General features: G+C 39.7%; 1 protein-coding gene and 1 pseudogene across 4 annotated transcripts; both read right to left on the reverse strand.

Moving 5' to 3' along the window:
- Positions 1 to 6,786: 6,786 nt before the first annotated feature.
- Positions 6,787 to 145,840, reverse strand: SLC16A7 (solute carrier family 16 member 7). 4 transcript variants are annotated; one of them, XM_040982757.1, is made up of 7 exons: positions 143,892 to 145,840; positions 103,958 to 104,056; positions 65,614 to 65,745; positions 61,221 to 61,467; positions 21,920 to 22,063; positions 17,226 to 18,041; positions 6,787 to 15,988 (listed from the first exon to the last, which is right to left on the reverse strand). In XM_040982757.1, the coding sequence occupies exons 4-7, from the start codon at positions 61,435 to 61,437 to the stop codon at positions 15,714 to 15,716; spliced, it is 1,452 nt and encodes a 483-aa protein (XP_040838691.1). In that variant the 5' UTR covers positions 61,438 to 61,467; positions 65,614 to 65,745; positions 103,958 to 104,056; positions 143,892 to 145,840; the 3' UTR covers positions 6,787 to 15,713. The 4 variants fall into 4 exon arrangements, 3 of the variants coding, with proteins under 3 accessions (XP_040838691.1, XP_040838668.1, XP_040838677.1); XM_040982734.1 differs by lacking the exon at positions 143,892 to 145,840 and adding an exon at positions 121,557 to 124,840; XM_040982743.1 differs by lacking the exon at positions 143,892 to 145,840 and adding an exon at positions 107,314 to 108,570.
- LOC121164045 lies at positions 33,712 to 33,811 on the reverse strand (annotated as a pseudogene).
- Positions 145,841 to 288,358: the final 142,518 nt, after the last annotated feature.

Raw genomic sequence — 288,358 nt, forward strand, 5'->3', positions numbered from 1 at the left:
AGAGATCAAATTATTGATTGATTCATTTTTATTTTTAATTACAGGGTAATATGTTAACCCGACACCAAGGTGGTAAAGAAGAAAAGAAATGTACAAAAGAAATGTACAAAGCAAAATCGCCATGTCATAAGAGTCCCACAGCAATACTGCAGCAGTAGCAGGTGCTTAGCGACATCTTAAGGCCACAGTTTGCTCAGGATGCCTTGTGTCATTCCCTGGAACATTTCTCTGGGGAAAGGTTCAAAGCAGTTGGCAACCAATTTCCAATGTTTCATAGATACTGTGATTCTCATAAGATCCTATCCAACAAATTTCTCAAGCTCAGTTCGTCTGAGGTAAGGGCTTCTCAACTTCCATGGTTTGGACACTTTTACTGATAGTGTAGCAGACAGATATCGGTATGAGCGTTTCTAGTCATTGCTCCTTCAGTAACGGACTTCATCCGCCAGGGCACCGAGGCCAGTGCGTTAAACAGATAACTACATTGCACAGCTATTAGTGTAGATCTGTCCCCTGGTGATATACACGCTCAGATCAAGGGTGAAGTGGGTGATTTTGTTGTTAAGCTTGGTCAGACTGTGGATCTGAGTAACAGAGCCATTTTCACCTTCAGCTGGACCACCTGCTCACAATTTGTGCCTATATTATCAATCATTTATTATGGTTACTTGAGGAACCACGCTGACCAGGAGCCACTTCCTTCTTTGTAGAAACAAAGTGCTTCTGTCTAAGAACTCGCATCTGTCAAGATAAGCAACATGTAAGTTCTCACTCTGATAGCCAAGAAATTTTACCATGAGTAAATCCAGTCGAAGGATGATGATTCACTCAATGTTAGGGTCGCGAGCGAAGAATGAAGAGGCAGACATTTTCCTTTGAGCTGTTTTGCTCAAAGTCAGATTTGAAGAACCAGGAAGTTTCTACATTTATATCCACAGCAGCAAATACAAATGCGATATTTTTTTCTCACTTGAGTCTATGCCATGTTTGAATTTCTTCACCAAATCAGACTTATCAAAGATGGAACCTGTGATTTCACTGCGTAGCAATCCAACAGTGGAAAGAACGGAAATGGTTCTGCAGCCTGGTAATGCCATCAATCACAACTATGGACATTGATTTGACACTGAGAATCAGCTGGCTGACACCTGACAGGGAAGCCTGCAGTCAGGAGAAAAGGGGGACCTCTGTCCATTTGTTTGCTGAATCTGCTCAACCACATCCTCAGACATGGGTGCTCAGAGATGATGCACAGGACATTTTGTTGGCTGATACCTGAAGCCCTGGAACCCACTGCTTTGATACTTGACATAATCTGAAATCGCAAGCGGACACTGGTTCCTGATGCAGGGGTCGTGTATGAGAAGCGGCTCTGAGCTGTCAGCACCTGCTTCCATGTTCCTGCCACAGATCTGCCCCTCCAGCTGGCCCCGTGCCTTCTTGTTCGTCTTTCACCACTTGCAGAATTCACCACTTGCAGAAATCAACATTCTTAGAATCCACATTGGAATGAGATCCTGTGGTACTTGTCTTTCTTTCCTGGCTTATCTCTGCTAACCTGACATGTCCATATTGTTACAAGTTACAGGATTTCATTGTTTATGACAGAGTAGTATTCCATTCACATATGGATCCCATTTGTTTCTTAAATCTATTCATCAATTAGTACACACTGCTATTTCTTGACTATTGTGTATAGATTTTCAATAAACAAGGTGGAACAACTGCCTCTTGGACATACTGATTTCATTTCCTTGAGATACGTCCCCAGTAACAAGATTACGGGACCCTACACCAATTCTTTGCTTTGGGGGATGCTATGTAAGGTTTTCCACAGTGATTGCAGTAACTTGCATCACGAGTACCGCTGTATGCAGATTCCCTTTCTTCCAGCTCTTCATCAGCTCATTATCCTCTGCCTCTTTGATATCTAGCCCAACTGCTGTGTGATGACATCTCTTAGTTCGACTTACACAGCGCTCATGGTTAATGATGCCAAACATTTTTTTTTTTTACTCACCCATGGACAAACTGTATGTCTTCTTTTGTAAAATCTCTGTCAGATACATATCCCAATTTAAAAAAATGTCTAGGTTATTCCTATTGTATTTAGTTGAATTACTTACATATTTTTATTAATCTCTTGCCAAAGCAAATAATGTTTTCAAGTAAATACTTGCTAGAAACTTGAGCTTCAATATTGGAGATCAACAACTCAAAGATTAGATTGATTTGTTAATTTTAAAATAAAATGGGTATAAATAATATTTATAAAGAAAAATACATAAAATATAGAAAACTATTTTTTTTTAAGATTTATTTTATTTTTATTGGAAAGGCAGATATACAGAGAGGAGAGACAGAGAGGAAGATCTTTCGTCCGATGATTCACGCCCCAAGTGAGCACAATGGCCGATGCTATGCCGATCCGAAGCCAGGAGCCTCTTCCGGGTCTCCCAAGCCGGTGCAGGGTCCCAAAGCTTTGGGCCGTCCACTGCTGCTTTCCCAGGCCACAGGCAGGGAGCTGGATGGGAAGCGGGGCTGCCGGGATAGAACCGGTACCCATATGGGATCCCGGGCGTGCAAGGCAAGGACCTTAACCACTTGCGCCACCGCGCTGGGCCCGAAAACTACTTTCTTGAAATTAAACTGTAAGATCAGTCATCTCAATTGAGGTAAATCATAAGGGTAGAAATATCATGCATGGAGACATAATAACACAATTTGATTGTTTTCAGTGAAATTTGGACCCAGCGTCTTCTCATCTTTTTACAAGGTCTCAGGAAGGATGTTAGCTCATGTTTAAAACTCAGCCAGGCAAAGCAAAAACTTGAATCTTACACAGAAATTAATTGTGAGCATTTGGCTCAAATTTATCCAACCTAAGAGTATCCCAGGACTTGTGAAAACCCCTTAGGAGCAGATGGTCTGTTATCCTGGACTTGAACCTGTGAATACCCACGGCTGTAAACACCATGCAGTTGCCAGAACCTCCGTGTGTAAACAGTGCAGAAGAAATTGCTACAGCACAAATGGAGGAAAGACTGAGTCTCGGTGAATTAATTTGCACCCTTGGGTCAAGGTGGCATTTCATGTCATTTCTGGGGAATAATTTCCTTTCACTTATTCAAATTGGCTGTGTTTGCTATCAGATAATAATGAAAGCCTCTAATTTTAAACTGTGACTGAAATCAAGTTCTTAGATTTAATAAACATTTATCTAATTCCTCTCGCTAGCTAAATGGAACTATAGTCATATATAATTTTGCTGGAAATATCCAAATAAGAAAATGCAATCGAGAGAACTGATACACTCTTAAAATCATCTAAAAATCATCAGTTAATGACACAGTTAATGTCTCTTTCATGCTTCGCTGAGAAATGTAAACAAATAAAAGCACAATGTTTGCCATTAAGAAAATTTATAGCACATTTTTGGAGGAAAGTAAATAAACATTACACAAGAACAAGTAAAATGCTTCTTAAGTCTGCTTCTGTGCTCCATCACCATCCAAAAATTATATTTTTTATCCACTAGAGGGCTTTGAGTAGTGGTTGCTTGGAGAGTAACATTACAAATTCAGATAATTGGATATGAAAGACATATTATTTGGTTGGAGATGTTGGAAATGATTGAGCTTGATGTTTATGTTAACAGATGCATAAGGCAGAAATTTGTGGGATATTTGGTGGAGAGCAAATATCAACATCTTTCCAAAGCACCATGCCCACAAATGGTTTGTGTTTGAATTAGGAGAAATTTTAGTATTGGCCGTGTTTACGTAATCTCTCCTGAGTTCAAATGCAAATACAGATTTTTAAACAAGATTTATTTGTTTTTTACTGGAAAGTCAGATTTACAGAGACAGGGAGATACAGAAAGTTCTACCATCTGCTTGTTCACTCACCAAGTGGCTGCAAAGGCTGGAGCTGAGCCATTTTGAAGTCTGGAGCCAGGAGCTTCTTTCAGGTCTTCCATGACGGTTCAGGGTCTCAAGGCTGTGGGTCACCCCCACTGCTTTTCCAGACCATGAACAAGGAGCTGGATTAGAAGTGGAGCAAGCAGAGCCTGAAATGTGGATTTTTTTTTCTGAACCGGTGATAATGCAAAATGTAAATGAGTTAGACTAAAAACTCATATTCAAGCCTCCATTACTGTGGCTTAATTAGGGAGTCCTTTTGCAAGAATCAGAAGCTGAAACAGTCACTGGCCCTTATTCAGCAGTGATTCATAGGAATGAAAAGAACAGGGGGGAAAAATGTTGTTGACAAATATGTTAACATGAGGCCAAAAAATATTTATGAAAGTAAGACTATATTCTAGAGATTATAAATGTTTATTTGTCTAAAAAAAAAAAAGACTCTGGAAAAGTAAGTCACCACGTTACGGTCTATGACCTTCTTTACAGAACACGGAATGCATTGATTTAGAAGAGTGGTTATAGTGCTTTGATTTAAAGATAAATAGGCAGAACACAAGAAGGTAAATGGAGAGTAGCATTAGATGTGAAACAGTTGAAAGCAAATGAGTTGGGAGAAAGGATGGACAAGCTGGGGAAACCTGAGTAGAAAAGAAAGGCCACCAAGGAAGGGACATGGCATTGTCACAGAGCTGGGACGACAGGTTAATCTGGTTTTCATCTAAAACTACATCAAGTTTCTTGTTTTGCTCTTGCATTTTGATGGAAAATAACTGGAAATAAATGCTCCTTCCCCTGTAAATCAAAGCTCTATATGTGATCATAAGACTTGAAAATTGATCCCTAATTCATTCTCTGGTTTCATCCAGTATTTCTCTACATCACTGTGTCTTAACACACATCAAACACCTTGCCCTTCCTTGAACATAAGATTAAAATGCCCCATTCCTACCAGGTCTCTACCCCAGGAGAAACCACACACACACACACACACACACACACACACACACACACCTGAATATATGGAAAAAGATATGTAGTTAAAGATTTTCAACTCACTGCTACCACAGATGGAATTCCTAACTGAAATATGTACAAACATTACCAAATTACATACTATGACAGTGCCTAGTATCCATTTAAATCTTCCCTCATTTTTATTGACATGATAAACATAGATGGAGAATTTTAACTGGATTCCAAAGTAGCCATGACACTTCCCCAGGGCCAAGTTAATAGTTAAGAGGAGGCTATAAAATACGGTTATGGCAAATGACTATTGGATTGAGTTGCAGAGAAAATGCGAGAGTTCCAGTAAAAAGGTTCAAGCTTGTTTGCTATGATGTTTTGCTTCACTGTATTTCATGTTTCCCTTTGCCTCTTCATTATGTCTGGAGTGGTAATGTAATGATGAAAGGGGCAGCAGTCAAGAGGTAATAAATACAGCGAAAGGCAATGGTGTTAAGAAAACGAAAGCAAAACACCACAAAGCCCCTCCATCTGCTGTACATACACCAGCAGCCATTTCTGGATTTCTTGCCACATGTGCTGGGCCGCAGGTAGGGTGTAGCACCCAGTAGCATCAGCTTTTTATGCTTCTGAAAACATTCTTGGTAAAGTAATGCATGACTGATGCAATCAGTGGATGCAGTGTTAATTCGACTGTCCTATGCTATCTATCATGTTTATTTGCAATTACAGACTTCTTGTAAAGTCCTTTATATTACAGCAATGAAATATATTAAGGCAATAATATAACTTTAGGGAACTTTATATAATTTGATGTATTGAAATGGATCAATAGTTTCATTTAGTAATGTTTAAAAAGGAACACCTTATGAAAGATAATAGTTATGAAAATATCTTGTGTTATACGTGATGCGGTGTTCTAAAAGCTTTCCATTTAATATTCAATTGGAATGTTAAGATAATTCTATTACTTTACATGGAACCTAACATAAATTGGTGGTACTTAAATACATCTCAAACTCTAACTTACATATACCATTTTCCAACTGGTCTCTAAATTTCCACATTGTAAAAACCATATACTTAATAAAGGAATAATTCATAAAATTGTTACTGTATACCTCTTAATACAAGACTAAATAAGAGTAGTTTGGTTACTAAATGACCCAACATATTCAGGTTCATGATTACCAAAAGTCAGCTTCCTTTATTGTCCAGCCATGCAGCTTTAAACTCTAGGTTGAAATGAACACTGTGAGGAAACTTTATGGTAAAAAACTGAAAAGTTTAATAATAATGACCTGAAGATCAAAAACACATATTCAATACATAAAGAAACCAGAAGCACAGAAGTTATGCTAATATCAAACAAAATACTCTTCAATTATAAAAATAGAGAAAAAAGTTAAAATTTTGCACTTATCAAGGAGTCAATTCAAAAATATAAACTAATGATGGTAAGCATATATATTAAATCCTGCAGTTTCCAATATTATCAAGCAAACATTAGGCTTAAGGATGATTCTAGACATGATATTCTGGAAAAAGCAAATCAAGGAGATAGCAAAATGGTCAATGGTTTCCAGGATTCAGGAATGACAGATGAATGGATGAAACCCCAAGTATTTGAAGAAGAGTAAAGTACCCCCTAAGTCATTATAAATTTACCCAGATCCATATAATGTGTAAAAGTAAGTCAACCCTGATAAATGCCGGTTGACAATAATGAAGCTGTGTGCCAATAATGATGCGTCACTGTAGGCTGAAAGATTGTAAGGAATGTGCCACTCTGATAAGCAAAAACTTCTTAAAACGTGAGTTCTATCAGAAATGTTGTGGTCAGCATGGAGTCTCATAGCATTTAATGAACCTTAAAAACAAACAGTCCAGATTTCATTTCAAAAATTTAACATGAACATTTATTTGTCATTTCAATCTTAATGTAATAAGCAATACATATTTTCTAAACAAATATAGAAATATATATGCATATGCTTTCTAGGAAAACAGCACAGGCTTGCAATAAAAATTAGTGAGCAGTAAGAAATAATTAAAATACAGTAACACTAGATACAAAGGAACTCTTACAGAGCTAAATTGCATAACAAAGACAAGAAAACAGATACTCCTATTTTATTGCATTCACCTCTCTCTCACCCTCACCCAAAATGAATAAAGCTCAGCAGACAGGAGCACTTACGATAAAGGTCAATGCTGAAAAATAAGTAGCACCTTTGGTCATTAAAATGATTGTCAACATTTCCAGGAAGTCTAAATAGAGCATCTCTGATTTTGTAAAGAAAATAAAACTAATTAATAAGCACAGTAAAATTTAGCTGCTGTATATTTTCATATTTGCATAGAATGGTTGACCAAATAAAAATCAGTTATTCAACACAAAACATTGATTTAGAACAACAAAAACACTACAGGTGTTTTCCATATTTTACTTCCACAGTTAGAGACTGATCGACCAATTCATTTCAATAAAGGAATTATTCTATATCTGGCACTTTCCTGGGCATGAAAACTATGCGGATGACTAAAATAACAAGGCTGTGCAGAAGGAGCTCACAGTTTAGTAACAAAGAGATGAGTCTGAAAATATATTTAAACTAAAGGCAATATGTACACTCCCACAGAAGAATTCATCATTTGGTTTGAAATTTGTGTAGTGGAACTTAGAACTCACAACGGAGATTTTTCTAAAGCATTGTGTTTATATAACACTGTAGTACAACTGAAAGTGGTAAAAAATTCAATACTCAAGTTTACCTAAAAAATGAAGTCAGAACAAACCTAACTGAATATACATTGAAACCATCATAATAATATATCCTGATTTAAATAAACACTTTTAGTCTAAATACAATATTTTATTTAGTTTAAATATGTACTTTATTTATTCAAAATAAAATACTTCAATGAAAATGCCAGTTCTTTAATTTTTTGGTTAATATTTTAAGCATATCTTATTTCTCAATGTGAGACCAGTTATAGTTATAAAACATTCTGAAAATAAGTAAGTATACCAAGATCAAATTAAAATCATTTTCAGCACATTCATCTGTCAGAAGGCAGAAATTTCTATCTTGGATTTTAAAGTCTTGACAGGCATTTAAACGCATCTTTTTATAGTTAATTAATTTTGTTTAAAAAAAGGCAATAGTACAGCCAAAATCTAGGTTAAGCAGAATGGACCAGCTTAGATGGCGTGTTGAATTACACTCTTCACTTCACTATTAAGATCAGAGGACTTTCTGAGACCATATGATGACATAATCAAGGAAGCTATGGAACAAGCAAACGAACTTCCATTTTAAACATAACTCCTGCAAATTTAACATTACCTTTAAAATAATCCAACTGATTAATTCCTAAATTCAATAAATTATTCTTGCCAAAAGGTATCTACATATGGCAATTTTTAAAATCTTACATATGCCTTATGAGTGTCATTGCTACATATAACTTCTATACACGATAAGCTTATTGTTAATCCTTCCATTTGATGCTGGGATAAGAAATACTGGCTTAAAGATTGAGTCATGAATGTTTCCATAAAATTCTTAGAATGGGGAATTATTCATTCTAGCAAAGATTTAGTCTAAATTATGTGAGGGAGGGAAGCTTTTATATAAAAAAAGCTTTCAATAGAATGTCAATTGTAGCAAATTTTGAGGAAGGAGAATCCTCCTCTTTCTTATATTGGATTGATGTATGATTTCATTTTTTGTCATCATTTCACAGGGGGCATTTTTACCTGATACACTCACTGCAGCTGATAAGGCCTGCCACATGTCAGATGTGGTTTTGATGGAAACTAACTAAATATATCACAAACTTCAGATGCAATTTTCGTCCTCCATAATCATAGATTCTACATACGACACACAAGTTTTATTGAAATTTCTCTGAAGACACATTCTTTGGGCAAATCTCCTTGCTGAATGAAGCAAACCCTGAGTACAGAGGATGGCTTTAAGCCTCTACTTGGGAGCTAATCCGCCCTGCTCTGCCATCTCCAGATTCTGACACTGAGAGCGCTGTTTGTTTCTGAGAAAGAATAACAAGAGGAAAACCTAGGAAGAAAATCCGTTACTATGCTCGTGGAGGTAGGGTGGTTTTTTTGTTTTTGTGTGTTTTTTTGTTTTGTTTTTAGTTTGTTTTTTTTTTTTAAATCAAAGGAACTTGTTATACGTTGTCACAAACCTTCTGTGGATTTTGATACTGTTTCATTAGGGGAAGTATCTATTAAAACAACAAGAATTTCTGAAGTGGACCTACATTGATAATTTTATTAACCCACCCTTATCTTCTTAGACCAACAAGCTCTTAGTATGGTTTCCCTGTCAAAATCACATCATAGCAATGATGCCAAGTATGAAACTGAATCAATTAAAAATTAACATTATGGGTCTGTGTTCTGCCATTTTACTATAGGAAAAAAATGATTCCTGATTTTAAAATATCAATATGAATAAGATAGGGAATTGGCAAAATGTTGATGTATGCTTACTAAGAATACAATATTAGTTTTTCAATTTATTTACTGTTTAACAACTAAATTTAATATTTTTAAACTTACTGTTGCTAGTGCAAGATATATATTGCAAAATCATTCATCCACTAGCTATGATAATTATTTTACATAACTTCAGCTGTGGCATTCAGCAAATATTCTTGCAAATTTTGCAAGCATAATGTTGTGCAGTATGATTGGGGAAATAAATTCATTTTTGGTGTAAAGGTTTTTCTAAGATCTGTAGATCTGAAGTACATGTTTTTAGTATTTTATTCACTCTGTATGAATCACCGTTACCAATAGGAAAACTCATTACTCCAACGGAGAAAGAAGTTTTTTGGGAGCGAAAGTGCTAGATTTTATCTTCATACTTCCATTACTCGGGGGATTTATATTTATTACGGTGAAGATCCGAATCTGATCTAAGCTACTATAAGAATCTGGACATCTAACAAAATTAACAGATGCTTCTGTTGATGAAATGGAATAAATCTATGTCTTTAAGTACATAAATAAAAAGCAAATGACAAATCAAGATGCCATTCCATCTAATACTCAAAAAATAAACACTTCAATTCATACGATCTATATTAATAAGCCAGAAATATTCACACTTCAGTTAAAAATAGAGAGAAGACGATAGGAAGATAGAGTTGCTTGAATGACCTTCAGGAATTTATATACTAATGAATATGTTATATAAACTAAGTCTAACAAAAAAAAAAACCTTTTCAATACATAAATAAAAAAGTCTTAGTCACAACAATACATTCTAAAATTTCCCCCCATAATTTATGAAATAAAAATAGAACTTATCAAATGTGTAGGACGTAACTGAACGTTCAGTAACAACGTTGTCACAGGTGGCTTTTCTAGTTTGCCACATTTAAACTAGGGTAATTTTTAAAAAGGAAACAAAGGAAGTCAGTTTTATTCTGTTAACATAAAGTTAAAAATGAACTTAAGACCAGTGAACAACACTCAAGTACCAGGAACTTTACGCGAAAATACAAACGAATATTGAAAAACATGGAGATAGCACAAATGGTGAAAAGGGTACCTAACCCTGCCAGAATCAAAAACATCTGCAATCAGATGAAAAAGTCCCAAAGACATTCAGGTAGACATCATGAAAACGCCAGGGAAGGAGAATACTTTTTGCAACTAATTAACGGAAGAAAGGGAAGAGAAGCTAAAGCAGCAGGGAATCGGGATCAGATACTGTTGTCTAAAAACCTTTGAGGCTAAAGTCAAGAAAATCTTATTGCCACATTAATTTTAATGTTGAAAACATCAAAATGATTCTTTTGAATGATGCAGCAACGCTTTTATGATTAGCACATAAGTGATATTATAAAAAAGCAGCAGTAAGGGAAAGACTACGATAAACCAGGGGTGGGTGCTTGGCACAGCGGTTCAGGTGCTCCTGGGACACCCACACTGAGGTGCAATGGTTTAGTCCCAGCCCCACTTCCAATTCCAGACTCTGGGTAAAACATACCCTATGGAACAGCAGGTAAGGGTTCAAGTGCATGGGTTCCTACTATCCACATAGGACTCCTGGATAGGATTTTAGAGTCCTGGCTTCCCAGTCTCAGTTGTTCCAGGGATTTGGGAAGCAAACCAGCAAATGGAATCCCTCTAAAACAATAAAATAAACCAGATCATACCAACTTGTGAAGAGTTACCATCTGAAGTGTACCAGTGTTAGCAATGATCACCAGAGCCATAAAAATAATAGCTCAGCAAATCATTAATTTGCAACTGTACCGAAGATAAACATTATGATTTCAACCGTGCAAGCATTAAATTACTGATAACTTGGCTTCTTAGTTTTTACATGCATCTCAAATATGAGATAACACATATACATATGCAGATACCAAAATCTTAAGATGAGATAAAGCAAGAATATAATTCTAACTTTCATTTAAGATGCTGCTCACTATCGTGAGCAATATGGGAGGGAATCTACCTGGTATCACGCATCAGTCACATGAGAGCAGTGACAGAACCTGCAGGATGGCATGGAGCGCATGGTGCAGTAATCTAACGCACTGCGCTTCTCAAAGGCGACCGTAACTAAATATCCAGGATAGCACAGGAAGACTGAGCTCTTTCTAGAATTAAGTCCATTCTATGCCTGTCTTGCATAAGGGGAAATGCACATTAACAACAACAAAAGTTGCAGAATACAAGCATCTCCTATCCCCAGGAATCCCCAGGACCACTGTCACCTGGGACTTCACTTGTGAAGCTCAATAGTCCTGGCCACAGCTTATGGAATCAGGCCCTTTGGGAAAATCACAAAGAAAACCAGACACAAAATGGATGACTTTGTGAAGGATGCAGCGCACTGGATGTGCACTGACCGAATACAGGCGAGGGACATTTAATGGCTTTATAACTCCAGACAGGAAGACAAAAGCAAAGACACCTGTCCTCTCACACAGGGAAATCAGCTAACGGAGAATGACAATAATGTTCAGAGACAGTTGTAAAGGAGTAAGTGTGAGGAAAGGTGTATTAAATAATGAGAAAAGTAAGTGCAGAATAGATGCATCAAGTCATTTGTATTTCATGTTATCTTTCCTGATGGCTTGATATAATCTATCACTAAGGCTATCTAATGAATCAACTATTCTGTGGCAAATACTTTTTGAGCTATAATTACAATCAATATAGGAATTACTCATTCACAAAAATAAAATTTTCCTCCTAACTTTAGCTTTAGGTAAAACACAAATATTTTTGAATCATATAAATGTATCATTGATTTCTTTGATGGAAAAGCCACAATAATACAATTGTAACTATTGTATAACCACTACTATGATTTCGAAACAACTTGCAGTGGATAGAAAACAATTTGTATGACATTCTCAGGCCAAAGCAAGTGCAGTCTCCCAGAAATACTAAATAAATCTTAAGATTACAATTAAACCTAGCTATCTTACTGTAAAAGTTTGCATTTCTACATATTCTATCTACTTTTGCATTGATAGCTTCTGTTATTAGGCAGCATGGTGGTGAACATTTTAGGGACTTTTTTTCTGCATTTAGTTAAACCTGAGTTTTTTTAAAAATTATTATTGTTGTTCTGACACATAATATATTCTAATCACTTTCTCAGCTTCTTTGTATATTTATTTTTGCATTCACTCATCTCTCATATCAACTTATTCACTTCTACCATGGCTTTGGTTTGACTGCTAAAAGGCATTATGTAGGCAAAATGCACGAAATGTAAATACCTCTTCTTTTACATTTGTATCCTTTTTCCCTATTAAATTCAGCCTAATAAGCATGCTTTTTACTGGTGGGTTTTTTTTTTTTTTGCATATTTGCAATGTTCTACATCAGAGTAACCCTTTTGTAAGATGTTTTGAATAAAAAATAAGTGCAAACTAATTGAGGATTTCATGAAATAACACATTTAAGTAAAAACTTATTGATCACATGTATTATGTGATCTTTTATCTACATACTTGAGTATCATGTTGTGCAGCCAGAGAAAAATTAAGTATTGGATACATCTGAACATAAGATGTAATTATTTTGCTTATTCTCGATGATTCAGGTGAAGTCTAAGTTCACTCTATTTGTGGATTTGGGTTGAGAAAACAGTGTTCTCCGATGTAAAATTCACTAGGACCTCATCCTTTATTTCTTAAAAGTGTATTTCTTGAAAACAAAATGGATCAAGAAAAAGGCTGCAGATGAGTCAGGACAAATCCCCAGCCACTGTTGAATTCATAAGTCAGTGCAGGTTCAGTAACAAACAAACAAAGGGGATGTTCAGTCAACACAACGGCAAAATGCTGAAACCAGGGAACACTCCCTGCTTGGGGAACACTCCTTCTGTCCAATTCCATGATGGGGAGATACTGTTAAGCAGAATTTAGTAATGTACTCTGACAATGCTTTACGCCAACTGTAACAGCTGTGACCTTTTGTTTCCTAGGGTAAGAAATACATTCAGTACTAATTGTTGCAGATACAAAAGATCTTTTGTTCTCCATGTCTGTACCCTATGTAACATAGAAACTTTTGAGCTGAGACTCTCTTCTCAAAGGAAATCTTGTATCCGGTTCATAGATTAAAGAAACAGATTCATTCGCATGACCTTCAAACACTTTTGAACACTGTATATATCACTTAGGTCAAGTATTTTGTGGTTTACATGTCAACATTTATATATGCAAATGGGTACGTTCATAGCTGCTCGGAGTGACTGTTGTGCTTCAGACACTAGTACTTCCAAGTGCAACTTTACTTCTCAAGTAATTTGATACAGCCAGTCTTAGAAATGCTAAAAGTTCATTCATACAGTGAAAATGCAGCAACACGAACAGGAATCGGTTTTTGACTTGACATAAAACAAAAAGGCAGCTAATTCAAGACCCACGATTGGGTGATGTGAAATTAAAAATAGCCATATCCTGTCATATCTTTTCTGATTTATTTATGCATGATCTTGGCACATCTTTTTTTTATTGAATATTTGAAAAATACAAATAACGGCTTTGTAAGCAAAAAACAATGTTACGAGGAAAGTGGAATCTGAAGTAGCTTCCTAAATGTTAGCTGCATGCTGAAACAGTGCATTCGTGAATCGAATCCTTGATGTTAACTATTACACAATTTTGGTACCCAGGTGCAATCTCACAGGCATTATAAGGAGCACCTGCTGGTACTACAATAAAAACGGAAGAGAAACCCCTTTGAGAGTAACATCACTACACTAAATAAGCCCTAAACGCGTTTGTATCACTTATACTAGTAATTTAAACCTTAGATTTATAGATATAAGCACTCATAGTTATAGCCATGATGCACACTATCCTTTAAGAGTACTTCCTCACTTGAAACGCTACTGATATAAATTAGAAAAAGCACAAGTCGACCATATGCCCCTGTATTCAAAAGTGATTCAATTTTTTTGGAATTTTTTTGGTATAGTTAAGAAACTGCTAAATTAATCTGAGATGCAATATTTTGAGTTTCTGCCTATCATGGTGAAAAACAAAATTTAACAACTTGAAATCACAGGGAGCTTTTAGTTCTAGAAGCTGTTTTAAACAAATTCCCTCGTTTGGTTCACAGGCAGCAGGACACCTCACCAGTAGAGGGCAGACTTTTCAAGGAATGCCATTCCCTTTCATAGGAGGCATTTTCAGCGGTGGAGCAAAAGGCCAATTGATATTTTGTTGTTTTCAGCATCTGCTTTCTTTGGAAGGGACTGAGCCAGAAGGGCCTAGAAGGTTCACTCAAACCACCTCCCACTGTTAGTCAAATGAATTCTTGATACCATATTCTAGCTTCACAGCCACGTGATAATGGACATAACTGGCTCCCGTTTACTTTGGTATTTCAGCATGAGACAGTAAAACAAACCCCTGGTTATTACTTTTTGGTTCAACAATGATTAAAGCCCTTCAAAGATCGCTGGACACAACTCATTGCTAGGTGCCATTTGGATTTTTAATTTGATTTTCACATCAGGTAAGAATTCTGAAACTTATTTGAAGGAGTTCTAACACAGGTGCTGGCAACCCACCCACCCTGAAGGAAGTCTACGTGCCTGGGTTAATCGATAGTGCCTAGAAGCAACAGTGCTTTTTCACTGAGTTTTCTGTTTATCAGAGTTATATTGTTTATGCAGGTGCTTTACTATGGCACTCTCACTTTCACTCCTGTGCTTACGTTAAAATCCACACTGGAAAGTAGCATGCAGATATAATACTTTTTTGTGTCACCATGATTTTTTGTACTTAACTATGATAATATTCTTTTTGAGTTTGTTCTCCAGATACTCTGTACATATGGATATAAATGTGTGTGTGTGTGTGTGTGTGTGTGTGTGTGTGTGTGACACAGAGAAAGAGATACTTTTCCCTCAATTCTATTTTATACTTTAATATTGTTTAAAAAAAAAACAAAACACAAGGAGGATCCGTGTATGGGACTAAACATACTTTAACTAGTTATACAAAGGACTGAGGATGTGTCTCTCTCTTCTGCAGCAACAGTGGAAGACTCTGGAATCAGTATTGAACCGCCATCCCACAGCTGCGGGCGGACATGGATCTGTCACCTGGATTCTGTGTGTGCCCAATCACAAACTCGTACTACTCCGAGAAGATTTTTTAAACTAACTTAAAATTTCCCATTGAGAACATCATCTTTATCCTGTGACTCCTGATTTTGGCTATTAACCTTTCCCCGTATTTAAAAACACACCCAAAAAAATGCGTTTCTAAGCAAATTCATCAACACCGAGATGGAGATGTGACTTATTAAATATTCGTTTCTCTTTCTGAAGGAGGAACGTCTTGCGCTTGGGGCATCTTGATGGTCACGTCATCCTCGTGGGTGGGCTTGTGCAAGGGTTCAGATTCCTTGGGCACAGGTGCCTGCACTTTCTGCTGTGCCTCCTCCCTCTTCTTTTCCTTTTCCAGCAATCTGTAGTTGATAGCATTGCCGATGAGCAGCCAAATGCTTGCCGTTACCACAATAGCCCCACTGGCTAGGTACATGTATTTATATTCGCCAGTAATATCCACCAATTTGCCTAAGAGACAAAGGCCATCATTTAGCACGGTATCAATAAAATAGTCATAAAGTCGTAACATGTTCAAATAAATTCTCCAGATGAACCGCATAACCTTAATCCTTCATATCAAATGGGACTTTTGCAAAGAGAAACAACTCCAGATTATGAGTTCATATATACATGCATATGTATATATATACATATATATGTAATAAATGAATGAACCAGCACACTCAGCAATATATATATCAGCAGTACATTACATTTATTGAAAACTATCTCCTCCAATAAAAAGCTATAAAGGACACACAAGACAAATACGTATTTGTGTGTACAGTCATAAGTAACTATTTGTGAGAGGCATATTTCTCTATGTACACATATACAGATATAATTCAGCTGCTCATTTATAGTACTCACATTGATTCACCCTTCCTATATTTCCTTTCGTATTCAGCAAAGAGGAGAAAACTATTTTCTAGGAGAAATCAAAGACTTACAGCTTTCTCCATAGTTGCTAACAGGGCCTAACGGGCACTAAAGGTTTCCTTTATGCCCAGCACTTGGCTGTTAGATTTCAATTGATCCCTACAGAGGATCATTTATATTTCTCTTGATCATTTCTGAGCAGTAATCTGACCATGGCTATATAGCCATGGCACTTTGGGAGTCAGTCACCTTTCCACTTCCTGGGTAAATGGTCAAGGTCAAACTCACCTGAAGCAGCTAGTTGTTTCAGCTGATGACTGATACTAGCGGGTGCCATTTAGTCTTAGGGCTTATTGACCTATATATATATATATTTTTTTTCAATTTAAACTTAGTTTACATCTGCCCAGGCAGGCATTCTCCCACTTACAAGAAGTTCCTTCAGTGTCATGAAGAAATCACTTTATAAACAGACTAAATAGGAGCAGTGTTGTGGCTTGGCAAATTAAGCTGTTATAGATAACTGTTCTGGTCCCAGAATGCCCCATTTCAGATTTATCTCTGCGCTCTCTCTTTTCAGTTGCCTGTCTCCATTATGAAATGTATATATGTAAATTCAGAGATCTAGGCTCTCACAAATTTAAGCCTCAAATGACCTAATTTGGAAAATTTTAAGTACACAGTAACACCTAAAATTCACATTTCCCATAAGATTTCATGCAACTGGTGTTATAATCAAACACACTATTCACTGTAAAGCAGGTCTCCATTAACGGATAGCAATTTTGGACTTTTTATTTATTTATTTTAAGAGAATTATTCTTACCGGCCAGAGGAGGACCAAGGAGAACCGGACCACACTCCACGATTGTGACAAGTCCCACAGCACTGGAAAACCTTGCAGCACCAACCAGGTCCATCAGCGTTTCAAAGAGCACGCTGCTAACACTTCCAAATCCAAGACCAAAAAATACAGCATACACCACCAGGCTCGTGTAATCCTTGGCCAAAGGACACAGGAGATGACATACTCCAGTGAACATGATTGCAAAACTGAAGAAATACTGGATTCGGGGTCGGATAAGCTTGGAGTTTGCAATGAATCCTCCAGCGGGCCTAGCAAACATATCAACAAAAGCCATCACGGATAGCAAGAAGGCTGCCGAGTACTCATCAATTCCCTGATCTTTAGCGTAAGGAGCCAAGAATATGACAGGGGCAAAAAAGCCCAAAAACATGATGACATTTCCGGAGAGGTATATAAGAAACCCTCTGTGCTTAAAAAGGGTGAAGTCTAAATACTTAAGGACTCTTTCCGACAGTGGTTTCTTCTGGGTTGTCTTCGGATCCGAAGCTTCTGTACTCACGCCAGTCTTATTTTTGGAGTCCGATGGAGCTTGTTGGGGTCCGAGGGGTCTCATGAGTGAACCAGCCACGCAGGAATTCAAAAGTATACCTCCCAAAATCAAGAAGCTTCCTTTCCAACCATAAGTGTTAAAAAGGTACTGATTGAAAGGAGCCAAGGTACTTAAGAAAACAGGACTTCCTGCCATGGCCAGTCCGTTGGCCATGGGTCGCTTCTTATAGAAATACTTGCCAATTATGGTTAAGGCTGGCTGCAGGTTGAAGGCTAAGCCAAGACCTAAAAGGAACAAATCAGAAAGAGAAAATAAAACCAAAAGCACATGCTGTCACCCACAAAGGAAATTACTTTTCCCAATATGCTATCAGGTAAGTGAGGGGGAATTAAAAATACAAAGTGGCTACAAAGTGTAATTGCAAATGGGAACACACATACGTAAGAACAAAAAAGGTACTCGGAGTGGTGTACTTCCTTTGGCAGTTTCACATATTCTTTTAGTTTTTAAAGCACGGAAACAAAACCAAGAATGTCTGTGAATAATCATAGGACAGCTTAAAACAGTATAAAATGATTCATTCTTCTGAAAACCATTTAGTCTCACAGAGAAATTACTCGCATCCTTTCAAGTTTACTTAAGTACCCAGACATGGAACAGACTTCTTCCTTGTGACCAAGAGCAAAAATTAAGAATGTGTTGAAAGATGAACAAATTAAACAGATCATCATTTGTAATAATCTTATATCTCTCCAGACATTACTTTCCAAGATAGTAATCTATTCATGCCACTAACTGCATGCTCCACATACTATACATTCCACATTAAATGTATACATATGCACGTGTCTGTTTACTTACAAAGTATTTTTTTTTGCATAAAGCATTTTATTTTCAAAGAGTAAAGCTTATTGTTTATACGAGTTGAAGGCCCCACAGTCCAGCACCTCCTTGGCAGTGTTCAATACTGCTTCTGAGAAATGAGTCATATCAGTGGACTACTCGGCAACAGTAATGAGTAAGATTCTCAAAAAGGTAGACACATGCGATTTACATAAACTGCTTCTTTTCCCCCTTTCAGTGTAGGCAGTATTCCATAATATTTTAGAAATCAGATCGTAAGATTTACTTAATCATTTTATAGTTACTAATTTGCCTAAATAAAAATGCTATGACAAATGTTTGGGTGTTCAGGCTCTGGAACACATGCAACTCCTTACTTTAAGCACTTCGAGTAAGTAGAAGGGTTCCCCCAAATGTGGTGGGGAAGGAACCTAGAAACAGGACAGAATGAACTCTAACTCCACCTCAGTTGTACTTGAGATATGCAGAGTGTGATAGATTTAATCAGAGATTATAAACGGACTGGTTTGTGGTCAAGCAGCATGTAAGTAAAATCCTAGACAAAAATCAAGGTGTTAATAGGAGGCAGTCAGTAGGGGCACAAAGAGCTGGCTCCCAGATGCTCAGGAAGGACACTCGGATGAGACTCCTGGCTCCTGGCTTCAGTCAGCTCTGTCCTGTACCGTTTGTGGAGGGGACTGTAGCAGCAGATTGGAGTTCTCTCACTTTCTTACTTTCTCTGTCTCAAAACAAAACAAAACAAAACAAACAACAAAAACATTCTAGGTGTTGGTGCCAAAGGTCAAGTCTCTTTATGTTTTTCCTTTCCCATCTTCTGTCACCTGGAAGTTGTGCCTTGGGTTTTTAAGGTTTTGTTAAAAGATGGTTGCCTTTTTTTTCCCTTCCATTCTGGCTTGGTAAAATGAGTGCTAAAACCTGAAATTAACAGATCTGAATCTGCCCCAACTACTTACCTAGTTTCACTACTGGGTAAAAGCCCTAAGACTTTTTTGAGCTCCAACTCACTCAAAATCAACAATACCACCAAGAACAATGAAAGGTTTTTACCAAAATCAAGTAAGCCCTAGAACTGTAAGATATCATATGTAAGTGACATATTCATTATTATTATGTACTAATACTATCAATAACAAAAAAGCCGGGGATTATGGAGTGTACAATGTGTTCACTTTGTAAATTAATCATTCCAACTTCCTAGACAAAGAACTATTTTCCCAGGACCACACAGGAAGTACATGCAGTTAGATTTAAAAGTGTGATCTCTCTGTTTTCAAAAATTAAAGTAAAAAAATCCAGGTGTTAAAAAATGGTCTCAGGTGTATATAATGGTTGGTTCTGGAAGCATAAAAATATTCAGGTCCAAAGAATAGAATTATATGTAGAAATAACAATAACACTATCGATCCCTTTGGTATAAGGATGCTGAAACCACCTTCTCTTGGCAGGCCTGTCTTGATTTCTGTGATCTAACACAATCATCAGGTCAACAGGAGGAAAGCCGTTCCCTTCACCATGAAAACATGCAAGGTTTTAATTGATATGATCAAAAACAGTGTGTTACAGCAAAACGGCAGAAAGCAGAAGAGAGGGTTCTTTGCACAGAGAAAGGTTTTTTAAATCTCTGGACTGTAGAGATGCAAGGGTGTAAGGTAAGGTTTAATACGTGCTTTCATTCACCAAATGATATGTGAGTGTGGGGGTGGAATGATCTCAAACCACTACAGAAAACAAATATGTGTTTCTCTTTCAATCTGGGCATAAGAAAAAAAAAAGATTTTGTTTTATACATTTATGTCCGGTAATTTTTAAATGTAGATTGTTCAATGTAACTTATGTAGACTGGCAAAAACATCCATTTCCAAATGTACATATTCAGGTCCGATTGAGTAAACAGAAATGAACAAGAAACAGTGATTTCCAAGTGACACAAGTAATCTAAATACAATGGCAATCTAAATATTTGTGTTAGTGGAATGTGACTTACTTGGCTTTTAAACAGGATCAGTTCGGTGGCCTCAGATGTAAGCATCTGCTTAGACTGCATTGTACCTAGGCAACTGGTACACTGCTGGGAGAGGAGCAGCCATTGCTGCCAGGCATTCTGGGCCTGGTTAATACCAGATCTTTGTCAACTCTGCTAGTGTCCCAGTAGTTTTTCATTCTATTATTTTTTTTTAAGATATGAGGAGCTCTGCACATCACACACAGTGCCTCACGGCAGGGGCCTGGGGACATGCCACCCCAGATGTAGAGGGCTTGCAGACTGCCCAGGGAAGGGGGTCTGGGAATGTACCGGAGAGGGGGCTATCGAGGGCATGTGTCATGCATGAGGAGTGACTTCTGGGGGCTTCCACAGACCATACCATTGCATTTACAGGTTGGCAACCTGGCTGAGATGGGGTGGTTTAGATGGCGGGAAACCAGAGGACATGTCTGGGTCAGACCAAGGCACCTGCCCATGTACGTGACCTGGCCTGAGCTAAACAGCACTGTCTGCCACCTACTGGCACACATGAAAGCTGGGACCCTGGAGCATGCCTGGCCGGGCACTCCCTGGTATGTATGAGGTTCAGGGCTGGGGGCAGGGAACTTGGGGAACTCCCCTGCTGGGCTGGAGTTCCCATTGTTGAGCATGAGATTGGGTTGGATTGGGCAAGGTTACAGCACCTGACAGCATGCAAGTTGGATGGGTTGGGGGATGGGCCAGAATTGAACTGAAACGTTTGTCCCATCCACCTTCCTCCATACCTTGACCCTCCCCATCCTAATCAGAAGCTCACCTGGGTATATATCCCTCTCAACTACGTAAACAATATTAAAAATAACAAACTTTTAAGAAAGAAAGCAAAATGTTAATGAAATTTACTATTCATTAGAACACGAACAACACAAGTTTATGATTAAAGTAAATCAGTGTATCCAGAAAATATCTCTGGCATAATTTTAAAACATTACAAGTCAAATAATCCCCACAGGAATAATAGATTTAAAAATAAGTTTAAAAATAAATCTTAATCTTTTTTTTTAAACCATAAAATCTATATCCACAATACCAACTCGACTGGCAGATCCATGAAGAAGCAAAAACAAGAGTTATTTTCTTAAAGTTACATAACAAAAAAACTCATCTGATAACTATATTTTAATAAAACACATGAATAATACTTTAAAATGGCATTGTTTATACAATGTAAAGTCACAGAAAATAATAAGAAATTTCTGTTAATTCTTGCCCATAAACTTTGGCAAACAGCAGAATATTAAGGCAAAAATCAGCTGAAAAGGAACGCTGGCTTACCTCCAATGAATCCCATAGTGAGGTAAAGCTGTATTACACTGGTGGCGAATGAGGCCAAGACCATTCCCAAGCAGCACAGTAAACCTCCTACAATCACCACTGGCCGGCTGCCGTATTTATTCACTAAGACACTACTTATGGGACCTAAGACAGAAAGCAGATTAAGAACCATTCAGTCGCTTGGTTACTTATGCTTAATAGGGATTTTGAAATTTGAGACAGCAGATTTTAACCATCAAAGGATATGCTTGATTCACATTGACTAGAATGAAGAGTTCTTGACATTTATTAAACAATAACTGTGATTCTATATAGTTTTGAATATTTCACTTTCTCTGAAAAGACACACACATACACCAAGTAAGAAACAGGCAGAGGCAGACCGACACAGAGCCAGAGAGAGCAACCTGGCAACTCTTCATTCATGGTCCAGATGTCTGTCAAGACGAGCCCAGAGCAAAGTTAGCAACGCACAACTCAATCCCAGCCACCCTCAAGGTGGCAGGGATTTCACTGCCTGAGCCATCACCTCCATCTTCCCAGGCCTGGATCAGCAGAAATCTGGAACTGGGAGCCCAAGCCGGGACTCTAGTGCAGGAGCTCCATATGACACACAGGTATTTTGACTGGAATTGTAAACACCACGCCGAATGCCTGTTCCTCGCTAATTATTTCCAACCATGCACGTGAAAGCACCGAACACAGCAGAGGTACTCAGCGCATCATCTGTGATGAACCCCACCTTCCAGATGCGGTGGAAAACACCTTTTCAACAGAACAGAATTACTAAAGCATCTTAAATATCGCAATGAAGTCATGCAACCAAAATCCAGAGATTGTGTAAATGATTTGTGCTTGAATTTTATTGTTCAGTATTGAGTTTTACTGTTCAGTGTTTGTACATGCATACACAGTTGCCATCAACGACAGCTCAAAATGTTTACTTTCACTGTGACTTTAATATTATTTCCTTCCTTCTAAAATATCACCTATTTCTATCCCATTTCATATTAGTGCTGAGGGAGGCTATACTTGAAGGCTTCTTCAGCATCACTTCAGCAAACAGCAGGTGCACGTGGTGGCACAGCTATCTTAGCTTACGGAAGCATAAGTGTGGTTGTGATTCCTTGTGACTCGATGGGACCATGCTGAGTCCCTCACATTGCAATCAAACTTTTTAAGGAGTATTCTGAAAAACAATCCTAACTTTTTGCCTGAAAAGACCTGTTGATACATTCTGGTAACATTGGGAGAAAAGTAACATCAAAATGTAGAGAATGGGTTCAACTAATTAGATGAAGTTCCAGAGAAGGTGATGGGTCTCTCACTACCTGGATTACTTACTTCACCCAGCAGCAAAGAGAGTAAGTGATTCTGAATCAAGGGTATTCAACATCTTAAACTCAAAATTAATTCAGAACACTCAGATGCTCAATGAGAAAACACCTTAGCAACACCTCACCCAGACTGAAGCAGAGAACCTGGGCCCCCCTCTGGTCTCCTATATGAGCCGCAGGGCCCTATGTGGGTCATCCTCCAGCACTGGAGCTGCCACGACTTCTAGGACTTAAATGAGAGTTCTCACATGGGTGCAGATGGCAGATATTACAGCTGGCAGGTTAACCAATGGCATGAAAATGCCAATCTCTTCACTGTACAGTTAAAATTAAGCTATAATTGTTAACAGTACTTAATACTTCCACAATATCTTTTGAAAAAAAAACTTTGGAAAAAATACACAATTACGGAAAGAGATAAGTAAAAACAATATGAAATTTTGTATCTATGTTAGGAAGCAAAATGAAATTTTGTGAAGGCCATGCCAAACAATAATGTTATGGATGGAGTCAAGGGAAGTGAGGCTTGATGTGTCGGAACACTGATTTCTGTCCCTGCTGGGGAGCTAACGCGCAAGGACCCGGTCCCCGTATTATATAGGACAGGCACACAGGAGCAGGAAACGAGTCTCCTTGAACAGTACAAAACTAGCACACATAGCGTCCTATACGAACGGGACGATCTGAAGAAACTGATCGGCTTTGATCCCTAACCTTAGATGTGGAAGTTTCATATCATTCCATTCTTTTTCTGATTCAATTCAATTGAACCGAAACTGCCAATGCATTATCCTAGGATTCACTACAAAGCCACTATACTCCAGGAATAAAATAAATACACACACTGCGATGCCCAATGTCTACAGGATGTAATCAGTACAAGGTTAAGAGTTCTGATGGATGCTACAGTGAACTTCAGAATGAAGTCTGATCACTAACAAGGATCTATTTTCAATATTTCTTAGAGTCTGTATTTCATTTTCTATCTGGTGCCTGAATAATAAATGAAAAAATGGTTTAATTAATTAATACATTCTATAAATGTGTTTGCCTAAATTGTGTAGATTTAAATTGAACACGGGTTATGAATCACAAGTTAATCTCCAATGTATGACAAAAAATTCTATCTATACCTTGGGGTAAACCAAATCAAAGCTTCTTTCCTCATGGGTGTGATTAATAAAGGGTAGCCATTTAGAGGAGTCTGCACTTTTTTTAAAATAAGCTTTAGTAGTTTCAATAGGAGCAACTCTTGAGATGTAAAGATGGTAGAAATTATACAAACATTTTATTTAAAGTTATATAGTGTAGTTGGCAATGTCCTGCAGGACTGAATTTATATAATTCATCTGTAATTTAGCCAAAGAGAAAAGAAACATGAAGAAATATTTTTTCCCTTAAAAAAGATGTTTGTAAAATGCTATTAGCTATTTCTAATCTGTAATAGTTGTGCTTAAAACTTAAAATTATCCTATGGAATAGAAGACTTTGTTGTGAATATTTGCTTCATATTAATTTGATGAGCTGACATTAAATGTAAAACATCCCCTTCTCCCCTCTAGAAGCAGCTTGGTTTACTGCGTTAAAGCAGATGCAATAATGCAAGACACTCTCGTGGCCATGATTTTTTCTTAAATACGAGCTACCTTCCACAGGTGTCCCTTTGTGATGAGCCTGTGCCTGAATTATGTTCTAATCTCATCCCTTCGTTTCCGTATTTAATCCAGTCATTCAAGAAGCTGTACTGAACCTGTGCTTTCCAAATAACCACAACCTTTCATCATTAGTTAGATCAGTGATGCAAATGTTCCACCTGCAGAGCTCTATATCTGAGCCCCTATCTAAGTAGAGTAAGGGTATTGTTGAGCAAAATGTTTTGTCCTGTTATGTTTTCCTTTTTTTTTGGTCAAACCTAAAAAAAAAAAAAAGATGCGCAAAAAGCAGTGATATCTTCTTTCTGAAAACATTTACAAAATAATTCATATCAGCCTGAGCTATTTTTACTTCTTTTAAATTAATTTTACATGAGAGCACAAGAAAGGGTAGCAGGTGGAAGAAAAAGGGAGCTGGGCAGGGAAAGCAGAGGAGAACGGAGTAGTTGGAACCTCGTTTCTAACTACTGGTTCACTCCCCAAACGCAAAAGTCAGGGTCCAGACAAGCCCGGCCTCCCACAGGAGGTGCAAGAATCCAACCACCTGAGCCACTACTACTTCCCAAGGTCTGTCTTAGCAGGAATCTGGAATCATCCAGGGGCACTGTGATGTAGCATGTAGACATCCTAACTGGCATCTCAATTGCTAAGCAAAATACCCAACTGCATTGCAGAATTTTTAGTGTCTAGAATCAACCATTTTTGTGGAACTGCAAAGGACGGCCTCATCAGAAGTATGAGGGTCACAACACTGTCAGCTATCTGCCAGCTGTATCTCTGTCTTCTGAATGATAATTGACCATCTTTTGTGGCTCTGGCTTCATAACAAAGTAGGATTATTCTGGCAAGGAAACTTGCACGAATTCTTATCATTTCTACTGCACTTATTGTTGGTAATATGCACAAAACAAACATTTGTGTTTTTAATTTGTTGTGGTTATATATTGTTTTCTGAGTTTCTTGAAGGTAGTTGGCAAATACTAAGAGGATTCATCAACAATACTCAGCAGACTGTATTTTAAGAATTGTATGAGCATTATTGCAAATGATTATCATGATAATCCTATTACATAATTACCTAATTAAATCCACTTAATTGAAAATTGAGATGCAAAGTATTTAAATAACTTGTTCATGGACAGTGTTAAGTGGTGGAATGTGATTAGGAATCTGAAGTCAACTTATCACAAACCTTGGGCTTTCAATTTCTGTCTAGTAAAGATTTAACACTCAATGGCCCAGCACGGTAGTCTAGCGGCTAAAGTCCTTGCCTTGCACACATCGGGATCCCACATGGCTGCTGGTACGTGTCCTGGCAGCACCAGTTCCCCTCCTGTTCCCTGCTTGTTGCCTGAAAAAGCAACTGAGGATGGTCCAAAGCCTTGGGACTCTGCACCCTCGTGGGAGACCTGGAAGAAACTCCTGGTAGTTGTTGGATCAATGATGTTACGCCAACATATATTACTTTTTCATTGAATGCATAGGAAAAGCTGATACTAATATGAACCATAAAAGAATGAGGCATTTCTCAATGTTTATACCTGATTTTTAAAATACTCTAACACACATATTTTCTAAAACAATGTTATGCCTTTCACCATGTATGTACTTCATAAATAAAATTATGATTTTAATTGTAAATCAAACAAAATAACTTGAATTTCTAAAGGAATATCACAAGCATCACCTAGATTTATTCTCGCTTTAAAACTTTTTGCAAAACTATAGATTAGATCAAAATCATTTTAGTTTTGACTGAGCTTCCACAAGAAGCACAGTATAATCTATTTTCATTGTTTCTAAAATAATCTTTAATGCATTTTAAAGGTTTATTTTGAATTTAAAAATCAATACAGACATTTTCCATCTGAAATTAAATCAAGTATAGCTGCTTCATTTGATAATGGGGAGTGTTTCTGGTAATTAAATTTTAGGACATCATTCTCCCATACAATGAATGATCAAAGTCCACATCTCTTAAGTTAGCACAAATGTGTGCTAGAGGTACACAACTAGACAAAACACTTAATCATCAGTGTCAATCCGACAAATCTGTCATTTGCTCAGGCTGCCATGATGAAGTACCACAACATGGGCGCTTGAAGCAGCCGAAGTCTGTTTTTCGCAATCCTGGAGGCCGAAGGAAGACAACCTGTGGATCCTCCTCACTTGATGTGTAGGCAGCTGCTTTTTCATCGGATGCCACCTGACCTCCTCTTTGTACAAAGGTTTTGGGAAGAGATGGGTAAGAGCCCTCAAGGTTACTGATACTAAATATTAATATTAATATTAATATTAATGCTAACACTACAAATACTAATTCTATCAGATACGAGTCTCAGTCTTAACCTTTCCAAACCTTATGTTCTATGTTACAGGGCCTATGTACAAATACACCAACACTGAGGGTTACAATCAACACAGAAATTTTATGGTTGTTGGGGGCACTGACAATTTCCTGCCCTGTGATTGGCCCTTTGCCCTGATTGGTGTGCCTTGGTTATCTTTAAGCTGATTGGACAGGTTTGACAGCTAAGCGGGGGGCTTGGCGGGGGAGGGGCTTGAGCATAACGGAATTAATGGCCATTATGGTTTTTAACGGAAGATCTGAAAAAAGCACCCTGGAGACTCTCTCAAGTGTCGGGTGATTTCTTCCGCGGGACAGGAGGACCCCCGATATACAGTAAACTTTTTTTTTTGTCAAATGCAGAAATTGACATTTTTTTTGTTTTACTTAAAATAATCCTTTAGCTTATGGTAATTTGCAATATTCTACTTTTTTTTGCAAAATTGATCAAAGACATGATGTAAGAGCTTGGCAAAAGATAAATATGAAAACTTGTTTTGATAACAAATTAGTATGTGATTTTGACAAATTGAAATAATTGTTACTATTGCCATCAAATAATTCCCATGCTCACTTATTTTTTCTTTATCTTTCTCTTTTTTACTTTTTTAATTTTTGAACGTGTTTTCATAATTTGATTAAGGTGGGAAGGGTCAACGTTCAGGGGATCATCTACTTTTTACAATAAAGATACACGTATTTCCCTGAAAGAATTGCAAGGCAAAGGGAAGCTGATACAGTCACTCCACAAGTGGTGGCAATGGCCAGGGCTGCAGCAGGCTGAAGCTCAAATCTGAGAACTGCATTCGGGTCTGCCCCCACTGGGGCAGGAGGTCCCAACTTTTGTGCTACCTTCTGCTGTTTGTTTAGGTGCATCAGCAGAGAGCTGGATAGGAAATGGGATGACAGTGTATGGAATGCCAGTGCTGCATGGAGAGGCTTAGCCTGCTATGCCATCTTACAGGTTCCTGTCATTTGCTTTTTATATGAAGCAAGCTACCACTTTGTACCTACCCTTGGCAAAAACAAAATGAAATTTAAAAAAGGAATATAACAGAAACTAAAACCTGAATTTGTTTAGCTAGCAACAAGCAATATTCCTCTCTAGTTGACTAGAGGAGCCCCAATCATTTCATCAAGAGACACTTTCCAGGTAGTTTTTACAATGTCTTTAGTAATGGTTTGAATTTTGAGCAAATGTGCTCTATTATTATAATGAAACAAAGGTAGAATGGTTTTTAAACATGTAGTACTTTATGATACCAGATAATGAAAATCTAGATCTATATACAATGTTTTGCAAAAAAAAAAAAAAAGTAGAAGCTACAGCAATTAAAAAAATAAAAGATGAAAAGTAATTTGTAAATGTATAAAGGAAATATGAACCAAGATTGAATGTGAGATTTATCAGATCATCTTGATACTGACACTTCAAAATAGTTTAAGAAAGAACGGTTTTTCCCGTTACGTGAAAGCGTCAATGCCTCTAGATGTGTTTCAGTTGGCAGTGCCTCTGTGGCAGCGACTGTACCTCTCAGGGGCATTTTTGACATCAAAGGCTGACGTCAGGCATACAAATAGGCCATGCCTCAGCAATGACCCAGTTTTCAAAACTTTACAAAACTTCCAACACACAGTGTCCAAACTACACGCATAATAAAGGGAATGTACTCATGAATGTGAGTTCGTGCATTCCACGTGGACACTCAATCTGAAATGAAACAGCTCCATTAAAAAAAAAAAACAAAGCTTTTTGTAGACATATCCAAGAGAATGTATTTTTTTTAAGGGTTCCTTCCTCATCATCACATTGTGGCTTACAGTGTAAGACATTTCCCTGAGCGCACAGTAAGGCCAGAGGAACCTTCATTGCAGAAATAATGTCAGCTCATAGAAAGCACCAGATTGGCACAGCCTGCTCAGCTGTTTGTCTTGAATTGGAGTATGTAAGGTAAAAAATTCAGTCCTAGGGAAGTCACATCCTACGTTGTGGCAGCTTCATGAAGGGGCTAGGCAAAGACAGCAGCCCCATTGACTGAAACGTGAGGACAGCAGCTAGCTGGAAGAAATAAGGCATTGCCTAGGAAGAATCTCCCATTATTCCTGCCCAAAATGCCAGCTCAGGATGTCTCTGAGTAAATACTGAAACCGTGCCCAGATGCCACGAACATGCTCTACATTTGTGTCTAGAGTCCTGACACCAAAGGAACAAACAGATCAACATGTGAAAACAACCATGCCGAGATTTGCCTTGGGCACATTGGCACTGTCATTTCTGAGAAATTTTATGCCCAGACACCAGTTATTTAATGTTTCTTGCCAAGAATGTTTGTTGTTCACGCGAAGCAATTGCTGTTTAATTTCAAGTGTTGAGTGACTAATGCCCATCGAATACACCTGTACATACTGAATGTTGATGAAAGACCAAACTATGCTACAAATGAAACCACACACCACGATCTGACTTCATTAGAACTAGGTAAACAGAACAGCTGAGTAAATAATAAAATAAAATAATTTATGGTAGTCATGGAAGTGTAGACACAATCAAAGAATTGAACAAAGAAACTCAGAGGCAACAAAGAGTTTAAGGTGAAAGATGTGGATCCTCTATACTCCTGATAATAAACTACCAAAAAGAGAATTGCAAATTCTGGGATGGTTTAGGCATTTGATCAAACTAAACATGCATTTCTTTAAAATAGCATTACATTTATCTACTGAAATATTTGAAGAGTGACAAACCACTGTAAGACACTGGAACGACAGAGGCTTCCTGCATAGGAAAAGAAGAAAGAATTTGGGGAGCTGAGACCTGTGCTGCAGGGGGTTGGGCACCACATGGGACACCCACACACCATCCTAGCGGGCCAGTCAACGTCCCAGCTTCTTTGCTTTTGATCCAGCTCCCTGTCACGTGCCTGGGGAGGAGAGGAGGATGGTTCAGGTATTTGAGTTCCAGCAATCCCTGTGGGAGAGCTGGAGCTCCTGGCTTCTGGATGCCCCTGGGGTGAGCCACGTTACTGTGGCCATTTAGGAACAGAAACAGAGAAAAAGGAAGCTCAATCTTTGTCTCTTTCCATGCCACACTGTCTTTTAAGTAAGTAAATAAATTTTACTAAAAACAAACAAACAAACAAAAACGAAATCTAAACTTAATAGGGTGTTTAGCAATGCCCCCTGTCCCAGTGACATAGCACTACATTTTGAAGGGCATAGGGTCAGGGAGTTAGAGATATTTTATCGACAAACACAGGGACACTGTAATAATTTCTTCAATGAAATGCATTGTCCAAGATATGTCTGATTTTTTAAAAGTGGTTTAAGCACCAAAAATATGTGAGGACTAATTGTTTACAAAAACACTGTTGGTTGAATATTTAAAAGGAAAACCTATGAAGCATTTACCAGATATTTAACAAATGATAAGGAAACCATTAGCCAGTCTTGCTTCACATCTTTTTCATGGTTGTGATAAAATGAAAGCAGCTTTACGCCCGAGGCCGTGGGAGGACCCAGAGAAAAGCTCATGCAGTCACAGGCTTAATACAGTTTGAAAAGTAAGACACTTTTTATATCTCTTTCCAAGTAGTTTTTTCCAAGTGGTAAAGTCCTCAGAGGGAACAAAAGCTAGACGTTGTCCTGGAAATGGCAGAACTTCTTGGCTTCCGTCTAATGAAAGTCTCCAAGGTAGACCTGGTTTCGTTGCAGAAGGCTGAAGTCTAGATTGTTTTGCTCTCAGAATACCAAGGTTATACTGTCTGTGTACTTCTTAGCCATCAAAATAGAATGTTAAACTAATATGATCCACAGAACTGGATAAATGCCAGAGAACTCACTAGAACAAATTGAGTTTTTCAATGACCACTAAGAACAGAGGTCATCTATTTCTGATATATACTTATACATCTCATCAGAAAAACAGAACGGCTAGGGTGGAAATGTCATGCTAATATTAGTTATTAGTACAACTTAAGGGGCAAAAAAAGGTTGAGTTTGTAAGAAGGGACCTAAAATAACTCCATTGAAGGGACAAGGTCTTTCATATTTGCATAATTTATCTGCTCAAAATACATCCCTGCATTCTAGTCTCAGAAGCAGAGCATCAGAGCCAAGAGCCCTCACCTTCCCGCTGCCAGGGTGTACACTAGTAGAAAGCTTTACGGAATACAACAACCAGACCTCCATCCAGGCACTCAGATATGGGATGCAGGCATCCCAAGCGGCAGGTTGGGACTTAGCTGCTTTCACTCATGGTTCCTCCTGCCATGCTTTCTGCTGCTAGATTCTGTTCTTCCCTTTGGCCAGCCAGAGTGGTTAGTAATAACAAGACCCTACGTAGGTGGAGAGGATCGGTAAGCAGGATGATACAATCTGGCATGGATTTATCAGAGAAAAGTTAAAATACATTACTTAGAAAAACATTTTACAATTTTATAATTAAAAGTGGTAATACTTCATTTTTCTGCAAAATACACCATGAATGACTGCTTTAGATGATAAAACTGTAAGATTTATTCAAATCACTGATTTATTCAAGAATAGCCTACTAACTTACAATAATATAATCTGTTTTAATGGCTGATTAAATAATGACTCTTTTATTGTCCTTCATTATATGTTCCCATGAACATAATGCAAACACAGAAGAGCTTTTCTGAAAGTTCCTGAAGAGAGAACTATGAGATAAATTTTGGTACAAAAAATTTTAAAGCCATGCAAACAATGAATCTTCAGGAAGTTCAGCAAGATAGATTTTACAAAAAAAAAAAATTTAGATATGAATCCCATTTTACTTAACTGAAATTAACTTTCCAATTTAAATTTCTACAAACTGTTTGAAGTACCCTTAAGTGAATGTGTATTTCTTGCTAGTGATTGTCATTTATCTCATATACAAAGAAACTGGATATTGCTTTCCGGATTTTGGAGGGGAAAAAAATCAGATTACAGGACCCTTTTATCCATAACATTCTTATTTTTTCTCTCAATTTCATCAATATTTTTTGAGGGAAAATAATTTTTTGCGAGGTTCAGATGCATGGATGGAGAGCTATGAGGGATGCCATTATGGCTGAAACTAAACTAGAACATTCCTAAGGATAATGTTAGTAAAGGTAACTAGAACTAACCAAATAATAACAGATAATATTCTTTTGCTTGATTCAATGCAAACCAGCTTCTCCTCCTCTCTCGGAGCTTTAATGAGACCTTAACTACCAAGTGGGTACCCCACTCAAAATTATACTCAAATATCTCTCTTTATATCATCAACAAACAGTATTTTCTCCTGTGTTTGTCAATTATGCCTCAACATAAACTGGGTGACATGTTGCTTCCAATCCTGGCTACTGAAAACACTGTGGGCCCAGTCTAACGGCTCAATTGCCTAATCTGTCCCATTCAAGTGCCAGTGCAATGGGCACCTGTTCATGATCTGGCTGCTTCACTTCTGGTCCAGCTCCCTGCCTACGGCCTGGGAAAGCAGCAGAGGATAGCCCAAGGATGTGGGACCCTGTAGCTAACACGGGAGACCTGGAAAATGTTCCTGGCTCCTGCCTTTGGATCAGCTCAACTCCAGCTATTGAGTCACTCGGGGAGTGAACCAGCACATGGAAGATCTTTCTATTTTTTCCTTCTCTCTGTAAATCTGCCTTTCCAATTGAAGTCAATAAATCTTTAAAAAGGGATAAGAAAAAAATGTGAAGCTAATTCTTCATTTCCAGTATTTTTGCTGTTTATTTACTTTGAAGTTCATACCACCACTTATTGGGCACAACCAGAGTAGTCTTTCAACAAAGCAACTATTTACTACAACTTTCCTGAAAACCCTTAATGGACTATCAGTTTAAGAATAAAGATGAAATGGTTATAAATAACACATGATTTATTCATCAAGTCTTGTCTTCAAATCCACATCTCCACTTTGTCTTTTAACTTTTTCCCGATCTACTGTGAGTTTCTGAAAATTACGAATTTAATACATTTGTAAATACTGTTTCTGCTTCTGCCCTATATTACACAGTTCTTTGCCATGAGAATGCAAAATAACAAAGGAAAAACTTCCTAGTCTCTTGATGCCTTAGTTCGAATAATTTCTGAGCAGAAGCAGACACACAAAATTTCTGCATAAGTTTCAAACTTTATCTTGAATAGCAATCTATGTATATTTTTTCTTGCTGCCACAGGCAGAAAAAAATCTGCCTTATTTACACATGTCATAGCTGACACAAATCTGCATTATGGCATTTGTATTTTCCTCATTAATGTGAAAGATCTGGCTTAACTTACAGTGTGTTTAGTCAACAATTCATAAAATTTCTACTTTGGTATCTATGTATAGAATTTTTTCTATTTCTTTTTTTAAATTCAAATCAAATTTAACAACTTTCATACCAGTTCATAGGGAAATGATCCACTATCCTTTTTTCTTTTTCTCTATTTTTTTTTTTTTTACAAACTATGGAGCACTCAACAAATGTGTTTGTCATCCTTGCCCGAGAGCCCTGCTAATCTTCTTTGCATCTTCCAATTTTAGTATATGTGCTAAATACACTACTGAAGTGAGTGAAATCCACTCTCCTTGTGGTCATTATTATCATGAAATGGATATTGATTCTCCAAAATCCATTCCAACTCCAGATAAACAGCTTAGAACTCTAAGCCAGGGATGATCATGTCACCCTTTTTGCCAGTACTTTATGGAAATGCTCGGATGAAAAAACATTTGAATCAATGAAATGAAACAAAAGACCTCTTCAGGCTTCTGGGACAGTGATCGTGTTTGTCTTTCCTTTTAGATATGAATGTATGCTTTCTGATGGTCCTGTTGAGGATGGACATAAGGGAAGAAGCATACATACCTGCTTTCTGGTGATATCACTGAACTTCTAAATCAGCTACTCTGAAGGCCAACCTGCCATCACTGCCCTCTTGAATCAGCTAAGCTTAAATTTGACCCAACCCCTCAAATCACAGGATAATCCTATCATAACCTTAGATGAAATAATAACTATGCTCATTGTGAAAACCAAAACAGAAAATGTTTATTTTCTTTTTTAAGATTTATTTGTTTATTCATATATTCATTCATTTTAATTGGACAGGCAGATTTACACAGAGAAAAAGATCTTCTATGCATTGGTTCACTCCCCAAGCGGCTGTAACTGCCAGAGCTGAGCCAGTCAGAAGCCAGGAGTCAGGAGCTTCTTCCGGGTCTCCCATGCAGGTGCAGGGTCCCAAGGCTTTTGGGGTCATCCTCTACTGTTTTTCCAAGCCACAAACAGGGAACTGGATGGGAAGTGGAGCAACTGGGACACACACTGGTGCCCATGTGTGATCCTGAGCAGGCAAGGCAAGGATTTATCCACTAGCCATTGTGCCAGGTTCAGATATCTGTTTCTTAACAGAAAACATTCTGATATTAACTCTGACAGTTACTGAGTTCTAAATGAACTGCAACGGCTCCATTAAATGACTAAAATATATTATTTTATTCTGACTGTAAAATAATCAGTTTTATATTCAACAGATGTGAAAATTAAATCCTAAAAAAGTTGAGTAACTTACCTGTTATCACACAAACTACAGAGCCAGGAATTGAATCTAAGTCTTCCTGATTGTACAGTTAACTTCCTATAAAAATCCCTTACTTTCAAAATTTGAAACTTATATGCACTTGGGAAATTTCCATATCAATTGTAAACATTTAATTAAAACATTTGCACACATTTAAAAATCTGTGATTTGATATGGTGGTTCAATCACCACTTGGAGCACTGGTATCTCCTACAAACTTGCCTGGTTCAAATTATAGCTACTTGCCATGCGGCTTCTTCCAGGCACACCGGCAAGATCACTATGATGGCTACCTGACAAGATCCTGTGTCTCTAGGGAAGCGTATAAATCCTTAAAGATCTAAAGCATTCATGCAATCATGATTTTGTTTCCTTCCCTTGTATCATGTATTTCAAATTTAGAGATAAAAATCTACTCAAATGACTTCAAATAAAATGTTCACATTTTGTCAGTACCATTTTACTACTGTATTCTTCATCCAAAGACATTAATGAAGAGAAATTATATTTATTTATAGGTAAATAATTTACAAGATCTGTCTTTGTCTTGATTCTTCAATAACGATTTCAACTTCTTTCTCTTAACATCTCAAAATTCTGTATGGTTGCCTGTTCAATTCCTAGCTGCTCCATTTCCAACTTTTTTATGATTTAAAATTTACTTTTTTTAATTGGAAAAACAGAGAGAAAAGAGACACAGAGATGAAGATCTTCCGTCAGCTCATTCACTCCTCAAGCTGCTGCAATGGCCAGAGCCGAGCCAACCCGAAGCCAGGATCCAGGAGCTTTGTTTGCGTCTCCCATACAGTGCAGGGTCCCAAGGATTTGGGCCATCTTCTGTTGCTTTCTAAGGCCACAAGCAGGAGCTGGATGGGAACTGAAGCAGCAGGGACACAAACCCGAGCACATATGGGACTCCAGGTGAAGATTTAGCCACTAGGCTATCATGCCAGGCCCCTACTGCTCTGCTTTTGTTCCAGCTCCCTGCCAATGTGCCTGGGAAAGCAGCCTAAGGTGGCCTAAATACTTGGGCACCTGCACCTATGTGGGAGATCTGGAAGAAGCTCTGGACTCCTGTTTAAGTTTGCCCAGCTTCTGCTATAACAGCCAGTTGGGGAGTGAACCAGTGTTTGGAAGATTCTCCATCTCTCATCCTCTCTCTGTAAATGTGCCTTTCAAATAATTACAACTAATAATAATATATTCTTTTTACAATAATGTTGTTAATTAGTGCAACTGCATGGTAGATTCCTTGAGAACTGGCATTCACATGGAACATTTCCTTTGCAAGCTCAAGTATTACTCCTTTTATAGTCTAACAGTATGTAATAAGTGCTGAAGGAGTGATTTTTTCTTTACCAGAATAATTTTATGCATGCATCATATACTTGAGGGTATTTCTGAGATTTATTCCTTTATTTTAAATGCAGCATTACAGAAGGATGAGAAAAGAGAAACACAATCCTCTGTCTACTGTTTTATTCCCCAAGTGACCACAACTGCCAGGGCTGGGCCATGCCGAAACCAAGTGCCAGCATTTGAACTTTCCATGCAGGTGGCCAGGGCGTGAGCATTTGGGCCATCTTCACAGCTTTACCAAGCACGCTAGCAGGGAATCAGATCAGAAAAGGAGCAGCAGAGACTCAAATTGATGTCTACAAGTGATGTTGGCACTGCAGGACTCTATTTTACCAGTTGCATCAAAATGCCGGCCATGAGTCTTGTTCAACAATCTAAAACCATTTGTTATTCCTTATAAATAGGAAGTGCTACTCATAAAGATCCAGTCAATATAACCCTATTTACAAAACTAAACTTAAACAGTAAAATCATATGACATGCCTGATTCTTAAAGAGAATCTATTCTTATTTGTTAATCGCTTATTCTTTCTCCTTGTTCCTAATATAAGCTATAACAGCTTTAGAGAGGTTCATACTGATAAATAATACAGTGATTTAGCTACAACTTTTGTTGTTTTTGTGGTTCTGTTCTTTGGGTTTATTCTTTAGAACATGAGCTCATTCTCAGGGCTCACTATTTGATTTTATCTTTTAGATCCTGACATTAAAAATAGCATGACTGTTTTTAAAATGTTCCAGGCACAGCACAGTAGCCTAACAGCTAAAGTTCTCACCTTCAAAACACTGGGATCACATATGGGTACCAGTTCTAATCCCAACAGCCCCGCTTCCCATCCAGCTCCCTGTTTGTGGACTGGGAAAGCAGTTGAGGACAGCCCAAAGCCTTGGGACCCTGCACCCATGTGAGAGACCCTGAAGAGGCTTTGGATCGGCTTAGCTCCAGCCATTGAGGCCGCTTGGAGAGTGAATCAGTGCACAGAAGATTTTCCTGTCTCTCCTCCTCTCTGTATATCTGCCTTTCCAATAAAAGCAAAATAGACCTTAAAATAAGAATGTTCCATGTGTTACCATCAACTTTCTTTAGAATATTTCCCTTGCCTTCAATTCCTCTTTTCACAGTGGAACCCTCTAGTCATGTCCTCACATCCAAACCGACTTCCTCTTTAGTGGATATTTGGGATGTAGAAGGCTGGTTGGCAGCAGAGTATTGAACAGTCACGCTTCTCCACTGTGCCCTAAAATTAACTGTAAACCAACTAATCAATAGTAGAGTAGTCTGCCCTTAGCTACCAATGACCTCAGGCTCCCTTTTTTGGTTTGGTTTGTGCTTTAGAAGTTCAAGTTAATGTCATTTGGCTTCATCTTGAAAGAATAACTGTAGTAAAACTAAATGCAAATCACAGTGGAGAACGAAAGTGCGGACTTCACAAGTACACTGTCAGCAGGACAAGTTGTGTTCTTTGCAATGAAAAGGATAAACTCCCTGCTGGATCTCTGGATTTTTTTGGGGGGGAGGGTGGGTCACATTTTTAATAAGTACCTATAAGAATTCTAACAAGTCTATTGCTCTTAGCACCAATGTAGAACCCAGGGCCATGGTGGGGAAGAGTCTAGCCATTGTCCTGTGCAGCTCTGAAGACTTGGCTCCTCCTCACAGCACACTTAGCAGCACATCAGTAACAGTTCCCAACGTGTTCCCAGGGACGATGGCTGCATCCTACACCTGTGACATTATAAGCTGTAAGGATGCATCAGAAAAAGAAGTCGCTCTTTACAAAGACCAGATTTGTCAAGAGATTCTGTTTCATTTAAAGTTACATTTCTTTGCCTTTTTAGTGTTTCCCTACGACCTTTCATCAGCACGTTCATTCTCTGACACGAGGCTTGGTATGGCTAAGTACAATGGCTGGCTAGCCTTATTCAATAGCATAAAGGATGAAAATCAGTGGCAAACAAAAGGTGAAAGTATCAACAAAGGGTAGGGTGGATGCCAAGACACAGTCTATAGTTTGGTAACAGAGGCAATAAGTTGGCCTGTATCAGATTTTGAAATTAGAAAATAAGATTTAAAAAATCAGAATGATTTTGACAAACATGTAGATCACTCTACCCATAAACCCCCAGTAGCAAATAAGAAGGAAGCAGAATCTGAGGCAGAACACGACCCAGAGCAATTCTTTCAGAGCTTCTGGCCCCTTGCACTTTTGCATGGAATAAGATGCTCATGATGGGTACCACCTACTCGCCTTTATAAAGCACTTCAGTCTAAATAAGTCAGGTTGTCTGTTATCAAACATATAGGCAAAATGGCAACAGTGTTTCAGAAATAATCGAATCCCTCGATTTGATTAAATCATGAACTTTTTCAAAGGAAGAGTCTTCCTATTGCTGACTTATCTCATTCTGTAAATGTACTACCAACCCTGCTTGCACACATTCTTTGTCCAGTTGCCAATAGCAAGCTGTCCCCTCAGGTTGCTGACAATGTCACCAACTACTGATCAAAACCAATTTAGTCACCTGATGGTGGCTCATCCTTAACCCCTTAAAGTCTAGCAATAAACTATATTTAAATCATAATAATCCACAATCTTTCTTATGTGCTCAGCAATCCTATTATAGTTTTTAATGTCAAGTTACTCAAATTATCTCCATTGGCTATTTTCTTTCACATCCAAGCTTCTTCTTTTCCTACCCTGGCATCAGGGCTTTCTCAAACTACGAACTTACAGAATGCAGAAAGCATCAAGCAAGAACAATCACTTCCAGTGTTTTGTTTTTTTTTTTTTTCTGCATCCTTGCAAGTCAGCAGATACTAAAATTATAAAAAAAAAATTGAAATATCATCCTACACTTAAAATCCTAACCTATTTTTCTTTATGCAAATTCCTTGCTCACTTTAGATGCATTGGTACATTTTACAATCATTTACCCTTAAGCTTTCAAGAATTATATTTTTGATAAGGAAAGTTTGTACCTTTGCAAATGCCATAGTATAGGTAGATAAAATTATTTTTCACTGACAGAAACACTGAATTCTTGTGATGGATTTTACAAGATTGCTTAAACAGTCCTCCAAATCAAAACTCCCCCCAAAAACATCCAAATCAAATGTGAGAAATATGCAGAGCCAAACAGCTGAGGACATCTCTGTGCCCTGGAGTAGAAGTGACACATATCTTAAAGGGGTAATGTCTCTGTGTTAAAGCTCCCAGAGGATACACAGACCAGCCCTCCCTGAAGAGGCAACCAGACCCACATCTCATAAACAATGAATTGAAGTGTGAGGATGGTGATCACTAGCTCATCCTGGAGAGACAAAGCTTGCAGTGTGTGCAATCCATGGCTCTTTTGTACAGCGCATACTGAATCAGAATGAGGATCTATGAGCTGCAAACTGGTGTATAAACCATTAGGGAATCAAGGAACTGTTTCACTGGTGGGTTGGTTCACAACCCAACAAGATAGAAATATAAACACGGCCAAATGATGGGTCAGCTCCACTAACTGACCAGATCCAGGAACAACTGTTTACAGGTGGAAGAATCTTTACAACAGAGACAAATGTAAGAACGATCTAACCATGAGAAACCCCAGCCACCATAACATTAAAAAAAAAAAAAAAAACTTAGGAAAAGTCACAGTCTATTTATACAATATGCAACAAGTCATCATTTTTCTTCCACCCACAACAATTTAGGAACATCAACACTTTGTTAGTAACCAGATGCTTAACAGATCAAAGTGGTAAGCCAAAAATATTCAACAATGTTACAAGAGAAAAGAGACTTTAGAAACTGTATTGATTATTTTCCGAGATCAGAGATCAGGCGCGTTCAGGGTGGTACAGCTGTAGATGACAAACACCAAGAAATTGCATTGATTACTTTCAAAGGTCCGTTACTGAACAAAATCACTTCTGAGAACTTTAATACACTGGTCTGAAATTCCTTTTTCTCTACAATGCAATTAACCAAATAATGACATTTTAATTTACTATGACATTTCAATTACAGCTTTCCAATCAGCAGCCTCCTTATGATCACTTTCTAAGCTTTTAGGTAAATGTTTTTTAGAGAAGACAGCCTAGCAGGGAGTCACGAGGTGCGCATCCATTGGGTATTGACTGATCCGTAACGACTTTACACTTCATTACTGCCCCTCCTCTTTCTGTAATTGTGTCTCATTGCACAAGCACCAACTGTGAACCCTGGCATGCGTGGGGAGGGTTTGGATGACTTGCTATTGAACTGCTGTGGGATAATATGCTATCTCCATCCGAAGGGAAGATCAATCAGGGAATAACTCAGGGTTTGCCTAAAATAAGAATGTGGAAGGTCATACAGTGAAAGAGGATGGGGGTTAAGGAACAGAGCAAGAACCATGTACAGGCAGTCCCAGAAGGCTCAGAAGGCAGGACCGAGAGGGGGTCAAAACGAAACTACAAGTCTGAGCACGAGCTCGGTCACTAGAGGAAGGAAGGACTAAGCAAAGCAGATGATTGGATATTTTTAGAATCAAGGACTGGAGAGAGATACATTAATAATAATTATTATTATTAGCTAATATCTCTTAATTGCCAGGCAGAACTGGGCAGCCAGGTCTAATGATGCTGGTTATCTCAGGTCAAAAGAACATCTGCTAAGCTCCTAACGTGACTTGCCTAGTCTGCTAGCAAAAGGGATTGTTGAATTGTAGAGTCGGGGGCAGCCTCCAGTGCAGACCATTTATAGCCAATTGGATCGATCCAGCCCGGAAGCGATGCCTGAGCAGCAGACTGGGGAACAAACCAATCGAGAGAAAGCACCCCTCAATGCACTTCAGCGGTTCTGGAGTAGGCAGCCTGGGACAGTGCATGTCCTTTAAACCTGCCCTGAGGTTCCATCAGGCCACATTTATGAAATCTTGGCTCCCAGTTATTCTTCTAATCCTTCTACTTTCGGCATGATTTTTCTCTTTCACTAAGATTCAGCTCAAGGTCAATCGTTTTCACAATGGCTTTGACCTTGGAGACTTACTTTCATATTATCCAATCACTGATAGCATCTACTGTCAACAGAGGGGCAAATCCCTTGTCATTTGTGGCGTTTCATTAATTCTTGCCTTGTGTTCTTACTAAAATCGTGCATTAAAAAATATATCCCTACCAAGATATTTTATCTCCATTGGAAAGTAATCTCCTCGTAGGGCAAATGATACTTTCTACTTTTCTTTTCTACTGCAATCATAGAATATTTATAGGTAAGTATTATTTGACATTTGAGTTATATTTTAATGTGGGCGTGTACTTAAATAGATGGCAATCTCCTCTACATAAAATTTATAACATATTCCTTACCCTGAAAAATGTCATGATAAATATACATTAAGAAACAGTCTTCATAAAAATACAGTGGAAATTGCATGTTAAATTTATGCTTGAGCATAATGCAGAACCAGCAGGGCTACCGTTTTTCATCTTAAACACCCCCACGGTTACCTAAGATAGAGCACAGTGAAAGGTACAATGGATGAGAACTGCTACCCAGAACTGGGAGATTTCTGACCTAACCCCACTTGATTGCCCACTTTTCTCCTTTTTTCCCCCCTCTTGAAATGGGCATATTTCCCCATTTGATATCAAGCAATAAAACCCACCACAAACATAGCTCTGTTCCTCATAAAGTGATGTAAAGCGCCTTTCTTCTAATGGCTTCAATGCATCATAAATTCAAAATAAATTAGTGGCCATTAAGCCCCAGGCTCCCCATCATTTGTATTACAAATGACGCCCAGACACAAGGCATTACTGGAACCACCTTTCATCTGAAGAGTGATATTGATGTTCTTCAGCCAGAGCACATTAAAGTGATGCAGCAAAATACACCAAATTCAGAAAGAGAGAACTGGTTATGTTCATGAAGAGAAATTACTGAGGTTTCCTAGTAGCAGAAACATTTTCTTTCAGTATACAAACTATGTCTTTGAGGTAGAAATTAAATATATATCAAATCTAAACGACTTTTCAGGAGTCTACTAATGCTATACTACTTACAGTTCCCTTGTTTGCCACCTAAATCACAATGCACAAGGGGATGTTTAAATTATATTCATGAGCTATAAAACACGATTTTGTTTTCATATTGGTATCATGTTTTAAGCTCTCTTCAGAATGATTTAGCTGTACAGGGAATGTGCAGTGGCTCTTACTGTTGGAATCAAAGAAAGCAAAGTTCAAGCTGAATTTTAAGAAACTAAACAATAAGCGTGTGGGTCTCCCTCAAGTTGGCAACATTAGGGATGGGTTTTCCACCATCAGAATGAATGGCACAATCAACAAATGCATTTTATAAGTGTGCTCTTACGCCAAGCCAACCCTTTAACAAATCGGTCCACGATCTGACACCTTCTGTTTTGCAAAATCATGCTGGCACGGAGGTGCGTAAAGAAGATTTTTATCTGTGTTTTTACTCAATCATTACAAAATAACAGTAAATCAAATATGTACTCAAAATGCTAACACACATCCCACATATTAGCTATGACTGCAGAGAGAGGGCAAACTTGGGAAACTGTCGGGTCTCTGTTTCCTGGCTACGTCTAACTTTACAGAGCCCACTCTACTAAGGCAGTTCTATCACTGTCTAAGTAAATCAAATGAACATTGAGTTCTTTTTGGTCTATGAGGCTTTACAGAGAGAGAACAACCTTCTATAGATGTGCCGGCTTGTAGACGACTTGGAAAATGTAAAAGGGAATGCATCACAATTTTCACCGATGCAAAAGAATAAATCTCTTCCTACGTACAGCACCACGCAGAGCGCAAAGTGAGGCCGATTAGCAGCAAGCTTCACCACACTATTTCAAGCCGCGCTTAGTCTTTCCAGAGTTGTCACTCTACATGCCTATGTGTGTTCAAACAAATTTGAGTCGCAAATACATTCATTTAAGCCATAAATTAATGAAAATCTGCTCACTAGTACAGAATCATTGTGTTATATGACCATTTAAAAAATCACAGAAACATGACTAGTAAATATCTTTGTTATATCAAAATTAAGAAGGGAAGTAGGGTTGAGTTTCTTGTAGAGAAAGCTGAACCATAAAAGCTTTTGTTCCCATAGGTATGATAAAGAACTAAAGCCTGTATGTGAGATTGTACTCCAAGTAACAGCACTGTGCCACATCAGGCTCAGCTGCTGCCTTCACTCGCACACCCTATCCTAGCCCTGGCTCCAGTCCTGGCTTCTCCACTTCCTATCTGGTTTCATGCTAGTGCACTGGTGAAAGCAGTGGATGAACTGGCTCAACTAACCCGCACTGATCCTGAAGACCTCACAATTGCTCAAGTGGATCACAAACCTTTACTGAATGGTGTGTTTAGTCTCATGATTAAATTCAAGTGGAATCTTGACAGTACCCTGCTGCTAGTACACACACACACACGCGCGCACACGCACGCACACACACACACACACACACACACACACACACCTCTTCCTGTACTCTCAAACTCCTGTTTTCTCCCTACTCCAGGACCTACCCTCTATGATGAGACTGCAGTGATGAAAGCCCTAAATATCCGTTCTTGCTTCCTCTCTCCACTGTAGCTCCTGACTCCAGCCACCTGCCACTGCATCTCTGACAGCTCAAGGCGGCGCATCCCTGCCCCACAGCTAGAGACCTGACTTGGGAACTTGTTCCTAGCCTCCACCTGGGGGAGTGCACCAGGGCATAAGAACTTTCTCTCTCTTGCTTCTCAAATAAATAAACACTCAAAATAAAATGAAATATCGACTGATTGCACATACACATCTTAACTGCCCGTAAAGAACCATCATACCTTATGTTCCAGACATCTGACAAAGGAATTTCAAGTTACTTTGATTTTCGGCACAACTGTCAGGGGAACTGAGAGAAGCATTCTGATCATTTGAACGTCTAAGGCAACTCATTGATCACAGGTACTCAATCTTCAGCTCAACTGCACAACTTTAAACACGGTCAGGAGAAAAGTGAGAGTGAGGCTAAAACATATTTCTGAATTCTAAGCACTGGCTTTTCACTTTGATCCCTTCTTCGTATCCTGAACTTGATGGGGACGGTTTAGTCCAATGAACATGAATTCTGTGGCCTGCTGAGATCACACAGAACACAATGTTGCAAATTTAGGCCCCTCTCCCTGAAAAGAAAATTCGGTGTTTTGAACAGTGCCAGGTAAACTGTCAATGCTCAAAAAGTAAATGATCATAATAAGATGTAAGACGGCAGTTCAGGGAGAAACAAATGAAAGCTCAGAGTAAGGCTAAGAAATGGATTAATCAAAGAATATTAAAAAAAATAGTAGCTTGATCAAACAAATCCAAGGATGGTAAGGAGATAAAGCTTTATATTTATTGAAAGGTTAAAACATACTGAAAAATAAAGGCATTTATTATTCAGTAAGTAGTACAATAACGGCAATTAGCATATAGCTTATATTTCCTCGGTATACTTTTCAAAAGACTCCTGGCATTACTCAGAGTGCAATAAAGCTGTATAGAAATTTTACATCTATAATATATTTCATTGTGAAACACGGCTGAGGAAAGTTACTTCTCTTGTTAATGTCTGTATTTATTTTCCATTTCCAAGAAATTGAAAATAAGCAGAGCAATAAACAGAGATAGAAACAGGATGGGGCTGGAACTAGAACCACAAACCCATGACTGAATTTAGATCTCCCTTGCGAGGGAAGCAAGTTCAGCCAGTAGGATCGTCACTGCTGCATTAGCAAGAAGCTGGAATTAGGGCGTGGTCAGGTATTGCGCTCAGAGGCTCCACTGTGGAGCGCAGTCTAGACCAAACAACAGTTACTGGGGAAGCTCTTCTTTAAATGACAGTAAAATCTACAGAGTTGGAAATGCCTCCCGATTCATGATGAAATAGCCAATGGTGAGGGAATCAGGCAAACCTCATCACCGACTGCTGTTAGTATCCAGGCAAAGAGTCATCCCTTATCTACGCAATTAAATAAGCATGTGAAGTGGAAGGAACGCATCCACTCAATAAGAATTTAAGAAAATTCTGGTATTCACTGTATCCATAGCCACCTTTTTTTGTTTTTTAAGAGCCATTGTTCAGATGGCAGAAAACACATTCTACTTTTTGTTTTTTATAATTTCACACACTATGACTGTCCAACAGTTATCTTCATTTAACAGATAAGAAATATACATGAGGCTTTAAATTAGTGCGATATGCCAAAAAGTAGAAATTCCAAACAAATAGCTTAATTTTAAAGAAACTATCCTGAAAATACCAGAAATTCAAATATCAGAAATACAAGAAATTTAAAATGCTTCCTTTTCATAAAAGCATTCTGTGTGACTTCGTTCACTAGTGAGTAATGTTTGGTAAGACTGAACAGGTGTCTTAAACTCCAGTGCTGTTCTCTCACGCAGCTGGGCACACATTTCAGACATAAGCAGCCAACTGGTTCCAGCAAGTCTGCTTACACTTCTTTCAAATAAAGTACTACACATACAAAGCGGAGATGTGTATGACCTCAGATTAGCTACTCCTATGATCGTTTATCTAAAAACATCTGGATGAATTTATTCTTTTCCTGTGTCTACGCAAGTCCATACCTGAGAACTGATAAAGAACAATGACAATCAACTAAACTTTCAGTGAAGACATCCGATACAGTCTTTGGCTGGTGTGAAAGGCGGAAAGTTACCCTGCTTTATCAGGTTACTCTTTATTCCACTGTCACTTTATCTTCAGTGGGAGAACGAGAGAGGCACACCAGGAACCTACTGTGGTTGCGAGGCCAAGAGAAGCTCTCCCGCACCTCCACGGCGTGCGGGCTTTTCTGCTGCGCAACTGTCTTGGAAAGCATGCCTGAGTACTTCCGGAGTTGGTGCGGTATCCCCGACACTTAAAATTACACACAGACACACATTCACGTGGGGCAGACTTGACAGACACATGCGTAGTTTTGATCTCTTTGTCCACATCTTAAGGTTTTGTAACCTGCATGCCCGTTCAGGAATAAGAAAGGGTCATTTCTGAAGTGTTCACTAACTCTAAGTAGGAAAGCATTTCTTAAAAGGAAAGAACGGCATTGAAATTAAAAAAAAAAAAATACAAATGGGAACAGCAGTTATAAACCAATAATTTTTCACTGTCTCAAAACTTTGTAATGGGAAAAGTTAGGAGCTCATTTGCATATTTTCACTTTTTAATGGCACAAGGAGTGATTTTAAGCAGTGTCTTGTACCTAGGCAGCCTATAGTTCATGTTAGTTGAAGGAAATAAGTTTAAAACTATTTCTGCTAGCTTTCCACTACAAGGCTGATTCTTTGCAAACATTTGTAAACCACTTTAACAGCCAGAACATCTTGCTTTATTCTTGCACCCTGTATTCACTTGTCCAAAAAAACCTTTGTGCTACTCCTTCCCACTTCTACCAAAGAAATGCGTGGCTCTGTCTTCATATCACACAGCTTTAATATTTTTGTTATTTTTTCTCCTTTTTTTTTCTAATTAGATGAAATACCTTCCTATGGATCATGTCTTTGTCTTTTTAAAAATATTTTCCTACTTATTTGAATTCCAGAGTGACAAAGAGGGAGGGTAGTGGGAAGAAGAATCTTCCATGTGCTAATTCACTCCCTGAATGGTTGCAAGTGCTGGGGCTGAGTGAGGCCTCAGCCAGGAACCGGGAGCTTCGTCCAGGTCTCCCACTTGTTTGGCAGGGACGCAGGGACCTGGGCCATCTTCGGCTGCTTTTCCCAGACCATTAGGTGCTTTAGTTCAGCAGCTCAGGACCAGGGTCACATCTAGAACTGAAGTCTCAGGTTTCAGACCCTACCTAGTGCCAGGCCAAGGTTTGTAGGTTCAGAGACTAGGCCTGTCCCATGGTCTCTGGAACCAGGCCCATGTCAGTGTGTCTGTCCGGTTCTCATAAGCTTGAGTTTCAGAGAAACACCAGCACTGTATCAGCCTCTAGGGAACTGGATTTCAGGCTGCTCTCCCATTCCCGCCATGGATCCAGGTTTCAGCCCATTACAGACCCAAATCAACAGGTCCACCCAAAGAAAGCCTGGCTTCACACTCAACCCTACAGGCCTACTTACTACTGCAGGCAAAAGACCAGCTGACCTAAAGATTCCAGAGGAAGCCCACTCTCCGAGCATGCCAGATGGCCCACCCAGAATTTCTTGACTGGCTCATTACTGAAAGTCTTTTTCAGATAAAACTCATCTGCCAAGATGGGAAAGCGTTCCTATCCTTCAAATATGCAGCTATTACCCCAGCTGTAGGCAACTGCCTAGGCTTCCTTGTACCAAGTTTATACTGCTGGGAGCAAAGCAACCAATATCTGGCTGGCATTCTGGGCCTGGTTAATGCCTAATTTGTGTTAATCATGCCAGTATGCCAGCCTATTTGCTTATTATTCTCTTTTAAATGTAAGCGGGGAAGGTGGGGATATTGTAATGGGAGCAGCTGAGGGCATGTTTGACGGGGGAGAAATGACTTCTGAAGTCTTCCACGGACTGGACCACTGCACTCACAGACAGGAGAGGGAGATGAGATGGAGTAGTTTAAAGAGGGAAAACTGGAGAGCATGTCTGGGTTAGACCAAGGCACACACCCACTTGTGAGACCTGGGTTGGGCTAAATTGCATCAACTGCTGCCCACCAGTGCTTGCAAAGGTTGGGGCTAGGCCAGGCTGTAGTACCTGCCCATAAGTATCAGGAGCAGGTGGTAGCCCAGTGTCATGCTGGGGCACAGGACCCCGCCCCCCCACAGAACACAGGAGAACTGGATCTGAGGGCAGCTTCTGTAGGGGACTTGTGGGCTCGCCTCTGTGGGACTACAGCACCCATAGGTTTACATGGAGAGCTGGGGAGCACTGAAGGGCCATGCAGGGCTACCATAGAACTCAACTGATGTTCAAAGGGGCTGAGGTTGGAAGAAGGCTAACAGAGTGTGACAGAAGGGGCGATGAGGATGGAGAAGAGTGTATGGTAACTAGGCAGGCTTAAGGTTCCACCTGAGATGACAAGTGATGAGGGGAATCAGATTAGAAAGCCCTGTAGAATATATATATATATTTTCAGTTAGTTCACTCGTGAACATACAGGAACTGAGCATACAGGTGTCGAGCTTCAACCAGAGTACTGGTTGCATCAAGGGAAATATAATTTTAAAAAGTATACATGCAACTTAAGAAAGTATGCAAAGGAATGACAGTCATTGAATCTGCAGTATAGCTGGGTGAGGAGGATAAAGATGGACTAGGAAAACAGTGATCAATGTGGCAGGTTGATAGCGCTGACAGGCTGAGCAGTATTAGAGTTGCAGTACTGAAAAGTGTGGGTGGAAGACAGGACCTGCTGGTTGGACAGTAATTGAGATTACTGAGGCTTTAAGATTTATTGGCAATAAGCTTAAGAGCATAAATGGGAGTTAGAGTTTTCTTGGAGACAGGGTGGTCAAGAACTTGGCGGCTGGGTGAGGAGGGAATGGGAGGCTGATGCTACTGCTAATAATAATGATACCTACTTAAAAAGAAACAATTATGACAGTAATTATCAGCAATGGAGTCTATAATTTTCTCCTCTTTGTAGAAAGAACAATAAATCTTACAAAAGATAGGAAACATGCCAAAGAGATACTTGAAATAGGTGTCTCAGATTCACCTGACTCCCTACTCACCTTCATTGTAGTGATTTAAGCGACTATTTCATTGTAGTGATACAAGAAATTCAATTGCTACTATCGATTCCCTTCAATAATAAATGACTTGCAGTCACCCCTCTGAATCCATATGTATATCATCTGTGGACTCTATGAGCCAGAGATCAAAAATACTCCAAAATGAAATTGCATTTACACTATGTACAGGTTTTGTTGTTGTTGTTGTTGTTGTTAGCAATAGTTGCTGAGCACTTCCTTGAAATTATTCCTTAACACAGTCTAATCATTTTACAAAGCATTTATACTATATTGTTGTAAATATTCAAGGGGTGATTTAAAGTATACGGGAGGAAGTTTGCAGTTTATAGGCAAATAGTGTTCCATTTTATATTAGGGAATAGCACCTCCACAGATGTCAAAAACTACAGGAGGATGCTGGAACCAACCTCCCAGACATGCTACAGAATCATTGTATTGAGGAACACTTGTGTATTCCGATCAGCATGGGAACTAATTATATCGTCACAATGCTACAACGTATGTAGAGAAAACAACCTACATTCATGAAGGTGTGCTTATGAAGAAGAAGTAGAAGAAGGAGGAGTATCACATTTTCAAATTTCAGTTAACTATAAATGCACAAATCATTCTAACATAAGAAAATTCCAGACAGAGGTGAAAATACTGTTGCTTCAATTCTATGTTCTTATGAATAAATGATGCCACAAGAGAGGGATGCCATGGAATATATGGTTGTTTAACAGAGCAGTGAAGAGGCAAGGCCAGAAAAGTCAATGGAAGCATACTAGTGAGACCATCACGCATCCCTGAAACAGAAAAGGAAACAACAACATGAACTTCAAGGTTGGCTGGACCCAAGTCCAGCCCCTGTCTCCAGTATTTCCTAGGAACAGGAACTGTCTTATTCATAGCCAGTGCTGTCTTATTGTTAGCATAACCACAAGGCAACACCCCCAATAAGGAGCAATGGATAAGGAATGTGTATTGAATATCTCTGCTGCCTTCAACATCTACACTAATCGCTAGTGAATTTACCTAAAATTTGATTCTGCTAAAATTTGGCTTAATTCATTTTTTATTGAGATTATACATTATATAGCATTATTGTTCCCTTATGTTTTGAAATTAATCTTTTCCAAACTTCTTTGGAACGTTGTTTTCTTCTCCTTCCCCACCACAATTCCAATATTCCAGAACAGGTTAACACACCTGTTCACATAATTCATACCCTTCAGGAATCCATATTATCTTATTGTACCTCTTTTATATTTGCTATTTCCACACTGCAAAAACAAAATCTGATTTGTGTCTGGCGAGAAGTGGTGTTCTCTACCTCAGAACCAAACATACACTTGTGATTATGCGCTTCCAATCCTTTTAGCTTCTCTGTTTTGAATTTGCCCTGGCTGTATTACGTTAGGGAGGATGCTGCTCATTTCGTGCACATATTGTGCTAAAATCTGTTCAGACACAATACACGGCTATTCCCAGGAAAAGGTGCAAAGCACAGGCCCAGTGGCCTCCACGTAATTACAATGGAATCTGTGATTTATGCATCACTGCATCAGACAGCTTTTTCAGACAACGGCAGTAGAAAGAACACAGGTGGAGAACAGGCAATATAGAAGGCAGAATACAAAGCCAGAGCAAAACGTTGAGTTGTCTCACGTAGGCAGAACCTCAACAGAAGGTAGGCAAACAATGCCTAGAGTCACAGCACGTTGGATCACCTTCTCCTACTTTCCTATTATTTTTTATGTTGAAAACTTAAGACAAAGAAGGCATTATCACGAGATATTTTTTTCCTCCTCCCGAACTTATGTTTCAAAACGTACCTACTATGTGTCTTTGGAGAACTGTTGTTTTCAAGACAGTTTATACAAAGTCAATGTTAAAACATCTCCTTTGCTGTATGGTTTAGATGATAAGAGATTTTGCCCTAATTTTCATATTACTCTTCCTTATTGCGCTCATGTAGAGGAATTAAAACTGATCAGCACGGTTCAGAGATATATACTGATAAAAAACAAACACAGGGCAGGGATTTCATTTTGTATAGCAATTAAGACCCCCAACTTCTCTCTTAAGACACCTGAGTCGACACATAATGGCTCAAGTAATTGCATTCCTTGCATCCATAAATGAGACCTGTTGAGTTTCTAACTCTTGGATTTGGCACCAACTGTTGCAGGCATTTAGGGTGTAAGCCAGTGGCTAGGATTATGGCAGCATTTCTCTTCTCCGCCTCCTCCTCCCCCCCCAAATAAATACATAATTATTAAAAGTAAACGTGGATATTCTGTGAAAAAGCAATTAAAGTATAGAAGTAATAAGTATCGTCCTAGAATTTGTCAACTAGGGGGCTGGCACAGTGGCACATCACACAAAGAGATGATCTGCAGTACTGCCATCCTACTTAGGTGCAGTTCATATTCCAATCCAGTTCCCTGCTAATGGCCTGGGAAAAGTAGAAGATGGCCTATGTGCTTGGATCCCTGCCACACCGGTGGAACACCTGGAACAATCTGACTCTTGGCTTCACACCAGCCCAGCTCTGGATGCTGTAGCCATTTGAAGGAAGTAAACCAGCAAATGAAAGATCTTCCGATCTCTCTCAATCTCTCTCTCTCTCTTCATCTCCCTCTCATTCTCTACAACTATACCTTTTAAATAAATCAATACATATCTTTTAAAAAGAAAATAAACACTCAGCTAGCAGATAGCACGGGCCAAACCTGCCGTATCTCATCCCTCTGTTACACCATGGTCCCCTACGTAATGCCCCTAGAAAGCAATCAGAGAAAGGAAATGTCAGAACTCAGCAAAAACACAGTTACTAACATCGGAGAATTTGGGGAAGTTTGTTTTTGAAATATATGCTGGGATTTTTTTTGGAAAATACACTGGTTTTTTTTTTTTTTCACTTAAACATCAACGATTATACACTCCAAACAGAGAAAATGAAATAGTCTTCCAATAGGCAAATGAAATCCCTATTTTAAAAACACTGTGAAGAAATGAAAAGTTTAATTTTGAAATGTTGTGAATACTGTATAAGTATCACTTAAGATAAAGCTAGTATTGCTGTATTTAATTAATTTTGGGCATAGTACGGTTATTCGGTAGTAAGTAAATCTTCAGACTTAGAGAAACAACAAAAAGTGCTGTCTGAAAGCAAACATAAATTCAAATAATTTGAAATGTGTTTTTCTGACCATTAACATTGACCCTTCTAAACAAAAATGAATGGCTAAAAGCACATAAAGAGAAGAAAAAGCACTTCTAATTTGTGTGTGTGTGTGTGATATGTGGCTAAGAAACTTGTTTCATTCAATAAACCTAAGAAAATAAAAGCAGTTCAACAGACAAAATAAAAGATCACAGAAGTGAACTTAAAACACGAAGTAAGCCAAAAGACCTTTCCTTTTCTCTCCCTTTTGTATATTTTGCAAAGTTTATAGCACACAGGGACCAGACCACTCTGTTAGGAAAAGAAGTCGGAGGGACATGTGTAGATTGTCTGAGGCTTCCAGTGTGTTGTGTTTGATCGAATATGGGAGCTAATTTTCAGAAGTTGGAGGTATGCCACCTTTGCGAAGATTTATTTAACTTCTAAGAAATACCACATTTGACACAAGATAAGCTGCTATGTTCTTGTTATAAAGATATGTAATATTTATCATGTGCTACAGCATTCATGTGAAACACATAATTCTGTATGAACTAACTCATTAAAATTGTTTTTTTCTTCATTTGAAAATGGCAAAATAACTCTACATAGCTATTTTTACATGTATTTTAATTTAATCACTAAATACTCTTGGCACCTAAGAGGCATTTGGAAGGTGAATGGCAACTTGTGATTGTTCAAGGACTCACTGAGTGAGCTCATTAAAAGGCAGGCCTGTGAATATTTCTGATACAGGGGGAAATTTTTTTTTCTGCTAGGGAGGGACACAGAACACACAGGGAGGCTTAAGGGTTTTCCGTCTACAGATCCCTGTTAACTCCTTGACAGATGACAAATCTGCGTCATTGAGGAAGACTTCGTTCAACAGCAGTTTCACCAGCCTGGTTCTTGCCAAACAGGCAAGTAAGAAACCATCCATTGTTGGTACTCCACAGATTTCAAAACCTCTCTTTGCCAAAACACATAGTCTTTCATCTGCCCATCAATATCCCTGCAGTTTACACGAGCTGAGAACAAAATCCCAAACGTTTTGCACATACTGTATGTTTTCTTTCCCTTCTGATTAACGGTACCCAAAGGGAACTTTCAGAGATTTTGGTCTATAGATGATTTATTTGTTTTTCTGTCAATGTAAGTTATGGAGATAAACATTGAATTACATGGAGGAGAAATGAAAAAATTAAAATTCCAAATCGCTTTCACATTATAATGTTTCCACGATGTTCTCCAAATTTCCTTCGCAGACATTTGCTACTCACCATCCAAAGAGAAGAGATGAATCTGCAGTGTATCAGGGATCTATTTATTGACATTGCTTTTTTTTTAGCATCCCAAGAATGCAGATTCATTTCTTGGGATGCTTATAAAATTAACAATGTACTTCCACGTAGGTGCTCTAGCCCTACCACCAACTGTGATGGGTGACACGAACACAGAACAGAAACGAAAACAAAATGCTGATTTTATTTGAAAGTTAGATCAGCAGAGAGAGAGAAAAGAAATAGTTCATCTGTCCACTGGCTCACTTTCCAGACAAAGCCTGGGACCAGCGAGTCCATCTACATCTTTCACACGGGAGGCGGGGACCCAAACACTTGGATCATGTTCCACTGCTCTTCCCAGGCCATTATTCGAAGCTGGATTGGACATGCAGCAGGTAAGACCTGATCCAGTGTCACAGTGACACAGGTGCCAGTGTCACACACAGCAGCCTTACCCATCTGCCAGAATGACAGTCCAAGAAAACTTGCCTTTTACGAATTTCAATAAAGACAAAAAATTTCAATAAATCCTGGAATGATAACTAATGACCATAAGCATTAATGCAATTTAGTCTGCGCTTATGCAGATGAAACAATGGTAACAGAAATAGTGGATAATTACACATATTTTTATACAATACAGAGGACATCATAATTCTGTCAGGGAAAGGTTATAGGGTATGATCAATGCTCATTCCTCAAGGATTCTACGGTTTCAAATTTGCCTACTAACGAAAATGCATTTGCGACCTCAAATTCAATCTGCAAGCCAGTCATTGACAGATCTGTGCCAAGCATGAAAGATTTGAATGTGTGTTCCCAGCTGAAGTGAAGCCAGACAATCTGCCTTCCTGCTTCCTTTCTCCTAAGCGTGCGCGTCATGGTCTATGTAATGGCTCCCTTTCTAAATCCCTGTGCTTTTTCTTGCTGATTTTTCTGCTTACATATTTCAAAGCACTACACGGAAATACTAGTCAGTGTTCTTAAGGACAAGAAAGTTGTCATGTGCACGGCGAGAAAACAGAGGTGTGAGGTCAGCTTCACTCGGATGCTGTTGGTCATAATCTCAGCATTAGTGAATAAAACACATATATATTACATAAGGTTTTCTTGAACCAAAATACACAGGAAATAAGGTCATGCAATGCTCCATTTATGAACACATCAGGACTAGAGTGTCACAGGTGCCTAGTCCTGCATGTCCTCTGGAGCAGTTTAGTATTTCTTTCTTTAGCGTTTGTAGTTAGAGCTTTACTACCATGAGAATGCCAGTAACCGCCATGCAGCACAGTCTGGATCACAAATCTACAGATTGAAAATGCCAAGTACTCAGAACTGGGATCCTGGTACCTGTCCTCCACTTGACTGTATTCCTCCAAACTGCTCTTGAACTCCTAACCCTCACTACGACTGTGGAGACAGGACGTTTAAGGAGGTAATTAAGTTTAAGGAGGCCATAGGAAATGTTAGAGTGGGCCCTGTGTCTCTGTAACTGATATCCAAGTAAAGGGAGAGAGAGACAGACACACACAGAGAGACAGAGAGAGAGAGGGATGGAGAAAGAGAGAGAGACAGAGGTAGACAGACAATGCATACAAAGCACCTGTGGGCACAGAAAAAGGCAGTCTGTAGAGAACAGCGGCCTTGCTGGACAGGTTCCCTTCCAGCATCATCACAGTGGATTCCCGCCTGTACCTGTGGGTGTGGCCCCATGGCAGCCCCGGCTGGCTAACACTTCACCCTTAAGCATTTTTTACTCTGTTTCTCTAGTGTTTTGTGAACATATAATACGTGACCCAGGACCACTTCCAATGTTTTAGTCCGCGCACTACACTTGATGTAAAGCATGTTTATCTAATCTGGGGCCATAAGAACTCTCCATAATTGTCTGGAGCTTTCATTTGTTTCTTGTCACCCAAATATCCCTCCCCTTTCCTTTTTCATGCTAATCCTTCACCCTCCTCATTCAGCTTTAAGTAACTTCACTAGCACTGTTTTCTGTTTGAAATGCACATTAGAGTCATGGCTAGAGAAAAGAGGCTTATTCTGCTTGTAGTTTGGAAAGCTGAAATTGGGTGCCCTCATCAACTTGGCTTTTCCTTAGAATTCCCTTATCAAGACCATCATCTGGCAGATGTCCTTAGAGAACACATGAGACAGGGAATTGGAGTGCCTTCGGAGGCTGAGAACTCTGAGGTCACCCACCTCCATTTGGATCTCCACATGGGATGGAAGAAGCCCAAATCCTGCCTTGCAGGATCCAAGGTCATCGGAATGACAACCAGGAGCACTGAGCGGTCCGCAGAAACAAAACAGTAAACTTTCTTCAGGACTAGGGAGAGCAGCTTTCTCTGGTCCTTGCCTGGTTCCGACTTTGGGTCCCCACCCTCTCTCATAATGACCATAAGGATCGCTCCAGAAACCCCTCAAAACAAAATAACAAACAAATAAAAAAAAAAAGCTAGAATAGATACACAGAGAACAGCAAGGAAAGCTTAGAAACAGGATACGGGCAGTGAGGATGCACTTATAACTCACTGGGTGGGACACAAAGATTAGTTACTCCTCACTGGGGCATTGAAGATTTCTCCTCTTAAAACTGTTCACCTAAACTGTTGACATATGTCTTGTTAGAGCTATAGAGTTGGACTGCCCGAAAAACATCCAGGTTCTGCAAAATCATGCTTCAACGCTACAAACTGCTAAATATTAAAATTAAAATAGACATGAGACAGCTGAATAGTAATCTATAGCCATTTTAAAGTGTATAAAACCCAGTTGTATATAAACTAATAATTGAAATGTCAATGTAGAAGTCATAGGATGTGGTTTAGAACTTGCACTTTTTTTTTCTCTCTCTCTTTTAACATGTTGGTTACTAGATACCATGTCAACTAATTCCATTACATTATAAATTGTTACTGATGTAATGTCAGGGCTTTTAATTGATTGGGATGATACTCTGTCAGCTCTACCTTCAGGCCAGAGATGGTCTCCCCAAGAAACCGTTGAACTTATCTGACAATAAGATGCTGGACTCTATACTTTGTAGATGCTTGCAATGAAAGAATCTCAACTGAATTTGAACTGTGGTAATACAACAAGGTGGAGGAATCCATCATGGGGGGGGCGCGGTTTGGGGAGGGGAGGGGGAAAACAACATACACATTTCTTAAAAGAGATTAGAGCAGTCCGGACTTACTGCTTCACTCCTCGGTATCCTCCCTATCCTCTTCCATGGGGAACTGATAACTTAATGTTTAGGAAATACACTCAGCTGAGGCTGCAGGGCTTGTCTCTGCCGGTCCATGGCCTGCAGAGCACATGCAAAGCATCCTGGGTTCTGAGCCCTTGGATTTATCAGAATGTAACTTAGGGAAGAGGGAAAGTCTGCCTTGCATCCAATCTGAAGCTGAGACACAACGCTGAGGCCACAAAGCTAACCAACCTCTGGAGAAACCCAAAGAGAGAGGATAGAGAACCATACGCCACAACAATAGACTCACTGATGCTATTTGGCCTGGAAAACACTGGTTTCTGTATTCCTCTGATTTGTATGCATGAACATTTCCCTGCAGGCTCGAGGGCATTTGAATCAGGTTTCTCTCATTTGCAAACATAATGCACCTGCATATAGTACATATTGATAAAATAACCTATTTTGGAGGGATTTTTAGCCAAAAAGAAGGAAAAGACCCAAGAACCAAATTCCTATTCTTACCAGGTTACCAGTTAGTAAACAGATTATTTTTATAAATCAGTGACAGGTTCACTGTCTAAGGCATATAGATCCATCAGAAAGAATTTCAATATAAGCCCTTAAATCTTCCATTGAAAATAGTATTTAGACAGAATTTGCACTACATTGTCAATCATTTCTCAAGAAGCAGCTCCCTAGAAGAGCTGTAGTGGCGTGCACATTCTCCAGTCTTCCCTTGATCTCTGCTGCCTTCTTTCCTTAAATTCTTCAGACAAAGGTGAGCACCGTCCGCTGTCTTCTCTCTTGTGATGTGCCTATCTCGCCCATGAAACCAGACCTGCTATCACCTTAACAGCCCCTTCTCCCTTTGGAAACTAACACTCCCCTCTTCCTCCCTTGCATATATCTGACAATGTAGCACATACACAAGTGCGGTAAGCTAAACTGACTGTAAGCATCTCTCAGTCTGTTCTCGTCCCCATGTAATAATTTACAGAATTGCACTGCAGCTATAAAACAAAGCCTCCATGCTTGTAACGGTATTGTAGCGCTTCTATGTAAAAGTTCTCAGAAACTCAAAGTTTATCTGTTCAAACTCATAGATGGGTCATTCCCCTTGTAGCCACGTCTTAGGCAAGCAGATTAGAGCAGCAAAAGAGGGAAGCGGAAGATGCACAGCAACTCCCACTGCCTAGTCCAGCGGATGTCCAGGGCTGACTGCACACTTCCACTCCCATTTCACTGGTCAGCATTGGTCACTTGGCCTCAACCAAAGGGCAGGGAAGCTGAGAAATACACAGGAACACTTAAATGTGGTTTGTGCAAAGCTATGATAAAAGCTCTTATTATTTCAAACACAGGAATGGAACAAGCTTTCAATTGCCAGTAAGATGTGCTACTACGTGAATGCATTTAATAATCTCCCCGAGTCTGAAAAAATGTTCAGAGTAGAAAGTAGAATGGCAAGGCAAGGTAAACTTATGCAAAGTTAAAGAAGAATATAAGTATGCACTTGGTATATTATGGGCACTCAACTGCTATGCTAAAAACTTCTGCTTCTTGGCATCCATAAAGTGAGCTCCAAAGTTCTCATGGTTGATTGATCCCCGTGGAAAGTGATCCAACAGAAAACCATCAGCCCTGCTGTAGCACAACTGGCGGGTACAGCTCACATAAAAGAATAAGTTACCATGGAGACAAAGCCAACTCTGCTCTCCACAATGGGTGATTCTTCCAAGCTAGAACAGTTATTACCAGAAAAAATCACAAGAGATACTCATATAGCGATTGGTAGCAAGAAATCTGTATTCAGTGGTGACTTGGCTAACCATGCTTAGAAGCTAATCATCCTGCAACGGAATAACAAGGACAAACATTGCACTGAAAGACAATCATCTGAACACACTGTTTACAAACTAAATCCCTCGATGACTCAGAGTTTAAACTACAACGTGCATGCTACCTCTACTTACTGCATTATTAATAGGGTGGCCACTCTGCCTGACCTCTCTGTTGAAATTTTTTAGAACTCCAGGATACCATATGGACAGCCAGATGGGCCACTACAATTTAATGCCATTATCCTAAGGATGAAATAAGGTATAAACATAATTTTCACTCTTTCGCCTCTTTCCTGTATATCTTAATTAATGTTCTTCTTTTTCTTTTTTTTTCATTCAGACATCTGAATGGAAGACAATACCTTACCGCCACGGCTCAGATGCCAACTAATTACTACAAGAGATTTCAGGCCTGACATCGGAGGCCAGGACTCAGAGCATGCTCCATCTTACTCAGTGACCCCACCGCAGTGATTAATAGGGTGCATGCTAAGCCCTAATGAGTCTGCCAGATCTTAAAAGTTCTCCAGGCTAATATAATTAGCATTATGGTGAACGAAATAGTTCAGTTGCTTGGTGGAATCCTTATGATTCATAATCAAGTATATGCCTTTTCACCCCATCATCTCTGAATTTATTTTGTAATCATCAATCTAAAAGGCTTCTATAAGCAAAGATCCTCTAAATATTAGAAGGATAATCTGAATATTTTTAAAATAAAGCATTTTCGTTTACAGTGACATAACCCAGGCAGATATATTTAGAGCTCCCATCTGCTGATTCACCCTTCAAATGCCGGGCACAGCCATAACTGGGCCAGTGTGAGGGCCGACTTGGCTTCTTGTCTCTCAGGGCACACGTTAGCAGGAAGCCAGAATCGGCAGCTGGGACTCAAACCCATCACTCTGTGATGGTCTGTGGAAGCTTGATTTTGTTTTTGAACCATTTTATTAACCACTAAAATAAGACTTGGCTTCACTAGAAAACTACCTAAAAATTTTATTTTACTTAGGATTTGATCAACTAGCCACTAAACAGGAAATTGTGTATGGGACCTGAAGTTCAAACTCAGTGAACCTGTATCAATTCACTAGAGGAGTCTGTTACAGAGTGCTTAAGAGGGAAGAACTCCTTTGATATTAAGACTTGTGAGATTTAAGTTCAAAGAGTACCTAAAGTGCAGCATAGAAGAACAAGACATTCTGCAACAATAGAAACTGCTTACATGAAAAAATATCACTGCACAGGCAGGGATTTGGTGTAGAGTTTAAGAAATCTTTACTTGAAGCACCATCATCCCATACTGGAGTGCCTAGGGGTGAGTCTCCAGACTCTTCTTCATCCACTGTCCCACTAAGGTCTACTCTGGGATGAGCAGGTGATGGCTCCAACAGTTAGACACCTGCCACCCATTCTGGAGACGTGGATTGAGTTCTAATCACTTTTGGCCTGACACAACCCTGATTGTTACAGACATTTGAAAAGTGACCTAATGGACTGGGCATACATCTCTCTCTCTCTCTCTCTCTCTCTCTCTCTCTCTCTCTCTCTCTTATACACACACACACACACGCATACTACCTTTCAAATCAAGTAAAATAAATAAATATATAAATAAATTTTCAAGCAATACTCTCACATCCTTAAAGTGACAAAGTGATTCCCCAGAGGCATTTTAGAAACAAATTTTTCATTGACATGCATGAACAGCATTTTAAAGATAACTTTTGATACTGAATATAAATCTATTCTAATCAAAAGAGTAAGGGGGATGTTGTTGGATTAATGTAGATAAACAATCCCAAAGTAGAAAACATATCAACAGTAACACATACACACAAGGATATTTCAGGATCATTTTTTTTTTCTTATGAAGTATAATGAAGAAAGAATATCTTAAATAATTATTTTCATGCCACAGGACAAGTAACAGTCATGAGGGTAGCACACGTGTCATGGTATGACAGTGGCAAGGACACTAAGAGAGCCTGCCCGGGATCAGGCCCCTGGAGTACACATGCTGACGAGCAAGGGATGTCATTGCTAATGGTACATCCCCGTCAGTGAGAGCCTCACTACCCCTGTTTATACAGTGACACACTGGAAAGTTTATGTCTTGAAATTCTTACAAACCGAATGGAGACCTATCCTTTCAAGATCCAGGTGAGAAGAGGTTAGCTCTAAAATCCGTATATTTTACATGATGATGTGTTAAAAATCCACATAACAATCTGGTCTGCTGTTGAAATTGATTGAAAGAAAACTGATATAATAATCTCTCTAGCTTTCAGAAAGGTGATGGTATTTTGATGTATTCATTATGTCCTGACCCATACACTCCCTTGAACACAGAATGTAACAAGATAACGGTCAGGCAACCATTAAATACCAAGACAGCATGTTTACTGAGTCCTGTGGAGAGCAGGAATGACTTCAATGACACAAATGTGCGCAAGTCCGGGGTGTACATGATAACACGTCAGAGTTTTACTTTAACATGAAGACTTTCTGGGCTTATAAATTCCGCAACTGAAGTTACCTGTAGCAACAGGAGGTAATGAATCCAACAGTATTGTGTAGCTTTTTTTTTTTTCAACTAAAACCACATCACATTTGCTAAAATGTTGGCTTGTGTGACCAAATACTGTTCAGACTCAAAATGAATTGAATAGTTCAAGATGTAGGGCCATTAAAATCATGAAAAGTTGAGTTTCAATTATATTTTTGAGTGGCGGTAAGCGAACCTGATGTGAAATGAGGATGGTAATACAGAAGACCCCACAATGTGAAATGAGGCAATGGTTTTCTTAACTCAGATCATCACTCAGTAAGGGAGCCTTACCTCCAGCATACATGACGGCTAGCATAATGGACGAGATCCAGGCTATTTCACTGTAGGTTGTGTGGAATATTTCCTGAATTTCCTTGAAGAATACTGTGACGGCTTTGGGGAATGCATATGAAAATCCAATGGAGATAAAAGCCGCTGCCACCACAACCCAGCCCCAGCCCCCATCAGGAGGTGGGTAAAGTGGGGGCCCACTCGGCATCGGTGGCATTTCTGCTCTTCTGATTGAAACTGAAATAACCTTAAAAGAAAAAAAAAAAAAAAACAATTGAAACCTTTCGCTACTTATTAACACTGTACTTCTTGACAACAAATTCTTATGGATTTTTTTTAACATTTTTTAAAATTCACAATATCAAAAAATACACAGAAACATTTGAGGTAAGAAATATAACGTTGAATCTTATGGGTTCAAAGCTGAAAGTATTTTTTTTAATACAAAAATTTCCACCTGAACCGGTCAAAAAATAAGTCATCTGGATTTTATTTCTTAAACAAAGAAAATCAAAATGACACCTCTTTAAATAAAATACTTTCTTATACCAAAAGATTTACTCCGTTATTTTCTATGCAACGTTTAGAAAGAATACGTATTGAGTCTGATGAATTATGGAGACTAGGCAGTAAGCACATATTAGAACTTTTCCACTTTGCATACCTGAGAATGTGAGAACTATCTCAGACTGTATCTTTTTCTAAATCTAAAAGTGAAAATTTGTATGGTTTTATGGAATCAAGCTAATTTTTAGATACTTATTGATTTATTTTAACAGCAGAATTACAAAAAGAGAGGGAAAGATAGAGAGAGAGAAAGAGATCTTCCAGGTGTTTTTTCACTCTCCCAATAGCTGCACTAGCCGTGCGTAGGACCAGGCCAAAGGCCAAGGGCCTGGAAGTCCATCCAGATCTCCTGTATGGCATGGGCGGCAGTGGTTTAAGTACTGGGACCAGCTTTTGCTTCTTTCCCAGGTGCATGAGCAGGGAACCACAGTACAAGTGAAACAGCCAGGACTCAGTTTGGAGCCCAGGGAGGATGTTGGCATTACTTGTGGCGGCTTAACCCACAAAGTCAGCTCCAAGAATGAAGTCATTTAAATGTACTTCCAAAACTAGTGCTATCTATCATTTTATGAATGACAGATTTTTGTTGTGTGTGTTTTTAATAGAAATGAATTGGTTTCAATCAGATGAATGTCATGTGGTTTTGTTGAGAAATCAGTCTATCTCCTCACAGTTACCACTTTGCTTTTGTTAAATATTATTTTCCTTTTTCTTACCAGAACACTAGAAACCAACTCTCAGCCAATACCTAGTATATATATACACACACACATATATGTGTATATATATATAGACAATATTAATCATATCTTATAACTATATGATTTTGCTTGAAATTAGAACTCCAGGCTGTAGCACCCTACATAACTGCCGTTTTGGGCCCTTTCACAAAAACCTCTTACTGATTTCCCAGCCAACCTCAGCCCTGGTAAGCACTGTGCTTGCATTTTCTGCATCCATGACTTATTTATTTTTCAGATTCCACCTGGTTGTGAGATCCTGCAGCTCCACTTTTCATGTCGAAGCGCGTGCTCCAGGCTCATACTGACACACAAGGCAGTCTGTCCTGCTACTTTCACACGGGAGTAACAGCAATACGTTCTCTCCTTTATAACACTGACATAAAGCAAGAGTTTGCAACACTTTTCTCAAAAGGATCAGACAATACATTTATTAGCCTTTCCTTGGCCATGTGGTCTCTCTTCCAACTACTCTACTTCATAGCTTTAGGACGAAAGAAACCAAAGATAATACTAAAACCACACCAAACAAAAAGCCTCGCTGGGATCCAGTAAAATTTTATTTACACAATAGCATGAGAACTTCAGTTTAGTTACCTCTGTAATAGAAGATCAGAAAGTTAACCAAGCAATCACACTACCCTAGCAGTCACTAATTATAAATATTCTACATATTTTCATTAGTTTTCTACATCCCTGTATTTCTGATTCCTTAAAATATTATAATCTTATAAATCAGACTCATAATTGTGAATATCAACTATGTACATTGTGACTTTTTACTAATCGCCCCCATTAGCATATTTTTCCAGCAGATACACTTCTGCTGCAATATGGAATCATGTAGCAAATTTAAATCAGAACTTAAAGCTATCAGGTAAAACCTTGTTTACCACCATAGTTGATTGAGAAAATGTTTTCTCTACTTGTATATTCAGGTACTGAAAAAAAATTTTTTTAGAAAGCCATCTCAAATTAATGCTTTAGAAGGAGTCAGAGTAAAAAATAACAAACACCTCAACTGCTGTATTGGGAATGTTAAGTGTTTTCTAATTTCAAAAATTTTTTTAATTGTAAATGAAAATCCTTTCGATTTTTTTCCAAAAATATACAACAAAATATAAGCTTTCTTTGACTAAACGCACACACGAAGGCCCTTAAATCCTGAATCATGATACAGTGATATGAATTATGTATGGATTAGTTTCAAAAGCTCAGATTATTTATTTCTTAGCCTACTCATTTAAAAATATGATGCTATATAATACAATCTCTAGGACATAAAAATGGCTAAAGTTATCTGACTCAATGAAGACTGAGCAATTGCCATGCTAAATAAATTCTTACATTCTGTCATTACAGCATATTTGTTCAGTTTACTCTCTGAAAAACTCCTGATGATGTATTTTTCAGTTTGTAAATGACATTAATCTCGGAGATATTAAGAAGGTTGTCTCAATGAAATTATAATGTCAGTAAGTAGATTTCAGTAATCATCATTGATTCTCAAAATAATATAAACGAGACAGCAAAAAGGCAGGGAGCGAAAGAAAGAATAAAGGAAACCTTAACACTTCTAGTATATTCCCTAGGCTAATGGATCAAAGTAACCCAAAGTGTAGGATTTTCTGAAACAGTAGGGAAATCATTGAAAATGTTTCTTCTAAGAGATACATTTATATATTAGAAGCCTACCAATAATTCCAAGGGCACAGTAGGTACAATATGCAACGAAAGCTTTCAGCACAGAACAATATTGTGTGTAAGACAGACAGCAGTCCATCATGGGCATTAGGGTAGGACACTTTGATCGGTTAATATTCCCTGGAGAATAAAATTGCTAAATTGAATCCAAAAGTGCCATTCCTTGTTAAGAATTATTTTGGTATATTTACAGTCTCCTTTTGTCATTAGCATAATTGGAGGGGGGGGACAGAAAAATTTCCCATATATCCATCTCTCCATTTCAAGAAACACCGCCTTCTCTCTGGCCCTCTGGAACCTGATTTACAATCCATGAACACTGAAAATAGTGTCTCTTAAAACGGCCAGTATTTAAGAAAGAAGAGAGGGCACGTAAGTACGGATGAAATACACAGAAAACAGCTTCTTAGAATCTGAATATCCACACTTTCAAATTTTGTCATTTTCCTTTAACATCCCACTTTATTACAGCTTAAATATTTCAAAGCAAGTAGAAGTATGCTGAATACCAAAAACAGCATTTATGCGATAAACTAGTTTCTGCCGTATAGTCAACAGTGAAATAGCTATGAGGCTTAAAGGCCTCACTGCACTTTTTCTGTCTTAATTTTGGCCTTTGGGATAATTGCCTAGAAATTGTGATTTTTCGAAAAAAGATTTTCTTTATTATTTTTATTGGAAAGTCGGATATATAGAGAGGAGGAGAGACAGAGAAGAAGATCTTCCATCCGTTGATTTACTCCTCAAGTGGCCGCAACGGCCGGAGCTGCAGAGCTTCACTGACCCGAAGCCAGGAGCCAGGAAACTCTTCCAGCAGCCTCCTCCAGGTCTCCCACATGGCTTTGGGCCATCCTCTCCTGCTTTACCAGGCCATAAGCAGGGAACTGGATGGGAAGTGCGGCCACCTGGATTAGAACCCATATGGGATCCCTGCACATGCAAGGCAAGACTTTAACCACTAGGCTACTGCACTGGTCCCTAGAAATTATGATTTTTACTACGGTCTAAATTCGTACCATTTTAAACACATATAGCCCAAAGAACACGTTTGTGCTCTGAATTAGCCTTGTATTGTTGTAGAAGCTGTTTACTTAGATAAAACACACTTACGCTACCTATTTTGCTTCTTTCACATAAAGTGACATCTTAAATCTTATAACTCAATAAAAAAAAAAGATCTAGAACAAATTGGACCTTAGAAAATTATGTTGCCAAGATTTCAACTCTTCCGTATTAGCAGCTACTGAACTGATCAATATTCAATTCAATCACACTCATTGGCTTCATTTTCTTTTTCATGTGCACAAATCTTATGCAATCTGTAACTACAACACCTTGTTAGGAAGAATAGTAAAAGAGAGGAATTTATAATATAATTGTACCTATCGACAGATGTCTTCTTGAACAGATTTTTTTTCTTAAATGTGGCTTCTTTAATTACTGTAGTCACTATTGCTTGAAGATGATATGGAAAGGCAGTACACAGGAAAAGAGGTAGAGCACACGTTGATTACCTACAGAAAGAGAGAAGCAACTGTTAGTTTCATGTATAATTAACTAAATCTTTAAGTTCCCCCAAGTCACCTTACAGCCACTACCTTTTAACTCATACCAGTAAATTGTGACCAGCTTTTAATACTGACTAAAGCTAAATGTCGATGTACATGTGGATATATGTATATATGCACACACCCATACATTTGTGATGTGAAGCTACAAGCAAGTATATGTACATATTTAAATATATACTTATCTTTGTAAATCTACTGGCGGAACAACTAAGGAAGGATTGAAACGACCAAATGGATGCGGGGGAAAAAAAAATGAAATGTAAAATATAAACAAAAATTTGAATCTTAAAATAAATAGCTGCCAATCAAATAGTTTCCTGCTTCAAAAATATTTTCTAAAATTTGATTAAGCTAAACTTCATGAACAATGTAAATATAAATAAAGTTTAAATGAGATTGTTAGACACACATATTATTAATAATAAAGTTTTACAATGAGTAAGATTGGGTGGAAAACAAGAAGTTGACTTAGCGGTCTTCTGATTTAGGATACAGCTGGGAGTTGGGGAGTGTACATGAAGATGCTAAATTTCTAATGTATCAAATATCTTTATTTTAACCTCAATATGAACATAGTACTTAGAATCTAGTACTTCAGAGTTTCTTTTGTACTGGCCAAGCCTTCCTTTGCCTAGATTAAATGCCCAGTTGCATGCATTGCATCCATGGCCATCTGACCAAAAGTGCTGGACCAAGACAGGTTGGTAGCAGGTGTATGTGAGGTGTGGTCTGTCTGAAAGGATGAAGAAGGTGGAACCCAAACCCAGGTCACTGAGGAACTGGAGACCTGTGAAATGAAGACACGTAAAAAAAAGGGAAAGTCAGGAATACAATCTGAGAAACTGAGAGGAATTCAGGGAAGAAGAGTTCCCAGGGAGTGGGACTCCTGTGTTTGGGATAACAACAGGAAGAGGTTGACAACGGCCCAGGTCCCCCCAGGAACCTCAGGAACCTGCACAGGTAAGCAATTCAAGCATGGCTACATCACCCATCCTTCCCCCCCATTACACTGTTAATCCAAAACAGAAAACCCTTCTTCATTGAGAAGACACATTCTGTGTTCATTTCCTCTGTGTACAAAGAACTTCTCAGGTTCAGGGGAAAGTTCTGAGGGGCCTGAGGCATATCTGATCAGACTCTCCTATTGCTGCTTAACTGGAGAAGCTCTTCAGGAATTACCAACTCATATTCTTGTATGTTGTCCACAAATGGCACAGGAAGATTCTTCTTGTATTCACCTACCTTACACTCTTTCCCCTACACATGCTAAAGTGGCACAATGTATTTTAAACACATTGATGCGGATACATAAATGCAGTGTGCATTCTGGTTTTGTAGCTGGAAGTTTTGCTGTGGTCTCATTGTTGCTTTTCAGCGGTACATCATGTATTTTATTATTGGTTTCACTTGTTTGAGAGTATAATGGAAAAAAAGCAATGCCATAGTGCATTCAATTAATTGATTTTTATAATCCCATGAACTTACAGAAGCTTGTGCTATGAATCACACTTTATTGATGAAGGCATAAAGGATCAGAGATACAAAATGATTTTTCCAAAGTGGAATTCCACTACACAGCAAAAGCCACGCTGAGACTTCTTATTAAGGCCACTATTACTGATTCCACTTGAACAGATCAACTTGTAGGCTGATTATTCTCTGTACAATTAAAAACCTCTAGTGTTTAGTTTTTTTTCCCTTTGGGAAAACTCCAGGCTTAACATTTTTATAAATGTTCTCATTCTCTTTTTTTTAACATGTATTTTTCAATCAAAATTCTGATTCTTAAATAAATGAATCAATCAATGAATAAATAAATAGATATCTTTAAGCAAGTTAATAAGCTGCTCTTTGGAATTTAAAAACTATAGCTGTTCCCCCAAATCTCTGGAAGTTCACCATTAGATCTGGTTACTCACGGTGATATTCTACTTTTGCCAAAAGAATGACTTGATGGCTGCTGAAGTCATCCGGTTGCTCCACGTGGCTATCAACAATGCATGTGGCAGGATGCGTGCAGAGGCCTGCGACTTTATCAATAATCGATGCCACCCAGAATTGTATGTTTCAAAACACAACCCAAAAAGAATTACTCAGCAATCGAGATCTCAAATAAAATCAGTGAGTGTTAGCATGTTGTTGACGCTTCCATAAAACCCTCTGGGGAGCTCGCAGTTAAGGCATGAGCTGCTCTCTTCACCTGCCTATGAAGCAGCAGTGTCTTCACCTGTACGAATTAGCAGGTTCCTCAAAGAATGACCAATTACTCTTTTTTGTTTGTTTGTTTCCTATTTGTTACATAAAGGGATACAGTCAAGTCAAATTAACATACAATGTTTATGGTTTGCTGACATTTCATCCAATATTATAACAAGAACTCAATTGAGCCAAACATTGTCTTTTCTAGCTGGTAGCTGAATTTAAATGCAAATCTAATCGCGGGATGCTTTTTTATTCTTCAAAGTGAACCAACTCTTAAATTCTATTGGCTTATTTACTCTGAGGTCTAGACAAGAGAGGTATCGATAGCTCACGGTCCATAAAATGTAACAAAAAAAACAATGCCTAGATGCAAACTATTGCATCTAATAAGGGTCAAACAAACTAAAAATGCTTTTTAGCGAATGTAAGCCACAGAGATTTATTTACCTCAGAGTTCTATAGAGTAAAAAGTTCAAGGGCATGAGCCCTTGAGGACATTCTGGCTACAGCCAATCATGAGACATTCAAATAGCCAGGCTGGTGTCGGAGACTAATTAATAAAAACCATGGAACCTATATGAAGAATTGGAAATAGAGTTGCCATAACAATCACTTCCCCTAATTTCTAATATTATACTTTTAAAATGTGTTGAAAGTATAGTAAACTGAGTGGTAGTAGTGCCCAACTTAATGCCCTAATGCCCAGAACCTGTAATGTTATCTTACATGGTAATATATGTAATATATAAATATGTCTATAAATATGAATAAATAATATGTACATAATATGCATATAATTTTATGTATATGATATGTATCTAAATATGTATGTATATAAAACATGTAACATATAACATAATATGATATATAATATAACCTATAATATATGAAATATACAATGTATAATATATAAAATATGATTATATATTAAAATATAATATACTATTATATTTTATTATATAATTATATATGATAAAATATATATAATCAAGGAACTTGAGAGACAATCTTTATCCTGGACTATTTAGGTGAACTCGAAATGTAATAACAAGTTTTTTGAAGACAACGCAAAGCAACAGGGCCTTAGAGAAAAGACAAAACAGAGACGAGGTGGTGACAGAAAAAAGGAAGTGAAACCAAGCCCGTAACACTGCCTTGGATGCACAGTGTACCAACAGGCCCTGCTCTCCCACCCTCCTGGCTTCCCTCTTTCGGCTCAGTTTTCTCACCCAGTTTTTCTGATTGTAAATCAAGCCTTTCCTAAAATTAATTCACTCAGCTGAGGGAATGGTGCAGTGGGCCTCACAAAGCTTCCAATCACAGGACTCGAGGTAACTTATTTTCCCTATAGAGAATATTTTTAAAGCGCAGGCTTTTCCTAGGGGATTTGTATTCCAGGAATTCCAGGCACAAAATAAAAAGTAACTATCAGATGCATGTAGTCCCTAGACTGCCTGAATCTTTCTTTGGCATCAACAAAAGTCTCTACATAACATGACACTGTGAGTGTCAGTCAAAGCAAGGCCATGCCCATGATCAATCAGCCAGGCACCTGACCATGCCCTGAACACTGACCTCTCCATCTGAGCTTCACACTGTCACAGCCTCCACTCAGATCCCTTGGGAATCCTACGAGTTAAGTCACAGTAGCCTGGCTTCTCACTCTGCACAATGCAATCAATACCTCCTTTCTTCCAGGGTTGGTGTCATGGATGGCTTTATTTGCAATAGGTCAACAGTTCTGGGGTTCTGTATCAATTCCTTCAAGCAGTTTGGGGGGTTTTCTATATCAGAAGCAGAGTACAGTGGTGATAACAAGCCAAAGAATACCAAGAAATGCCAACCGCCACCAGGAGCTAGACAATGCCTGGAACAGTCTCCTGGGAGCCCAGCTGAGCGTGAAAACCTGCACTTGGCCTCCAGAAGAGTAAAGAATACATTTTTTTTACTGCTTCAAGCCACTAAATCTGTAGTAATTTGTTGCAATTGCCCTAGGATACTAGTATAGTAGCTTTAGTGGCTTGTTTATAAAAGCTGTGAACTCAGCAACTGCACTATAAAGATCTCTTTCTTACAGGCACAATATGTAGGATGTCCAGGCAGCATGATTTTCAATGGTGGCAAACTGAATCACTAGAAAACAGATAAATGGTTACATGTTCTTAAAATAGTAATACTACCATGGAGGGCATGGGCCACCGCTGCATTTATTCCAAGGCATTTGTCTCTGAATAGGAGAGGAATTCAACATGGACAACAGAAGAGTGCAAGACTAACAATTCCACGTCAAGACGTTAGGGACCACAACCAGGGAGAAGTGCACACAGCCCCGGGGGAATACACACACACACACACACACACACACACACACACACACACACACACACACAATTAGCTCAACGCCCCTTAACAGAGTTGGGAGCACGGGCTAAACTGAATATAGTAATGGACTGGAGTCTGTTGGGGTTCAAAACATATGCTGATTTCCAGGAACAATTTTACTGCATCTCCGTGCTCAAGGCACGTGTATTCATCGGGGTGTCTTCCTGATGGAGGAAACTCAGGTATGCCATGGGGTAAAGGGTATGTCGAATTGGAGGTTGTGTTTTGTTGTTATTGTATGTTGAATAGTACAAGGCTAAGGAGCAAACATTGCTGGAAGGTACTCTGTCCCCCACTACACCGTCCAGAGACCATATCACTGCCGCACGAGTACCAAGAAATAAGGCAGTTCTATACGCATGGACAGGAATTGAGTATTGCTTAAAGTAGAACAAAAAAATAGACAGGAACTTTTTAGCTCTTGTCTTTACCCCTGTGGAACAATGGTCTTTCTACTTTTTACTTCTCAAACATCTCGGTTAGTGGAGTATTAAGCCTGCGATTTTAAAGTAAATTGAAATTAGCTTATCATAATGTAATTTAAAGAAAAAAGGAAAGAGAGAGATTGGAGAGGGAAAAAAGAAAGAAAAAGAGGGACGTGTAGTTAACTCCTTAGAGGTATAGCTATGAAGCTCATGAAATCTGTACTCTTTATATTAGTACAAAACAACAAAACAGAAAAAAATTTGAGTTGATTAACCGTTAAAGCGTGCAGGTAAGTACATGCATTGCTGGGACTCAGAGAGGAGTACACCCAGGGGAGCCCCCGGGGTGCTGGACAGTAGAAGCCATCTGAGATTCAAGGTCTCTCTGGCCCTCCTGGAGTCCCCAGACCTGACAAGAGGCCCACTTTCACAATCTGTACAAACTTAAGACTGAACTCACTTAGAGGAACACAATTACCTTCCATTCCCTCCTTGAAATCTCATTATCTCTCTTAGAAAAGGAGGCAGAGAAATGTGGCTACATCTAGACAGACTTTTTTCACAGGATAATGTATCTTGCAGGCTCATTCAGATTTCAAACAGAATCATTTACACATTAATTTCTGTGTCTGGGATCCATCCCTTTGCCATAGATATCATTTGTTACCCCTGGGGGGGGGGGGGAAGGAAAGAAATGGCCTATATTCCCCCACTTCTTTTTTTTTTTTTCCCCTGAGAAAGGTGCAGGAGCATCTAGACTTAGCTGAATGGGCAATTAATCACATCCCTATGATTCCTCCCCAAAGCACACTGAGTAAATTTGCAGACTTTTTTCTGTTACTACTCTGCCTTTTGTGGTTCACTCTAGTGGACCCTAAGAAGGTACATATGGGAAATTCTCCCTTCAGCAGCATATAATAAACCTTTATACGTATATGAACTAACCAGAACAATACATAAACATTGATTAATAACAAGTAGATATGCAAAGTGATTATGAATCATGTATATAGTGTTGACATGTTTCTTTGTTATATAATGGAGCTTTAGAAAGTTCACAGAAAAAATATGCATGGTTTTCAAAAGCCTTTTCAAGGCATTAAATTCATACTAATGCACTTGAAATAGACCTAGTCTGAGACACTAAGAAAGATAACATATTAAGATAACATATTACAGTAACACTTGCCTATGGAGCATGAACTCTGCTACTATTAAAGCAAAAATAAGGATCTAATAAATGCTGACGCTTGTGTACAGCAATGATGAAAGCACTGACTTACAAATGCCTTATAAAGACAGTGTCCCAGCAGTTCCAGACAAGGAAATCAGAAGTGTTTAAAGGATAACTCATTTGAAGAAGAGCTGAAACAGTAATATGACGAGATCTATCACAGAGGACCAATCAGATTAATTTGTGGAATCAGATTGAGCATAACAGGGCCCTAGGAAGAGGACCAACAATCAACAGCAGAAACAACAGCTTTCTGGTTCCACTGGTTCCACTGGTTCCACCTGCACCATTCTGGCTGAAATACTGAATGGGGAGCAAAGGTTTTACTCAATGAACACCCAAACTGTTGTGCCCAGGCAAGAACAGAGCTCACATGAGCAGGAGATGTGATGGAAATATTAAACAAGTGGAATTATGAGCCTGAGATATTCCGCCCCCCCCCCCAGAATTGCAGCAGGATTTGAGGCAGAACTGTGCCAGTATTACCTCCAATCCAAAATGCATCACAGAAATGGCTGCCAAGAGGTAAAAGTGGTCCTGAGCCCAAGAGGACTGTAAGTCCAGTCTCTGCATAGCACCTTACCTGCAGATCCTGGGTGCCAACAGGTTCTAGACTCCCAGCCCGCACCCCTTGCTTAAGCTGTCCTTGCTCTGCTTTTGTGTTAATTTTTTTTTTAAGATTGAATGTCAATGCCTTACAAAAATCAATTCACTACTTGAGGAGGTGGAGCAGCTGTCATCAGACTCATGAGATCTTCTGTTACTCCAATTAACACGGATGCTCAACACTACCTCAAGGGATTTTTTTTTTTTCCAGATAATTCCAGGCCCAAGCCAAGAAGCAACTATCACCTGTAACTGTCCCCCAGAACTACTGGGGCCCACTGTGTCATCACCAAAATTCCCTAGAGGACATATTATTAGTAACCAATTGAAGAGGTGTCCTGAGCATGGTCCTCACTGGTACATGAACTGAACACCCCTGAACACCAACAAATGCCCAAATCCAATCTGTAAAATCCTTGACATTAACCCACTGGTCAGTCAAGGAACTAAGCAGTAGCCACTATCCTCCTGGCTCTGCACTTTGTGATAAACACCTTTTCTCTTCTACCACCTGATAATCAGAGATTGCTTTTTATGCATCAGGCGAGTAGACCAGCTTATGGCCCTTTAGCAATGACGCCAACCTATTTTAAGAGTGGAGTGTCAGAGGATGAGAGAGAAGCCGATCTTCCATCTTCTGGTTCATACATTGTATACCTGCAATAGCCATGAGCTAGAAACTGCACCCAGGTCTCCCAAAAGTGGCAGGGACTTAAGTATGTGAGCCATCAGATGCTGTTGGAACCTGGATAGGGAGCAGAATAGCTAGGATTCAAACCAGGCACTCCAATATGGAATGCAGGAATCCAAAGCAGAAGCTTAATCTACTACACCACAACATCCAAAACTCAGTAATTTGGGAGGTCACTTTTGAATTAATATACAGCTATGTAGTATTTTTTTTTAAATTATTTTCCCCTGAACTTAAATAAAAGTCCCTACATTCAAACCTCCCCCATTTCATCATTTTCTTGATGAGCCATTTATTACATTTAATTAGAAAAATGAGCATTTTAACAGTGACTAAAAGATTTAAGGATAAATTCTGCACATGAGAGTTTACAATAATGACTGGTAGGATTGCCATCCAATAGCATTGATGGATTAAGAGCCTGCCTTAACTTTTCAATTTATCTTCCTATGCCTTAGAATACTTGGCAGCACTTGCTCCTCTCCCAAAATCACGGCTCAAGGAATGTCTGGCGCTCCCATGAGCATGGACAGCAACGCTCAGGGCATTTGTTGTTTTGCTCCCTCTGATCTTTCTCCAGTTTTCAAACCCACAGACTCCCATCAATAGAATTTAACTTAGAATTACCCACACCAGTTAAAGGCTGATGCATGAGGGCATGAGGAGGTAAGGACAGATTCAAATAGAAAACTTAGATCTCTACCTATTAATATTCCTGCAGTTCTTAAACTGCTAAGAATTCCTTGGTGCCTAGGTGGGAATTTTTCTGCAATGCTCGCATTTGAGACATTCTCCTACGAGCCTAGAAAAATAATCAGATTCTATTTAAGAGATTTGGGATCTTCCTTGTTACATGTGGCCTTCGGTATTTTCTGACATTTGACTCCTTCTTCTCAATTAAAAAATATTTAATCACTAATTGTCATGAGTGAAAAGTAATTTTTTTACTTAGTCATTTCTGGGAACATTACAGAACTAAGGATCGACTTTCTGGTTTTTCTATTAAGATGTTCATTTTTAAAAATCTAGGAGACAGCCCTGTGGCACAGCAAGTTAAACCGCCACCAGCAATGCTGGCATCTGATCTGGGCACTGGCTTGAGTTTGAGCTCTCCCATGTCCAATTCAGCTTCCTGTTACTATGCCCATGAAAGCACCAGAAAATGACCTAAGTTCCCATGCCTTGATGTCCATAAGGAAAACCAGGATGAAGTCGCTGGCACCTGCCTTCAGTTGGCCTCAGCCTCAGCCAACGTGGCCCTTTAGGAGAGAGAAGCAGGGGGCAGAAGAGCTCTCTCTCTCCATCTCTACCTCTCTAATGCTGACGTTCAAATACGTAAATTAAATCTTTGCAAAGCATCATGTGAAAGCAATCCTTAGGGTATTCTGACACAGAGGCTAAGGTTTAGGAGGATGTTAGAATCTCCTAGCAGAAGGTGACTCAACCTGGCCAGAGGTTTCAAGAAAAAGATCTTCCAAAGATGAGCTGCCCTGGTCTTTCAGCTCTTCTGTCCACCTGCTGATGGAAGCTTCCCACAATCCATTTCTCCTTTTGGAATCTCGAGCCCAGGTAACTCCATCTATGACACATGCGCTTGTCACTCAGCACTCTGTCAGCCACTGTTTCATGATTCTATGATCCCTGCCCCCACCTTCAACTGTCATGTAGATAGTATGGGGTAATTAAGACAATTTGAATATTCATCTCTGGACAGTGGTGGGATATTTTACTACCATATACTTGTTAAACTACTATACACACTATATGTAATCATTGAGAACATTATGTAACAAAAATAGGAAGCATTTATCATAAAATAACCAATGAAAAATAAAGTAAATCCATACCATAAAAACTCCAAATATGTGGAAATAAGAGATGCATAAATGACAATAATTAGACTCTATTGGAGGATGAGGATAAAGGAAAAATTATATGTCATTAATTATAGTGACTTAGCATATTAATTTGGTATGTAAAATACTTTATGTTCACACTTATTTACCTAGTATCTATTTTATACTTTATTTTAAAAAGTAGGTTTTTTTAAACTTCTATAAATGATTCGAGTAAAGTTATTATAAAGTAATATGATGAAACTGGCAGCAATATGAGAGATTTTGATTCATGTTTTAAGTTTTGATTTATGTGTGATTATGTTTTGAGTCATTCTAATTTATTTGAATAGTAGAGAGAGAGAGGGAAATAAACAGAGATCTCTCGTGAACTGGTTCGCTTCCCAGGTATCCGCCATGGCAGGGAATGTGCCAGGCTGAAGCCAGGAACTGGAAGTGAACCAGAAGGAACAGAGGAGAAACGGGGATCTCACGGCTCGAGTCATCACCTGCCCCACTGCGATGCACAAAGGAGGAGGGTCTGACAGTAGAGCGAGCCCTTGGAGCCAGGGACTTCGAGAGGGGCTAGGACCCTCCCGAGCGACGCGTTAACCAATGCTGGAATTACCTACCCCCAAAATCTGCCTCTCCCTCTCTTGCCCCCTTCTCTCAACTCTCTCTTTTTTCTTTTTTATTGTTAACACATGTGAAAGCAACAAAGAGGCTCTTGCTTAATTGTAAAGCAAAAAGGATCCCAAGAGATGGTAACCAGACAAAAATCCTGATGAAATAACATTATCTAATTATCAGTCACCCACATAAATTATACCTGCTACTCAATATGTTACATGTTTCATTAAACAAGACAGCTGACATTTTAATCTGCATTTCCCCAATATTATTGAGTACCTACTGTCTCCTTTCACAGAAAAATAAAAGCAAAGTTCTGGATCTCTCCACCTGTAGCATTTGTCTCTATCCAGAATGTGACTCTTAAAAAAATTTTTAATTTAATTCAGAAGATATATTGTTTTAGAAAGTCAGATACACAGAGAGAAAGAGAGACAGAAAAAGAGGTCTTCTGCCCACTGGTTCACTCCCTAAGCAACTGCAACAGCTGGAGCTAAGCTAATACGAAGCCAAGCAATTCTGAAGCCAGGACCTCCTCTGGGTCTTCCACACCAGCACAAGATCCCAAGCCTTTGGGCCATCTTCGACTGCTTTCCCAGGCCATAAGCTGGGAGCTGGATGGCAAGTGGGGCCACTGGGACACCAACTGGTGCCCATATGGGATCCCAGCACATTCTAGGTGAAGAGTTCAGCCACTAGGCTACCGCGCTGGGCCCTAGGCCTAGGCTCTAAACGCTCTACGTTTCCACTATCTTCAACTTTATTTCACATTCATAAACTATGTAAGATATCCTTACTGCCACTCCCATGCCCAAATATATTTTGCCTATTTTAATACATGTTTTGCTTATGATCAGCTGCCCGACTCTCCACCTTTCCTAATTCAAGCTATGAGATTGCACGAGACACTCTGTTTGGCTTGTAATTGCTGCAACAGGAAAAGGAAATGAGATGGGGAACTCGGAGACAATACATTATTCTGTGATTCTGAAAGTGGTACAAAGCCATGAAAGCGCAGACCACGCCAAGGATTGTGGAGAGCACAGGAACCTTGGAAACTCAGCGCTTGAACCATCTCCGACACACGTGCTCCCCAGCTTACAGGTCGAGTGTTGTCTGTAGCCTAGCAACAACACCACCGCATTTCACGGGAACATCAGCTGCGCCCCCTTTATGATCACGTGGCAGAGCAAAGGGTGCACGCCACGCCTCTTCCCAGCATCGTGCGGGCGTACCACGCTGCCGAGCTGCGGCCTGGGAAGCGGTCCAAATTCAAAATGCAAAGTTTGATTTTCACAGAAGGTGTATCATTTTGGCACCATGGGAGTCAGAATATGTAAAACTGAATACAAATCAGTCACAGGATGTGGTTAAGAACTTACATTTTCTAACATATTGGTTACTCAATACCATGTCAATTAACTCCATGATGTTATAAATTGTCATTGATGTTGTGTTGTGGCATTACATTGGAGGAGGTGATATTCTGCCAGCTATACTTTCAGACTGGGGATGGTCTCCCAATGAAATTACTGAATTTACCTGGACAACAGGACACTGGACTCTATGCATGGCCCATGCCCACAATGAAGGAACAATGACTGGATATTAACTGCACTACTGCTACGATGTGGAGGAATCCAACGTGGGGGGAGGGGTTGGGGGAATCCCAGAGCCTATCAAACTGTGTCATAAAACGAAATAAAAAAACTGAATACAAATCGGGGATCGCCTATAAATGTTTGAATAATTAAACTGGAAAAGCCTATTGTTAATGTACTTATTTTTTCATTATCCATCAACATTGTGTTTCTTTGCAGAAAAAGTATAAGTGGTCATCAGAATGTTCCTGGAAAATGGACACAGTCTTTTCATTTCGGTTTTACATGACCTTTTTGAACTGTTCTCTGATAGTGACCAACCACTGACTTTGACCTTGGCCATGTGGTTTGGCTTCATTTAGCCAACATAACAGCCCAGTAAAGTACAGATCGGATCCAAGGGTCAGCTAAAAACATTTCTGGATGCTTTCACTTTATGACACATCTTCCATATTCCTTCAACCGAGATCTCTGAAGAACAGAAAGGGGCAATCCTACCTTGGGGGCAACTTTCTAGCAGGATTCTCAATCAATTTAACTGTTCATAAAGAAGGAGCAGGATAATGAGAAGACGGAGGGTGAAAGGTGAGAGACATACAAGGGGATGGTGAGGGAAGGGATGAAGAGGAAGGAAGGAAGGAATGAAGGAAGGAAGGAAGGAAAGAAGGAAGAGAAGGGAGCAAGGAAGGGAGGGAGGGAGGGAAGATGGAAGGAAGAAGGTGTGGACTAATGCAGCCCAGTCATGGCTGCCCTCTACCCTTCAAGGATCCTGAGCATTGGCTTTGGTGAGCCCTCAGACACTGGAGGGATGGCATGAGATGACAACAGGCACTCTTCCTCACTGCTACTATAAATGATGCACAATTTCAAATTTGCAAATTGCTTATCCCCATAATTTTGAACTTCAGGTAACTGAAACTGTGGAAAACAAGACTCTGGGTAAGGCTGAGCTCCTGCGGTCTCTTGCCCCTCATCTGTAATCCAAGTTAAAGACACTTGCTCAGAGCAAAGCCAAAGAAAGGTCACCAGGCTAGGGAGAAGATGGATTGAGATGGCTTTAGTATCTATGTATTTATATCTATATTTAATAGATTTATTTCATTATATATTTAGATATGAACATATCTGCAATATAAAATATATTAACCACTTTTACTATAAATTTATTATATTAAATGTATTTATCTTTATTATATCATCTATAAACATATACTATTTAGATATGTTCCTATCTATAATATAGATATAAACATAGATGCATAAAAATATACATGTTTAAAATATATCTCTATATTTGAGGCCCTTACATATTTTATTAACATATTAAGACACTAAGATACAACTAAAATTGTATATATTTAATAGTGTGCCATATGATTTTTTATCTCTGCACACATTACAAAATATATCAAGATATATCAAATTATTTAACACATGAAGTAACTCATATACTTAGTTTTTGTTGTGTGAACCTTAAAATCTACACTGTTGACAATTTATCTGCCATTCACACTAATCATCATGATGTACAATACACATCTTGCATTTATTCTCCCTTTTCAAAACCTGAAATTTTGCTTAATATTTTGCAGGAAAGCTTCTTAGTAGAGCAAATTTGCATACTAGCAAATTCTTTTGCTTAAAAAATAGCTGGGAATTGGACCTGTCATGATGGCTCAATGGCTAAATCCTCACCTTGCAATTACTGGGATTTCATATAGTTTAGGAAGCTTCGTTCATACTTCAACCCCCGGCTTACATCCTGGGAAAGTAGTGGAGGATGTCCCCAAACCTGAGGACCCTGTCCCCATATGGGAGACCCAGAAGAAGCTCCTGGCTCTTGGCTTCGGATCGACACAGCTCCATATGTTTTGTCTAGGGAGTGAACAAGCAGATGGAGGACCCTTCTCTGTCTCCCCTTCTCTCTGTACATCTATCTTTCCAACAAAAATAAATAAATTTTAAAAATAGTCGGGAATGGGCACCGTGGAACAGCACTTGGAGAATCCACATCCCATCTCGCAGTGCCTGAGTTTGCATTCTGTTTCTGCTTCCAATGTAGCCAACTGCTAATGCTTGGCCATGGGAGGCAGCAGGTGGCAGTTCCAGCACTTGGGTTCTGGCTACCCATATGGGAGACCCAGGGGAGTGTCCATCTCCTGGTTTTGACCTGGTCTAGCCCTGGCTGTTGCAGGCAATTGAGGAGTGAATCACTGGTTGAGACTACTGTCTCTCTCTCTGTCTTCCTTATTCCTTCTCTCTCAATTTCTCAGTCATTCTCCTTTTCAAATAAAAGCAAACAACAAACAAAACAGTTGAGACAGGGATGGTGGTGTGGTATTATGGCAGCTTGAGAAACTCCAATTTTTCTACCTTTAAGTATACATAGAGAGATGGGCATCACAAATTCACAGACTATTTGCACTGCCAGAGCTAAGCAATATTATAAGCTTTTCAAAGATGCTAATAATCTAAGTAGCAGGGACAAATGGCTGCTGAAAATGCAAAATGACAAATGGAGGCAATGATTCCAATACTTAGGGACTTGCTTTATGTGCAAAAAACACAGCACTATGAAAACCTCAAGCACATCACAGTAAATGTCAACGAAGTGCCATAACCCTTAGGGTAAATGACAATGACACTGGATCTCTTAGTTTATCTTTAAAAAAAAAAACATGCAGGACTGAGTGTCTCTGAGGTCTCTTTGAACTCCTAATCTTTTATTCTCTGCCACTAAAACAGTTTGTCTTTGCAGATTTTCTAAGCATATGAAACATAAGCATCTTCCCCACTCAGAAAAAATGCTATCACTGTGTGAACATCAGACAGATACATTGTTTTAACAACCGTTCAGTGTTTCTCACAACTATGTGCTGCTGGGGCCTGCAGGTCACTTCTCTGCCTGCAAGTGCTGGCAGCCCAAATGGGCTCTGGCTCTAGTCCTGACGGTTCCACTTCCAGTCTAGCTCCCTGCCGTAATGGTCAGGGAAAGCATTGAAGAGATGCCAAACTTTGGAACCCTGTATCCATGTGAGATACCCAGAAGAACCTCTTGGCTCCCAGCCTCGCACCAGCCACTTCTGGCTATTTGGAGCCAGTGGGTTGTAAGTAATTCTCTCTCTCTCTCTCTCTTCCTGCCGACCTCTTTCTTTCTCTCTATAAGCCTTTCAAGTAAAATAAATAAAAAATAATTAAGTCTTAAAAAAAAAAAAGGAAAAGCTAAAGGGAATGAAAAAAAAATTAAAATTATAATGTGAAAGAACCCCACCATCTAAGCAGCTGGAACTGGGCTTAACAACTGAATACTAGAAGTTCCTGAAGACCAAGTCTTAGCTTTTTAAGAATACAATTCATTCTATCCCCAATCCCCAATGTAGCTTCCATAAAAAGTATTGTATGAGAACCTCAGAAAATCTGACATATGTTTGAATAATTTTCCACGTACTGATATCAAAGTACATTTTCATGCTATATAACAGGATGTTCTTACAAAACTAGGATAGTTTGACTCTAGCTGCAAATGAATCACAGGAAAATATTTTCTGAAAGGCAGCATGAAAACATCACCTTGCAGATTATAAATCAAAAGATTCTTAAAGGACTACTTATCCCAATGCACAGACTATATATTTATCTGAGGCCCTATATTAGTTCAACTTAAACACTCAAGTCCAAAATTTATCGTGGAACTAATAAGTGACAATCAAGTCAATAATAGTTTGTTGGATAAAGCACCATGTTCTATAGCATGTAAACAGTTAACCATACAACATTAGTGATGCATAAAAGTTGATGATTTATAAACACTCCTAAAGGCATTACCCCCATCAAACTTTAAAACCTATTGTACACTGACAATGGCGCTGACTGGCAGCTACAGGCATCACTTCTAAAGGATCAATAATATCTGCTAAGACAGGAAGTTAAATCAAAAGACGGTTTTGGTAACAGGGGCGTGCCACAGAAGTCATGACATAGGGCTTTCGTGTTTAGATTTCATGTTATTATTCCAAAATAACAACTAAACACTGATTGTAAGGTTGGCACCCTGGACAGCAGTGACACACCTGAAGTAGATTATCATCCTGATGGGCGCCACACAAACTGCTCACTTCAGATCAAACATCTCATGCTGCCTGTCCCTTGGGGAAGACAACCAGAAAGAAGTACCATCCCAAATGCAGAGAAGGAAAGAACATTCTTCCATGTTCCATTTTTTTCTGAACCAATCAGGACTGTGAGTGTGACCCACGACTCTTGGAATGGGTGGTATTCGTGTACCATACCATAACAGAAGTAAAGAAACTGTCCAAAGCCTCACTTGCGCACGTCCTGCTTACTTTCTCCCATGGCTTCTCCAAAAACACGTACGTGCTGGCTTCTTTCAGGTCTGATGACAGCTAAGCACACGAGCCATCAGAGGGCCTGGTGTCAACTTGATCTCATTTTAATGTCTTAATGCCTTAATTCTTCGTTCATTCGATTTTGCTTCCTCCTTGCCCTTTTCTCAGACATCCTGGTATATGCCCATCACTCTAGAGACACCTCCTGCTCGACTGAGTTCCTTCCTGTTATCGTCTAGTTGCTGTGCTTACTCTGACCTGCTGCGGCTTGGACAGACAGGCCTCCGTTCTTGTCCTAACGCAGCCCTGAGGTGCCTCCAAGCACCACAGACAGCACTGTGGTCTCCTGGTGTTTGGCTGCCTGCGGCACAGCGCACTCCAGCAGCTGGGAGCACCAGGATGCCACTCTTCCAAGCCTGAGGATGGTAGAAAGAGTTCTCTCTTCAACTTTGGTCTTCAAGGATCCTTTCCTTCTTGTTCTGTCCTGTAGGAAATGACCTTCCTCCTCTCATTTCATGCCAAACCATTCAGTGATGGTTCTGATGAATACCCTTCCATCTTTTTAGAGGATGTAATGTCAATATATTTCAAACATTTTTATTTTGTCAGTATGTTCTGATTCTTTCTCTTAACCTACAAAATGCTGTGCAACTCCTCACCAAACACAAAAAATAGTCGGAAAACAAACCTGCTTTACAAGTGCCTTCCTCACAAGCTGTCACAATATCTTTTTCAGCTTCTTCACCTTCAAACATCACACAAGGGCCACATTTCTTTGAGGACTCTACTCACTGCCTAGGATGGTGAATTTCTTAATTAAGTCTTTCTCTTGCAAAGTTCAATTGAATATACTTTCTGCTGAAGATGAGCTATGGCTTCCTAATTTCCACAGTTACTGAGCCTCATCTCATCTCACCTCATTAAAATCCCCCTCAGTATTTAACAATATGTCACTGTATGATGTGGCTGAGACTTTGTGTACTTGTTGTATTCTCTTTCTGTATGGTTACTCCTCCTCAGTTCCTACACCCATGGGTGTTCCTAAAGGCTAACTCTCACCTCCTGTCTTGCCACACTCTCTCCGAATTATCTGCCATTGTGGATTCCAGATTAGACTTTTGAACCTACTCCTATCCTGAAGAAGTCCGGCTGACCTGTATCTGGCTCTGCAACAAAGAAAAAAAAAACTAAATGTCTTTGGTTCCATCACACGCCCCCAGCTGGCACTCAAACCAGCCAGTGCTAGAGAGATTCCCGTGTAAAAGGAAGAGACTTAGTGCATCAGTTAAATCATACACTTTAGCAGGAGCTACCAAACCCTTAACCCCTCTTCACTGCCCTCCATATTTGCATCTTTCTCTAACTTGCATGAATCGCCTGGTGAAGACAGAGGCTATTGCAGAAGATAAGCTGATTAAGAAAAATAATATCTATCTACCATAATAATCTATCTAAAAATAATAATATCTAATAATATCGCTTATTCTATGATTGCTGAAGCAGTTTAATAAAAAGGTCTTTGCAAAGAGCCATGACAGCGTCTAAACTCTAAGAAACACACAGGCTTCACACAGAGAGATTATTCCAGAAATAAAACTGGGATTTAAAACTGTATGCTTGCATGAGCAGTCTTCAGACAGTTAACACAAAATTCACATTTTAAAAATGGGCTTATCTTTTAATTCTGTTTTTTTCTAGGAATTTTTCAAGTTCCTTCATAGAGCTAGTGAGCTGAAGATCATCCTAAGAATCTATTTTCATGCTCTCTTTCCACGAGCAGAGAGGACAGTATTTGGATAACCAAAAGAGAACATAATTATAGGATAGGTAGCATAGCACCCACACATGTCCAACTCTCAGGACAGCTGTCTGTTCCTGAGGACAGACAATGTAAAGATAGGAGGGTGCTATTTGCTATTTGCCAGTGGGGCCTTTGGGAAGTCACCGGTGTTGGATGAAATCATGAAGGTGTGACCCCCATTATGCATCTTCTGGTTTCACATGAGGAACAGAGACCTGAGCAGGCATTCTGGCCATCTCGCCATGGGATGCTTCTTCTATGCCCCACTGCAAGAAAATGCTGGACCACTGCCATTAGATTTCCCATCTTCCAGACTACAAAAAATACATCTCTATTCTTTATAAACTACTCACTATTCAGTATTCTGTATAGCGCAGATAATAGACTAAAAACCTCCCACCAAACAGAGAGCCGAATCTTGACACATGAATGGGATTCACATATAGGATGTCTGGAGTCCAGGCGGTAAATGGGAGTGGGACAGGTAGCAAAAATTACAAGTTGATATGTCCTGAAGAGGCACCACAATACCATGCCATCCGTAGCTGGAGAGAAATGAGTGTGGGAAATCCACAGTTCTTTCACCTTAAAGCTTTGGAAATCACAGTCTGGTGTTTTAGTGAGGAAATGAGTTAGTTGACAAGTTGGAGATAGTGCAAAAAGATAATTGAAGACAAAAGATAAAGCAAGAAATGAGTTAGATTACATTGCAGTATTCTAGAAAAACCACTTCATAGTAGAGGTCTTGGAGAAAGAAAGAAAAGAAAGCAGGTTGGAAATGAGGCCTTACATATATTAGGAGAATGGCTGTCAAATACAGAAACTAGAAGGCATTGAAGCTGTACAGATTACTCCAAAGGATTCATTCAAACCATTTATTAAGACAACCCTGGCTAAAGAAGCTAACACGTTTACATTCGTTGAGTTCCAGTTGGCCGTAACTAATACACACTACTGGATTTGTTATTTGGATACAAAGGTTCAGAGTTAATTTTTAAAATGTGATCAATATATTTTCAAATGTATCCAGTTTGGTTGTGACTACTTGCAACAGTCGCACAGTTTGTCTAATAACGATCTGTGGCAGCCCTCTCCTTACAGACAAATCACAAGTTTTCCTTCTTACTGAAAAGCAACACAAGCAACCAGCAGCAATGGTGTCTAAAAAAAAATAATTATCTCTATCAGGGAAAAGCTGAGAATGCGACTAAAGAAATGTGAGACAATTTTCAGAAGCTGCAGAAAAATGGAATTCAGAGGTGAGTTTATTCTGATGAAAAAAAAAATCCATGCATAGGATTTTCAGAATGTACACTTCCATGACATTTCTGAAGATTCTATCGTGAACTCATCTCGGGTGACGGTATTCTACTGTGAAGTTCTTCAGAAAGATTCTGGACATTTGTTATACTAATATCTTTGCTTTGCTTTGAAAGATTTATTTATGTTTATTGGAAAGGCAGATATACAAAGCAAAGGAGATACAGAAATACCTTCGCCCGCTATTCCACTCCCCAAGTGGCCAGATTCCAGTTAAGCTGAACTGAAGCCAGGAGTCATGAGCTTCTTCCAGGACTTCCAAGTGTGTCCAGGGTGCCAAAGCACTGTCCACGCTCCACTGCTTTATCAGGCCACAAGCAGAGAGCTGGATGGGAAGTGAAACACCAGTACACAAACCAGCACTCATACTGGATCCCTTGCTTGAAGGCAGAGGATAAACCATTTGAGCCATTTTGCTGGTTCCTATTAACATATCTTCTAACGTATATCCATGAATCAATTTATCAATTTTATCTAAATGATATAGAAAGTATGTAACATAAAAGAAAACTTGCTGGCCTCATTACTGAGTGAAAATACTCTTGGAAACAAATACATATATATATTCTCTCTATCCCTTCCATTTTTATGCTTATTTTCTTTTTTGAAGTTGAATACTTGAATTCTTAAATAAATGAAAGCACTAGGATACTTTTAAATATTCTTTAGTAAAATTCGTTTTTTTATTTCTCTACTCTTCAGAAATTCTAAGCTCTTTTAGTAGGCACACTGCCTAATTTGTAATTGTTCTTCAAGTACATTTGCTGTGTTCGAATAAATGCTAACCAAAATACAATGAGTAATAGTTTACTGTTATGTGTAATTAAAAAAAAAACTAAAGAACCACTTTACACAGAAAAAAATAATAGTACAAGAGCATGTCAGCAAACTAAAGAAATAAACTAAAACAATGCTTTAGGAAACAAAAGCTTAATTTTTAAAAAGAAATGTATTTAAATGCATTTACCTTCAATGTAATGAAAATTGAATTTCTTCATCCAATTAGTAAAAGAACACAAAAAATATATGAAAACATGAGGCAACTTATCTCTGCCTAGAAGTATCATAAATCAGAAGCCAGCCCTGTCACTTGTTAGTCAGCGAGAGCATCAGTCTGTGCAATGATTCTGCTGTCAGCTCCAGGTTGGAGGCTTAATCATCCCAGGAGCGAAAAAGTCAGGAGTCATATTTTACACAAGAGACACTTGGGCACACATATTCATGCTGTTACCCTCATAAATGTCTTGACAAATTGCTTGAAGGTCAATTGACAATGAAATAATAGCAATTTTGCATTTAAAATGTGAAGACAGATTTCATGAATATTTACCCTGTGCTGTCACTTGTCTCCATGTACAGCACCACGAGGAAATTATGCAGTAGACTGCAAAAGCACAAAACAGTCCTGAGTTACATTTAAGGGGAAACACACAAGGCTAGTGTTGCAACCCAGCATGTAAGGCTGCCGTTCGCAACTCCAGCATCTCATATGGCGACCAGTGGGAGTACCAGCTGCCCCATTGCGGACTCAGCTGCCTGGGAAAGCCACAGAGGAAGGCCCATGCGCCTCTGTCCTTGTATCTACACAAGAGACCAGAAAGAAGATCTGAGCGAAGTGGCTTCAGTCTGGCCCAGCCCCCATAGTAACAGCCATTTAGGGAATGAAGTGGCAGCTAAAGACTCTCTCTCTCTACTGTTTCTCTCTATAATGCTTGCTTTCAAATAAATCAAACAAACCTTTAAAAATGTTGCATTAAAAAATAAGCACATCATATGTAAGGCAGAGACACTGAATATAATCAGAATATCCCCCCCCCGAGGATATTTTAAATTTTATATCAAAAGAAGGAATAATTGACAGTTTATCATTCCCACACAGATTGCATTATATCAGAGATCATGGAGGATTGCAAATTGGGCCCCAGGTGATTCCCCTTCTTGTAGCTGCCATTTAAACGGACCTTCTGCAAGTACTTTAGGGTTCTACCAGGTGGCACAGTGCCTAGCAGCCTTCTCGGGATCTCACAGCCAAAGCCCACCCACGCTCTAAGACCTGGGTGTCAGTGCTGCCTTGCTAGAGTGAGGGCTCCCTTCAGACTCCTCTGAGGAAGATGAAGCTCTCCAGTGTGTCTCTACACGGAAGCACCAGCTCTGCTGACCTACCTAGCTTCCGAAGGCATTATCTCCAAATACCATCAGACTGAGATGATAATAAAGGAACACGGGGGCCACATGGGCCACAGGGGCCACATGAAGATCCACACCAAGCACAGTGGCCAACAATGAGAAACAACAGGAAATGAGCACATACTTGGGAACTTTGTGTGCACCTGAGCCTGTCCTCTCCTGCCACGTAATTTTTGCTATTTCATCACTTTATACAAAATATATTCTCTGCATGCATTTAAAAGCTTTATTTTATTTATTTGAAAGACAGAATTTCACAGAAAGAGAGCACGAGAGAGAATGAAACAGGGCTTCCACCTACAGTCCACTTCCCAAATGGACTAGGCCAGACAGACACACCATGCACTGGGACCCTCCCTTGGGCCTCTATGTGGGTGTGGTGACCCAAGCATCTTGGTCATCCTCCACTGCCTTCCTAAGCATGGAAGAGTGTCGCTGTCCCGCAGTGATGGTGTACGGAGCCGATAATAACACGCGTGAACCCTGACTGATGGTCAAAGCCTGAAGTTTATTAGTGGCATCAGACTTTATACACTGAGGGTCATATGGTATAAGGGAGGAAGTATTAAGCTTATCAACAAAACCCATCAACTCTTTCTGTACTCTGGAATGTCAATGAGAAGGGTCCAAACAGACCCTGGAAACATGGCAGGAGAGGACAGGCTCAGGTGGATGGACAATTCCTCTATTTCAAATAAGATAAAAGTAAAAATGTTTGAAACACAACAAAAATAAGTTTTTGGCTACAAAATTCTCTGAAATTCACTAGCTTTTACATGATACACATTTTCCATGAAATGTATGATTATGAATACTCTTCATGTTTGCAAAAGTTCCTGCCAAGAGAGGAAGAAACCCTTGGAGAACTAACAGGTCAATCTGATTCTCTTTTCCAGAAATTCAGTAATGTAACAATGTATCCCAGAAAAGTCAACTGAAATCACTTGGAACTGAAACATGAAGTGGAACATACAACTTCATGATTAGAGGGCTCTTCTAATACCAAGTCCACTGTCAAAGCAAAAAGAAACAAATATTCCATTTTTTTCATCTTTGTTAAGGACTTCATGGGTTGTAAGGCCGTTATTCACTACTCATATAGTTTAAAACTATCTTAAGAAAATAGATTCATTAAATGTTAATGTGAAACATTTTATTACTAATAAAATTTAAATAAACCAACTGTTTAGTCCACAAGTGACACAGTGTGATCAACTCACCTATTTAGCATTTAATTTTGTTCAAGATCACGGGATTCTCATGTTTAGTATTCATTCTATCTTTGTTGATGACATGATCTTACATAACTCAGGATAAGGCTCAAGAAACAATCAAATCTATTTGCCAATTACTGTTGTCAGAAAAAACTCAATATCAATTATTTCAAAACTACCTCATTGGGCCCGGCGGCGTGGCCTAGCGGCTAAAGTCCTCGCCTTGAACGCCCAGTATCCTATATGGGCACAGGTTCCAATCCCAGCGGCTCCACTTCCCATCCAGCTCCCTGCCTGTGTCCTGGGAAAGCAGTGGAGGATGGCCTAATGCTTTGGGATCCTGCATCCCTGGAGGAAGTTCCTGGAACCTGGCTTCGAATCAGCACAGCACCGGCCACTGCACTCACCTGGGGAGTGAATCATCAGATGGAAGAAGATCTTCCTCTCTGTCATTCCTCCTCTCTGTATATCTGACTTTCAAATAAAATACATCTTAAAAAAAAAAAGAAAAACTACCTCATTGTTTTTATAAATATTCCTCTCCACCCATACTCCACGGGGTGAGAGGAACTCCAAGTGCTCTGGGCAAGACAGCAGGGGAGAAAGTCAGTTTCTGTGATGGAAGCCCTGTGCTGCTCCCTCCCACGTCCCCAATTCCTCCCAAATGGACAGAGGGAAAAAAAATTATCACTGCCCAACACCCCCAGGACAACACTTCCTTTTTTTATTTCACTTCAGCCAAGGGAGACATACGCTTAAGAACTTTGAAAAAAAGAAAAACGTGAATGAAGCTGTTCCATCACTGCAAGTCTGTATTTGAAAAATCTTACCAGGATGTAACAGGATGTAGAGCAGGGCGTACCTTATTAACATTCACATCAATCGCAGGTGAATGCATTTGTGTAATGGAGAAAATGCAAGGAATATTATAACAGCATAATACGTGAATTTTTAAAAGCCAGTAACCTTTCAAATGTACATAAGCAGAATAAAGTAAGAAGATATAGAGAACACCCCCATAGCTTACACCATAAATTGAAACGATTTTTGAAAATGCCATATGAGCAAAGACACTGCTCTCCAGCATCGCTAAGAGCAGACAGGGGCGTGTGTTGGATGCAGCAGTTCAGCTGTGCCTTGCGATGCCTCCATTCCATATTACAACACCTCACTATGCTTCCAATCACAGCTTCCAGCCAATGTGTAGTTGGAAAGGCAGCAGGTATTGGCCAAGTATTTGGGCCCTTCTCACTTGGGAGATCCAACTGACCTCCAGGCTCATGGTTGTGGACTGCTATCGTTGGCATTTGCAACAAGCGTCCAGATGGGAAACCAATTTCTCTCTCTCTCTCTCTCTCTCTTAAAATAAAAATTAAAAAAATCTTGTTTTGCCCTTTTCTAGAAAATGCAAATTTGATGCTCAGAGCTAAGGAGGCAAGACAGTTCAGCAGGCCTAAGATACAGAGAAGAAAATCACAGAGAAATATTTTCCATGTCTTACAATCTAAAGGAATCTGTCCTGCTAAATTGTGAATCTTTCTTATATTAGTGACATCTGTTCATTTTTCCATTCTCTCCCTTTTGAGAATGTCTGCTCTGTAAATACTCCTCCAGGGTACCTTAGGAATACACAAAATATATTTGCACAAGTCCAAAGATGGAGCGAAATTTTGCCCCATATATGCCAAATCCAACGCCCATAACTAATTGAGGGAGAATCTGGGTTTATAGGCGATGTTGAGTTAGTCGAGACATCTGGAGATAATGGGATAAACCAGCTGTACTTTGCATGTGGGATCAGCATAAATCTCACGAAGTCAAGAATCAGATAACTATGGATTAAAGAATGTCCTTTAAAGAAAAATGTACTTTGAGACCTTACCATACCACCATTAACTCGAAATATGAAACAGATCAAACAGCAGCTAAGGATGAAGACAGACTGGAGTGACACTGTCACAGGCCAAGGGAAGCCTGGGTCAACCGAAAGCTGGAGGAAGCAAAGAAGGTGGCTTCTCCAGGCTTCAAGATTTCAGACTTCCAGCCTCCAAAACAGAAAGAAAAAAGATTCTGTAGTTGTAAGGCACTCGATCTTCCTGTATTTTAGTATAAGACTAGGAAGTACTACACAAATATAATTAGGTAAACACAAAAATGTGTGTGTGTGTATATATATACATTTGTATATATGTGCGTGTGCATGAATGTATATGTGTTTTATATGTATGAATATGCATGTATATATGTGTATATATGTGTGTGTGAATATGCACACTCAATGATTCTCACACTAAAAAGTGGCAAGAAGCGTTGCTGGTATTATTGCAGCCCCATTTATACCTCCTAAATTAGCCGTGGCTGCTCCAAGTTGCGTGATGTACCCATGATTTTCAAAGACAGTTGTGATAAGGAAACTTTTAATGCTGAGTTTTCCAACACCTGCATCCTTCATAATACTCATAGCATTGCTACATTTCATGCATTTCCCTTTTAACACAAAATGTAAAATGTGTGTGTGTTAATACCTATGGGTAACCGCTAAAGAACCTGGGTTAACTGTTTAGCAACTCACAAAGATTATCCAACAAAGAGCTAAAGAACAGATGCAAACTCTTTCTAGCAATTTGATGTGTGTTTTTGCAATAAGAAATTGAAGAGTAAGGGAATATCCAACGGCCACAGAGTACTATAATAACACTTACTTGTTAATATATGCAAACCAGCTTCTGAATATGAATATCTGAGACTAAAAGAATTACAGAATCTGCTTTAAAAAAATAAGAAATGTAGATATCTATTATATAGATGCAGTATACTTAAAGAGGAAACAGTAATAGTTATTTTTATAAACTTATAAAAATAATTTTATAAAATTCTTTACAAAATAATATTTTTGTAATGCCAAATAGTTCTACCTTTACATTATATATTAATTGTTTTGAGTTTTAAAATAAAGATGTTTCATTTTTATGTAAATGCCCTGATTTTACTCATTAGAATTTCCTTTTTAAGGAAACATTAATCACCCAGATATTTAAACTGTCTGAGTGTGAACCTGTCAGGCTGGCTTTAGTGTGTACCTGACAGAGACCTGACAGTATTCTCCAAATTTGAGAAATTCCTTTCACAATTGAACTTAAATACAACTGAACCAACCCAACCGCAGATAAGACAAGGAGACCGATGAGGCAACGGTAGTTTACCTAGTTATGCTCTAAAACAGAAACGTAGTAAGAAATGGAGTGCAACTTCCTCTCAAAATGCCGGATGAATATCGGCTAATAAACCATTAACTTTGTCATCCAGTAAATAGAGACTTTGGTTCCCGCCAGGAATTCCCAGAAACTGTTGTGACTTCTCTCTGCTCCGCACTGACAAAATGTGGTCATCTCCTAGCTGCCTAGCAACTCCAAAATTTCAATTATTAAATCACTGATCATAATCTGACAATGTCATTTCAGAAAAATTATAAATGGAAAACTGCATTTTGTAATACCATAAAATCATTTAGCATTTAAAGTTTACTTGCCTTTGGTATCTATGCATGAATCCAACCCAAGCAAATTTCCTTGTTATTGTATACTTGCTGAATAAAGATAGCAATGTTCGGGTGCCTTAGTAAGAATCTGAACTCCATAATATAAAAGGATCTAACTGACTCCAATGACCTAAGCAATGCACCTCCAACTCTTTGTATTGAGAATTCAGTGCAGAATGATTGCTCTGTATCTACACAGAGCAGATGCTGGTATGCTTAGAAATCAACTATGAACACTGCAAAATTTAGTGTGTAATGCTTTTAATTACTCTTAAATTATACTGAGTACCGCCTGAAATACAAGCATACAATAATTCCATGAATATGCCATAATATCATCCTAAATATTTGGGAGCTAAATGATCTGAGCTCCAAAATAAAATCTAACTTTTTCTACTATTTACAAAAAAATCAGAATATTTTTTATCTTATTATGAAACAAGTATAAGCCAAGCTTCAGTGAGTAAAAATTCAGTCTCATTTTCAAAAACTCTTTGAAATTGTGCTTCCCTGTGTAAGCATGGCGCTCCTCATTAGCCTATACTCAATATACTTCATAGGAAAAATCTTTTTCCACCATTTTTATGGGGCTTTTCACTGTTCTTTCAATAAACTTGATATGAAACCAAACGAAGCAACCAGAATAAACATAAAAGCCACATCTCTATTTTCTGAAGTATAGCCAATGTGGGTAGAATTCATATCATGGCAAAGTTACCTGGATAGAAAAAGAATCCAAGTTTGTCAGGTTCTCAGGATTCAGAGCTGAGAACAGAGGCAACTGATTATGAACTGGTAGCCAGAAGCAAACTTGCTTGCAGCTCTCCAGAGCTCTCGGCTTTGCCCTCCCCTCGCTCTGCTCTCCAATGGGGGAAAGGTAGCCTTCTCTCTCTGGAAGAGCTTGTTTTGACATGCACAACTAGTTCATACTTTTCAGCATGCAAAGTAAGCTGGCTTAAATTATATCCTGGGTCAAAGAAGGTGACCAAGTCTGCCAGTTTGAACTGCTAAATTTAATCTCCCGATTCTCCTTCTCTGATGTTGATGCAGCCACATTTTCAAGTACATTTTCCATCACGTGAGTTAGTACCGTGGCTAGAACACATTGCAGAGGTACTATGCACCTTAACATAGTGAATCTTCACCAAGTCCCGTGTCAATGTAACTTGTAAATTAGGAAGGATAATGAAGAAGCCAAGGTCATGTGTTGACCCTGGAGAGCCTGACAGTTTCATTCTTCTGCCCGATTAGACACTATGGTCAGCTGTTCTGGAAACCCAAGCTCCCTGATACCAAGTGTCCCAACCAAAGAAAGTGGAGAGAATTTGACCGTAGCTCAGCCCTGCATCTTGCTAGTTGAAGCTATTATTATGATCTTTGGAGAAACAACAAACTATCCTCACATATTCCATATATTCCAGGATGGCATCTTGTCACAGACATACATTCATTATCTCACTCTCTAAAACATGTTAGGCGCACATTATGATTAACACGTAAGACTAAAACTCAGAATTTTGTTACCTATGTGAGAACAGAGAGCTGAAAAGTACTGGGTCCTGGATTCCAACTCTGTTGGATCTGCATCCATGCATCCATGCTCCAAGCTGAGCAGGTTTGACACCCCATAACCAATGAATGAAGGGGCACTTTACTCCCCGTGGGGAAAAACTCAATTATTTAGCCTCGAGCCTCAAAAAGTAGCCATTCTTCAGATAGATTGGCCAAGGATTTTAACAGCATGAATTTGAAACGTATCTCACAGTTACACTGACTAGGTAAAAAAAAAACGTAAGGAATCTCTGCAAGTCCTTCTAATTATTATTATTTTTAAGATATGTAAGTGAAAGGCAAGGTGAGTAACAGAGAGAAATGTCTTCAACTCATGGGCTCACTCCCCAAGTGGCCCCAATAGCCAAAGCTGGTCCAGACCAAAGCCAAGAACTCGAACCACATCTTCCATATGACTGGCAGGATCCTACATCCTCAATCCATCTTCTGCTGTCATCCCAGGTTTGTTGATAGAAAACCAATTCTGAAGTACACAGTCGCTAGGACTCAACCAGGCACTCTAATACTACATCTCAAGCAGCAGGTTAATCGCTATGCCATGCCATGCTTCTCGAACTACTTCATAAAACAAATGACTTTGCCAAATATGTGAGTTGGATTTTACAGAGCAATGGCTTAAGCCACATTGAGAGCACTGAATCCTGCCAGAGTGCCTGGGTTCCAGCGAGAACTCCTTCACTTCCATCCAGCTCTTTGTTGATCTGCATCCTGGGAGCCAGCAAATGCTGGTTCAGGTCTCGGGGCTCCTGCCACTCACATGGGAGAACAGGATGCAGTTCCTAACCCCGGTTGTTGAGGACAGTTAGGGTGTGAACCAATAGATGAAGATTTAGGCCTGTCACTTTGTGAAATTCTGCGTTTTAAATAAATTAATCAGACAAAAGGGAGTGATATGTTTCTATGTCTTCTTTTTTTTTTTTTTTAAAAAAAAAGATTTATTTGTTTTTATTGGAAAGGCAAATGTACAGAGAGGAAAGACAGAGAAAAGCTCTTCCATCTGATGATTCATTCCCCAAGTGACCGCAACAGCTGACGCTGAGCCAATCTGAAGCCAGGATCCAGGAACTTCCTCCAGGTCTCCCACATAGGTACAGGATCCCAAGGCTTTGGGCCACCCTCCACTGCTTTCCCAGGCCACAAGCAAGGAGCTGGATGGGAAGTGGAGCTGCTGGGATTAGAACCGGCAACCCATGGGATCCTGGTGCGCGCAAGGCAAGGACTTTAACCACTACACTGTCTTGCCTGGCCATGTGTCTTCTTTTAAAGCTTCAAGTTTCAAAAATAAAATAAAATAAAAGCATAGGAAACACTACCTCACACAAAACCAGGTATACACACACACTGAGGTCTTAACACAGATTGCACTATGGGTGCTGGAAACATTCAGTATACACTGGGTAAGGTAAGGCAGAAGATGTCTTCCCCAAGAATTGCCCCAGCACATCTTCATCCCAACAAGGTGAGTCATGCACCTTGTGTCAAAGGAAAACATTACAACAATCTAATTTCAAGATCTTAATGGACTTCACTTGTTATTATAGAAGCAAACACCATCTAATTCCTTGAAGCAGAACAAATGTTGGGTTGGGCCTGAGCAGACAAGGTTGGTTCCAGAAACAGAGAAAGGGTGAAGACAGCAAAAACCAAACAATAAGATCACTCTCTAAGAGGGCGGGGGGACATGAAAACAGAATAATTAGGAAAATAACTAGTTTAATATCAAGTGACTTCAGGTTTGGTTTTGTGTGAGGATTGAGGTCAGAGGGTTTACTATCTTGCCAACAGAAACTTGCCAGTCTAGGCATTTGGCTGTTATCTCTGTCTCCTGATTTCTCACCAGGTCATAGAAACAGACTGGTTTCCCTTGGTGATGTGGAACTTTACTGGAAGTGACTCCAAGATTGCTGGGGCCTGTGAAGGAACCTAGCCCAAAACAACAACATCCTAAAATCTTTTAACATGAGAAAGTGCTCAACACGCTTATTTGAAGTACAACTATTAATACAATACAAACTACTGATTAATTAAAAATAATTTCACTGTATGTATACCTAAATAGATCTTATTTCTAAAAAAAAGCATAGAAAAATATAATTTCAATGAAAGATTTTGTTTCATCAACTACTCTTATAACAGAAAAATCAGATTTAGTAGCATAATTACTAACTTTATTAAGTAAATACGGTACTAATTAGATCACAAATGCTAGCTTTAAAAATGTCTACTGTGTATAACTAACTTTTTATTTAGTTATTGTAAGAAGGTCCAAAGCTAAACAAGATTAGCAACATGAAAGGACACTTAAGTTTGATGTATAAATATTGTTATAAAGAAAATACATTTACAACAGAAAATCTATAAAGACTAGAATTGGCAAGGGCATGTAAAATATGTTTTGTATTCATTTTGCATTGCTTGAGTTACTGCCATTATCCACTGATGGACACTGTCAAATTTACAGAGCAGTTCAGAGAAGTGTAAGCATGCATTGTAAATTGTATACTTGCTTTCTGGATGTGGAATTTATGCCTCTTTGCATGTAAAAAAAAAGTACCAATAAATCACTTAACTGTTTTAAACATTTTTAACACATCATGAGAAATTCAGTTTTCTCTAAAAAAAGCAACATATGGATTAGTCTTGCTGAATTTGCAACTTCCGTCTCAAGCATTTGAAATCATGACAAGGCTTTCCAGAATCTGACTCTAGAAGACATACACGGAGGTAAAGCGCAGAGAGACGCGATTTTGGAAGCTGCACCGCTGCATCCTGCGGTGTGTGAGACAAACGCAGACAGCTGTGTTTGCTGCGCTGCAAAGCAGACCTGTTCACATGGCTCCAGGGAGAAGCCGGCTGAAGGTGACTAACCTTTGCCAAGGTGACACATTCTCAAGAGTAGTGCCACAAATAGGATCATGTGAGATTGTTTGTAATCTGTTCCCAAAGGTCTTTAGCACGTGGCGCAGGAGAGTGGGGGGAGGGGAGTCAGGAGGAAACCGAGGGACAGCGTGTGTGCTCTTGGAAGAGGTCAGTCATCTCTGACTTTGACACATGACAATGAGCTCTTGCCAATAGACTGGTCTGTGACAGTATTCCCAAATTTCCTGCAGGATTTGCACATTTCCCTTGTGAGTTTTTTGACCTTTTTTTTTTCTTTGCATTATAACTCAAGAATAAAGACTGACTTAACTTGCAAAACCCAGGCTTTTCTTCTGAATCAGAAGTGCAAGAAATTCCAAAGAACAGAAAGCTCAGGTATACGTTTTCCGTGGAAAAATGCCAGTAACGTAGCTAGACATGAAAACCAAATGTGTCACAAACATGATGGGAATCATCTAACTCATTGCCTTTTCCAATTGAATGATGTTTTTCTTTCCTGTTTTTTTTTTTTTTAAAGAAAAGATACCACTCTGACCAAGAAATAAATCAATGTGTCAAGAACAAAGCACTATCTTTACTTGGGAGGTAATTGCGACCGAAATCAAGAAACACTAAATGCAAGCGGTCTTGAAGATGCGTTCTGAGATTCTACACAAGATGGCGGCTGCTTATGCAGCGTAAACTACAAGAGGGGAGTCATTACATCTCTTGTCAGTCACTAGCAACTACTGGGGGATCTGGAATTTGGCTTGGTAGTTTAAGCTGAGGATTGGGACATCTGCACATAGGAATGGCTAGATTCCACAATGACCTCTGCTGCCTGACACCAGCTGCCTGCCACGCAGACCTCATGAGTGCCAGGGTACGACTCCTTCATTTGAGTCCCTGCCATCTTTGTAGCATTCCCAGATGGAACTGAACTCCTGATTGAATTCTTGGTTCCTGGCTCTGATCCAGTCCAGTTCTAGCCATTAAAGAATTTGGGAAATAGACCAGAAGATAAAAATTTATTTTTTCTTGCTTTTTACTCCATCAAATGACTTGTTATTTCAATATGCAATATAGAAAAAGGTTTGTTCAGAATCTTTTAAGAAAGACAAGTCACACAGTCTCAGCAAGGAAGAGGGACTTGTGTGGATTTTGGTAGCCAGCTACTTCAGGGTCATGAGTTTGGAAGGCACACTGTTTTCCATGTATCCCCTTTCAGGGAAGGAGTCGTACATAACCACGCCCCTTACTAGCCCCTTAAAAGTCCACACTGAAGCAGAGCTTGCTCTCTCTTGCTTTTGACAGATGGACTCAAAGGACGAAGGTAGCGGGCCCGGCGCGGTGGCGCAAGTGGTTAAAGGACGAAGGTAGCAACCTCTCTCTCACCTATATTTCTTTCCCTTTCTGGTCCACTCCCCCTGAGCCTGGCCCATGTTCGTCGGTATTCCTCCCCTTCTCAATAAACCGCACTACTTTTTTCAGTGCTTAATATGCTTTGCAAGATAGAAAAGGAAAGAACCTAGGGGACAAGCATTAGGCCCCAGCCTAGCCCACAGCAGGATGGCCTCATGAACTGCCGCAGAGACTGATGGATTCTGTTCTAGAAACTGCAGCTCGACCCGATTCACAGAGTCAGCACATACTCGGGTAGGTATGTGCAGACAGCTAAGTTCAAAAGTTCAGCTCAGAAATTCACTGTGGACTTACTTTAGTTCAAAAGTTGACTCTGCATGTGCCTGAGACCTACTTAGCATGGACCTCTCAGCTACATTTTAAATGTCTGGACCAATACTCTTCCACTTTGGTTACATCCATTGAAAAAGAGCAATCTTAGCCTTCACTGAGCCATAGTGGCTCGGATTACATATATATTTTTTTAATTTCAGAATTACAATGAAAAAAAAAATAACATACAGGAGAAAATATGCTATGTTTATTCCCTGACCTAATTACCCTTCAGCTACACAGATATATATTTTTTTCTTATAAGCTTTGATAAGGATGAAAGAAAAAAAAGTGTTCAGTCAAAACTGTACCTTCAAACACTTGCTTTAATTTTTCACTCCACCACAGACCTGAGAGGTGTGGGAATAACCCAACCCAAATCACTGAGGACAAGATCAGACGATTTTTTTTTTTTACAATATTTGCACCATCCTGCTGTCTTATATGTCTCCAGCCCCTCACCTGCCAATCTGGAATGTCCATTTTCCAATGGCAGACCCGTGTCTCACTCAGGAACAGGAAGGAGGCAATGTCATGGCAACACAGAACTTAACGCACTTGGAGTTTCTATGAAATTACCAAAAGACACACCAAAATCCACCCAAACTTCACTTTGTTAACTTAACCAGGGAACCACCCACTGCCCCATAAAGCAAACTGTACCAGGCGGGAGTGGCTCCTTATTCCCTTTGGATTCCTACCCTTGTTAGTCTTCCGTTTCCCTCTGTCCTTTTCTGCATCTGCCTGACTCACTCACAATGGGGAACTCTCTGAGAAAACTGGCTTCCACTTGTGTCCTCATTTAAGCCTCTGATTTGTATCCATATCCCTGTGAGGGCAAAAACTTAGCGTAAAAACTGAGATACATATCCCAAAACACTATCATAAGGAATCCCCTTTGTTGTTGCTGGCAACAGAAGCTCACTAATGAACAGGATTATTCCAAGTGTGATCTGAGACCATGAAACCTTTAAGACTTTTCCTTCTTCATTATGCAGTGAACAGGCACTCAGCCAGTACAGGAAACACACTGGAGAGAGAGACAGAGACAGAGACTTTTTAAAATATTTTCCTAGCTCAGAGTCTTTTGACAGAGCACCCTCCCATCACCCACAGCAGATATTCTGATCTCACAGCTTTCTCTTAGATTCCGCCACGGACTCAGCACAAGTCCCTTCCCCTCTCTGCCACAAACATCAACCCTCGTAGATTCCATTTCCACAAAGATTCAAATCCACCTCCCTTCCTACATTCCCGTATAACTTCAATACATTCAGTAGTCTCCCAGATGTTATTCCAGCAACCAAACCTCTACTTGCGTTCCACAAACATTTGCCCATGACCCAAACCCTTGGCAAAAAAGCACAGATATACAAGGAATCTCTTATTGAAGACAATGACGTCACATGGGTAGGTTTCACCAATTGCTACAGCCATGAACACTGTTATGGGTGTTATAATGTGCTTTGGCTTTCTACTACAACTTGTAAAATAAGAAGCCAGGATTTTTTTACCCAGGTTTTAAAAATATAACAATGGCATTAGTGATCAACAAAGTCTTCCACTGGTTCAACCATAGAGGAATGAATATGTCAGTCTCCCTACCTTGGGACAATCTTAAGTAAAACCTTTGAGGAACCAGCTTTGTGACAGAGTGAGTTAAAACAGTGCTGGGTAAGAAAAAAGCCTCTTTCCATGCAGTTTGCTGCTAATGAGCGTGGAAAAGCAGCTGAAGATAGCCCAAGTGTTTGGACTCCTGCCACCCACACAGGAGACTCAAATGGAATCGCTGGACCTTGGATTTAACCTAAGCCAGCCCCAGTCCTTGTGATGTTTTGGAGAATGAAAGAGTAAATTTAAAAAAAAAAAAAAATCTTTTTTTCTCTTCCTCTCTCTGTGTCACTTTGCGTTTCAAATAAATAAAACACATCTTTAGAAAAACTTAATGAAAGCCTTCTATTATCACTACTGGTATTTTAAACAAAAGTATAAAATTCTCACATGAAAGTGTCATGGAGTAACAACAGGAAAAGTAGTATAAAGTCTTATGGCAAAGATAGTTCCCAGGAACCATGATCCTGCACAGGGTTTAATAAGGCTGAATGATTTCAATGCTTTTACTTTTGCATGTAGTTCCTGTGTGGACTTGACATTTATGGTGTTCTCCTAGATGGGAGACAAGCACACAGCATATGGCTGGGGAGCACCTGGCCCATGGGCCACAAAAACAATGAAATCATTTGGCGTGGCCTTAAAGGTAACCACAGGCATTACTCCAAATTCAATAAAGCCATCTAGCAGTATACTTTTCAGGTTGATAATTTTGTATGGACTACAAAAGATATTAAAAATATCCAAATGGTCCTTGGCTGAAAAAAAGGTTCCCCACCCTCTTTAGTTGGCCCAGGGACACGCCTAGGCCCCTTCCCTCCCCCGGGCTTCATTCCCCTTGGAAAGCAGCTAATTCCTACTAGTGTGGAGCATGAAAAGCATGCTGCCCTTCTGGAAACTATTCCAAAAAAAAAAAAAAGTTAAAAAAACAAAGGTAAGTGACTCAATGTCAGAATGCTTCTTAAACTCTGCTTCTTGTACTGAACAGATGACCTTACTCCAACTTCCCATCCACATACTGGTTACATGTTCCCTGACACATACATCTGTGATAACATAACACTTGAGTACATACCACATCTGATTGCTGGATCCAAAGGGAAAATCTATGCAAGCTTAATGCAGCCATCTCTGCAATATGCCTTTCCTCAGGCTTACTGTCTTACAGAGAATTTATATTCTACTCTGGTCTACGCGGTGTGATAATTTTACTAGGACACACAGCATTCCTATCAAAGGAAACTCAAAACTTGAAAGATAAGTCCAAATTAGAAATTCCATTTTACCATTTGTCAATTCATACTCTCTAACAAAACCTGCTGGAAAAATTAAATGACGATCAGAGGTTAGCTGAATCTATATTCTTCCTGGTTTAATCCATTGGTTTCCCAACACTGAGCAATTAGAATGCAAAATCCATTATATTATGAGTAATAGGAATGCAGGGATAAAGAAAACAGCTTCTCCTTTTCTCAAATAATTACTCTCCCAAAGCAGAAAGCTGTTAACTGCCCCAAATGATTAACTATCTAGACGTACAAAATAGTATTAGAGTTGTCAAGTCCTGAAGAACCTCTTGTAACTTCATCACACAAACTTGCCAGCACAGGTAAGTGCCCAAATCCTACAGACCACTACGCACTCCAGGCATCTGCTGTAACAGTAAAGCAGTGAAACGCTGCCAGGATTTGATTTCTAGGAACTTGTTAAGACAAGTTCTCCTGCATTTGAAGCTATTAAACTACTAACCAAATTTTCTATGGAAACATTAGCAAATGGAACCGATTTACTCATATCAGGAACTCTCAATTCATGGTTTCAGGGTTACGCTCTATACAGATGACACTAAAAATGTACAGATTTTCCTAGTTTTACCAAAGCCAAGTATGTGTGACCAATTCAGCCTAAATGCCTCCTAGTTATTTGGTGATTAGCATCAGCACCCAGCCATGTAACACAGTCTACAGAGAAGAAATGGGAATCCAGTGAGTGGGTTAGTGCAACTTTAAACATGGAGTATGTCCTGGGGACAATCCTGCATCTCTCCCTAGTAATGTCTCAGAGATGGAGAACTGGCAGAGCATTTCAACGCAATTTACTCAATACCTCCCAGTGATTTTTTTCCCCCTACCCTTCTGTCACCTACTGAATTTAAGTCAGAGGCAAGAACGAGTGATACCCTGTGTAGCTTTAGTGTTCAAAACAGTCTCTATGCTCACCCAAAGATCTACATTCTTCCATTACCTCAGGGAAAGCTTTCCTTATTTTGTGAATTTTAGCTGTATCCAAGTGGATGAGTGAAGTGTGTGAGAGGTGGGATCGTAAAAACAGAAACAGAAGGAAGTGAAATAAGGGCGCGACCAAGAGGCCAAATATAATTTAAGAAAAAATAGAAATCTCATTTCACTAAAGGCGCACAGTGAGTTTCAGTATTTGTTTCTGAAACACTATCCAAGTAAGGCCTGTGATTGCAGTAGTTAAGACACCAATTGAAAGAGATGTTCTTCCTTTTCTTCCAGGTGTGTGTTTCTCCTGGAGAAAACCTAGGGAGTCAGAAGACTGGTGCAAGCAATCCATTCCCTTACAACAATGCTCTATTTAAAGCTGTCTATGGAATCATGACATACTGCTGTCTGTCTTTTGGTGTCGCAGGCTACAAAGGATGGAACAGTCTAACTTCCCTGCCTATATCTACTGCTAGAATCTACTCTTCCGGGGACTCTGGGTTCTTTGTTTTGCTAGGAAAACCTTCAGGAGACATTTATCTGTTGGTACTTAGTGATGTATAACACATGTTGGCTAATTAATGTACTGTGCCTTAGAACATAGTGACTGTGGTGAAGCTTTAGAATGTTGACCAAATGCATGCTTGAAGAACTCTCACAGCCAAGCAGAGAACGTCCTATCAAAAAGTAGCAACTTCTATTTGTCCATTTAAGAGACACCTCTCTCAACAACACATCTATTCGGGTGGACATTTAGCAGAGTGATAAAGATGCAGCTTGGGATATAAACAACCCATTTTGGAGTGTCTCAGTTGCAGTCCCAGCTCTACCAACAATTTTAGCTTCCTGCTAATGTGCACCCTAGGGGGACATCAAGCAGTCATCAAGTAATAACGGCAGATAAAAGGTTTTCTCTTGGGCCCAGCATGGTAGCCTGGTGGCTAAAGTCCTCCCCTTTGCACTCGCCAAATCCACTCTATGATCCTGGTTCATATCGTGGCTGCTTCAATTCCCATCCAGCTCCCTGCCTGTCACCTGGGAAAGCAGTCATGGACAGCCCAAAGCCTTGGGATCCTGCACCTGCGTGAGAGATCCAGAGGAGGCTCCTGGCTGCTGATTTCAGATCAGTTCAGTTCTGGCTGTTGTGACCACATGTGAACCAGCACAAGGAAGATCTTTCTCTGTGTCTCTCCTTCTCTCTAATAATCTGACTTTCCCATAAAAATAAATAAATCTTTAAAAATCAAAGTCTGTTTTTCACGTAAATAAAAATAATTCTTTTTTTTTTCTATTTTATTTTTAATTACGGTATAATTCCACAGGCTCTGGGCCTTTAGAAACTCAACGTTCAAACTAGGCTTTCTCACTTTCAAAATATTTTTCATATAGAATTTCTGCTTTAACAATGTGCGAACTTTCCCTAGTACTAGAAAGTTTTCATACTTAGTGATATCAAAACAAACTCAAAGATTCACAATGTATAAATGCTAAAGCACACAAGCAAATTAAAAGAAAAATGAGTTATGACTTTTAAGGCAAACTTGGCTTCATCTACAGATTAGTAATAATGGATATAGCAAAAGCGAACTACTTGAAAATACAAGCAACCTTTCTAGAGTAACTAAAATAACAAATTATGAAATTGATAGAATTTAGGTGCATTTAAAATGGCTCTGTCCTATTTATAACTGCAAAAATAGAGAAAGTCTGGAGACTTTAATATTTATGGAAGAAATGCTAATAATAGCTAACATTTATAAAACCCTCACAACATGCCAAATTCTGTGATGAATATTTAACATAAATGAACACAGTTAACCCTCACAACAGAACTGCTGCCTTCATTTTACAGAAAAAAAAAAAAGTGATGCATGACTAGATTTTAATTAATAAGCATCAGAGCCTGTAAGTGCAAGCTCTTAATAATGAAGACACAGGAGCAAAGCTGGCTCCCTCAGTAAGCCAGGCATCCAGTAAGAGCATTTCATGTTTTCACTTATGTCAACAATCATTCTCTGAGTGTAGAGCAAAAAGGAAATCAAAGGAGCAAACTGGAAACACATTCCCACTCAGATCCTCCAACTTCATAAACAAGACATAAAATAACTGCATGAACTAAAACAGGACTCCGAAGCTACTCACAAAGTTAACTCTACTGGCCAACAGTCCTAAAGTCCTTTGGTTTGCAAGATCCACTTGTTTGAGGCGTCAAAGAAAAGCACTGTACTTTAAGAGCGGCCCCTAGAAGGAAAGAAGAAAGACAGTAACCACTCAAACACTGAGATGCATGACTTACATTGACAGAAGGCATCCACCTCGACGGCACTAGCTGAATCCACCTCGACGGCACTAGCTGAACTCGCTATTTGCTCCTCTAAAACTTGAAGGTGTTACTTGAAGTCTCCTCTGATGATGGAGCGACTATTTAGGCAAATTAGTTGACATCATCAGTAAAGCCAACTTATACATGTGGTATCTGCCTTTGTTCCTGTAAGTGCCATTTTCAAAAAGGCAAAAGAGTTTCTGCAAAAAGATCAGAGGTTCATTTCAGTCTAATCATTGGAGTTTAAAACAGTGATTTATTACTAACCCCTGTGTGTTATTTCTTCCACTTTTTGTAGGATAATAGTAAAATATACCTGTATATTTGGGATTTTAAAAAATAAAAACATTGAACTTACGGAATCTCTGATGGATTTACTTATTTATTTGAGTTACACACACAGAGAGAAAAAGAGAGGCAACAAAGAGAGAGAGAGATCTACCACCTCCTGGTTTACGCCCTAAATGGCTGAACAACTTAGGCCGGGCTTGGCCTGTGAGTCCATCAGGGCCTCCTCGAGGATGGGGAAGCAGAGCCCAAGCACGTGGACCAGCCCTGACTGTTCTTCCCAGGCTCATTACCAAGCAGCTGAATCAGAAGTTGAGTCACCAGCACTCAAAACGGCGCTGACTGTTGCTGTCCAGGTACTGGCTTAACCCACTGTACCTAAACATCAGCCCCTACATTAAATTCGTTAGTTAAAAACAAGCAATATTTCAATAACATGTCCAAGACTGGACAATATATCAGAGACGCTTTAAAAATCTCATCAGAATTGGACCATTTCTTGCAGGTACTTTGGACTTTGTCACAAACTCTTGATTTTCTATGCAACTCCTATGCATGGGTATAGTATTATCTACTCCCAAAAATCGCAAGGATTGGTTAAGTCAGTTAACATTTCTAAAATACTTAAATTGTTGAGCAACAAAAATGATCACTACTGTTACTAATTGCTTCTTGTAACATGGAGAAAACATTGGTTCATGTGCATAAAACATTCTTGAGTACTAATTTACCTTTTGAAACAGAAGAATTATTACACAAATTATGATAATTCTTTTACTATTCAATGAATATAATCAACTTTCACATAACATCAACAGGATTCAGATTATTTTCTAGTAGCTTGGCGTTGTATAAGCACACTTCACAGAGGCAAGGACAAAGAGGAGAGAACAGAGGTAACACGAGGGCATTTAGATAGCATTTGGAATGTTGCCTCATTTGACAAGAGAACCTTGTAGTCTAAAATGGAAGGAATTTTAGACTGACAGTCTGCTTACTGTGTGAGTTCCAAGACTATAATAAGCAAGGTATTTCCATATAATTTTTCAATTTAGTACAAATCGCAGTAACATGATAAATGCTACCCACAAACAAGCTTCTCAGAGCAAAATCAAATAAATTCTAATTTAGAATCAATATTAAAATATACTTGACAAAATTAAACGTATTAGTATTACGCAAAATAGGATGCATACAGTGAACATTGTTTGGGACATAACATCTCACTGTGATTAAATTTCTGGCTCTAGTGATTCTCCGAAATATGTAATTTATTTTATAGCTGTAATAACATATTGGTATTATTTGTTGCAATCCATTATTGTATAAAGCCACTCCTTAACAGGAATATCTCCCATCTTTAACTTACTAATTCTTGAAATAAGGAGCCAGGGAAGTTCTCCGTTTCTTTTTTGTCAACATTTTATTCCAACTATGCAAGGTTGACTTTTCCTTTATTTTCCTTTACATTAGAGCAACAGGGCTAACTTTAATGTCCAGGATTTTATGATGAAAAAATAAGGCAGTAGACATAGGCTTTACGATATGTCTACAAAGAGGGGGGAAAAATCACCTTTTAACAGATAAGTGTTTATGGAATAATGTGCTTTTAAAAAAAATAGAAAAAAAAGAGAGAGGCTGATTTGACAGGTATATATCATGTCTGCCAAATAAAAGAGTTCTCAAAACTAGGTAGTTTCAATGAAATAGAACATTTCCATTTGTTTAAGCATGCCCTTTTGGCCTTGCACCTTACTTTGATCCAGTACCAATGTTAGTATGTCTGACCTTCAGAAATACATGTCTAAATCACAGATAAAGTTGTAAAGAGAATGTTATTGATTTAAAAAGCAACTTGAGGGACCAGTATGAAGGTTCAACTGGCTAATTCTCTACCTGCATCCCATTTGGGTGTCAGTTCATGTCCCGGCTGCTCTACTTCCCAACCAGCCCCCTGCCTATATCCTGGGAAAGCAGGAAAAGAAGGCACAAAGTCATGGAACCCTGCACCCAACTGGAAGAAGCTCCTGGCTTCAGATGAACTCAGCTCCAGCTGTTGTGGCCATGTGAGGAGTGAACCAGCACACAGAACATCTTTCTATTTGTCTCTCTGTAAATCTGCCTTTCCAAATAAATAAATACCAAAAATAGCAAAATGTTTTTCAATTATATCAATGTAAACCTAATAGTAAAATCATGAGCTACACTATATTTATCTAGAAAACTCTATGAACCAGCACAATTCCCATTTACACGAATGTGAAAGTCAAGACAAATATAAAGACAAAGGAAACAAGAAGCAAAAACAAACAAACAAAAAGAAAAGAGGAATCTCTAGGCATCTGGAAAGCTGAGTTAATTCCTAATCTCTTACTAAATTATCAAGTGGAAAAGATTTTTCTAAAGATTTGTTTTTACTGATGATTTGAAAGGCAGAATGACAAAGTGGTAGACAGAAGGCCAGAGACAAAGACAGCGAGACAGAGGGATTCCATTTGCTGATTCAGCCCTGAAACAGCAGCAAGTGCTAGGGCTGCTGCTGCCTGAAGCTAGGAGCCCAGAACCCCAGCCACTCAGGTGGACAGGGGCCCAAACACTTGGGTCATTTTTCTTTGCCTTCCCACGTACATTTGCAGGGAGCTAGAGCAGAATCAGAGCAGCCTGGATTGGAACACCTGGTCCAATACATTCTGGCACTGCAGGCTGCAGCTTATTATGTTGTACCACAATGCAGGCCTTACATTACCATGTTTTAAATTCTGTAATTTCAGAAGCTATGATTTGTATTGGTATCTAAATGCCAATACATTTTAAAGACAGTTGACAGCTCTTTCCATACTGATATTTTAACACAGTGCAATGTCACGAAGTTCTCTGTCTGGCATACCTCATTATCGTCTTAAGAATTCTAGTTGCAGTCAAATTGCTTTACCGGGGTTCATGATCCTTTTCTAATGAAGACATAAATAAAATTTACAAAAGTGTTTATGAAAGCAGCTAAGAATACATGGTGTCATTGGGGAAGTCCAAGTTTCTTATTCATGTTTATACATAGTTGATGATTATCTAAAGAAAAATAAAAAAAATCAGCCCATAGACATAATTTTATTAGTAGTTAACAAAGCAAGAGAGTCCTCCAAAAAGAATGCATTGCTTCAGAAAACAAAGTTAAAAAGAATATTCAGTATTACGTAACTCAAATATTCAGAAGAAAAAACAGATGATCTGTTGTTCGGGAAAGAGAACGTCTCCCTTTGACTCATCAGCATTGTCCAGTCACATGTGTAAATTCTCAGTGTTCATCAGTGCTTCAGAAACACATTTCCTTAAATAAAGTATCCATTACAGTCTCAATCATAATTCCGTAGTTTATAGGATAATGGCTAACATTAATAATAAAGTCAAAATAATTAAAAATTCAGTTCTCTGAAATTTCCCTCTCCTTTCCTTTCCATGCAAGCCCAGAAAACATGTTTGTTTTGACAGTAATTGACAAACCTTGTGAAAGGAGAACTTTACATGAGTGATTAATGATACAGGCAAAAACGCGAAACCACATCAGCTGACGAGTGGTTGACTATACCAAGGTTGAGAAGAATGCGAGGGCTTAAAGACAACAGTGAAAAGGCACACGCCTTTCACAGTTAAATGACAGCCATGAGACAACACCACACGCTGCCAGATATCCAGAAACAAATCTACTGTTTGCAGTTTATACAAGCATCAAAGGTGATCTTTGAAAGTCACAAGATGTTCTGGAAAGCTTGTGACATGAAAACCATAGAACCTATTTATGGCTATAGTGAGCAGTTACTTTCACACTAACTTTAAGAAATTCTGCTGTGTTCCTATTAATCAGAAACATAAACTCTGAAGCTCTCAACAAACATTAACACAACTACACGGGTGAAACCTCACGAAATGAGGTAATGACATCTCAAAGGAAACCTAAACGGCAGCAACAACAAAACACCAGAGCAAAAAGTTTGATTTCAGAACTCTTGCAGAGGTATGTAATGAACCATTAATCTCTTTCACCTATCTTACCAAGCTAGATAAATGATCTATTCTAACTCAGAAAGTCAAAAACAAAAAAAAAATCATTGAGTACCAAACACAAATCTAACTTACTTGGTGCTGTATTTAACATTTAAGCACGAAAAGGAATAAAACCAAACATGCTGCAGGTGATCTTAACGAACACATGTTGAAACACCATCAAGCTCATCACATCCTACCACTATGATGGGAACATCGGTGACGGGGAGTCTAGAGGAAGGAGCACAGAATCCCCCCTGAACTGCCTATGCTCTAAACACACTTTATATTTACATTTTATTGCATGAAGTAAACTGTGGCTTAAGAGTCTTTGGCTATATTATTTTTAACATCTAATACAGACAAATACAGTGACGTGCTCTGAAAAATGAGCCTCAAAGTACAGCCACCAGAGGCAGTGTAATAGACGCTGGACAAGCCACTGCTGGGTCTGCATGGAGCCCATGCTTGCCACAGGCAGCTCCCAGCCCACAGCAGAGACACGCAGGTTACCCCGCTGACCCCACATGGCCTTGCCTGCCACACTATAGCTGCTCAATAGTTAGCTTTGTGACTGCTGTACTGGTAAAGCCCACATAGAGGCATAAATAGAAAAAAAAAAATTGAACCGAACATGACTCTGAATTTTAAGAAACGTTCAACTTTCTAAAGATAATTCCAAATTGCTGAAGTACAGAAGTGGGTCAGAACTACAGAGAGGAAGATTTTCGTTCAATATCAATATATCCCAGTAGACAGAGACTGCTCCAATTCTGTCTGTTAATCTTTGGAAAGACTAACTACCCACTTTACATAAGACGAGACCCTGGTAGGCTTGCAGCAGCCACCTCTCGGGGTCACACAGCTTTCGAGATGGAGTCAGCTCCAATTTTAATCTTCTCACCCTTTCCACAACAAATGTGCTTGAAGGAAAGATGCCGATTGCACGCAACAGCCATGTATCAATCGTAGCATATTAAAACATTTTTGAGGCTAAACTTTGATGGCTATTATACTAAAATTAACTTCATAATGTCATACCCTTTCTATTTTACATGAAGCACATCTTTTTTGTGTGCTTAGAAAAAGTAAATCTACAGACTAAATTTGCAATTTCTTTTTTTTTTTCAGGTCTACTTTTTTTTTATTCTTTTTCTTTTTTTATTATTAACGTTGTATTATGTGATACAGTTTTATAAGCACTGGGGAGTCCCCCCACCCCTCCCATACCCCTTCTCCCATAGTGGATTGCTCCATCTTGCTGCATAACCACAGTTCAACTTCAGTTGAAATTCTTCCATTGTAAGCATGTTCCTAGCATAAAGTCCAGCATCTTATTGTCCAGATAAGTTCAGTGGCCTCTTGGGGAGACCTTCTCTGGTCTGAAGGTAGAGCTAACAGAGTAAAGTTCCGGTCAGTTAAGACCCCCAACAAAACATCAGTGTCGCTATACAATGTTATGGGATTAGTTGGTATAGTGTTGAGTGAACAATATCCACATCTCTGGGTTTAGACAGTATCTGTGACAGGTTCAAAAAGTAACAATCAACCAAGCATAAATTACAGGTTAAATCCAGGCAAACATTAGATGTCTGACATAGTATTGAGTAGACAATATGTTAACACTACATGTAAGTTCTTGATTACCTTCTACAACTATTTCAATGTCACCTCCTCAATTGAGGTGTGTAACGATTTTGGGGGGTGTTGCAGAGAAATCTCTCATACCTTGCTAATGAGTCTTTATGTTCCATCTAATAGTATATGAGTGAGTCTTTGTTTGATGACCTATCTCTATTGTTCTTTGGTTATCTCATCCTATTAGTGTGTGTATATGAGTGTGTGTGTAAGTGTGTGTGTGTGTGTGTAGGGGGAGAGGTAGGTTTAGGAGGAACCTTGTTGGACTTTATAGGGGGTGGAGGCCCAGAGCTGAAACTAGGTAAGGACTGGAGAGGATTCCTCCCCCACTGTCCCGCCGGAAGTTTATTGATCTTCTGGTTCTGATGACCAATCGTGGTTCCTAGTTGTTGTTCTGATGTCGTTGGTTCCTATGTGGAAGGACTCGGGTTTCTTCCATCTCATGTAGTTGGTCCAAAGAGAGGGGATGTCTGTCCTCTGGGTTCACAGCATTCGGAGGCATTCCAAATCCCCGTGTTCTCTTTGGCAGTTGCGTTGACGTTCCTGTGTCCGTTCTGATAGACCTTGGTGGGAGTCCGGGAGTCCTTATGGGTGGGGGATAAGCCTCCTCCAGTCCTTCTGTTCCACTCTGGGGTTCTCCCCTATTCTGTGCATATGACCACTTGTTAATAGACTGTTTGGGTCATTCCTGATTCCCCCTGTGTGTCATTATAGCTTTTGCTATTGTCTAATGCTGATCTGGAACTATCAACTTTAAGATACTTATCCAGTTCTTGCAAGTTACACTACGTGGATTGCTAGCATTTTCAAGGGAAATGAGAGATTTCTCTATGTTCCTGTCCAGTTACTGTGTATCATAAGGATAAATTTGCAATTTCTTAACTTACATTATCAAATGCTCAAATAACACTACATTGCTTTTGCTCTAAAGTGTGACAATGGATATTATTATCGAGCAGGAATCTATTCTGATAAGCAAAATATGATATGCAAATTTTAAATGCTAAATATTAAATTAGTAGACTACTGAAAAGTGATATTTAGAGAAAATCTGAAATACATGCCTAAATCAATTCTAGAATCCTTCTATGCATAATACCACGCAGTAAGGCCACAAAACTAGATTAAACACAGTTAGTTTCACCAAAACCTGGTGTGAACCGATGAATAAGGCGCTTACACCACCGCTGACATCCATTAAACTTTAGACATGATCATCTTGACTTCATTCAAACAATGCTGTAATTGAAGTGTAGTCATGGCAATTTGTGGAGCTGAAACAGCAAAGTATCTTTTAAAAGAAAACTCCATTTACAGATCTGCAGCCGTTGAATTGTACAGGTGTTTCTTCTCACTGTCACTCACAAATCCCGGAAAGTTTTCCCTAATCACTAACACTCGTGCCTCATCTCTCCGCGGCACAGCTCTGCGCTGTTCCCGATTCGCCTCATCATCTCCAGCTCGGTGTCCTTCTCAGACTTTGCAACTGTACCTTCTGGAGCTCCCGTGTCATAGAAACAGACTTCTCTCTTTCTAAGACACTCTGTCTACTCCGCATTCCTTCCTCCTTCAAAACGTGACGTGCAGTCAGGTTTCCAGGGCAGAAGTGAAACCGAACTCTGCTTCCACTGCTGACTTTGGCGTCATTACTTTTACATCTTCATGCAAAGAACTCTTCCTTCGTTTAGGTTCATTTCAGCAAGCTATATCACCCTGAGCCCTGGGGTTTATGAATTTTTAGTTAATTTCTTCAAACTTCATTGTCCTGTTCTCAATCCCAACATGGCAATAGTAATGAACAATATCCATGAAATCAACAGCATCACCATAGAATGCATGACTCTGTTTTTATTCTCATTTCAGTATTCTACTGATAATCTAGACCTCTCGGCCAACTGGAAGGTCTCTAACGCAGGTGTTTTTAAGCACTGATTTTCTAACTTGCAATTACAAAGTTTTGTTGCCAGAGCCCATCTCATCAGTTGGGACTATTTCTTCTTGTGCCTCTGGAGTTTGCATTCTGATTTGACCCCATGCCACTTTATTTTCCTCTCATATGTTTTCCCTTGAACTTTGTGCTCCAACACATGCAACTCAGTTAGATTTCCTGATCGTTCTGTGCCATTTTAAGCCTTTGGTCTTTATGACCTTCATAAAGGTGAGATCTGGCACCTTTTTAAAGAATCCCCTTCCTCAGTTATATATAAAGCAAGCTCCTATTTATTTCTCAAGCTCCTATTCAAGATTTTTCTTATATGAGAGAAGAACACCAAAAAAATCATGAGAGACTGGATAATAAGAACAGGATAAGGACTTCCAGGAAAAATGATAATAGGGAAGGCTTCAAAATATGGAGAGTTGATGGATGATAATGGGTTTCAGTTACAGCATGGGATTTTTTTGGGCATATTTATCTTTACATACACTTTTATTTCATAAAAACCATTAACTGCTCCCAGGCAGTTTAGGAAATACAGTTTCAAGCCTTTCAGATTTACAGATAATTACGAAAATATCTCCAACTGTTAGGAAATAACAAATTTTCTGTATGTCTGTGGAGACATTTTGCAAAAGAACGAGAAATCAAATTACGCTACACATTTGCCGTCAAGAAAAGCAAAATCACATAAACATGATTGATTACTGCTTTTCTACAAATTCCACAAGATCTTTAAATATGTGTTGTTTATGACATCATAGTGCAGCCAAGGGTTTAGAAGTGCAGAGCCGTAAGGAGGCCACAGCCTAGGTAACTGACACCCGGAAAAGTTACACATTGTTTGGTTTTGCTTTATTTGCCTTTTAGCAGCCTTCTTTCATTTTGCCTATCCAGAATTACAGTCCTAAATAAACTATCCTCATTTTCTGTTTTGATTTGATGCCAAACAATCCTTGAAGCCAAATATTTAAACTTACTAAATCGTCTACTACATCTTAAACTCAGAATCTCTAATGTTCAGATAATGTTCACAAGTTTTTCTCTGCAGGGCAGTAGTAAGGAACTTCCTCCAAGGACAGGTGCACTTTTCTGGAACGTGCGGTACACATCATTGTTGAGATCACCCCAATGTCACCCATCGGAAGTGAAACACCTAAGTACTACTCCGGGAATTTTCAGAACCTGTTCAGGTGTAATGCCACAGTTTTCTTCAGGAATATCAAAACAATTCACCAAAAGTCCTTCTGTGTAAAGACCTTTTCATTAGACCAATGAAGAAAGAAGACCAATGCAGGAAGACCAATGTTTTCTGACCATTCAGCTTGAGCACACAGACGTAGTACCACCTATCTAAAGCTATTTTCAGCATCCACTTAAATGAGCTTTGTTATATATTTAATTACAATTACCCACAGAAAAGGATATAGAACCCTGCCCTGAAATTCACTTAACATGAGGCACCAACCGTTTCCTTCTTAGCATTTATCGAACGTGTTACTTTACAGTAACTTGTATTTCCAAGTCCTGTATCTTTCCCTTTAAATTCCACCAGGACAAGTAGTAAAATGTGGACATGTGCTGTATATGCACTTCCTAGCATGGTGCTCAAAGATCAACACATGTTTGCGGAATAACGGAATGAATGGCCAAAGGAATAACCTGTACACACTTAAAGCTTGTCACTTCAAACTTGTGCAGAAAATCAGTTTGGCATGTTACAAATTGGTGTCATTGTACATCACAGTCTAAAGAACTGGATTAAATTTTAGGCTTGATATTTAACAGTTCTGAAATCAAAGGCGAGTATTTTCAGGCCAGCACTGTGATGGAACACTGTAAGTCACCACCTGTGACTCTGGTATCCCATACGAATGCTGGTTTACATCCTGGTCCCTCTGCATCTGACCCAGCTTCCCGCTTTTGTGCCTAGGCAAACAGCAGAAGATGTCCAAACTCCTGGTCTCCTGCCACTCACATGGGAGACCCGGATGAGCTTCGAGGCTCCTGGCTGTGATCTTGCCTAGATCCGGCACCGGTAGCCATATGGGGAATGAAGCAGCAGAAATCTCTCTGTCTCTCACTGTCTCTTCGTATCTCTGCCTTTCAAATAACTAAATAATTTTCTTAAAACAATCAAATAAAACTAAGACAAATGTATTGAACCGTCTAATCCTTTGTTTCATCATCTGTAAAACATTAATAGCTATACTGGAGGGCCCAGTGTGATGATTGTTAGCTAAATCCTTCACCTTGAAAGCACCAGCATCCCATATGGGCACCAATTCATGTCCCAACTGCTTCACTTTCCATCTTTCTAGCTCCCTGCTTCTGGCCTAGGAAAGCAGCAAAAGACAGCCCAAAGCCTTAGGATCCTGTATCCATCTGGAAGACCTGAAACAGGCTCTTGGCTTCAGGTCAGTTCAGTTCTGGCCACTGTGACCTCTGGGGGAGTGAACCAGCAGATGGAAGATCTTTCTGTCTCTCTCTGCATAAATCTTGTCTGCCTTTCCAATAAAAATAAGCAAATGTTAAAATACTTATGCTGGAATAAGCATTGAAGATAAGCATATAAATCTGCAGCGCAGTGTATGCAGGGAGCAAAGCCCAAATAAGGTAGGTAGTATCCATTATTAATATTTTATATAGTTTTTAAGAGAATTATATTAAACTACATTATCTAAGGGCTTTTGAAATTTGAAAATACAGATTCATTTTGAGCATATGTTGGCAATGATAACTTTCTAAAAGTTACAGTATTAAAATGAATTTTCTAAAACTCTGCATGCTACTTTTCTAATTATTATAAGCCTTTCAACAAGTTGCTTTTGATTAAATTCCATCAACTCTTTTTCAAATTTCTCACAACTTTTTTTTTATAGAATCTCTATATTGATCTCCATAACCACAATCTTACTTCATCATTAATTCAATTCTGTGAACTAAATTACATGTTCTCTTTCAATCATTTTTCATTATTGTTCCTATATTCAACAAGTTTGGCGATTATCACTGTGGAAAAAGCAATTGTCCCTGAAAAATGTCCTCCCTAACGTAAAAACCTCATTTTGAAACTCTCAATTATCAGTTAACAGAGTTTGTCTTCATCACTAAATATGCAGGAAAAAGTTTAATTCACATTGTGCTTCAACTATAGTAAATTAACATTATCATTACAAAATCTGTAGGTACAAACACATTTTTCTTTTAGGAACTATGTGCTAATTTTAATGATATTCAATATTTAAGATCATATAAATGTAGTCTTTTCTGTTAAGATTTATTCTATTTATTCTGAAGACAGAGTTACAACGAATAAGGGGAAAATACATACAAAGAGACAGAATCTTCCATCTAGTGGTTCACTCAGCAAATGGCCAAAGGGCCACATCAGTCACAATGGAGTCAGGCTGAATTCCGGAAGCAAGAGCTTCACGTGCATGTAGGGTTCTAACCCATTAAGCCATCTTCCATTACTATCACAGGTGCATTAGCAGGGAACTGGATGAGAAGCAAAACAACTGGGTCTCAAACCAGGGATGCCAGTGCTACAGTCAGCGGTTTTACCCACTATGCAACAATGTCAGCCCCCAGGAAGTAGTCTTGAGAAGCATCACCATTATTGTTTATCTTTTCATCAAAAGCAAGCTCTAAATTGCCTTGGTGATGACACCCAGGACAAGGCCACCACAAACTATAGTATATTTTGGCAGCCATAAGGAAACACAGTCCATTAGAAATACAACTAGTTTTATTGATTAAGGCAGAAGTCTTCACCTTTTTTCCATCACAGTATCCCCATCAAAAGCAAAGTTAATACTTAGAAATGCATTTGAATGAATGACTGAATAAATATCTACTATGTACAAGAAAAAAACTCATGAGAATTTGGCAACAAATGAACATAGAGTAGGGAATCCTGAAGTAAATAATACTTTAAAAAAAAATCACAGGAGTAAGTAGTGGGAAAATTGTTCTTTTTGTCCATATGACCAACAAAGGTCTCCAATATTCAACAGGTAGCAGTGGATGGACATTCACCTAAGCCAGCCCTTCAAAAGGAGTTTGGAAAATTAAAAGCTAAGCCTACCGTTGCGTAAAACTGTTCTGAAATCCATCCCTACTTGTTGGTGCTAGCCCATCCAGTTCTCACTGCAGTTCGTCCAAGGAGCTATCATACATCCAATTTGTGCAGAAATTAAAACTTAAGAAGTTAAATATCATTTTCACGATATGCATCATGTAACATTTCAATGTAAACTTTTATTCAACTACAATCCTTTTTAAGTCATGTCGCTTGGCCTATACAAGTCATTTTTTTAATTCACACAATTCCTCTAAAAAAAAACTTTCTAATGTAAAATTAAAAGGGAGAACTTGAGTTAAACATCAAAATACTCTCTCTCTCTCTATGTATATATATATATATATACATATGAATATGTATATATAAAAAATACATTTAGAATATCAAACTCTTTATCAGGTTGCCAAAAAGAAACTTGGATATTTTCAGTTATTAATACATGGCAGCAGTTGTTTTGGATAGGAGCTGCCAACAACTTTCATTATATCTGTCAACCAGTCGGTAAAAAAGAAAAAAAAAAAAGATCTCCCCACTACCACCACCAAAAAAAAAAAATCCTAAGAATTACAAACACTTGGCATGATAAATGACTTTAGTAGTCAACAGGATTATGGCTCTGCTTCTTACGGAGGCAGATAGAACCAGAGGCTATTTTAGGAAAGGTAACACTGGTTTTGTTTGTTTGTTTGTTTGTTTTTGCTTTTTTGCAACATCTCGGTCATTTAACTTCTTGCAACAAGCAAAACTACAAAGCGTGATGCTTAGAAAAGTGAAGTTAACAGTATTTTTTTGTCTCAGAGTATGAAGACTCCAACTCAATGCAAGATTTCATTTCAATTAAGAAGCAGAAACATTCGCCAAATTTAAATATAATATGTAAGCTGTAATCATTAAATGCTCCTAGATATCAAATATTAACAGTTAATCTGAAATCCCCTACACATCTGCTTACTAGGTATGTGAAGTCCAAGGTTGCCTTCGTTCACAGCAGCATTGCTGAGTTCCCTTAACAATCCTTTAAATTTGACACAAATTTCAACAAAAGGTTCAACAGTTGGTGATGCTCTAAGTACATAATGGCTGGCACATCCCAAAAGACAATTAACATATTTTGAAAGATCAAAGTTCATTAAACACTTATAAAATCAGTTCATGGACTACTGCACTGATTCTTCCCAATGCTAGATAAAAAAGTGGACTAAATTTAAATATTTAAATTATCAAAATATAAGAACTACTTGTAGGATAAAAGTCAGATCTCTCATCAATTACAAATGCGTAACATGAATCTGGAAATTTTGGTTAACCTCTAAAACTCAACATTTCTCTATTTCAGAAATAGGACCATCTTCTACTTTGTTGAAATAATATGTGACTTATAGTTTGCAAGCTCTTTAATGTTCGCATGAGATAGAATGACACTAAACTTTCTTTCAGAAAAAGGGATTATGCAATTAGAACACAACAGAAAGAGTACTATTAAAAGCTTCATTTTTAACAGTATGTCTTTGTCAATAACTGTAGTTCCTATCAAAAATGGAAAATTGAAAATCACTGGCAATTTGAAAATATAAAACAGCCGTAATACTGGCAGACAATATCATTTGCAGGAGAATGGCACAACAGAAAGAAAAGGAGGTGAAAAGAGAGAAAATCTCAGAGGAGCAGGAAAGGTCACCAAAAACACCAAAACTCGTTAGTCACAAAGTATCGAATAATTATCTTTAAAATATTTGGGGAATTATCCTTTTGTTTCCAAACGCAATTTGTACAGTTTCTTTCGAGCCATAGGCATAAGTTCAGGACTTGAAAATCAATGTTGCAGTACTCTACATTTACATGCTCTTAAAAAAAAAAGGTTTAACCCATATATTTGTGACACAGTTCTTTCTTGCCATTCAATATCCAAAAAGAAATAGTGGAAGAGTGGGAAATGGCCTCTCCTCCTCTTAAACGCAATCAGAGCTGGAAGCAAAGGTCATCTTTCAATGACAACACAGTGTGATGTTGGGCTGACCACTGAATGGTCTAATGTGGTCTCACCTTTGATAGCTGAAGTTAGAAAACCAATCGTTCTACACCAGTAATATGTCTGTTCTTTTTGTGATAAAAAATGAGTAAAGTCATTGCTAATTTGGCTTTATGAGTTGGCTTTCTATTGGAAATAGAAACAAACCCTCTAAATTAGATGCAGTTGGAATTCTTTTCTCAAAATCTTCATATCACCTGAAAATCAACATGCCAGGCCCATCTGCCTAAATATCAGCAACTGGATTAACACAATGTGCCCAGCACTACATGAAAAAGATGTACTGATGGATTCTATGACTTTAAATTCGTATAATCAAAATCGTATTCTAAACGTGTGTTCCGCCTACTACCTGCCCAGCAGAATAAACCCTGAGGTAGCAATAACCAATAATATACTTCTCATTTGCGAATATATAAAAATATATATCAACAAACATTAAAGAATCATGTTACTTGAAAGCTCTGTTAAATAACTGCATCAAGAAAGTGTTGAAGAGCTTGTGTCCCATAGATTAAAAAAACAAGGTAATTTTACAAAATGATGATAATTTTCAGTAATGAATACATTTTTAAATAATGTTGTCTCTTATTTCCTTGACATTAATGCTGTCAAAAATAAGTCCATGCTTGATTTCCTAGACTCAATTCCAACACAATAGTGCCCACACATCAGTTTTTGGTCGTTTCATTTCCTGACCTCATGAAGTTCAAATTATGTTCAGTTGAGTTGGTTTAACCAGTTTTAACAGAAAAAAAATGAATAGATCCAAACTTGTATTTCGACATATACTTTGCAGCTGTTTCAAGATGTTATTTCATTGAAGCTGGTGAAATAAGGGCTTACCTATTTCGAAAGACAAATACTTCTAAGTATGCACTTCAGATAAGTTTCTGAGGGATACGGATTTCTACAATACTGTGAACACACACCCGAAGAGCCTGGGACAGCGCTGTTTCAGCGGTTAAGAACAATGCAGTGTCCTGCCTCTTAACAGACAGCAGCCTCAAAGCTCTTGAATGAGGAGCTCAAAGGAATCTCTCAAGAAAATAGCTTTTTCTTAAGAACATATGAACCAAGTCAGAAACGCTGTTTTTGCTGCACAAGAATCTTTGATTAAAAGTAGAGCAAAAGTGTAGGTAGGTCTTAGGAAATTATAACACAGCTCCTTGCACACTCTTCACAGAATTTGCTGTTTTACCAGCTACTTGGGCTTTCAAACAGTAAAATGAGTATCAAACTGCTTAAAAATGCATGTTTTGTTCCGAGGCTATTAAGTGGGAAAATAGGTATAAAAGTAATTATTTAGTAAGGGACTTAAAAAAAATACCTAATGGTAAAAGTTTTAAGACTCTGCTCTGCTCATTGCATTGCATGATTTGTAACGCGTTCTACCCTAGGCTCACTTTGTATATAAAACTAAGGAACTTTTTTTCAGCTGGATTTCCAACTAAAGAGAGCTGAGGATATAAGTTACAAAGACAATGTTAATAAAGGGCAGAAACTCAAGGTCTGATGGTGCACTTTGGACCTGAATATAGCAGAGAGCTTTCCCATTAGGGCCAGCGAGTAGAAAGCTGATAACACCAAGATGAGATTTATAGGGACAGGTCAGCAACACGTAATGAGAATTTGGAACACACACATCCAACTGTAACACCTCTTGTGTATGTACAGTTTCTAATGATAAAAGTTAATGGTTCCACGACAGTAATAAATTACAGCAAGAAAATATTCTAACAGTGGGCTTTGGAAAAGAAACTCCAGCACTATTACACAATCTTCCCTAACACCAGCGCCAGCTGAAGGAACAGTTCTAATGGGGTTACTTCACTCTCCCAATTGAATCTGTTGCACTAGAATAGGAGAAACAAGTAGGTTAAAAAAAAAAAAAAAAAGTCTTCCCATTAAATTTCATCCTTTCCTCAATACCATTTCTTAGGCAAGATCCTGCAGGAAGCAAACAAAAAGGGAGGGAGGGAAGAAGGGACCGATTCCTGCCTGCCTGCCCCTCACCCGCTCTATAGCGTTCAGGAAGAACATTTTCAAATTCAAAATTCTCTGCTTGGCCAAACTTCAGTCAGCCTCCTGAACATTCTCCAAGCCACCTGGTGCACTTCCACATAAAATCCAGCTTTGCCAATAAAGGGTCCTGCCATGTCAGATAGCAGATCACCACCTGACCAGGTTCCGAATCCTCCACCATCCCTCACGTGAAGGTTCCGACACTTCTGTCTGCAGCCAGCAGCCCTTTTACCCGTGAAATGTCCTGTTAGTGATTCTCCATCCACTGACCTGCAACCCGTTCCTTGACTATAAATTCGCACTTGCCCATTCTGCATTCACAATGGAACATATTCACTCTGCTCTGGTTCTAAGCATGCACTATCATGATATCCCTTTCTATTACAATTATCCTGAATAAAGTCTGCCTTTCCACACTTTTTTTACAGGAGTCACTGGAAAAACATTTTTAGTAAATACACTAATACTTGAAAGCACTGGAATTCACCGGGTGCTTGTTGTATACCTACCCATATAATATCATGGTGTTTTTCACAGTGTGCAGTCTGTAGGGTGTCACCACTGGGGAGATCCCCTGCACAAATCTCTATAAGCCCATCTACTACTGAAGAACACAAACTCCAACCGGTAAATAAGTGCAGAAAGTTCATGAACCTGACTGTTTGATACGTCGATCTAGAAAGCAGGGCTAACATTACGAATCACCAGTAAGGGTTTCTGAACATGAAGTCCAAATACAATCAAGCACACTGGCTGGCTGGCTGCAGTCAACATGCTATTATTAAACTGCATGCTTTCATTTGTTGTCATTATCATGTGCTGGTTAAGTGCTACAGAAAGAGAGTGGAGTGACACATCACTGAAGGTGAGACACCCATGGCTACAGGGATTAAACTCTACAGCCAAACACGAAGTAACAGTCTCTTACTTAAACTGAGACATACAACCCTCTGCGGTTCTGTGATCGCCTATGATCTAATGCGATTAGCAGTACACTATCACCTGGTGTGTCTTTCATTCACTTGCCCAAATGCCACTGCCTCCTTCAAATTCCACGAAAACAGAGCAGGTACCATAGGGCTGAGATAATAACCAAGTATTCACTGTGGAGGCTCCTAATATTTTTTAAAGGAAATAAAGTTCAAGTGCCCTGTAGCTTTTTTTTGTTTGAGCATTTTTATAAAGATCAGAAAAGTGTACTTTGAAATCCTTTTCATAATCACCCCAAAATGGACAAGAGAATACTCAGCCTTCATTGCAGCTAAGACCGACAAGTCAGATCTCTGATTCATAGCAGAACAGATTCCCCCTGCGGATAACTTTGCATACAAGCCCTGCCATTCCCTACCAACAGTGCCCACCAGCCCGTTCACTCACAGTGCTTTCCTTCCCCAGCACTTTCTGCGGATCACCACTTCTCCAGTGCCCAGCTGCTCACACACACCCAGTGTACACCTGTGATCAGCTACGACTGAGAAAAAGAAAAACAGGTCACACTGCTGGCTGCTTCTCCAGGCACTTAAAAGAAAGCACAGTCCACAGAGTCATTTCAGAAAGACTACGGTGTGACTCAACGAAGGGTCATTTTGTCCCCTAGCAGACATTCAGCAGTGTTTGGAGACACAAGTGGCTGTCACAACTGGGAGAAAAGGCGGTGCCAGCACTGGATGAAGCAAGAATGATGTCTGGAGCCAAATATTAAGGAGGCACTTATTTGCAAGGTTGTAGAAGGGCAGGATTTAAATGTACAAGACCTTGAGAATGGCTACCTCCTTAAATATGATGCCCTTGCCTGCTCCTTGCCCAGCTAGGCCCAGTTGAACAGAGGTTAGGAATGGTGCTAACTATCTCCCTCAAAAGGAATTAACCAGTCCAAGATATCCGTAATGCTGATGGTTGAGAAACCCAGGCAGATTCAAAGAAACTTGGGGCAAATTGGGGTGGGAAGGTTTGTGTTCCTCTCCTTTTCCACTACTTTAAATCGTCATTTTAAAAGCCATATTTTATTAAATGTACTCCAACGTCAAATCTCATCATGCTAGTATTTAGGTTTAATCTGTTCCTAATATGTCTAACCCACAAATAAAGTTAAACGAACCCAACCTTTCCTTCCTTGGCCTTTGCGCTCAGTCTTCCCTCTGGCTCTGTGTCAAGTCACTCCTGCCAGCTACTTTGAAGGGCTCAGCTGCAAAGGAGCCTTCCAACTGACATCAACTGACATTCTCCCATCAACATGGGGACCTGCCTTTCCAGGAGGAAAAGGTCTCAGATCTTTCTCTTTCTCTCTCTCTCTCTCTCTCTCTCTCGCTCTCTCTCTCTCTCTCTCGCTCTCCTGGAGTCCTAACGGTATTATCTTGTATTCTGGCAATTTGGTCACTTATTTCTTTCCATCCCACCCTCCACATACAGACATGAATAGCACAGGAATATGGAAGTACTTTCAAAGATTCAGAGAAGACGGCAATTAATAAAGTAAAGCTGCATCCAAAAAGTATCTGAAAACCCTTCATAATTAACTCATATGACTTTTTGTGAATTATTTGAAGACCCCTCATACACACACTGATTCACATTCCTGATGGGCGTGGATGGTAGAATCATTCTCCCAGCTATCTCTACATAGAACATAACGTCTAACATGCGAAGCACTCAAATGTGTTTTAAATGGATTGGTAAAGCAAGTTGATAGTAACAGGCAGCATAAACTTTAATATTGCTAAGAGGCTCCATCAATGCACATATAGCAATGCATTATTTGGCCTTGTTGAGTTCATTACCAATATCTCAGTAGATATCTCAGTTTATTTCAAGTTTGCTATCTCACCATACTTGAGGATTGTCTTCAGGTGAGTGACTGGATATTTTGCTGCAAACAGAAGATAAAGATTGGAATCTATTTTCTTCCCAGTGGCCTATTCTAGCAGTAGAAGATCTAATCTCTTTGCCTTAACTATGAGCCCAAATTCAGGAAGGAAATAAACTCTAGTAACAACTAAAGATATAGCTTCGTTTGTAGTCTACACCAAACTCTACAGGAAACCAAACTTATGCACTGTGCAAGCACATTTCCATTAATTTCTTCTCTACCCTTGACCTAAAACTATTCTGAAATATTTCCCTCTCTGAATTTTTGCCAAAAATCTACTTAGACTACTCGAGTGGCTAATTCACAGCTGTAAATTTGCCCTCTCAAGGAAGAATACAATACATAAACAGGCAATGTTCAGCAATCTGTCCTTGAATATAATAAGCTTCAGGTTTAGTATAATGCAATTCCATCAATGACATCTATGTAGCAGCTGTCTCATAGATGATTTCACCTAGTGACATCAGAGCCAGCTGAGCTTGGAGAAGAGTACTTTATGGTGTTTGTACAACGCAAAATTCTCTAAGGATTCATTTCTCAGGATATATCAACAGTAATAAAGGACACAAGACTATACAATTTCACAAAAAGACCAGCTAAAGGCTTTTCCCCCAAGCATACTACAAATTCACCGATTTCAACTATTTAATCAGAGAATTCGTTTAACCTTCACCACTTAGAAAGGTTAAACTCCAGCTTTACACAGTTGTTACGAAAGTAATACACATACAGATTGAACATATGCAGATTTCACTGACGCAATAATAGCCAAGACTTGATGTCAGAGCTTCTCTTAAGCTCCCTTCCAATGCTCTTTGTACTGAGAACCACTTGGCTCATTCACAGCCTTCAGGCAGGAGGAGGAGATTGCCTAGTTCCAAAGACAGATGATGAGCCAAGTGATATGCATTTCATTCACTGAGTGCAACAATGAAATAAGAGTTCACCACCCACACTCTGCAGGTGGCGGGGACTGCATTCAAGCGTTCTAGCAAGTTACCAATCTTCATACCACCTTCACTTCTGCACTTCTGTCTCACTACCACCACCTTCAGAATGTTCTGCACTGCAATGCTACATACAAAACCCAGAACATTGATACGTATCCTTTTAGGATTTGTTTATTTAAAAGACTGAGCAACAGAAAGCGGGGGTGGGGGTAGAAGGTGGAATGAAACACAAAGAACAGAGGAGAGAGAGAGAGACTTGCCATCTGACAGTCTTCTTCCAACTACCCATAACATTTATTGGGTGACCCCAATTAAAAAGAGCCCAGAATGCCATCAGGATCTCCTGGATGGCAGATAGGAACCCAAGTATTGGGACCATCGCCTGCTGTCTTCCCAGAGGCTCTAGCAGGAAGCTGGCTGAGGAACAGAGGTGGAACACAGTCACAGGGATTCCAGCACAAGAGGCAGGTCTCCCAAGCGGGGAATACCATTTTATAGTCAGGAACATGGAAATCTGTTTGAGAAAATATTAAACGACGGTTGGGGTCTCCAAGCACTGTTGTACTATTGTAAATATAGATGTGAAGAAAGACATAGATTTAAAAGAAAATTTAACTGAAAAGCCATCCTTCCAAAAATTCACGATAGAGCCCTCATCCCCCGGATAATAGTATAAACTAGCAGGAATCTTTGGAGTGTGACCAGATTTAGGTGCGCTCATTAGAGCAATAGGGTATTAGCAATGAAATTTTGTTTCTAATCAGAAGAATTCTGCTCATTCGCTTTCTCTTTCTCTCTCTCTTTCTTTTCGCTTCATCCTATCAAGTGGAGGCAAGCAAGAAGGTGATGAGGGTAAAACTGGAACACTGGGGACAGAAGGACGCCGCACGGGCAGTGGCCATACTACTACTGGAGTTATAGAGGTGATTGCACTAAGAGGCATAGACTCCAAGGGCCTGACACTGAAGGAGGCTGTGTTACTGAGGGAAAAAAGCATAAAGAGAGGGAAAAAAGCAAAGATTTGAAGAATAGACAGTGTTGAGTGATGGAAAGGTAGGCAACTTTGATGAAGACAAAGAAAGGGAAGCCAGTGCTACATATAAAAATAATGGAAACTGACAGAAACAGTTAACTCACCCCAACCAAGTCCAAGTCCCCCCCTCCCTTAGGCTTTGTGGGCAAAAACAAGTCACTACTTAAAGACAGAAACTTTCTTTCTACAATAGACTTTTCCTTTCCTCTGGCAAAATTAATTACAGACATTCTATTTTTAAAAAGGCAAATAAGTAACACTCAAAAGACTGGGACATTAACAAATGTACAGATAATTGCATGAAATGGAGCTTACATGAGAAACAAATATATTCTCAATACAGTACAACACATTTAACTACAGGCTTCCCAAATTTGATAGCCTTCCAAAACTTTTTTTTAATTTTAATTAAGGGTAAAAGAAATTAAAGGATTTTTTTTAAATTGTCGAGAATGTGACATAATGCCACAAGAAATTATTTCTGGTTTAATTCACCAATTGTGCATAAATTCTCCTGAGTTTAAAGTCACTGTGTGAAGCATAACACTGTATCAGTAACAGGAGACCCATGGGAAATGGCGACATTCGCTTCCTTTCTAATGAGGGAAAACTTTTAGTTACAAGACAGCGCAGCTGTGAAGTTGGAGTAAGAGCCTAAATTAATTTGCACACTGTGCATTTAAAGCTGGGACAGTTGGAACAACTTCTCTCCATGATCCAGAGTTGGGATGGAAGTCTTTCGTAGACAATATTTGTAAATATCTATAGACACGCCGTCTCTTGTAGGTGGTATACATTGGTATACATGCTGTATACTCAGACGAAACATTAAAGCTGTTTCACTCAGTAGCGAAACATTTCAAAGTGTCTCCTCATCATGACCTGCATCCCTCTTTGCTTTGTCAGACTTGTCTTCCTTCTTAATCAAATTTTTATCAGCTGTGAGTCTGAAAATCCAGTGCCAAAAGAAGCAGAAGGGTAGGAGTTTAGCCTAGGGTTTGGACACTTGTAGCCTGCAGGGCAGTGCCTAGGTTCAATGCCTGCCTCCAGCTCCTGACTTAAGCTTTCTACAATAGACCCTGGGAGGCAGCAGGTGATGGCACAAGTAGTGAGGTGCCTGCTGCTTACCTGAAAGATCTGGGTTGAGCTTTTGGCTCCTGGCCTGGGTGAGGCCCTGACCTGGCATTTGAGGGCATTTGGGATCTGTGCCAACAGATCAGCACATTGGACCCTCTATCCCACCGCCTCACCTCCTTCCCCCCATCTCTGGCTCTTGTTCTCTCTCCTCTCTCTTATTTAGATAAATCAAAATCTTTTAAAAAATAAAAGAAAAACCAAAGGTAAACAAAAATATACTATGGACTGAGCCTGAGCCCAAGGATATATTCCAACACGAGGACAACCAAATATTCACTTCTATGCAAGAGCAATTTGCTGTCATGAATTGGGAAGACGCCTGAAGCTGAACCCGTGTGTTTGAATCCGGCACCACTCCACACTTGCTATGTAATTGAGTAACTGAGCCCAGGGCCGCTGTAAAACAGAAGCAGTTCACCAGTCCAATTCTCTGCATAAATGAGGTGAATCCACGAATACGTGATGTTTGTTGTAAAAGACCATCTACACGGAAACACAAGCTATTTGTTTTTAAGTCACAGAGACTGGGTAATAACCTGGAACAAACCTGCAAGTACTCACTTGTATTCACTTTTAAGTGAATTCACTTGTATTCACACAGGAACTCATCACTTATGAGTTACATTCTTCCCTTAAAATAAAACAACAACCACAAACGCAAAGCCTAATGAGTGAGACATCTACATTCCCCCTCCAAGTATCCACCTTTTCTCCCCAGCTCAGGCTTCCGGTTCCAGCTCCCGCAAGGAGACCCAGCAAGGCAGCAGTGGCAGTTCCAGTGATGAAGTGCCTGTCCTGTGGGCCGTAGAGCCACAGTGCCCAGCCCGAAGCCATGCGCACATCTGGGAAATGGAGTAACATTGGGTGCAAACTCTGTCTCCGAACAGCCAACCGACAGATTTGTTAAAACAGAATTAAAAACAAAAGAAACGCCTCCAGTTACTTAAAATCAGGCCAAAGGAAACTGTTCCTGAAATCTCCGAGCTTTCTGGTAGCGTTTTGAAGCAAGCAGCAAGAGTTCTCTGTGAAGAGCGTCATCCCTTGTATCCAGGGTGCTTGTATCTCATGTTGCTCCTCCTTATGTACTGCTGCTATACAAACGTGTTTCACTAATCATCACTAAAAATTCAACACATGAGCTGTGAAAATGTGCCTACACTAAAGCTCAATCGATATGATTATTTTCTACCTCTCTCTCTTTAACTAACAACACTATCATTCAAATATATATTTACATAGAGAAAATTATATAATAAAGGAGTTTTCCCCCTCTCATGGACAAGCTGTTTTGCTTCTGTTTCAGCAATCTGCAACAGACATACTTGTTACCGTCTCCCTACTTTTCAGTGTCCAGCCCAGTGGGGCTTCAGGCACATATTCAGGTAGACAACGCTTTCACCACTCAATCTTAACTCCAGACCCCTGGATCAGATCACAGGTCACACGAAGTTAGCAGAAAAATATCTACTGAGTGGCATCTTTATCCACAGCAAAACTCTTACTTTTTGGTTTGTCCATTTGTAGAAATCATTTATTTCTCACCATAACTGAGAGACAGGTGCTATTATTATCACTCCCTTGTGCAGCTTGAAGAAGCTGAGTCACAGTCATTAAGTAAATTTCCCAAGGACAGAGATCCAAACCCAGTCCGTTTAGCTATACAGCCGTAGCTCTTATTGAACACGTACAGAGTGTTTTTAAGTAACACAGCTTCCTACTGCCTACCGGTAAACCTAAACCAATCTTACTCTCTCAATTCACTTGGGTTATGTTGGGCACTACAAATGTCATGTCACAAGGCACTGAAGCAGAAGGGAAAAAACCGCTACTCGATGTTTTCACAGAGCAGATTCCATGACCTGTAGTTTCCCCTGCTCTTGGTTAATAAGGCCTCACATGTTCAAATAACTTGGCTCCTTATCACTTGGCTATTATTTTAAGTTTCTGTTGAACTGGATTCCTAGTTAAAGACAGCATGAATTTCTTTCTGTCAGGGTCTGGAGCATTCACTGACACTGCTAACTATAGATGTTTCCAAGCATCCTGGAATATAAAATTGGACTGCAAAGACACGTGGTGGATGACTGCTGTTCAGGAATCCCGAAGTGATGTTTTTCCCCTACACTTGTGCCAAGTTTACAGGGCGGGGAGCCTGGTTTCTTTGCAGCCATCGCTCTGTGTATGTGGGTGTGTGCATGTACGTCTTATGGGCACTGCTGAGAGCATATCTCTGTAACGATGACATGATTTGGTGGGTCACAGGAAGGATTTTCGCTTTGGGCTGGCCTCGTGGTTTCCAACTATGGCACAGAACTTTAGTCTGTGAAATTCCAAGCCTATTCAGTTCATCAAATACTCCAGAAAAAAAAAATATTGAAAAAGTAGTCTTCTTTACCAATAAGTTTCACTTTTCAATAAGTAGTATTCTCTGGGTATTTATTTTTTTTACAGTTGTCCTTTTTAAATGCTTTCAACGGAGGAGTTTTATATTATGAAGGACAAGGTCTTGCACAAATTAAATGATAAACTCAGTAATCACAGATAGGAGTTTCTTGAAACCTATTTCAGGAAATATCACTAGGTGTACTGAAATGCTAGAACAGAAACAACTTCATTATTAATATTTTCTATTTGAAAACACACCTACTGTTTATATTAAGGAAATGTCCAAGAGTGGCAGACATTCTTACTATTGCTTTTATTAGCAAAGATAAATCTAAGATCTATAAATATTCAAGAAACGTTCACAAATGATAAAGTTTTGTCTAAATTGGACCTGACTCTGACCGACTGTGAGGGGTGTGAGTGCCAGGATAGATTATCCATCAAGGGACAGAATGAAAAGTCTACAAATACACAGAGAGAGAGAGAGAGAGAGATACACATATATAGAGATAAAAATAATCAGTGGCTATCTCTCATTTTGGAAAATACGACACAGGCCTTTCCCCTTATGCAATGTTAAATAATGAACATCAGAAAGATTAGTACGAATGTTATGGAAAATATACAAAGAGGCTATTTAAATTTAAAATGGAGTTGAAATTGAAAATCCAGCTCTTCAGCTATACAATTTTATCAACAGTGCTCAAAAGTCACAAATAACGATCACTGGCTGACCTGGACAGTTATACATATATAAAATGATTCTCCCCCTAGAGGCCAGGGCTGTGGCAGACTAGGTTAAGGGCAGTACAGGTGAACCCTCACTTGCAATGGTGGCATCCCACAAGGGCACTGTTTGGTGTCCCAGCTGCTCCGCTCCCAATCAAGCTCCCTGCTAATAACCCTGGGAAAGCAGGGCAAGACAGATTAACCCCTTCTGCACTGCCACCCATGTACGAGACCTATATGGAGTTGCACACTCCTGGATTTGGTCTGGAACAGCTCTACCCAGTGAGGCCACTTGGGGAGTGAACCAGCAGACTGAAGATCTCTATTTCTCCCCTTTCTATCTGTAATTCTTCCCAATGAAAACCCAAATAAATATTTCTTTTAAAAACATGTCATCCAAGAAAACAACTCTATGAAAAATATCAAGAAGTTGAGAAAGATACATCCTCTCCCCCACCCTGCTCCTAAATAAATAAATAAACAAACAAACAAACTGAAAACAAGGTGGTTAACATACAACTTGAGATGCCTGGCTTGCATGCTGGAATGCCCGAGTGTGAGTCCCGGCTCCACCTGCAGTTCTAGATTCCCCGCAATGCACACTCTCAGGGGCAGAAGATGACAGGTCATGCTCAAGCCCTTGACTGCTGCACTGCTCCTGCTGTCTGCTTTTGTCCTGACCCAGCCCCAGCTGTTGTGGATATCTGCAGAATGAACCAGCAAATAGAAGCTTTCTTTCTTATTGCCTTTCCAATAAATAAATAAATAAAGAGACTAGAATAGAAACAATTGCTAAGTTCTGCTACTGACATTCAGAATCACTTTCAGAAGACATCACACAAAAACCTAAATCAAAAAGAAGGCATTTGCAATATTTATATATAAAGTACATATGACAAAAAATATATAGGATAATAAGAAGATAAGTTTATACAACATGAGCAAAACATATATCAAATACTCCATGGCAGTAAAACAAAATTACAGTTATGTATCCTATCAAAATATGTACTGGCTGAAATGTTTGAAAAATTTCTGTGATCTACTTTAAAAGAATAAGGATAGGGCAGAAACAACAAATTATTTTTTCAGCCCGAAAGAAAGCTTACACAGCAGCCCAGCAACACATAAGTAGGCTGACAATAATGTTGAAACATGTAATTAAATAGGTATGTCTAATGTTAGCTTATCCATCATTAAAAGATAGCTTTTCAGCTCACATGCATTTTATTTTTAATACAGAGTAAAGTACTCGAGGACGCCCAGCACGTTTGATCCCCCCTTTACCCGTGACTCTACAATCTGACAGTGACAGTCATTAATTTTCTATTTACTTCTATCAGAAGAATCAGAGAGTAAAAAGCGCATATGACTAAAAGGTAGAATGGAGACAAGGAGGTAGAGTTACAAGCATATTTGGAAATATGATAAATATTAATTAAAATTAATAGTTTACTAAAAGCAAACACAGCTTTCCAACTGAAGTAACATTAATAGCTATTTCTGTAGACCATCTCTTCTCATTGCCTCCATGAACCCAACCCCCCAAAAAAACACAAGAGTAGAATAAAAAAAAAATTCTCACTTTCCTAGTATGTGTTTATATCTATACACATACACACTCTTTGTATGTTAGTAGCTGGTGTTTTGTACATTAAAATTTGAAATAAAACTAAGCTCATAGTGTATAATACGCATTATTCACTTCTCAATGAAATTGTAACCTAAAACTGAAACAGTGGTAACGTGACACTCCAGAGAAGGTGTACATCATTAGATACTAACACAGAGTGAGGCATTTAGTCAGATCAGACATCAGAGGATGTGTGACAATCACCAGCAATAACTAGGGAGAGTCCGTGCCACGGGTCAGATCCCTGACCCCCAGGATGGAGCCCGAATCCAGGCAGGCAGGAAGAAATCACAGATGTATTCCCCTGTAGAAGAGTCAGAATTCAGCTCTGCAATGGGATTTAAGAACTGCCCTTTCCAGAGAAAGTACCTGGTCACAACAGACCCAGGACCCAGAGAGTCCTAGACTCGGCAGTTAATACAGGTGGAAGCATAATTTAACCTCAAAGTCATGAATGTATAAATGTACTTTCCCTCATACAAAAAAAAAAGGGGGGGGTGTATTTCAGGGAGCAACAGGTTGATTATTGGCATGAAATCTTGATCTGGGTATATTAGGAAAGACTACTAGAATTCTGCAGTTGTCCTTAAAAGTGTACCCATTTCAGGCTAGCTCCATCTCTTCCTAGGACCCTAGGAAGACAGGATACCCTGACCCAGATTATATTTGAGCTCAAAAATGAAATCACCAGGCCAACTTTTGAAGAAAACAGAAGGCCATGTTTCTAAGAATTCAAAAACTACTGTAAGTATTTTAAGTAAATGGAAAGGGGAAATATCAGTACTGTTGAGATTCAGAAAATCAGACTCCAGATTAAAGGCCTCAGAAGCAAACTTGCCCTCTGACCTTCGCTGGAGTCGTGCCCATCTTTCTTCCCAGAGGCCAAGCACGAAAACTGAAGTTCCTCTTCCCCATGGTGGACCACAAAAAAAAAAAAAATCAGGGCCACTTTCCTCAAAGGCAACATGAAAATCTGTGATTTTGGCTTCCTCCCCACCTTCCAATTTGAGAGTTGGCTGTAAAGTAACTATCAGATCTACCTTGCTGGATTCTAAATTGTAAGACCCCCAAGTCCAGGAAGGATCTTTCCCCACACCAAGAAGGAAAGAATGGTATACAGAAAGATCCAGACAAACCTGAACACAATGGCCTTGCTGTATCTCCCTCCCCGCTGGGTATTGATACCAGGGCAGGCTCATTTTTAAATAACCTAGTTTTATACAGTTCTCCATAAGCACAAAAGAAGGAGAGTACTTACACTGTGTCTCTGAGGCTTCCACCTGAAGAATCCTGTGCCACATAAAATGCTGATCAACTAAAATCTTTATGCTTTTATCTCATTAGCCCTTTGAAACACAGATGTTGGCAGGATGAGGATCATTCTCTTTCCTGTCTCTTTAGCATCAACATAGACCTCACCAGCAGAAATAATATGTCAGCGAGCTCTTCTCCCTGGCTACAAACTGAACTACGCACACGATGAGTATGGTTTCTGAGGGTGCGTGTTTAGCCTAGCCATTAAGGCAAGACTCCTGGATTCAAATTGGATCCTTTCCATTCCCTGTGGATCCATTTGCCTGTGAAGGAAGACTGCATGGCAAAGGTGATTGCTCAAGCAATCTGTTCGCAACTCTCTGCGTCTGTCTCTATCACTCCAACTATTACTTTAAAAATGTGGAATCCGAAGTAAGAGTATTCAGTCTAAATATCATCTCTGTCGATGATCTGAGTTGTAGTGAATCATTTGTTCTCTCTGTGCCTTTCTTCTTTTCCTGTAGGAAGGAATAGGAGCTGGTGTTGTGATCAGCTTAAGCTATCGCCTAAAACACCAGCATCCCATGTGAGCACCAGTTTCGGAAACAGCTGCTCCTTTTCTGACAAAATTCTCTTCTAATGTGCCAGAGAAAGAAGCAGAGGATGGACCCAGGTTGTGGGGCACCCACAACCCAGGTGGAAGACCTGGACGGAATTCCAGACTCCATTGTGCCACTGAGGTATCATCCAGCTGATGGAAACCCTTTCGCTCGCGCTCTCTAACCTTGCCTTCAAGAAGAATAAAACTGTTTCTTAAAGATTAAGCAAGGTAACACATAGAAATGTTCACCACCAAGACTACTTCTAGGCACACGTTACATTTTTGCAGGTGCATGCTCTACTCTTCTGTGCAAATCAAACTCTTACCAGACTTGGTGCAATGAACTGAGGGAGTGGTGCAGCTGGCCCTATAGGATTCCTGCACACAAACTTCACGAATGCAGGTGTCTCCCTTACATATAACACCTGAATGTTTGGTCTTACCTTGAGCGGCTTCTTTCCCAGAAACTCTGTGGTCCCAGAAAAAAGAGAATTACCACCTGCCTGTAGCCCCTGTACTGACTGGAGCTTAATTTCTTGTCATCACAATTTCCTAAGGAACATGACCAATCAGGAACCTGGACAGGAACTGAACATGCACTCCCAAGCCCAATTTCAATATAGGAGAAAGTTCCCCCCAAGCCCTCAGGGAGCTTAGGAGTTGAGCAATGGTCCTTGGCTCCTTGAGCTGTGCTTTGCAATCCTCACCTTCTTTTTTTCTGCTACCCCCAGCACCAGTAATGATCTTGCTGTGAGTCAGGGAAGGGACCTAGCTCTGAGGGTTCTACAGCAACTCCTACAGGTTTGGTGGTGTTGTACACCAAATTATAGGAAATCATAATTAACACCAAAGTACTAAGTATCCACAGTTTAAAATCTATAAATATGGTTCTCACATGGTTTAATAAATGCTTGAGTATATAGTATGTAGAATAAAGCTTTAGAATATGGTAAGAAAGATATGTTGAGTTGTACAGCGGATAAGCATGCAATTAGGGCCAAAAATTAAGCAATGAAGTCATAGGGCTGCAAACTGTATCACTGTGGCTGTCAAATAAAATACAATTTGTTGCAAATGTCAGGGACTGGTTTCAGTGTATGTGTAGTAATATCCCTCTAAAACATACTAAATGTCTTTGTCTCCTATGAAGAAGAATGGAAGAGTGCAGAATTACACAAAATGGTGTCAGCCAGTTAGCAATAGTAAAATGAAGCTATACTTAAGAGCCTTTATTAGCAGAATGAACAGCAAAGTGTAGAATGCTTCTCTGTATGATGCAGCAGTCTTAGAAACAAGAGGAATCAGTATACCGGCAAAGTTACATCTTTTGTAAAAGTTTAAGCCCGATTTGGGATGGCAGAAATATTTCATTAATAACTTCCAAAAAACCAGTGATCTCACATAAATGTCCCTGTAGAATCTAATGACCAGGTAGAATAAAGTCATTTTGTGTCCACCAGGCTATATTCCAGTTATTCCCACTTTAAATAATTTCATTCATTATTCTAATATAATATAAATATTAAAATTTTAATAAACCATGTAATGTTGATGTTTGTCATTTTAGTATGAAAACAAGAGCCATCTACTCAGAGGTTATAAAATCCTTGAAAATATACATAGTGAGAAAATGTATTGCAAATTTAAGCACTCTTTAGATATATGAGAAGGGGGTTTTATACATAGTCTTTTCAAAATTCTAATTTGTCTATAAATATAAATGTTTTTTTCCACAACATTTCCTAAACGGTGGTTAGTAGAATTTCGAAGCCAGGAATACTCTGCTAAAATGACATCCCCTGTAAAATGAGCTGGGAACATTTTGCACTTTGGCGCTGTGTGAACAGAGAAGGTATGTGCTGTCAAGTACCTGTCCAGGACCAGTAGCATTATGAATAATGCTCATTATTCTAAAAACATTATGAATAATATAAAAGTAATGATGCATGAAAATGAACATGTAGCCATTATGAAAACATGTGCTTAAAATCCTATGAATGCAGGTTAACTCAAGTGTTAAGTTCACATGATTAAACGTGCAGATAGATAAATAATACAGGCAGATAAAAAAAATGTTTTATCCCCTAATTGATGAAAATAAGCCTAACAATAATACTGAAACAGAGAAGTAATTCTGTCTTCATAGCACAATATTAACGTGCAATGTTATCCCTTGGGGAAAAAAATCGAAATAATTGCTTAATGAAGACAGTCTGTCACTTATCTAGATGATGCATCGATTCTGCAATGTATGTCCATTGGAACACAAAAAAATCTCACATTACATAAGGAATTTCTCAGGCAGAATATGATTTCCTTCTGGGTACTCATGTTAAAAAAAATAATAATATGCTAGTAACTGTATTCCCAGAAATGAATTCTAGCTATCTTCTAAATAATGAATGTTGGAAAAGCTGTGGAAATAGATGGACATATATCACAACCTCCTCGTGTAATGGGTTTCCCTATGAAATATTGAGTGTTTAAATTTCTCTAATATCTGTGAACTCTCATTTTCTCCAGAATGAAAGTGACCTAGTTTTCCATCTTCATTTTATGCAACATTACTTCTTTTTACCCAGGCAAGGAGCTGAACTGAGACAACTGAATAATCAGCTTCACATGATGACGGGGATCCTTCCACACAACTCAGTCTATTAAGGTAACCTAAACATTAGATCAAAACATTTCTTAAAGAAGAAACTTCTTCATAGAAAATACACGCAAATATAGATAACTTCAGTGTTCTACCCAAAATATCTGAATTGCATGGCAGTATTTTTGTTGCTATTGCCGTTGCCTAATTTTGTTTGGTTTGCTCAAAGTAAATGACATAAGGCTTTACTTGGAAACCAAAGAAGGAATTCCGCAAAATGATATTATTAGGTATCCTCAGCGTGCTTCCCATCCTCAGTAAATACTATGTAATAAGTACTCTCACTTTCTTTGTTAGGAACAATGTAAAATGCTGCACACGAAACTCCTACTCCATTGATCCATAAAGGTTACAGGCATGGGGAGCTAAAGCAACAGGCCAGTGACTTTGGGCATCACGCTGTTTGTTTGTCCTTTATGCTTTTGTCAGTTAGGCCTCTGGGAACTATTAGGTTCCCATGACTATTATTTTTAGTTTCCCCTTCCAAAATATCTGAAGGGCAATACAGAGAACAGTCACCAGGTCCCGGCCAGAGTTAATGCCAAGATCCAACCGCGTTAAGCCATGAAGCATGAACCAGGTCAGGGTACATGATGAGGCAACAGGCAGGCTTCAACCAGTTCCCTTTGAGTCTCTGACACGCAGCCACTCACAGTGACAGACCTGTACCTCTTACATCCAAGGTGATGGTCAGAAAACACTGCCATCTACACGAGTGTCTGTAAGTGACGGAGACCCTGTGTCAGCATAAAGCCCAGGGCAGATTTAGGAAGCCACAACCTACAGCATTCGTGGTGGTGCAAGAATACAATCACAAAGAAACAGTAACTGCTGCTGCTGCTATTACAAATGCAAATAGAAATGCGTCCCCTCAGTTTTGTGGTGCAGTGTTGATTTTACAATGGGAACCAAGCTAACATCTGAACACTTGCCAATGTTGACATGTGTTTCTCTCAAAATACCAATATCAATCCCATCATAACATTTCTATTACAAGAAGTTATAAAGAAACAAGAGTTCAAGTGAGTGTCAAGTGAACAAAAAATAAAAAGTTAGGGATCACTGCCATATTTGACATAAACTTACACTGGCAATGAGGAAACTTAAGTCACTGTATGTTTCTATTTTGAGATTTCTAAGAACTTGAGACTTCTCTCAAAGAAGAAAGGAGATGCTGCTGGGTCTATTCATTGACGATAACAAAATGTAACCAACTGGGTTCTAGAAGCTGGGAGGGCCAAGAGAAGAAGATTTAGAGTTGTGGGACAGCTCCTGTTTCTCCTTCCTGGGAGTGTGCCTGTTGCTGCATCCTCCAGAAAGAAGGGACACCGTGGCTCACAAGCAGGAGGAGGGCGGTCAGGAGAGCAGAGCATGAAGCCTTCGCTCCATTCACAACCAGTGGCATTCACCACATTCACATTAGCATTCATTACACATTAGCCATTAAGTTTCAACGTGAAAATTTCATTGTGGATGTATCCAAGCCACACAAGCCAAGAAGCAGTTACTTGATAAAACCTGATTGCATAATCAAATAAATTGAAAGAATGCTCATATTTCCTCCAGCTTTTATTATTTCTGTGCCTTAGCAACACGCACACATCATTTCCCTTGAAATCCCTGATGATCTGACTGAAAGTATGCTTTTCAGGAAACAAATTGTCCATGTGAAATTTCTCACCCCAAGAGACTACGGACACATGTGACGTCACAAGCCAATTGGATCTTCCGTTTGTGTATCACATCCGTTTAATTTAGTAAAAACCTTAGTGTACTGACAATAATGCAAGTATGTTTTCAGATTGAATTTCTATCTCCAGTTTTACAGAAGTTTCTGGGATGCAAAGCAACCCAGTTTGCATAATTTCCTTTTGTCTGAATTACTGTTCTTTGTCGTTGGACTTTGCCAAACTACAACAGCTTAAACACCAGCAATTGTCTTTCAACTCAATGATGTATGTTCTTGAATGAAGTACAAAAAAAAAAAAATGGAGCACTTCTCTCTATAAAATACTATTCCGTGAGCAGTATATTTCTTCTGCTGGATAATTTTCAAACTCCCTGAATGTGTCAAAAAAAGAGAAACTTTTATTGCAAAACATGAGTCAGAGTGTCAGGACAACTACAAAGAAAGAGTACCAATCGCACCGTAAGACACCATTAAGACCTTTACAAAAGAGACCCAGGCCGGCTCCCTCCCTGCTTCTGCCCCATGACAACAAAGCAAAGACAGCAGTCCATGGGACACTACAGGACTTCCCAACCTCCCAGAACTGCAAGAAATCAATGTCTTTCTTTGTTTTGTTTTGCTTTGTTTGTTTTAAGATTTACTGGAAAGGCAGATATACAGAGAGGAGAGACAGAGAGAAAGTTCTTCCATCTGATTATTCACTCCCCAAGCAGCCGCACAGGAGCTGAGCTGATCTGAAGCCAGGAGCCTCCCCTGGGTCTCCCACGGTTTTGGTCCATCCTGTACTGCTTTCCAAGCCACAAGCAGAGCTGCTAGGATTAGAACCAGCATCCACAATAGATCCTGGGCATATAAAGCAAGGATTTTAGCCACCAGGCTGCAACACCAGGCTCAATTACTATGGTTTAGAAGCTACTCAATCTACCATGTTCTGTTACTGTAGCTTCAGTTGAAAGAAAACATAATAAACAAGATAGTGTGTTCAACTCAACTGTTTTGTATTTACAGTTCTGTTTTTTTGGAATTACATATTACTATGAAGGAAGCACATTTTTAAACATACAGGCTCTAATTTTATTAATGCAACATCTACAAGATTATGGAGTAAAGGTTAAGAAAAAACTGCAATGAGGAACACTTAAAATTACTTTGAAATGAGTTTAAAATGAACTATGTGCAACAAATTTCAAATCATTTTATTTAACTTTTTCAAAATATGTATTTATTCTTTGAAAGACAGCCTCTGATCCACTCCAAATGCCACCAACACCTGCAGTTGGGACATGGCAAAGTCAACTTTATCCGGGTCTCCCAGCCTGGCGGAGAGTCCCAAGCACAAGGGATCACCATCACACCCTGGGTGTGCATCAGCAGTAAGTGGAACTTAAAACGGTTTTTCTAATATGGGATATTGGGCCCGGCGCCGTGGCCTAGCAGCTAAAATCCTCACCTTGAATGCACCAAGATCCCATATGGGCACCGGTTCTAATCCCGGCCGCTTCACTTCCCATCCAGCTCCCTGCTTGTGGCCTTGGAAGGCAGACGAGGACAACCCAAAGCCTTGGGACCCTGCACCCGCGTGGGAGACCTGGAAGAGCTCCTGGCTTCTGGCTTAGGATTGGCACAGTACCGGCCATTGCGCTCACTTGGGGGAGTGAATCATCAGACAGAAGATCTTCCTCTCTGTATATCTGACTTTCCAATTTAAAAAGAAAATAAAAACTAATATGGGATGTAACTATATGATGTTCTACTACATTTTTGTGGTCTGTATCACTTACTTCTCTGCAATGTGTGTGCATGGGAAGACAAATGCAACAGAGATAACGCTGTGGATGTGGGAAACACAAAACTGTTAGCTAACTCATCTGAACTGTTGGATGGTACTTTCCCAGCCCACGTTACCGATGCCAGGGCACAGGCTACAGGCTGCTGAGACTGTGAGACAACGACTTTCAGGATTATGTGAGGTGATACATATAAAAGATCCCAAGACACCAAAACTAGGACCACGTTTAAGTATATTTTCTCTCCCAAAATTCAACTGCTGAAGTCCTTGGAAAATCCTTCTAACTCCAAGTGTATATATATATATATTTTTTTTTAATACAGATTTTATGGACTTTAGGTCATTATCTGAATATATAGCTGAATAGACACTAAGTATCACTTCAAGACAAGAGCTAGTAAAATAAGAGAATTAATAAAATGTGAAACTATAACAGTTTGCAGGTGAAAAAAGGGAGATAGACTATTTATGGTGAAACAAAAGTTAAAGGCTCAATTTGCATAATAATTCTGATCATAAATATTGCAGGATCCCAGTGAAAGTGAGCATTAGATTTCTAGGCATTTAAAATAGTTTAATTGTTGACATATATTTAGAAGTGTGCCTTCCTTTGGAGGAACACTATCAAAAAACCAATCATAATCATAGGTAACAGATACAGATGGCTCATTGAGGCAGAGTAACATATGTATGTTATCAATAGAGGTAAAATGGAAAATAAAGATTCACGGTACCTTATTAAGATATTATTTCGATTATCAGCATATCTGAAGAAATTAACCAGGAAAACGGAAGCAATTCTATACGAGGTTTACCTCTGACATCTGTAAATCCTCCTGAATTAGGTCAATACTGTGCATGGCTAATGCTCAGTGGCCAGGGAGCATTCCACAGAGACACTAATACAGTACAAATGGGAAAGGGTATTTACATTTTTCTTAAGCTCCCTGAGGCTTCCTCTGATTCACTCACCTGCTCCCATGCACTTACGATTTTCTCATATCAGTGATATGTAAATAATTGTTCAGTATCTCCTGCCCTTTATCTGTGTATTTATTTCACACCAAATAAGAAGTTTAACAACAAAAAAAAAAGCTCTTAGCTTAGAGGGAATATAGACACTAGCTATAAACAAAAAAAGGGTGATGAGAGACAACTTCACCAATACAGAGCAAATTTTAAAGTATTCACAGATAATTAAAACTATGGTAGCAAAGCATTCTTAACCATTAGATTTACAAAAGCATAAGGCAAAGTTTTTACAAAACTATATTCGGTCTTGCTTCGGAATTTTGAAAAGGAAGCTAGGACAGTGACCCGATTATTAGCATCTTTATCTTCCGTAATTTCATTCAACTCCAATGACCCCAATCCCAAATATTAAATAAGAAAACTCCAGAAGTAAATGAGCAACTTCTATATCTTCATTTATGTGCCATTGTGAGTGTCCTGCTAAAATCTCTCACTCTTCAGCCCTATCTTTCCCGGGATATGAATCATTTCCTCGCCCAGCTTATTCACACCATGCTTCCTACACACTCTGGTTGGCCATCAGCCTTCTCGACCATCAGAACAACCGGGTAGAATGGCAGTACTCCTGTGCAAGTCGCTTCCTCCGGGTCTCCCATGCAGGTGCAGGGACACAAGGCTTTGGGCCATCCTCAACTGATCTCCCAGGCCACAAGCACGGTGCTGGATGGGCAGCAAGACAGCAAAGACCCTTTAAGGGTCTTGAGAAATGTCTCCCATGGATAAGTGTAACTACTTGTATTAGAGTGCACTGCTTCTTGTTTACTCCACAAGTACCCTTTGTCTTAAGAATATGCATTCAGGTATGTTAATGCCACATCAAAGAGACTATGCAACAGATAGCTGGGACCTAAAGGACTATTAGAAGAGGATATTGCAAAAAGAGGGGGGGTGGCTAGGAAATTACAGACTGTTAACAATTAATAGGCCATGCAAAGAGAAAAAGAACTGGACAGAAAACCACAGAGGCAGAAAGGAAACAGAGTACACATAGCTTAGATCCCATAAAATGTCAATGAAAATTTGCAGCAGAGTTTATAATGAAAGCTAACTTGGGTTTCTAAAAAGTAAGATGGCACAATTTTTTTGGCTAGAAAAGGATTAATTCACTTAATGGAAAAAATTATCATAGTCACTTCTTACAAGAAACAGTGTATTTACGTATTTATTGAAAGGTAGGATTAGACAGCGAGAGGAAGAGAGACAGAGAAAGAGATCGTCCATGTTCTGATTCATTCTTCACGTGCCTGCCTCAGATGGGTGCAGACAGATCTCCTGGGAGGATGGCGGGCACTTCAGCCTTCAATCGTATCCTGCCTCTCAGGTGCGCATTAGCAGGATGCCAGATCAGAAGCAGAAGTAGAATTCAAATCAGGCACTCCAACATGGTATGTATCACAATGAATAGTTTAACTGCTGTTTGACGGCCACCTCCAAGTCTGTTAGTGTAAGAGTCCATTTATTACTTATATTGGATAAAAGGTTTACTTACCAGTTCCATAGTCTTAGGAAAACTACTTGTTCTATTTGCTTTTCAGAGTTTACTTTTTGTAATCTAGGAGTTATAGCTTCTACCCCAATGAGCTATTGTATTTTTTAACATACTGAGTGGTTATTTCATTGATTGAGTGATTGATGATTGATCAGAAAGGCTGATTGACAGGGAGAGAGGGAGAAGACAGCAGACACCTACTCTCTGCTGGCTGCCTGCCCAAACGCCAAAAAACGATGGCTGAGCCAGGTCAAAGTCAGCAACCTGACTCTCTACTGGATTCTGCATCATGAATGACAAGGACCCAAGTACAAAGGATATTACCAGTTGCTTCCAATAAACACTAGCAGAAAGCTGGATTTAAAGTGGAAGAGCACATGTTCCAAGTGATGGCTTAACCACAGTGGCACCCCAGAGTCTCCAATGAGATAAGGCTCTTGGCACAGTGCTGGCACTTAGCTGTGTGCTAAGTATCTTGTATTTATTTTTCTATAAGCAGCAATTAGGAAAACTTGTGAGTGCTATGTCCACTGTTCTCAGATTTATGAAAGAACAAAGAATAGATAACAGAAAAAAATAGCTCCTATTCCCGAGGAAAAAAAAAATAAACGCTATCAAATGAATAATATCTCAGAGACTGATGATTTTTCCATGGTGAGTACATTTTAGTATAATGGGTACCTAAGTAAAAAAGAACTCTCTAAGTAGCTTATAGACTGACTCAATTGTCTCAACAAATCGGACTCACTGGTTTGAAAATCAACTCAAAATGTTTTAAAGAGCAAAATGTAAACTCTAAGATTTTGAAACTGTTAGAAGAAAAACAGGAGAAACGGTGAGGATATTCAATTGACCAAGGATGGGGGGGATCAGACCCTAAAAGAATAGAAAATAGATGAAAAACCAGTTATATGTGATGTTTTTACACAGCAAAGGAACAAACAACAGATTAAAGAGTCAATACACAGAATGGGAGAAAATGCTTTCAGTTCTACATCTGACAAAAGGTCCACACTCAGAATATAATCATAATTCAAACAACTAAGTAGCCAAAAAAAAAAATTCAAATAATCTAAAAGAAATGGACAGCAGACATTGCTGCAAGTAAGAGAAACAAAAGGCCAACTGGTACAGGACAAAATCTCAACATCACAAAGAATCAAGAAAATACACATGAAAACCATGATGGTGAGCCATCTCCCTCTGCATGGACTGGCTACTTACACAGTGTTTAAGAAGGGCTAGTAAATACGTGGAGGAAAGGAAAACCTTGCATACTGTTCTTGGGAATATAAATTAGCACATCCATGGTGGAATTTATTATGGAAGAGTCTTCCAAAAACATTAAGACAGAGCTGCCATGTGATCCAGCAATTTCACTGCTGAGCATGTATCCAAAAAATGTAATCACCATGCTGAAAGGACATCTTCCTGGAGGTGTCACTGGTTAAAGCACCACCTGCAGTGGCAGCAGCAGCCCACATCGGCCCCGATTCGAGATCTATCTGATCTGCTCCCAATCAGGCTCCCTGATAATGTATCTGGAAAAACAGCAGAAAAAGGCCAAAGGTGGGAAAACCACATGTAGCTTCCAGGTCCTAGCCTGAACTTGGGACAGCTCTGGTTGTTCTAGGGGGACTGACACTACTGGGTGGAAGATTTCTCTGACTCTCTCTCTCTCTAACTCTGCCTTTCAGATAAAATAAATAAATAAGTCTTTAAAGGAAAAGGGCATCTTCATTTTCATGTTTCTCAGAGCACCACTTAGCATAGATCAGCAACAGAAACAATGTTGATAAACGGGTAAAGACAGCATGACCCATGTACATGACAGAATACCACTCCGTAAACAATAATGATGACACCATTTGCAACAACACAGAAGGAACTAAAGGTGATGTGAAATGAAGGAAGCCAAGCAAAGACAGGCAAGAATCTGATAGTATCTTATGACCTCACTTCCAAGTAGTCTAGAAAGTTGAGCTCTTAGAAGTGAAGAGAACTGGATAGAGTGGGGAAAAGGAAGAGTTCAGGTTATTTAACAGATAATAGATTATAGCCAGAAATAAGACACTCTGATGTCCTATCACACAGTAAGGTAATGATAGCTAATGACAGTGTTCTGCATATTTTCTAGAAAACAAAAATTAGAAGAGAACTTTGTGAATGTCTTCACCATAAATATTAAATGCTTGAAGAAACAGATACTCTGATTGGCAATTATGTCCACATGGATTAACAGATCACACGTTGCATAAAAACACACAAGTTGGATGTCAGATATAACTTTTTAATTTCTAAAAAAGAATCGGTGAACTAAATGAATACCTGCAAAAAGAATACTTATAGACAAATGGCCATCAGCTAACAGAAATTATACACAGTAATGGGATCCCCACAGTAAGAGGAGCAGCAGACTGAGGCATTTATCCGTGGGTTTGCTTTGGTCTTGAGTTTGGATATCTTACCATGCCCGAATACTCTTTCCACTTAACCAGAGTCCATCCATCTCTCAGTTCCTGAACAGATGCCACTTCCTTCATTAAAACCTTCTTGGATTCTCCACAACAAAGCAGATTCTCCTGCTTCTGGAATCTGAGAACAGGGTTTCAAAAAAAAAAAGCTTTCTCTCAAGCGCCACCCATAAATGCTTTAGCTCTGCAGGCTAAGTCAGCATTCCACTACGCCCTGCAGCAGGAAAGCGGGCACAGAAAACACAGCAGCAAAGGCTACAGTCAGCGGGACTTCATCTGGTTTCTCCCGGGACCACATATGGCCAGCAGTTGTCCTAGAAGACGGTGACTTCTACCATTTAAACACTTCACCCTCCTCAGAACCAAGCCCATCTCATTAGAGAATTCACACAGACACAAGAGTATCACGGAAGTACAGTCTCCTAGGGAATGAGATGGCAAAGAAATACAATGTAGAGAGGATAAGCCTTCATTGTTTGTGGAAGTGAAATAATTTAACACATGGGTGCAACATCTACAGCCAGGGTGCATGTTACACGCATTGAACTGCCTCAGGCCCTGACACTTGGAGTGCTCTAACAGGCAGCTTCATCTTGGTAGATCATTATTTTCTCTATGATGATATCAAAGGGGATTTTGGACACTATATATGAAACAGCAGGTGCATAGCACATACTCAATGATGTCAATAACTATGTAGATATATGCCATATCCTAACATAAACAAACATTTGTCAGTTACAAAGATGATTATATCTTCTTTTGGGGACAGCGTCTAATTGTCTTATATACATTACTCTATTTAAGTTAAAACCAAGGTATTCCCCGTGTTTAAAATTCACTTAAAACTTGGAGTACCCAACTGATATAACTTCGTAACTAAGTGAAAAATTCAATGCTTAAATATGTTCACAGCTTCAAGAGTAATACTTGAGTGTTCTATTATATGTGCAGCCAGAGTTCTACTGATATTGGAAAGAGGCGCATTATTGTAAAGTCAAAAAGCTATTTGCTGAAACTCCTGCCTGGCTCAGGTTGTGAGCAGCAATATTACAGCTCATAAATACTTGCGCACAGAATTGAAGTTCTTACGAATACAGAATGTCTGTCTCAAAACATGCCAAAATTTTAGGCAGAAATACAAATGAAATGGTAAGGATTACCACTCATTGATTACCTGAATTGCTTATTGACTCTGCAATAACAGTCTATGAAATAGAACTTTGTCATTTGCAAAACGAGAAAAGCAGAGATGTGAAAGTTCTCATCTATTGATTTTATTCAAACAGCTTAGGTCAAAATTCCATCAAAGCCTATCTATCTACCCCCTCAGCCTTAGTTACGATGTAGGATATTGAGAGAAAAAGAAAACAGAAGGAAAAAAAATGTACATCAGGGAGAAAAATAGCATGAGAAGTCTGCAAAAATGATGGATTCATGACCATCTCCCTAATGGGACACAGTGGGTGAATGAACATTTGTTAAAGATTGCATTCTCCACTGTGAAATATGTGAGAGGCTTTACTCAAAATCCACTTCACTGTAGACTTGATATACAGACATCCAGAAACATTCTACAGACCCTAGAAGCCCACAGCCCAGGCTTCGTGCTGAATCCTGCATCCCCACACAATCTGCCTCCATCACCCTGGAACCAAGCCAAAAGAAGGGAGACCTGGATTTACTATCCCCCGCGGTCACGACTGGCTCTCCAGTCCTTCTGGGTTCATGAGCAGTACACTGTCATGATTTTCTCCAAGTTCCCCAGATTGAAACCAAACAAAGAATCCACACCCAGAATCCACAAACAGAATCCACAGACCTTCCAGCTACCTATAAGCAGAGACACACCCATCACATCTGACTCTTCTCCCTTTTCCTTGAATCTTACTATTGAAAAACGCAAGCACTGGGCCTGGCATTGTGGCATATGATTTGTTCACTCACTGCCTGCAACTCTGGCATCCCATATGGATGCCAGTTCTTGGCTCCTCCACTTCCCGTCCAGCTCCCTGCTAACGGCCCTGGAAAAACAGCAGGATACAGCCAGTCCTTGGACCCCTGCTACCCATGTGTATGACCTAAAAAATATTCTTGGCTCCTGGCTTCAGCCTCATCCGGCCTCAGCCACCCTGGTCATCGAGAGTGAGCTAGCAAATGCAAGACCTCTCTCTCCATCTTCACTTGTCTTTGTGTAGCTCTGCTTTCAAATAAAATTATTTTTTAAAAAAAAGACAAATATTAAATACAGATACTGAGAAGATACATTGTGATTCATAGGTTGAAATCCAGACCCTCCCACTGGCAAGCTATGTAACCTTGAGTATAATAATGTTTTATTTCTGTTTTAACTGTCTCATCTGTATATTTAGGCTTACAACAATTATAGGCTTTTCAGTATTGAATTTGATAGAAGTATCAAAAATACTAAAATAATTCCTGGCACATGACAGTGTTTGACAAAGACAAATGCCTTTTACTCAAATGTGATCTCTAACTTTACTCAGAATTTTCTGCTTTAGTCCTGTATCTTTAAACTAATATGCATATCCAGGATATGTTGTTCTTTTACTCCCGATGGCATTAATTTTACAAAAGGAAATGATTTTATTGAGTGGTCATTTTCTAATCTTAATTAAAGTGACCTTGCCTTCATATTTGTCAGTGGTTTATTCATTCATCGACACATTTTAAATGAACACAGCAAACAGTGAGACGGAAGTGAGCATCTCCCTTCGCTGGACTCCTCTCGACATCTTGATTCCTGCCTTCTGACTTCACCTGAAGTGGCTGTGCTCGGGGGCAGTCGCAACAGGAACAATAGCTGCTGTCTACACATTGCCAGACTTTTCTAAACTTGACTGCCTCAAAATATAACATCTCTAAAAATGACCTTAACCAGGTCAAAAAGAACAACGGGGAAAAACGGAATATGTTAAGTTGATAGTGAACACAAAAAGCATATAAGCTGTCACCATACCTGTAGAGGCTGTCAGTCAACTGGGAGGGGGATCTGCTGTGTATAGCCTCACCATCTTGAACAAATATTCTAAGCAGAGCAAATGATAGTGCAGTCGCAACTTGAATTGTCTCTTAGAATAAAGTGCATAGGAGGAAACTTGGCTTTAGAATCAAAACGTTACTCCCGCATCCCCTATGGAGTGCCTGGATTCAGATGTCACACTATATCCAACACAACTTCCTTCTGGGAGCAAGCAGTTATATCTTAGGTACCTGTGTTCCTATAAACTGGCTAGGAGATCCAAATAAGATTGAGAATCTTGGCCTCAGCCTGATCCAGTCCTGGTCCAACTCTGGCTGCTGTGGGCATCTGAGGAGTAAAGAGAAGCTCATTCTCTTCCCTTCTTTCTATTCCTTCCTCTGCCTTTTCAATATAAACAAATAAATGAAACTTGGGAAATAAAAGAACAAGCTACATCAATGTGCACGAGTCTTCAAGAAGCTCACACAAATGCATAGTATGACAAATTTACACACAGATTTCAAATTTTTGCATCAAAGTAAGCTTGCCTCTTAAATATGTTCCTCCATAAATCCTAGGGTCCCCGATCTGGGGCACGCTCCAAAGGTCCCGCTCAAGTGGTTTTGATAGTTCAACAGTTCGAGTTACTGATCTCACCATTCCAAGCACGATGAAAGCGCTCCAGAATCCACTGACACAGTCCACCATAGTCTGTTTGCCTAGGTATTCACTGCGAACTCTTAGCTGGGGTAGTTGATCAATTTGTTCTGTCCTCCATCCGCTGTTATTGCACCGGATGTCCTCTACAGGCTCCAATGGACTGCCATATCCTCCATGTGCACCTGAGTATGCTCTACATTGCCCTATCTGAGCCACTGAGGAGGCCCAGCTCTGATACATGCACTCCACAGTCAGACCATGGAACCTGCACTTCTCTCCATGGTGGGAGCTCTGAGTCCAGCAGTTAAATTGGGGGATCCCCAAAGAAACCTCACCTAAGGTGATCCCAGACCTGATTCCTCTGTGTGCTCAAATCAGCCTAAGTGCACATTGGTGGTTACAAATGCTGGGTCAATTCTACCTTCGGCCTTGTCTTCTATACAAACCAAGGGGTATTGCAACCCAGCCCAATCCTGCCCAACACACATGGATTTTTTGCAGACCAGTGGGAGCTGCAGCCTAGTTAGGCTAACCCATAATAACCCCCACCAGGCTCGCCCCTGCCCTGGTTCCCATGCTTGCCAGTATATATAGCAGACTGGTCTAGTCTGTCCCACATCCCATTCAGCTCTCTTACCTGTCAATGGGCCGAATCCTAGTTCAGCCCCCACCAGGCCCACCATCCAGTCCACACTGGTACCAGTAGGTACCACTCTCTGTCTGGCCAGGCCTGTCCCAGTCCTGGTTTTCATGCCCAGCAGTGGCAACCCAAGAGGAAGATGCCCACTGTTTTCCATAATAAGTCCACTCCAGCTCCCAGATCCCACAGTCTCCAGGTTGTTCTCTGGCGTGCTGGTTAGTGCCATGGCCCAGCCTAATGTAACTCATCCCCTGTTCTGACACTCACTGTCAGGTACTGGGATCTAGCCCAACCAAACAGGCCCCCAGCCTTAGCTTTCATGTGAGCCGGCTTGTGGTAGTCAGCAGTGTTCCATAACAAGCCCAGTTCAGATCTCCCATGTTGGCCAGTCCAACAGTCTGATCCAAAAAAGTCTTCCAGCCTCTCCCCTCCAAACCACCAGGTCTCAGTCCCCTTGCTTACTTGCAAGTACAGTGGCCTTGTTGTCGGGAGTCCCTTAGGAGTCATTCCTCACCTGTACCATACTCCCATGGTGGTCCTCCCTACCCTTGTTCCTTTCCCTTGTTCCTTTCCCTAATCAATCCACAATCCTTGTGCCCAGGAGTACATGTGTTCTTCAGCCCGGTCTTTGGAAGCCCAGTGGGTAGAGTGCTGATTTGTAGCTCTGCCCACCTACCAGAGTCCCAAGCTCTTGGTACACATGCTGGCCTGGTGCCTTACCCCTCCAGACACCCAAAATCCAGGCCTGTTGAAGTCTCCAGGCCTGGTCCACCAGCACACCAGGGCAGCATGCTGACACAGGCTCTCCCCTCTGTTCTCACCTCGTCCAGGACCAAGCACACGGGCACATCCCCAGGTTCGCTCCACCTGTCTAGAGGTGAGCTCCCAGCTCTCCACATGCCCACTGGTACTATACCCCTAGCCTTTTGCCCACCCAAGCCTGCATTCTCAGGCCTGCTGGGCACCTGCTGCCTCCCCTTGGCCACTGTGGCAGGGGAAAGGATTCTATTTTCTTAAATAATAGAAACTGTCTATTACAGATGCTGTAAATGTTACCCAATAATGCATACAAGTAGAAACCTAGCCTAAAAATCAACAAGGTACTAATGGAGACAATAAAATTGTAGAAATGTATTATTCCTGACATTCAGTAATGTACTTTGAGTACAATGAAAATTGAAGACTTTTAGAAAGGCAATTGCAACAAAAAAATTGGAATACATAAAACACTGCAAATGTTATCTCACTAAAAGTTTAGAAAATCTTTGCCTATGAAGAGACTTCAGAGAAAATTCCAAGGCAGTGTTTAAACTCTGTTTTGACAGCAAGGTTAAAGCAGGAAATTGTTAGGGTGATAAGTCAGAGGTTTGAAAATCTGCTAAGAGACTACAATACAGCTCTTGGTAGATTATTAGGCACATGAACTCTTAGTACAAAAGCACTTTTTCATGTAAAAGTGCAAAACTGACCCCTGGAGCAATAGCGTAGTAATTGGGTCCTGACCTTGAACATACCGCTGGGATCCCATATGGACGCTGGTTCTAATCCCAGCAGCTCCACTTCCCATCCAACTCCCTGCTTGTAGCCTGGAAAAGCAGTCGAGGAAGGCCCAAAGCCTTGGGACCCTGCACCCTTGTGGGAGACAAGTTCCTGGCTCCTGGCTTTGGGTTGGCACAGCACCAGCTGTTGCGCTCACTTGGGGAGTGAATCATCGGACGGAAGATCTTCCTCTCTGTCTCTCCTCCTCTCTGTACATCTGCCTTTCCAATAAAAATAAATAAATAAATCTTTAAAAATAAAGAGAATAATAATGATTTTGAGCACCACATGGTAACCCAGTGGCTTAAGTCTCACCTTGCATGGGCCAGGATCCCAAACGAGTGCTGTTTCATGTCCTGGCAGCCCCATTTTCCATCCAGCTCCCTGATTGTGACCTGGGAAAGCAGTCAAGGATGGCCCAAAGCCTTGGGACCCTGCACCCACCTGGGAGACCGGGCTTCCGGCTTCAGATTGGCTCAGGTCTGGTCGTTGCAGTCACCTGGGGAGTGAACCAGCGGATGGAAGATCTTCCTTTCTGTCTTTCCTCTGCTCTGTATATCTGACTTTCCAATAAAAAATAAACAAATCTTGAAAAAAAAAGAATGACAATTTTCATCCAAGAACTGGAGACAAAACAAAGAGAAGAATCACAAAGGCAAGGATGAGGCACAGAAGATCCTACGGTGAGGCCCGAGTATTAGAAATGTCAACAGCATGTAGAGGGAGCTGTCCAGCATACTGCAGGAAATGTCCAGAAGTGCCTGAAACTTAGCAAATGACGGTCACAGGCAATGACGTGGGAGTTATTCTGACAGAGGTGAAAGTAGAGACTGAAAGCCGATGAGCTTTCCAAGCTACAGCACATGGGCAGAATAAAAACCCAGAACAGAGATTGAGGAATACATAATCCAGTGAGTAGGCAGCAAAAGGAGAGTCGAGAGCACTCATGGGGGGGACACAGCGCATACAGGAGCCGACGGGGCAGTGCCAGAAGCAGCCCAGGCACCTGCCAGAGACCATCGGCTGGGAAAGGAAACAAGGATTTGTAGCTTAGGCAATCAACAGCAACCTCAGTGTTAGATGCTGAAACGATCATGAATGAAGAACTCATTCTTTCAAATTATTTTCAAGCAAGATTTTTTATCCTTGAAGTCAAATCAAAAGTGATTGTTCTCAAAGATCATTTGTTTAAACATGTTACTGGATCCTCTCTCCACTGTGTCCTGTCTGCCCAGAAGGGGACCCGTAGCAGAAGCTAGCCACACTGGTCACACACTTCCAACCCCCTGCAACGGTGACAAATACATTTCTGCTGTAAATAAGGCAAACAGTCCAGTAACTTTTTAGAGCAACCCAAACTGAGACAGACGATGAACCCTAAACATAACAGCACAATAAAGACATATCCTACTGAAACTCCCAACATTCCCAGGTCACATAATGCTGCTTACAACTGAACGCATCTATTGAATACTTAGAAAAACTGACACAAGTTCCGCTTCTGGGATATGGGAATTAGGCAAAAAATTAACATTGTAATTCTTTAGTAACGTACCTAATATAAAGTCTTTTGGTTTAATCTTCATTCCTATCTAATGTAGCTCCAAAAGAAATAAAGCTTCAAATAAATTATCACTAGGGTAGCATCTTACGAATAACATTCTTCCAGACATTTTTAATCAGAGGTATAGAGAAATCAACGTTGTGATATAATCAGATGTAACAATAGCAAATGTTTGAAATCAACATTCTCTCTATAAAATGCCAACAGTATTTAATTTATTCTGAAACACCCACACACACACGATATCCCATTCTCTGAGTCTATCCTCAATACCCAGAGCAGCCAGGGCTGGGCCAGGTGAAAGGCAGAATCAAGAATTCAATCCAGGTCTCTCACACGCATGGCAGAGGCTCAAGCATTCAAGCTACTGCCTGCTGCTTCCCATGATCTGTGCTAGCAGGTGTTGCGATCAGGGGAAGGACAAGGATTTGAACACAAATACCCTGAGCTAGGAGGGGGGTCATTCCAAGCAGAATTTTGACCACCAAGCCAAAAGCCAACCTCCAAACTTTTACTTATATATAGAAACATTTTATTGTGTTCACCACTCAAATTTATTGCAAGTGTTAACAAAAATCAAATGGCTTCCATCATTGAACCACACAGACATTGAGGTGGGGTTATTCTAACTGTAAAAAAAAAAAAAAAAAAACTCGCAAAAGTACCTTCACCCCAGAGACTTGGAGCTGTCTCTTTAACACCCTGCAGGGCCTTCATTAATTTCTTAGGGATTTCAACAGATACAAATAAAACATTCACAAGAAACATTCATCACTAGGTCAGGAAAACGATTCCCAGGAATCTTCACATCATTTATCATTTATCATACGTCATCTCTATGTGTAGCTAGGCTGAAAATACCTGTGGCGTAGCCAAGTACCTATCAGTCCTGACCTAGTTGGTCTACATCTATTAATATTAAATTATCTTTGACATTTGGTTAGTTTTTCCCATAAGCTCAATCATTACCCTTGATAAGTTAGTACACAAAAATCCCATAAACTTGTCTCTGACAAATACTGAAATCAAATGTATTCATCTTGGAGCCGGCGGTTGATTGCAGGTTAGTCTCTTCCTTCATGATTGTAAACTGCCTCATTTTCCTAGTCAGTAGACTAGGCCAATAGATCCACCCTTTAAGGGAGCAAGGAGAAGGTGAAATTTCTTATTCACTAAAAATGAGTGTGCACTTATTTCCTACTGTGTATTCCCTGACCGATTTGGTGAAATCCTGTGATAAACAAGAATGGCGTCTCAAAACGAGTCCTTTCACTGGTCCATGCCACAGTCCAACTTGGTTTCGACACCGAATGGTATTGAGTGGCAGGTCTGGCCCTTCAAAGGGTTCCCGGTCCCTGGAGCAGCCTGAGAGACTTAGGGCCAAATATTGGATTTCTAACACTAAATACCATCAGGTATTCAGTTATTTTTATGTATACACTCAGCAAAGTGCTATTTTTTTTTTTGCAGATACTGTCATTTCAAAGAAAAGAAAAAGATGTATTTATTTTTATTGAAAAGTCAGATTCACAGAGAGACAGACAGACAGAAAGATCTTCCAGCTGCTGATTCACTCCCCAAATGGCCACAATGGCCGGAGAGGAGCCGATCTGAAGCCAGGAGACAAGAACCTCCTCCGGGTTTCCCACGCAGGTGCAGGGTCCCAAGGCTTTTGGTTGTCCTCCACTGCTTTCCCAGGCCACAGGCAAGGAGTTGGATGGGAAGTGAGCAGCTGGGACACGAACTGGCACCCGCATGGGACACCGGGTGTGTGCAAGGCAAGGACCTTAGCCACTAGGCTACCACGCTAGGCCCGATACTATCTTATTTCATCATTACAATCCAAATTTGTGATTATCCTGTCTTCACACATGAAAATAACCAGAAGTAAAGAGCTTCTCACCATGCCTTACTAAGCTACGATCCTAACCCACACAGGCCAGATTTGGGGGTTCCTGCTTTTACCAGTCCTGCTCTGTGACCTAGGTGCACGGGTGTTCCTAAAGTAAACTTGCAAGATCTTTCCTTTCAAAGCTATACAGCCTAGGAAGAGTTAGCATATTTACCTAGAGTCAAGTAAATTAACAGGCTAAGCCAAAGTGTTAAGATACAAGACAAATCAGGATGTGGAGACCCAGGAGGGTTCTTTTTCTTTAGGATAATTAGACCAACAATGGAAGCAGAAGAGCAAAAGAAAAGACAGAGATGAAGATGGAGACACACATATAATTTTTATGCCATTTCACTGGTCAGGTACAGTCAAACACCTTGTATTTGTTTATCTTCTTCACTCTTCAAATAACCATGTAAGTTCTACTCTCACATCACCTAAGACAAAGTCTTAGGACTTGGATGAAATTTTATACAGAGACTCTTGGAATTGATGTTCTGACTTTTTTTTTTTTCTTGTCCACCTTGTTTGTTTCACTGTTTATGGGGATATTTTGTAAGCTTGTCAGCACAAAGAGAAAACTTGCCTAGTTCACATAAGTGAGTCTTATAAACTCGTTGATCAGATGGAGGGACAAGGCAAAGGAGTAACTATGCTGTCCTCAGGAGAGTCCACGTGGGCACTCCTTCCAGATCTAGAGTTGAAGCCAGAGAAGGAAGCCTTTGCTTTCTTCTCCTTGTTTCCTTCTGTTTCTGCCTCGCTCCCACTCTTCCTTCATTCTTTCTAAAGCCAGTTGTTCAGACCTGCCATTGGCCAACACCGTGTCGGATAATGGAGAAGACAACAAGCATGGCCTTTGCCCTGGCTTTGTCTCATCAAAGACACGTGGTTGCAGCTGGACATACTGTCTGGGTTCTAGCCTCAGCTTGACCAGGGACTGGTGATATCTGTTTGAGTATAGATTATCCACACGGAAATATGGAAGCTCGGTTCCCAACTTACGATCTGACGATATTAAGAAATGGTAGAGCCTTTAAGAAGCATGTGAGGGTCCCGATCCAAAAGCCTAATGACTAAATCCTTGCCTTGCATCCACCAGGATCCCACACGGGCACCAGTTCATGGCCCAGCCGTTCCATCCCATCCACCTCCCTGCTTCTGGTCTGAGAAAGCAGTCAAGAAAAAGCCTTGGGACCCAAGACCCACTTGGAAGACCCAGAGGAAGCTCCTGGCTCCTGGCTTCTGATCGGCTCAGCTCCAGCCATTGCGGCCACTAGGGAGTGAACAGCGGACAGAAGATCTTTACTTCTGTGTCTTCTTCTCTCCATATACCTGCCTTTTCAATGAAGAAAACAAATAAATCTTTTTTTAAAAAAAACAGGCTCATGGGAGATCATTGTCTCACCAACCTCAGAGGGAAGCAACGCACAGCCCCCAGGAGCAGCTGGGGCTCATGGCAAGGGCACGCTGCAGCCAGGGAGGCAGTCCCCGTTACTGACCTATTTCACACAGGTTCTCTTCTTCTTTTACGTCTCGGCCACGTTGTGGACTTTCTAGACAGCAGCATCATCAACCAAATGACTCTTTTCTTTGTACACTTTCCCAACTAGTTTTTATAGAAACACCAAATAGACAAACACAATACCAGCACCAATAGACCCAACAATATATCTCTCCAGGCCCAAATCCGTCCATACGGAAGTTGTTAAATGGTACCCCACGTCATAGAGTTGTTACTTGACAATAGAATTCTAACCCACTCATTTTGGAAGCCCCAGTTGAGTATGCGAAACAATTTTAGGGACTCAAAAACAACCAATCTGCATTCCAATCTTTTGCACACTTCATTTCTCACACCAGCACTTCAGGGTGGGTAACATCAATCCCATTTAATGGGTAAGAAAAAACGAAACCAAGACGGTTACACAATTCTTCAACCTTAAGAAACTTCTGAAATCTGGATCCGACTACTTGCACTTAAGTCTCTTTTTCCATGTGAATGTCTCAAAAAATGTGAATGAATATAGAACCAAAAGCAAACTCGGGAGGCACACTTTTGACCCAGGAGTACAACTCTACAGACAGGAGACCGTGTTAGGTCACTTTGTCCTTCTTTTCAAGAGGGCTCAACACCAAAAATACAAGCCAGAGACCATCGTAATCTAGAAATAACCTGGGCACGTGTAGGCTATATCAATGTGAACACTGCGAAGTAGGATTTAAACTTCAACTCCCTTACCGCTGTGAAAACATCGAGGCAACTACAAATTGTCGAGGAACATATCTGCAAAGAATGTGGTCTAACTTCCTAAGTCCAGATCCAACACACTGAGTTGCCTGCAGCTCTGGCCTTTCCCCTCTCACTGGAATCACCCCTTCGTTCACTCACCTCGGTGTTGATGCGCTCAGCAGCTCTAAGTGCAGCTAGGATTGCTCCATTAGAGCTTAGGCTAAATCACCCCATTCAGCCCTCAGCCGCTTATGGCAGTCTCTACTCAACTACTTTTTTTTTCTGCCACACTTTCCCAAAAGCATACTTGGATTTCTGAATCCAGTGACACAGGCACACTCAAACTGGTCTGCTCAAAGTCTGAGGCTTGTTAAGCTCTGTCTGAGTTAGCCTCGAATGGGTATCTGAGCTCACCATTTGCTTTTACTGTTTTTCCCCCAGGGCATCCTCAGCGCTATGCACTATTGTAAGTCCTTGCTGTGTCTCCTTTGGACCCAAGAAGGTTAGGGGTCACAGAATATTCCTACGACTAAGCAGCCTTCGCCCAGAAAAGCCCAGTCTCAGTCTCCAAGAGGGTCAAAGATAACACTCGGGAGAAACCGTTCCTTGTTCCCTCTCCTGCGTTGCTGCGCGTGTTTAATTTTCAATGCTCTATAGTGGAACCCAAAAAAGAAAAAAAAAAAAAAAAAAAGCCCCTTCAGGGCCTACCGGAAAGTGGCCGCTAGGGCACCACCGCCCTTGCCAAGGCGGCTCGCAATCCTGTTCCCGCTGAAACCTGGCAGAAAGGGGGAGGAGAAGCGGCGGTGGCAAGGGCAGCTGCCATTGCAGCATCCGCTGAGGAAAAAGCGCGCACGTGAATGGGCTCCCAGCCACCGAGCCACCTGGCCCGGCCCAGCACCCCCAGCGTGGCGCAGCGGCGCAGGAAACCTAGCCTGAACTCGGGCACGACCGGGCCCTCCTCAGCCCCCTGCCCCAGCGGCGATGCCCTTCTCGCCCGGCGCACGCCTCGCCCCAGACACCTGCTCGCCCACCCCACCAAGCTCCCTGGGATGGAAACAGAAGAAAAAGCAGCCTCTCTTTTCGCCTTTCCTAGTTTGTCACTTCCTACTAATTGCCTCTGAAGGCTTAAAGTCATGTGCTGAGAGAGAAGTCAGCCAGTACAGGCACCCTCACCGCCGCGGCTCCACCTCCTGCGGCAAGGACACCACCCTCAGGTGCTCGGGGGGTGCAGGGGCAGGATGCTGTAGAGACGCGCACCAGGGAGACGTGCTGGGCAGGAATCGTGCCCCCGCCGTCCTGCGGCCCAAAGGAGCCGGGTGGCAGGGTGTGCCGGCCCGGTGGCACGCCGACGAGTCCCGAACGCCGGCCCCTCGGCGCCCCAGACACCCCGGGAGCGCACGGCGGCGCCCGGACCTCGCGCGGCCCCCGCCCGGAAACGGCGGCACACTCGGGGCTTCTTTCCTTTCTCTCATTTTTTTTTTTTTTGTCTATATAAGGGCTCGCTGACAAACTCTGAGTGAGAGCGTGTGTCACAGGCTGGCCTTCGTGAGTGCACACGCGGCTCCGGGGACAGCTCGGTTCTCAGGCGCACGACCCCTCCCTCTCTCTCGGCCGCCGCCTCTCCCTCCTCCTCCTCCTCCTCCTCCTCCTCCTCCACCTCCTTCTCCTCCTCCTCCTCCTCTTCTCGGCCGCGTCCCGGGGTGTACTTACTTTAACCTGGTCTCTGGCTCAGGGGGGAGGGAAGGTGGACGCGGCTGCTAGCTCTCCGTGTTTGCCCCTACCCTAGCCGCAGCCGGTTCGCCTCGCAGTCACCGGGTGAATGGAATTATTTATTTATTTATGTCCCCTGACGTGTCCTCGCCCGCCGCAGCCCCGAGGAGGGGCAGGTTGGAGGCGCGGCCGCGGGACGCCCTTGTGGGTGCGGGAGGAGCGCGCGCCCGGGGTGGGGTGCGGGGGAGGCGGTGGTGAAGGACGCCCGGGCGGGGAGGGGGGCGCCGCCAGGGACGGGAGGCGCACTGAGCATGCTCCGAGCGCCTGTCAACGCTCAAGACAACTGTTTTTTTTTCCCCTCCTCTGTGGCTTGGGGCACTCCACTTCGCATTTTAGTTTTGACCTAGAAATGCACAAGGCAGACAGAGTCATTGTTCCAGATCGGTCCTGACACGCTGTAGGAGAAGGAGTTTGGCGCCTTACCTAAGATCTAGGGGTGTGTGTGTGTGTGTGTGTGTGTGTGTGTGTGTGTGTGTGTGTGTGTGGAACAGGGGTGGTTCTCTTTAGATAGCCACAGGAGTTATGCGACCTCAAAGACAGGACGAAGGGCAGAGGAGTGAAAGAACCTGCACAATGCACGTACTGGGAAGTCCTTTCTGTGAGACCTTCTAGAATTAGGTGGGACTAAGTCCAGTCGTTTTATCCAATGGATAATAGCTTCATATGATTCCGAAGTTGGCGGGAAATATAATTTAGGGAGAAGAGCGAGGGCACTGTAGGAGGCCAGCCGTCTGTGTGTTGGGAAAGGGGATGGAGCTGAAAATATTAGACTCAACCCTCCCCCCGGGGGGTGGGGGGAGGAATGAAACTTACTTCATGAGAAGATCACGGAAAACCCGCAAAAGTAAACTGAACTTAGCCAAGAAATGAAGATAATTGTGTGTGCATAATTCCAGCCCTAATTTCTCAAATTTCACAAGTTCAAGCTTTAATTCTTCAGCGTGGGATTTAGTCTTTTGGCATTTGGAGATGCTGGGGAATGACAGTTCTGCCCTCACTGCTGTGTTTGCTTCTCTTGTCTAAAATGTGCTTTTTGAGGAAGCTAGAAAGAGGAAGTGCTGGAGAGAAAATGTAGGCGACTCCAAAGATAAGGCTGCTTTATTATTTTTTAAGTTAAATTGCCATTAGCAGGAAAAGAAGCTATGCCGATATAAATACACATCTGTTTCATTTCCTGCCAATTGAACTGCCCCCTCCTTCCACAATCATTCTTTCAAATGTGTACTGTTACAATTGCCTCTTTAGAAATACTCAAAGTCGTTCAGATAAATTTATACCCCCTTATTTTGCTACAGCTATCCTGTGGGTGTGGAAAGACATAAATTCCATTTCTGCAGCTATACGATTGAAATCATGTCAGGTTTGGATTGTTTTCTTAAGATTTAAAGTGAAATCGTGTTTGTGAAATTGCCATTAGATAAGAGAACGAGTGTTGGCTATTAAAAGCTTCAAAGGCAGAGTCATTGTGTAATGGGTTAAGCCATCACCTGCAACATGCCAATTCACGTCCCCGCTGATCTAGTCCCAGTGCAATCCCTGCCAATGTATCTGAGAAAGTTCCAGAAGATGGTGCAAGTGCCTGGTGCCCTACCACCCACAGGGAGAGCCAGAGGAAGCTCTTGGTTCCCGAGGCTTGGCTCCTGCCTTACGTCTGCCCCAGGCCTGGTTTTTGAGACCAACAGAGGAGTGAAGTACTGTTTCTTTGCAATTCTGCCTTTCAAGTAAATCAGTTAAAAAAAAAAGTTTGGAAGATAATTGTATAGAACCAATGATGCATGTTTTAAAAGATCAACTAGAAAACTTCAGAAAGTGCTTTGTTTGTAAGCCAGGAAAGCCATGGACAGTGCGCCCTTTGTAGCAGATCTTTAATCGTAACAGAGTATCTTCTAATGACTCTGAAGTTTTTTTTTTTTTTTTTTTACCAAAAAGTTAAACTTAGAAAAAACAACATAAAGCCACTTTTTGAGGTCATAGCCATAAGTATTTGCTATTGACATTTTCCTGCTCACTCATGACTTTTACTTCCTTTCAAGAGAGAGGAAGAAGAATAAAGACTCTGTATTTCCTGAATTTTGACCCTATTTCACTGATCTTTCTCTTTGAGTCTTCTTTTTTTTGTCCTGTTTTTTACTGTCCCATGTTCTTGGCCTGTGTAGCTCATTGCCGGTTTCTCAAACATCACTGCTGGCTGCATTACATCAGAACCTTCGCAGGTTTTGTTTTTAAGTCTTGTTCTTCCAGCAATTAAAATTATAGATCCAATTTACATATCGCCCCTGAGTTGATATTTGCATAGTTATTTCTAAATTGCCTGGTAATTGTACCTGGGCATGCTATGTAATCACATGGCCAGATGGGAAGGGAATCTGAAAGGAGAGTTAGGTGGAAAGAAGTCCAGTCTGTTTATCCTATAGATTATAATTCTTACATTGTTCTGAATTTGGGAGAAAGTATTATTTAGGGGAAACACAAGCCATACGATCAGAACTTGACATGTTCTGGTGAAATTTTTGCTTAATTTCCATTCGTAAGGGAAAAATAGCCATGGAAGAAACAAACACTAGCATGTATGAGAGGAAGTGATATGTAGTTTTGGAATAAGAGGAGTTAAAAAATTTAGTATTGTTTTCATCCTCCCCTTTCCCTGCCAAGTGACAAGTTTCCAATGGAATAGCTATAAAACGGGATCAATAAAAAATAAAGTCTGTGTGGCTTAGCCAGCATTTGTATTTGTCTTGAGAATACAGCCTACCCTGTTCTAATTGATGCAGGATACTCATTAATATATTTATAAGCCACAATGCCATAAAAACCCAATGAAATATTGACCTCTTTAAGGCTTTTACCTTAAGGCTAAAAAATATCTCCGGATCCATTCATACATAGCTTTTTCACTATAGGAGTTCTGAGAAAAAAAGGTTTTGTGTGTGTGTGTGTGTGTGTGTGTGTGTAAAACATGTACCAGAATGTCTTTAACTAAGATCAAAAATCAAATGTCCCACCATCCCCTCAATCTCAGCGACAGTAAGTGTGCACCTGCCGTCCAGTGGTAGCCTACTGTGATGGAGATTGTAGCTGGCCAGCAGCTGCGAATATGATTGCTGCAACCTGGTTTCACTGAATGCACAAAGTGTGAAAGACATTTCTACAGTGCCTACAGATGAATACAGAAGTATTGGCTACTTTGAAAGTATCTTTTCTGGAAACCTCCCATAGAATTTTAGGAAATGGGACCTGGCGGCAAGGGTCCTCACCTTGCACGTGCCAGTATTCCATATGGGCGCCAGTTCTAATCCCGATGGCTCTGCTTCCCATCTAGCTCTCTGCTTACGGCCTGAGAAAGCAGTCGAGGACAGCCCAAAGCCTTGTGACCCTGCACACGCATGGGAGACCCCGAAGAGGCTCCTGGCTCCTGGCTTCCGGTCAGCTCAGCTCTGTCCATTGTGGCTACTTGGAGGGGTGAACCATTGGAAGGAGGATCTTCTTCTCTGTATATCTTTCCTCCTCTCTGTATATCTTTCTGATGAAAAATAAGTCAATCTTTAGAAAAAAGAATAACTTTAGGCAGTGTAAATCTGCTGCAATTTTACAAAGTGTTGAACTAGCTGCATGGATATTGCTGAATGGTCTACCTTTCAGAGACTTTATAATAGTATAAAACAATCTTGTCAATTGAAATTATTTTCAAGGGCCTACACTGTGGCTTCTGGATTCAGAGTAGCCAATTCACAGCACCCTGGCCATTTAAGCTGGGAACCAGTGGGTGGAAGATTCTCTCTCTCTCTCTCTCTCTCTCTCTCTCTCTCTCTGTCTGTCTCTTCTTGTAACCCTGATTTTCAAATAAATAAATAAATCTTTTTTTTTAAAGTGATATTTCTGGCTCTGAAAATCTCCCAATGGCTCATACATTGTATCTGTTGATCTTTTCTTTAATTTTTCTCTTCACTTATTGTTATTTACAAACTAATCTTAATTGATTTTAAGTGTTCTTTTGCTGCTTTGTCTAAATATTCTGGTCATTTTGAGAGTATAGAACATGAAAAACTTGAATGAAAACTACTCATCACAAACTACATTTTCAGGAAGAAAACATTTAAATAGTATTGAAGAACCTCAGTATCAAAATCCCAACCATTTGTTTATGGCTCATTGCTGCTAAGGAGCTGTATGAGCTGGCAGGCTAAATGGCCTATGTGACCTCTAGCCACCTATGAGAGCTTTAACATGGATGGGTCCCCATTCTTATGAATCAAGACCCACCTAAGTCTGGTTATCTCACAGGTGGCTCCAAGTAATTAAGTGGGTGCTGCCCTTAGTTGCTGCAGGCATGGGCTGTCCAGCCGAGATAGGTAGGGAATGTGTGCTATTTCCCCTCACCTTGCCGACTATTGTGAATTTCCCTTTTCAAGCTATTGTGGACTGCCCCTATGAAAACCCTGTGAATGTGCTGTTCCGGGCCACACTTCCGGTAATGGGTATCGGCCAGCCAGCTGCTTGCTCTCAATCAAGAACCCAGGCGGATGTGCTGAGCTTCAATAAACTATCTTTGTGCACTTGGATCAACTTCAGACTTCTGGTGATTTCTGGGGATCTCAAAATCTGGGCACAACAGTATCTTAGGAGCATTTAACAATAAATAAGTTTTATTAAATAAATCAATTATGACAGTGTATGGGCACTAGGAAAGCATTGTTTTCATGTCTGTCCTGTACATATGGATTCAAGGTCACCCCTTAGCCTCAAAACCCAAGTAATTAGCCATTCTTTATAAAATTCTATGTTAATTACAAGCATTTCAAGAATGTAAAGATCCATGGAAGATATATACAATCTTATCAAATGGACAGAACATTTATTAAACGCAAAAGAAGTAATTCTTGTGTTTTAGAGACCATGTTTGTTAAATGTGACTCTAAGTTTACCTGCTTAACTTTGGATCTTTATATCATCAGCCTTGTGCCTGGAATGCCCTTGAAGGGTTAGTCATTGCTTGTATTAACATAACACCTTTTAGGTCACCAGAGGGTTTCAAGGAATATACTCTCAATGGCAGGCTTCCCAGTAAGCTAGATTTTCAGCTACAATTGCTTTGTTTCTTAAAGTTAGGGACACATTACAATGTTATTTTCCTCAGGGATGGTCTCTTTCTTTCCACCTGCCAGGAATTTTCATGCTAGGGCAAGTTAATCTCCTAATGGTAGTTCATTTGGGTGAGAGTTGGATGATTGCAAACCTTAATTTATCATTCCTCACAGTTTTTATTAAGACACACGCTGAGATATATTATGTCAAATGTCAAAGAAGCCTTGGGTCTCTGCTTGTGCCTCTGCTCCTTGGCCTTGTAATGTGAGCTAAGCCAGGCAATACAAATGGTCACTTGGAATACATGACTTTTTTTGTTGGTATGTTTTCCTTGACTTAATAGAACTTCATTTATCAATGCGTGTTCAGAGTCATGAAATTCGGTGCTGTTTTCTGCAGGATTTGTCTTCATTGAAGTTATATATTCGTTTGGTATCATTTAAAAAATGATTTAATGAGCATTCCAGGCACGGGGATGAATTCTTCAGATGTAAGCAGTGATGCCAAGTAGACTATACACCATTCCTTTAATGTTCAGACTTGTTATCAGCGCTATGACAGCATTCATCAAATTGCTGTTTTTACAGGGTGGGCATGTGGTCTATCATTACGTTGCTTAAGACACCAGTATCTCATGTCAGAATGCCTAAGTTGTGGGATGGGTAGAAATTATTGTCTTTAACAACCAGAAAAGTTCAAAGATGAGGCACAGGTCAAAAATGGAAGGAATGCAAGATACTTTTAGAGGTAAAGCAAAAATACACACTCAACAATGAGTGCGGATAAATTCCCCCACCAAGTGCAAGGCAGTAATGAGACTTGACTTAACACTGAGAGGGCAGAATTTGGGATGGGACTTGAACAGCTCTTGTTGCACTTTTTGGGGGAAATTTCAGAAATGTTGGGGTATCAGGGACATGATGGGATTGGGAATGTTGGCTGTTTTATTTTTATTATAGTGACATTATAATGAACTACAGATCATCACAGGAGTATAACCTGCTGCCATATTGGATGTTGTTAGTAGGTGATGGGTTCTAAGTAGTGAAACCATGAAAGTTGCAGTCTTCCACCACACAGCAGAGTGACAGGTGCACCAAACTGGGAGGGCAAGAGATGGACAATTCAGGCTACGAGGGGATTAGGCAGAATAAGATGGGAGGGTTGGGCAAGCATGCAGGGCTGCACGTTAGGACTAGAAAACCTCCGGTACTCCTTGCTAGCTGGCTCCTTGCAGACATCATCATACGCTGTAGGTAATAGCTATATTTACTTCAAACAATTTTGATGTATATAAATAACTCACACATTAAAACATGAATCTTAGGCTAGCAATTGGATGACTTTTGACACACTTATACTCGTTGCAATGGTTTGCGTATGATTTGATCCTTGAGATCCTGCAGGAATTTAATCACAAATTTGTAAATGAATGATCTTAAGGGGGAAATTTAATCTGATTATCGTGTTTATGGTGATGATATGAGATTAGGTTTTTTAGGCTGGAGCACGTGTGATTCAATCCTGGTGGCGCTAGAAACACAGGGAGGTCTCAGGGCCAAAGATGCACAAGCACTCCAGCAATGGCTTGCCATGGCGCGCCTCATGAGCACCTGAGCTACGTTGTTAGACACCGTACCTCCAGAACTGAGAACTTGATAAAATTGCCCACTCAGGTATTTAATCACAGTAGCAAAAACCTGGCTAATACACATTCATTAGAAATTCTTCAGCCTAAGGAACAATATCATGTAATAAAATTTTTTAAAAAGAGCTACCACTTCAAGATACAGAGATTCCTAACATCCAAACACTTGTTTTCCTCCTACACTTTCTTTTCATTTTGTTTAAGATTTATTATTGTTGTTGTTGTTAGAAAGGCAGATATACAGAGGGAAGGATATAGAGAGAGAAAGATCTTCCATCTTCCTGAGTGGCTACAAGGGTGGAGCTGAGCCAATCCAAAACCAGGACCCAGGAGCCTTTTCCTGGTCTCCCACACAGGTGCAGGGTGCCAAGGCTTTGAGTCATCTTCCACTGCTTTCCCAGGCCACAGGCAGGGAGCTGGATGGAAAGTGGAGCAGCCAAGACATAAACTGCTGCCCATATCAGATTCCTGTGCGTCAAGGCAGTGATTTAGCCACTGAGCCTTTTGCTGGGATCTTAAACTTATTTATTTATTTATTTATGGTTAGTAATACAGATTAAGTTGGTTGCAAAGAAAAGTCTATCTGATAATGTAAATAGAATTGTATCACAAATTATAAAACTTAGCAGAAATACAAAATGATATTGTTAAATATGGCATATGTACTATTTACTAAAAAATAAATAGTCCTTCAGAAATAAGACAAAGTTGATCTCACTAATTTTGAAGGGACAAATTAAACAATTGTGAAATCTAGAAATAGCTTTCTGTAGGAAAATGAATCACTTTACTGACATCCTACTTACAATAAGTTCTTTATTCAGTTAGGACTAGATCCATATCTTTGGTTGACTCTAAGGAGAGCCCTTTATCACACAGAGACTACAGACCCATTTGTAGACTAGTGTATTTAACCAAAGTATGATTTTAAGATGAAATTTCTTTCCATATAATTGTATTTCTTATGAGATCTCTGAAAGCTCTCTATTTGAAAGTTTTCTTTATGCTGTAGTTAATATTTTTGTGTAAAAACTCTAGTAGTGTAAGTCAGCAATTAGATCGTGTGTATGTGTGTGTGTGTGTGTGTGAGAGAGAGAGAGAGAGAAAGAGAAAGAGAAAAGTTCCTCTCCTTTGGATCTCACAGTGTAGGGAAAAATTTGTGCTTCCAAGCCCTTTGATACAGTGGTAGATTCCAGGTCCTCACAATTGTAGGGCTGAGCTCCACGTTACTTTGGTAGCTGCCAATTAGGAATCTCTCAACTTCCTAATGCTGTCCGACTCCCTTGTCATGTTCCTCCTCCCTCTTCAGCAAGCAACAAAGCATGGAGTCGCTTTATGCTTAAAATCTTTGTAACTTCAGCTGCATCTCCCCTGCCTTTGCCTAGAGAAAATCTGAAGCTTTTAGGGGCTCATGTAATTAGGCTGAAACCACATGGATAATCTCCTCATTGAAAGACAAAATCCACTTTTACCCTGTAACAACAGGTCCACAGGATGGAGGGATTATGGTGTCGATGTTTGGGGAAGTCATTCTACTTACAATGTAAGAGAAGAGAAATTAGATTTCACCTCTGGAAGGGGAATGGCAGGGATGAGATCTTAGAAGGACATGTGGAATGGGAGTTGGCATTGCAGCCGTTTTTGAAAATACCATCTACCACACAGTCCCGGTTTGTTTTCTGGTACTATAACCAAATGTGTGGCAGTGAGTGTAAAGGAAAGAGCTTTGTTGAGCTCACAGTTGTGCCAATTCAAGACCACGGCATCAAAATCTGTTTGGCTCTGGTGAGTACCTTCCAACACATAATAACATGACATGGTAGGTCGGATCATGATGGGGATGTGTTCAAGAGGGAAAAGCCACCTGGCAACAGAGGAAGTCAGAGAGAATCAGGGCCAGACCTGTGCTTCCCATGACGGTTTGCCCTCATACAAACTAATCAGAGTCTCTTGGATGATGCGTCATTCAGTGCCTGCACAGACTGAACCATCCTCTGCCAGAGCCCATGCTTCAAGGTCCTACCACCTCCAAGCTGCACGCAGACTGAGCAGCCAGCAGTGAACCATTGGGGAAAACATCAAACTGTGTCCAACCCCCAGCATTGTCTGCTTAGCTCTGTTTCCGTTATCTCTGTCTGACTGAGACCACCAGAGCAAACTACAAAAATACACGGATCTGTCCACAGCATTTATTAGGGAATTCAGGTTTGACGTCTAGAGAAAGCATCAGCAATTTTGCTGTTTATTTCTCATTTGTTGTTGTTGCTGTTGCTGTGTCTCCTGGAACTTGTAACCTTATGCCACGGCGCAGACACTGTTCTATTGCCTTGATCTCCTCTCAAGTTACTTACAGGCCTGCTGCACATTGTGGTTGTCGCACAGCCTCCAAGTGTCAGCAAGTCTGATTCTGCTCCAGCTGTGGGAAGTCACATTGTTTTGGTGTCACCTCCTTCTGTAGATCCCTCACGTCTGGTAACCGAGTGCGTCGGGTTTATGAAAACCCAGGTTTGTGAACTTGGTGTGCGATGCTCCAATAGACAAGAATTGCTCTGCAGATTTGTTTTATGATCTTGACTTATCAGACAACATATTTCTGTTTGATTGTCTTTCCTATCTAATGCCAGTACCTCTACTACCTCTTCTGAATGTGTTCATTCCTAATAAAGTCTTGTATGCCGAGAGTTTCCTTTGAAACTACGTTTAGGTGATTCGGGCTTTAGAAGTTGGTGCCAGGAGACATCTCAGCAGTCAATAAGCGTGGGTTTCTGCAGCTCACATTAACAGCATCTGACACAAGGTGATCATAGATGTATTAAAACTTTTGCACAGTGTTGGGGAGCATACTCAGATTGCTGAGCTGTTTACAAAATGTGGTATAGTTATATTTATAGTTCAAAGTGGCCATACCACTTGAAAAGCAGATATAAGGATAAGAAAGACTACTTGTGTGAATGAATTCTACAACTAGATGTGCTTAACTGAGGATGTCTTAGAAAAGAATGGACAGTAATGGGGCTGATAAAACAGCATAATTCAGATAATACTGCTTGACTACTGGTGATTAGGATGGCAATTTTCCTAATAACCAGTGCATGTGTCTGACACTCCAGAAGGGCTCATACAAAGAGAGTTACTTGTAGCATTGGTAAAACACAAAATATCAAAGAACAAAATAGATCCTCTGCAAAGGCACTACTCATCTTGAACAAGAAAAAGAAATCAAAGTTGAATCACCAGATGATGAAACAGAGGAAGGTTAGCTAATTTAAAAATAAAAAGGCTCAAATCTTTGTCTTGATTTCAGATTCGAGCCACTTTTTGTAATTGGAATACTTTTGCTAAAGAGATGACCGCATCTTAGGGGTGACATAGCTATAAAATCACTACAATTACTTCAGTGGTATTATTCACTGTCTTTCCCCAGAGGAACTATAGCCATCTATTAGAAAGAAGATATGTAGATATTATGAGGAGTAGTGGACAAACTATAGGAGTTGACAATGATTATACACCTCTCCTCAGAGTCTGGGCATGGGAACCACCTGTAGTAGAAAACTGCCAAACTGCCAGAACTGAGAACCAAGTGTGGCCCCAAGCACAGTAGCAAGGACACAGCTGTTATTTGTCTCACTCACCTCCTACTCCCATGATCTTCAGAATCCAGTGCTGCAAAGCCCGATAGGAATGGAGATGCCAGTGATCTCCCAAGGCTGGCTTGCTGTGAGGAGTGCCATCAGACCACAGCCTGCAACACAGGCTCCTTCAGAAGCTCCTGACCTTCATCAGTCCACTTCATGGCCATGGAACCATCATGCAAAGCCACAGTGCAAAGTTCCGCTCGTTTTGTCCCAACACCGGCTATTTTAGGAAGCCTGAGCTCGCCATTCCTATCTGTTGCCTCGTATGACTCTTTGATTATCGTGAATAGATGTAGATTTCTGCTGCAGCTTAATTTCTTCCTAGGCCCAATCTTGCTAACTCCGTGCCTTTATCTAATAACCCCTTCATCCTTCTTTGCTTTCAGAGAAACCCACCTGTGACCTGTGACCTTGTGGCACAATGGGTTAAACTACAACGTGTGTCATGGCATCCCATGTCCTGGCACCGGTTACAGTCCCAGCTGCTCTGATTCTGTTCCAGTTTTTATTCTAAGGTGCAGAAAATGGTCCAAGCACTTGGAACTCTGCCACTCCTGTGGGATGGCAGCATGGATCGCTAGCTCCTTGTTTCAGTCCGGCCTATCTTGGACCCGGCTGTTGCATTAGTTTGGGGTAGGTACCAGGAGATAGAAGACCTCTCTCTGTTGCTCTGCATTTTAAATGCATAAACGCTGAGAAAACAAAAACACAACATTTTTTAAGCCAAAAGTTGAAAAGAAGCAAAGCTTATGTATACTATGTTCAGGTCAGTTTATCTTGCCTAATCCTGGGTCATCCCTCAATTCACACGCAGTCATTTAGTTCTCTCTGCGTGGATCAAATCACTCGCACCTATGTGTTTCTGCTTCTCATAGCATGTTACCTCTCCAAATGAATCATCTATTTTTGTCACATGTCGCACACATGTGGTATATCTTACCTTGAATTGTGACAAATGTGACATTACCACAACCACAGTCAAAGTATCAGTCCCGCAACTCTACCCTCCACCCACGGCAGCCGGGATTTAGACACGCAGCTTTGCTTTTGTTTCTTCCGTTTGCTTTTGTCTGGGTCCTTGTCACGCATTTTCACTGTTTCACTTCATACTTTCGTCTGTCTCTCTGGACACATCATACCTCTTCACAATTGCAGCTGCTTTGAGGGCTGATTTAAATTCAATGGCGTCACGGTGGCCCCGAGGAAATGGGTCTTGGGTATGTTCTGGGACATCTGATGTTCAGCGGAAGAGAACTATCCCTGCTGCATGACATGACGTGTTAATCCAGCTTGCAACCATCCGGCTCTGGGGTTTTACCTTCTGCCTTTTTCAATCAGTCAAGCAAGCTCCTGCTCTCTCAGAGTTCACTGCTTTAAGGATCTCCAACATTCCCCCCTTGAACTGAGTAATCACAAAGAGGCTTCAGGACTCATGAAACCAAATGAATTTATGTTTCAACTCCACTAACTCTATCACCTACTTTCTCTCTACAATTTTTAGATTGGAATGGCTTACCGCTTCGTTAAATTCTAAGTCCATTTAATAGGAAACAGCTTCCCTATCAGGAATTACACTTTAGGAATATGATTGATAAAAACATTTATTTTTTAGATGGTGCAAACTAATCCTTATTCAAATTCTCACCAAGCTTCACATGGATAATTAAGGTTCTCCTATAAAATGAATTCTTGCCTCCGATATTACTCTGCCTTGGGCACTTTTTCCCCTCTAATAGCATCAATATCATCGGTTTCCCTTTCACATTCTTTTATTGAAACTAGAAGATAGGGATGGGCGTTTGGCACTGCAATTGAGATGCTGCTTGAAGTGCTGCGTCCTACAGGGTGCTTGAGTTGAAGTCCCAGGTCTGCTTCTTATTCCAGCTTCCTGCTGGTCTTCAGCATGAGAGACAGAAAGTGATGGCTTTAACGCAGGGCTCATCCTGTCCACGTGACAGACCCAGAGTAAGTTCTCCTGTTCGTGAGGGATAAGCCTGTGGATGGAAGGGTGGAAGATCTCTGCCCATCAAACTAATGAAACACAAGCAATAATGAGAAAGGGAAGGCTGGTTAGTATTTCATCTTGTATATAATGTATATAATGGGGAATATGTATATATCACATTTCATTCATTTCATGTCAAAATGTTTCATTACATGAAATTCTTACACTGCAGTAAGAGAAATGAACTTGGAGGACATTAGGTTAAGGAGAGATGAAATAAACCAGGCACAGAAAGCTACACACTGCGTGGTCTCACTAGTATGTGAAATCCAAAACAGGTGATCTTACAGAAGTTGAGAGAGGAATAATTAACTAGCAGCTCGGGTGGTTAGGAGGACATTGACTAAAAGGCACAAAGCTAGAATTAGGGAGAGGAATATGTTTAAGGGACCTATTGCACAGTAGCAGATAACAGATGACCCCTTGTTCGTGGCATTTTGTATTCTTTTTCAAAATATATTGGCTTACTTGAAAGACATAGAGATAAGGTGAAGGACAGAGACAAGCAGACATAAACATGTCTCTTATCTACTTGTTCCATCCCCAAATCAGTCAAGGCTAGACTAGGTTAAAGCCAGGAGCCTGGAAAGCTATCCAGGTCATCCTTGTGGGTCGCAGGTGAGCACCACTGGCTGTCTGCCGGGTTATCTTAGCACAGAGCTGGAACTGGAAGCCGAGCCAGGTCTCCAGCCTGGGCACACTCACATCGGCTATGGGTGGAGGAAGCGATGTCTTAACTGCCACGTGCCTGCTGGAAGAGTAAAGTATTTGCAACACAAAAATGATGATTATGCGGAGTGAGGTCTGTATTCATTAGCTGCATTGAGCCATTTCACAATGTATATATACTCAAAATTACCATGTTGTGCATGATAAGAATACATAATTTTATCTGTCAATTTAATAAAAAAAATACATTTAAAAGGGCAGTTGAAGATAAAACATATTAGAAGCGATTGTTATGTTTAAAGTACTCTACAGCTGTATTTAAAGTATGGCCTCTGTTGTTACTCAGTGTAACTCAACGGTTATTCTAGCAGGTGCTTGTAAGAAAGACATAGATTTACTTTTCCACTAGAGCAATGCTCTCTGCATTTTCATATGACATTTGTGGATACAGTTTATGTTGTATAGATTTGGAGATTAAGGGGATTATGCGTTCTTGATCATTTCCACAGTCTGAAAAGAGACTCAAATATAATTTTCCTTACTGAGTTTTAATATTCTTCCTTAAAGTTTTTGATGAGAACTACAGGAAAGAAATCTCTAAGTTTATAGTCAGGATTGGAAGAAATTATATGTTATCTATTTTTTAGGGAAAAAGTCTTTTTATTGTTATTTACTACAATAAGCAGCTCACAAACCAATTAATTTTCAGTCCTAGATAATTTAATTTAAAAGAATATTAATAATATTTCTTAATTTGCTAACCTTCAAAATATAATTAGCCTTACTTAAGGATTCATTATGCAATCAGAAGCAATTCACTACTTAGTAAAAATTTTCAAGTATGCTTTCACTTTCTCATCTGATATTATTTAAGCATTTTCTCATTAATATGACTTCTCAATGCAAAATGATAAAATGTTGAATAATAGTTGATACTTGTTCCTTACAAATTAAAGTTTGAAGTGGATGATTAACTAGCATTATATAATACATTTCAAGGCACTTTAACAAACTATGACTTAACTATCAGACCCATATGTAAGAGGAAATAAATGATTTAGAAAATACTTATTGACAATTTATTGTGGGATGCAAAAATTGGAAGCTGATTATTTCATGAGTGCTCATTAAATATCTCTATATATGTCAACATTTTTTCATGTATTATCTCTCCTTAAAAATGCAAAAAAACATTGTTCCACTCCAAAGATCATGACAGCAAGCCCCATACATTTTAAGCTCTGTGTTCACATTACAAAGCATGTCAGTGACCCCAATGTCAAGCTATATTCAGTCTCCATATGTGTGAGTGGCCATGGTTAGATTGTAGACACAAAGAGGAAAGCCAATAGGTCCCTGACTTATATAACTTTACATCTAGTGGATGATTCCTCGCCTTGAACATTCCGGGATCCCACATAGGCACCCTTTCTGATCCTAGCAGCCGGGCTTCCCATCCAGCTCCCTGTTTGTGGCCTGGGAAAACAGATGACAGTCCCAAACCTTGGGACCCTGCACCTGCGTGAGAGACCCGGAAGAAGCTCCTGGTTTCTGGCTTCAGATGGGGGTAGCTCTGGCGATTGTGATCACTTGGGGACAGATCTTCCTCTCTGTCTCTCCTCTTCTCTGTAAATCTGACTTTGCAAAAATAAATAAATCAATCAAAAGAGAGAGAGAGAGATTTATTTAACAGGTAGGGTGAACAGAAACACAGAGGCAAGCCAGACACTGATAGAGACAGACAGGCATGGAAAGATACAGAGACACTGAGAGATATCGAGGGGAGAATAAGTGAGTGTGAGACCTTCTGTTCACCAGTTCACCCACCATAAGGCCGCAGTGACCAGGGCTGGTCCAGACTGAGGCCAAGAGACCCAGAATTCCCTCCGCTCTCTCATATGTTTGGCAGAAACCAAAGCACCCGAGTCGCCTTGTGCTGCCTTCCTAGGCATATTAAGAGGGAATTGGACCCAAAGTGGGGCAGCCGGGGCTACAACCGTTGTTCCGATATGAGATGCTAAGATTACAAGTGCTGGTTGAAGCTGCTGCACCACAACACAGATATAACTTCTTAAGAATACAACAACAGAAATTGCCATTTGTGTGGAGGAAAATGAGATGAAAATAAGGAGAAATTTGTATTATTTTTACATGCATTAGCTCCTCCAAGTCACTATGGAAGTGCTATTATGATTTAAATTTTAAAGTAAAGATTCTGCGGCTCACAGATGCAATAACTTCATCCAAATTCATAGCACACAGGATACAGAACCTGTTGCAATGCTTAATACTTAGGAGTCACAAAACTAACCCTTACATTCCCTATACCAACTAGAGCTTTACTGTACCTGCTTCATTCTCCTTATTCAATCCGTCAATACATCCTTTCAATTTGTGCCTGCACAATCTCTCCCATTTTCTGCTGCATTTCCCACATGAGAGTTTATCACTCTCCTGATTGCCTTCTCACAGCCTCCCCAGCACTAAGAGAGTAGCAGTCACAGCAGGCGTGCTGGGATGGCCTCCAGGCCCTCACAGGACAGCTGGCTGCCTGTTGCTCATAATCCACTTGATGCTTTCTTCACAGCCCAGTTGTGCCCTTTCCTTCTTCCCCCTGCAGCTCAGTCAGCCCCTGTGGTTGGCTTTTATTACAATATGATATTATAGGACAGGAATTTTGCAACAGTCTTAGCAGTATGGCAATAAGACGGAATACCATCAATAAGGACCTATTGCAAAATGGCAAAAAAAAAAAAAAAAAAAAAAAAAGGCAGTGAAAGAATGACAGAGATCCCACAACAGCCTAGATAAAATAAGACTAGTAAGATAAAAAGAGTATTTTAAAAGGGAGATTGATAAATAAGGACACTTTTGTTTTTCCCTTTCCTGACTTTTTAATCAAATACTATGTAAAGTATTTGGGAGTTCCATCCTGAAGGCCTGATAAATGGGCTCAACTATTTGGGAAAAAGCATGGAAATACGTGCCTGCTTTGTGCTTTCAGGGGTCTGAAGGGCAGAGCTAAACAACTTACGCCATCAGGGGAGAGAAAGGATGCCATGATTTCGGGGCCTATATGGCCACGATTCAGCAAAGGAAAGAACAAGGTTTCTCCAGGATTTCCTGCTTGGGCTTGTGTCCCTCTGCTGAAGCTCACCCCAGGAGACTCCAGTTGCATCTGCAGCAGGGAAAAGCTGAAGTTAGGTAGCCACAGGCTCCCCTTTGCCTTTGCTCAGATCAGGAAACTGCTTTCATTGATGAGCAGTTTTTTTTTTTTTTTTTTAAGAAGATTTATTCATTTATACTGGAAAGATCTACAGAGAGAAGAGACATAAAAAGATCTTCCATCCATGGGTTCACTCCCCAAGTGGCTGCAACAGCCAAAGCTGAGCTGATCCGAAGCCAGGAGCCTTGGAGCTTCTTCTGGGTCTTCCACATGGATGCAGGGTCCCAAGGCTTTGGGCCATCCTCAACTGCCACAAGCAGGGAGCTGGATGGGAGTGGAGCAGCCAGGACACACACCAATGCCGACATGGGATCTCAGCGCATGCAAGGCGAGGATTCAGCCTCTAGGCCAGCAAGCTCATCAATGAAAGCAGTTTCCTTAAGACTGGATGCAGGAATGCCCTAGGGCTTAATCTGTGTTCTTCCCATCCCTTCTCTGCCCCTGTATGTGCAAATATTAGCATAAGAAACAAGTGGAAGAAAGCCAGAAGAATTAATTCTTCATCAGAGCACGTCTCCAGGTTAAAAGCCTTCAGCTGAAAGATGAGAGCCAACTTGAACTTGAATCAGATCAGATTCACGTTTTGTGGTTAAGCTGTGGAATCATCCCAAGATGTCCTAAACATGGACAGGCTGCTTGAAAATAATGTATTTTAAGGTAGAGTGAAAATAAATGGAAAAAAATGTTTTGCTTGCCATGTTTTGCTCATGAATAAATGACTTATTTATGAATCCTCCCCAGCAACATTTTAAACTTGACTGTTTCTAAAAGAAATAAGCCCAAATCATGCTCTGTTCTGTTTCTGTACGTGCTTCATGAACTTTTTGTAATGAAATACAACTTTTCCTTTGTGTCTGAAGTCCAGATGGTCCAATTTATGATGACTCAGATAAGGATTTTCATCTTTAGAATGATGTTAGTTGTCTTGCAATTTATTCAAGAAGCTGTATGAGATGGTCAACAATTTATTATACATTGGGCTTTGTTCTAGGTGATTTTGCCCAACTATAGCCAAATAAGTTGTGTGCATTTAAGATATGTTGTTCAGTATCCTACCTGTATTCAATATAATTTTTGCTTTATCTTACGTTATTTGGGATTTCTGCTGTATTTTGACTTACCCTATTTCTGTTTATGGGGAGCATCTCTAATTGAATTGGACACCTCATCTTCCACTTTCCTTCAGTGTAGCGCATCCTAACTCATCCAGGCTTTTCTTTAGGGATGCGAACATTGACGTTCTTCCTCTCGATAGATATTAACTCAGCTCTGTTTTTCTTGAGGTCTCACTAGTCTGTGACACTAGAAAATCTCTTCTTACGCTTGCTTTTCTTTTTTTTTTTTAAGATTTATTTTATTTTTATTACAAAGACAGATATACAGAGAGGAGGAGAGACAGGGAGGAAGATTTTCCGTCCCATGATTCACTCTCCAAGTGAGCGCAATGGCTGATCAGAAGTCGGGAGCCAGGAACTTCCTCCAGGTCTCCCATCCATTGATTCCTTCTCTAAGCAGTCACAAAGGCTGGAGCTGAGCCGATCTGAAGCCAAGAGCCCAGAGCCTCTTCTGGGTCTCCCACATGGGTGCAGGGTCCCAAGGCTTTGGGCCGTCCTCCACCGTTTTCTCAGGCCACAAGCAGGGAGTTGGATGAGAAGTGGAGCTGCCAGGATTAGAACCGGCATCCATATAGTATCCCTGCATGTGCAAGGCGAGGACTTCAACTACTACGCTATCATGCTGGGCCCAGATGTTGGTGTTTATTACGGCTTGGTCCTAGGTCAGCTTTTGATCTTCCTATTTTTTTTTTTCTGTGATTATCTCTTTTATGTCTTTGGCCACAGTTACTTCCTATGCGCTGGTTCTTTCCCAGCTGATTTTGAAGGACCACACATTGAACTATCTACTTGATATTTCATTGTAAAAATCTCAAACGCAGTTTGAATTAACCATGACCAGAACTGATCCCGTATTTTGGGTCTCATCTCAGTCTCTGAGTCTTTAAATGATGAGTCAGTTCAACACACCACAAATATTTAGATATTTTCTGATATTTGCCTCTTTTTTTTATCTCCATATATAATAAGTCATCAAATCAAGTAAAGGCCTTCTCTTAAATACTCTTTACACAATTGCTGCCTCTGGTAAAATTGACCTTTTCTTTTTCAAATGTTTCCTGAGCCATTGTATTTTGAGATTCCCTCCTGCAGCTATAGTTCCCCTGCCTGATCTATTCTCCACACGACAAGTAATGTTTTCAATGTCATATATATCTTATATAGTTTTTACTTATGTATTTTATATATTATATAGGAGCATGATTTTGGTTTACTTCTTTTATAAAGGATAAAGTTTTAAGCAAGTTTGAAATATTACTAGGGAGGATTTAGAAATAAGACATTTACCAATGAGCAACACTTGGTGAGCCAAGACATTATGTGCTACGTTGGGTTATCTACTAACTTGGGTTAATTTGTGCTCAGCTTTTACTTCATTTAGGGTAAAGGGATTGGCGATGTGCTAAATCCCTATGTAATATCTATTCCCTCCATTTTTCTTAATGATAGCAAAACTCCTGTCTCATTTGGTAAAGTCATAATATATTCTGTTAAAACTTAAAATTTCTAATATTTCTTGCAACTAAATAACTGCAGGTAACACAATGTCTGCCAATTCAATGTAAATGAGTGGTGATGACAATGCGTAAGGCGCTTGTTGGTGGGGCGGGGCTCCATGTCTACCGTGACTGGTTCTAGTTCCGGTCAGTGTCAGTCCCGGGAGGCAGGAGGGATGGCGCCAACAGTGTGGTTCCTGCCACTGACATGGAAGATTTGGTTGAAGGTTTAGGTTCACAGCTTTGGCCCAGCCCATTCCTGACCATTACAACCATTAGACAAGCGAGCTCCAAAATAGGAACTATTTACTGCTCAAATAAACAAAACAGAATAAAATAAATGTACGTGAGAATTTGAAAGTTTGTCTCTTTGGTAAGGGTTTCTTGTATGCAGGTCTTTTTTGGTTTGTTTACTTCCGTTTTCTCCTTTGAAGGAGTGTATGTCATCCCCGATCCTGAAGTAGCCTTGAGGATAATGCCTTGTATCTGGGCGCAGAAAATGGCTTCAAAGGAATGCCTCTCCGCACAGCAACGCCTTTGAATTGAAGAGTGAGAGGAACTCAAAACAAAGAGCTCTCTGATAGCTCCTTTTATTCTTTTATCTCCCTCAAATCATCTCACTGAGACCAGAATTCCAGGCAGGTCATAGAAACGAGAGCTCCTCTTCACCCAAGCAAGCTGAAAACCTACAAAAGTCATTCTCTGAGCTACCTTCCCAGGAGGTAAGTCATAAGACCCTCATTCCAGAAGATTCCTATCCCATGCTGAATCAGCAAGAGCCGCCAATGAGAACCAGAGCAATTGGGAATTATGAGTTGTTCTTAGCTTGTTTCCATTTGATTGCACCTGTTTCCCACAATCCTGCTCTCCACGGCCATTTACCATACAGTTTTCCATACAGTTTTGGGTTGTCCTTTCTGAAGACATCTGTGGCATGTGAATTTTTGTTTAGCTACATTACGGTTTCTTCTCTTTTGTTGTAGGAATGTTACCTGTGGTTCTTCCGGTAGATGAGATAGACATCAGCTTTTTATGTAAATTTTTTTTTAAAAGTTGTGTTTTTTTTAAGAATCTGATCACAGGTCCCAGTGCAATAGTGTCCTTGCCTTGAACGCTCCGGGATCCCATATGGGTGCCGGTTCTAATCCCGGCAGCTCCACTTCCCAGCCAGCTCCCTGCTTGTGGCCTGGGAAAGCAGTGGAGGACGGCCCAGAGCCTTGGGACCCTACACCCGTGTGGGAGACCCAGAGAAGAAGTTCCTGGCTCCTGGCTTCAGATCAGTGCAGCACCGGCCGTTGTGGTCACTTGGGGAGTGAATCATCGGATGGAAGATCTTCTTCTCTGTCTCTCCTCCTTTCTCTATATCTAACTTTCCAATAAAAATAAATAAATCTTTTTTTTTTTAAGAGTCTGATCACAGAGAGAGAGAGGGATAGATAGCTGTCTGCTTGTTCACTCCCAAAGTGGCTTCAGTAGTCAGAACTAAGCCAGGAGTCAAGGGCCAGGAGCTTCACTCTGGTGTTATAAGAGTGTGGCACAGATCCAAACATTGGAACCATCTTCATTACTTTTTTCTGGGATCATTAGCAGGGAGCTAATCAGAAGCAGCATGGCAAGCACAGGAACCGCGGCTCATAGAACATCTTAGCATCCTAGGCGGTGGCCTCGTCTTCCATGCTGCAGCACTGGCCACAAGCTTCTTCTCCTTCAACCTTCAAAGGCATATTGTAACTGGAGTTTTCAGGTCAGGCCAAGATTTCCTACACCCATGCCCCTTTTTCTAAAGAGAGAATATTACACATCTGCATTTTAAGTACTTAGTATTTCTGACATGTGACACCAGTAGGTAAGATCAATTAATTACTGTCATCTTTCCTGTCTATTTATACATTTGTGTTGCCATTTAAAATATGCTATTTATTTTATTTATGTCAATGCTCACTAACACAGGACCCTACACAGAGTAACACTGTTAAATATATCTTGAGTTATAAACAATGTTTAAATATTTGTATGTGACATTCTGTCCTCTAGAAATAGTAGAGTCCCTCCTTATTTTCCCAGCAACTTCTAAAATAGACTAGTTTTCATCATGTGGATCCATGTTCACTTTTTTACATCCTTTGTCGTACATGATGGTAGAGGCATGGGTAAAAAAATTCAAGAATGACTCACCAGTACAAACTCAATAAAAAGGGCGGGACCGGAAGCTGTGTGGGATCAGCTTGACTTTCAAATGCAAATAGAACAAGTTTATGGCACAAGCACTATAAAAGTTAACTTGAATTTACTAACATCAGTTACTCACAAAACCAGAGACCCAGCTAGCGTTCCAGCCTCCTTGCTCTCGTCTGGTGCCACCTCAGCTCTTTGGTCATTTGGGGCATTGAACCAACACGTGAAGGTCTTTCCTTGCCCCCGTCATTCTGCCTTTAAATTTAAAAAATTAATTTTCTTGAAAATAAAAAACGATCATTAGCATTTTTGTATTGTGTGCCATTTATTCACATCTGATGACGTTTTCTTCTTTGCTTTGAATGAGTAAAATGAAATGCACAGAATTATCAGGAAGGTTATTTTCAAATGCATTTATGAAAGAATGTAAAATTGCTACATAATATGTATTTATGCTTATACATACAGTATATGCATGTACACATCTTTATTTACATGTAATGGTCTAGCAGAGCTCGGGTGATTAAAACTGCTACATAACATTCTGTTCCACTTTCTCATTTTTAAGAAATGGATAGAAATTCCATACTCCAAGTACACTAATTCCTTATTCCCATCACCTAAAAATGTGATATGCAGATTCTCTTTGTTCTATTACTGCTTTGTCCATGAACCAGTATATTTTACCTTCTCTGGTCAGCTTTGGCTAGCTAGTCTGCACATTTATGATACAATATTTTCCCTCCAGGCTTCTAGTTATGAAATTATGGTTCTTTGTTTTTCCCTGTTCGCATTCACCATTAAAATACTAGTGCTATAACCCCTTTTCTTTCTAGTGGCTGCTTTACATTTTGCCCTCTATTTCTAGGTAATTCTTTTCCATAATGAGAAGCAAATTAATTTTTCTTTCTGTACGTTCAGAAACAGCAGGTGAAGGGTCATCTTATCTTATGCTTCTTATCACCAGGATGTTAATGTTAGCTTATGAAAAACATCTACTTGGCAAATTTGTGGAGTTGGTAAATTTTCCTATGGTATCTTAAAGGTGCTTTAAATGTTTTACTAAAACAAATTATTATTTTTTTCTTTTGAAAACCATTAATTTCCTTTGAAACACTTGGCACACGGGCCTGGCGCCGTGGCCTACTGGCTAAAGTCCTCACCTTGAACATGCCCGGGATCCCATATGGGCGCCGGTTCTAATTCTGGCAACTCCACTTCCCATCCTGCTCCCTGCTTGTGGCCTGGGAAAGCAGTCGAGGATGGCCCAAAGCTTTGGGACCCTGAATCCATGTGGGAGACCTGGAAGAGGATCCTGGTTTCTGGCTTCGGACAGGAACAGCACCGGCCGTTGTGGTCACTTGGGGAGTGAATCATCGGACGGAAGATCTTCCTCCTCTCTCTGTCTCTCCTCCTTTCTCTGTACATCTGACTTTGTAATAAAAATAAATAAATCTTTAAAAAAATATATATATAATGAAGTTCAAAAATGAGCAAGTACAGAGATTAGTAATGTTCACTTAAAAATGGGATTGTTTTTGTAACTGGCAGAAGTTTTTAATGGTTAATTATACATAAGCCTGACTGGGTGGAGGAAATACAGATTAACTTGTAAACAGTTCTTTGAAATGTGTCTGTGCGGGTGTTTCCGGGAGAGATAAGCGTTTGTGTCTGCAAGCAAAGTTCTGCCCTTGCCCTTGTACATGAACCCTGTAGGCGAATCTGTTGAGGGATTGATAAAGCTAAAAGGCTGAAGGACAAATTCTCTCTTCTCTTCTTGAACTTGGACACGTGTCTTCTGCCTTCTCTCCCAGGAGCTCCCGATTCTCCAGTGTTTGGATGCTGGAACTTAATCAGTGGCATCTTTTTTACCCACTTCCTCCAGTCTTTGGCTCAGACTGGGTATTAGTTACACCAACAGCTCCCCTGGCTCTTGGCCCTTCATACTTCCCCTGAACTTACACCAGTGGTTTGTTGGTTCTCAGCTTGCAGTCAGCAAATGATTCTCCTTCTTAATGTCCATAATCAATGAAACAATTCTCATGTAAATATTCTGTCGTTACTTGTTGGTTTTATTCTCTGGCCATCCATTCCCAGTTAAAATCAGTCCCTTTTCATGGAAACGATGAACTTACAGTTCTTTACTTGCAGGATGTGTACATATAGTTTATTATATAGCATTGCATATTGATGCCGAACTTGCACATGTTAAATTTTCACTTCTAAGACCTTATTTATTAACTTGGAAGATTTACCTAGAGAGGGTGAGAGACACACAGAGTGATATTCAATCTGCTTGTTCATTCTCCAAATGGCAATAATGGACAGTTCTGAGTCAGGTCAAAGCCAGGGGCTGTGAGCTTCCTGTGGGTATTCCGTTATGGGTGCAGGGCCATGTTTCACTGCCTGGCTAGGCACAATAGTGGAGAGCTGGACTGAAAGTGAAGCAGCCAGAACAGGAACCATCACCCCATCACCCCTATGGGATGCTGCCCCATGCACTTATATTTTTTTAGTTAGTTGATGCTAAAGTATCAAAGGGAAAGGATCTGCCCAGGTTAATTTTTGACTGTGTAACCTTTAGTTCTGACTCTGCTCCCAGGTTGTTTCCTGGGAGGAAGCAGGTGATGACTTAGGTATTTGGGTTGGGATCTGTTTGTCTCTCTACCAAGTATATAAATAAAAAGTCATCACATTTGGAAGAGAAAACAATCTGTTAGAAGTAACTATCCTAAGATATCAAAGCAGCAATTTGTGACTATATATGGAAATCTGTTAAGATTTTAATAGCACAGAAATTTCAATGTATTGCACACTTTGATATTTAGCCATACTTACTTAAAATTGTGGTCAGTAATTTTCTGTGGGGAAAATTACAAAGGGATGTCATGAAAATGAATATTCTTCTACTCCAGTTTGAAGCTATTAATTTGTAATCTACATTGGGTCCTAAAAATATGGAATTGTAGCAATGCACCTGAGTGATTTTGTGCACAGGAAAACTATAGAATGAATATGTTAAATATTAGTTATCTTGTCAGATAGCATTCTGAGCAAAATTTTTCCCTAAATTGCTGCTATGATTAACATTAGTCTTTTGTGCAATTGCTATACTCATATCTTAAACAACAAAATGGCAAACTGTAGCCTATTTATATCTCCTTAACATTTCATTTAATTTAAATAGGTAGTAAATTCACATGGCTCAAAAAATCAAAACACAGCCAAAATGTAAATGATTGTTCTTCTGCTCAGTTTATTTCTTTAATCATTTTTACTGGTTTATAGCCTCCCGTCATTTCTGTAGAGATGTTTTTCTCCTTTTTTCTTTCACAAAATAATAGTAAAGCGCACATTGCTGTGTGCTTTGCTTTGGGCCCTTAATTACACAAGAACAGTTCATGTGGAATTAGCACAATTTTATTCTGGTGCAAAGATTCTTAAATTTATTCATAGGAGAGCTCTTCAAAGCATTAATGAAAAATAATGTGAAAAATACGTAGAGATTACAATTTTCTGTACCAAATTACATCTATCTTTGTTTTATTTTCTTTTTACTTGAAAGTGAGCGTTACAGAGAAAGAGAAAGAGAGAGGAATAGACAGAGACAAACCTTGCATCTGCTGATTCACAGTCCCACATGGCTACAACGACTGGTGTTGGGCTGGCCTGACGGCAGGAGCCAGGAGCTTCCCCAGGGTCACTCACGTGGTTGGATCATTGCTTTCCCAGGCCATAGACCAGAAATGGAATAGCCCAAAAAAGAACTGGTACCCATAAGGAATGCTGGTACTGCAGCCAAAGAATTAGGATACACTGCCACCACATTGGCCCCAAAATGAGACCTAGCTTATTTACACTTTTTCACAGTCTTTATAAAGTATCCTACCTTTATCTCCTAAATTTTCTTGTAATATTAAATTAAACAAAAATGCTGTATTGGGCCCAGTGTGGTGGCCTAGTGGCTAAGGTCCTCATCTTGCAAGCTCCGGATCCCATAAGGGGGCTGGTTCTAATCCCAGTGCCCCTGCTTCACATCCGGTTTCCTGCTTGTGACCTGGGAAAGCAGTCAAGGACAACCCAAAGCCTTGGGACCCTGCACCCACGTGGGAGACCCGGAAGAGGCTCCTGGCTTCTGACTTAAGATCGGCTCAGCCCCAGACGTTGAGGCCACTTGGAAGTAAATCAATGGATGGAAGATCTTCCTCTCTTATCTCTCCTTATCTCTGTATATCTGACTTTTGAATAAAAAATTGTTAGAAAATTGCTTTATTAATGTTTGATAATAGTCCACACTCTTATATTGTAAGAAATCATTAGACTTGAATAATCCTTAAGGAGGGATCTATAGCTAGGGTACTGATCGGCATTAACCAAGTCCCAAGGCCTGATACATGAGTGAGTATGTTACTTTTCTAACCCTGAGAAATACAGTTACTACATCAAGTAAAGCATTAAAGCCATAAGCTGGCTCAGCAAACAGTAGAAAAACTTACCATGCCAGAAATCTATCAATATACTTGAATGTAATATAAATAACATGTGACATTAAACCGAGGAATAGGCTAACCATTTAATACATGGTGAAACTAGTTGAGTGTATACATGAAAATTAAACTAAATCTTAAAGGTAGACAAATGATTACAAAAGGACTAAAGTGAAGAAAAAAAAAGAAAAAAGAAAACAGAGATTATGTTTACTACCTTAGAGTAAAATATGGCTTGTTAAGTAAGCACGAAAGTATAGCTATGACAAAAAGTGGAAATTTGAAAACAGATTTGTAGGTGCTGGTTTGGCAGCATACACAGCTTGAAAGTAATAGGTTCCCACATAGGCGCCAGTTCTTGTCATGGCTGCTCCACTGTCATTCCAGCTCTCTGCTTATGGTCCGGGAAAGCAGCAGAGGATGGCTCAAAGCCTTGGCCTGCTGCACCCACGTGGTAGGCATGAGAAGTTTTTTCAGACCAAGTTTGTTGCTGGAAGTTTTTGCTTAGCTTAATGAGATCCAAATAACATATCAATCATTAACAATTGTAAGACAACACATTTATATTTAATTTGTTAACTTCATGATAAATCATTGTAGCGTTGATGGAAAACTCATACAATGCATGAAGAGACATACAAAATATGCATAAATTACTGAGTGTAATACTAACAGGATAAAGGGTTAATACGTGTTAGCATATTTAGCCATGGAATAATGAATAACAGCCAGAATGGAAGGTTGGTAAGTTACACGAACAAGTGTTGAATATATTCTGAAAGTGTAAAAGACACCACTTATTCACCAAATTGAGTATAATAGTGAAGCGAATGGGTATAGGATGATATAACTAAGAAAACATACACAGATGTCAATAATACTGTTCAAGTTTACTTATTTTTTTTAAAAAAAAGATTGATTTATTTGGAAGACAGAGAGCTAGAGATGGAATGAATGGAAAAAGAGGAGAAAAAAAAAGAGAGAGAGAGACTGAGGGAGATCTTACCTTCACTGGCTCATTTTAACTCAGGGCCAAGGTGTCCATGCTTGCCCTTTGTGCGGCATGGCCCCTATACATTGGCCATTTTCTGCTGTCTCCCCAGACACTTTTGCAGAAAGCTGGATTGCAAAAGGAGCAGCAGAAATATCTCAAAGGAGCAATTTTAAGCTCTCTTCTTAAAACACAACACGCCTCTGCTCTAAAACCCTACTTGAGACCCCAGCTGCTTCCCAGGGACGACAGGCTGGGCTCATCTGCGTTTTGCTGAAAAACTCTCCTGACTTGCTAGCGTACTTTGCTCCCGCTGTGCTGCCTATGTTTTCATACAGTTTTCTAACCGGTTTCAATCTTGGGGAGTGCAATTTGCATCCCACTGTTCAGAGCACACGTCTCACCGGAAAGGACAGCATTTGGTGTTGATTTGCTGTCTGAGTAGCTGAGGACAGGAGAGGGAGGGCACGGGGGAGGGGGGGCGGATCACCGTGCTGACATCCAAGCGTAATGCGGCAGGCTTCCCTTCTGGGGAGGTCTGGATCACCGTACCAACAATTTGCTACTGGAAAAAGGAACAATGCACTTTGTGTTTCAGGGGCCGAAGATCAATACAAATTTGAGATAACTGCTCTGTTGGAGAGTTTGTGGGTGACAGTTGCTTGAGGTTCCCGTTCATATGGAAGGAGAACCTCTTGGATGGCGGAACTGCAGACTGTTAGGGGAGAGCATTGTCAGAGATGGAACGCTGAGGGCAAGGGTGCAGGCCGGCCTTCAGGAGGAATACCTGCATTGGGCGAAGATAGCATTTCCTAAATGAGAGAGTGAGCTGGGCGAATTTGTGCTGCAACTAGCCTAGAGGTCACTCAGCACCATGGTTAGTTTAATGAGCACAAATGCCTACTATGCACAAGTTTCCTGCAAATGGTTAGCTTGTCCTATTGAAAAATAAGAACATCTTTCACTGCCATTGCAACCCTCCTATAAAAAAAATGAAAGGTTTATTATTTTAACCAATAAAATGTCAGTGTACTTGTGACACATATTGGTAACCTTGTTAATTCTTGCCACTCCATAAAAATTGGAGGTCTTCTTTATTAATAAGCATTGTCAGCTTTATATGAAAAAGCACATGTAAGACTTCACTACAATTTGCATTTGAATGGAAATATATGTGCATTCTTAACAATTGGAACAATGAACAAAAGTAAATTTCCACTGAAAGAAGAAAGTCCCAATTTACTTACCAAGAAGATGGAGAAAGATCTACCACAATGATTATAATCACTGTTGTAAAAGCCTCATTTCTGCACCTTCCCTGGAGCACCAGTGTTAACACTTTCTCATAAACTAAGCACATGTGGCTATATGATGGCAACAGTAATTTGCTGTCTTACTGTTTAACTTTTGTTATGAGTGAACGCATGGAAATTGCAGAGAAGTGAAACTAGTGTGTGGATTCCATCATTTCTGCGTGGTTAGTATGAGTCTTGATATAAACACCCTCAGTTTACTTGAAGTTACATAAGAATTCCAGAGAAAAACATGATGCAAAAAGTAAAAATCCTGTTTAATAGGGAACAATAGGCATGTCAATATCACTCTATGGTTCACTGTGTTGAACTATTTCTGGTGACTCCATCTTAGCGTCTCCATACACACCACCTCCCGACATATTCCCACCAACTCCATCAATCTCACCTGCTTGATCAATGGATTTGAATAAATATTAGCCTTGCAATGTTGCAGATAAGAGGAAATGTGCAGTGTCTGGATGTTGCTTTATAAACAATGACTTTTAAAAACAATATTACGTTATAATGTTTGTTAGATACATAAGCTCTTACTCTGGCATCAATAAATACATAAGGTAAAAGTCACTGTCACATATAGTGAATATCATAATGTAGAGACTGTGGTGATAACAGAGTTGGCTCCTTACGTGAGACGAAAATAAGCCACCGATGGCAAAGTCGTGACTCACAGACCCCCTTGTTTCCAGGACCAACTGTCCCTCTGAGCTGTTCTTTGTGACCTGGGTATGCTCCAACCAAGAGCCAGGGTGATGCATCCTACATCATTGGGCATCAGGTGCGGATTCTGTTTTCAGTGCCCTCAAATGAACTATCCAGGTCATCGTTACTTCCTACCAGTGTTCCCCAACAAGATGATTATTCACAATGTTCTCACTTCTATTTTTAGATGGATTTTAACTTTTTTCTTCATAAAATTTGGAATTAGGGAATTTTTTTTTCCATTTTTGTAGATATTTTTGATCCTTAGGAAATATCAACCTCTTCATTTGCTACCACTCCATGCTGGAGATGCTGTTATAATACTAACAGGCTGAGAGACCAAGGGGAGAAATAGCGAATTTTAGCTGAGTGTCCAGAAAGCCCACTGGTACTTAACAGTGGGCTTAAATTACCTCCCTCAGAAATGAGTACTGTGTTGGACAGGATTATCTTAACAGCTAGACAAAGAGAACTTTACGATGATATCTATAGATGTCAGAAATATAAGACAGGAAGCTTGACCAAGATAAGAATGAGACATATTAACTAGTGATTTATAGTGTGATGTTAAAAGTTTGAACTTCCCCAAAGACACCTGGTACAAGCTTTGTTACACTGTATAAAAATTTACCTTTATGTTTTGTACCTGGTTCAACTGGTTCTACCACCTGCCTTTATTTACATGAGTGGCAGGATAGGAAAGACTTTGCTGTGAAATTTTCCCCAGGCTCCTTTCAAAGCATTTCTATTGCTCACAATCTGGAAACAAAGTGTATTCTATCTGACTGATAGGATTTTGGGTGCTGGAATCCCTAGTGGATTGGCTGTAGTCTCTCTCTTTTTTTTTTTTTTTCTTTTTCTCTTATTAAACTTTAATTTTCTCTTTCTTAATGTCATCAGACAGAAGAGAGATGGGAGGTGTGACACACAGACAATTCTCTTCCCCACTGGTTCATTTTCCAAATACACGCAATGATTGGAACAGAACCCAGCAGAAGCTCGGACACAGGAACTCGGTGTCTGTCTCCCACGTAGCAGCTTGAGCCATGACCTATGAGTCAGCAGCAGTTTGATCCTATCAGATACACCAAATGCCTACAACCACTTCACGTTTAATGAAGGTTTGTATGATTACATCTGGGGAATTTTTGTCTCATGTTAACGAACTGGTCCTGTGTCATCAATGAAAGATTGTAGTTCCTTTAGGCAAAGAAAAAAAAGCCCATTGGATAACTCTTTCAGTCACTGGTGTTTAAAATAGTTATTTATTTATGAATATGGGCATCAGAAGATTTTTTTTCTACTAGGTAAAGAATGACATGTTTGGGAAATCTTACTTGCCTTTTACTTTGCTTTTCACAAGTTGTCATATGGCACTAGTCATGATTATTTAAATCATATATATATATATTTAGGCACAGTGAGAGATGAATAAAAATATACATACTTATATACTAAAATAGTGCATAGGTTACCTATATGATGGTAACTTCTGGGATCAAAGTTGTAGTTCTTGCGTTTCAGTCCCTTTGTATTTCCCCATTTCAGTGTTCTCATCTGTAAAATCTGCAATCCCAGGTTGAATCAGTATATGTATGGCTTATAAAAAGTGCTTGGCCAGGATTAGTGATGGTTACATAAGGCTTCAAATGGACAAAAATGGATTGCAATTAATTAGAACTATTCCCCGTGAATCATGGACTCTGCAGTTCAGCAGTAAGATTTGGGGTCAAATAACTTCACTTTTTAGTATTTATATGAAACAGAATTATGTAAATTGCATAAATAATGTTTATCATTGAAACAAAAACAACCCAAGTAGAAGAAAGTGAATTATAGTCTTTCAATTGGGAATTTCCTTGTTTCCAGATCATGTGAACTATTATTTGGTAAAATGTGCCATGAGCTCTAAAAGTATTTTACAGAAGTTAGGGTTGCTAATTAATTTGAGTGTAGTTATTGGTTTTGTTGTAAAGTGGTGCTGTTGTTAAGATCTGGTTATCTCCTTCATCACCTCTTTTTAGTAAAGACATGTGATGCTGCTGAAAGCACTGAATTGTGATCCTTGCAGAAAGTGGTCTGGTTCAACATCTGACATTTCGATTTCTTGATAAATCAATCTCCACAATTTGGCTCATTCACAGCATGGGGCTACCTACCCGCTCGAAGTACATCACTTCTGTCTTCCCATTTTCTTATTGACTTCCTGTCGGGGTGTGCATTGATTTTAAAGTTTTATCGTTGACGTTTAAAGCACTTAATGGCTGATACCTTCTTATATTAATGATTTGCTTGTGCCCATGCCACAGGAATAAATTTTGAGATCTTCTTTTGGTACCTCGGTGTCAGTCTTAAATGTCAACTTGAGATTCAGAGTACAAAGACTTTATGTCTTTTGTTCATATTCTTTTTGAGATCAGATAAGACATGAGACAGAAAATAGCATATCCTTTCTAAAGGTCAGTGGAGCATCATAGAAAAATGTGATGTACTGAGACCTTTACTTTATCAAATAAATGTGTTTCAAATTCTCAAATAAGATTTTTGGTGGACCAAATTAAGCAAACATTGTTCTCAGCCAAAATGCTGCAGTAAGAAATGGAATGCAAAGATTATTACAACTGTATTCTTTTTTTCATTTTTTATTATATTTTTGACAATCTTTTACATAGTTAATTACGGTAAAAAGGTTCAAGGGCTATAGGAGAGTGGGCAAGGCCATCATCTCCATATTTTTCCTTCATATATCTTAGGTAAAGGGGGATATTGAGGTAGAAGCCCCACCTAGGTTCCCACTCACCCCAGGTCCAGATGTGCGGCATGCTCCGAGATCGTTGCTCAAGTGAAAACTGTATTCTTATTAGAAGAATTTAGAAAAGTGATTTTTCTGAGTGAAATGATTTTTCTTGTATTAATCATGATAATAAAAGAAAATCACCCACAAAGGTGAGACCAAACCCAGGATCTAGGAAATCAATTGAGAATTCCCAGGTGAGTTACAGGAGCCACCAGTCACGGTGTTCATCAACAGGAAGCTAGCATTAGGAATGGAAACACACATGCCATCAAGGCAGCCCCGTGTGGAGCCTGGGTACCTTAACATGCCCAGCATCTCTGTGGAATGACTTGTCTGTTCCTTGCCATATCCACATTCAATACCTCGTGAAAATTTAAGTACACATGAATGCTTTTCAACAGTTGAGTAAGAATCAAGTGACATATCATTGTAATTACTATTGTTTTCTGTGAAGAGACTTCAGAAGCTTCCAAACTCTCTGTCAGTTCCGTTACATCCCGTCTTTTTTTCCTGCAGTGATATAATGGGGTTACTTGCTGATCTGGCCAAAGGAAAACCCATAAACTTTCATGATGTGGTAAGAATCACACAAAATATCTTTGCTCTGAGTTTTACTTCTAGAGATTTTAGGTAAGGTTTTTTGTAATACAAAAGCACGAGGTTACAACCTGGGCACAGAAGGTTAAAGCATCTTGAGATGTCCATATCGCATTTCAAAGTGCCCAGTCAAGTCTTGACTCCTCCCCTTCTAATCCAGCTTCTTTCTTGAGAATCCTGAGAATCAGTGGGTGATGACAGAAGACCAGATGGAATTCCTGGCTCTGTGTTTGACCAAGCCCAGCCCTGGCTACTGAGGATGTAGCCAGGTGGATGGGAAATTGCTCTCTGTCTTCCTGCTCTTCTGCCTTTCAAATAATAAGAACAACCAAAACATTAACAAAATGGTGTTACGCTTTTGACTAAATAATTGTTCATTTTTTCCGATTATCTTCTTTTTAGAAGATTCAAAGATTCAGCGCCATGAAAGTTAAACAAGAAAAAGTTGACAAGCTTATTAAAATAAAAACAGGTTTATAATATAAGGAAAGAAAACCCCTATTCAATTACTTTTAAAAAATGCAAATTTATATCCACTAAATATTTGTATATTGGATGCAGAAATATACAAAAAGCAATATAAATGCAGTTAATATGTTTGTAATTCATCCAAATATGGAGTTGTGTTAGGCTGAGATGCATGTGTGATTTTAGGAAGGCTGATGAGATAAAACATGAGAGGTTTTGGTGTAGTTGATGGAGGTTGTGCTTCTGGCATGGTCTTGGTCAGAAAAATTGCCAGGTATATTTATCCATCTCAGTCACTAAGGAATCATTAAACAAACTGCCCTAAAAGATTAAAGGCTTACATTACAAAAGCTTATCCCTGTAAAATGGAACTACTCCAGAGAATATCTTGTAGATCTCATGATCAAAGTCGTGTCAATAGTTTTGCTTCATCGAGATAAGTTCATGGGTCCAATGCCATGGCCTAGTGGCTCAAGTCCTCTCCTTGAACGTGCTAGGATCCCATATGGGTACCGGTTCTAAGCCTGGCAGCTCTGCTTCCCATCCAGCTCCCAGCTTGTGGTCTGGGAAAGCAGTGGAGGACGACTCAAATCCTTGGGATCCTGCACCCATGTGGGAGACCCGGAGGGAAGTTCCTGGCTCCTGGCTTTGGACAGGCACAGCACCGCTGTTGTGGCCACTTGGGGAGTGAATCATTGGACAGAAGATCTTCCTCTCTGTCTCTCCTCTTGTATATATATCTGCCTTTCCAATAAAAATAAATAAATCTTAAAAAAAAAAAACAGATAAGTTCAAGAGGAGCAACAATACAAACATAAATGAGCCTCATTCCGGTCACCGACCTCCCTTCACTGTAGGGTTTTTGGGGCGTCTTTCCTGTACCCACACACATACACATTTATTTTACTAAAATTGCCATATACTACATATCTGTAAAGTTTATAATTCAGTGTTTTGACATATGTAGAGCTATACCATAATCAGAGAAATAACTGCTTACTAATCTCACTCAAACATTTATTGGCTATTTGACAGTCTCTCTCATCCTTCTGCCAAGCCATCAGTGAGCTGATGTGTGTTGCTGCAAGTAATTTGAGTTTTCGAGAATTCCATGTCATTGGAATCATATATATGCTCTCTTTTTAGTCTGGCTTTCTTAGCTCAGCAAGACCATTTCAAGATTCACTCAATTTCTGCATCAGTAACTCATTACTTATAATTGCAAAAAAGTATTCGATTTTTATGGATGTACTGTATTTTATCTGGTGATAAATTACTGATGATGGCGTTTGGTTTGCTTCCAGTTTGGAGGAGATAAGAGACAATGGTTATTTGTGTACAGTTCTTCGCATGGAACTACTTTTATTTCTCTTGGGTAAATACCTAAGAGTATAAATTATATATATGCATCATATATATATGTATATATATGTCATATGATAGGTAAAAATTTGATTTTATGGCAGCCTTTATATTTATTGAATTTTGTTTTATAGCATAAAATAGGATCTCATTTGGCAAGTACACTGAATGTTTTTCTAACAGATGTATATTTCAGTGTTTTCGTAGATGGAGGAGTCAGCAAATACCAAGTGAGTTAAGTTGGCTGAGAATATTGCTAAAGCCTTCTAGATTCTTATTGATTTCTGTTACTATTTAGTACAGCAATTATTAAGAAAAAGTTTTAGCATTTTCTTTCATAATTATCAATGTGTCTTTTTATGTTTTGCAATACTGTCAGCTTTTGTCTTATTTATTTTACTGGTTGCATGTGTATTTAGGACAGTTATATCCTCTGGCTTCACTGATCCACATGTTATTCTAAAATATAATTTTTTCTCTGATAATTTTCCAGGTGTTTTTTGACTAACGTAATATGACACATTTTCCCCATTCTTTTACTTTTCATTTGGTCTTGTCTTCCTTCATACAGGGAGTGTCAATCCAGATCCACTAACTGGTGTGTTTAGACAATTTGCATTTAATATGGTCACTGAAAATATGAGTTTGAATCTGATGTATTGACATTCATTTTTGCTCATTGCATAGTTTCTTAATTCCATTTTCCTTCTTTTATTGCCTTATTTTAGCTTATTTATGCATTTAATCTACAAGCTTTTTTGGATTAATAGCTTTTTCAGAGGTGGCTTCAGTGTTTATATACATGTGCTATTATGGCCCAAATTCAAGTTATAGTCTTTAACTTCAATTATGATGATTACCTTAAAATTATATTTTTATCATCATCACCTTTGGTTCTTTGACTTAATGGTGAGAGACTTTTACTTCCACATATATTAATTTTGCTATGGCTGTAATATTTTGAAGATATATAGGTAATAAAGAGTTTTCTTGTGTTAGTTCTTGTATCTGATGATTTGGGGTAAGACTCAGATTTTTGTTTGCCAGCCTTATCCTTCTGTCTGAAGGATTAATTTATTTACCTTTTTCTGTTTGTACTAGAAATTGTCTCATTTCTTTCTTTTTTAAATTATTTATTTGACAGGCAAGGTTACCAAGAGAAACTAATAGAGGATGAGAGAGAGGGGAGAGGGAGAGGCTCTCCATCATCTTTTCCACCAAAGAACTCCGACAGCCACCAGTGGGCTGCACTGAATCCAGGATCGAGAACTACATGCTGGTCATGCAAGCAGGAGGCAGGGTTGCAGGTTCTTCGGGACGACTCAGAAGTAGCCCGGCTGGAGCTTGAATTGCAACACTCTGAAACGACGGTATCACGGTGGGGGTGAAGCCATTGCCATCTTAGCTAATCCAACATTGTTCTAGAAAATCTGATCAAATTCCACAAGTAAAATTCTTTTATTGCTTTCACATGATTTGTCATAATACTCTATGTTGTTACTTAATATTTATGAGTCCCCATTCATCTATTTTTGTAGTGGCGTTGTCCTGCCTGGACGTTTTCCATCTTGTAGCTCTTTCACAGACATGTCAAGATTTCTCCCCTTTCCATCAGTTAGAATCTATCTTTGGAGTTTATTTTGGAAACCTTAGCTTCTGATTTTCTCAAGATAGAGTAAAGCTGGTTGAGAATGACTTCTTTTTGTCTTACTATTAAAAAGTTTTTGTTACTTTTAATTTGATTATGTTCAATTGAGAAAGTAAGTGCAATTTAATAATGAAGGACATGGCTATGTATTCTGAGGCCTGAATAAGTAGGAATTTAAAGCTTTAACTCTTCAACTTACTAACTGTATGGACTTAGGTATGTTTCTTAACCATACTGTTCCTTATTTGCCCACCAGGTAACTGATGTAAGAAGATTCCATAAATCCTAATATTGTGAAATTCTATTTAAGCCCTGTTCCAAGTTAAGCAAAATGGTGTTCAGAAATAGTGTGATAGAATTATTACTTGATATTATTATGAATATCAAGTTCATGTTATCTAGAAAGGCTTTGAATCTATAAAGATGAAACAAATATTGCCCTATTTTTGGCAAATGTATTCTTTTTATGGAATAATCAAATACACTCCAACATAATGCCAGAAGAAAACTGGTTTATGAGCCTAACTGCTTAACGTCTCTTGGCTTCTCTCAAGAGGCAAGTGAGTAATTCTAACATTTGTATTGAAATGGTGGGTGAAATGTTCCAAAGTAACTGGAGACAAATAATAAACAAGATAAATGAGGTAATTCCAGGAAAAGAGATAAATATCAATTTGTACATAAAAATAGAAGCATGAAACAAAACAATTATTGATATTCTGGCAGCAAAAGCACCAAAAAGGTACGTTGGTGCATGTGGGCACATTGTCGCATGGATATGGCCAGTGTGGGAACACAGGGATTTTGTGTTTTGTAATTTTTACATTTCAGTACAACTGTTATCTGCACATCAATGTAATCAGCCTGGAAGGACCCCCGCCCCAATCTAGAAATTGTTTTAGCCTAAGTGATGAATGTAATAGTTCACTTTAGTACAAAGATAACTCCAGTGAGAATGATATGTGTAGTGCGAGCTGGTGAGATATTTGGAGTTTGGGCAGTTACTGGCCAGATGGATTGAGCATGAGAGAGAGATGATACTTTAGGCTACTTTGAATAATGAAGGCCCAGCGTGAAGGCTCAGTGGTTGAATCTGAGCTTAGCATGCACAGGGATCCCATCTGGACACTGGTTCATGTCCTGGCTGTTCCACTTCTCATCCAGCTTCCTGCTTGTGGCTGGGGAGGCAGTGGAGGACGGCCCAGAGAATTGTTACCTGGTACCCACAGGGGAGAACCAGAAGAGCCTCCTGGCTCCTGGCTTTGGATTGACTCAACTCAGGTCATTGTGGCCACTTTTGGGAAATGAACCAGAAGACGGAAGATCTTCCTGTCTCTCCTCACTGGAAATCTGTCTTCCCAATAATAATAGTAAAATCTTTTAAAAAGTAGAATAGTAACATTTTCAAATGCTCAACAAGATGTTAAGAGGAACTCCTATGGACAGGGTTGTACACATTAGCTCCTGCAGGAAGAGTGGACTTCTATTACATTTATATCTATATATTAATTACATTGCATTATGTGACACAGTTTCATAGGCTCTGAGATTCCCCCAACCTCTCCCCATACCGCACCCCCATGGTGGGTTCCTCCACCTTGTTGCTGTATTACAATTCAGATTCAGTCAAGGTTCTTTCATTGCAAGTGTATGCCAAGCATAGGGTCCAGCATAAGAGTGGATTTCTAAAGGCAGATGTTGTAGAAAGCAGCAGGCACTCCTGTGACTCTGCTTTGTAGTCCGACTTCTCAATTCCTCTGATTTACCTACAAGAAAATTTACCTTTACAATTTACCTTGAACAATTGTGTGGTTCATATGGCAATGAATTTTGAGGACCTGTTTCTGACATCTTTACATTTATTGCTGCGCTACATAAAAATTTTTGTTCAGATCATCCTTCCTCTGTTTTCTTTCTAATGACTTCATTTTCCATAGCTATATGGAGAGTGTGGTTTCTAAAGTATGTCTTTTGTATAATTCATAGTGAGTTTTTGTAAAATTATCTTAAAACACTTTCAGTATTTCTGAAGTTTATATATATGTAACTTACTTGTAAATGTATTGGTTCCTATCGTTTTTAACATGCTAATAGAATACCTACTAGCACATCAAGCACTTGCAAAGAGTTAAACAGATCATCGATCAAGTCATGCCCCCATAGAGTTCATGGACCAGTTTGGGAGACAAATGGGGAAACTGATTCATACTGTCAACTTTATTAAGTATTAAAAGAACAAAAGGCATGTGACATATCATGTATAATATATAATATTTATACCCAACATCTCCTCTACCAACGTAGGAGATAGAGTACCTTGCCAAACTAAGAGAGTTTACACAGACATAAAAATAAAATTCATCTAAATCTTACATTACAGTCAAATGAACAATGCTTTGGAAAGGGAATCACTCTCATTTGTATCTCTTAACTAAAATATTAACTTTATAAAACAGCATGAGTTTAGAAAATGGATGTGCCATTTTGGGAAAACACAGATTCATTTTTCACTTGTAGCTTATTCAAGCACCTGGAATTTGGGGTTGATAGTGCTACCTCCCAAATTTGGATGCATAAAATGGAACATCAATTCACTCTTTGTTCTTTATCATAATGCAAATCCCTGGGCTCAATTCAGAACCAGTGAATCAATGTTGGTGAGGGAGGCCCTGGAATTTACATTTGGATTAAACTGCCCAATTTCCTTATCTGTCTTCTGAAGACTGGTGTTTGACTCAGTTCCTATATTATTTTTTCCACTAAAGGCATCTTACTTCAAAAATGTGAAAGATATATGTAATTTTACATGAAAATATTGGAAATCAACTCTTGATGGCATCCCGAATATTTGTGAATGGAAACCTACTTTTGTAGTAATGTCTGAGTACATCATAATGATGGACCCAATAGTCAGGGCTGAGCCAGGAACTGCTTCCAAGTTTCCTGTTTGCGTGGTGGCAGCCCAGGCAGTTGAGTCATGTTCCTCTACCTTCCCAGGTGCACCAGCAGAGAGCCTGCGAGGAAGAATTGGGACAAGGATTGGTGCTCCCATTGAGCCACAGGACAGGTCATTATGCATGATAGCTGATTTAATTTAACCACTAATCTTACACTGGTATAGGGATAGATATTACATCAGATTTATAGCTAAGAAAACATGCTAAAGTGAAATAACCAGAATTATATACTTCATAACTGAAAAAAAATGAAATCCAGTTATTTCAAAGTTTAAAAGTTATTTGATTGTATCAGTTGAGTTAAGGTGAAGGGTGAAAGAGGAAGCAATCATTTTTGAGGTTATTTCATGCCAGATAATGCATGCTTTCTTTGTATCTAAACAACAACCAGTACTGACTTCAAAGGTGAAATTCGAAGAGAGGCGACAACTTGTGCTAATGACACATAATAGTTGGTGAGAATATGCATGTGTAGTTTAGCTTATTCTTTCCCAGTGTCCTTTTGGTTTAATTTTCTTCTGGTGACGAAGTTAAAGATATTTGGCAAGAATAAAAATTCCAAGATAAAAATATAAATCTGTCTACATCTTATCTATTTTCACTGTATTGCTGCTAGAAATTACTGAATTGTTGTGGATGAACAAAAGCTTAATAATGGCATACCAAATTAATATATTTTAAATTAAAATTAAAATAAGGAAAGCATATAACGTGAGGTAACCAACAAAGAAACATGCCGTGGAGCTAACTACTGGTGTTGTGATAATATTCCCTGATGGGCAAAGTAGTGGAGTCTTCTCTCATTTGTAACGGTGTATTCTCAAAGAACTTGTATCAGAAGAATCTGCCAGAATCACCAATAATATTATGCCCCAGACACATTCCTGAGATTTCCTGTTTTTTTTTTCCAAACAACTTAATATTTGAAGCAAGGTGCATTTTTTCTTCTCTATTTCATCTTATTTGCATTTTAAAAATCATTTCTTATAGAGTTCTTATTAATGGACGCTAGCCAAGGTACAGTTTCATGGAAATTAATGTCAATTATATAGATTTTCTATCATTTAGATAGCAAAGATATGATACATCATTGGTCGTAAAGTTTAAGCAGCACTGGTATATAAATTGATTCCTTTAAGAAAAATGTGCTGCTTTGAGGTCACTGTTTCATTTATGCATCATTCATTACCCATGGTGACACTGTATTGCCTATTCAGAGTTTTCTCAAAGCCAGAAACAAACAATGTTAGACCTAAGCTAGTGAAGAATGTGGTTTCACTAACATTTTTACAGGTTCCCACAAGTGCAATTCCACCAAATAGAGCCACATGGGAACAGGCTCGGACAGGTAATTTTTTCCACAAAGCTTTCTTGGTAAGATGAAGGATTTTGAATTTCACAGTCATAGACATTGTTAAATTTATCTTGTTCCAATCTCAGATACACATTTATTTCAGAGTTTTTATGTGAAAGCAGCTACCACAGATTGCATGCAAACGTTGTTCATGCCTATGTTATAATTACAAACTGGAATCTGAAGTCGCTATGTAAAATTTAGAGAAGAGTCAACTTAGTGAACAGCAGACTTCACTCAAATGTAAAATTAATTGTGGTAAACCAGCTGTTCTTACTGCAACGTTAATGTGCATATAAAATAGTGGCAATAACTAATACATCTTAAAGTGTGAGTAGGTTGACAATGTGCTACAAAAATTAAGATCTTTGACAAAGACCGTCAGAATGAGACCTTCAGTTAATACCAAGATTCACCAAATCAAGAAAGCTATAGAGCTAAAAGCTCGTTGGGTCTGCTGGGAAGGAAGCAGATAGAAAAATGCCATCCACTTCCAAGATGAGCATTGTAAGACAAGAAATAATACTAAGTCAAATCTCAAAAGCCAAGTTCCAGAAACTCAATCTAAATGTGACAATGCTACTGGGAAGCAAAAATGGTCACCCAGCAATCCATTGGCTCGGTAGATCTAGGACTATATGCATCCCACATTCCAAGAACTAGTTGACATACTTGAGGTAGAGCAATGAGATAGCCTTGGCCATGTGGATCTTACATTCTTATGGGAATCAAAAAGTGCGTGAAAAATTAACTGTCGCAAAGCAGCAGGTGCTCTTGGAAAAATAAAACAAAAAGTGAAACATGCAATGCAAGGCGAGCGAATGGAAGGTGCTGGGAACAAGATGTGTTCAGATGATGTCACAGCACTCAAGGCAAGAAGCGGATGAGTTGGTTCTGCAGGTAAGTGGAGGACAAAGAGCTCTCCATGCAATGCTCCCATGCACGTGAGCTCCTGACCTGCACTCAAGGAAGGATTCTGGGCTAGAGTGAAGCAAGACGGTCCCTGCGTATAATGGCAGGCATGTGCTGGGTGGGCTGCCGTTCTGTGGCTTCCTCCTTTGCGACACCTGGTCAGTGTCCTTTTCTGCATTGTCTGTGCTTGAAGCTGGCACTCCAGACAACATGTCAAACTGAATCTAAGACAAGAAGTTGAAGTCTGAGCTACTGAATTCATAGATAGTAGAAGGACATGTGAGAAGATATTAAAACAAAACAAAATGCCAGCGAGCCTTGAATGGCTCGCATATCCCCAATAGAGAGGGGAGGAAGATTTGGACGAATTTGAATTCAATCCTGACTGACTGTATTACTAACTTGGGAAGCGGGGTGACCGGGATACAGAGCCTAAATGTGATCTCGGCACATGCAAACCTAGGACTTTAGCCAATAGGCTACTGCACCAGGCCCTGTATCACTAACTTAGTAAGCCAATTCGGAAGTGTGGCTTTCTTGTCTAAGACTTGATCTCATTAATGATAAGATAGATATTATAACTTCTTTTTTCCTAAAATTACAATGATCTGCTAATGTTTATAAGCTGGCTGATAGTGGGGCATATAGTATAATTGTGACAAATGCTCTTCATTTTTAAGAAAGATTTATTTCTTTTTATTGGAAAGTCAGATATACAGAGAGAGGAGGAGAGACAGAAAGATCTTCCATCTGCTGGTTCACTCCTCCAGGTCTCCCACACAGGTGCAAGGTCCCAAAGCTTTGGGCTGTCCCCTACTGCTTTTGCAAATCACAAGCATGGAGCTGGATGGGGAAGCGAAGCCGCTGAGATTGGAACCAGCAACCATATGGGATCCTGGCGTATGCAAGGTGAGGAATTTAGCTGCTAGGCTACCATGCCAGGCCCATTTTTTACATAAACTATTTCAACTCAGAGTTTGCCATGTTCTGGGGCTAGCTCTTGTTGACCACTTATGATTGGATTTCTGGCCATCGCTAGCACAAAACTGTGTTGGATGATCCAACTGCAATGAAAAAGGGTGACTTGGTGGCCTTCACTGTTATTCCTTGGTCTGCGTGCTCCTTTCCCACAGTTCTGCACCCTTTGCTTTCTTTGAAAAACAGGAGAGGAGAGTGACAGCTAAGTTCTCACTTGAGAGCGGCTGCTGTGAGCTGGCATAGTTCTCCCTAAGCCTGGAAGAGCCTCACTGCGGAGTCCTTGTTGCTGGCATGATTCTGTTTCTTCCCCAGAAACTCTGTCTTACTTGGAATCTCCCTTTTGCAGCTCTGTCGTGGTGAGCGACTGTGCTCCAGCCGATCGGTTGTCCCCGCGCAGCACTGAGGTGGTCAGTGGGACCCTCGCAGCAGCTTGCTGTAGAGTCTCCTTCTGCTTTCACGTGATCCTCTTGGGCAGGAGCTGAGGCAGTCAGAGCTGGCACCTGTGCCGCAGGAGACAGATGTGTGTCTCTGGGAGGTGCATCTGCTACATGTTTAGCAACATGAAAGGTCAGCTGGAGTTCTGCACTTTTTGATCCATCAGAATTGAGTACATTATTAAAATTGTAGGTGAGCCTTGGTCTCTTGCAGCATGTCCCTGTTGTTATAAAATGCAGTTCAAGCGCCTCAACTGGCCTCTAATAAACATAGGATTAAGTTCTGATCTCCAGTGTGTTTGCTTCTGCACTTTAGAGTGCGACTGAGTTTTACATTTTTGGAAAAGTTTAGCATCACCAAATTTTTAAAAATTATTTAGCTTACTTGAGAGGAAGAGGGAGAGAGAGAAGGAAAACGAGCGAGAGAAGAGAGAAGAGAGCTAACATTCGTTGAATTACTCACAAATGCCTGAAATAGCCGTGGCTGGGCTGGGCTGAAGATAGGATATCTGGGCACTCAGTCTGAGTCTCCCCCAGGTGCCTTGACGACGTGGGAAATCTCCGTGACCTCTGTAGCTATTCAAAGTACCTGCCCAGGAGCAGCAGTCATGGTTTGGAAGACCCAGTTGAGTCAAACTGACACTGAACTTGATCAGCTACACTTGTTGCACTACCTTAAGAAACAACACACTTAAAATGCATTATTACAGGATAAAAACTCCCATCTCATTCCTCAAATCATCCATGTCACGATCATCAGGAAAAAAAAAATGTCTCAGTCCCTGGAGCGGCCGGGAAACTACGTAAGGAAGCATCGAATGGAAACACAGACATATTATCCATTTAGATTGTCCATACAGAACAACATAAGCTATGAAATTGGATGAACAGTTGTGGTGAGTTGATTTGCCTCAGATACCAAAACCAGACCTATGTTTTTCTTTGTCAAATCATCTATGCTGTTTTTAATAAATAAATAAATAGATTAATTAATTAATTAACTTATTTAAAGGAGAGAACCAGACTTCCATCCACTGGTTTACTCACCAAATGACCACAACGGTGGCCATGGCTGGAGCAACCTGAGGTTAAAAACTTGGCCTGGGTCTTTCACACATGTGACAGAGGCTCAAGCACTTAAACTGTTCCCCAGTTCGATCCCGGCAGCATTAGCAAGAAGCTGGATTAGAAGTAGAGCAAAAGCAGGAATCGGATCAGCACTCAAGTGTGAGATGCTTACTTTACAAACAGCTGCTTAGCTCACCGTGCCACTTGTTGACATGCCATCATTTATTATCCTAAGGAAAATTCACATACATTTAATATTGGAAATGGTGCAACTATTTAAGGTTCTGATGTGTTGTGTGCTTCAGTGGCTGACTTTGCTTTTGCTGCAGAAATTGGAACATTGTTAGAGTCAAATGAGTCATTTGTCATTTCTCTTAGTAATTTCTAAGGTAAACTAACTTTCCTTTGTGGAGTATAGACTGTATCTACTTTTTGAATGACTGAGCATCCCTTGGGTTCAAATACAGTGATTATGTAACGATGATCAACATGGAAAAAACATTTGTGAGAGAAAAGTTGAAACTATGGTGATGAAGTGACAAGACTGTATTTCACGTATTCTGAAAAGAGACATTTGCAATAGGAACATCATCCTAGAACGATCTGTTTGGCCATTTCAGATGACTAAGTGGCAGAACACCATTCTTAGAAACTTAATTTCTAATAAGATCAGCATCGATATTTTCTTATCTCTTGTGTGAAAAACTAGAATGAAGGTGGTTGAATATGATTGGTGTTTTAGACCCTGTCTCAAGTTCTTACCTTGGCTTTAATTTTATGAGAAAATATGTATAAGATGCAATCTCTTCATCTCCAATGGTCTGTCTTTCTGTCATCCACCTGCAGTACTTAAGCCATGCAATTATTAAGTGAAACTCAGCTATACCTTACCACCTTGCTTCTTTTTTCTCAAAACATAAGTGTGCATGATACAGAGATAAGGAAATAAAACATGGAAATAAGGAAAACATGTACACAAGGTGTTAAGTTCTTTGTGAGACATTCTGTTTTTAAATCGTGGGAAATGCATCAGCTTTTCAGACCCGTTAAAGGTTTTCTTTGTTTTCTTCCCAAATGAACAACAGTGCAGCTTTACTAATTTTATTGACCACAGATGTGTTGGCTGACTTGCAAATAGAAATTGACAAGAGGTCAACGTTGAACTCAGACAAGGTTTAGCAGGGGCTTAAGCTGGGGCACAAGGGAGACAGTAGGGCAGAAAGAAGTTCAGCCGACTGACTTCTTCAGGACTGAACAAATGGTTCTTTCATAAGAGAAGGCTTACCGATTGTCCCTCTGCACCCAGCACTTCCACTTGGAAGTGTTAGACTGTTCTGGAGACGAGTCAAGGCTGGAAAAGTCCCCAACAGAACAAACGAGTCCTTCGTGGACAGGAACTCCTTTTGTTCCCGATCAGTTTGGGTGAGACATGGATATATATGTTGGGTCAGGAGGGCCTTGCTTAGAACCCCATCACTATCCTGCCCCACCTTCACAGATGACCAATACAGAGCTATTGAAAAATGCCTCTGGTAGTAATTTATATTTTGCTAGAAACTATAGTATTTATCAGGAGCAGGATCCAACAAAACAAATGAGATTTGTAAGTGTTTCACTGGCATGGACTTTACTAAGCAAATGTGAAAGAAATGACGTGCTTTCAGCAACAAATGCAGCAAAACTGATTCATTCCTGCCATAAAACAGCTATCTTTCAGGTTTATCAGACTGCATTTGATTAGTTTGCCTTTTGGTCTACATGTCAGTAATTAAACGACTTCCCTTCCAGAAATGTGCTTTCCACACTATTCTAATATTTGAATTATATTATGAAATTGGTTGAATCTATGGCTTCTCCTTGTAATAAATTTACACCTAGATTGCTTTCAAATTAATTGAAAGTAGAAGGAAAAAATTATCCCAGAAGATTGTAATAAATTAAGACCAAAATAAACTTTTCAAAGGGAGCAATTTGATGTTTGCCTATTGTGAATAAAAGAGGGTAATAAAAACCTCAGAGTTCTTTTTATTTATTCATTTTTCTCAACAGAGACTTTGAGAGTAGAGAAAAACATAAGAAAAAATACACCCTGGGTTAAAAGTAAATGCTGATAAGCTGGTTGTTATTTCAGTTCCTGTCAAGTAACTCTAGTGGACAATGCAGCTGCTGCACTACCACCATTCCAGTACGAATTATTTTGGGGGGCCCATTGTGGCAAATCTGCTATTTTCCTGCCAATAAGAGCTCATTACTTACACCTTTTGTATTTAAAGTAATAGAAAGTTAACTGAAGGATGTGTGAAACTTTTTCTTTGAAATGTTAGCAATTCCTCTTCTCTGTAAGAACATCAGAAATGGTTGTTTCTATCAAGCTGACCACACAGTTACCTTCTTGCCAATGCTGAGGGTCAGAAAGATCGAGGGAAGCCAAGGGGCCGTAGACAGGTCCACCAACCAGCTGTCAAAACGTGCCTCCCTGTGGACTTCCTGTAACATCATGCAGTGTTAGAATCATTCATTCATTTCCTCCTTGGCTCCTTGATCAACGGAATGCAATCTCTATGATGCAAAGGCATTGTTCTGCTCACTGTTGTATTTTCAAAGCCTTGATTATGACTAGCACATAATAAACACACAATTAATATTTTTAAAGATTTATTTATTTCTTATTGGAGAGTCAGACATACAGAGAGGAGAAGAGACAGAGGAAGATCTTCTGTCCATTGATTCACTTCCCAAGAGGCCACAATGGAAATATTAGATAATATTAAGCTCTTAGAGTAAGTTTTGAGGTAAAGAATGACCTGGGAACACTATTTTTGATTAAATGGTCAGGTATATCCTGACATTTGGACAGCAAACTGAACAATCAGAAGTGAGTCATACTAATACCTTAGCAGGAGAACCTTGTAGGAAGAAGCATCAGAGAGGTCAGGCATGCATAGTGCCCATGTGTGTGTGTTCATTTACATATATGCATATGTATGTCTATTTATAAACATATATATATGCACACAGGTACCTGCTAAAGAGAGTTCAGCAGTTTTCACTACTTCATCTCTCTGCCCACATAGGACAGAATAACTTTGGGAAGTATTGGGTTGAAAAAAAAAATCTTTCTATATATGTTTCTCCTGATATCTTCCATGAAATTAATTTTATGCCTCAACCAAAGTGATGATTTCCAAGATAATTTTATGTATTATCTTTGTTAATTTAAACAATATTGTCGAGCATGTCTAGTTGTTTGTTATGATGGATGCTTTATAATATGTATTAATTTATTTCTAAAATAATATTTATTTATTTGAAAGGGAGAGCATTGGAGAGAAGAGACAAAGAGAGAGGGAGAGAGGGAGAGAGAGAGGATGAGAGATATGTTTCATCAATAGGTGCACTCCCCAAATGACTATAACATCTCAGTTTGGACGAGCAGCCAGGAACTCCCTCCTGGTCTCTCCTATGGGAAGCAGGGACAGAACTCCAGGGATCTTTTATTGCCTTCCTTGGAATTGAGGAGCTGAGACTAGTAGTCTTTGAGAAAAACAGATTCTCTATGAAATGTGGATGGGCTTATTTAAGAAGCTGACAGCCTTGAACAATTCATTGAGGTATATTTTTCCCAGGAGACTAAACTTATCTAATAAATCAACATCCATTCCTTCTTACATGTTTTTAGGTATAAATTTGAATGTATGGATGGAGTATGAAAATGTATATGACGTGAACAAGAGTAAGGGGTTGGTTGCTAGCTCACTCCAATGACCTTTCTCCATTTCTTAAAGATTTTTTTTTTGTTGTTAATTTGAAGGTCAGATGATATACAGAGCGAGGTCTTCCATGTTTGTATTTGTTGATTTACTCCACAAATGGTTGTAATGGTTGGGAGTGTGTCAGGCAGAAAGCAGAAGCTTCTTCCAAATCTCTCATGTAGGTGCAGGGACCCAAGCACTTGGCTATCTCCCACTGCCTTCCCAGGCACCTTGGCGGGAGCCTGATCAGAAGTGAACAGCTGGACTTGGAATTAGTGTCCACATGCAGGCAGTGGCTTTACCCAGTACGCCATAGTACTGGCCTTTCTCCATTTCTTCTTCAGTAACAAGAGTCCAAGGTTTGTTTGCTGCATACAGAAATGAGCTGTTTTGAGAACAAACTTTATTGGTGCATTCTGCATGCAAGGCAGCAAGTGACCAAAACCTGAAGGCCTCTGGTGGAGATGTTGTTCCTAAGATACGCTGCAGGTCATCAGGGAAGGACCTCAGCTGCCAGAGAAGAAAGGAGACAGACTAGTGCCAGGTGTCTGAAAATGGAAGATGCAAAAGAGAAAATGCCACATTGACAAGGTCTTTGGGGGCAATGCCAGGGCCTCAGGAAGCACAGGTTCCTAAGGTATTTGGTCACAGGAACTGGGCATCATCCCAGACGGGCGATGTCCTAGCTGAAACAGTGAACTTGTAGATCAACTTGAAGATTACTGTCACCTTAACATTTGCACGGGGCTGTGCTAATCTTCTCTGTACTGTTCCAATTTTAATGTGTATGTGCTGTCGAAGCAAATACATCATCTTAATATTTTATTCTAGTATATTTCTCTCCATCGTTTAAAGTTTGTTTATTTGAAAGTTAGAGAGAGAGGGAGAAATCTTCCATCTGCTGCCTCACTCTCCAGATGGCCACAGCAGCCAGGGCTGTGCGAGGTGGAAGGCAAGAGTCCAGGAACTGCTGGGTCTCCCACATGGGGGAAGTGACCTGACCTCTGAGCTATCTCTTACTACTTTCCCAGGTCTTCAGCAGGAGCTAAAGGGTCTTTCCTGGGAGCTGGGTCAGAAGTACAGCCTCTGGAACATGAACGGGTACCAATAGGGGATACTGGTGTCCTGATTGGCGGATTAACCAGCTGTGGTACAAGGCCTACCCCTCTATTTATTTCTGAAACAGTTTTAATAGTTTATGTTTTTCTTGGGTACATAATCTCATCTATTTATGTAATTGGTTGGTTAAAAGTATATTAACTCCCCTATATTAATCAATTTTACATATTTCTTTCAGATATTGAAAGCATTAACATATTAGAGGTTCCGCTCTACCAATTTGTTCATTTTCTATTTTACTGTTTCCTTTCCTCTGTTTTTCTGTGTCTTGCCCAAATGCAAATTTAGAAATTTATTTTGATTAGTTCAGGCTACAATCTTTTCACATCTCTTTTTATTAGGTACTTTATTATTTTCATTCGAGTGACTTACAGAAGCCTTACTTTCTTATGGTGTGCCCTTGTCTTCATGTTTATAATGCAGTTTTCTTAACTCTATTTGTCTGTTTAGAGTCCACAGAAGGTGCTTGTGACACCATCATGTTGTCTATCAAGCACGATTTAGACCACCTGGGGCCAGCACTGTGGCACAGCAGACTAAGTCGCTGCTTAGAAAACTGTGATCCTTTATTGAATGTTTGTTCGAGACCCACTTACTTTATTTCTAATCCAACTTCCTGCTAATTGTGTCTGGAAAGGCAGTGGATGATGGCACAAGTGCTTGAGTTCCTGCCATTCATTTGGAGAATCGGGATGGAGTTTGTAGTTCCCGATTTTGTCCTAGCCTCGCCTCGCCCTGGTGGATGCACACATCCGGACAGTGAACGAGTGCATTGGTGAACTCTTTTCCTTTGTCGCTACCTCTTTTCTGTCATTCTGGCTTTGAAATAAGCAAACAAAGATTGGGGTTGAGCTATACAGTTCTACAGAATTCTCTTTTTCTTTTTCGGTTGTACTGCATATACATGTCATTTCATCAGCAAATGAAAAACCTGTTAACATGTCCACATCTTTTTGGTGTTGCTGTTTCTGGTGTTACAAAACTTCACTTGTGTTGTTCACTCCATGCTCAAGACGATATTTTACAGTCATTGATTTGGGATCAGTTTACTGGAGAAAAATTTGATTAACCTTCCCTCCTGTCAGAATGCCTCAGAATTCTCCTTCATTTTTGAATGATATCTTTACTAATCACAGAATTCTTAATTGAGAGTCCTTATCCTTTGAGGATTTGAAAACTACTCTGCCACATTTCTGGCTTTCATGGTTTCTGCAGAGTTCAACTGTCATTTTAATTTGTTTTCTTACAGAAAAGGTGTCATTTTTTCATGGAATGTTGTCAGTTTTTCTTTCGTTTTCAGAAGCTGAATTACGATGCCTTAGGGTAGGGTTCCTTCAGCTTACTTTGTTTGCTATTGCTCAGCTTAAATCTGTATAGTATGTGGTTTTTTTTTTTTTTTCAAATTTGGGGAAATTTTAAACAGCCCTCTGAGTTTTTTAGTGCTTTTTCTCCCCTTCCCTTCCATAGTTTAAGTGACATAAGTGGCAACTCTTTCCTTGCATTCCCACATGTCCCAGACGCTCTTAACTTTTGATATGGCCACTTCCTGTCCAGTTCACTCCTTTTTCCCTGTGTCTTTGATTTTGTGACTGAACTGATCTATCCCATGAGAAAGTATGGTTATTATATCTTTATCAGATTATTTTAAAAATAATAAAGCATGAAGTGATCAAGGTATGTCTGATATGTGGCTCTTTGTACATAATAATTTTTGATATTTGTTCATAACAAGTAAGTAGCTGAATAAAGTATTTCATTCTAAAGCAATTTTCTGATCTGATAAGATTATTATTCACAAAAGCTTTCACATAAATTAGCATCCTAAATGAGCAATTAGCCTCAGCCTCCAAGTCGACTTTGACAGTCAAGTCTGGATGCAGCGTATTGATTCAGAATTTTGGAACATCGCTTTTGTCCTATCATGTTACAACAATGTATCGTGGCACAATGAGCATGGCTTGGATATTGGATGTGAATCATGCCAAGAAAAAGAAGACAGCTCTCAGGATTATAAAGAAGAAATCCAGAAACCAGTTTGTATTCCATGACAGTGGTGGCAAAGCTGAGCCTTGTAGACTCCACTGGAAAGGCGTCAGGATCCCGGCCTCCCATGAGGGAAACAGAAGTTTAAGGGCTGAGAAGCTCTGGCTCTGAAAGAATGGCTCCCTCTGAGCTGTGACCTGCCACGTCCCCAGGACCCAAACAACCTCTGAAATCAAGGATAGATTCAGGGACAATCGAGGGATGATAGCTTCTCTAGAAAGGAGAGGTCAAGTTTCTGCCGCTGATTGCGAATGACCCGGAGCCCTTTAATATCAGCTGACCGCCATGACTGGGCTGTGAAGCAGAACCAAGATCCCCGTGAGAATGTGTGGCTGTGCATGAATTACACTTACGGGGTTTTGATCCCGTCTGTTCTTACTAATATAAGAGCAGGAAGCTAGATAAACAGACGAGGGGCTACCAGTGTTACGGGCTCACTAACTCCTGCGCTGCTTCACGGTGAGCCGCCAATTACTTTCTGTTAAGAAAAAATCACTATAGCACTCAAATGCCTTTGATATTTTCTGACAAAATGCGCAGTTTCCGTCAGGTATTTTTTTCAAAAGTCAAACGAGAACAGGGATTCTGGACATTATCTCTACCTAGCTTGTCGCCTAGGCATGTCACTGAGCCACTGTGGTTTTCAGTATTATCTGCTTCTAAGTTAGAAAGTGTGTTTGCAATTTGTCTAAAGTACTATCGCAACTATCATAATGACGGAATCGATTGCCTGCTGATCCTCTGCACACACCAGCTCATTTAATGGCCACTCTGTTCAATTTCTGTAATCGCCTTTTCGTAAATGAGATTATGGAAACAAAAGGGAAGTTAAACATTGTCTGTCAGGTGAATTTGTGAAACAAAAAATAACACAAATGATTAGATTTTGGATTTGTCTGGCGTCAAAAGCTATGCAAATTAGACTACACCTAGCCATATCAACTTGCAAAATAATCTATATTTGGTTAAGTGTCGAAATGCTTTTTCTTGAAAGCTTTACTTTCATGGGGTTAGATTATCAGTATTCTTTCCTGGTCCAGTGTCTGACCCACAGTGGGCCCTGAATATCCTGAACGAATGGAACAATTAGATGTGTTCTATTCTGTTGACCCACACTTCCTTTTCCAAGCTCCTAGAATTGCTTGCATTTGGCTTCTTCCTGAAATGCAGTGGCTTAATTCTTCATATTTTCATAATGCAACTATTAAGAAAGATATGTGTAATTTACTAAGGATAAAAAGAAAATAAATGTTCATCTTCAGAAAAGATCCCAAGTCATCAAAAGATACTCATTAATCGATATTTCAGGTGACTCCAAAGCAGAGCAGATGAATAAATGGCCAAAGGCAGCGCTGCTCACAAGTGCGTCTCTGCACCTTAAGAGAACGTCGTTTGGCTCAGTGGTGAAGCTTACACTTGGGATGCCTGGTTTGAGTCCTGGACTCTCCATTTGCAACCCAGCTTCTTGTTAATGGACACTTTAGAGGCGTCAGTAGCGGCTTAAGTATTTGATCTCTGAGTCCACTTGGAAGGCTCACACTGGGGTTGAAATCTCTGTGGTCAGCTTCAGTTTTGAGTATTGATGCCAACTGCAGAGGGAAGCAGAGCAGGCCTTCACTGTCTCTGCCTCTCCAGCTTTCAAATACAAAACAACACACGCGCGCACACACACACACACACGGACTGTAGGCTCTGTAGTCAGACAAACCAGGCTGCTGATCCCAGAAGCGGGACTTTAGTCAGATCTCACAGCTAATGTTTAAAAATGGAAAAAAAAATACTGCTAGCTTATATGCATCTAATTAAGCTTAGAAACAATTTCTCAGTAACCGGCACTGACTGGTGCGAAACAGAGATCTGCCCCCCTGTTATGGGAAGATAAGCGTAGGCACTAGGCAGAGTGCTTCTAAGGCTTCCATCATCATTGTTAATAAAATGCAAACTTTCAATTTGTCAAACTGTGTCAGGAATAACAGTCTAGGAAAACATGTGACTAACTTCAGTTACATTTCACATTTCCCTGATTAGTGCTTTATTCCCATCTGTATCTTTCAGGGCCTGCCTTGCTTTGCAAAACTCATGCTTTCACGAGTCTCTTGCTATAGCGTTCGCTTCTGAGCAAATCTGTAGAACTGCAGCTACAAGGAAGCCCTGGGACAGCAATTGTGTGAAGCAGAATATAGCTCACTGTGATGATAAGGCGCCATTGTGAATGAAGTGACGCATGGTCAAAGCAACGCATGGTCAAGAGATGCCGAGATGGGTTTAGCGAGATCACAGAACACGCTCCCTCTAAACAGCCACCAGACTGATCCAAGCAAACATCATTACCTTTGCTTTTGATTTCTTTTGCATTGCCACAAAGACCTTGCTGTTGTAAAACGATTGTGGTCTCTACTTATTAACTTGGTGCTGTAACCTGAATGTTCTGTAACTAGCATTAAAATGACTGAATCAAGATCCTGAGTGTGTGCATGCAAATTACTCAGGTTAAGAGAAACCCAACTGGGAAACACAGAGACTCAAATCCCCTTCCTAATTTTAACTTCACAATTTTGGAATAATAGGAAGATCTCCAGTGTAATTATGATGTACAGCAGCCAACAAGTTTAGAAGTATATGGAAAATCTCTTTGTTTTCCAGTCTAAATGAAACAAGCTTGTAAATAAATGAAAGGTTGATATGAATTCCAGACTTATTTTTCCTGTGAATTCTTCCTTGCATTTTGATCCATGATATTATTCTAAGTTGTCAAACGCGGGGGAGGCAACTCTGAAGTAAGGGCCCGTGTATCTCCCCTCCCCCCCCCCGCTGTGTCTTCAGCCACAGGAACCAGAGAGAGGACACTGTTAGCTCAGCACCTGGGCTCCCTTAAGTATGGGTACACAGTGGCATTCTTTTGAGCTTCCGTTCCACGGGGAGTAGACAAAAACTAAGAGTTTGGCACTGACATAGAACAGACATGAGCTCTGATGTATTTGCTAATTAATTTATTCATTAGTTCACTTATTCCTTCAGTCTGCTCTGGGTCAGGTGCTACTCAGGACACTAGGATGAAACATGATCCAAAACAGGTATGATGTGCTTGACCTCTTCTTAAAAATATTCTGATAGGAAAACAAATAGTAACAACAACGAAAGAATCATAAGGTAATTGCAGAAATAATGTCAACTTACGAGGCTAATTAGGTCCTATCACTCTGAAAAAAGTGATTGACCATCACTAAGTCGGTATAAAAGACAAATGGACAACAATATTGCCCATTTCCTAGGGCTGATCGGCTGGACTCACTGGGTCCTGTGCAACAAGTATTCTAACATACTCAGACATTGTTCTCATGGCCAATTAACTTTGTTAATTAACCTTGATTTCCAATGTCTTTTTCAGGTTGTTATTTAAATATATGCAATACATTAAGGGAATATTATTAAATTCAAACACTGTTTCAGAGTCTACTGGGCATGCAGTGGAAAGCAAGTCAAAACCATATAACACCCTGCCCTCAGGAAGTTTACATTTTAGTACACATGATTTTATTAGATTAAAGCAGATGACATTAATGCTTTATGGATTAAAACAAGCTTAGTAAATAGTTTATACAAAGTACAACTTTCACATTTCTGGTTATAATACTGACAGCCAGCCACTCTTCTGAGCATCTTGTGGTCTTCCTTATAGTGTATTTGGAGCACTAGTCAGGAGGCATGGCCTGTCACTGTCTGGATGAACATAACTGGGTTGGAATTAGGCATTCACGAGATGAAGTTACCAGGCTCTGACTGTGTGTTCTATTTCCACGTGGAGTACTGAAGTCTACCACTGTGTCTCACAGCAAGGCATCTTTGATTCGTGAACATATAAGTTACTTTATTTCTACTTTTTTTTTAAGATTTATTTTATTTATTTATTTTTTTATTTTTTGCAAAGTCAGATACACAGAGAGGAGGAGAGACAGGGAGAAAGATCTTCCGTCCGATGATTCACTCCCCAAGTGAGCGCAAGGGCTGGCGCAGCGCTGATCCAAAGTCAGGAGCCAGGAAATTCTTCTGGGTCTCCCACGTGAGAGAAGAGTTCCCAGGGTGTTGGGCCATTGGGCTGTACTCGATTGCTTTCCCAGACCACAAGCAGGGAGCTGAACGGGAAGTGGGTCCGTGGGGACATGAACTGGTGCCCATATGAGATGCCTACACGTTCAAGGTGAGTACTTTAGTTGCTAGGTCATTGCGCTGGGCCCATACTTTATTTCTTAATCTTTCAAATTCTCATCTGCAAATTATTTATTTCATTTGTCTGCTTCTTTTCATTCCTGCTTTTTCATCGATGTTTTTGAAGACTCTTTAACATAGTTAAGAACGACCCCCGTCTTCCTAAACTCCCTAGACAATGTTCTCCTCCCAGTGTAACTGAACATGGCTCCATCGGAGAGTTGGTCATACTTTTTAAACACTCAGAATACGGGATGTTATTGTTGGGATAGGCCACAAATCACAGGGACAACTAAGTAAATATAGGATCAGCAATTTTCATAGCATCATTTTTTAAAAAATTCTTTATTTGGCTCATTTGGAGATATTTCTTTGATTCAACCCTTTGCATGTTGGATTTTATTTTGTTTTGCAGCAAAGCTTATGTTAATAGGTATAAGTTGACACCAAGGCATTCTATACTCATACATTCTGATGAAAAACTGCGTTGGACATGGATATATTTTGCGCTTAGATGATGAAGCTCTGAGTGCTGCATTTAACAGAACACTCAAAACTTGTATCAATAAAATAATTTCAAAGAGGAAATCCCATACCTTCTAGATAAAATCATTATCTTGTCATTTTTCTCAACTCATGAACGTTTCCTGCTCAAGCAAAATTAATTTGCTTTAAAATGCAATCGATAGATGTTAAAATATTAACAAACTTAAGTCAGATTAAGGGTCATGGGAAGAATTAATGATGGGCAATCGGGCTTCTGCTGTCAGATATGTGCTGCAAGTGGCAAAACAGTCAGAGTCTTCTGTCCTGATAACAAATGAGCATCTCCTCATCGTACTGGCTGCGTTGGCTTGCTGTCTCCAAGCACAGAGTCGGCACAAGGCTCTCGGCCCTGATGGAAAGCAACTCCAGTATCCTAAAAACACCTCTGCTGACCAGGCCCCTAGGCAGCATTCCCGCTGCCACAGCAGTTTTTAAGCCTCAGAGAATGATAAAAATGAAAGCAGAGGTGAACAATAGCCACAGAAAGATCATTTACAACTTTTTCAGCTACTTAATACTTTGAGCTTTCACTGCACTTCCGGCCTCCTAGTTTAAGTGCCTTGATTTAACATGTACTTATTGGAAATGTTAGTTACAAGGTCCTGGTGAGTGCGGTGGGATGTGTTATCACAAAAGATGAGAGCACACAGAGACTGAAGAGTATTTGTTTAAGGATCTCAAAACTATTATTTTTAGAAACCCATGTAGAGTATCTTTTTAATTCAGGAATTTGACCCACACCCTTCTACTATTTGGTCAGTGAATGGATGAATGAGAAGCAATGTCAGAAGGGACTGAGAAAGTTTGCATAATTTAGATAAGGGTCAAACATTTAGTCACATGCCAGTCACCATCCTGGCATGATCTGAGACCGCTAGGAAATCAGTAACAAAGAGAGTAATTATATAATCAAATATGGCTCAGACATGCCCTTGACAATGGATTGAGGGCAAGGTGGTTGGCAGTCTGGAGTTCATGTGCTTGTCACGGAAAAAGATATTTGCAGTTCCTTCATCCCACTTCCAGGGGAAGGTATTAATAACATATGGACCATAAGCAAGGTTTCTATTCGCTTCAGAAGTAGTGGTTTGAATATGATTGGAAGGAATTCCAGTGTAATAAATATGCACGCCAGTACATTTGTCATGCCAACATCGTTATGAGGACTCTAATCCCAAAATATTTTTTTGATTTCTACAAATTGCTTCCTGATTGAACAATTTGCACAGTGATGTTTTTTCCCCCTGGTAGTCTCAGGAATGACTAAGAAATTTTAATGTATGTCTGTTGAGACATGTGATTCTAAGATATTGTCATTGACACAGTGGAAAGGATTTAAAATTGCAAGCCTCCACCTAGCTTTTTTCTCATATTTCTTTCTTCTGAATAGATCACTACTAACACTTTTGAGGTTTGCCTTTTTTTGTTGTTGTTTTTGCTTTTTGCATATTTTTATTGCTACAGCTTATAATGTTCCCTCTATATAATCCTTAAGAGCTGCTCTGAAACTACACTAAATCTACACTGCCAATGATTTGAGGTTAAGAAGTTCAAGGCCATTTCAGTGGTACATGCCTAATGGACATGCCTGAGTCTGAGATCATCGTCCTAGGAACGGGGGTTGCATGAATTTTAGGTTAATCTTACAGAGGATCAGAATGCTTAAAGCAACTGTGAAGTGAAATCACACCACCTGCTTACTACTCTTTATAATGATGCGTTCAGTGGAGTCAGAGTTTTGGCCTCATTTTATCTTACATCTTGTTTGAGGCAAAACAAAATCACTGGAATAGAAAAGTCTCAGTGCTCACCTGTTTTCACAGATTATATGTATTTGAGAAGGGTACATCCAAAGAGGTATGTTAATATATGCAAAATTAATAATTCATGAAACACTTTCACAGTTAGCATTATAATCTTTGGCTTAATGTTTTTGAAAGTAATGTTGCCTATTGCTTCAATAGACCATGCGAAGAAGACAACACTATCTTACCTGTAATCTCAGAAACTACCTCTATTCTGACCTGTACATTTATTTTCTAAACATACAATGAAAGCATATGTAGTTCCTATTCATGTTTTTCATTTTCATTCCCTTCCAAAACCTTCCATTTGAAATTGGAAGGAGAAAACCTAAATAAAGGTAAACACTTAATTTGCTCTCTGGGAATCAAGCTCATTTTACAAAAAAAAAAAAAAAAAAAAAAAAGGTAAAATACAAAGAAAAAAATTTGTAGGCAGATGAAAACATCCAATATGCCACACTCAATTATTAGAACACAAGCCCTCTTATTTAAAATTTACGGAAAAGACCAGCAGGAGTTCTGGCTGCTCTCCTGATCTAGTTTCCTGCTAATGGAGCTAGGAAAGTAGCAGAAGATGATCCAGGCACTTGGGTCACTTCCATCCATGTAGAAGATTTAGAAGGAATATCTGACACCGTGCCTGGTCTAGGTCTGTCCTGGCTCTTGAGACCACCAGGAGATGAACCAGTAGATGCAAGACAGTCTCTCTTTGTCTCTGAGTTTTCTCTTACGATGCGTTTCAGTTAAACAAATGTTTCAAAAGTGTATAGTAGTATTTAGTGCTAAATACTCATGTTAGCATCACTTCATCAGCTGAAGTTGTGCTCCACGTCCAGAGTGTGCACTTTCATTTGCTCTGTCTTTGCATCCCCCATACTTACATCTCATGTTCTCTTTCAATGTCTAATGTCATGGTGTTCCACCAATCATATTATCATTTCTAAAACTTGAAGAATTTTGTATTTTGATTATCCATTCACACTCTTCGAAGTCATCTCTGTTTAAATTTTAACTAGTATGTATTGAAACAAAGGTCCTGCGAAAGGCTAATGTGTAATTCATAAAGGATCTCATGTTTTTGAGGTCATTGATTGGTCAACTGTGTGTTGAGCTTGCATTAATTGTCCTTAAATTGCTCTGTAGATCTGCTGTACTTGTAATCAAAATACCAAATTACTGCCTTACTTTTTTTTTGAGAGATTTAGAAGATAACTTCAAAATGTTTGTGTGTAAGGCCAAGTCAATTCTTCAGGGAGAATAAAATCCTTAGAAACTTGGAAATAGAGGGAGGCATTTAAAAGTGACATTAAAAAGAATTGGTTAAAACAAGAGTTGAGCTACATTGGAACTGAATATTAAATCTCATCAAAAGATAGTACCTAAAGAGGAAAGAACAACCTATAAAATAGAAAAATTGCATGTGCAGCAAATGTAACCAAAACTACTCACACTCAGGACATAGTCTTTTTCTTAAAAAAAAAAAAAGTTTATTTTTATTGGAAAGGCAAATCTATAGAGAGAAGGCAAGACTGAGGCAAATATTTCCAACCTCTCGTTCACTCCCCAAGTGACTACAATGAGTGGAGTTTAGCTGATCCAAAGCCAGGAGGCAGGAGTATGTTCCACGTCTCCTATGTGGGTGCAGGGTCCTTCACTGCTTTCCAGGCCATAAGCACGGATTTGGATGGGAAGTGGAACAGCCGGGACACAATGCCTGTGCCCATATGGGATCCCTGCACTTGATAGGGGAGAATTAGCCAACCGAGTCATCATACCAGGCCCAGGACATATCCTTTAAAAAGCCACAGTAAAGAAAAAGACAATAAGCATGAACCCTTTCTAAAAATTATTTTCCATGGTATAGTTTTGTTGGTTTAGGAATCCCCCCACCTTTCCCTTGGTTATTTTCCCTCTCATCATATCCTCCATTTTATTACAGTAGGATAGCCCTTTCGTACCAGTTTAACATTATGCTATTTAAGTACATCATGGCACAGTACGTATACATAAAGGTAGAAAATTGACAACCGTATTGTCAAGATACATTTAACTGTTTCACTGGGAGTCCTTCTTTCATTCGGGAGTAGAAATGTCTACTGCAATGTATCCTTAAAGGCACTTCAAGAAGTGTACAATTGTAGTGGTAACCATGGAAATAAATGCAATCTAAAGACTACAATGTATAACTCAGGGGTCAGCAGAACAGCAAAATCCAATAGTGTAATAATAACATGTATTGATTAAGCTGCTGATCAATAAGAATATCCACACTTTTCTGATAAGTGGGTAAACTGTTAAAATTACTTTGAAGAAAGGTTAACTTTATTTACTATAGACATAAGATGACCTAGCCTATTCCATACCTTGGTATAAACCCATAGAAATGATTACCTACATTCACTAGCACAAACGCGATCAGAAGGTGGGGGTTCAAAAGCACAAAACACCGCGTGTTCACTCGCTGCAAAAAATGGGTTAAGCAAATGGCACTACAGTCGTGTCATGGAATCCTGAAAAGAAATGAAAGCAAGCTACAGATACCTATGATGCGCTGGAGATTCTTGAAGACATAGTGTGGTGGGACAGAAGCTCCCACAGCAGCGGAAGTCACGCATGCGTCCATTCACATCTGAGAGCACTGTAGCCACTCTGTTAGCAACGGGAGGGTAGGATTTGCAAAACAGATAGACGCAGGTTATCATCTGCTGAGGGTGACCTTGGCTGCAGAGGCAGTGGTCTGGCTAACTCCTATGACACGGTACAAATTGCCAACATCCCAACTAGGTGACAGAGAATGTCTGCAAATCAGATCCGATGGAGATGACACCCCATCCCCGCCCCCCCCCCGAAAAAAAAACCCCAGCTATATGAGGGCAAGCCCAACTCAGCTTTTCATGAAACTCTGTGCCTGTTATGCAAAGTCAATTTATACCTCCGTGGGGAATGCTGGAACTCACATTTAGCAGCAGATAGAACCTGATGCTTTAAGAAATGAGCAAAAATCACTTTTAAAACTTGATGTATAGTTTGGGATACTTCTCTATAGGAAAAAAAATAAAAGAGGAATTGAATCCTGTACAATGCAGGGCGGTTGTTAATGCAGGAAGCAGAGAGCTTTTCTGCCGAGAGAGGCCTCTGCAGGAAGCGTCCTGTTCCATGCAGCGACCCCGGTGAGTTTGCACAGTTTTCATATAACAGCAATTCATTTAGCTAGACATTCACACATCTTATCTTTTTAACATAGTCATAAAATAAGATGTAGTTAAATTTAAACAGTTGCAGAAGCAGATTCCTCCCACTTAAATATTTACAACTCTTTGAAGAAAAGGTTAAAGATTGCCGTAGATTAACAACTTGAGAGAGTAACAGGTGAGACAGTTTCCCAATATTGATGATACTGGTACACACTTATAAGAAAATGAAAACCAAAGCTGTAAAACCGTTAGAATTACAAAAAAGTGAGAAAGAACTGAAATTTAAACCCAGAGGACATGTAAGCTGCTTGAATGAATCAGAATACAACTGAGTTCCAGATGTTTTCTGAAAAGGATATATTATCCAGGGATGCTGGCATCATGGCTGCCGCCACGGGGTGTCCTTACTGACCCTATGCCTGATGGAGCCAAGAAGAAATAACCTGCTGAGGCAAGAGTGAGAGCTGATGCTGAAGAGAGGTACCACCCCTATGGGTTAAGGGGCACACACAGCTTCTGCTAAGATAACAGCGAAGCAGAAAAGGAGCAGAAACAAAATACAGAGGGCGTGAGAAGAAGCTGATGGTGGCCCCCTCATCCAGTGTCCACCATTGTCCAGACCCAAGGAAACACGTGGCTACTGTAGCCAGAGATGAATCTAGAGAGAACCAGCCTCTGTTGCTCAGAGCAGAGAAGGATGGGGAGGGAAAGCAGGAGTCAGTGTGGGACTGAATGAGACAGGTGTTCTCAGAAGGCAGATGCGCTTTAGCACAGAAAAGACACCTCTTCCTAGACAAGAGGATTTGCAGAAATGCACCAGTGGTCATTCATATGCTATTTTAGTGGAAGGGAAAGAGAGTTGAGGGTGCGGTTATCTGCTGGGTTTAATCTCAGAAAAGCCAGGGCAGGGATCGTCTGCTTCTAAGACAAAAACGGCGATAGGTCAGGTTGTCCGGATGATAAGAGGAAATACGAAATTGGTAAGTAATTTAGTTAGAAGTCAATTAACTGTGGGCAGGAGAATTGCCGAGTCATACTTAAAAAAAAAAACTGAGTTTTTTATGACAGTTTCTCTATTATAGTGTTTAAGAAAATATTAATGAAAACCACTTATTTGAGATCTTCTGCATGTAGCTGCTTCTAAGGTTATAAAGGGCAGCAATTGAGGGCAGCAGTTGTGTCTTATCCTACCGACTCCTTCACCTCCTCTGCTCCCTGATGGAGACACCAAGCATGGGGGTGTGTGCGTGCATACTCACACACACCATTTCACACAACATGCTTTTATACATTGGCACTTGAACTTTTCCACATCAAATTGGGTATTTTAAATCTGTATGTATTGTAACAACATAAAAAAAAATTTTATAGGATGCTGATTGGGTCACCTTGTGGTATAGTTTTACCCAATAAGTGAGATGTATATTTATTTTAAGCTTGAATTCTATAGGCTTTGATACCTCTGGAGGCATTCTGGTAAAGGAATGTAAAAGACGGTTTCTGCAGTTCCTTGATTTTAAGAAAAACAATGGTGTATAAGATGTAGCCTCTAGTGTCTGATTTTGTTCACTATGTCCATATTAGAGCAGGTATTAATATTTTACTTTTATTTATCCCCCAAGCTTTGCCTTTTCGTGGGTATGCCACATATTTGTCCATTCGTTGGATGATATACATTTGGGTTTTATTCCTTGCTTTAGAGTATTGTCAATAATGCTGCTATGAACACTCAGGTACAAACTTCTAGTTGTCCATCGGTTTTTAATAACATTGGATAGATATCTGCTAGTAATAGAATCATTGGGTTAGATTTCAATCTTGTGTTTCACTTACTGAGGCAATGGTTCTCAACAATGGTTACTCTGGTGGCTACTATGCATATTGTAAAATGCATAAAATACCTCTGAGGGAAAGAAAATGATTATGTTGATAAGATGGCTGACAGTTCAAGAAGTGAGGTCATAATTTATTGATTCCCTGACTAAATTCAGAGCTCATCAATCACAAGGCTAAGACCTTAAAACAGAGAACACATCTCTCTCTGTGTGTTGAATTTTTGTTCCTGTGACATAGACCCATAGCTTCATTTTGACAATTATTTTGTGTTTTTTAAGTTGAATTTAATGTAGTGAATCAGATTTTATTCCCTGCTAACCAACTTTAGAAAAGTTTAGCATTGTATATGCTCAATCCACTTATCCTGTCCACCCAGTTACAATAGTCACAAGCCTACTGAAGTTTAAGTAGCTCTTGGGACCCCCATCCTTAAGACTGTATTAATAATACTAGTCTCATAGGAGTGATGTACTTCACAAAAGTGTGAGATGAGAGCAAAAGGGTGAACCTCCCATTGGTCTATTGCTTTTCTTGCTCACGTGTGTGCCCATTCTGCAGGAAGTTAGGAGACATTTACGTGATTCTGAGGGCAATGGGTAGGGTATGAAACATGTGTGCAATTTCTTAAAGCCATACGTTAAGGGATTCTTATTGCAATGTGATGTAAGGGAAATCGTGCAAGATACTGCTAAAATTTTTATTTAATATTTGAATAAGCAATGGATATTTTCAACTGATTTTGTCTCAAATCCTATAGTTGGTGCTTCAAAATAGCCAAGAATCCTCGTAAGCCTTCTATATACATTATTTCATTTTAGATAGATACATAAGGCAATTATCATCAATAAATATACACATGAATGTAAATACATATGAACACATATGCATTTATGATAATATCTGATATAAACAGTGATTAAACACACAGCTTAACTGTCCTATTATTTTGCACATAAGCAAACTAATTGCAATGTATTCTTTATTTCACTGTTTGTGAGATTATGTGGTGTTAAATTGTCATTGCTTTATGAGAACACTAGATTTTTCAATGGTTTTAAAACAGAGCTTTGGAAAAAGTGATGCCATATAATCTGAAAATGGAATGGCTATAATATTTGAGGATACATCATGCTGACAGCACTTTTCTGAAAATATCACTTGATTTTGTGAAACATTTGATGTAACTGCAAAAGTAAAAAAGGATAAAGATTAAGGCATAGTGACTGAATCTTACCTCACAAAACAGATGTAGTACTAGTTTGATTTTCCATGTTTGCGGCATTCCCATTGAACTCCACATGGGATCTTTTTCTTCCAAGCTTACCTTCCCAAGGCTATCGTTAGCCAAGTGCAAAGGGAAACTATTTCCATCCTTTAAATGGAGTACTCTACTCACTGCAATTGGTGCTCGGTGCTGTCACGTGTTTTCTCTTGCTCCTTAAATGTGTTATCGATGTTTTGATAACAGAAAATGAAAAGGTGACTTGGGAGGTTGACTTTAGAAAATTCCAAGTGAAGAAAAAACCAGTAATGAGAACACTTCTTTACCTTTTTTCAGTAATCCTCCCTCCACCAGATCACATAAACAGGAAAATAGTCCCCAAAATGAAATCTCTGCAGACATCATAGTGTTAATTCAGCTTCCAGACTTCCAGCAAATCCCAGCGGGTGATGATTGAAGAACTTTAAATGACGTATGAGTAAGTCACAATACAGCCAGGTAGGAAGGCATTATTTCATATGAAGCTTCCAACATCCCTGTAGCAATGAAATATTTGAGTCTCTTCAACATGGATATTCTCAGCGCTCCTTTGTTTCTTAAGGATAAAATTGTCATTACTCTTTTTGAAATATTTATACTCAGTTTTTTAATAGTTTCAGTGCCATCTATTGGCTGTTAAATTTGTTGTTTCAGTATGTAACCTGAACATACCAACTACTGTAAGAAAGGAGAAAGACATGACAAACATCCTAGACAAAAACAGTTAAATAAGGGGCTTGGAGGGTTACGTATGTGACAATGTGTTTCAAGATGTGTGTGTATGGTGGTTAAAATGAGTTGCTGTGTTTGGTGTGTAATGGAGGAATGAACACAGAAGCATTGTAAGTCGAAATTTTAGACTAATAAGGGTTCTGTAGATTTTAATATCTTCCACAGAACATCTCACTTGGTCACAAATAAAATAAAACTAATGACTGTATTTTCCATAATCAAAAAATTTCCTGAAAGTCTTTTTTACAAATGCAATGTTAATCTTCTTTTGTCATTGCAAATATAAGAGAAGATATTTCATGCCACAAAATGGCTCAATTAATAGCATTTTCTCTTCATGTAGGGATCAGCAATGAATAGAGTAAAGATTATGAAGGAGAATCTTAAAATAATTTTTTCTAAGGCCTCCTTTTTTACATGTGCACTGTAATTGCTGGATGAAATAATTTGAACATTGAAACTAGAGGACATGCAATTAATTTCAGGTAAAATTATTTTCCTACTCATTTTTTTGCAAGGCCCACTAATTGAATAATGAGGAGTTAAGCTTGTGAAAAAGGAAGAAAACCTTTTAAATTTTGACTCTCTGTTCTTGCTTCCCATAATGAGTACTTTTGTACCCTTATGATCCACAAATGTTCTCATTTATATATCTCTATCTATCTATATATATGGGGGAGAAAAGAAGAAAGAGAAGAAGGAGGAGGAGGAAGAGAGGGAGGAGGAGGGAGATGAGATTCTGGGATGTATTTAGCAGCTAATTTTTCAATACTACAGATTTTCTCCTAGTTTAATGAGCTGTTAAAATGTCTCCCACATTTCCAAAACACGTATTTTTGTTTATAGACTGTGTATAGTCATAATCATTGTATGTATAGACATATATATTTTAAATCTTTATTTTTTTATTTAAGAAGCATATTTACATTCAGCGCTGGAGAGACAGAGAGAAATGTTCCATCCATTAGTTCACTACCTAAATGGCTGGAGCTGCCAGAACTGAGCCCACCCAAAGCCAGGAGCCAGGAGCATCTTCTGGGTCTCCCATACGATGGAGGGGCCCAATGACCACAACTCTTCTCTGCTGATTTCCTAGGCCATAATCAGGGAGCTGGATCAGAAGTAGGGCAGCTGGGACATGAACCAATGCCATATGGGATGCTGGTGCCGCAAGTGGCGGCTTAGTCTGTTATTCTGTGTCACTGGTCTTCAGCATTGAATTTTTATGCAACACTTCATTATGGTACGCATTTCTCCATTAAGTCTCTTTCGTATTAATACATAATATGAACTTATTACAGATTCATAACCAATACATTTTAGCAAGTTTTGCAGTGAGATAGAATCTGTGCTTGAAATGATATGTAAACAAAGCATTTGATGTTTAACAAAATCTTCATATCACCCAAAGAATTTCATGGGTGGCCTCATTTCTGTAGGTCTTAATCTGTTTGGAAATGAAATCCCCATTTCCAATAGTTCTCTTATTCAAATAGATCTTTCAAATGTGGAAAATGGATAATATAGCAGTTTCTATTGATGATGCCACCAATTTCCTTAGGGGGTTTAGGCAGGCAGTGAAACAGAAAAATGACGTAAAACGTGTAGAAGGTGCTTGGTTCCTGCCTGCAATTTAGAAGTGCTTTGTCTGATTTTCATTCTCTGCTTTCTTCCAAGAATATCTCTATGCAAATAGAGGCCTTTTTGATTTTACAGTGCGTTCAATATTCAGAAAAGATTTGAATAAGTGTGCTACTCTTTGCCTGAAAAATTACACTCTTCAAGTCAAATCCAAAACAAACACATTGTCTCCTATGAGGGAAACAGAAGACTGTTTCTGTCTTAGACTGATGCTCTTTTCTCTGTAGTGACAGAACAAGTCATACTTCATAGCTTCTCTCAAAGACAGCCATTCTTCAGAAAATTGGCTTTACTGCCAGTTAAGAGCATGCTATCCTTGCAGACAAGCCTCGGCATTGGACATGATTCAGCAATGTGCAGGAACATGCCTGCCTTTAGACCATTAATAATAATACAGCTCGGATATAACAACAGTGGCATCAGTGGATGGATATTCAAGTCTAAGCTGCTGTTGGGATATACGCACTCTGCCAAGATCAACGCCGATAAGAAAGCTGAAGGAGATTAACGAGCTAAGTAGGGTTATGACCTAAATGGATAGAAGACTCATTTGCAAAGGTGTATGTGCTGTATAGCAAAGATTCACTTGGCGTTTTACCTTATGGATCTGTCATTTCTAGCTAAATGGATATTTTATTGAACCCAGCTCAATGCTTTGCACAGAGTCCCACATCACTGAAGCCAAACAAGCTGTTGTTTCCTCTGTCAGTCAACAGGTTGACATTTATATGTTGCAGAAACTCAGGCATGTTAGTTGAGTTCTGAGAACCTCAGTTCCCTCCACATAAAATGGAAATAATCCCTCTATCCTCTATAGTCTGTGAGAAGCACACACGTGAGAATGTCGTTAAAGCACTTGGCAACCAATAACGTGTTCAGCACATTTAACACGATCATTTTTGTTGACTGCGTAACTATGAAAATTGTATTATTTCATTTGAAAAGCCCAAGTAACAAAAATGGAAGGACAAGGTCTGAGGAACAAAGTGGAGGTGAGAATGTAGGGACAGAGATTCAGAAATCCTCCAAAGATCAAAGAGAAAGGAAGTGTATACGGCCACCATGCAGCTCAGCTCTGAGAGGAGAGTGGTAAAAAGAAAAGCTGTAAGAGCAGAAGGGAAGGCAGGAGAAGGGGGAGGGGGGCAAGAAGGGGAAGGGGGCAAGAAGAGGGAGGGGAGCGAGAAGGGGGAGGGGAGCGAGAAGGGGGAGGGGAGCGAGAAGGGGGAAGGGAGCGAGAAGGGGAAAGGGAGAGAGAAGGGGAAAGGGAGAGAGAAGAGGGAGGGGAGCAAAGCGGATTCGGAAAAAGCGCAGGAAGCTGTGCAGGGGCGGATGGCACGCCCGTTTCAGACTAGCCATACATTCCATCATCCGCCTTCTCTGTGATTCCAGACTTGGCTTTAAATGTTCTTCAACTTGTGTATGCTTTACAGAAACTTTTTAGATGAGCAAATCCCATTTCTATTACCATTTCTTAAAGATTTTTTTTTTAATTGCAAAGTCACATACAGAGAGGAGGAGAGACAGAGAAGATCTCTGATTTGAGATATTTTATCACCAGTATAGAATGTTAATATGAATTGTATGTAGATTTTTAAGATAAACAACCTTATGATAAATCAATGAAATGAACTAGAACTTGCAATGTTAGTAAACAATATATATTGTAAATATAATATAGTGTAGAATTTCTATGAGTTCAGTTTCAGCTTTACGATGATGAAGTAAATACAAAATATTTCTGCAGAATATATATAATATACATTTTATTTATTTTTATTGGCCTACTAAAAATACAACTAATTAATAATAGAGGTGAAAAAAAGAAAAAGCAAGAAAAATGGAAATAGAGGAAGAAAGGAGAATGAAAATAGAAGAAATAGAATGGAATAATAAATAATAAAGAAAATAAATAAAAATAAATAATCTGAAATAAATGGAAATAGAAGAAAATGGGAGAAAATAAGAAGAAATGGAAATAGAGAAGGGAGATAAACAAGTAGGCAGAGTCAGAAAATAATGTGGAAGAATAATTTGGGTTGTAGAGTAGTTTTAAGATATATTAACTCAGGGGCCCAGCGCGGTGGCGCAAGTGGTTAAGGTCCTCGCCTTGCACGCCCGGGATCCCATATGGGCGCTGGTTCTATCCTGGCAGGCCCGCTTCCCATCCAGCTCCCTGCCTGTGGCCCGGGAAAGCAGTCAAGGATGGCCCAAAGCTTTGGGACCCTGCACCCGCACAGGAGACCCGGAAGAGGCTCCTGGCTTCGGATCAGCATAGCATCGGCCCGTTGCGCTCACTTGGGGAGTGAATCATTGGACGAAAGATCTTCCTCTCTGTGTCTCCTCTCTGTATATCTGCCTTTCCAATAAAAAAAATAATAATAAAAATAAATCTTAAAAAAAAAAGATGTATTAACTCATGGTCAGTGCTGTGGTTTAGCTGGTGAGGCTGCCGCCTGTGGCGCCAGCATTTCATATGAGTACTCATTTAAGTTCTGGCTGCTCCACTGCTGATGACGCTCCCTGTTAGTGCACCTGCTAAAACGGGGGAGCATGACTCCAGTGCTTCAGGCCCTGAACTCACCTGGGGAACCTGCAGAAAACTTCTGACTCCCAGCTTCTAACTGACCCAGCTCCAGCCATGGTGACCATTTGGAGAGTGAGCCAATGGATAGAAAATTTCTCTTTTTCTCTGTCACTCTCTTTCTGTAGCTGTGCCTTTCAAATAAATAAATAAGTCTTTAAAAAACAGGATAAATTAATTCATAAAAATTGGATGACACAGATGCCATTGCTTCTGTTTACAGATAAGGAAACGGAGGCAAATTTCAAAGTGCGTTAACTAAAGTCACATGACTGCATTGGATCAACATAAAACCATTGGGATGGAATACTATTATTTTCAATGTCTCTCGGGGTGTTTTTTGCAGGTTTGAACATGTGTGTTTGCTAAATCACGTCAGTATCCAACAATTTTGCCATATGTTCCCCAGACAGGAATAAAAATAATGCTTACTTCCAGTAGCTCATGCTTCATAACCATTCTATAACATTTAGCAAGTTTAACTGAAAATCTTGACTCTTGGGCTGTATTCAAAAGATTTATGATAATGTCCTTAGCAAAAAGATATATCATTATTGTGATTAATGTCATCTGGCATCAGCACCATTGCACGAGAAAATCATCACTCCAGAAGGAAACAGAATCCGTGTCTCCATTTAGCTGACCCAGTGGCGAAGCTTGTTGGAGTATTGCAAAATTCACATTAAATTACCTCCATATGGTATTCAACACTGTTCATTGCCTGCTGAAGACCTCAGTCTAAAAAAAAAAAAAAAAAAAAAGAGGGACTTTTCCCATTTTTGTTGAACGCGTGCGTTTGGCTTGTCAGCTCTGTGAGATAAACTGGCATTTGAGGGTAAAACCGCTCACAGTGGTGGTGGACCTCAGCCCATCCTTTCATCAGGATGTTCAGACCAACAAGTGTTTTCCTACTTGGAAACATTTTTCCCCCCCAGGAATTAAGGCTTTGTAATATTCTCCCTAATAACAATCCAGATGCTTTGATGGGAGGCATTAGCAAACCTGAGAGTTCTATTTTCATTCTTTATGTAACAATAACCTTGACTTGGGAGCTCTGATTTAAAAATAGAATTGGGACTTAATTAAGAATTTGTTTATTCTATTCAAAGACATTCCCAAAGCTACTTTATTTACAATTTTTTTTAAAGTTGCCATTTTGTTCAGAGTCATTCCTTTTCTGCTCGGTGGAGTGTATCCCTTCCTCTCCACAGCAGGCTTGGCAGGCACATCTGGAGCAGCTGTTTGATGTGCCATGGAGCTGCTTGCACACCATCCTTGGTGAGTGCTCAGTGCACTGAGGACCAGGGACTTGACTTACCTCTGCAACATCTCAGATCCAGACTCAGCTCAGTCCAGTGAGTAAGCATTTCTACAATGGTTAAGGTTTAGTGCACAGATGCTGTCTCTGCTTAGACTGTATCATTTTCCTCACTTTAGAAATGAAGAAAAGGAAATTGAAAAGGGTGAAACTATGTAACCTGCCCAACAGTTAGGGTATATGGAAACTAGCAAACCCTTTCTAAATAGCTTAACTCCAGAGTCAAGGGCCTCCCGCACCACCCCGCAACTCTGCCTCGCTTCAGTGCACTTTTGTATCAGAGATCAAATGGCTTTTAATTATAGAGTAATTACTAACACTGTCTGAATGACTTTTATCAATCACATCTAATTTCAAATGACATTGTCGTTTAATGTTTTACTGATTGTGGTTTGTATTTGCTTTTCCATGAACAGGAGCTTTCAGTTATCTGTGTTCGATGATAATTGGGCTGATTAAGATATTCCGAAGCTGAAGCTCAACAAAAATCTTTTGTATTTGGCATATTGAATTTCTTACATCAGTTTAAGAGATATCTTCATTCCCTTGTTCCATTTCAGTATTATTAAAAAAAAAACCAAAAACTAAGCTACAAAATCAGCCTAAATGTTTATCTTTGGATAAGCGATTAAAATCCTGTTTGGCCATTAAAAACGTCCTTTTTTTTTGCAAAAATATGGATTAACCAGTTCAACATTGTGTTTTTGAAATAAATTCAGCACCATGAAACAAACACACAAGATCTTACATGCAAAAACTCAAGACAAACAAACAAAAAAAACTTCTACAAACCAACCATAGTGGTAGGGAGACAGTCAAAACTAGCCAAAGTTAAGGTCCACAAAAGGATAGCTTTGTGCGTTTTGTAAAGCACAGTTACTAACCATGAATCAGACACATGAAAGTGGGATTGTTGCTTCTGAGTGTTCTTACCACGAATATGTCGCCACGTGAGGGAACGACTAGATGAACAAGGTTAATCTAATAAAAAAAAATATAATCGCTGAAAGTTTGATTGATTAATTAGGTCCTTCCACAGTTTATAATTTTGAAATTTCATGTAGAATAGCATATATGCAATATAATGTATGTTGCAAGAGGTAAGTTGGGTCCAGCGTGACGGTTCAGTGAGTAAATCCTTGTCTTGCATGCACTGGGAACCCATTTGGGCTCTGGTTTGTGTCCTGGCTACTCCACTTCCCATCCAGCTCCCTGCTTGTGGCCTGGGAAAGCAGGAGATGCTGACCCAAAGCCTTGGGATACAGCACCCATGTGACACACCTGGCAGAAGCTCCTGGCTCCTGGCTTTGTACTGGTTCAGCTCCAGCCATTGCAGCCATTTGGGGAGTGAACCAGTGGACAGAAGATCTTTGTCTCTCTTTTTTTCCCTTTAAATCTGCCTTTCCAATGCTAAATAAATAAATAAATCTTTAAAAATAAGTAATTTAACATTTATTTTAAACCTTTAAAAAGATTGTTTTTTTAAAGATTTATTTTTATTATTTTTTTATTGGAAAGGCGGATATACAGAGAGGAGACACAGAGAGGAAGATCTTCTCTCCCATGATTCACTCCCTAAGTGAGCGCAACGGGCCGATGCTATGCCGATCCGAAGCCAGGAGACTCTTCCAGGTCTCCCACGCGGGTGCAGGGTCCCAAAGCTTTGGGCCGTCCTCGACTGCCTTCCCAGGCCACAGGCAGGGAGCTGGAAGGGAAGCAGGGCTGCTGGGACCAGAACCGGCGCCCATATGGGATCCAGGGGCGTGCAAGGCGAGGACCTTAACCACTTGCGCCACCGCGCCGGGCCCAAAGATTTAGTTTTTAAGAAATTTTTTTTGGAAAGTCAGATATTTTAGATGGGAAGAGAAACAGAGAGTAAGATCATATATCCATTAAATCACTCCCCAAGTGAGCGCAAGGGCTTGAGCTGAGATGATCCGAAGCCAGGAGCCAGGAACTTCTTCTGGGTCTCCCATATGGGTGCGGGGTCCCAAGGCTTTGGGCAGACCTTGACTGCCTTCCCAGGTCACAGGCAGGGAGCTGGTTGGGAAGCATGGCCGCTAGCATTAAAACATACGGTATCCTGGGCCCTATCTTAAACATATTTTATAGTCTTTAATTTTTATACACATAAGAATTGGAAGTGCTCAGATAAACTATTGGTAGTGTTTGGTGCAAGGAAACTGAGAGGATGTTGCATCTTCTGAGAAAAGCAGTACACGAAACAGTGAGAGGGATCTTGATTATGAGCTACATTCCTGATTATGAACTACATGGCTTTCTTCATAAGCTTGCTGATGGTTTCTCAACATCGCCATTATTGAGAGTTGTTGTGGGAGTGAGTCCATTTCATTAGAAGACTTTCAGCAGCATCACTGTTGCCTACCACTACCTTCAGCTAAAACACCTGCAAGTATTTCCAGTTATCTCCCATGGGACAGAGTTGCTCTCGCGTGAGAATCATTGTCCAAGATGGGGTAATGATGGTGGGGAGGGGGTGGATTTAAAGAGGCAGGGAATGTAACAGATGCTTTGATTCAAATGAAAAAGTAAAAATTGTGCACAAGGAAAATTTTGAAAGGCTGTGGATGGGCAGGGTTCTTGGTACAGTGTTTGACATGCCTGTTCGCATGCCTACAGCCCTTGTTAGTATACTGAGGTTTGAGTCTCCACTCCACTTCTGAAGCAAGTGGCATCTGAAGGGATTGGGTCCCTGTCACCCATATAGGACCCCTGGATGGAGTTGCTGACTCCTGGCCTTGACCTGGCCAGGTCCTAACTATTACAGGTCTTTCCTTGGACTTTGTACTTTGTATTTCCTTCTGATGCAGTCTTTCTGAAAAGTCTGATTTGAGTTGCTCAGTCTCTCTGCCTTTTTCTTTCTGTAACTAAGGACAAAGAGTTCATGGTATCACATCTGACTGTGGTTATAGCTGACAAACTCACGCTGAATCTTTGATTCACAGGACTTTTTTCTCTTCATGGAAATGAAATCAGTATTGGCACAGTACCTTCGACACTGATCATAAAACAGATTTTTTTTTTTTTTCAAATTAACAGATCTTGAAAGAAGTAGAGATTTTTTAGAAATCTGAAATAGAAATAAAAATATGACAATGAAAAATAAGAGTTTAAAATTTAAAATATTGGATAGATATTTTTAAAGGAATTCATTAGAAGCATAAACAAATGTTAGCTTAGTTGATCTGAAATACGGGGAACTTTCTTAAATCTTTGCATAACCGTTGAACTTGGAAGGAAAACAAGATGTCAGCTTGACCCTCACAGAAATGTGGCAGCAGATCAGAGCTCATCTGGATGGGTAGGCTGTTACAATTCAGAAGTAATCAGACATTCTGAATCAAGAGAAAATGAAATCCACTCAAGAATTAGCCCAATTGAGAATGAGCCGGGGAAATGAAAAATGCTTTGCAAAATCCTATTGAAAAAAAAAACACCAAAAATCACCAGAGAACTGTGAACTAAAAGCACATGTAAGGTCATGTTCACAAATAAACCAGAGATGTTGAAAGCAGAGCCAGTCATTCAACTTGGAATCAGATTTCTTGCTGCACATGTGTAGGCCAATGGCCCTGACTTGCTGGTGCATTTGAGTAAAAACTGTCCTAACAGATGTCCATCTTCTTTATAATTGTCACATTCCCTTTGCAAAATCTTGGTAGTTTCTAAGCAGTTTTATATTAATTAAGGCATAAACTCTGAAACACCTCCTTTTATCACTGTTCTGAGTCATATTTGGAGATTTCTGGAAATATAACACAGAGAACAAGAAAGATGTGATTGTCTAAGGTTTGGTTTGAAATATAAATCCAGAGCGGAAAACGTTTTATCTTTGAAAACCAGAGCTCTCTGCTGGAAAACCAAAGCCAAGAAATATCTGGTTTGCTTCCTGACCCGCAAAAGTTAAGCTGAAAAAGAACACAGTTTTATTTCATTTACTTGCAAGATTTTTTACATGGCAATTGCCATTAATCCATCAAGGTTAAGCATGTTCTAAATACTAACTTGCACCCAATTTGAAACAATCCCATGAGGTTCATACTATTATAATCCGTGTTTTTACAGACAAGTGGCTTGATAAGTAAAGGCACGTTTAGAGATCTAAGCAGGAAGCCAGATCCCAAACACAGACATGCTAGTTCTGTAGTTTCTGCCCTTATCTCCCCTCCATTCCTGACAGGAATAAATATGTTACTGCACCTGATCGAATCTGATACCCGAAGCCAGAGAATGAGTCTTGAGTACTGAGACAACCAGAGGGATCTGGGAAATAAATCGTAAGAGCCAGGAGTATGTGACCAGAACCCATAAGGAGAGAAAGAAGATCAAGAAGCAAAAGAACTGGGAAATGAAACAGAATTAAAGTAAGGGAGCCCAGAGGATGGTTAAGAAAGGATTTGCGTGTCTACGTGGTGTTAACGTGGCTGGCTGTTGGGCAGGGTGGACTGAGGAACTGAGACTGCTATCAACTGTCCCTTTCGTCAGCCGCCTGATGCGCAGGGAACATACAGCAGAGAGGTAAAACAGATAAAATGCACAATCCAGACACATTTCCTTTTTTACTTTTTAAAGATTTATTTATTTTTTTTATCAGAATGGCAGATTTACAGGGAGAAAGAAAAACAGAAAGATATTCCATCTCCCGGCTCACTCCCCAAATGGCCATAACCATCAGAGCTGAGCTAAACCCAAGTCAGGAACCAGGAGCCACTGTTGGGTTTCCTATGCAGGTGCGGGGTTCCAAGGCCATGGAACATCCTTCACTGCTCTCCCAGGCCATTAGCAGAGAGCTGGATGGGAAGTGGAGCAGCTGAGACACAAACTGGTGCCCTATGGGATTCTGGTTGCTTGCAAGGTGAGGATTTAGTTATTGAGCCATCGTGCTGGGCCCTGCATTTCCTCTAACACTAAAAACAAAGGAACAAACAAACAAAAACCCAAACAAAGAAAAAAACAATGCCTTGTTTCTACTAAAAATTAAATTATGAAAATCGGTCTTGGCAGGAAACTGGTTCAGGACGTTGGTAGTGTTGGTGTTCAGTATTAAGCGTTATACTTTTCCCACAGGTGAGTGCCTCCTTTCCTCTCATTTGATAAAAGCAAATCTTGGCTCTGGGATTTTGATACATTCAGGATCGAAACTGAAAAACCAATCAGGATGTGTATAGCATACCATTCTTACCATGAGCTACAGGAAAAGAGATCTTAAAAACCTTGATCTTGTAAAATGTTAAGTGACAAGATTACCTTATGGAGAAGGCAGGTCTGTTTCATACACCAATTGGGAGATGAGTCTCTAGAGTTCATTGTCAGATTTTATGCATCGGTTAATGTGCTGTGGAAGGACACGTTGCAGGAATCTTGGTTCCTGTCCTTCCCTGACAACTTGACATTGAAGCTTTGTTCTCTCTGTTGGCTGTGGTGCCTCAGGACTGCTGACATTTGATCTAGTTGTAATGTTATTTATGTTTGATCAGCTCCATCAGGCCAGCCCATTTTGACCCTTAAAGATGAAATTGTGCCAAGTTCCACTTTCCAGTGTATCTATACTGTGAAAATAGTTCAGTGTTTGCTGTAAAGGCTCTACAAAATGAGTTGATATTCAAGGTATTTGATGAGTTCTCCTACCTCTAGCTATTTTTAGGCTGTTAGCATCTTTGTCATGTAGAATAAATGGCTTCCATTTAAAAAAATATTTATGTATCTATCAAATTGATTCTGATCATTTTCATGGGATCATGGCTGGTCAGAGGTGACAGAAACTAGAGAAGGAAAAGCCACAGACAAGGGGCTCAGTATGGTCACTGATGGGCTCATATCATGTCTGTCACTGAAACAAGCTTGCTAGCTCCTGAGAGGGGTATTCGCTCACCGACAGGGTTTCCCAGGCTACTTTTTAGGTTTTAACGTTTCTTCTCCCCACCACAAATTCCGGTCCAGTCACATCAGATCTAAGTGGGTGTAGAACAAATTCAGCCCCTACTACCTCACAGCTGTGTGACCGTCAGCAAACGAATCAGTGTCCTGCTTTATAAAATACAGAGTCAGGGTCATTGTGAGAATGACATAAGTATGCAACTTACCCAGCATGCAATAGGCACTACATCAAGGCGGGCATCCCTGGAATGAATCCCTTTCCTATGTGTTTCTTCTGTTTCCTCCAAACTACACACTCTTCTTCCATTGCTAATGAAATTCAAACTCTTTGACATTTCTGTCTCAAACTTACATTGTTTTCAAAAGGTCGCAGATGGAAGTAGTTTCCGTACCTTTTGAGGTCCTTCAGTGCCTTCTGTAAGTATGAGTGACATGGAAAGTCCAACTGGCTTCAAAAATAGACATAGTCTTGGTAATATTCTTCACTCTGCAGTTGGTTAAACTTTGATTCAAACATCTGCCTCCATTGGGGGTGCTGCACAGCACTTCCAACAGAGGTTTCCCTAAGATTCATTTGATCTGTGTATTTTCAAACAATATTTACGCAACTTCCCTAGGTGTCTCCCATTGTCTCAATGTGACTTGTTCTTCAGTGGTGAAATGTGTCAATTTTCTTTTTTGAAGACAGAGAATGGGAGACAGAGAGACAGAGAGAGGTCTGCTTCATCTTCCTGGTTCACTCTGTGGATGCATACACCGCTGCTGGGCCTGAGCCAGACCGAAGCCAGCAATCAGGAACAATGTCTAGGTGTCCCACATGGATAAGCGAGGCTCAGACACCTGGGTTTCCACCTGCTGCTTGCTAGAGTATACGTTAGTAGCAGGAAGCTGGAGTTGAAATGGAACTTGGCCATGAGCCTATATGAGATGCAAGTGTCCCAAGGCAGTGTCTTAACTATTGGCCTTAATACTACTTACCACCCAAGTACCCACCACAGTTCATACGTAAAATTGCAGTGCCTGGCATTCTTTAACTTCATCTTGATGAAGATTTACTCTTTTCCTCCCTGTTGTGGACTGTGTTTCCTGGCTCTGTATTTCAGGCCAAGTATAATAGAAACGTAGTGGATACTGACATGTCCAGATGTGGAGACATGGTGCAACCTGCCTCTCTACATCCAGACCAAAGATGGACTCCTAGTGAAAGAGTTAAAAATATCCCGACAGTAGGATGCTGGACTCTTCGACACTGCGTATGCCTACGATGTTGGGAAACGTTTCAATAGCAGAATGATGGCCTTACGACTGTTCATGAAGGACCACCCATTGTAATACTAGAGGGGAAAGCAATGGGGGAGGGAAACTTGGGAAAGGGGATAAGGACAGGAAATCCCAGAACCTATGGAACTGTATCATAAAACAGTAATAAAACAGCAGTAATAATAATATAAATTGTAGTGCTTGGTATATGTAGTTCATTTATATGGGAACAGGTAATAAGCCGAAAATATAAAAAATGAATCATAAAATTAAAATAACAGTATCTTTTATTATATGAAAGCTATCCGCTCTTCAGTAAACAGTACACAATTCTACAAGTTGACAAGGAAAATGCAGACAGCGAGGTTATTTCTTCCTTCAACAGAAGGTATTCTTCTGCTTATTCCATTAAGTGGCACGCAAACTGCAGGTTTGACAGTTTCCCCAAGGTGTACATTGTTCAAATACATGACTTTTCCAGAGAAGAGAAAACTGATCATTGTTAAAAATGCATTCTCATGCACATGCTGTTGGGTGTGCTGCTCATTTGTAAAAGGCACATTTGCATCCTGAACGGTGACCTAGTGGAGTTCACCCTGACATTGGGACTGCATAGACAGCTGCTCTGTAGGTCCCATGCTTGTGTCGCTGAAATAACAATCCGGGCAACTGGTTCATCTTCTTGATGTACATCCAAATTTTGTGCAATTAACTGTACTTATTCAACAAACGTAGACAAATGCAATTGCCACGTGCATGGAATAATACAACCCACCGTGTGCAGAGCACCACCACAACAGATGTCACATTTCAAAGAGACAACTATGGATTTTCTTTTCACTTGAGAATTTCTCCTGTTCAAGAGCATCACCCAGGGTACTTAGAGATTTCGCTTATATTTAGAATCCATACTTTATTAGTTATGGATGGGATCTGATTCTTTAGTCGCAGAAGGATACGAAAGACTTACTGCGTTTACTCTCAGGCACCTGTCCCGGACACCTTCAGTTTGTCTCTTGCAATTTGTGATTGTCATGAAAATGATTAAAAATGCCTTCTGTTTCTCAGAAATAATTCTTTCACTCCAGTGTTGCTCATCGCCACGGAAATTTCACATTTGCGGTGTGGCATATGAGGTGTGGTCAGGGAGAGGGGGTCTGGAACGCTCCCTGCGTTGCTGGAGAATGGAGGATGGATCCGTGCCGCTTGGTGACAGGAGATGCTGCGCTTTCCCACAAGCACCACTGAGAGCTTCCGGGAGGAGAACCCCAGAAATGGCAGAAGCCAAACTGGAAGCAAACTTTCACCTCAGAATTTCACTTGTCTTTTTGTTCAAATGATCTTATCTCCCCAAGAGCTCTGTGAGCACATATTTCAAGCACCGTTTTGTATGGTTCCCATTTCCAAGGAAACTTTTCCAGGAGGCTTTCATCTTAACCGGCACTGTTGCAGCAGTCGGCTTTCAGAGACCAGCATTAAGCAACACTGCCCTCTGCAGGAACTCGAGGAGCTGCAGACAGCCAGCTTCAAGAAACGAACCCGGAGGAAGAAAAAAGATCTTCCCTCGCGTTGCCCCAAAGGAAGCATAAAAAAATGAGCCACAGTCCGTGCCTGAGCTTCCGTTATGTGCAGATGTGTTACTCGAGAGGTGCGTTGATCGGTGATGAGGGGGTCTTGGCGAGTAGGATGGTACCCAAAGCACCAGTGTCGGGAAAGGCATTATTTCTATAAAGACGCCACAACTCTGCTACAGGAAACTTTCATAAACAAATTCGTGACATGAAAGATGAAAGGTACTGTGAGCAACTGCCGACAGAGAAGTGGGGAGAGGGAGAGAAGGCGGCCGGCTGGCTGTAGAAGGGGCCAGCCTTCTGCTGAGCTTTGTCTAGGGCGTTGACAGCTCCAGTGATAATCCAGTTGATGCGGAGACCGGCAGATACCGTGCACTGTGAAAAATGAAACGATAGCGAAGGAAAAAAGAAAGGAAGAGTAATTTCGGGTTTGTTAGAAGATGCTTTCTCTAGCTTGGTCATCACCACTACGCGGAGCTCATATTCACAGAAAATCTACTTGATTAAATCTTTTTCTCGTATGTTCTTCTTCGCCCTGTGGCCCAGAAAGTGCTTCTCCCACCATTTTCTGGAAAAGTTTGAGGAAGTTGGGTATTTCTCCTACACAGATCAGACAGAATTGACTAAGATATCTAAGTCTAGGAGTTTTTTATGGGAAGGTTTTAAAATTTCTAATTGCATATCTTTTTTTATGTGGTAGAGTTATTTAATTGGCTCTGCATTCCTAAATTAGGCTTGGTAAATGTGCTAAGATTCTGTTTCATTGTTGACCCACCATTCATAGCATTTCCCTACAACTTCATTTCCTCTGGGCCAGTTCTGACATTCACTCGCTCATTAGTAATTTGTTCACTTTGTCTTTTCTCATTCATGTCTTTGTTCTTGTGAGACAGGATTTGTTGAATGCCCCCATTCCACCTTCTAGAATACCAGCATGCATTTAATTCTTATTTTCAAACAATATACTCTGCCATCAAATCCTTTGGCTGGTTGGCAAAATCATTGTTCATGTATAGGACACAGAAAAAATCAGAGAAGCCATCTGGAGTATTATGTAACTACGGCAAGAGAGTCATGGAAAATGGCTTTCTATGCTAAGGAATCATGGAAGCAGAGAGTGGATGCCAGAAAATTCTATAATAGCGCTTACAAGCAAACAAATGCTTTCTACTTTCCTAATTGCCTAAGAATGCAGTCTTCCATCACCTATAGAGGTTGCCTTGTAACACACACCCACAGTGTAGAACTTAAGTAGCACATAACTGCATAGTTGAATATGAGTCCGGAAAAAGTGTTTTCACTAGCTTCATTTTACACAAAGCCAAAAGAGGGGGATTAGAATCAGTGCAAAGGTCAAGCTGCTTTTTGTGCTGAATGATATTTTGGCTACTTCTTCAACCTCATCTCCTAACAATGAATAATCCTGTCACTCTCTTTTTCTTCTCCCTCAAGATGACTTCAAAAACACTCAGAAAATTTCTGTTTTCAGTTCAGTGTGAGCCAGTTGGCCAAGGATACTGTTCCTGCCAGGACAAGGGGTAGACAAAGTCAACCTAGGGTGTGTGCGAGATCTGCCATCAGGATGAGATCTGAAGAGAAGCTTGGGGGAGCTCCTTTGTCATGACTCGGTCCCTGCAGGTGAGCGCAAGAACCAAGACAAGGAGCATCTAGATCATGCCAGGTTACAGAACCGACCTTCACACCTGTGGGTCAGGTTGGGGGTGGGCAAGACTGGGCAAGTTCATAGCATCCACTGGCAGATCTGAAAACCAGTTTGGGGTGCCAGACAGGTTGCAATGGGCCACATCAGCCAGTACACAATAGGGCTGGAACTGGGGGCTGGCTTGATTGGACTAGACAGCAGCATCCACCAGCAAGAACTAGAATTGGAGGCAGGCTGGACCAAGTCAGGTTGAAGAATCCCCTGAGAGATGCCAGGATGAGGCAAGCCATGCCAGTCTGAGTGTGATGGGTACCTGGTCTGTGAGCCCAATGGGTGGGGGGGTCTGGTGTGGCCCAGGTCATCTGGTCTGGGTCCCTGGGTCCTAATGCACAGTGGGTGCCAGGTCCCTGTGGTGAGGGGCAGTCTGACAGGGCCTGGCCAGATCCTTGGGCCAGCTTGTGACAACTGGGCCTTCTCAGTGGAAAAGATGTAGCAGTGGACAACAGGCCCTGATGCACATGGAGGACATGGCACACCATTGGAGCCTGCACAGGACATCTGGTTACCATAGCAGAGGAAGGGGAACAGAACAAATTGGACAACCTCCCCAGCTAAACAATGACAGCACAAATCTGGGCAAATGGAGACTCTAAGTTTGGCTGTATCAGCCAATGGACATTGGAAGGGTTTCCTCATCCTTGTTCTTTGATATCGACACATTTCAGGACTATCAAAGCCACCTGGGAAGAAACCTCAGAGCATGCACCACACTGAAACCTAGGATTGATACTGGGTGGCCATTCCCCCTCTCAGGGTGCTGGGGTGGTAGGGAGGCTGGGTCTGGCTTCTCCCGTTTTCTCCCTCCTTGCTGCAGAAACAGGAAGAAGAACTAGAAAATTTGAAAACAGCGTCACACCCACTTTCCCTAACCCTTGATCCTTCCCATCCTGATCAAATATGTAAACATAATCAAACATAAAAATTTTAAATTAAAAAAAGAAATTCCTATGAAGCGGCCTAATAAAATCAAGTTTTTCCTCTCTTTTCTGCTCATTCACGGTAATTACATAATTTACTTAATAGAAAGAATTTGCGAAAACTAGTGGTAGCGATAATTAATGCTACATCATCTTTATCCCATGGAATGAATGTTAGATGAAAACTCTTTTTTATATCATATAATATTACATAAGACCATCAGAGTTACTTTGGCAAATCAACGATGTTTCAGCATACATACACCGAATTCAATAGTGTGTATGAGAAGTGTGAATTCTTTATTCTTTGTGATTTTGTCAGTACCTTGAGTTTTTATGATCCTCCTCTGTGAATTAAGAACTGATTTCAAGGCAAGCTTTTACATGTGGGTTTGTACTTTCAGGTTGGTGCTTTTTGAAATCTTTACAGATCTGCTTTTCAGAGTAAACTGATTTCTTTGCATTTACTACACATGTTAAAGCTATGGCTTGCAGGCTGGATTTAGAAAAGACCAAGATGAATGCTCTTCCAGAGAGCAAAAGATAGGGAGCTTTGTCAAGAGAAAACGAGGATGCACCTAACATACATGTCTCAACTCCCTTCCTCTGTGCTCAAGTTCAAAGTGGAAATGGCATAATAGGATGAAGAAAAAAGAGGAACTGTAGCCCTGATCTCCATGTTAGACCTCAGATAGATCTAACCTTGTAAAGTGCCATTTTCCAAAAGCTGTAGTTCAGCAAATATGAGCAGAAAGAATTTTAGATTCTGTGTCATAAAAAAATTTTGTCTAGAAAAGCCACTTAGATTGATTTATGTTCCAAGAAATCTGAATGCTTGCCTCGCTGCTTTTTGAAAGAGTCCAATTAATTTAACAGATTGTGTCAACAAAAATGGTATTAGTCGGATTTACTAAAATGAATTGTCAAAAATATACTAAACTTCCTCTCTTGGACAGGATGCAGATGGATGTGAAAAATGTTCACTGCATAGTGACAGCAAGAAATACTAGTCAAAATAAAAAATCATACTGTTCCAAGGGAATAGTGAGACGTAGTGGATGCAAAGAGACTTTAGTAAATGAAATTCTCAAGAAAAACAGACTCTCCAAAGAGAACAGAACACCGTGTGTGGCTTTTTGACATAAATACGAAAGGCTTCTGATTTGGTGAGATCTTTGACTGATGTAGGGCTATTTCAGGGAAGTGGGAAAACCACTCAAGTCCTTAATTACAGGTTTGATAATGTAATGGATTGAGATCTAGGAATCGTGCAAACATGTAATCAAAGTTTTCAGCAACTCCAGCCATTATTAACCAAGGCCATGCTGGTTTACCTTCCATAAACTAGAAACAGGAGTAAACATAGAAGAATTCTTTTCAGAAACCATGTAGTAGGAAGTGATCTATGGAGATGACTTTAAAAGACGATGAGTTCTTGATGGTGGCGCATAGAAAACTCCAAGAGATCTCAAAAATTCTCTGGACCAGGAGGACACGCTTGTAGGTGGGGGAGTTAGAGGCTCCTGGAATTTGTGGCGCCTAGCATCACAGGTGAAGGACAGTGAAAAAATATTCCAACAATTTGAACCAGGACTTACCAGAGTCTGTTGCTAAATAAGAAGCCAAACTTGTGTGGCGAATCTTGCATGGCAGGGGCTTTAGAATATGCCCAAGAGCTAACACAGGTTGAACATTGTTTGAATTCTGGCCATCAAAAGTCGAAGATTTTTATTGAATAGTTAGAGTGTTTGGGATATCCTCTGAAAACATAATGCTCTCATTGTTGAGCTAAACTATCTGAAGAATAGATGCCATAACTGAGCTAGCTATGATTCAACATAAATCAAGCTGATCCCAAAAACTTAACGACTTTCCAGCATAAAAAAAAAAACAATACTTAAGAGGAAGAGACGAAAATAGAACACATAATAATGTTCACCAACAGTTTAAAAGTGTGTGTGCATATATATATGTATATATATATATATGCATTGGGGACTGAATTAGGTCAAACATAAGAGTATGCTGTATATATAATATAAATGTAAATACATATGCAAATATATGTGTAAATATATATTATATATGTATGAAATTTGTATGAAATTCAGGAAAGTTTTTAAAAGATAAAATTACATGGTGACAATGGTCAGAAAGTTTTTTTGGTAAAACATGAGAATGAAGGTGAACTTAGAATTTTTTTTATGTCTTTACAGAGTTGGTTTATGGGTTTATGTTCACTTTTGTATTTCCACTGAAATCAATAAAAAAGGAACTTAAAAATCAATAAAAATAACAAAATAAAAAAAAGATGAAACAATATCCTGGCTCTGAAATAAAAATATTGAACTGTGGATTACAAAAACATTTTCTTTTATTAAAAGATTCACGTGTATGTCTGTAAGCAGTGCGATATTTATATACAGTAAGAAATTCGTTCAGAGAAAAGTTTCTTACAAAGTAGTGGAAATCGAAAAAGGAGTAAATCTTTTGAGACTGGTTTCGTGTCATAGTAGGTTAAGTCACTGCCTGCTGTGTTACCATCCCATATGGATTCCAGTTTAAATCTTGTTTATTCCTCCTTTGATACAGTTTGTTGTGAGTCTGGCTAAGAAAGCATTGGATGATGGTCCAGTTGTTTGGGTTCCTGTACCCCTGTGAGCAAAGAAGAAGCACCTGGCTTTGTCCAGTCCCGGTGCAGCCCCACCTGTCACTGCCATCTGGAGACTGAACTAGCCAGTAGTTCTCTCCAGCTCTCCCACTCTCTGTATAACTCTACTTTTCAAATTAATCTTTAAGAAAAATAAGCATTTCACAATGTCCGCCAACATGTTGCAGAAAAAAGACAAATCTTGAATGAACTTCTCTCCAATATACTGTACTTAAAATTTGACCTTTCTGCTTGAAATTTAATCTAAAGCTTTTTTAAGCTTTTGCATGCCATCTAAGAAGCCAGTGAGTCTCTGTGTAATAAAAAATAACTTCATTTCTCATTCTTATGTCTTGACATTGTCATTTGACAAATGATTTATGATGCTCTATCTGGCCAACTCAACAAAGCTCATGTCAGTTGACGGATTTCTTTGAGCTGGTGGATGGATAGCAACCATTTAGGTTCATGTTGACAGAAACAATAAGCACTAGAGCTTTGGAAATGTTTCTTTACCAAAGCTATAAAATCTGGTGTGTTCTATCCATAACTTCAATAAAAGTCACTCCATCTGCAAATATGTATTAGGTTTTTTATTGATTGGTTTTCTGCCAAATCATTAACTATTTCAAGAACGTGAATTGAATTTGAGATGACGCCGAGTCACTGGCTTGAGGAAAATAGTATCATTCTCAGTTACTCCACAGTTTGTTTCTCAAGATCAAAAAGCTCAGAAAGTCTCGACATGTTAACAATAATATTATTTGCATTTTATTCTTCTTTTTGAAAATTGGCACACCTATTTCTACAGTGTAAAAAATGTATCAAATGGGCTAGCATGATGCCTCAGTGGCTAAGTTCTCACAATGCAGGTGTGGGATCCTTTATGGGTGCTGGTGTGTGTCCCTGCTGCTCCACTTCTTTATCAGCTCCCTGCTTGTGCTCTGGAAAGCAGCAAATGATGGACCAAGCTCATGGAACCCTAAATCCACATGGAAGATTCAGAAGAAGCTCCTGGCTCCTGCTTCCGGATCAGCTCAGCTCCTTTCATTGCAGCCACCTGGGGAGTGAACCAGCCGATGGAACATCTTACTCTCTGTCTCTCCTTCGCTTTGTAAATCCATCTTTCCAATAAAAGCAAATAAGTCTTTTAAAAATATTTCAGAAATCTTATGGCCATCTAATGCTTGCTTTCTTTCAGAGTAAGATAAGGAAAACTGAACTTCCAAAAACCAGCTTCTTATTGGAAATAAAGCATGATTTGGTAATACTAAATCACTGATTTAAATATATACATAAATATAAAAATTAAAACATATAAATATACTTATTCACCATATACCATATATTATATCATTGATATTTTATTTATCATACATTGAACATATAAATACATATATGAATGTAAATATTATTATTTAAATCAGTGATTTAAATATATGCATGTAATTTTCTCTTATCAAATACCCCCAATGTCTAGAGTATTTGTGAGATGAAAGAGTATTATCGATCAGGGCGATGGACTGTACCGGGCCCTGTACTTGCTAGCACAAGAATCTGGTTTGAGAACACCTCAGACAAAGTTTCTTTGGAGATCTCCCCAATCAAAATGCTAGACTCAGAACCCTAACCAAGAAAAGAGGGAAGACAGAACAGGTCAACCAACCATCTCAGCTATGATGGACTATGTCAATCAGTGGATTCTTCAAAGACCTCATAGTGCTTGGAGTAGCAAGATTGGCAGCAATTCATAACTGTTGAAATATCAAAACCACTTGAGCAAGAACCTGAGAGCATACCCTACATCCGGGACCTGGGGAGGGTGGGAAATTAGGTGGGCCTTCTCCCCTCTTTAAACATGAAGGAAACAATATGGAAAAAATAATAGTCTTACCCACTTTGCTATAGCCCTTGAACCTTTTTACCCTAATTAACTATGTAAAGATTGTCAAAATATAATTTAAAAAAAAGGAAAAAAAAAAGAAAGGGTGTTATCTACAGTTAAGGTTGAGTGAGAAAAAACAAAATCATTCTGTATTTTACAGGAACAAACAGATTTAATACAGGGAATTAGGCACTCAAATGTCATTCTACAGGTTTACAGAGTAAAGCTCAGATGGTTGATGTAGGCTGTCTCACTTCAAATACCACCATAGGATATGGAGAACAGAGCTGCCATCAGCAATCTCTCCTCGCACTGACTGACTTGCCGACCTCCCCAGAGAGGCCCGCTGTGTTCTCCAAATCTCATATCTGTGGAAACTTCTAGTTCCCATATAGATCTGTAGCAGTGAAGCGGAAATTAAAGAGGACCTGAAGGATATAGCTCCCTAGACAGTATGAAGCACCGACTTCCTTTTGTCTTTGCTTACTTTGTGCTTCCATTGGCAAGAATCTTTCCATACTTGAACATAAAAGGTGATGATGAAAACAAATAAATGGGCAAGGCACAGTCTCACTTTGTCTTTCCAACTTCAGTTTGTTCCAATATAGAATGATGAATATTTGGACAAAATAAAATGGTATATATTTGAACAAATTAAGTTCAAAATAATAAGTTGAAGAAAATTGATTGAGAAATTTGTGACAATGAGAGCCAAACAAACTTCCTACGTGATATCCGTGCACCAGGTGAGGGAATTAGGAATTTCTGGTTTCAACTAAAATCAGCCACAAACTGCTAAAAGTACTTATGAATAAGGAAAGGATTAAGAAAGCAGAAAATTAAAAATTGGCATCATACAAAGAAAGGAAGACCACAATTAAAATGTTATAGACAAAAGATTTTCAAAGGTTTCGACCAAGATTAAGGCAATTTTAGCAACCTAACGTTTATGCAATTTGGAGGTAAAGGAAGAGAAAAAAGTTTTAGGTGGCAAAACTTCCTACTTAAGAAATAAATCTCACGCAAACTAACAGCGTGTCTCAAAGCCACGTTCACAGTCTAGATCAACTTTCACCCTTTCCTGGCACACTTCACTAAAGACAGACTAAATCTGGAACAACAATCCTGGAATGAGTACTCACTGTACAGAAGGAAACACACCTTATTCCTCTTTAAGAAGGGAGATTTTATCCAGGTTTTAAGTTCAATTCATTAAACAATATGCCTACTTATAGATCAGAGAATTAAATTACTCCCAACAACTGCAAGTTGTTACTTGATTGTTGCATTGTTGTTTTAGGACTGTATCTATTGCTGATTATGCAACTTTTGAACTGTTAAAGCTACAGAATGACTGTTCTTTGTTGATGGTTGGAAGAAGGCAAGGCGGGGAGGGGTAGGGATCTTTTAGACAAGTAAGAGTTTCTTTGGAGTAAACAGGCTAAAGAAAAATTTTGTAAAAAGATGACATTTAAGTAAGAAACAGGGAAAAATATCATCAACTGAACTGCATTAAAAAAAAAAAGAGTTGAACAAAGATATTTTCTGGCAGAGAAAACAGCCTGTGATAAAACTCTGAAGTTACTATGGACTTTCAGATACACCAAAGCACAACCCAACTGGAGAGGGTAAATGGAGGGAAGATGGCTTTAGGGACGGAGCCACAGGTCAGAGAAAATGGAGCTTTGAAAGATATGCTGATGATGTTTTTAAAATATAATGATAAACCACTAGAGGATTTTGACCAACAGAATAATCTGACCTATGTATGTGAACAAACTGAGTACAGGGCTGCCTGCAAGGTGGATGCTGGGTCCGAGAGCCCAGGGCAGGGCGAAGAGGATCCAGCGGGGCCCCAGTCACCTGGCCAGATCCTTGGGCCAGCTTGTGACAACTGGTCCTTCTCAGTGGAAAAGATGTAGCAGTGGACAACAGGCCCTGATGCACATGGAGGACATGGCACACCATTGGAGCCTGCACAGGACATCTGGTTACCATAGCAGAGGAAGGGGAACAGAACAAATTGGACAACCTCCCCAGCTAAACAATGACAGCACAAATCTGGGCAAATGGAGACTCTAAGGTTGGCTGTATCAGCCAATGGACATTGGAAGGGTTTCCTCATCCTTGTTCTTTGATATCGACACATTTCAGGACTATCAAAGCCACCTGGGAAGAAACCTCAGAGCATGCACCACACTGGAACCTAGGGTTGATACTGGGTGGCCATTCCCCCTCTCAGGGTGCTGGGGTGGTTGGGAGGCTGGGTCTGGCTTCTCCCCTTTTCTCCCTCCTTGCTGCAGAAACAGGAAGAAGAACTAGAAAATTTGAAAACAGTGTCACACCCACTTTTCCCTAACCCTTGATCCCTCCCACCCTGATCAAATATGTAAACATCATCTAAAATTATAATTAATTAAAGAAAAAAACCCAAGTACATAAACTTTCTCTGTAGCTAATGCTAAGGAAAAAATTGTAGCGTATAAGTGAAAGTAGTGAAAACATCTATCAGCACTGTAAAAAAGAAAGAAGAGGAAGGAAGGAAAGGAGTGGGGGAGGGGGAAAAGGAGTAACACAGGGAAGAAGGAAAGGCTCCAACGTGTTGGAGGAGTGGAAAGGAAAGTGTGAAGCATTCCTTCTCTGTTGACTTAAAACCTACTTTAAGAAAGAGCAGTGACTGGATGCTTTGAAGTCATACAGGAAAAAACATAGATAAACATTCAGTCTCAGAAAAAGGCACCCAAAGTTAAGAGAAGAATGGAGCAAAAATGGAACAAAAGCATTGGACAAGTCGTGATGAGTGTAAGACAGAGGCTCCATATTATTGTAGATGGAGGAAATATTACGAGCGCTCCTGGGCTGCTGAGACCAGGTTACACAGTGTATTCCGTGCTATATTCAGGAGTTTGGATCCTTTAGCATTGGTGTCCAATTTAAAAAACTAATATTTTAGATGTTATCGAATGAAAAAAATCATATCTGCCCACATTTTAGAAGTTTTCCAGATGTAGTTTCTTCTGCAAGGAGTGGGAGTATAGAGATAAATAAACTGTAAGATGACAGTGATAATTATCCTTTTAGAATTTCCTGGTCACACTTTGGTTGGAGTCAATCGGCTTCCCTGAGTGGCGTCACCACTACAGCCTGGGAAGACGGAGCTTACATCAGGATTTGTAGTTTCTGTGGTTGGATGTTATGGCTGCTGATTGTCTACTTCTGAGTAGCTGAGCATGCATATCTAAGTGGATGAGGATTCCAACGTCTCCTGAGCTCACAGGGCAAGGGGAAGGGTAGAGGATGAGAGAGTTAATTTATATTCTTACGAAGTTTCCAAATAATAATAACTACCCTGGGTCTCCTTCTACAAAGACCCCCAGTGATATCCGAGGACCCTCAAAGCAGTTTTCTCATCAGCGCTCATGTATCAGGAATACATTCTTAAATGCTCCACTTCAGCTTTCTCATTGATCCCCTCCAGCCACGTTAACAACACATCAGAAAGGCATTCGACAGTGTCATTGATTGAGAGCAAGGAAGGACAAACTTACTGTCGGTTGCAGTTCTACCACACCCTACCAAACTGAGCCTGAATCACTGTGCTCCCTGCACAAGGGTGGTAAAACAAGCATTTTATTAATATTTCACCAAAGACACAAGATAAGAATATACAAATATGATTATTGACCCAGTGTTTCTTAACGCACTCGAGGTTAATGTTCAACCCAGGGGCAGCCACTATGGTGCAGTGGACTAAGCTGCTTCTGGGATACCTACATTCAATATCAGAGTGTCTGGGATCAAGTTTGCCTTCACTTCTACTTCAGGTGCCTGTTGATGGCTCAATGAGTTTTTGATGAAGTTTCCAGTGCTTGATTTCTTCTGGACCCACTCATCAATCTGTTGTACACATTTATGCCAGTGAAGTGGTGGACAGAAGATCTCCTTCTTCCTCTCTCTGTTACTCTGTCTTTCAAAAAAAATTAAGTTTACCCCAGTCAAGCATAATTAGTGGCTTATGCTTCAGCACAAGGCAACAACATGAGAGAAAAAAAGGCTGTATTGATTGTGTCTCCAAAGAGAGATGATCCGGTTTTATTATTATTATCATCATCATCATTATTGAGTTGGAGAGGTCTGGCACTGTCCTCCCTGTTTGTGTCTTGTTGCCTAAGGCACAGAATACCTCCATCTGCATACGGCTTCATGGTCTGCACAGGTGCTATTACTCTTCTTTTGCAAAACTTGCTCAAAAAACACTACCACCTACCCAGGAAAGTCAGATACATGCTACGTCTGGCTTTTTTCTGAGCATATATATGCATTAGTTGGGAAAGTCCCTAGTGGTACAGAAGCAGGTCTTTGCTGTCACATTCAGGAAGTTCTTACTCTGAGATTTGGATGGGGAAAGGGGCCAATATTTGCAACAGGGTAAGTGGATACATGGTTGAATTTGGAGCAGGCTTGATTTTATATTGAGTACGGTTTCATTATTTTTTCATTAAAGTTATTTACTTATTAGAAAGGTATAACGATGGAGAGAGACGAAGACACAGTGAAAGAGAGATAATTTTCCATCTGTCGATTCACTCCCCAAATGACTGGGGCCAGGCTGAAGCCAGGAGCCAACTATTTCTTTCTGGTCTCCCACATGGATCCAGAGACTTGAACACTTGTGCCATCCTCCACTGCTTTCTCAGGTGCTTTAGCAGGAAACTGGATAGGGAAATGAGCAGCTGTAATTTCAGACACAGCCTGTATAGGAAGCTGGCATTCCAGCTAGTGGTATTATGTGTCACACCACAGTGACAGTCTGAATCAAGTGTGTTTTAAATTTGGTTTCATAACAGCACCACAAATAAAGTAAATCTGACTTTCAAAGATTGTAGTTCTGAGACTACAAGCCCAGAGCCACTCTCTAGGCTTATTTTTTTTATAAATAATCCAGCTCAATACACATATACAAAATAAAGCATAAAGCAACTGCTAGGCATACTCTATTTGTGATTCCAAATTGAAAGCCAAATTGCTAGGAGAAGCTCAGAGTTTCTAGTTTTAGAGTTATGCTTCCTATTTTATTGTTGTTTGTAACAAAATTCTTTCTAGGATTCTACTGGGTAGTGAGAATGCTTCACCCTTCAGAGAAATTACTTCCCTCTCCAAAAGTAACTAAACTCTGAGCATCACTGCTCAAGAAGTTAAAACGTGATATAGCCTGAGGACAGTATCATGGTCGTTCCTCTAAATAATAACACATAAATTATAAAATGTGTAATCCAGTTATGATTCAAAGCCTGTCTTCTATTGTGAGAAGCTTGTATCCACAGACTTTCTTTGCTATATCAACTTTGCTCACAGTGCAATTGCCAAGGACAGGATTCATTGACGGGCATGAACTCCAAATTCTCACAAGAGCAACAAGAAATTTTTTTTCCAGAATAGTAATGATACTTGATTATTTATGTTCATGCTATACAGAACACTACCTTTTACTTACAATAATTATGTCCTAACAGTGTGATGTCTGTCTTTCAGGGCTGTGCGTGATACATAAATAGAAGGTAATCGCTTCAATGGAAGACTGTCACTTGCATCAGAAGTCCATGGACAATTCTACATCTGGAAGAGAAACTGATGTCTTGCTACATATACAAGGATTTTCTAAAATTCTGAGAAGGCATGAAGACAAGGTAGGTGGCACCAGCGGTTGCATTTTCAGGCTCTTGTGCATTGCAAGACCCTTGCCATTCAGGCAAATTTCTTGTCATGTATTGCTGATCCATTCAGCTAGAATACCAGTTCCTTGGTAGTTTAGACTTTTCACCTCCTACGATGGGCCTTCATCCTTAAGAGTGTCTGGTGCCTGGCCCATGGCAAACTTAGCATCTATTAACTGAACTGCTGCAACCTGAAAAACATAAGAAGTTTTCCAAAAAGATCTGGAAATGAAAAATGACCAAGGGCTGTAATTACATTCTCAACTTTATGTCTTTCCTTAGTCTTTGTTGATGACATCTCCCCCAAGTTTTTTTTTTTTAACAGAATCGTTCATTTTTACTTTAATGAAAGCATTTTCTGAAAAATTATTCTCCTGATGGAAAACTCAATTTTCTGCAACAGTGTTCAGTTCAGGTACTACTTCCGTTTTGTGGTCTTCTCCAACTTAAATAGAAGAAAGTGAATGTTCTCATTTCTATGAAGCAGGCAATATTATGCTTACATAACATGATGTGTTACATAGTAATATTATTAATGTATTTCATTAATATTTGAATGTTACAAAAATAAAGGATTTTCCAAATATTTCCCCACTGTAGTCCTATATCATCTGTCTGCATGTGTTTTTATGTTTTGTAGCTAGCTTTTCTTTGGCTCAGTTGAGTTTAGGTCTTCAACTATTTATTGGAGAACAGCTAAGTTCTACTGATATAAAAATGAAGATGAAAGGCCATTACCTCCAAATATCTCACAAGTGAAAATAATATACCACTGCTGAATTCAAACAACTAAAAATAAATTTTTTCCCTCAGGGCTGTCGCCATGGTGCCGTTCCACCTGCAGAACCAAGCATGTCATGTGAGCAAGTTCAAGTCTTAGCTGCTCCACTTGCCACCCAGTTCTCTAGTAATGTGCCTGGGATACCAGTGAAGGATGGATCAAGTCACTGGGCCCCTGTGTCCTTGTGGGAGACCCAGAAGGAGCTCTTGGCTCCTGGCTTTAGATTAAATCAGTTCCAGCCATCGCGGCCATTTAGGGAGGGAACCAGAGAATAGAAGATCTGTGTGTTTGTGCGTGTCCTTCTCTTCTGTAAGCCTGCCTTTCAAATAAAAATCAATCATTTTAAAAAGATCTCATTTGCCTACAATTATTAAGGAAGGAAATAAAAACTGATCTGTCACAGTTATCTTTTGGAACAATTGTCTCTTTGGATAGGTAGATTCGATTGGAAAGAGATACTCATTATCCTTAAAATAACAAGTTGCATATTGACATGAAATGCTACAGAACTAGCAAAACAGAATAGTTTCTGTTTTTCAATTGATCTTTCAGAAACACAGCTCTGATCATGGTATATTTCTAATTAAAAAAAAATGGTGAGAGCTTTCTATTTAAATAAGATATTTTGAAGGCCAGAGAAGCAGTTATAGTGACAGATGTATTTACATGTTTACTGGAGAAATGCTTCAGTCATGTCTGGGCCAGGCCACAGCTGTGGTTAGACACATCTGTGCAGTGACATTCCTCTCAATTCCTGGCAGTTCCCTGGGTGGTGAGTGTCCCTTCTGGGGAGCAGTAGTGATGTAGTGGGTAAAGTTGCTGCCTGAGACGTTGGCAGCCCCTGCAGGTGCTTGTTTGAGACTGAGCTGCTCCTTTCCACTCTAACCCTGCCTAGAACCTGGTAAAAGCAGCAGAAAATGGATTGGTGCTTGGACCCCTGCAACCCGCATGGGAGGCCAGAAGAATTTCCTTGGTACTGACCATGTGGAGGCCATTCGGGGAGGGAAGCAGCATATAGAAGATCTTTGTTTCTTCCTGTCTCTGAGGAAGTAAATCAATAGAAATTAAAAAAAATAAAAATAATGCTCATCTTTTGGGCTTCAACTGCATCTGGTATCATTATAATCATTTCTTTTCCTGTCCCATTCCATAAGGACCCAAACATTTTACTCATCTCTTTATTCCTATTAAACATTGTATATTATAAGGACTCAAAATATTATTGTAAAGTAAACAGATTTAAGTAATATTATTTGCAAAATAATATGTATTGTTTGACATCATTAATACATGGATAAAAGTACTATATTTGGATTTGAGAAAAATCTGAATAATAGGTTGGATTTTTCAGAATTTCATCTAGACGTCAAATTTGATGCAGCATAATGTTTTCAGTATTTCTTCTCTCCAACCATGCTAACATTTTCTTCATTCATTTATCTTTCTACTGATAGCAGTACACAATTAAATATCTGCCTTTACCTTTTGCCATGTTCTACGCATGATTTGCTATCCAGGTTACCATGCTGTGTCAGCACAATTGATTAGTGTTTCATTAGCAATGTCCCTTGGAAATAATTGTTATTGACCCCAAAGATATACAGTGAAATTAAGTTGTATCAACAGGTTCTAGAATGGAAACAGCTTTACAATGAAGCTCTGCCAACTAATCTTTTACATACTGAAAAGAGAAAAAATAGTATTGTGATAGATCACCTGTATGAGACAGTGTGGATCTAAATGTTAATTTTGCTAGTGTGATTACTAGAATACATCCATTTCCTTTGACTTTTATCTTTCTTGCACAAAAAGCAAAGTTTTCCCCCTTGATTTACATTAACTTTAAGGTCTGTTTGCCTCTGGTAGTTCGTAAATTAAAGCATTTTTTATTATATTTTGGCATTTTCACTTACTCAATGTGTCTCTCATTTGAATATTTACATTTTAGTAAGACTTTATACACCCTCAGTTGCATTCACTGCTGTAGGTTTTGCCATAATGCCAGTCGAAAAAAGTTACACAATGCCTGCCCATATGGTTCCTTGATGTGCAACATTTAATACAAACTCAAAGTAAACACTTCAGAATTATTTTTGGATTCATTACCGAATGTTGATGCTGCGTTACAAAGGCTGCATGACAGCACTCCAAATGTTAAACATTCAAATTGAGAAATACTTTGTAACAGGAAAAAAGGAAGAGAATTACTAACTTCATTTGCAGTGAAGTTAAATCAGGAACGTCATGTTAAGTCAAGCTGTTATGTCCTGAATTCTTGAGAGGAAAATGATTGTCTTAGAAATAATAATGTGGATGTTCTTCCATTTTAAACTTTTGATGGAGAAATTTTTGGTTGTGATGTAAGCAGTTACTCTTTATTGTTGAGCTCATACCAGGCGGTAAGTCACATCAATGCCTCATTGCTTCATTCCTGTAACTAATAGGTTATAGCATTTTCTTCCTCAGCAGTTGAATTGTTTTAACTATCTTGTATGTCATACATGGTAAACATATTATCAAAAGGTTATGCCCTTTTCATTTTAAGGGCAAAATCTCACAATATTGCCACGTCTTTACTTTTATTCAGTAATATCCGAGACATCTGTATTTTTCCACCTTCCTGTCATTTGTCTCTGTGTATGTATAAGCAACATACAACAAAAACTACCAAGCTAAGCGTACAACCACAGGAGTCTTGACAAATGTGTGCAGCTCCAGAGGCGCTGTCACCGTCATGTTACGGAACACTTTGTAATGTCCTACAGGCTTCCTCCATGTGCACATGCAATAAGTTCTCCCAACCTCACTCGGGCTTCTGACAACCGTGCATCTACTATGTCAAAATTTCTAAAATTTTCTGTGGGTGGAATTTAAAAATACACTTTTATGTGTGTTTAGCTTATTTCACTAGGCATATTACATTTGAGCTTCCTCCTTAGATTCATGTGCATTAATGACTTGTGCTTTTAATGACTGAGTAGTATTTTATTCTATGAGCGTACATGATTTGTTATGTTCTCACAATCTGATAGACACTCACACGTGTTTACGACTCATCACTCATGTCAATATGGTTGATGTGAATGTTCAAGTACAGGTCTTGGTTTGAACACGCTCTCCATTCTCTTGGATAAATACCTAAAGTTAGATTTCTAAGCATCCATTAAGTATATGTTTCCCTTTGTAAGCACAGCTGAATTGTTTCCTATATTTCACATTTTCATTAGAAACATATGAACGTTCCATTTATTCCACATCCTTATCAGTATTTCTCAAAATAATCTGCACATGTAATAGAGTCTTAACCAACATTTTAGCAGACTTTTTTGAAAAATAAAAAGTTGAGGTTAATATTTATATTAAAACATAATGGATTGGCGTAGCCTAAATAACTTTGAAAATATTCAGTTAGAGTAAAAAATACAAAGCTTTAGTAAGCATGACATTGTGGCATTAATGTAGTTAAATAAATAGATGAATAAAAATAGACAGAATATCCACAAATAGACTTGAAAATACATGCCCAATTTGTTTTTGACAAAAGATATATGACTATTAAAAAGAGGAATACGCAACTTTCAGTAATTGATTTTGTAATATTTGGTCACATGCAAAGGAAATTATTATCTTGATTATGCACAATACACACACACACATACATATACAAAAAACAACCTCCAATGTGCTAAAGAACTTGATGGTAAAGTTAAAAATCTTGAAAAATGAAATAATAATGATTTGAGATAAAGCAAATACTTCTTAGATTACACATTAAAAGGAAACTAAATTAAATAAGTAGACTCCATTGAAATTCTAACTATTGATAGATTATACAATCAAAAATAAGTTATCAAGTCACCAATTTGGAGGAAAATATTTACATTACACATGCACATTCAGCACTCAACTAGGTGATTATAAGATGAACAATCAAATTTTAAAATAGATAAAATATGTAAACGTATGTGCTACTAAATATGATATACACCTTCAAATAAATACATTAGAGTTTTTAACATCAGTGGTTTTAGAGAAATTCACGTTAAAAACATTTAAATGGTTAAAATTATAGTCTGACCAATCAATTGGTGAAGATTCGAAACAAATGAAAATTTACATGTACTGTTGGCAGGAATGAAACACTATATGATCACTTTGGAGAAAAGATAATTTGGTAGGTTCTTTTCGTCAAGATTTTATTTTGTTTTATTTATTGGAAAGGCAAATCTATAGAGAGAAGGAGATACAGAGAGAAAGATCTCCCATCTTGTGGCTCACTCCCTAAGTGGCTGCAGTGGCTGGAGATGCACAGATCTGAAGCAAGGAAGCAGAAGTTTCTTCCAGGTTGTCGAGGGTGCAATCGTCCCAAGGCTTTCGGTCAACATCTATTGCTTTCCCGGGCTACAAGCAAAGAGCCAGATGGGAAGCAGAGTAATCAGGACATGAAGTGGTGCCTATACAGGATCCTTTCATGTGCAAGGTGATGATTTAGCTACTGAGTCCTCATGGTGGGCCTGGGAGGGTCTTAAATAGTTATAAATATGCCTACTCTATGATCTGCCATAAACACAATTAGAAATATGTATCCCAAAGAAATTAAAGCAATGAGTCATAAATAAAAAATTATATACAAAGTTTCCTGACAGTTTGTTTACAATAGTCAAAGTTATAAAGAGCACAAATGCCAAAGGGCATATAGGTGCATTAAAGCTATGTTACTCACACTGTGAAAAGTACTCAACAACAAAAGAACAACAAAAAAATATAGACCACTTAACCAACACCAAACTCAGAACAACTATTCTATATAAGAACAGTCATACTAGAGGACTTCTCTAGGAATAGATTTATATAAAATGCCAGAAGCGCTGGGAGGAGCAGAAAAAGGATTTCCAATGACTGCAAGATGACAAGGCAATAATATGTACTGTTGAAATTTTGTCTTAAACACCATGAAGATTTCCACATTTCCTCCTGAGGATTTTGCCTCGTTGTTGCAGTGTATTGGTGGTGCTTTCTACCTCACTTTTATTTAAGGAACAGAGCACACGTGCTAGATTAAGCACTTCCTTTCTGTTATTTATTTGACTTTATATTTTAAGATTTGTTTAGAACAGACAGGAAACATTCAACTTGGACTCACATATACCTTACTAGGTAGGACACAAAGATTAGTTGCCCCTCATCAAGGTATTGAAGATTTCTCTATACACCCCTCCTGAAACTGTTCTGCACCTCAATTGTTGACATATGCCTTGTTAGAGTTATAAGCCTGTTTGGACATGTGGTTGAATATAAAAAGGGAAATGAGCTAAAAATGTTCAAGACTACACACCCTCTCACTTTTGTAAACACACATTACTCACATTAAAATATAGTATTTTGTGTTATAGAATGGAAAGGATATACTGTTGAATTAAATACTTGCCATTGATCACATCAACATTCAAAACTAGAATTTTCAGTATTGAATTATAAAGAAATAAAATTGACTACAGTTATATGATTTAGAGGAAATAAATAATAAAAGTATATTTAAAGCAGATTTTTTGGTTAGTTTTAATGTTGAAAGTAGCTACGAGCTGTGCCTTACAGCACTTAACAATATTTAATCTGAAAAAAAAACATGGCAAATGGTAAATCCTTACATAGCTTGGAAGAAAACATATGCTATACAAGAGATAAGCATAAATATGTATATTCTGAATAGTATTTTATTTTTAATCTCACATTCTTGAGGTGAATTGCATTTTTGAATTTTAAGCATTTGGCTCAGTTTACTGCAGTAAATTGCTCCCGCAATTATTAATCTTATAGGCATTTTTGAAAGCAAAAAAGCACCAATTCCTGTTATCACTTGAAATTGCCTTATGAAGAATTGTCAACTTGTATTATCCCATTTCCTCCGCTCACATCAGCTGCTTTTCAGGCAGCTCTTTACGCCCTGTTAGTCTGGTTTGTACAAGCTATTACGTACTGATGTTTGTTGTAAAAATTGCAATGCGGTCCTTTCTTCAGTGCGTGCGATACTTCGTCATACATGTTTTGAAGATGACACAATATGAATATACTACTGGTGATTCAATTTACAATAAGCATTTCCTAGGTTTCTGATTGTTTTCTAACACCATTTTAAAATGATCAGCTTCATGGTTTTCTCCACAAACATCTTACTACATTATTTAACATTTTTTACTTACAAATATGATCTTTTTATTGTCTCTCGAGTGTTATAATCTAAGTCTGAAATTGAATGGACCAAAAAACCTACAATTTTCTAGAAAATAAGTTTAAAATTTACTTTGAGAATACCACATAACTGCAAATAGTAACACCACTGATTGTTCCAAACATATTTTGTAGGAGAAAACATATTACAATTGCCACTGTTGTGTTGTAACATAGTGAAGTGAAATTTTACTGACCTTTTTTTAACTTCCTCTGAAAATAAACTTCCTTATCTATTTGTGTATAGATTTTTATCAGGCTGTGTTGGATTCGGGCATCTAATCTTGTGATTAAAATATAATAACCTGCAGCACAGTCACCTGGAATTTTGTGCGTAAAAAACTCCGTAATGTTCCTTCTGAGATAACAGAGGTATCCTAAAATATAGACTAAGTTGGACTGATGACCTTGCCTTCTAATTCCAGGCTTAAGCATTTGTATTCTGGGAAATTCGATAACTTTTGTCTAGGTCCTGTCTTTGAGGTTCAGTGCAGACTTAGATGTTAACTACAACACAAACTTCTTAGTGGCGAAGGGGAAAAAAGAGAAAGATTTCCGTGGAATTTCATTTACCCTTGCTCAAAAAACTTACCTATTTTTTTCTTCTCGTTTCCATATATTTGATGACCTTTCATGGAATAAACACTATAGCAAATTGTCGCCATGCATTGAGGGTAACCTAAGGGACATCAAACTTATTTTTGGGAAAAACTATATAGAAGGATCCCAAAGGAGTCACAGAAATTCTGGAGAGATTGTGAAGGACTGGGGGATTGTTGTGTAATTTGGATAGAAGGCCTGTTCTCACAAGGCTGCGTAGATAGGAAAACCATCACATTCCTAATCATTACTGTTGATGTTAAAAAACATATACACTTATTTGAGAGTCAGAGAGAGATATCTTCTATTAGCTAGTTGGCTTCCCAAGTGGCTGCCAACTCTCCAGGGCTGGATAAGGCCCAAGTCAGTAGCCAGGAGCTTCTGGGACTCCAACGTGAGTTGAGGGGCCATGCACTTGGGACAGCCTCTGTTGCTTTCTCAGGCACGTCGACAGGGAGCTAGGCTGAAAGCAGAGGAGCTGGGATTGCCAGTCACTCTGCCACACTGGTATATGAGCAACCGCTTAGCTGTCTGTGCCACCATGCCAAACCTAGATTTTAAAACTGGACAGACTCAGAGAGAGGGAGTGAGACAGAGATCTGCTGGTTCACTCCCCAAGTGGCCACAATGGTCAGAGCTAGGGTAGTCCAAAGCCAGGAGCCAGGAATTTCTTCTAGGTCTCTCATATGGGTGCAGGAGCTCAAGGAGTTGGGCTGTCCTCCGTTGCATTTCCAGGCCGTAAGTAGGGAGCCGGATGGGAACTGCAGCAGCCCGGATACAAATCGGCACCCGTATGGGATGCCAATTTAATTCCATTTTGCAGCCTAATTTTCATGTACTCTTGAATATATTCACTTTTCGTTGATATTGGTTATACCTGCAGCCATATCTAATTCTTCATTGTTTCTTTGAATTTGTCAGGCTTATACTCAGTATATTGCCTTCCTTTGAGTAATGGTTCTTCTTCCCTTTGAATGCTACACTTGAACTGCTGGAGACAGTTGAAAGTACACTGCATTTGAAATCGTAATCCATCTTGAAATAAACTATTGCACTTTCCTTTATCATTGATATCCTTAGGAATAGAAACACAATGCATTCCACTAGTTCTATTTATACTATACTCATCAATTTAAAGAAAATGAACATAATTATTTTGTGAAAATATTGAAAATAAAAATATGAAACATATCGCAGGTAATAACGTTACTACTGATGAATGAGTACTTTGTATTAGACTATCTGTCTCACCAAGTGCAACTGTGTAAATCTGCAAGAGCAAAGAAAAGGCCCACAACGCTGAAGATATGTGGAGAACAAAGAGTTAGTACTCAAGGGGTAGAATTCCTGGGAAAATAGGAAATGCTTTGAGAAAAAAATTGGTTTTTATTTTTCTCCTCTTGGTCCCAGTATTTTGCAACAAGGCCAAGAAGGAAGTGTGTAGCGGTAGGGCCAACAACAGTGTCATTGTTGTGCGGAGAAGAAACAATGGCTGTTCGAGGCCATCAAGACATTTGGGGATGGGAGAGGACAGGATGTCAGGTGGTTTCTGTGCCTGAACAACAGTCATGAGGATGGAGCTGGAAGTGTTTTTTCTCTGAGTTCAAAAATGTCCTTTACAAAATATCCTAATTTTTCTCAAGTGCTCTTTCAACTATTCACATCTGAAAAATTACATCCTAGTATATTTCACAAATATTGGAAAAGAGAGAAGTCATAAATAGTGATAAAATTTTCACCTGTACCCAGCAAAAGAAATAAAAAAAACCATCACCAGTAAATATTACACTTTGCTCTTTCCCTGATCACTCATGACAAACTCACCAGCTTCCCATATTTATGCCCCTAATAAATTAATTTTGACATTGATGCTTTCCTTAGATGTCTTTGATTTATATTTATACAAAATAATTACAACCGTATCAGACATGCACAGTAATTACCTTCCAACATGTATGTTTTCCTGAGCAATAGTAACTTGGAAAAGCTTTTATACCACAAAAATGCTATGATGTTTATATCTTCTTCAATCTGCTTTTTTTTTTATGCCGCATGTTATATTTCAGAGGTATATCCTTGTTTATACAGTCCCAATTGAATCACCCATTTGCTGTGGCCACCGTACAATCCATTGTGTAAAATATCTTGGTGGTAGTATCTTACATCTTTTGCTTTGGCGTGTGTGTGGGTTGCGAGAGTGCTACTAGACGTTTCCACACTGATCTCCCACATGGCTTGAGGTTTTACCTCCCATGCTCATTAACACCGTCGCCACATGGAATTGTCAGTGTTTAACAAGTGTTTAATAAGATCGATGCCCACCAGCAAATTATATCTCACATTTGCTTTTTGTCTTTTAATCTTTTGATTCAATGAGGCACCTTCAACTCATCAGACGGACTGGCTGCTCTGTGAATTGTTGCTATATTCCTGCTGATCATTTTTTTTTTTGCCTATTTTACACTTACAGAACATAGTTCTTCATATCCTAAATTAGTATCCATTTGTCAATTGGAGGTGCGTGCTGTAGGTAACTTCTCTCCATCCGGAATTATTAAAATGTTGTTAAAAGTTTGTTTATCTTCATGGAAGTGTGAGAGAGAACTCTCCCAGCATCTGATGCTCCTCCCCTAAAGCTCCCAGTGGGGTCCAGTGCAGTAGCCTAGTGGCTAAATCTCAGGAAGGATTCAACACCTCAGGAAAGGGTTAAGCTTGAAAGCTCATGATTTGGTTAAAGGAACTATGATATAGAGAAACCCCCTCTCCCCAAAGAAAGCATGATATAAGCGTTAGCAAACTTAATCTATTATTGAGGTTTGATATATAGATCACAAAACTGACTGCAGGCCACAGAATTGATTTTAGAAAAATATCGTTCCTAGCGGTTTCATTCCATGCGGATTTTTATGCATAACTGGTAAGTACAGACACCATCACTCTTCACAAATCCCACCCGCACCTGCCTCGAGGAAGTAAGAATTTCACTCAATATGAAAGTGCTTCTTTACATTGTGTTTTTATTTTCACTTACACGTAAACTATAAATAACCTAGTCGCCTTACCATTTCATCTTTTAATTCCATTTTTTTAAAAAGCCGATTACCTGGGCAGACGCATAGCAACTGCTTGCACTGGTTGATTGCATAGCATGACGCAGTGACAGGGAGCGTTGGATCTGCAGCATTCACTTGACCGATCGTTATGGATTCATGCAAGATTCTTGGTATAACAACTCAAGGCATAGTGCCCACGTAATGTTGAGACAGTCAACCAAGTTTGCTGTTGGCTTATTTTTAAGGGATCGATAGCATCAACAACAGCTTATTTATTTGAAAAGGAAAAAGACATGATGAAGAAGCTTACACCGCTGACTTCAAATCTGTTTCCATTAATTTCATGAAATTGCCATTCAACGTGGAGCAAGGACACCTATTGTTTCTCATTCGATGCATTTAAACAAACTATTGTGACAGAGAGAAAATAAGTTTTGTGAAATTGTTACCCTTCACATACTGAATATTGTGACTAATCCTGCAGCTTATTCATTTTAATGGAATACATATTTGCCATCTCAAAGTGATCTTGAAGTTTATGAACAGATCTTTTTAATGTTCTGTTCATAGATTTTGAAGGAACTAACTCTGTTAAAAACAAAAACCAAAGCAAAGACAAAAACAAAAGAAAGCCCGAGACGAGTGTTGGGAGCAGCATTTGAGGAGCTGCTGTGATGTCCTTGTCCCGTCCTGGAGTGCTGCAGCTCTGCTCAAGGCTCACCAGCTGTCCTGGCTTCCTGCTACTCATTTTGGGAAGTAGCAGGTGATGGCTCAAGCCTGTGACCTTGCAATCCACGCGTGAAGGGTGGCTTGTGGCTTCAGCTGGACAAAGTGAACTGGCAGAGATGAGAACTCTCTGTCTCTCTACATTTGCTTGTTTGTTTAAGAATTTTATTTAGGTGAAAGAGTTTTGCAGACCGAGAGGAGGAAACTGAAACAGAAATCTTTTACCCTCTGGTTCACTCCCTGTCTGGCTTAAGGGCCAGAGATGGCCAATAAGAAGTCAGCAGCCAGAAGCTTCTTCTGGTTCTCCCACACATTGGCAGGGTGGGCAGAGCTACAAATCAGCACTCCACCCACTGGGCTTCCAAAGACTGGGCTGAAGAACACATGTACTCCTGGGCACAAGGATTGTGGATTGATTAGGGAAAGGAACAAGGGTAGGGAGGACCACCATGGGAGTATGGTACAGGTGAGGAATGACTCCTAAGGGACTCCCGACAACAAGGCCACTATACTTGCAAGTAAGCAAGGGGACTGAGACCTGATGGTTTGGAAGGGAGAGGCCGGAAGACCTTTTTGGATCAGACTGATGGACCAGCCCACACAGGAGACTTGAGCTGGGCTTGTTAGCATGGAATATTGCTGACTACCATGTACCAGTCCACATGCAAGCTAGGGTTGGGACCCTGTCTGGTAGGGCCAGATCCCAGTACCTAACAGTGAGTGTTAAAACAGGAGACAGGTCACATTAGGCTGTGCCAACACTAACCAGCAGACAAGAGAACCAGGTCCGGGGGTAGATTCTGTGGGGGATATGTGGGCCTAACCCTGTGGAATTGCGAATCTTGCTGGTTAGCTTAAGAGTTGGGTGGTGATAAGCTGAGCTAGGCATGATCATGGAACCACCAACACGCATGGATGATGGGACTGGAAACAGTCTTGGCAGGTCCAGGCTGCAGCACCCACATGGGCACCCTGAAACAGGATGGGAGGAGGGCCAGGCCACAATATCCACCAGTCCATACAAAGGCAGGGACAAAGGGGTCAGGCAGGCTATGCCGGGTAAGGGCCTCATACCTGCTGGCATGCAAAAGATCTGGGTCTGGGAGTGTGCCTAATAGGGGAACTTGGGAAACTTCCCTGGTGGGCCACAGCTCCTGCTGGTGAGCACCATGACCAGGCCTGGATATTAATCAGGCTGGGCAAAGTAGCTCCATCTGCTGCCAAGTGTGTAGGTTGGTTTTGGAAGGGGGCAGACTAGGCAGTGCCGAGCAAAACTTATCCCTCTGATTAGTACAGAATCCAGGCTGAAGTGCAGGTCATGTTGGGCTAGACTATCACACCTACTGGTTTATGTAAGCCAGAGATGGGAACAGACTGAGCAGGGCCAAGTTGCAGCACCTGTGAGAGTTGGGACTGGGGGCAGGCTGGGTCAGGCCAGGCTGCAGCATCTGAAAGTAAAGGCCAAGACAGGTAAGGGGCTATGCCAAGCTGGGTCAGAGCAACCAGTAGCACATGAGAGATCTGTGGCTGGGAATAGGCCTGGTTGAGGAACAAAGGGGATGGTCTGGCTGGGATGCCTTTCCCATTGGTGAGTGCAGGGGCTGGAATGGGGACTGTGGTCTGGTCTGGAAATCACTGCAGTGTTCCTTGCCATGGGTGTGGACTGTGTTTGGGATACACAAGACTGGGCTAGACTCCAACACCTACAGGTATTCGTGAGAACCAGGGTGTGTGTAGGACAGGCTAGGATAGATCTCTGTCCCTTCTGAGCCATTTGTGAGCTGTATCTGTGTGTGGACAATGCTTAGTTGGACTGTAGCACCCAACAAGAAGAACCGAGATGGATCGGGGCCAATCAGGAAAGGCCACTGTTCCTGTAGAATAGGAGGTTGACTAAGTAGGGCTGGCCCATGGACCCACTGCTGTGTATGAGATCTGGCAATGACAGAGATCCTGATGGAGGAGCTTGGGGAACTTTTCTGTTAGAACACAGTCTCTGCAGGTGAAGACAAGAGCCAAGACAGGTAGCAGCCCAGGCCAGGCCAGGGAACAGTACCCACTGGCATACATTCAGCTCAGGTCTGGGGTGAGCTAAAATGGGTCAGGTCATATCACTCTCTGGCAAATCATAGAACCAGAATGGAATGTGAGTCAGGCCAGTTTGGGCCGCAATACCAGCCAGTCCACATTGTGACTGGGACTGGGAGGGGGCAGGACCCATCTAGACTGCAGCCTCCACCAGTGTGAGCTGGAATTGGGAGTTGGCAGGGTACAACATCCACTGGCAAATGCCAAGGTGAGGCAGGCCTTGCCAGACTGAGCTGCAGGACCCAACCAGCATACATAAGATTCGGGGGAGGTGGTGAACCCAAAAAGGGGGCTGCAGGAGCCCCTCTACTGGGTCACTACTCCCACTGGTGAGCGTGAGAGCTGGGGATTGGGAGCAGACCATCTAGGCAGGCTACAACACCTGGTGGCCTACATGTAAGCTGGATCAGGCTGGGCTGACTGTACCTTCTGCTGCATGCATAATCCAGAGTGGTTGTGGGTTGCTCGGGCTTTTCTTCAGCATCAGCTGGCAGATGCTGGCACAGGGCCAGATTTTGTCAGGCTAAACAACAGAATCACCTGGCAAGTACAAGATCCAGGAGTCAGAGAGGGCCCATTAGGGAAACAGTGGGCACCTCCCCTTTGGGCTGCCACTCCTTCTAGTGAGCATGAGAACCAGGACTAGGGGCAGGCATGGCACCAGGATGGCTGGTTAGTGGGCTGGTTGGGTTGAACTAGGCTTCAATGCCCATTGACATGTACGAGAGCTGAATGGGATGTGGGACCGACTTGACTAATCTGCTATACATACTGACAAGCACGGGAACCAGGGCAGAAGGCAGGCCTGGTAGGGGTTATTGCAGGTTGTTCTGGTGGGGGTTATTGTGGTTTGCGTGAAGGCTGAGTGTGCGGCACGATGAGGCTGGACTGTATCACCTATTGGTTTGTGTAGAAGACAGGGCTGGAGGCAGAACTGACCCAGCAATAGCAATCACCAGTGTGTGTATGGGCTGATTTGGGTGACAGGATGTGTTGGACCATGTATAGGCATGCACACATACAGAATAATCAGGTCTGGGATGGCCTCAGATGATGTTTCTTTGGAGATTGTCCCGCAAATGAACTGCCGGACTTGGAACACCAACCATTAAGAGAATTGCAGGTTCCATGGTCTGACTGTGGAGTGTATGTGTCAGAGCTAAGCCTCCTCAGTGACTCAGATGGAGTAATAGACAGATATCCAGGTGCACATGGAGGATATGGCAGTCATTGGAGCCTGCAGAGGACACCTGGTACCACAACAGAGGACGGAGGACAGAACAAATTGATCAACTACCCCAGAAAAGAGTTGGCAGTGAAAATCTGAGCAAATGAAGACTCTAAGGTGGACTATGTCAGCGAGTGGATTCTGGAGCAATTTCATCATGATTGGAGTGGTGGGATCGACAGTAATTCAGAATGTTGAATTATCAAAACAACTTGAGCAGTACCCTTAGAGCATGCCCCACATCGGGGACCCTGGAATGGTTGGGAGGCTGGGTGTGGCTTCTCCCCTTATATCCGCCTTCCCTTACATACAGGAAGGGAAAAAGAGTGTGGAAACAATGGTGTCACCCACTTTCCTCTAACCCTCCATCCTTGGCACCCTAGTGAACTATGTAAAAATTATCAAAAAATAAAATTAAACAAATGTAAAAATAAAAGCACTGAAAAAAATTAAGGGAAGAACAAGTAAAGAGAGAGCATTATATTATGAGGAGCATGATATTTCGGGGGGAAAGAAATCACATTTTATTTTAATGACTAGAGAAGCTTAATATTACATTTAGTTGAGCCTTGCAGGTGGAGAGAATTTACAGATAAAACTTAAGCAAGCGCATTGTATGAAAGTAACTTTTTCTCATATGAGGAGGCAAAGAGCCAATGGTTGATTTTTTGAATAAGTAGAAAATATGATTTTACTAGAATTTATATGACACTCATTTGGCGAAATTATGGAATTCATAGCATAAATTATTGATGTTTTTGAGATTTTTAAAGTAATGCTAACAGTTCCTATTCAAGGGTGGTTTGGTGGTTTTTCAGTTTGGTTCTCTAAACGTTTCGTTTTTCCTGCTTAGTTTTAGTCTATTTGTTCCAAATCAAGACGGTTGAGAGAGAAACAGAGGATAATTTCAATTTAGTCAGTGTTGCTGTTTGTTAACTCCGGTAAATGTTCTGATGCAGAAGGTGCTGGAAAATGATGACATTCTGTAATTGTCGATGGATGATGTTAAGTGGCAGAATGCTGCAGCTGATGGCAGTACGGCGCATCTGGGCTGCTCCTTATAGTCCAGAACCATATTTGCATATCAAATGTGGCTTTATGTGAGCTCCATGGGTTAAATCATCCACATACACACTGGTGTTGCCTAATTATAGCCACTAAGTTAGAGTGCCTAATGAGAATTTTTTGGAAAGTGTGTGTGTGATGTGTGTGTGTTGTGTGTGCCTAAGGAGACTCTTTCCTAAAGCAAAAACTGACAATGCTGTTGCATACTTATCAGTGAAGGAGTGTAGCCTTGCTCTGTGGCTCAATTGTTAACATTTTTCTGCCAGTTTTGGTTTAATTTGGGGTTGTTTGAATCTTGATCACAGGGCCGGCATGTTTCCAAATTGGGTGTGTTCTTCCCTATGGGTGTGTGCTGATTATTAAGAATTTTTTATGGGTTAACTGGAATTCTTCATTGAGGGATACCAAACAACTGGAGAAGCAATCGCGCATAAAGGTAGGAAAATAATGTTTTAAAGATGTCACCTTCTTCAAATTTACCAAATTGATGAACTCTCCATCTAAATTTCAGCAGTGTTCTACATGGGACTTGATAAGCTGAGTATAAAAATCTTGCTAAAGGCCAATTTGCTAACATTTGCCAAGAAGTAAAGACGAGGAAGAGAATGAAGTGCATTTTCCCTACACTATTTACAAACTTGCTGGGAAGTGACAGTTCTTAAACACTCCTGTCACTTACAGTGACGCACAGGCTGGAAATTTCAAGAAGCGAAACTCAGAAGCAGATCACGAATGTCTACAGCTTCACAACCGAGAGAGGGGGTGCAGCAAAGTGAATGCTGCACTGGGATTATTCAACACATAAACTTGAGTTAATAGTTGCTCATTTAGAAAAGGATTGCAATAATATAGGGGAAATCAGTGGGGCAATGGAACTGGGGCAGGTGGAAGGGGAGATCCCTGAGCCTATGAAATTGTATCATGAGAAAACAAACAGAAACAGAGACATAAAAGCTTGCCATGGTGGCAGAATTAAGGAAAGTTATTATATTTGCTGCTTTTCCATAAGCTGCTAGAAAAAGTTTGTTGATGACTACAGAGAAGAACAGCAGACACATATTTAATGTTCAACAGAGAAGGTAAAATCAAACAAGCTATGCTTTTGGGGAGATAATAAATGATTCCAAAACAGGAAAGGCAAGTAAAATTTTAAATCCTAGAAATGGAGATAGTCCTTCTTTTATTTGAGGAGGTGAATAAAGTGGGAAGTAAGCACATGTGATACCGACCACCCATCGAAGCATGGCCTGAGAAGCACGGAGTAAGCAGGCAGCAAGGCACTGGTGGACCGCTAGCCTTGAAGAAGTTGACCATGTGATGGAAACAAGCACTGCCCTCAAAAATCCAGGTCCTGTTATCCCTACCTTGCGGACGTCCCTCTCCTAGTCTCTCATTTGTTGAGAAATTTGGAAGTACAATCTAACATGACAACTAAGGTAGGATGAGAACAAATAATAAATAGGGTAGGGAGGAAGGTAGGGTGTCACTGGGCAGAATGAGGGCGGGCATCTGCAGGGGCAACAGAACTCTGGGAACACAGAACACCATGTGTTACAAAGACCACCAGTGATGCGTAGTTCGCAAAGCAAACTCAGGAGTTGGCCTGTTTTGTTATTTTGCTTTGTTTAATTTCTGCTACTCTAACCTATGCACTACTTACTAAGACCTAATATTTTGGCTGCATTAAGGCTAAGCTAACTCTTTTACACCATGGTCATTTCTCATCAAAAGGGAAGAAAATAAAATTATTTCAAGAATATCTAATACTTTATCTGAGGATTCAGAGAAAACTGTGAATCAGGAAGCCAAAATGACTCACAAAACACAGGGGGAAATATACAAGGATTTTAGCACACAGGCCAAAAAGTACAATTTAGAAAAAACAAAATGTAGGAATGTTAAAAAAATTTCAATAAAAGATGAATAAATGGAAAGTAAGCAGCAGGAGTTGAGACAGGATGAGTTGATAGAGTCAGCACGTGTCATGGATTGGTGCTCTCCTCCAGGGCACTTGAACCTGAAAGTGGGAAGGTATGTAGTGGAGTTTCCAAAATCTGCCTGCTTGCAGCTAGAGTGGCAGCAATGGACACAAGGGTGTTTGGTAAAATTACTGTCAAGACCATGCAACAACAAATAAGGAGATCAAATATAGAAAAAAATTATGAGCTATGGAACATAATGAAGGACGGGAATTTAAGAAACGAAAGTTTGGACACTGGCATCATGGCTCAATAGGCTAATCCTTCACTCTGTGGTATCATATAGGGCTGCTTCATGTCCAAGCAGCTATACTTCCCATCTGTGCCTCTGCTTATGGTCTGGGAAAGCAGTGAGGTTGGCTCTAGTCCTTGGAATTCTGTGCCCACACAGGAGACCCAAAGAAACTCCCAGCTCTCAGTCTCGAATCAGCTCAGGTCAGGCTGTTGCACTGGAAGACTGAATCAGTGGTTGGAAGATCTACTCCCTCTCCATCTCTTCTCTCTGCAAATTTGCCTTTCAAATAAATTTTTTTTTTTTTAAAAAAATGATAGTTTGATGAAATCAAAGAGCAAGTTCAAAATCAGATTGAACAATAAGTGCAAGAAACAGAAATTTCCCAAAGCTTTTCCAGAGTATGAATATTCCCGGTAGTGAAACCGAAGGTGTGGAACATGGAAACACAAACATACAATGAAGAGGACCCGGAAGGTTTTCTGATGGAATAAGGGGATTGTGGCGGAGGCTTAGGGGGTGGGGTGCGCTTTGCCATATGTCTCAAAAAGAGTTTTAATAATTACCTTTATAAAGATGATAAAATAAAACTCATATATCAGAGCCCTTTCTATTTATTTAAATGTCATAGAGATTTGCTAAAACTCCGACACTGGTTCCTCGGTAGAGTCAACTCATTCCACTTACAACTACTTGATGTGTTTGATTTACATTCTCTTGAGTTAAAATGAAGATATTGGTTTTAAAAGGTGGCATTTGAAAGGAGCGTAAACCGTGAAGAGGTGTGTGTTCTGTATGGACATTAAGTCTGCTTGTCTCTTATCTGGAAAGTAATTAGAGTTCCCCAAAGACAGAAAATCAATGCATTCTAAATGAGAATAATTTCGTTGTTACTGCATTGAGTAAGCTTAAAATCACCAAAAGAACCTCCGGAGCTGCTTCTATTATCATCATCTCACTTCAAACAATGTTTATAGCACTGTCAAATTACACACGTTGAGTTATGTGAAAAATGCTAACAAGACAAATGATGATGCTTAGTCAATACGAGCAAAGCTTTTGCTGGCACCATCATGCTCCCTCCACAATGATTATTTCTAAGGAACAAGTCTCATTAAAACAAGTTAACATTTTTATTTCTGAAAGGAGCCTTTTTCCCTCTAACAATACAGTTTGATACCTCAAAATTAATATGAAGCAGAGCAAAACTGCTTGTTACGGTCTTCATTTCTGCAGAAAGTATTAGTTGCAACTGTTGAAGGAGGCAAACTATTGCTGAGTGAGGAAATTTCTTCAAAATGCTCAACATTCAGCACAGAACCAATAGAGCACGTCCTGACCCAGCTGGATGCAGGACACTTCTCTACATTCCAAAGACAGTGGACAAATATTTGACTTTTACCAAGCCCACTTACACGTGCAGTTTAACCACTGATGTCCAATCTCTCTGGACTAATATTATTTGTTAAAAACACGATGATTGGCAAAATCTAGTTCACAAGCAAATCACAGCACGTACCATCATTGGGAGCCTGCACCTGTACTTCTTTTCTTTCAGAATCCATTTACTCAGTAGCAATGAACAGAGAAGGAATCGCTGTAGATGGGAGAGGCAGCAGTGGTGAGCAGATTTCTGTCTTCAGTGATGTCCACATCTGGCGAGACAAAGGGATTAAGTGTGTGTTGGGCAGAGCAAGATGGTGGCTAGCTAGAAGTCTTCATGTCTGCCTCCTCACAAAAATACTAATTTCAACAGATGTGTATGTCCCAGATCACCTTCACAAGGGGTGCAGAAGTCGGATGAGAGATCACACACCTCTTATTAGCACAATCATAAGTTGCATTGAATAAACAGGAAGGAGCAAGTTGTCTACATCGCTCCTAGTCCAGCTTTAAGTAGCAGAGTGGAGAGATGTCCCTTTGGCTTGGGTGAAGGCAAAAGAAATACTTCTGTTCCTGAGACTTGAATAGTGTTTTGACACCAGTCCCCTTTAAGTAAAATCCCCATACTGCTTCCCATTTTTGTATCTGTAGCCTGAATTTTTGAACCCTTCCTTTACATACTACTCAGATGAGCACCCCTTCAACCCCTCTGGAGCCAGATTCCAGGAACTGCAGAGGAAGGCAAGAGAGAAAGATTGAGCCCTCTCAGCAAGGGACTCAGAACTACCTCAATCATGTAAGACTCACCACATAATAAAACTGAAAGATGTGTACTCCAAGCCCGGTGTTCATGGATGGAACCAACAGCCCTGCCCCAAAATCAGGGTGGAGACCTGGGCTCCGGTAGGATGGATGCTTTGGTGCATGTTGACATCTGCCCAAAGGGTGTGAGCCCCTGATCTTTCAGATGACTCAGTGACTGTGAGTTCAAGGTGTGGCAGGCCGAGGGACTTCCTTTATCATCCACCTACAACCTAAGTCATAGAGCAAGGGAACACAGGGCTGTGACGGTGGCAGCCCAGTGCTGGGACTCTCCTAAGCTTTCCATCCATACGTGAGTACCTATGCCAATATATAGGTTTACCCTAGGATCAGGTGGATACCTCACTGGTGGCATGGACTTGTTTCACTGTGTACCATCGTCAATCTCCTGTGGGACTGGTGTGCAGTCACGACTGCATGGGATCTAACGACTGTGAGAACCGAGTTAAATCCAAAATAAGCAGGGAAAAAGAATTATGGTGGAAACAAATGAAACTGTTAAGAAATAAGTTAAATTAAAACCTATCCAGTGGAAAAAATCAAAACAATGGTTAAACCTTTAGAGAAAGGAATGTGAGAGCGAGGAGGGAGAGAGGAGCGTTTAGGGTAAAGGAACAGGAGGAGGGACAGAGAAAAGAAACAACATTTTAACCTCATAGATATTGAAGAAATAATAGAAGGATACTATAAACAAACCTTTCTTTTTCAACTAAGGTGAAACAGATCAATTCCTTAAAAGACACCATATATCAAATGTCATAAAGTAAAAAATGAATAAAGCAGAAAGGCTCGTATCTATAAAGTATATTAAATCAATTACTGTTGATTTTTCTGAACCAAAACACCAGGCCAAAATAATCTCACCAATAAATAATATCAACATTTAGAAATAAAAATATTGTAATTCTCTACAATGTCTTCCAGAAAACTGAAAAAAACTCACCACATGGGAATGTTTTCTGAGGCCAACATTGCACTATACCAAAAGTCAGATAAAAACATTACAAGAATGGAAAGCAATAGACCAGATAAGTGAAGATTTATTTTTAAAAATTGGCAAAATTGGAAAAATAATTGTATCACAACAAACTAGGATTTTTTTTGTGTGTGTGTATGGTTGTTCTAATATTTAAAAGCTAATGTGAGGAGGCATTGTAGCATAGCAACTTAGGCCACAGCCTACAATGTCAGTATCCTATGAGGGCACTGGTTTGAGTTTCAATTCAGCTCCCTGCTAGTGCTCACGAGAAAGTAGCAAATGATAGGCCAATTACTTAGGCCCTGGATGGGATAGCCAGAAGAAATTTCTGGCTCCTGGGCTTGGGCTGGCCTGTTTTTGTTGTTGTTGTTGTTGTTTGTTTTGGTTTTTCTTTCACTCTCTAAAACTCTGCCTTTCAATCAAATAACTTAATATTTTAGAAATACTGTAAAAGATAAGATCAGGCTATGAAAGACAAACCATATGGTTCTATCAGTAGATGCAGGTAAATCATTTGAGAAAATGTCACTCAAACTGATCATAGCAAATTTGACAAGGAGAGAATTTCAAATTGATCAAGAACTTCCATAAAAATATCACAAAGGGCTTTACTTGAAAATAAAGAAATTGTGTTCTTTTTCTACTATTTGAAAGTTTAACATCATATTGGAAGTCAAGCTAATTCAATAGACAAAAAAAAATTCTATATGGGCAGGAAGGAGTAAAAAAGAATGGTCTTTTTCACAAATAACGTTATTCTCCATGTAGACAGTCCCAAAGATCAAATAGAAACAACAAAGTTATCATTGAAATGAATCAGAAATTGCAGGAAGGTAGTAGGTTATCAGACACTATGCTTTGAATGTAGTCCGTCCACTACAAAACTCAGGTTGGGGCTTAAGCACCACTGGCTGGTATGAAGAGGGTAGAAACTAAATCCACTGATGGTGCCAAGAGCTGGGGCCTTGTGAGCTGATTAAGGTTACTGAGTTGGACGGATCCCTGATGGATCACGAAAGGCTGTGTAGGCAGTAGGAGCAACATCAGATGTAACATCTGTCAGTAGTTGGCAGGCATGCTGGGCCTGATTAATGCCAAATTTGTGTTAACTATGCTGGCATGTCAGCATAGTTGCTTATTATTTATTATTTTTTTAATATATGTTGGGGAGGCAGGCTATGTCTTCCATCATCCCAGTACCCAGCAGGGGAAGGTGGGATGTTGGGGATTGCCTAAGGAGTAGGGTCTGGAATGATCTGATATGTGGAATTTGAGTCCCAACAACTGTCCGTAGACTGTTCTCTTTTGTTGATTTTTAAGGAAGAACTGGATTTGATGATTTCCTCATAAAAGACTTGGGATTTATTTACTAAATGAAATTCTCTACACATGATATTGTCTAGTGTTTGCATGCTGATTCACTTGGACATGACGAAAACGACCAGAGCCTCGTTCTGATGGATGTCTTGCAAATATTTGTTGTGTGTATTCTTACTTCTACTCTAGTAGATTGAAATGTCTGTGGGAGTGGATCCAGCAGTGCTCTCTAGGTTGTGGTGAGTAGCACTTCTAAGGTAGCGGCTGACTAACTCAAACCCACCCTGAGGGTTCCTCACCTAGACAGTGGCTCATAACTTAGACAACAGCTCACCAAGTCACATGCAGCAGTTTTCTTCCTTTCCTTCCTTCCTTCCTTCATTTCCTTCCTTCCTTCCTTCCTTCCTTCCTTCCTTCCTTCCTTCCTTCCTTCCTTCCTTCCTTCCTTCCTTTCATAATCTTGCATAGTTGATCAGGGCACAAAGGACCAAGGGCTACAGGAAAGTGGGTAAGACTATTATTTCCATACTAATATCATCACTTTTTCCCTGTATCTGGGATCAGGGAAGAAACAAAGGGGAAGCTCCACCCAGCCTCCCACCCATCCCAGGTCCCCAACGTGGGGCATGCTCCGAGGGTGCTGCTCAAGCAGTGTTGATAGTTCAACAGTTCTGAATGTAGCATTTCTGATGTGTCTGTTTCATGTATTTTATTCCTAACATGGATGAAGCTAAACCCCACTTTTTAAAAACTCTGTGTGCTTACTAAGTTACATTAGCTTGGGCATTAGACATCACTGACAATGACGTTTCTTTATTGTTAGTTAGGATTTTTTTTTTTTTTTTTTAGCTGTGGAAGGAAAAATATTAACATTCAAGTGGTTCTTTACTCAACAGAACGAATAAAAAGCTAAGTGGCTATTTTTGAAGATCTATGCAGGAAAGTTTCACAAGATAGCAAAACAAACTTGGAATTTAAAACTAACAGTTCACAGCTATTATGGCTTAACATATGAACGGTTTCCCCAGATGTATTTTGATCTGCAAATTTAAATGTTTCTGAAAAATGTTTAGTAAATAGATGAGTATTTCTAGAATGTCCCTGATACTCAATTTACAGTCATACATATATACCCTAAATTTTGCTACAGTAAATTAAGTTGCTTTCATCTTACTTGCTCCAATCATCATTGTGGCTATTGTATTTGCTGAGATTTCAAACAAGTTCTTCTTTTGCTTGGGTTCTCAATTTTTATGAATCCTGATAATTATTCAAAAATAGTTTTTATTACAAACCACATTTCAAGTTAGTTATCACATTTTTGTTTTTTTAAATTTTTGGCACAACATTTTAACCATCGCTGGTATATGATACGCTAGATAAGTGCCAACAACATTGTGTCACACAGGAATTTGTCAAGTGTTGACAGACAGCCAAAGAAAGGACAAGCTCTTACATTTTTTTTTAACTTTCCAATTAACATTTTTAAAGGGCAGTTCAGTGCCTTAAAAAGAAGAAAATAAAAATTATTCTGCTTTCCAGTTGATTCCCTGATAATATTTGCAAAGTAACATCTATACCCCGAGGAGAAAAATATTTTAAATATTTTAAAGAATCTGTGGCAAAATGTATGATTAAATTTTACGGCAATGAGAGTGGTGGGTTTTAAAAAAATCATATGAAGTCATGTCATTAATCATACTATAAAATTAAACACTAACTTTAAAAATGCATTTATTTAAAAGTCAGAGAAAGAGAAAGAGAGAAAGGCCTTCCATCAGCTAATTGCTGGTTTACTCACTAGATGACCACAACGGTTGATTGTTAGCCAAGCTCAAGCCTGGGGGGGCCAAGAGCTTCTTCCAGGTCTCCCACGTGGGTCCAGGGGCCCAAACCCTTGAACTTCCCAGGCCATTAGCAGATAATGAAACAGGTGGAACAGCTTAGTCTCAAACCTGCAAGAATGGGATGATGTACCTGCAAGACAGCACCCAAATTTAATTTGACAAGTCATTTTAGGTTTATCTCTTCAAAAGCAATGAATTAATTTGAAAGGCAGAGTGACAGAGGTGAAAGGATTGAGAGAAAGAGAGAGATCATCTATCCATGGCTTCACGTCTCAGTGCGCCTCAATAATCAGGGTAGGTCAGGCTGCAGCCCAGTCTCCCAAGTGGGTGGCAGGAGATCAAGTCCTCTGGCCAACATAGACTCACTTGTAGGAGCCTTCGCTGGAAGCCGGTTAGGAGCAGAGCAGCTGGGACTGGTAAGGCCCATCCTAATTCACTTTTCCACAATGTTTCCACCCTAGATATATCATTCTTTAGGGTTGTAGTAATTATCTTACACACTTACTTGCTTAAAGTGTACAGCTCGTCTTGATGGAAGCAAAGTTGTGTGTTTCCAATGTGTTGCAGAAAACAGAGCTCCTGCTGGTTTTCTCAGGTTCCTATTTTTTCCAGAAATTTCTTGAAAAGGATTGTGGCTGCAGGGGCATTGCTTATCCTCTGTGGCACTCTCCACACATAAACTGTGCAAATGTCTGTTTCTCTGTTTCGGATCCCTAGAGAACTGCAGCAAACTGAGCTCATCTTGCTTGAGTCAAACTTCACAAACTTTGCATGTCACTGCCACTCCTCAGCCAGCTGGCCCTGCTGGTGTGAGGCTTTTTGTGATATAAAAGTAGTAGAGTGGCTGACTTTCTGAAATCAGGGAAACAGATGGTTGGGTTTTTGTTTGTTTCTTTTCCGAAGGGGCTAGGGCCTTGGGCAGATGGAAGCTAGGATCACACTTTGAGGAAGTACAAGAATCTTCCCCATAGGAGTGGCCTGTACCATCCATGGACTTTTAAAACATGTAAGAGTTGGACATTTTGCTGTTTCGTTCACCCTTATCTTTTCTTATCAAGTAAGAATTGATGATGAAGCAGTATGTATTTGTTACACTCCTTAAATCCACACAAAATCATCTCTTTGTTTTGTATGTCAGTATCTCATACATTTTAGGCAGGAAAACATCAGTTTCATTATGTAAATGCTTGTCCTGAATATTTTATGTTTGTGTCCATCTCACTAACGGTTTCCTTTTATCAATCCATCTCTCTGGTTATATCCATCTCCCTGTATATTAAACTGGCCTAATGTCTAGACAATTATGGCTAAGCTTTTAAAGTATATAGTTTCTACAAACTTAGTTCCTATCATGGCTTCACAAATTGGATTAACTCTTCTCAAAAACTCACACTTTCCAATGAAAATCACTGCAAACATATAATATAAATGATGCCCCCTTTCAAAGACAGTAAACCGTCTCTGGAATGTAGGGCTTTGGACCCTTTTTCAGTAAAGGACCATGTGGATATTTACAGCCTCATTTGTTGGTCATGCAAAAGCATCTTAAAAATTAGCCTGATGCGTATGTATTGAGTTTTGAGTCCTCTCTCTGGTTGCTTCGGCATGAGCAGACCAAGTGATCTCTTGGGTCTTATGTAGCCTGTAGGTGGCTAGTTCCCATGCTGGAATGATTAACAAGCCGATGGGCTGGATCTCGTAGATGGGTCAAGGGCAGTAGAAATTAAACTGTGCATTGAAGGTTTTTTGATTGATTTTATTGCTTCCATAAATAATTGTTTTAAGTTTTGATTTTTGGTTGTGCTGAGGGGGAAAGACATTTTGGATAGTGTTGCACACAGCACCAATGGTGGGCAATGGTGGACGCCATTGACTGTTTGATTTCAAATGGAACTGCTTTAGACCCAATGCATCATTTATTGGATTTAAGATGTTTTTTCTATCCTAATTGGGTAAACAAAATACTTCCAGGGAATTTGTTGTACGGTAAATATGTCCTCTAATTTCAAGGGCTTGTAGAAATGTGCATGTACATTTTTGTCATGTAAATCAAACTCCCTAGATGGCTACCGTTTTTAGATAGTGTAAGAGGCAATTATTTGGATTTTAAGGAAGAAAATAGAAAAAAGGATTAATTTGCTTATACATGTCTGTGGGGTATAAGACTCAAATCACCATTTAGACAATTAAGTACACTTATTTACCCTTTTAACAAGATCTGCAGAAAAAAAAAATCAAGAGACTTCCAGCCAATATTTTTAAAGGTTCTGAAATTACCTCAATAGCAGCAAATCAAAAAAGAATGACCAATCTATTTCTCTACAAATAATATATCTCTCAAATGACATTTTCTACTTTTCTTTTTTGCTCTTAAACTGCCTTTGAAAATGACAGATAATATAATAACCTGTTAGGAAATGTGATCCATTTTTTTTTTCTCCCTGATAATGCCAGCCTAAAGAGGGATGGTGGGGCTAAGAACATAAACTGTTTCTTTTCTTTCCCTCCTGTTAATGCAACCAGTTTTCTTCGAATTCTGCCACAGTGCCAAGATTTCCCAGGAAGCACACAGTGAAACCATATATAAACCATCCCTCTAGAATACTACCTCACCTCTTCAGCCTGGTGAATGTTGATGGTACCTCTGTTATTCTCCAGGAAAAGAATCTGAGTGTAAAGTTAGAACGTACAGAAGGCTTTACTGCCCTTGATATCTGCCAGCCATGGTTCCTACCAAGACTGCTCATCTGCTCATCCCTTGTGTCTTGCCTCTTGGATTCAAACTATGAGACCTGCTCTTGAAGAGGCTTGGAATAGATACTACTGCCATGAGCCATAAGCAGGTGAGTTCTGCACTGCAACAGCCAGTGACTGACATCAACGTCCTTTGCACAGCTGTCACAATCTGTTGACTTCGTGATGGGACGATCCGTCTTAGTCTCACAATTGTTTACACCAATACTTCCCCCTTCATTCCATATCTTTGAGATGATATCCAATACATTCATTTGATGGGGCTGGGACTGTGGCTTAGTGAAGTTGCTACGTGCGCACTGGTATCTTATGTGAGTACTGCAGCTGCTCCACTTCTAGTCCACCTCCATGCTGATGCACCTGGGAAAGCAGCAGGACATGGCCTAGAAGTACCTGGGCTTCTATCACTCAGATGGAAGACCCAGAAGAAGTTCCTAGCTCCTGGCTTCAAACCAGTTCAGCTATAGCCATTGTGGCCATTTGGGGAATGAGCCAGCAGATGAAAGATTTCCTCTCTCTCTCTCTCTCTCACTCTGCCTTTCAAATAAAATGTCTTTTTAATTTAAATATATGAATTTGAGAACAATATTAGTTACAGACACCAAGATTTATTCAAATTGGACCTCTATCAGACACCTGCTTGTGGGACAGGTATATACCCTAATTATATCATCTTATAGAATATAAGATGCCTTAGTTTTCATATGAATTAGGACCTTGGATGTCCAACTTATGTAATGCAATAAAGCCCAGATATTCTTCAGCCTCAGCCCTAGGCTTCATATGTAAGAATTTCACACTGAGACTTTCGAAAAATAGTACTCCAACATTCTTAAATGTAATGCCTGTCACACTGGAGCAGATTTGGATGAAGGCTTAAGTCACCAACTTTTTGGAGAGATTAAAACATGAATTCAAGCACAAACTCAAGCTTCTGTTGGTGAACATAAAATCTTGAAGAATAAAAAATGGAAAGCTAGTGTTTTTGTCTTTCTTTTTGAAATACATAACTGAAACTTTCATTGACTTCAGAATTACCATCAATGGTTTGAGCTTAAAAATGAATCATGAACCAGTGCTTGAATTATACTGGTCAATATAATAGTAAAGAAGTAATCTAACTTAATCAAGATAACTATTGGAACATAATCAATCAAATTTCCCTTTCATTCCTGAGTTCTGGGAGGAAACTGCAATGGAAAGCAAATCTCCCGTATTTGAAGTTGCAGTTGTATGAAATAGGGACTCAGAAGTCAACACATCTGCTTATCTGAGCACAAAAAGAAAAGTGCACAAAGTTTGTTGTTTCTTGGTTTGTTTGTTTTCTCTCATGCTGCTGTGATATAGAAAAACCGCATCCAGCTCCAGCCCCAACAACTCCGGTTTCCGGGAAGTACCAAAACTAAGTCCCACTGCAGGAGAAAGCGTTGAGGCTGTCACAGCCAAAGGGCGCATGTCAGAGCACTTCTTGAGTTTATGGTCAACAAAACTTAAAAATATATTTATTTGGGGGCAAAAAAATATTGAAAATCCAACATTACTTATTTAAAAAAATCAAAATTGCTCTGACAAATATCTATAAATAGGAAGCATGTATTTTGAATATTTATTTATTTAAAAGAGTTACATGGAGAAGGGGAAAGAAAGGAGGGAGAGAGGGAGAGACACAAAGAGTGAGAAAGAGAATAGATGTGGGGATAGAGAGAGAAAAAGTTCTTTTCCCAGATGGTTTCAAGCTCAAGCTCACCCAAAAATGAGCTCACCCAAAATGGTAGCACAAGCCCAAGGATTTAGGCCAACATCTGTTGCTTTTCCCGGGCATTAAGAGGGAACTGAATTGGAACTGAAGCATCCAGGATGTGAGCCGAAGCTCGCCTGGTATACTAGCATTGCAAGTGACAGCTTTATCCTCTAAGCTATAATGCCAGACCCAAAAGCATGTATTCCTACAACATGGTAGGAGAAGGACTTAGGAAAGAGCAGGTCTGGTGTCCCTTCCTTCTTATGTGTATAAAAGAAAGAGATCTCAATTGTTTAAGGCACCAGCTTCTGGTGAACTACAGAAAATTGGGAAAAAAAATTTCTAATGTGGATTTTGATGCAGTGGTTGACACTGCTTGGTATGGTTGCATACCAAATCAGAGAGCCACCATTAAATCCCGGAGCCGCAATTTCAGCTTGCTGCTAATGGGCACTATGCTAGGGTTCCTGCCACCCATGTGGGTCACCTTGACTGTGTCCCTGGCTGCTGGCTTTGGCTTGGCTCACTCCTGGTTATTGCTGGCACTTGTGAAGTGAACCAGCACAAAAGATGATTCTTTCTCACATTCAACTAAATTCATTTCTAAATTAAAGCATTTTTAGTAAAATGTCCACAATTATATTGCAAAAACATTCTCTTTCTAGTTCCTCCCAGAAAATAGAAAGGAGCATTTTGTAGTTGGCAATAATGTTTGTAAAAATATTCAATAAAATATTTAATGTTTTCTTGCTACTAGGAGATTTGTCTACAGATATAAAAGCTTGAACTTTCATATTTTGCCTCTTCTAACCTGAATTATCTGCCTCATTTCCAAGAGCTCATGTGTTGTAAAGCAAGGAATGATTTTTTGTTAATCACTTAAATATTTGTTGCAGTTAACATATTGGTTAATGATCTTAGTTTATGATGCATTAGGGTTGTAGTTTATATGCCATGTTTATAGAGCCTTTTATACAGATCAATGAGTATAATATAATCTCTTTAAGAGGCCTTTATGTGAGATGCTTGTGCTACAGTGTTAAAAGCACTGGTCTTTTGTTTAGAACAAAGGAGCTCTGGACCTGGCTCTGTCTCTGGACACACAAATATATCAGAGGATGCACTTAATCCCTCAGCTAGAGGGAACTCAGTTTGGGTGTCATGTGACATGAGAAGCTGTACTAGAAAGTTTTTTCTGGTGTGAAATGATTGTTACTTTGCATAAGAATATTTTATTAAATTTTTAATTAAAATTTCTCATTACCTCTAAATCTTACTATCATTTTAATCTTTTCTGAGCATATTTCATAAATGAATTGACAATTACTGTGTCAGGAAATGCCCTAAATACTCTCTTTACACCAAATGTTAAGCAGGCTACCCCGTGCCTCCCTGATCGAGTGCACCTCTCATTTAAAACAGGCTCTTGGGCATAGTATCCTTTCCCAGATTTATAGTTCTAGAACTTGAGCACTAAATTGCATAACTTCTGAATTTGTGTTTCTTCTACTTTTATGAATTACAACTGTGACTCTGTATCCAAACACTAGATTTCAATACAATCCTCAAATGCAATGTTGTTTGTGAGCAGACACTAAACTTTTATGATCATACAGTTCATCAGCACACAGATCCTGGGGGAAACTTGAGATTGAAAATCAGCAAGTAGTTATTAGAGCAAACACCCTGAGTGATATGTCAACAGCAGCACAGACATCAAGCAAATGCTGTGCATAGTAAAACAAAGCATGTGTTTCCAATGCAGACTGGCCAACGTACAATAATCATTCTATAGAAGTAAAGTATGAGAAGAGTTTGAAATACTAATATATGTGTGCTTTGTTTCCCATGTATATTTTGAGCTTAACTTCAAGTAGTCAGATATAAGATGGCTCTCAGGGACTTTGCCACATAATACTGCGTTATGACATTGAAAGGACAGTCATGTTCCAGTTTTCCTAGGTAAAGTATTTCCAAGTTTTGAAACTTTTGTTTGCTTCATCACTAGCCATTCTGCCCTTGAGGGGAGATAAGTTAGCTGGTCTTTATTATGGTCTACAGAGGGTTTAATGTGCATTGCTTTGTACATTACTTTGGCTCATTCAGAGAAGGTTGATTATCTTTGCTTCAAGGATGTTGAATGCTCAGGCAAGTGGGTTTTGTGGACCCAGTCACACCTCAAGATACCAGGATTTCCACACCATGAAAGCAAAGGTCCAACACTGTGACTTGTGTGGGAGCTGACTACTATATGAAGCATATGAGCCAATGAACACACACAAAGACAACCCAGGCATGCTTAATAGACATAAAAACATGATTTACAGTCAAGTATTTTGTCATGGAAGGTTATTATAATCATGTGTCAGTATTAGCCAAAACAAGATATTCAGATATGAAATATCTTTGGGGGCCTGGCATAATGACTCAGTGGCTAAATCATCACCTTGCATGTGTCTGTCTTGGCTGTTCTACTTCCCATCCAGCTCCCTGCTTATTGCTTGGAAAAGCAGAAGAGAATGACCTAAAGCCTTGGGACTGTGTACCCGTGTAGAAGATCCAAAGAGACTTCTGGTTCCTGGCCTTGGATGGGCTCAGCTCTGGCTATTGCAGCCATTTTGGGAGTGAACCAGTAGATGGAAGATCTTTTGGTCTCTCTTGTCTTTGGATCTGCCTTTCCAACAAAAAGAAATAAAAATTTTTTTTTTTAGAATAAATCTTTAAAAGAGAAAAAAAGAAAGAAAGAACTTCAGGTTCCAGAGAAACAATGAAAATAGCTCCAAAATTTCCCAACAGCGAATTGCTTTATTGCCATAGCTTCCAGAATAAAAAATATTAGAACATAAGTAGACAATTAGCCTGTACCATTTGTTGTGGATATTGGACACTAATACAGATGAGGTAAGTGGCAAAGTCTGAGAGAGTTCTGAGAAGACACTAGAATGAATCATAAACAGCAGCTGGCCCCAGGGGCTTTGGCTGGGACGTGTTTGTAATGAAACCGGAATTTGAACATTTCAGTTTTTTCCCTGTTAATTGTACAGTGGTTGATTTCTCTAGAGAAATTTAGGTCTGATAAAGTTTCTTGAATGCTTTTCATGCACATTCTAATACACTCAAGAAACAATCCAATTAGTATGTGATTAATCACGAATTATTGTTGGTTCTAGAAGGATTATATTGACAATTATGGACAGAATCAGTATTGGCTCAAGTATGTTTGCCTAAACTGGCTGCCACCACCTAAGGGTCAGAGATACACGAGTGAAAGCATTTCAAGTCGAAGCCCATGTGATAATTGTTCAGTCAATTCCCGCTGTCAGTCTGAAACATGCCGTTTCTAAGCAGGGATAGATTCTGCTGCAGCATTTGTTCAGCTGTGACCGGGTTTTACAGTAATGAATGTTTTCTTGTCAACATATGAATATAGAAATCCCCTGCATTTGTTGTGCAGACAATTCTTCAATGTTTCAGCAACAGAGACAAATGAAATTTATTCCCATGCAAATTTAATTACAATATAAATGAGTAGCACTTCACAAATAAAGAAATTAGAGATTCAAAATATTCTTTTTAATAAGCCATTTAACACATGTGAGAATTTAATGCAATCTTTAGCTTTATCAAGTGATTTTTGCATTCTTCCTTAACAACATATTAAATTCAAAATGAAAGAAGGAAAATATTCAGAAAATGGTGATTATGTCAAGAATAGAGACTGAATTAAGGTTTTCCTTTAGGCATTGCTTTTAAATTGGTGACTAGTAACTAGAAAAATATTCTCTCCATGTGCTATTTTTGAAACACTGTATGTTTTATCAATGCTCCTTTCTGGTTTATTTATGATATCTTAGCTGATTGGGAATTTTCTAAATATATTTTTTGATTTCTCTGAACACTTGGCTCCAATCATCCTAGTAGGGTGGGGACTGACCGAAGAATTGTCTAAATGAAAACCATAGCAAAAGAAATGTTTCTATTGCTATTTGCAAATTTCTCTTTTGATAAAATGGTTACTACCAGAGTATTCCAACATCTATCTACAGAACGGGTTGCAAATAAGCAGTCTCCTTTCTGATTCAGATACAGTCTTTTTTCTACTCAATAGAACCCAAATGTTTGTTCACTGCTTCTTTTGGAATAGAAAAGGCAAAGAGCTATACTAACCCAAAGCCAGGAGCCAAAAGCTTCTTCTTTGTCTCCTATGTGGGAGTAGGATCCCAAGGCTTTGGGCCATCCTCAACTGCTTTCCCAGGCCACAAGCAAGGAACTGAATGGGAAGGGCAGCAGCTGGGACAGGAGCCAGCTAACATCTAAACTGATGTTTCATTGGCTGCCAAAGGCTGAAAATGCACAACCTTCCATGTGGAAAAAGTTAGAGCTTACTCTCACTTATAATGCCTACTAGACACAGCACAGCTGTAACTCAATCACCTACTTAAAATAGCCATCTTATTATCTGTCTATCTAAATAAGTCTATCCACATATGTCTTCGGAAATATACACACATTTTGATTTTTGTTAGCATTGGGGATATAAAGTTCTTCTACTAAGAGCAATGGAATTATTTCTTTATGAGCTGCGCATGAACACCCATATAACAAAATCTAATTATAACCTGCTAACACAGTCAAGAACTTTTCAAGCCAAACCACAAATTAGGAAGGCCACGAAAATGCTAACAGAGCCAATCGGTGCCTGCTGAGCTCAGCTTTGCCATGGCAGATGGTACAGAAACTATTGTACTTTGATATCTATTTTGGTTGAATTGCTTTGTTTGAGAAACCCTGTGGATATGGCTTTCCCCTTTAAATTCAAGTTAGCTGCCAAATGACTCTCAAAGCTTTGTCTACCCAAAATATCTCAGGATCTCTCTGCTTTCCAGCTTCCTACCTGAACTAGAACATAGAACATGTCTTTAGTGTTTGTGGTTTTCTAAGTTCTTTCAATGCATTACTTCAGTTAATCCCCATCATAAACTTGGCAGAGGGGTAGCTTTTACAATCTGGGATATTAAATTTAATTCTTTTTTAAGATTTATTTATTTTTATTGGAAAGGCAGCTGTACATAGTGGAGGAGAGACAGAGAGAAAGTTCTTCTGTCCAATGGTTCACTCCCCAAGTGACCGCAATGGCCAGTGCTACGCCAATCCAAAGCCAGGAACCTCCTGCAGGTCTCCCATGCGAGTGCAGGGTCCCAAGGCTTTGGGCCTTCCTTGACTGTTTCCCAGGCCACAAGCAGGGAGCTGGATGGGAAGTGGAGTTGCTGGGATTAGAACCGGCGTCCATATGGGATCCTGGCTCATTCAGGCTAGGACTTTAGCCACTAGGCCACACCGCCAGGTCCAATTTAATTATTATTATTATTATTTTAAAGATTTATTTATGTTTTTTTATTGGAAAGGCGGATATACAGAGAGGAGAGACAGAGAGGAAGATCTTCTGCCCGATGATTTACTCCCTAAATGAGCACAACGGCCGATGCTATGCCAATCCGAAGCCAGGAGCCTCTTCCGGGTCTCCCACACGGGTGCAGTGTCCCAAAGCTTTGGGCCGTCCTCGACTGCTTTCCTGGGCCACAAGCAGGGAGCTGGAAGGGAAGCGGGGCTGCCGGGATTAGAACCGGTGCCCATATGGGATCCCGGGCGTGCAAGGCAAGGACCTTAACCACTTGCGCCACCGTGCCGGGCCCTAATTATTTTTAAAGTGCAATTTGTTCCCCAGGCTAAATAATTTGTCCAGTGTCACAACTAGTAGTGGACAGTGTCAGCATTCAAATTGATTTATATCATGCACCTTCTTTATCATGTTTCATTTTGACTGAAATTCTTTTGAGGGTAGCACAGGAATCTGTTCACATGGCAGAAGTCAATGTGTTATGATTAAATGATCTGCAGGTGAGTGAATAGGGATTTAAAAACTGAGTCGGGATCTGATAAGTGCTAAAATCCTGGGGGCCTGGCTCAGTAGCCTCATCCTGCAGGCTCTGGGATTGCATATGGGCTCTGGTTCATGTTCCGGCAGCCCCACTTCCCATCCCGCTCCCTGCTTGTGGCCTGGGAAGGCAGTCAAGGATGGCCCAAAGCCTTGGGACCCTGCACCCATGTGGGAGACCCGGAAGAAGCTCCTGGCTTCAGATGGGTGTGGCTCCAGCATTGCGGTCACTTGGGGAGTGAATCATTGGACGGAAGATCTTCCTCTCTGTCTCTGCTCCTCTCTGTATATCTGACTTTGCAATAAAAAGAAATAAATCTTTAAAAAAAAAATACTGGATTTGAGCATTCCTGTCTTGCTTGCCCATCCCACTAGCTGACGCTGTTCCAGGGCTTGCACTGGTGCCGTGCTGAGAGATCCCTTACTTCTTGGAGTTCTTTACAGACAGAATTTTACCTTTTCCAAACAGCTTCATCAAGATGTGCAAGCAGCGCGGTGTGCAGTCCTCAGCAGTCAGGAGCAGCCACACCCTGGTCATTTCCTCAACACTTAGAACACAGCCTGACGATAACCATGCAGGTCAGTCAGTTTGGACCTCACTCCTGCCAGATGGAGATTAAACACAGCTATCTCAGAAAAAGGTGAGATGACGTTTCTGCATTCTTTTCATAGTAATTTGATAGGAAATTATCCCTGAAAAAGGCAGCTATTGCTTAAAATAACAATCTTATTTATTTTCAAGTAATTGAAAGATGTTTGTTTGCTGGCACAGCTATCATCTTTGTTCCAGAAAATATATTAACTGCACTACAATGGTATGTAAATGGAATAAAGGCGTTCAGGCTTACTTTTAGAAGCAAACAAATAGGCATTGCAAAATGGTCTAGAAAATAGAGGAATCGTTGCTGTATATTTATCACAAACTTAAACTTTTAATTGAAGAGATAGTTAGCAAAATCTTCTTTTTCCTAGATTAGCCTCCTTTAGTTGTGTGATAAAGCACCAAAGGAAATTGCAGCTTTTGAGACATAAGACAGTAAGGAAGGGTAAATGCGTCTTAGTAGATGACTAAACGCTCACTGTTAGTGTTATGCAAGCTGCTGTAGAAAGAGTTAATATGCTGAGTGTCAGCTACAGCTCGGGACTATACACACACACACACATATATAAGAATTATTTATTTTTTACTGGAAAGGCAGATGTGCAAAGAGGAGGAGAGATAGAGAGGAAGATCTTCCGTCAGATGATTGATTCCCCAAGTGACTGCAATGGCTGGTGCTGCGCCAAACCGAAGCCAAGAACTTCTTTCCGGGTCTCCCACGTGGGTGCAGGGTCCCAAGGCTTGTCTCTCTTTCTCTCCATAAATCTGGTTTCCAATAAAAATACATAATTTTAAAAAATAAAAATAATAAACAAATCTTTTAAAAAATTTGTGAAAATATAATTTATTTTAGATTGTGCCTTAAATAGAGCTTCATTCTGGGAATATGCATGATACGTGATTGATTTATAAGCATTGTAAGAATAGCCAAATGGAAAATAGGAAAATGCATAATCAGATACACAGATAGATACATTTTTAATTCCACACAGGAACATTTTCTAGTCTAGATCATCCATTTGGACAAAAACCACATGTTGGTATATTTCAAAACAACAACAAAACAGAAATCACACAATTATTTCTTAGATCATAAAACAATAAAACTAAACATCAACCACAAGTAGGAACAATAGAAACTTAATAATTTATGGAAAGTGAACAATGAGCTCCCTAATGGTCATGGATTGCTGAAGAACTTACACAATAAATCTGAACATTTCATGAAACAAGTGAAAATTAAAACACAACATAGCAAAACCTGTGGCATACACCAAGAACTGTATTAAGAAGGAAATTTATAGTAATGAGTAATTAAATTAAAGAAACATCAATGAGAACTTAGGAAAGCAAAAACAAACCAAGCTTAAAGTTCATAGGAGTGGAGGAATTATAAAAAAAGGTAGCAGAGGGCATGGTGTAATATCAAAATTGGCCAATCTTTCAACTTGCAAGCACCGAAACTTCAACAGATGCCAGTTCCTATCCTAGCTGCTCCACTTACAGCTCCCTGTTTGTGGCTGGGGAAAGCAAGGAGGATGGCCCAAATCTCTGGGACCTTGCTTCCATGCGGGAGACCCGGAAGAAGCTCCTGGCTCCAGGCTGTAGATCAGCTCAGCTGTAGTCACTGTGTCCACTTGGGGAGTGAGCCAGCGGATGGTAGAGCTTTCTCTTTGTCCTTCTCTCTAGAAATCTGCCTTTGAGAAATAAAAAATAAATAACACAATAATAAACAAATCTTTAAAACAAATAGCAACAGAAATAAATCAAATTGAAGCTAAATATACAAAAAGTAAACTATCCAAAGTCTAAAAAAAAATCAATAAAATGGGCCAATCTTTAGCCAGATAAATGAATAATATAGAGGAAGATCTAAATTAAATAAAACTAGCGATAAAAAAAGTTTCACCTTACTTCAATGATACAGAGATATAAAGCATAGCCAGAAGCTATTAGAAATAACTAAACACTAACAAGCTGGAAAACATCAATGAACTCATTAATTTCCTTGATACACATATCTACTAACACTTATACAAACAAATTAAGAAAATAGAGAAATTTAAGCAAGCTCACAGAATCAGATTGAAGCTGCAAATCAGTCTTACGTCAAGGAAATTTCCCAGCTCTAACTGATGCTATTACACATGAATTTTGAGAGGAACTAACTCTAACAGTTTTCACATCATTCCAGAATATTTGAAAGGCTGTAGCTTTGCCAAGCTCTTTTCATGAGGCAGGCATTACCCTGACAACAAAACCAAACAAACACAAAACAAAATTAAAGCTTCAGACCAATCTTCTTGATGAACAGAGCTTCAGTCATTTCCAATAAAATATTAACAATTTGATTTCAACACTATATTAAAAATGTTATGCGTCATGATCAAGTTGGATTTGTTTTTTGGATATAAGGATTCTTCAACATTTGTAAACCAATAAGCATTACAATCATGTCAGCAGAAAGAACCAAAAACACATGATTATTTCGACACAGAAAAAAACATTTGTTATGACTCAACCAAAATTAGAAGCAAAATAATCACAATTTTGAAGGCTGCTATGATAAACCCTCAGTCATGATCACAATGAATGAGAAAAATCTGAAAGCATTTTCCCTAAGATCTGGAAGAAAACAAGAATGTCCACTTTCAGCACTTTTATTCAAATGAAATTGGAAGTGTTAACAAAGACAATTAGCAAAGAGAAATAAATAAAAGGCATTAAGATGGGAAAGGAAGAAATAAACCTATCTGTGTGAATGATGTAATTATACACACAAAAAAAATCAACACTTTCCATAAAAAAGCTGTTTGAACTGGCAAATAAATTCCATAGAGTGACAGGATACAAAATTAACATACAAGAAAAAGTAGCAATTTTATACAGTAATTTTATGCATATTTAGTATACATGATTCTGCTAAAAGAGAAACCAAGAAAGAAACACCATTGGTAATGTCTAACAAAAAATTTAAAATTGATAATAGATTTAACCAAAATAGAGAAAGAAAATAAAACTATAGAACACTGATGAATGAAATCATCAAGGACATACATACACACACACACAAAGGAAAAGATATTCCTTAAGTAAGAATTGAAAGAAAATGCAATTATAACACCTAAACTACCCAATGCAGTCTATAGAATCAATGAAATCCCTTCCAAAATGCCCAACATTACAAAGTGTGAAAAAAAAACACATATAATTACTGAAACCACAAAAGACTCAAAATAGCCAAAACAATCATGGGGGCAGAAAAATCAGGCTGTAGGTCTCATGATACCTGATTTGAAAGCATCCTACAGGGTCTGGCTGGATGATGGAGTAGCTAAATCCTCATCTTGCATGTGCCAAGATTCCACATGGGCACTGATTTGCATCCCAGCTGCTTCCCTTCCCATCCAGCTCCCTACCTGTGGCTTGAGAAAGCAGTCCAGAATGACCCAAAACCTTGGGACCCTGCACCCATGTGGGAGACCCGGATGAACCTTCTGACTCCTGGCTTTGGATCAGCTCAACTTTGGTTGTTGTGGTCATGTGGAGTATAAACCACTGGACAGAAGATCTTTCTCTCTGTCTCTCCTTCTGTCTGTAAATCTGCCTTTCAATAACAATAAAATAAATCTTTTAAAAAAATCATACTATAAAGTTACAGTAATTGAAACAATATGGCACACACACACACAAACACTCATACAGACACATGAAACAGAATGGAAAGCCCATTAATTTATCCATGCACAATCAGCTGATTTTTCACAAAATTACCAAAAGTGTGCACATGTGTATGTAGTAAGATAAAACTAGACGCATACCTCTCACCATATACAAAAGTTACCTCAAGATGGAATAATGATTAAATTATGAAATTCTTAAAAGAAAGTGCAGAAAAAAAACACTTCAAGACATTGGTACATGTGACAATATATAGAAAAGAGTTGTAAACTTCAGGCACAAAAGTAAAAATCATCGTATAAGACCATTATCAAAGTCTGGTTCTTCAGCGGAATATAGGAAACAATCCATAGAAAGAAGAGGTATCCAAAAGAATGTAGATTGTGCTGCTATACAGTTGATGGTGCAGGCATTTCTTTGATAAAGTACATTCGTATTGTTTGAGTGTATACCCAGTAGTAGGATTTGTGGACCACAAGACAAGTCTATTTCCAATTTTGGAAGAAATCTCTCTAGTGTTTTCTGCAGTGAATGTGCCAGTTAAGGTTTCCAGCAATAGTTCCCCTTGTGGCACATCCTTATCAGCATTTGTTATTCTGCCTAACAGTTTGATCAGGATGAGTGACAACACGCTGTCCATTTTGTTGCATTTCTATATTGCCTAGTGATGCTTAGGATTTTTTCATATATTTGTTAGTCATTCATATGTCTTCTCTTGAGGTCTCGATGCAAAAATTCTCCAAGGAAGAATGATTTTTCAGATAGATGTATTGGAAGTTGCAAGAATTTTGACAAAAAAAAAAAAAAAACAGCCTTTTCTCTTTAAATGTCTAACCTTCCCTTTACTGATTATCTGTCATTGGACAAGGCAAGTTCAAAACAACTTCATGTGAGTCAGTTGTGTGACTTCTGAAACTGACACAGTAGCACAAGCTCATGGAAAGGTCAACAGTTTCTTCTGAATACTGGTTGTACGCCAAGCACCTAAATACCATGATCATCTCCAACCAGGGCTGCACCATAGCCTACAAGTTCTACTGTAACAATTCTATATTTAGGCAAATATATTTAGTGTCCTGTGGGAAGTGCCTCATGCTCCCCAATTCAGAAACATATTTCCTCAGCAAAGCAACGCAGATCTCTTCGGGAGGATTTGACAAATGTCTCTGAAAGGTTTATTTCAATGCAGCTATGAAGTTAGACAGGTGTGTTCAGCAGTTAATTTCCTGTGAAAATGAGAAATGTTAACAAGCCTAATCACCTCAGAAGGGTGTTCCAGAAAAGCACATGCAGACGAGCACCAAAACTACCGATGATGATTAAATCACCGAAATCATCTATGGTGCTATGAAATCGTGTGTGGAGTCTTC

Source organism: Ochotona curzoniae, unplaced genomic scaffold, assembly GCF_017591425.1.
Source record: "Ochotona curzoniae isolate NIBS_2020 unplaced genomic scaffold, NIBS_Ocur_1.0 contig_1014, whole genome shotgun sequence".
NCBI classification, from domain to species: Eukaryota; Metazoa; Chordata; class Mammalia; order Lagomorpha; family Ochotonidae; genus Ochotona; species Ochotona curzoniae.

Bases quoted from the DNA above. Each gene is read 5' to 3' on its own strand.
- SLC16A7 (XM_040982757.1), bottom strand. From the start codon at position 61,437: ATGCCACCGATGCCGAGTGGGCCCCCACTTTACCCACCTCCTGATGGG. The intron at 18,042-21,919 runs GTAAGCCAGCGT...TGTTCCTTTTAG, and splicing joins CACTATGGGATTCATTGGAG to GTCTTGGCTTAGCCTTCAAC. The intron at 15,989-17,225 runs GTAAGAATAATT...TTTGTCTCTTAG, and splicing joins CCTTGGTCCTCCTCTGGCCG to GCAAATTGGTGGATATTACT.